General features: G+C 33.9%; 2 pseudogenes; both read right to left on the reverse strand.

The window, feature by feature from the left end:
- Window positions 1–4,059: 4,059 nt before the first annotated feature.
- On the reverse strand, window positions 4,060–130,351 carry LOC149577156 (alpha pinene synthase, chloroplastic-like; annotated as a pseudogene).
- Window positions 130,352–132,098: 1,747 nt separating this feature from the next.
- On the reverse strand, window positions 132,099–143,051 carry LOC149577157 (alpha pinene synthase, chloroplastic-like; annotated as a pseudogene).
- Between the last annotated feature and the right edge of the window lie 145,307 nt (window positions 143,052–288,358).

A 288,358-nucleotide genomic window follows, 5' to 3' on the forward strand; every position in this document is an offset into this window, starting at 1 on the left:
CTTCAATCCTCTTTGAATTCACTTCAAAAGGGTTCATCTTGAATCTTGTGTCACTAAATCATCAAGCTTATCTTCTACATGGTTCACACATTCCAAGAAATCAAACTTGTTAGCTTAGATTCATCAAGTTCATGATCTTTCTCATAATGCTAACACTCTACATTAACTTGCTTTTGATGCTCGACACATACTACATTTTTCAACATCCACTATCAATTCACTTGACATGAACTAAAGTTTACTAGTACTCAACATCAACTAACTTTACTTGGCTAACACTGTATCACTCAACATACACTAAAATTTGACTTTTCTCAGTGCTAACTAATTTTTTCTCAGCTTACACTAACTTTTCTCAGCACCTGCTCTGTAGATTGTTAATCTTTGCAGACGTAATTCATTTTACTTATTCTTCTAAACTTAATTAGTGTATCAATCTTTTCTAACCCTAAGTAGATAATCAATGCACTATAATTTCACTATATTAATTGACCTTTGAACTCAACCTTTCCTCTAGGTGCTATTGTTACCTCACTATCCTCTACATCAATCAAACAAATGATAGTACTCAAATCATCTAAGAAATTGTCTTACCAGCAAGTAGTAGGTTTGACATCAGTGACAAAAAAATGATTGGAACACATTCTGATACTTGTATCAATCTATTTTCAATAGATAGATCATGGTGTATGATGGAAAACATTCGTGATAAGAAGTTTCATGAAATCAAATTTATGATAGAATTTTTTTCATGAATAAATAATAACTCAAACCAATGTAGTTTGATTTACAATAGTGCATGATAATGAAAATTTAAAACTTGTTGAATAAAATTAGAAATAAATATCATGTAAGATGACAAACCTTGAATGATGAGGTGCCATGGTGCTAAAAAATACCATTCATTTCTTGAAATATACTTGTGAAATTGACCTAGTATTTAGGGCTTTTCTATAAGAAACCATTTGGTCTATACTTTTGTATGTTGTACTGCCTTCCATGGTTATGTCCCATCTATTTATAGACAATTAAACCATGTATCATATCTTTATTTTTCATGAAACATTCATTCAAACTTTTACATATAGCTTCAAACTATTTCAGTTAGATTAATCATTTTCTTCTCTCTTTTGTTCATTTTGATGGTGGATTGTAGAATGTGAATATGAAAATATTAATAGAAAGATTAATATAATCTAATCAAGAAATATTCAACCTAATATTATGCTGATATTCAAAGAAATATTCAAATATCTAAAAGGTCAAAAGAAAATTCAATATATTCTTTTGAGCTTCTATCATCCTAGCCTTAAAACCTTCTTGTGTCTCTTTCTTAATGAGGCATAAAGCATGTTCTTCCAAATATTCCTTGTTGTTCATCTTTGTCAATCAGCTAAAAGAAAAATATAACTTAATAACTAACTAGAACCTTAATAATAAATCCCTTGGTCATTGTTCTTTGGCAACTTCTACTTGTCTTAGATTTTTCATTAAGAATCATAGCAAGTGTAACTATGAGCCACATACATCTTTTCCTATGAAAAAATTACTTGAATGTAATTAATTCACAAATAGAAAATAGTATAATGACCCTATAAGATAAGAATTTGAATTGAAATTATTTCCTTTAAACCAGAAAAGATAGGAAACATGTCTTGAAGAAACTAGCCATTTGATAAAATATCCATTTGTTACAAATTAGTCTAGTGATCAAGTAACTAGATGCGATAGAAAAAATTTATTATAATTGTGGAGAAAAATATACATCACAATATAAAGAGGCACAATATAGAAATTCTAGTGTATTAGTATGGCAAAAATTTAGCATTGAATGGTTATAGTCATCAACTGAATCATCAGATAAATCTAAGTGAAAATGAATCATAAAACAAGGTTTGTTCCAACTAGTAAGATTATGAGCCTCACTTATATCAAATGAGAAACTCAATGTCTCTCTTAAAAGTAACCTAAAATCAAAGTATCTTTCTAAGTTGATGTGTAAATATGAGTAATAAAAACTTACATAGAGGCCTCATATTTTAATTCATAAGGATGAATCAGTATTGACCTTACTAGAAACAATTTTGTGAGACTAGAGATTACTAGAGCCAACTATGATCAGACATATCGAATTTGGGTGAAGTTAGGAAAGAGTAAAAATTTGTTAAAATTTTAACTTCATAGATGAAATTTGGTGTATTTTGTAACAACATTCAAAGATAAAAGAGAGAGAAAATACATCAACTAATGTGATGAATCAATAAGTTTCTACCATGTTATGTGCCCCAAATGTAGGTACACATTCAAGTGAAAGAGTATGGAAGTGCTCTGTATATATCTATCCTTAGCATAAATGGGATAAAATTGACAAATAAAAGAGTGCAAACATGAAAATAAATATAGATAGTAATCTGGTCAAGTATTAAATGGATGCATTGAGGACCCAATCAACTACCACTATAACCAAACAATCTTCAAAATCAAAATCCAACTCAAGAATATGACCTTACAATATTAAATTGACATAAAACTTAAAAGGAAGCCAAACAGATCTATGCACTCTACCTTTTGTCATATTGGTTTACTATGATGAAGGTTTTCCTTATTGTCTTGATAATATAGGTTCACTTTGTCCTTGAACCTTCTTAGCTAGGGTTTAGGAATCTTATACTCCTACCCATTAGCCAAAACTGACACCTTTAAAATTACTTGTGACTTTTGTGACCTTATATGCCCATAAATTGGCATTTGGTGATGATGATGATAAAACATAGATAAAAACATGGCATCCCAAGTATAAACTTGTAATAGTGTGGGGAGAGAAATAAAGTATTGACTAGAGCAAGTTCTCAATCATGTGAAACACTTGAAAAACAACTAAATCCATGTAATGGGATTTCTAATGTTATAGAAAGAAGAAGAATAAAACTCTACCTACATGAATAGACAAGAATAATGAAGAAATGTGCAACAAATGTGTAAAGGACAATGTCTTCAAACTCATGTCACTCGTAGACCTAGCTACAAAGGACACATTCATGTCTTCTCCACTTGGATTAACATAGTTGAACCTCACACTCATAGACCATCAAAGTGCTCATTCACATCTTCTCTACCAAGGTCAATTAACATAGTTGAATCTCACACTCTTTGATATATGAAGAATAATCTAGATCTTGTGGAATATTTTGGCATCGACATGATTATGGGCAAAACATTAGAAATTCACCTCAATGATGCTGAAATGACCCATGGCCTATCAAATTCTTTAGCCTTCCCCCCTCTACAAGCACTAGAAACCCCCCTAGAATCAAAAGCCCTCCCCTATCTCTAAGTTTAGTTCCCTAAAATGCAGACCTCCAAAGCACATAAACCTCCAAATTAGCTCCTGCCCAAAAAGCCCAAATTGTGAAACAAATCTTGTGTTTACCTTTTTATTTTATTTTTTGTTTATGAGTAAGATTTGGTCAAAACATTGACCAAATTAGGCTCATAAAAAAAAGAAGAAGAAGATTTGAACAAGCCAAAAAAAGGCCTTGGTAAAAATTAAAGGTCAAAAATTGACCTCAAATGTACTAGTGTGTGAGTGACGACACACCTTTTAACCTAACATGTTGATTAGTAAAATTAATGAAAAATTATTAGGTTGTATTTTTCCAATCAACATGGATGTTATATCCTTAGCTCCCATCCATTGATTTAGAAACTAGGTTGTCTATTTTAGATAAGTGAATGCCTTCTGTGTATTAACAATATCTGATGTCACACATGTGGTTTGAAAATATGGGTAAAAGGCATGTTCATAAGCTAAAAATAAATCTATTGAGGAGGTACATATTATTTTTCATCCACTAAGGAGTGAGTAAATTCTTAAATAATAAAATTTGTACAATTTACCTTTTGAAAAATTACAATCTTATGAAATATCTAAGCTAAAAAAATTATTTTATAACAATATAGATAACTAAATATAATTTAAGAAAAATATTGAGAAACTTATTATATAAAGTCATAAATTATTTAAAATAGGATGAGAAGTTATGTATTCAATATTAGATACTATATTAGAATAGGCTTGAATAGGATTTCAATGACTAGATCTTTTATTTCTTTATTAGAATTGGTAAAGTCATCTCTCTCCTTATAAACAAGTAGGTAACTTCTTTCAATATTATAAGCATGGTCCTTTCTTATAGTTGGAACATTTTTGGGTTTCAAATACTCCCAATCTAATTCTTTGAGTCTTTTTTCAAGGAGATCTTTAAGGTAATCCAATGGTTCTTCTTCATTAGATCTCGAATGGTCTTTCATGTAACATGTTATGCCTAAAACTAATTCTCCATGATTTTCCTTAGCCTTCAAAACCAATCAATTGAGTTAGAATTAAATTCATTTGGACATATAATTAATTTTATTTATTTTACATGTACACTTTTTATCATACATACGCATTTAATATTTTGAATATAATAACATTCCATACCTTAAAGGTTCAAGTGTCTCCTTTTAGTCTAAGGGGTAAACATAAGAGTTCATTAAACCTTGAAAGGTAGTCCATTTCTAGAAGGATGTCATCTGAAAGAAGGGCATCTAATGTTAATGTAGGTTACAACATGGTTACACGATACCCTAAACTTGGTGCACCATTTTCTAAATATTCTTCTAAACTTAGAATGTACCCATTATCAAGCCACTCTACTTCCATTGCAAGGCTTGTCAAATAATGTCAAATAATGTTCCCACTACACACAAAAACAACACATTCACTTGAATTTGTGTGATCTTCTCTATGTAAAAATTATACGTATGAGTTTAATTATAAAAATAAATATCGTTAAAGAAATTAAATTAAAATACAAAATTAATTGTAAAATTTAACTTTTTGACTATCTATCTCTCTCTCTATCTATATGTATATTATATACTTTTTTGAATGTATTGCATGTGTGTTTAATTGTAAAAAAATGAATTAAATAAATCCAATTAAAATACAAAATTAATTACATAAATTTTTTTTTTGACTCTCTCTCTGTATATATATACACACACTCTTTTGAATGTATCATAAAATACTCTCTCTCTCTCTCTCTCTCTCTCTCTCTCTCCATTCAAAAATGTAGATTTGACATCCATTTGATATACCTTGAATCCTTTATAAGTAGACTATGCAACCAAAGTTCTTACTCCTATTCTGACTAGAGGGGAAATGTTGATCTATAAGCCTATCTTGTCTATTAGTGTCCAAACACTTAGTCATTTACTAGGTAAGGATGAATGATCATCATTATGACTGAGTCATCTAGTAAAGGCCAAGCATAATGAAGGACTTGTTTATTTTTCATAACATGTCAAGAAAGTCAGTGATTGCCAAGCACCACAATTGAGATGAAGCACATACATGAGCTAAGTTTTATTAATAGAGACCAAGTAAACCATGAAGACAATATTTTCAAAGAAAATAGAGAAGCATATGCATATAGAAGCTAAGTGCTAGTATAAATGTGAACAATGACCGAGTGTCAACGCATTCAAATGGTGAGTAGTTCAGTTTTGTCATAGAAGTTTGTAATTGCACGAACAAATATTTAAACTATTTTGGCCAACTTACTTATGATATTTAATATTTATAGAGATAGTTAAGACCGAGATTACACATCATCATAGAAGGTAATGACCCTAGGGAATTCAATTTAACCAATTAGAAAATCAGATAGAAACAAAAAAAGATGATGAATTGTAAATCATTGATTAAGATCTAGAACTTTCATAGAACATATATTTAAGGAGGGTTTTAACCCTATAATCAATGTATGGGTATGAAAGTAAGTAAGTGTGTGTGTGATGAGAATAAGTGAACAAAGGATAGAATAGACTAAGGAAGGCTAATTCTAGAATTAGTTTAGACAAGAGAAATTGAATCAATGAATGATTGAAAGGGGATATCAGATTGAGAGATCACATTAGAGATTTTATAGATGAGATCCAAAATCATCTTGCAGAAAAAACTAAGTGTTAGATACTAAATAAATTTTGAATCAAGGAAAATCTCTTAACAATGTGATCCTAATGGTTCTATGTAAACCTCCTAACCAAGTCATTAGTTAGTTATAAGTGTGAAATCTTTTAACATGGTAGGACGTAATAGCCTTGAAGTTTTTAATAGGGAAGACCCCTCATAGGGTAGTTCATAGATTATGATAACATATTGTAACCTTGACATGTTAACTTTATTGTTGCAACAATGAATATGTGTGGGATTCATCCTCACCCTAGTTTTACCTTCACATTGAAGTGTTTATGGTTTACCAAATCATTTGTGTTATGTATTACATCTTTCATGGATGTGATATATTTCATTTATATTTCAACATTATAGTTTCATTGTTAGATCTAAGTTGTGAGATGGTGAATTCAGTAATTTGGTTTTGAAGTATAAGTTTAAGATCTTGAATCACACCCCCTCCCCCCCTCCACTCCTCTTAGTATCTTGTTTACTAATAATCCTTCCAATATGGAAAATGTTTCCTCGTAGTCAAAACCTTCCTCTTGTGCATACCAATCTAGCTTTATTTCTTGTAACTTCACCTTTCTCATTCATCTTGTTTCTAAATACCCATTTCCAATAAAAAAAAATCTTTAGGTTTGGGTACTAGAGACCATGTTTTGTTATTTTCAATCGATTCAATTTCTTCATTCATAGCTTTTACCCAATCTTCATTCTCTAAAGAATTTTTAATAGATTTAGGCTCAAACTCACAAAGTAAGCATGTATCACTTCCAAGTCTCTTTCTTGTCATAACACTACATTTTTAATCTCCAATAATTTGTTCTAGTTTATGATATCTTTTTACATATTTTCTAGATCAATGGGTTCATCTTAAAAAATAATTTCAAGCTCATCATATTTTATTTGTTAAGGTTTTAGTTCAAGTTTTGCATTCTTGGCATATCTTCCTATTATTCGGCTTCCTTTGTCTGTGACTCGACATCATATATCTATTGCTTGACACCCACAATCCATTGCTTGGCAACTAACTATTTCAACTTGATATTCCTAGTCTGCTAAGGATCCATAGCTTTGATCTCTTGTTTAGGTAGAGTGCTTGGATAACTTTCATTTATATATATGAATGAACTGTAATCTTTAGGGGCTATCTTATATTAAACTTCATCTTTCTCTACAAATTCATGACCTTTCATATTTGCACATTCCACAACCTTTTTACTGTTAGAATTCAAAAGCTTTATTCTTGGTGGAATATCCTAGGAATATGCCTTCATCACTTTTAGCATTGAGTTTTCCATTCCTATTATCTTTAAGTATGTAAAATTTTCTTCTAAAGACTTTGAAATATTTCACATTAGGTGTATAACCATACAATAATTCAAAAGGTGTAGCATTTGTAACATTCTTGACATACGACTTGTTTAGAGTATAAATAATTGTGCTTACATGTTCTCTCCAATATTTATGTGACACATTTTTCTCCATCATCAATGTTATAGAAAAATCAATGATTGATCCATTCCTTCTTTTAGTTATTCTATTCTAAGGAGGGGTCCTAGGTGCAAACATATGCCTTTTGATTCCTCTATCATTGTAGAATATTTTGAACTCATTGGAAATGAATTCACAACATCTATCAAATTGTAGACACTTTAGACTCTTCCATGTCTCTTTTTCAACTCTAGTCAAATACCACTTAAACAACTAAAAAACATGAGTTTTTTCTTTAAGAAACACCATAGTCATCATCATAGAGTAGTCAACAACAAATAAAATGAAATATTTGTCTCCATAGTAGCTTTAAACTCCAATAGTTCCACATAAGTTAGTATGAAATAGTTCCAAAATGTCATCATATGAATACATTTTTCTCTTAAAACTAGGCTTTGTCATTTTTTCCAAGTGGCATTATTTACACATACCATTGTCGAGTTTCTTGATTTTAGGAAATCCTCTTACTCTTTTTACTTTACTAATGCTAACCAAATTATCAAAATTTACATGACATAACTTTTTGTGTCATAACCAAATATCTTCATATTGTGCAAAAAAGCATGTCTCATCAGATAAATCTAGGTATAATAAGTTACCTCTGGTTTGGTGACCACTTCCAATCAGTTTACCATGAACATCAAATATTTTGGCCTTTCTATGATGGAATTCAACTCTATAACTTGATTTGTTTAACCATAAAACACTCAAAAATTTATAGTTAGTCCTTCAACCTAGTAAGTATTGTCACACTTAATTTTATTAGTTAGTTTAATTGTCCCTTTACCTTTTGCAAGATATGGAACATCATTATCAAATTTTACACAACCACCTTTGTATCGTCCAATGTCCTCAAATTTACCTCTATCATGAGTCATGTGATTAGAACAACTACTTTCAATTATCCATCTATCACTTATGTTCACATAAGAAATTAAAGTAGTTTTCTCATCTTCATCAAAATCTTCTTTCATAGAAACCTAGACTACTCCATCATTACATTCAAGCTCGTTATCAGTTTCTTGTTTAGCAATATAATAGGATTTCTTACCTTTGCCCTTGTAGTCCTTGTTCTTCTTGAAAACTCGATAATCCCTTCTTCATTTCTACCTGATCTCATCCTTGTCTTCTCTTTCAAAACACCTTGCAACAATATGAAAAACCTTTTTGCATGAATTTTTTTTTTTAATATGAAATTTACATTTATATTTTCCTTTGCCTCTTCCAAATCCCCTAGCTATCATTTCCTCAAGTTCATCAATTTCATCATCAAAAGTTTCATGGTCATTTTTCACATTTTTCTTTTCCTTTCTTGCTAAGAGTGAATAGTGATTTAAAAGGAGATTCAATAGTGGCAATATAGTAATTATGAAAATTTGACATCTCAAAAGAAGTGAACCTACCAATTACACCTTCAAGAGTTAGGTTATTACCTGGTGTACATCTTAGTTCTTGTATTGCAGAGACCCTAATAGCATAAATAAGAAGTAGAGTTCTCAATATCTTGTTTATTATTGTTTAATCTTCTATATTTCCATTAGCTCCTTGAATACAATTGAAAACTTCTTTGATTCTTGTACACTATTGTACTATGTTCTCACCTTAATTCATTTTCATCTCATCAAATTTACCTCTCAAGCTTTCTGATTTGGCTCTCAAGACATTATCATCTCTTCTGTAAATGGGCTTCAGTTTATGCCACATTTCCTTTGAATTCTTTAATTCCTTTAGGTCATCAAACTCAACATAGCTTAGGGCTGAAATAATCTCCAAAATTGACTAATTATGTTTTTCTTTTAGTTGTTGGGCATTCAAAGGGACTATTTTTATGTCCACATATGCATTGTTATGATAATCTTTATCTTTGAGTACCTTAAAACTCTTCTTTATAAGCACCAATTATCTAATACCAATTGTTAGAATATTTAGAATAACTAGCAGGGGGGGTGAATCAATTATCCAACGTCCAAATTTTCCAATCGAACAAACACTTAAACAATTTTAGATCTTATTATTCCATTCCTTGGCCTCTATAGTAAACTATTTTCAATATTAATTGGTTGTCTTGTGTCCTTTAAAATAATATACTTGCATAATGTAAAATTAATACAATAAAGCATCACAATAGCCCAAATTGGGAAACCCAACAATAACATGTCACCGATTTTCACTCTTCTAAAGTGAGCCCTTTTAGGAGCCAACCCTATTAAAGCTTATGATACAACTATTAAATGTGGCCTTCTTAAAGGATTTAATCACTCTATTAGGAGTGGCCTTGTTAGAGGACTTTAAAATTTTTTATTAGAATGTGAACCAATTAAAGGATTTACATAGACTTTTAGGTCCTTATGACTATTAGATCAACCTTGATTAAAGGATTTAAAATACTCTTTACAATGGTTAGAAATTATCAACATAATTATTCTATTTAGTAATACTCATTTTGCATGCTGAGATCTCTATTTAGCTCCTCATAATAATTCACTGTATGGCCTCCATTGTCATTTCAATTTGAGATTCTCTTGGAAAATCTTCAAGATATCACCTTTCACTTCTTCTCAACTCAATAAAATCTCTTACTTAGATTTGCAAGTCAATAACATTAGTAATAGCTCCAAATCTTAGGAACTCTTTTAAATGTACACAAATTCTTTGCTCTCTTCTCTTCTATGCACACATATTGAAAGTTCACCTCTGTACCTACTTAAATAGATATTTTTGATCTTTTTCTAATTAATGAGCACCATAGATCTTAGGGTTCATGATTTGATCCATTAGATAAAATGTATATACTTGTAATTTTTTATCCCTTCTTTTTAACAAAATTCTCCTTAAATTTATCTCTGAGATCATTTACCTTATCCTCTCCTGGAATTAAATGATCCAACTCATCAATCCTTATCTTCAACATGTTTTCCATATCCCAAGAAATCAAATTAGTTGGCTATGTTGAAAAAATTTGATTAATTGTGCATTGTCTTTAATGTTACACAAAATTTCATATCATTAATAGTCAGTGTATGTCAAGCATGGATAACTTTAAGGAACCCCCCCATCCCAAAATTTATAAAATTGTGGCAAATCACATGTCATTTGGGTGAAAACAATTAATAGTGTTGGCGAATTATGCATCAATTGATGGATATTTGGTGGCAAATTTTTTAATAGTTTAGACAATTTTTATAAAATAATGGCGATTATAATTTTTGTTTTTAATAAAATTATTAATATTGATGGCGAATTATGTTTTCAAATGTAATTATGTTACATGTATTATTTGAGAGGTAAGACTATTTGATGATCCAAGATCAATGGCTGAGGTTTAATTTCGGCCAAAATTCTTGAAGGAAGAAGAATTGTTGAGGTAGTCATCAGAATGTTGACACATATCAAGGTAAGTTGTCTGTGGAGTACGGTGTCACTCATAGAAAAAAATTCACATAGGAAAATGGGAATTTGGCAAATGATGATCATCGAAAGAGACACTCAATTAATTTCGTGGCAAATAAGAGTAAACATTAAAGAGAAATATGGGTGAAGAACCCGACTACCAAATTGTAATTATGTAATAATAGTTGCAAACATTCTGACCACTATATGATTATTGTATAAAATCTAGGAAAACCGATCAACTAGTATACGATGTTTTTTTTAGCCAATTTCTATAGCCCAATCGGGACATATTAGCCAATTGGTGAATAATAGCCACTAAAAAAATCTCTAATGTCAAGTCACTTAGGTGATTAAGATAGTTTGTTGTGTCTGCTAAGCATTCTCGAGTTTTTCAAGTTTAAAATACAATGTCTACCTAGTTCATTCAGTTGTCAAAGAAAATTTTATAGAAGTTGAGTGTTAATCGAGTTCACTCGATTAATGAAGAAAATGTTGGATGGAACCAATGTTAATTGAGTTCACTTAGTTACTAAAGAAACTTTGTGAATATGCAGTGTTAGTTGAGTTCACTAGGTTAATACAAGAAAATTATTTCTAGGTTAGTGGCTACCAAGTAGGGTTGACTAACGAAGAGTTCAATTGATTTAATTGTTGGTTCGAGCCAACTAAGGAGATGAATATTAAGTATTCTAAGTTTTATTCAAGCCAACTTTAACCTAATACATTTCAAAATCTATGTAGACATTAGAAGGCCTCAGCTCTTAACTCCCCAAAATCTCCAAAAGCTACTGAGTTGCAACCAGTGCAACCTGAGTCACAATTAGAAGCTACCAAGCTAGTTCTAGAGAAAACTGAGTCAGACAGACCTAAATCACTAACAATGGAGATGAGTTTGACATAGAAGATCATGAAAAGGTGAGTGTAATATGTTCTAAATCTAAAGTACCTATATTAGCAAGATATGTCAGAAGGCACCATGCACTTGATCAGATCACTGGAGACAAGTCAAATGGAACAATGACAAGAAAATTTTTTTAAGGTACATATTTGCTTGGTAAATTTGAACCTAGAAATGTTAAAGATGCTTTAGACAATGAAATTTGGATTGAGGCTATGAATGAAGAAATAGAATAGATAGAGAGGAATAGGACTTGGACTCTTGTTGCTAGACCCAAGGATAAAAAGGTAATTAGCACAAAGTGGGTTTTATAAATAAGCTAAATAAAGATGGAAAATATTCAAGAAACAAAGCTATGTTAGTTTGTAAAGGTTATTCTCAAGAAGAAGGTATTGATTATGGTAACACTTTTTCTCCTGTTGCAAGATTAGAAGATGTTTTAACTTTACTAGCATATGCAACACACAAAGGATTTAAATTTTATAAAATGGATGTAAAATCTACATTCTTGATGAGAAAGTCTACATAGAATAACTTGAAGGTTTTGTAGATCCTAGCAAAAGAGATATGGTCTAAAAATTATAAAAGCATTGTATGGTCTCAAGCAAGGTCCCATAGCTTGGTATGAAAGACTTCATAACTACTTGATAAATTTTGGTTTTAAAAGAACAAATGATACCAACAACCTATATATCAAAGAAGGACCAGACAAGAAGATTGTGTTGGCAAATTTTTTTGTGGATGACACTTTATTTATAGGAAATGATGACTTATGCAAGGCATTTTTAGAAGAGATGAGTAAAAAAATTGAGATTTCCATGTTTCAATAGATTAAATTCTTTGTTAGATTGTAGATCCAATAGAAGAAAGGTGGCATCTATATTACTCAATCCAAATATATCGAGGAGATACTAAAGAATTTTAGAATGGATGATTCAAGACTAATTGGAACACCTATGTCTACTAGACATAAGCTTTCCAAAAATGATGATTCCAAAGTGGTAGATCAAACCCCATATAGATCAATGATTGGAAAATTGTAGTATGTAGTACACACAATGCTTGATATTGCATTAGTAGTTGGTATGGTAGGAAGATTTTCAGAAAATCCCAAAGAAAATCACATCATGGAAATCAAGAGAATAATGAGTTATTTGAAAGGTACTAAGGACTATGGATTATGGTACAAAAATGAAGGCAATTTGGATTTGAAAGCATTCATAGATGCTAATTAAACAAGAAGTATTGATGATAGAAAGAGCACTAGTGGTGGAGCATTCTTTCTTGGTAAAAGACTAGTGTCTTGGACAAGAAAGAAATAGAAATGTATTTCTTAGTCCATAGTAGAACATAATATGTGGCAATAGTAGTTAATTGTTCCAATGTTGTTTGGTTCAAGCAAATATTGGAAGGTATGAAGGTAGAGATCAAGGATCTAGTGGTTATCTTCTATGATAACATTAGTGCAATTAATATATCAAAAAATCCTATGGTGCATACCAAAACAAAACACATTGCTATAAAATATCATTTTTTGAGAGATTTGGTACAAGATAAAGAGGTAAGATTGGAATATGTGAATACTAAAGAAAAAATTGCAAACATATTCACTAAGCCATTACCTAAGGATGCATTTTTGTATCTAAGAGGTAAGTTAGAGATCATTCCCCTATCTAAATCTCACTAAATTTATTTTAGTGATGCATCAACTAGAGCATGTTGAAGATCATATAGTTGATATAGTATTGACAAGACATACTGCAAATGAATCAATATGTAGGGTACATTGATATTCATAGAATATTGTCTTTGGCATGAGATGTCAAAGAGGGAGAAGTTTGTTATCATATCTCACAAAAAATTTATAAAGAGGGAGAGTATATATTTCACAATAATTTTATTACTTCTAGAGATATCAAAAAGGGAGAACTTGATCTAATATCAAAAAAGGAAAGGTTGCTATCAGAAGATGTTGAAGGAAAAGTTTTGCTAATAGAGGGAGAAACTGAAGGTAGAGGGAGTTCACACTAATAGAGGGATTTCTTATGGATGAGAATTAGAATGAAACTAAGGATATGTTCCTTACTTTAATCTTTGTCCAAAAATTGCATTGTGTATTACATGTTGTGTTTCCATCAATGCCAAAGAGGGAGATTGTTGAAAACAATTGATTAATTTTGTATTGTCTTTGATGTTACACAAAATTTCATATCATTACTAGTCAGTGTATGTTGAGGTCACAAGAAATGAAGATAGTTTCTTTAGTCTTCCAAGCATTCCAAAGTTTTCCAAGTTTAGAAGACAGTGTCTACCAAGTTCACTCGGTTGTCAAAGGAAAGTTTACAGAAGTTGAGTGTTAACCAAGATCACTCAATTAATGAAGAAAATGATGGATGGAACAAGTGTTAACTAAGTTCACTCAGTCACCAAAGGAAATTTTTGAATATGTTGTGTTAATCAAGTTCACTTGGTTAACAAAAGAAAATCATTTCTCAATTAGTGTCTACTAAGCAGGGTCGACTAATGAAGGATTTTTTTTTTTGGCATATTGAGTTCAATTGATTTAGTTGTTGGTTCTAGCTGATTGAGGAGATGAATATTAAGTATTCTAAGTTTTATTCAAGCTGACTTAACAATCTGTAAGATATAAATATAAGGTCAAGTTGAGAATTGAATTTTTGAAATGTAAAAAATAAAATTTGAAGACATTCTTAGAGGAAGCGAATTAGAAGGATAAGAAGAATATCCTTGTTGAGTTGCAAAGACACGTTCGATCAGGAAGGATCAAGTATATAAGAAAAAATTGAGATCTATAATAAACAATTTAGTTGCATAAAAAATTAGGTCATTTCATTGTTACTCTCTAACCATTATAATAGTGATCTAAATCTCTTAACAAAGTTTGCTTAACAACTATTTGTAAATCCTCTAACAAGGTGGCATTTCTATTTGAAGTGTCTTAAAGACCTCTAACAAGGGCACTCCTAATAGGGTGATCATATCTTTTAATAGGGTCACACTTAATATTGTGTTTGGTAACCTTTAACAAGGTTGGCTCCTAATAGGGCTCACTTCAGAAGAGTGAAAATTAGTAATTAGTTGCAATTGGTGGTTTTTTCCAAATTAGGATTCCATGTTAAATCTTAGTGTCACTTTTGTTTATGCTATTACTTTTATGTGTATGCAACTAAGTTAAACTTAAGGTTAATCACATTATTTAGTTATTTCCAAGTTAAAGTTAATTCTTAGTATTTGTTGAGTTATAACATTTACTAGTGTAAACCAAGAGCATGTGTGTTTGCTAAGTTACAATTGAATATAGTTTAATCAGAGTCTTGATTTGTATTGATATTAAAGGGATCTAGGATTCATTTTTGTAGTAACTGATTCATTACTCCCCTCTTAGTTACTTCTCTTATATTTTTAGTAGGCTAGAAATTATGTTTTCTCACAAAGAATTTAAATGTCATTCCTTGTCCAATACTAAGTTTTGACATTCAGTCATCACTGAATTGCTCCATCACTATAGAACTTCTTTCTTTGAGAAAACATTGTCACTCAGTTGATACTAATTCTCATTCAACACTAAATTTCTCAGCACCTAGTGTGGATCAATTAACACTAGCATCACTAGGCATGTACATCAAAATTCCTTGGCCTTTTACTCTATTGCTTGGTTAAGCCTACATAAGTGATCTATATGTTGGAAATAATAAAGACTAACAAGGTTACTGAGAGGGGAGGGGTGAATTAGTAACTCTAAAACTTTAATTCAATTTCTACATAATAATATTTTACTATTCATCCATCTAATCTACTGTATGCATGAAAAGATAAATATCTCTAACACATGAACACACAGATTTGGTGACCCAGAAACCTTGAAATTAGAAAGTAAAACTGGGGTGGGGATGATATCCACAAAACTTCAATACTGCAGTATAAAGTTAGCTGGTTAAGACTTACAATGATCACTTCTAATGATCTGCCCTGTTAGGAGCAAGTAGGATTGCTAGATCCACCTTGTTAAAGGATTTACAAACATACAATGAAGTATGCACTCTATTAGGAGATTTACAAAATATTGTTAAGTCTACCTTGTTTAAGGATTTAGCAAACTAATTCACCTGTTAGGATGAAGTAGTGAATCTGGTTACAACTATTTGCAGATAAGATTCTTTGTGCTCTGATCACCTGATGTGATGGATATAGCTTTTCTATACCAATTTTGACCTTGTTGTATTCCTCTGTTCTGCTGGTAATTCGCTTTCCTTCTTCTCAAAATTTTGCAACACACCACAACCAATGATGATTCTTTTTAGCATCTCATTGTTTCAAATGATATATACCATTCCAATATTTACACTGGCAAGGTTGGCCAAAATACAAGTGAACAAACATTATTGAGTCGGCCAGGTGGTAGAAAACTTGGGTTCCACAAACTGACTCGGTGACCTTCTGATACTCAGCATCAACTTCAATACTCTGCATCATCATGCACTCGATAATAGTAGAGGCATGGTCCATACTAATCATTCCAAGTAGCTCAGAACTCGGTAACCATTGGTGACTCGATGAATGTTGTGTCACTTAGTAGAAACTGAATCCATTGATAACCTTCTTTACTTGGTAAATACTGATTCCCTTGTTTACTTGGTAAACACTGATTCCTTCATTTACCTTGTTTACTCGGTAAACACTGACTCCTTCATTTACCTTGTTTTACTCAGTAAACACTGATTCCTTCATTTACCTTGTTTACTCAATAAACACTAATTCCTTCATTTACCTTGTTTACTTGGTAAAAACTAGGATTTTTGATGACTCGATGAGCACTATTTTCTTGGTAAACACTACAAAGCTCGGTAATCACTAACTGCTTGGAGAACATTGTTTTTCTTGGTAACTAATGTGAACTCGGTAAATACTGTTGAACTTCCCATATGCTCAGTTTCCAAAGGAATGCTTGGTATCAACTTTAGATTAGGTGAGTAGCTCAGTAAACATTCACAATCGAATAAGTGTTGTGACTGATGACAAATATATCATAATTCCAACAATCTCCCCCTTTGGCATTAGTGACAAAAACACTTATGAGCCAACACTTATATACAATATCTGACATATTGACAACTAATTTTGCTGAATATTCATGGCTTCCTTACATATGACTCCCCCATACAATATACACAAGCTATTTACTTGAGTTATATGACTTTTATTTACAATATCTCTTTGTCCCTTTTTTTACATTTATCTCACCAATAACTCTATCTGAGTATCTCTTTCTCCCCCTTTTTGACAATAATGCCAAAAAAAATAAAATAAAAGAATGTATTTACATAGAAAAACCAAAATGTGAGATAAACTCTGAACGTACCTGAAGAATGAGTTCTAGAGTCTTATCCCAATTCTCTTGCAAGATTCTGCATGTAGATAGAGCAATTTGAACTTCTGCAGAGAGTTCAATCACATGGTCTGCAATGGAGAAATTATTGTCATGGATCAATGTTTTTTAGTGAAATGTGCTTTTCCATTGTGTCCATGATGGGAAGGATCATATTTTGAATATCTATCAATGTAGATCTGATCCTTAACTCTTCTCTCAGCAATTTTGCTTGTTTTTCTGACAAAAATTTTATCCTGAGGTGATGAGATGAGGTTGAACTGGGGTCAAGCTTTAGATTTTGTGTTCTTGCCTTCAAATCCTCATCTATCTTATTTAATTGCTCTTTTATCTCCTTATTATACTCAGCAACATCACAAAGCTCAAAAAGAGATGTTACATTATTAAAAGAATTTTCAATATTAGCCAAAACTGAGGTTAATTCAACCTATTTCATTGCTATATGTTGAGAAATGTGCTCAAGCACCTTATTATCAAATTTATTTTCTGCTTTCTCCATCAAATTTTCTTGACCAGAGGTATCCTCATTGAATTTATTGATTGCCTCTTCTAACTGGATCAAAATGTGTTGAGTAGAATCTACATCAACACCTATAGCCTCTGTAATTATATTCTGAGCATTCTCAATTATTTTATGTTCCTTATCCCTTTCAGACCTTAGCTACCTCTACATAGCCTTCATCTCAATTAGTTGACTAGCATACCTCATTTCTTCAATGGTAGCATTTTCATAGTCAATCTTTAGAATTACTATCTCAGCATCTAGGTCAATATTTTCAAGAATTTCCTTTCCAATGATCATAAGTCTTAATGGTTTCTTTTGTTTGACTTCTGTGATGATTTGTTTGACCTTGGGAATAAACACAATGGTAGAGATGGAAGGACTAGCAGCAAAAACTAGGATACTTGAGGGTGGAGTGCCAATAGGAGTATATGCCAAGTCAAAAACTGAAGTGCTTGCCGCAAATGGTGATACACTCGCTGATGTAGTATCTAAACTAACTAGGTTTGAAGTAGATACAGATATTGCTGACAAAATTGTAGAACAAATTGGAATTGAAAAAATTGTAGAACTTACTATTATTTTGGTTGGTGATGATGGAGTAGAGAAGGCTTGTTTGGTAACTGAAGAAAAGGAATGCAGCTTGGTAGATGAAGTGGTAGACACTTCCATTGATGATACCTAGAGCTGAGATGTGGTAGGTACTGATGATATATCTGATGTAGATCTGACCAAACCTGCTAAAGCTGACTCCAACCTTGATGATGCTACAGTTTTAGGTGGAGAGTGAGGAAGTGATGCAATAACTGCTGCTGCAATTTTCACTGAATTTCCTTCCTCCTTATCTACCTCTTTAGCTTCTTCTTCCTTGTCTTCTTCCTCTTTATCTTCCATCAGTGCATGCAGCTCTCCTAGTGAGACTGTGACAAATGGAGTGTTATCAAGCTCATCATCATTGCTGCTATCATCATCTTTGATTTCTATTGGATCTTCATTGGGCTTATGTAGATGATAGATATTTTTCCACATGTTTGTAGCATCATTTACAACATGTTCAATGTCTTTGATCAAAATCAAACAAGTGTGGAATCCGATCATCTTTTACCTTCATGGTTTTTCATTTCAGCTTTTACTTCTACTCCAGTGAGACTTGATTGGAGATTCCTTAGAGATTGCTCATAAATATCTTTTACCATTTGGATGGCTAACTCCCATCTTAGTTGCAATCTCTCTAGTATTTCTTTTGAGATTTGAGGGGCAATCTAGTCTGGGGAGTATTTCCATTTACCCATCTTGCTGAGTACTAGTTCCTCAATCTGCATTTTCTCCACATCAATTCTAGCTTCAAATTTTAATGCTTTGAAATTTGTGATGCCAACTCCTTCCTCCAATTGTTTGAGCCTTTGCTCGAATGTGGGTGCAAGCCTAACTAGTATAGGTTCCTGCTTACCTTTCATGGTTCTTTTGGTGAATACTGCAGTAGGCTTCTTTTTGGGTTTGGTAATGACTACCTTACCTCTCTTCTTTGGCTATTCCTCTATAGATTCTTCTTCTTCACCTTCTTCTTCTTCTCCTCCTCCTCCTCCTTCACCTTCTTCATCTTCACCTTTTCCCTTAGTGAGCATAAGAGAATCGATAGAAGTTTTCAATTTTGCTATTTTCCTCTTGCCCTTGCTTATGGCCTGTGGTAGCTTGATTTTAAGCTCAATTTTGGCCTTAGCTTCTTCATAGGTTCTAAAAATTGGTTTCCTTGGGTCTACTAGCTCATTTACCAATGCCTCTATTATGTCTTTGGCTTCATCAATATTTACCTCATAAGGAAGAGGTTTTACCCATGCAACTCGAGGTTTGACTGCCTAGATGTATACCATGTCATAGTCCACCATGAAACATACATCATCTCTGTAATCCTCGAAAAGCTTAGGAGGAATCCTAAACCTATTATTCATCCTCTCCTTGAAGTCTTCAAAACAATTGTCCATAATACTATCAAAATCTTTGCCCATTTCTGCTACAAATTCGTTTATTTGATATAAAACTGGAATGTCTTTCCTCCATACTACTATACCTTTTGAAGGGAAAAACTTTTGTACAAAGAAAAATAAACAAATTAACAAAGAATCAAATTTATAGGAGTTGGTTTTAGAGGTTCTTATACTGTCCATGTTTTTATTAAGTTGTTTGAGCAGCACATCTGCTAGGTCAAACTCTATGTTTTCCTTGACAACCTTATAAGCTAAATCTATAGCCTCACAGGGCATGCTATTCAATTTGCTGGAACTATACATCTTATATGAAATCAAATAGATTATGAACCTTAACTTTGCATCAGATACATTGTTAGGTTTCAATCCTCTGCCATCCCATTCGGCTAGGGTTAACCTCTGAAGTTCATCCTGACTTAGGGTTTTAGTTGTTTTTTATTTGCTTAACATTGGCAAACCTATGATCTTATGAATCATCTTCTTTGTTATCAAGAAGGGTTGCTCTAACCACAACTATCCATTATGCACATAGCTTAAAATGTATCTTATCCATTTCATTTGAAATTTCCTTGGCATATGTGGGATATGGGTCAAACCTTTGGTTTCCAAATGTTTGTGCTTGAGTTTTAGGGTTTCGTTCACACACAACTCGACTAGGGCATTATCCATGTCTAGTGTCACTATTTCTTGAATAGTTCATTTGAAATGAGTACGAATGTCATTTATAAGTAGTACCTTTGGTGGAATCTTCGATTGGGCTCCATGTGGGTTGAGTGATTCAGCTATGGCAGGAACGAGTTTGAAGCTGGGTGCTTTTCATTTTGCTACCTTCACAAGCATTTCAGAACCTCTTTTTGCCTTGCTACTATTGGTGCTAACAGATGCCATTGCTGCTTGGTGAGTGAATGATTTCATTAAAAAAATTATTCACTAGAAAATCTTCAAATCACTTGAAATCTCTTTCACACTCCTAGAAATTTCTTTGCTCTGTATATTCTAAATTCACGGTGAAAAATGAGATCAAATTCTGCCTTTTTGATGAAAAAAAAAATTTGCCATTAATGCTCAAGTGTGAAGGTAGCTGAGATGACCTAGGGTTTGTTAGATAGTCACTAACTCACTCAGTAAACCTTGCAACTCGGTAAACAAACAAAAACCTTTCACATTACTGACCTAGCTCGATTAAGTCTAAACTCAACCTTGCTTGGTAGATGCATCATAGTGAAATATGTCTAATATCTGAAATACTAATTTTTCTTTTGCACTTCTATATTCTGGAACTACTTAGGATATTGCTTGAAGATGCAGTCCTTGATTTTTTGATAAGTCTAATTAGAAATGGTGGAGTCACCCACTTCTTGAGTGACATAGCCATTATTTGAATTTTTTGGCTCGATAGATTTTGGAATCCACTGTTGTCTCATCTTCTTTTGAATGTTGTCAGCTCTAGCTTTCTTTTCATCTTCAATTATTCTTGTATTCATGAAATTCTTGGATATATGACCAAGTTCAGTACATGTATAACATCTTATAGTAGTATCTTTCTTCCTTAGGTGATGCCTTGCACAATTTATTCCAATGTGTCCATATTCTCCACAATAGTGACATCTACACCAAGTATTGTAGTCCCAACCAAATAATGCTTTGATAACTTGTTCTACTAGATTGAATGATTTTGATCTACATTCAGATGCCTTGTGACCTTGTTTCTTGCATTTGTGACATTTGCCCTCAAACTTTGGTTTTTCCTTGCATTCATTTGCTTTGTGACCATGTTGATTACAATTGTAGCATTTACCATTGAATTTTATTTTACCATTGCTCTAACATTTGTTGGATGTATGACCTAACTTTCCACAGTGATTGCAAGTAGGTCTTTAATTCTTTTGGGTATCCTGTTTGGAAGATTCACCTTCTTCATTGTATCCAAGGCCTGCTTTGCCTTTTTCTCTATGAATATTCTACTCATTTTGCAAATTAAATTGATCCATATTTACTTGAGCTTTTATCATCCTTTCATTAACTTGTTTTTCAATATTTAAGTCATTTTTCAAACTTTCATTGATTTCTCCTTCAGATCTCAGATCACTTTGCAAACTTGCATTGATTTGTCTTTTAGTGATTAAATCATTTCTCAAACTTTCATTCTCAGGTCTTAGATTCATAATTTCTTCATTTGCATTAGATAGTTGTCCTATAAGATCTTCATTCTAAAGGGATATATTATCTCTTACCTCTAAGTCTTCATTTTCTTTGTTTCTCTATTCCAAAACTTCACATAGCCTGATGGATTGGATTTCTTGTTCTCTTCTGAGTTTTCTTACCTCTTCCTGCAGAGAACCATTCTTTGCTAGGATTTTCTTGATTGCTTCATTATCTTCATTTGAACTGCATGATGGTAAAAGATCTTCAATCCTTTCTTCAATATACTAATAACCATTCATTTGTCTTGCAAGTTCCTTCCTTCTTTTCAAGGATTGAGAAAGATGTTCTTTTGCTTCTTTGAGTTGAGTCATGGCCATTTCCAGATCTAGCTTTTCATTCTCAATAGATTTGTCAAATCTGAATATCTCCATTGTCCTTGATCTTTTCCTAAGCTATCAAACTTTTATCCTGAGAGCCACAATGCTCTAATACCAATTGTTGGAAATAATCAAGACTAACAAGGTTACTGAGAGGGGAGGGGTGAATCAGTAACTCTAAAACTTTAATTCAATTTCTGCATAATAATATTTTACTATTCATCCATCTAATCTACTGTATGTATGAAAAGATAAATATCTCTAACACATGAACACACAGATTTGGTGACCCAAAAACCTTCCAATTAGAAAGTAAAACTGGGGTGGGGATGATACCCAAAAAACTTCAATACTATAGTATAAAGTTAGTTGGTTAAGACTTACAATGATCACTTTTGATGATCTTCCCTGTTAGGAGAAAGTAGGATTGCTAGATCCACCTTGTTAAAGGATTTACAAACATACAACGAAGTATGCACTCTGTTAGGAGATTTAAAAAAGATTGTTAAGTCTACCTTGTTAAAGGATTTAGCAAACTGATTCACCTATTAGGATGAAGTAGTGAATCCGGTTACAACTATTTGTGAATAAGATTATTTGTGCTTTGATCACCTGATGTGATGGATATAGCTTTTCTGTACGAATGTTGACCTTGCTATATTCCTCTGTTTTGTTGGTAATTCACTTTCCTTCTTCTCAAGATATTGCAACACACCACAACCAACGATGATTCTTTTTAGCATCTCATTGTTTCAAATGATATATACCATTCCAATATTTACACTAGCAAGGTCAGCCAAAACACAAGTGAACAAACATTACTGAGTCGACTAGGTGGTAGAAAACTTGGGTTCCACAAACTGGCTCGGTAACCTTCTAATACTCGGCATCCACTTCAATACTCTGCATCATCATGCACTCGATAAGAGTAGAGGTACAGTCCATACTAATCATTCTAAGTAGCTCAAAACTTGGTAACCATTGGTGACTCGGTGAATGTTGTGTTACTTGGTAGAAACTAAATCCATTGATAACCTTCTTTACTTGGTAAATACCGATTCCCTTGTTTACTTGGTAAACATTGATTCCTTAATTTACCTTGTTTACTCGGTAAACACTGACTCCATATACCTTGTTTTACTCGATAAACACTAATTCCTTCATTTACCTTGTTTACTCAATAAACACTGAGATTTTTTATGACTCGATGAGCATTGTCTGCTTGGTAAACACTGCGAAGCTCGATAATCACTAACTGCTTGGAGAATACTATTCTTCTTGGTAACTAATGTGAACTCGGTAAATACTGCTGAACTTCCCATATGGTCAGTTTCCAAAGGAATGCTCGATATCAACTGTAGATTAGGTGAGTAGCTCAGTAAACATTCACAATCAAATAAGTGTTGTGACTGATGAAAAATATATCATAATTCCAACACCATATTCGCTGGCACTAACAAAATTTGAACATCACTATCTTCTCCTCTATCAATATGATTTTAACAATCACTTTTTCTTGTCAAAGTATAACTAATCAAATGTCCATTTGTAACTTCCTATTCATAACTCAACCTTTACTCTAGATTTTTTTTTATAAAAAATATCTCAAATCCTATTCATCAATCAAATAGATATGACATTTAGATCAGATAGCAAGCTATCTTGTTAATATATTTTGTTAATCTTAGATTGGTTTTGACATATGAGTGACAATACACTTAAGTTATTTACTTAGTTCATGTCGAACAAGTAATTTATACCAAGTATAAGTTGTTAGATAGTGTATGTCAAATGAAGAGTTATATAGTATGTGCCAAGTAACTAGTAAGTGTCGAGTCACTAAAGTTTTAAGAAGATATTAGATGCTAATTCATTTAAGTGTCAACTGATAGTGGATGCTAATTCATTCAAAGGCTAAGGTACAATACTGGGTACACTATGGATGCCAAGCACCAAACACTTCAAATGTCAAGTAGACAATTTTGGACATAGTTATTTGCTATGGCACAAACTTCTATCTAAACTATCTTTGAGTTGACTTAAGGATTATTTTGCAAATCTAGATGATAAGGAAAAATCTATATTGAGAATCCCTATGTAGGTACATCCAACCAATCAGTTGAAGGGATTTCTTAAGTAGAAAAATGGGTGATTTACTATCATTGATTCATACCTAACCCTAAGTCACCTAGGTCTTCTTAAGGATGAGAAACGTTAAACATTGTATGTGTGGAAGGAGCAAAGAGAGAATTTTTCATGTTAAAATAGAGTATTCATAGTGGATAAGGAGTTTTGAATTGAGATACATTATAGAATTAGTTAGAGGAGAACATAGGAAAGGAGTTAGAGGATAGAAGTGATACACTTGATTAGTGAGAATCAAGTACACATCAAGAAAGAGGTGATATGTTATATAGTAGTAGAGTGTTAATCATAGGATATTTGTTGATACATTCTAGTAGGTGACTCAGTTAAATCTCTTAACAAGTCAGTTCTAACATGTTGTAAATCCTTTAACAATGTTCTTACTTCATTATGAGTTTTAAGTCCTTTAATCAAGAACACTTCTAATAGGGTGTCAAAATCCTTTAATATGGTAAGATTTAACAATATTTTAAACCTTTAATAGGGTAGACCTTTCATAGGGTAGATCATAGTTTATGATCAAACATTTTACCCTTCATTGGATACAATTTATTACTGTAGTAGTGGAGATTTGTGAGTGTCATCCCCACCCCATTTTTACCTTCTCATTAGAGGGTTTCTACGTAACCAAATATCTTGTCACGCATATGTGTTGAATATTATTTGCTTTAATGCTATGGATGAATATGTTAAGCTAGATATTTTAGTTTACATGTAGATTATGAGATGGATGTGTGGTGAATGATTTTATGGTTAAAATTTTTAAGGATTGATTCAGCCCCTGCCTGCTACTCCCCCACCCACCCCACCCCACCCCTCCCCCCCCCACCTTAAAATTTTACTTTCCCTATTGTATTTCTAACAATTGGTATTAGAGCATTGGTTTTGTAGAAAGAAAAGATTTTTAGCTTTGAGGAAAGATCTTGAAAATGGACATCTATAAGTTGGGAAATGTTACTGAGAATTAGAAGATTGAAATCTAGCTTGCCCTACATCAGTTGAATGAAGTAAGATGATTTGAAGTGCTCATTGAAGAGAAGGCTATTGACGAGAATGACACACAATACCAAGAGATTGACATTATTGAATTGTTTGCAAATGGCAAAACAAGTGAATTTGATATAGCAATTGCAGATTTGAAGGAAAAGAATGGAGCCCTAATTGAAGAGGTCAGAAATCTTAAGATAGAACAAGAAGTCCAATTAGTATTTCTATGTGAGGTGACCAAGTAGAAAAATAAAATTGAAGAAGAAAAATTCATGATTGAAGATGACAAAAGGATACCAACCAACATACTAGAAGAGAAGACATTAGAGGTGAATATAATTTCTCACATGCAACTAGAAATATTGAATCAAATGATGATTGCCAATCATGAATTGAATGGAAAAAATATTGAGATCACAACACTAAAGTTGTAGAATGAACAAATGATAAATAATCTGAAAAGAGAAAAATAATTTTCTAAAAGTTTCAATAGACTTAGTAAATCCATTAAGTACTTTGAACAATTGATGAGATCTCCTAGATCTAACAATGATACTACTAGATTGGGTTACACTAGTACTGAAGAATGAGAATCATCCAAAATAGGTGAACAAAGGGAAAACAATGGTAAGAACTACAAACCTACTTGTCATAATTGTGGTATGATAGGTCATACAACACATGCTTTCAAGAGAAACACTACAAATTAGAACCCTATGAAGAAATTCATGGGTAACTATCACAAGTGAAACAAGCAAGGGCATCAGGCACATGAATGTAAGACCAAGACATCAAGCACACAAATATTTGAAGGTTATTGCTACAACTATAAGAAGTATGGACATAGAGCATATGATTGTAGATCAAAGCCTAACTAGTCATCAAACAAGCAAGCCAAGGTAAACCATACTAGTAGATCCTAGAATTGAGATTACAATACAAGGTATATTTGTCATTATTATCAAGAGTATGGACATGTCACTAAAAACTACATTAGAAAAAATTTTGAAAGTGACTACAAAAAATGGTTGAGTCAAACTACATGTTTTATTTGTTTGAAGACTGGTCACATAAGTAGAAATTGTCCAACAAGGTCAAAAGGACCTAACCATGAATTCAATCAAGGAAAAGGAAAGGTTGATGCTAAAGAAGTCAAAGTGTAAATGAACAAGACATGGAATAAAAATTAAGATTATAGTACATCAAGTTCATATGGGATCACTTCATTCAATGGATTAGGTGATCACACAATCCCTAACAAGGTAGTCAAGAGGTTAGTGTGGAACTAATATTGCAAAGTTCAATTGTATATCAGTTCCAAGGAGTAAATTATAAAGAGATCATATATGCATAAAGTAAGATGAAAATTATTGGTTAGGACTTACAAGAAATCTATGAGTTTTCATGTTACTGTCAAGCATGAAAATTTTCTATATGGTTGCTGAGTGAAAGTTTAGATTTTGCCAAGCTTATGAAGGTATAGTTTTGGTTGATCTTTCTATGGTTGCTAAGCATGGAAGGAATTACATGGAAGCCAAGTGAGTTAGAATTGCTATTGTAGCTGAACTTACAACTATGTAAGAATTTAGTAGTTATTGCAAAGTTTTAAGGGCCATATGGTTAATTTTTGACTCATTTGCAATTATTCAAAATTAAAGAGGGCACGAAGAGCTTAAAGAGAATTGGAGAAATTGATTCAAGAATTTGCAAATTGAATTCAACTACTACTTGACACCAGACATCATATTTTTTTAAGGTATTTATTGTGTGTTGAGTTACACTTCTTGAGTTTATGTAAACCCTAGTTCGTTGTTATGGCATCTAGCTCTTTTGCTGGTATGGTTAAGGAAGGAAAGGAAGTTTTAAATGTTTAATTGATAAGTAATAAGATTAAAAAAACCACATTTTTGGGTAATTTCTAACATTTGATACAAAGGAGACCCATCTAGTGTGTTACCTATGATACTACCACAAGTTTTAATGATACAAGATGTAAGGTGTTGCTACACTTGTGAGGTTGGAAGCATTGGAGACATGGAGATAAGAGATTTATATGGAAAATTGTGTGAGAATGGAGTATTGAAAGAGGAATACAAGGTTGTACAGATAAAATGGTTAACCCATGCCCTATATTTTTCAAACATGTTCAAGATAGAGTGGATTAAGATTGTGCTTAATAGAATTCATGAAAAATTTGTATGGTTGGAGGATTACCCTATCAAAATAAAAAAGAGGATTATTCATAGAGAGATAGGGTATCCAACCCTATAAATACCTAAGAAAATGAGGAGTAATGCAAAAGAAGTAATTAAGAAGAATACATGAGGAATATGGAAGAAGAGAGGGATGACCATAGACACAATTACTGATCCCCCAATTACATTTATAGTGAGAATTATTGAACATAAGATCTTTCAATCCAGTAGGTTGAATAGTGTACCATGTATGCTTGTGGATTTGGGTTACAAGATAGTAAAGAAAGAAAATTCTTATGACCTTTCCGAGTTACAACTACAATAGTTATCAGAAAACTTGGGATCCATAAGAAAGACTAAAAGTGCAAAATGTGAATTTGGTTCAATACTTATTTGTATATTTTTCTATGTGTAAAACACTTTTCCCTCATTTGAAAAAGTATCTTGGAAGACTAATAGGTCAATTGCAGTCCAAATTAGTGAATTTATAGAGCAACTTGGAGATAATTTTGAGACTGTAATGACTAGTTATTTTGAAGACTTTAAGACGTCAATGAAACAAAGACTAAGGATTCCAATGTCACTAGTTGAGAAGCATTTCAATTATGTTTTTTTCTACTTGAGATTATTTTACTTATGTCCAAGCTATTGTTCCAAGGGTGAGATGGCTTAGGCCATTACCTTATGAGATTAATATTTACAAGGCATCTGCATCCATCACTACTTTACTAGTAGAAGAAGTAGATAAGAATGTTACTAGTTTTGAAAATTATGATCTAGCAAAGTCAAAGATCACAATGGAATTGAAGAAAACTTCTATGATGAGGAAGAAGAATAAGCTTGTGAAGAAACGCAAAGAATAATTTTGTGAAGGGTTAGAAGGAGATGAAGAAGAAGAATATGATGTAGATGATGAAGATGCACTCACCCAAGAACCACTTGCTCTTGCATAGGGTCAAGGTGAGGACCAAGGAGAAGAAGCCAATGAACCACCTATTTCCATATAAGAAAACAAAAGAAGCTAGTTACCAGAAAACCTAAAAAGGTTGTGAAACAAAATCCTATAGTTCCTATTACTAGGGCTAGCACAAGAGCTATTTCCAAGAAGAACCAAGAGGTTCAAAAACCTAAAAGCAAGAGAACTAGTACAACTACACAAGAAAATGAACTTGAGTAGAAACAAAGAAGGAAGTATATTGTCCCAATTGATTTAGATAAGGAGAGGAACAAATTGGATGACAAAAATGAATTCAAAATGGTAAGCCATAGGCCCTCTTCTGATTTGGACAACTTGTGTGAAAATATCAAGAATAATGTTGATTTAAGTGGATTTACACATGTTGAGTTTGATCAACTTAGGAAGATAGATATGAGAAAATTAGAAGAATATATATATTCCATGATGGAAACTTTTAAGAAGACTCCAACTAAGATTTCCAACTCTTTACCTGAGAGCCTACAAGATAGAGTTGAGAAAAGATGGAAATATAGTCTCACACCTAAAAGAAATATTTGAGAGACTACACTTGCAAGACTGATGCTAGAGTTGGAAAAATCTAAAATGACAAATTCTATTAAAAAGTATAAGGGAATGTTTTCTCCAAAATATTGAGCCTTTGATATTCTACAAAACAAAATTGAAGAGGTTGTTTAGCAGAGCATAGATGTATGGAAGGTGATCTATGGGCTAACAACTCAAAAGGCTATTGAGAAAGAACCTAAGGAAGTAGGTGAAGAAAAGGAAGAGAAAGAGGTAGTTGAAGTAAAAAATGATGAATATATGGTGGAAGTACATTGGGAAGGCACTACAAAGGCAATAGCTAAGGAAGAGGAACAACAGGACCAGAATGTACTAGAAGTATAGATGTCGAGTGCCAATCCACAAGAGGATATTATAAAGGTTAAGAATGTGTCTCAAAATTTCCATTTAGAAAATCAAGCCCCTAATAGAGGAGGATATGTAGAATTTATTGACTGATTCCACAATCAAAGCACAACTATACAACCATCCTATTTTGATGAGTGTGGATGAGATTGAGAAGGTGGAATTGGCATCTAAAGGGGAGAAAACACAATCATTATCCATTGCCCCCTCTCAATCTATAGAAGTGAAACCTACAATGTCTATTGTAGTATACCAAAGGAAGGACACTGTGCCTTTACATATTAGCACTAACATAAAAAAAAATTCAGTACCAACAATTACCATAATGGAGAAAAAAGGGACACTAGTCCAAATAGGTTTGGAAGTTAGTTTTGCACCTACACTAGAAGCAAAAGGTGGAGAAAAAATTAAAGAAAAGGAGAAGGATAAGACTAAAGATTCAATATTTACTATGAAATAAGAGGAAGTGATAGCAATGCATAGATTGGTTACTTTACTAGACACTGCTACTCCTACTCCTAGTCAAGTAGTTTACATGCCAAGTATAGAACCTACACCATTGCAAGCATCAAGGCTAAGTCCTAGCACATCTAAGGTTGATGAGGTGACATCCTATGGTGACATAAACTTAGATGAGGTGATTGAATTACCAAAGTATGATCTTACATCAATCACAATAGATAAAATGAGCCTATTCTTGGATGCTCTAGCAAGGAAGAAACACCAAGAACTACTCAGAAGGGAGCATAGGCAAAAATAAGCACTTCGTGACATCAAGGACATATTTCTTGATGCATTTAGCCTCCCTACACCTGATGAAGCCAAGATAATAATTGAATAGTTGGAAAATATTTTGGAGAAGATCAATAATGAAGACCAAGATTCTAATGTCAAATTAATGGAATGGTCTAAGAAGAAATTTCAAGCAAAGTTGGATGAACATATATCTAGTGTCATTGCAGTACAATAGGTTGAGTTTGTAACCAAAGTTGAGGGTGTGAATAAGATGTTGGAAGACATTTTTTCTCTTTACACCAAGTTTTTTGATGTTTCCCTATTCACACAAGAAGTGCAAATACACATTGACCATCTGGAGGGAGATATAAAGAAAATAGGAAACATTCTACAACAATTTCCTAGTCTAGGTGAGTTTCATTTTAGGAATTAACTATTAGCACAGGGTAAATTAGTAGCTTTACATGATCAACATGCAAATATTTAGGCTACATTGATCAACATCCAATCTATGTTAACCCCTCACATGGAGGTGTTACACAAGGAACTAGCCTATGCAAAGACATTTCTAAAAGAAAGATCCTCATCTTTCTACACATGAAGGCTTAGTTACCCATGCTATCGAGTTAGACATATAGATAAAATCTCTAGAGGTAGCATGTGACAATTGGGATTTAGCACTAAATATTATGATGGAGGTCCATAAGTCTTTCTTGGAAAAAAAAAAAAAATTGTGTACCACTCCTGACATAAGTGTCAAAAGGGGGAGAGAATGCTTGAAAGGAGAGAATAATTTTTTGGGGAGACTAGACAAAGGGGACACCAAAGCAAATCAACACAATAGATCTACTTAGTGGGAGTATTTAGAATAGATTCAGAATGGAACAATCAACTCAAGGGGAGTTATAGAATTTTTGAGGTATGATTGATGAGTCATAATTTTTGCAAAATTTTGAAGTTTTGAAATTTTATATGTAAGCCAAGTACTAAATGGATATTATCTAAATTATGCTCAAGTGTTAAGGTTATTCATGGATAACCAAGTATTGTTTCCACTCATGTCAATGGGGGAAGATTTTTAATCTTAGATTGGCTTTGACATATGACTAAAAATACACTTAAGTCATTTTCTTAGTTCATGCTGAACAAGTAATGTATGCTGAGCACAAGCTGTGAGATAGTGTATGTTGACTGAAGAGTTATATAGTATGTTCCAAGTAACTAGTAAGTTTCGAATAACACAATTGTTGAGAAGATAGTAGATTCCAAGTCATTAAAGTGTACAGTGATAGTGAATGTTGAGTCATTTAAAGGCCAAGTTACAACATTGAGAAGATAGTGAATGCTGACCTTTTGACACTTCAAGTGCCAAGTAAACAATTTTGGACATAGTTGTTTGTTATGGAACAAACTTCTATGTAAACCATTTTTGAGCTGATTTAAGGATTTTTTTGTGATTATAGAGTATAAGGATGAATCTATATTGAGGATACATATGCCATACATGAAACCAATAAGTTGAAGGGATCATTTAAGTGGAAAAATGGGTAAATCACAATTTTTGAATCATATCTGACCCTAAGTCGCATAGGTCTTCTTAAGGAGTAAAAACTCTAAACATTGTATATGTGTGGAAGGAGTGAAGAGAGAATTTTGCATGCACAAAAAAAGTATTCATGGTAGCTAACAAGTTATGAATTGAGATAAATTGTAGAATTAATTAGAGGAGGATAGAGGAAAGGAGTTAGATGATAGAAGTGATAAATCTGATTAGTGAAGATAAAGTACACATCAAGAAAGAGGTGATATGTTATCTAGTAGCAGAGTGTTAAACATAAGATCATTACTAATACATTCTAGTAGGTGAATTAGTTAAACCTCTTAATAGAGTAGTCCTAATGTGTTGTTGTAAATTCTTTAACAAGGTCCTTACTTCATTGTGAGTTTTATGTCCTTTAATCAGGAACACTTCTAACAAGGTGTTGAAACCCTTTAATAGGGTAAGATCTAACAAACTTGTAAGCCTTTAATAGGGAAAACCTTTCATAAGGTAGATCATAATTTATGATAAAAAATTGTAGCCTTCATTGGATACACTTTATTATTCTATTAGTGAGGATTTGTGGGTATCATCCCCACCATAATTTTACCTTCTCATTGGATGGTTTCTACATAACCATATATCTTGTGTCATACATGTGTTGAATGTTATTTAGTTTCATGCTATGAATAAATATGTTTAGATAGCTATTTTAGTTTACATGCAAATTGTGACATGGATGTGTGATTAATGATTTTATGATTAATGTTTTGAAGGACTGATTCACCCTCTAGCCTTTCTCAGAATTTACTTTCCCTATTGTATTTCCAATAGATTTGACATCAATGAAAACACAAAATTTTTCCAATTGTAGTTTCCAATATATATATATATATATATATATATATATATATGGAAAAAATACAATCATGAATTCTTAAGAAGCCCCAAAATAAGAGATATGGAGTTTCATCAAACCCTTAAATTTTGATTATGAGAAAAAGATGAGTTCTTTAAGAATACATAGATATAGGAAAAATATGAGTAACAAGGTAATCATTTCTATTGCCAAGATCATGCATAAAAGGTGTTGAATGGATCTTTCTATAAGTGTCAAAGCCATTCATTCCAAAATGTTGGTCATGTGACCACTTTTTAATAACTCAATGTTGCTCTAGTTTTTTTGTTTTCTTTATGGTTAAGTATAGGAAATTTTATGTAAGGTTTAGTTTTAGATTTCTTTCTAAGAATTGCTCAATTTTTTTTATAAATATTGAAGATGATGTGATCATTGTATTTAAAATCTTAAACATCCTCCAATATCATAATTTCCTCTTTATTTCATATCTAATTTGATTGTGACAAGAGGGTGGTCTTATAATGAGAAGATAGTAGGATTATATGATGAGGATATTATTGAGTGACGACACACATTTTGTCATGCCCAAAAATTTACAAGGAAAAAATACAACTACAAAATTTTTTCTTTAAATGATGACTAGGGAAGAACATAAAAGGAACTACACAAATTAAATTAAGGTGACAATACTTTGGAATAATAGTGAGATACTTCAGTTAAAGATTCAATTCAACATTAAATTTTTTTTTATCAACCCTAACTTATACTTCTTACTCAACTCAAGTTATAATTTCCCTTCACTCTTCTTTGCACTCGATCTACCTCTTGGGACTCCCTATATCTCGCATTTTTATGGTATTTCTTCATGCATGTATTATGTAAGTATCTCTTAAACATATTTAATTATATACTTTAGATTTATATGTCTACTTATATATCACACTATCTAGGGTCAATAACCACCCATAGGATGTCTTATGATATAATTTGTTTATGTATTGTCAAATGTATGATATGTGTGTGTGTGTGTGTGTGTGTATCATACTTGATCTATGAGCACCTAAAAATTACTTTAAAGATTGAAACAATACTAAATCAACTCACCCTTTTAAATTTATTAACTAATCATCTCGAACAATCATTGACTATCCACTAACAATTACTTACTAATACTTCTAACTAATTCAATATATTTATAAATCATTCAATCATAACTTACTATCTGCCCCTTTTGGTGATTAATCAACATAAGAACATGATTATAGCCCACTTATTATCTATCTTATAGGCTTATAATCTTAGTAATTAAATGACACTATACCACTAACCAACTAGCTATGACCAACTATTGACTACTTGTATAATCTTACAATATTCTAATCCCTTAATTGATCATGTATTTACATCTTATCCTCTTCTTTATTTCTAATTTTCTAATAGATTTAATATCATTAATTACTAAAGAATTTATTAAAAATGTTTACCACTAAATTCCTAATCTACTCTCTCTCTCTCTCTCTCTCTCTCTCTCTCTCTCTCTCTCTCTCTCTCTTTACATATACTATTTAATTTACTAATTACCATAACTAATATAAAATTTAATCCTAACTATAATACTAACCAACCCTCCCCTAATCCCATGCATTTTCCAACTACCAACCCCATACCTTAATTGCATTTTAATTTAACCACCACCCCCCCTACTCCTAGCACCCACATCTCCCTTCCCAAGGCTAGGTTATGTTGCACATGTTGTATGGTCCTTGGGATAGGTGCATAAGAATCACTTGTTGGAGGAAGTAGTTTGGGGCAAAAAATTTTACACAATGGGTGTCACTTCCCATGTTTCTGTCATGTCCCCTTTTCAAATAATTAAAAATAATAATATTTTCTAAGGCAGGCAGGCCCAAAAAGGTAAAGTTTCGGAAAAAGGGGATAATCTTTGGAAGCTAATGGACTAATAAATAAAAATTATTATCAAAATATGTTTTTTTAACCCCTCTTGGACGTGAGTTATGGTTATGCCCTCTTTTAAGGAGTTTGGAGGCATTTTGGGCTCATTCCAGAACTTGATTTTTGCTCATTTCTTTGTTATTCTTCAGAGGCTGCCAAACCTGTGGAGAAGGAGACCCAATAATGGGAGTTTGCAAGTTTTAAGGAAGGCTAAGGATGGGAATTTGAAGCCATTCCATGTGCATGCTCATGCAGAGTTTGCCTTTGTGCTGAATAGTGTAGATTTATGGTTTTTCGGGTGTGTTTTTTGTAAGAGTTTGGTGTTTCCGGTTGAGTATTTCATATCAGTTTAGGTTGCTGATGTATTTCAGATTTTTACATGTTAAAATAGAGATGAATATATTTATTTGGTAATGATTATACTTCTATGATAGATTATTAGTGTTTTTGTGCTATTTTCGGGCTATTCTATGTTGTTTTCGGGAGCCCGATGAGCATTGTTATTATCCTCTGTTTGGGAGCTGTTGTGTAAATGTTATACAGATCTGAAAATTTCATATTCTAGGCTATTATGCTGCTGAAATTTCTATAAAAATTTCCACTTTCAGATTTACTAATAATATGTGAAGCTGTGAAGTTTTTGGCACTATTTTCGGCATACCCGATTTGGGGTTTATTGAGAAATTGGTGGATCTTTGAAAGATTGGTTGTTTGATCTTAAAGATATAATTAGAAGCTTGAAATATCATATAAAATTAGAAAAAGGGACATTTCAGTGGTATCAGAGCTATGATCTTGCCAGCTTGAGGGTTTGTAGAAGTTTGCATGTCAGTTTTGACAACTACCCAAATCTTGCATGTCATAATTTATGGTTGCATGCTGCTTCTAATCAACTGCATGTCAAAATTTATGGCTGCATGCTACTTTTAATCATTTTCATGTTAGTTCTTGGTGAATTTGGTGGTTGCATGTTGCTTCTAATCAGCTGCATGTCAAAATCTATGGTTGCATGCTACTTCTAATCATTTGCATGTTAGTTCTTGGTGTTTGAAGAAGTTATAACTTATTGGGGTTACACTCTACTTTATCTAGAATGGACAGGTATAGTATAGAGTCTTAGAGGACATGATCTTGGACAATTGATATCTAGAGTTAGAATAGTAGAAAGGATGGTTATTTAGACATTCAAGATAAATTTAGGAAAATAAGCCATGACATGTCTGAACAGTTGGTTGAGCACTACCGTATGATGAATGACATGTTGTCTGACATAGCTAAGGTGGATAAGTTGACTAGATTTCTATTTGGAAAATTTTCTCATAGGGTAGGTGACACAATTACCAAGAACTTGCATGAGGAGTTTGAGAAACTAGCTTATAGCTAGGCAGAGGTCTCAGATTCTACTCTGCCACAGGAGGTAGTGAGAAAGGATATTATGTATATTGATAGTAATGGTCAACTTGATACTCAAATTGAGACAATTGTATATAGGTCATTAAAGGTTGATATCATAGGTATTCAAGATGGTATAGTTACAACAGGTAGTGACTACAACATAGTGGGTTCAGATGATGATTATGAGGATGTTGTTGTGCATGATGGTGAGATACCTAGTAGAGATGAGTAGACATTGAGCATTCATGACTTTGCTAAGAAAGAGTACCAGGCATAGTTAGATGCTTTGTCACATGAGATTGAGGCTAGTAGTACTTCACATGATTTGTCTAGCCAGTTGAAAGTGAACAAAGATAGTATTGTGACTTCATTATCTCATCATGACAGGTATGTGGAGTTAGTTGGTATTGGTCATATTACTCAAGTGAGGATTTTGCTTGAGTTACCAGCTGATTCTAGTTTACAGATATGGACTCAAGATTTTTATATTGACATTTGGGATTTAGTTTACTGGAGATCTTTAACACTTTTTGGTAGTAGTATTTGTTTGGGTGCTATCATGGATTTGATTAGCAGATTGCATGGTGTTGTCTTTTCTTGTGCTAGTAGCTTATCCAATGTTGGTATTAGTTTTTATACACTGATGTTGGGCTTTGTTCATATATCTAGTCAACTATACTTGTTGGAATGTGTTGATGATCTTTCATATTTGGCAGTGTGTACAGATGAGTCCCAGGATCATATTGGCATTGATGACATCTAGGAGGATGCAGTGGGAAATTTTGAAGACTTAGTTTCCTTGGGTACAAAGGATTTGGACAGCAGTGCTATAGTTTTTGATACTCTGTATGTTGATATGAGCTTTAGAGTTGATTCATAGAATATGGATGGTAATACTCTAGAGACTAGTAACTTTGAGGATACTCCTTTAGATAGTGCATTAGAGGAGGTTTGTAGGAGATAGTCAAGCAAGTGCCATCATTTGTCTAATCAATTGAGAGTTAGTGAGTGAGACATTGCTATCGCTTGCCAACATTTTGATGTTGCTCGTCAATTGTTAGCAATTTTTGGATGGGGTTCTCCTACTAGTGATGAGCAGGGAGGCAATTATCTTTCCTTGATAGAGTTCCACTCTTTATGGGAGGCTATCTAGATTTTGAGACAAGATTATATGCAATTGGTAGCTGATAGAGATATCTTATGGAGTGGGGCAGTACAACATATGATGCATTGTTGGCCAAGGAAGATGAGGTGAGTGAGCTTACTAAGTAGCTTGAGGTGACTTCTGAGATTCTTGAGAGTACATAGTTGACTTTCAAGGATTCATAGTTTCATTTGGCTAAGGTGACCATGGAGTTAGTGAAACTACAGTCTTTACTAGATTCTGTATAGTTACAAGTTATGGTGTCTGATGATTCGAGTATGTCCATGGTTGAGATTGTTAAAGATAGTGGAGATGGGGATGCATCCATCCTTGATACTAACATTGGCATATCAGGTTCATCCCCACTAGAGTAAGGTTTAGTTGAGTTGGGTGCTATAGCAGATTGTTGTGCTATGCCTAACATGATGGTGACCTCTAGCACTAATGGCACGAAGACTAGAGATGATGTATCGAAGACCATGTGTAATGTTGGTGAGCCAATAGTTGGCATGGTTCTTGCTAGTAATACTACTCCCTTGGTGATGTCTTTAGAGGTAGTAGTCAGTTCCAACTTGGTTAGTGATCGATTGCAGTTAGTTACATCTGGATTGTAGTTTGAACCACTAACTAAGATTGGCACATTCTATCAGCATTACATTGTGAGGTATGCTCATCAATTTACCTTTGGTGACCATGTTGATGAGATGATGATACAGAGATGTACTTTGATTCCTAGTGCTTATCATCAATTATGGGATAGTTTGATGCCTCGAGATGAGAGTTGTGATGGGCACAACATGGCAATAGGTTTTGTAGTTGACAGCTTGATACTACGTAACTTAGAGCAGGAGTTTCAGAGTGATGCTTCAGCGGGTGTTGTTATTGATTCTAATCCTTTTGCTATGACATCTCCTGACTTAGTTGGTGATCAGTCATAGTGGGTTGTATCACTTGTTCATGGTGAACTGTTGACTAAGGTTGGTTTTTTTTATCAACATTATATTGCAAGGTATGTACATCAGTTAGCATGTGATCCTTGTGTTGAGGAGTTGGTGGCAGGCAAATTTGGTTTGGGTTCCAATTCTTGCTATTTATCTTGTGATGGCTTTTCACCATCAGGGGTGCATGGGAGTTATGGTTATGAGACAATGGTAAGTGATCTATAGAGTTGTGTTGACTACAGGAGTCGTACAGTCTGTGGTTTCTCCATACTTTGTACAATTTCATTCGGGAGCATTTACCATTGTTGCAAAGTTGGATTGTACATTCCATATAGGCCAGTGGAATGCGTTCATGGTATTTACTATGTTGGTAGTTTGATTTGTCCACTTTAATTGGGTTTTGATGTTCCAAGAGTTTGTGTCTTGTGGGTTTTTTACTTTGGAAGTTGTGACTTTGGAGTTTGGTTGAGCAGTAATTGTCAGTTTGATTATGGATTCCTCTTGGTTATATTGTACAGGATATTGTAGGAGCCTATGTTAATTGACAATAGTATAGTTCATGACTACATTTGGGATCTAGGTGGATTGATTGGTTTATTGTTCAGCCATTTCTTGAGGAAAAACAATATTTGGAAGGGGAGGACTTGTCATGTCCCCTTTTCAAATAATTAAAAATAATAATATTTTCTAAGGCAGGCAGACCCAAAAAGGTGAAGTTTCAAAAAAAAGGGATAATATTTGGAAGCTAATAGACTAATAAATGAAAATTATTATTAAAATATTTTTTATTAACCCCTCTTGGATGTGAGTTAGGTTTATGCCCTCTTTTAAGGAGTTTGGAGGCATTTTGTGCTCATTCTAAAACTTGATTTTTGCTCATTTCTTTGTTATTCTTCAGAGGCTACAAAACTTGTGGAGAAGGAGACCCAAGAATGGGAGTTTGTAAGTTTATAGGAAGGCTAAGGATGGGATTTTTAAGCCATTCCATGTGCATGCTCATGCAAAGTTTTCTTTTGTGTTGAACAGTGCAGATTTGTGGTTTTTCAAGTGTGTTTTTTGTAAGAGTTTGGTGTTTCCGGTTGAGTATTTCATATCAGTTTGGGTTGCTGCTGTATTTTAGACTTTTAGATGTTAAAATAGAGCTGAATATATTTATTTTTTCATGATTATACTTATATGATAGATTATTAGTGTTTTTGTGGTGTTTTCGGGCTATTCTATGTTGTTTTTGGGAGCTCGATGAGCATTGTTTTTATCCTATGTTTGGGAGCTGTTGTGTAAATGTTATACAGATCTAAAAATGTCATATTTTAGGCTGTTATGCTGCTGAAATTTCTATAAAAATTTCCACTTTCAGATTTACTAATAATATGTGAAGCTGTGAAGTTTTGGGCACTATTTTCGGCATACCTGATTTGGGGTTTATTGAGAAATTGGTGGATCTTTGAAAGATTGGTTATTTGATCTTAAAGATCTAATTAGAGGCTTGAAATATAATATAAAATTAAAAATGGGAAATTTTAGTTTCCCCATGCAATACCACTAATGCCTTGGTTGTACGGAAATCACATAATCCCAAGTGTATAGTGTACCATCAAATGGGAAAGGTATTGGCTTAGATGAAAATACAATGGAGTCTTAGGGATATATTTATGTTATATTTATTTTATTTTATTATTTTTATTTACAATATGACCACTTTCTATGATTGATGGCATTGGGTCATCCAACTTATTTCTTTCTTTCATGTGTTCAAAAAATTGATTAGGGATAAAGTGAGGATAGCTCTACATGAGTGGACAATGTCACATTTTTTTAAATATCTATTCTTTTAATCTTTTCTCGATGTGACTTGTCCCCACTAGTCTTAGTCAGGTTAGTTATGAGATTGCCTCACATGCTTGGAAAGGGAAATGTCATTGTTTATTTTTTAGTTTTATTGTTCACTAATTTGAAGATACTAAGAATATTATTTGGATTATAATATTTCTCTATAATTGGGAGGGGAAATATTTCCCTCTCCATTACAAATTCCAAAGAGTTTATTATACCTGTATATACTTGTTCCTCTCATGAATATTTTATACCGAGTTATCTATTGATTCCTATTTCTCTTCTACTAAACTATGGTTTGTTGAATTTTCTTAATTTGATGTTACTCCAACTTACTAATGTATATATCTATATTGATAAATCTATCAACTTCACTTGAACAATAAGTTCCATTCATGTAGTGTAGATGAGAACATCATCAAGTATAAACTATTATATTGTTTCTTCCTACCAATGATGGTGCTTGAAATGAAGTTTCTTATTGACCTCATACACAATGAAATATCTTAAATATTGATAACTTTGAATGCATTTCCTTATCATAAATCCAAATGAATAAAATTCTATATTTACTTGTTCATTTCTTGAACTTTCAAACACAATGACTATCCTTTGAAAGAATCTCTTATACAAGCTAATTTATGAAAACATATCTATTGTTTTGATTCATAAATAAACATGGCGATGAATTCTTCCTTTACATAATCACTACTTAGGTATCATAAAAATGACTATTCCTTTACATGAAAATTATTTCTTTCTCTCATTTACTACCATGATAGTGAAACAATAGTTCTATTCCATTGCCAACTATATGCCTAACATCGAATCTTACAATGTATCTACCTATGTCCATATTCTAACTTCTTCATTTCCTTCATGGATCAATCCTTCACAAAACTATGCATAAAATGAAAATCTAACTTTTGCAATTTAGTATTCAATGACAAGATAGTAGGTTCCCACTCTTACAATACAATATACACTAACATGGAGAAGCATTTCATCCTTTCAAATAAATTTCACAATTACATATCCCTTCCTTTTCCTCCAATACATGGATGATACCAAGCTTCTTACTAGGATCCAATGAGCACAACACCTGAAAAAACATTTACACAAGAATCATGGAGGCTCACCTCCCATCCTAGACTTCTAAGAAGCCACCCACTAAGTTGGGGAAATGAGGCTCAAATAGGTTACACTCAAGAATAAAAAATGCATACAACTTATCATTACAACACATATAAACTCCCTCCCAAGGCTTAACACATTGATTCACCATTACAACAATGAAACATTGGGTGAAGGTGGGTTCTCCAAAGAGGAGAATGGCATATCCATATACAAATATACATTTGCAATTGCATAATGCCTCTTCAAGGCTATCAAAATACATCCTCCTCATCACATCAACACACTTATACCTCCCATAATAAAAAACAAGGCATATGGCTTCAATGGAGCCCATACTCCATTAACAAAAAAACCCTCTCCAACAAGAAAATCTCTAAACTTCAATCTTGAGTCAAACTAACCCCTTCACCCAAGGCATCTCTTCGCTCCCAAGGGTGAGGGAAGCCTTCACTCCCATTAACATTCACACACAGAAAAGCCAAGAAAAACATGCAAGAGAAATCCATCACAACAATGGAACATACCCACAATCTCACACAACCACATTACATGAACTTTAACACAAAATTAACAAGAACAACATCATTGAGAAAGTCTATTGAGAGTTAGGGCATGGGTACCAACCTTGGTCCAAGATAAAGGAAAAATGAAAGTTGTTGCAGAGATCCCTTCTCCTTAGTCCTTCCTCCTTCCAAACCCTAATTTTATCTAAACTTAGAGAGTGGGTGAACACCCCACTAGTTTTTAAAATCCCAAGAGAAAGACTCTCTCACTATCTCTTTTTGGCAAAAGAATCAAGCCACTATCTCCTACGACTTTGTCCCTACCAAATTTTTTACTTTTGACTAAGTGGAAAGATGGGAATGAACTCATGGGACAACTCAATTTTATAATTGGTGGAAATATGCATTGGTTAAGGGCCCCACTAGGCTAGCTAAGCACTAAAATGGTCAAATTTAGGCCCCTATCATGTTATGCTAACATAAGTGTAGCTTGTTTTCACAAAAATGGCAATTTGGGACCACCTATTGACCCTCTAAAATCCTTTTCAAGTTTGAATTCGAAATGTACCTTGATGGTAACCCATCCCATCCTTTCTCCAAGTGGATTTTCTTAAATATTTTGAAAGACAATTAGTTTAAGGTTAAGTGCTGCCATGACCAAAACCCTACGCGACATGTCATTAACACACAATCAACTACAAGTGTCAAGTGACACATTTAAAATACATTACACATTAGCATGACATGTCCCTAATGTATTTATGAGATTAAATTTACCACACATATGAAAACTTATATTGGCAAAATAACCACATCACAATGAGGCTTTTGAATCTTCCAAAGATTCTCCTTGGCTAAACTATCTCCACATAAGTTTGAATCATGTTTCCCTAATTAAACTCCATAGTTCAATTGCCTACACACTAAAATCAAACATTAGTAGCCCAATGAAAAATCATATAAAATGGATGTATATAGGTGCATGACAATTTCATATTAAATAATTCACTTTAACATCATAATCAATTTTTATTTTCTGACCATTTTCATATAAAGCATTTAAAACATTAAAATATTAGAATCTACATATCAAAATTAATATCTAATAAAACAATCCAACTAACTTTTTGAACCACAACATAATCCATTTCCTATAATAATGATGAAATGTTGAATCTATATTATTAAATCAGCCAACATGAAATTTAGTTTCAAATAAATATCTTAGGTCAAAATCACCAAAATGTAAACATCACAACTAATGTCCTTTGATTCAATTAAATATAGTTTGATTACTAATAGTATCTCATTATCATTATGAGATAATACATTGTAAGGCATTTAAATTATGTTAGGAAATAAGGATTTTTGCATAGTCACATAGTTTGAAAATCAATCATAGAATAAATCCATTAAACTTTATTGGGCCATAAAATCCATCCCCATCAATATCAACATGTCTACCTAATAATATTTTCACAATAATTAACTCATTACATTACATCATACCGAGTTCTACTGTGTGGACCCTTATCTAATTTTGATAACAATCTTCATCTATGACTATTACTAATATTCATAAGCGTGGGTGTTGATTCATCTTTCCATAATAACCATCTAATTCAATTATCATAATAGGCCATAAAATATCATGAACCCATCAACATAGTTTCTAAGTTATGAAGCCTCAAGCATTTATTCCATACTATTTTAGCTTGTTAACTGAATGTAATTTTGAATATGATACTTAGCACAATGATGAGTAAAATGTATATCAATCTTAGTAAGATCTTTGGTTCATTTTTTATAAGGAAAATGTCAATCATGGCATACTTAGATCCCAAAACCTTGTTACCATCATTCTATTATAAGGTGTAGGGTAATAATATATAATTCACACTCTATACACAAGAGACAAAAAAATGTGATGTCTCATCTCCTTACTCTTCCTAGATCTACTCATATTTGTCTTAGTAATATTTATAATAAGGTAATAGGGAAGGGGCCTTAAATCTCCCCTACCCTCCCCTCGGGCCTTGATTTTAACTTCCTCCTAGAAGTCATTTGAAATTAGGGTATAGCCTTCAAATATAGGATTGACCTAATCTTAGTGTAATTGTTCCAATTTTAGAGTTTTTAGAAAAAATTCTTAACAATTTTATGCATATACATGATTTAATTTAAGTGACATTAAACTTAGGACAAAAGCTCATAGTATGGATATTTTTTTCTAATATTGATTAGTTAACAACTATGATGATTAAGTGTCATCTAGCCATTGGTGTACTTATCACAATCATCAACTACCTAACTTAAGTACCCTTTACATAATTTGTTACTTTTGACAATAATTTCTTAAAGTTTTAATACTTGTTGATGTCTACTTGATCTCTTGGGATTCAGGGGGATAACAATGCTAACAATGTATTTGAAGGTCAAATTAACATAATGCACTCCCATATTGCCAGGTCAGGTCATTCATGTTTGTGAACTCTTACTACCTTCCCCATTCTTCTTTAATTTATTTCATTTATATTTACCAACTAGTAGTACTTCTAGCCTACTTATTTTGCATATGGTGCCATTTACTCAAAATTCTTCCTCTTTCCTTGTTATTATTCTATTTGAAGTTCATTTTTCTTGGTAACTTTGTTTCTTATATACACTATCCATTCACTTACCAAAGTTATCATATTGTTTATTTAGTTCTTACTTGCTAACTTTATTCTTTACTAGCCTAAGTTATTCATGTCCCTTGTACTGACTAAATTTTACGATTGTAGTCCTACAATTAACTTAACAATGAGGGATGTCCTTCCTTGTTGGGTTTGTTTATATTCCATTAGAAGTACAAGAATTCAATTGTTTTTAGCTTAATATCAAGATTTACTTACCATTTACCAAATGTAGACACTTGGTTGTCATTTATTTATTTTTTTATTATTTTTTGGTTGATTCATAGTTGGACAACTTGGTCACCATGTATTATTTTGTTTGACATACTTATTAGATATTTGGTTAGTATTGGTGTTGCATAACTTCTACTCTAAGTTCTTTATTCTTATTATTATTTTTTCTACTAGTTTGCATTATAACTATCTCATTTATTATTATAGTGAGTACATAGCTTTTCCTAGGTCTAATTGTTCAAGTTCTCATTAAATAATTTTATGACTTTTAGGACCCTTACGTAAGGCCATTATCATGGTGTCTATTCACACTATAACATGTCAAAAAACAATCTATATCTATGTTATTTATGATTTTAAAGAGTTGATATTTATGATATAAAGAGGGGTAGTGTTCCAAGGACCCTATCTAATAGATTCATATCTTATAACAAGAGGATCTTATGGTGCCCCAATTTTCTGCATGGATTATCAGGAATACCTCTTGGTATGGCTGTATCATAAATCATAGTATAACACACTTATCAACACTATTCACAAGAAAATGTCTCATAAATAACTTAAATCCAAGATAAAAATAAGCAATGTAAGGAAAAACAAACACAAGTGTGGCCATAATGGTAAATCTTCAATTTAAGTATTATTATTACTAAGTAATATTTCCCATATAAGGTCTACAACTTACTTCTACTTTCAACAAGACATTGCTATTTATGGCTCTATTATCTTAAGAAATCAAAATCTCTTTTGCAATAAGATATAATTTTACTTTACTACATTATTATATTCTTGTGTTGTTATTACAAAGTCATTTTTCATCATTAATCATTTAAGATCACTTGGCCTTGGGTTTGTTAGGTTTTCACTCAACTCCTTCATAGAGGTCACTAGCCTAAAAGATAGCTTCACTAAAGTTCAACTTTTCTTAACAAAATTCAAATTGTACATTCATTCATGGACACATTATCACCCAATGTTTGTGAAACTAGGATTTGATACCAAAATGTCATGCCCAAACATTTACAAGGCAAAAATACAACTACAAATTTTATTTTTTTAAAACAATGACTAGGGAAGAACGTAAAAGGAACTACACAAAGTAAATTAAGGTGATAATACTTGGGAATAACGTTGATATACCCCAATTAAAGATTCAACTTAACATTAAAAAAAAATCTAAACCCTAACTTATACTTCTTTCTCGACTTGAATTATAATTTCCCTTGACTCTTCTTCACACTCAATCTACCTCTTAGGACTCCCTATATCTCATACTTTTATGGTATTGATTCATACATGTATTATGTAAGTATCTCTTAAACATATGTACCTATATACTTTAGATTTATATGTCTACTTATATATCACACTATGTAGGGTCAACAACCACCCATAGGATGTCTTATGATCTAATTTGTTTCTGTATTTTCAAATGTATGATATGTCTGTATATATAGGGTCAAAAACCACCCATTGGATGTCTTATGATATAATTTATTTATGTATTTTCAAATGTATGATATATATATACATATATATATATATATATATATATATATATGTATATATATGTATATATGTATATGTATATATATACATATATGTATATATATATGTATATATATGTACTTATATGTATATGTATATATATGTATATATATACATATACATATATGTATATGTATATGTATATGTATATGTATATATATATGTATACATATACATATACATATACATATACATATACATATACATATACATATACATATACATATACATATACATATACATATATATATACATATATATATATATATATATATATATATATATATATATATATATATATATATATATATATATATATCTTGATGTGTGAACACCTAACAATTACTAGGAAGATTGTATCAATACTAAATTAACTCACTCTTTTACATTTATTAACTAATCATCTTGAAAAATCACTGACTATCCACTAACAAATACTTCTAGGTAATTCATTATATTTATACATCATTCAATCATAACCTTCTCTTTTCCCCTTCTAGTGATTAAACAACATAAGAACATTATGATAGCTCACTTATTATTTATCACATAGGCACACCATCTTAGTAATTAAATGGCACTATACCACTAACCAACTAGCTATGACCAACTATTAACCACTTGTATAATATTACAATATTCAAATCACTTAATTGATCATGTATTTACATCTTATCCTCTTCTTTATTTCTAATTTTCTAATTGAATTAATATCCTTAATTACTAAAGAAGTTATTGAAAATGTTTACCACTAAATTCCTAATCTACTCTCGCTCTCTCTCTCTCTCTCTCTCTCTCTCTCTCTCTCTCTCTCTCTCTCTCTCTCTCACACACACACACACACACACACACACACACACACACACATACATACTATTTAATTTAATAATTACCATAAGTAATATAAAATTTAAACCTAACTATAATACCAACTAACCCTCCCCTAAGACCATGCATTTCTCAAATCCCAACCTCATACCTTAATTGCATTTTACTTTAACCACCCCCCTACTCCTAGTGCTGACATCTCCCTTCCCAAGGCTAGGTGGTGGTACACATGTTGTACAATCTTTGGAACAAGCACGTGAGAAGTGATTTTTGGAGGAATTAGTTGGGGGAAAAACACTTTACACCATGGGTACCTCTTCCCATGTTTCCCCACATGATACCACTAATGCCTTGGTTGTATGGAAATCAAGTGATCCCAAGTGCATAGTGTATTACCAAATGGGAAGGGTATTGGCTTACATGAAAATAAGATGGGGTCTTGGGAATATATTTATGTTATATTTATTATATTTATTTAGAAAATACCACTTTCTATGACTAATGGCATTGGGTCATCCAACTTATTTCTTTCTTTCATGTGTTCAGAAAGTCGATTAGGGATAAAATGAGGATAGGTATACATGAGTGGACTATGTCACATTTTTTTTAAATATAGGACCCTTCCAACATTTTTTTATTTTTATATATATTTTTTTAATCTATTCTCGATGGGATTTGTCCTTGTTGGGACTCAAAATTGAAGCCCTCATTTTGAGTACCATTCAAAAAAATCAAGCCCTATATTTGCTTGTTGATGCATGTGTACCAACTATCCATTTGAGGCCTGAGAGGTGTTCAATGTTTCTAACACCTTTCATTCCATATATCCACTCATCCCATGATGATAAATTTCCATTCTGAGTCATTCTGCAAAATTCCATTTTGAGCAATAACCAAATCTGCATTTTTGCCTAATTATTAAACAACAATAGGAGGTCATGTTTGCAATTGAATATCCTATACCCAATAATGTTTCATGAATTTACACTTTGGGAATTTTTAGTATCCATATCAAAGAACCTATGTTTTAGATTTCAATTTTATTTTTTATATGTTTTGAATAGGTTTTGAATCCCTCAAAGTTGGTCATTTATTATTGTCATGTTGATGCAAATTGTTCAAAATTCTAGGAGGCCCTATTTGACTTGTTATAACTTTAACCTAGTTGACCAAAATGAGTAAATTCCTTTTGTATGGAATTTTAGAGGTTAGAGACTTGCTATGTTTCAATTTTGAGTTTATGAAAAATCCATTTGATTAGTTTTTGAACGTGATTCAAAATTTGTAAAGTTTTACTAGTGTTAGTAAGTGCAAATTGCTTGGTATCCCTGTTCATGGTGTCATAAATCAAAATCTATGATAGGTGAGATCAAATGGATTGTAGCATTGTGTTCTACTCTAAAAATACTTTAAGTGTTTCAATTTTCAAAACTTGACAAATCTGTTTGCACACTTTCCAAAGTCTAGTCCCTTTGCAAAAAACTATTTTTCTGCTAGTGTTTCTAGTTTGCAAATTTATTCAAAGTGCACCTAGTTATTTTTCATGAGCCCAAATCCCAAATTTATCTTTTCCTCATGATAATGAACCAATGCCCTAATTTTCATGCCCCCAAGAATCTATTTACTAGATTTTAGAGCCAAATCTGAGCACAATTTATGGCTTTCTAACATGTTTTCTTGTAGGTAGTTCTGAGAGGGCAACTTTGACAATCAATATATTTTGACTGAGATGTCTTCATGAGATGATATTTGAAAAGATAAAAGAATTTGAAACAAAGAATTAGTATGCCAAATATTTGGGCTCAATTACTTATTTCAATCAATTTTTAAAGCCAGCTAGAGGACCCTTTGACACAAAGTTGAAAGTTTGCAAAAAGGAGTTAAAATGATTTTTTAATGGATGGTTTAGTGGTCGAATTGTTTACAATTAGTATCAGACAATCAATGGATGAGTTTGAAGGATCAAATGTTTGGAAATGAAAAAAATTTAGTTGGACCCACTTTGGGGCCTGACTAATGTTATTAGATCGATAAGGTATTGTGAGAAGTAAAGATGTTAAAAGGAGGGTATAAGGGCTTTTGTAATAATATAATTATATGAATGCATATAATTATCACACACTCTCTTTCATGAGACCATTTCCAAGCCCGAGGACTTTTATGGATCCTTTTCCTATTTTTTATCATAGATGTTAGATTTAGATCCATAAAATAAATCTATTAAAGACAAAATCTTTCATGGGTTGGGCTATCTGATGGTAGAAGTTGATAGGAAGAGGAGGGAGCAGTGATGGATATATGGCATGGAAAGTGAAGAAGAAATTACTATGAAGGAACCTCTTGATCTCATTCACCTCAGTCTTGATGAATGTATTTACATCAAGCTCTATTCTAATAGAGAGCTCAGGGGTAAATTACACACTTATGATCAACACCTAGACATTATCCTTGGAGATGTTGAAGAAGTCATTACTACTATGGGGATTGATGATGAAACATATGAGGAGATTATTAGATTTTAGTGAGATCCTTTCTAGCTCACAAACACTTGCTATTAGGTGAGTTACTCAAAGTTTGATGGTATGGCTTTACCCTCTTGGCAAGTAGGTTGTTAGGTTAGCCCATATAATGAAAATGGCTATGGAAAAATGTTTCTATACATTGCTTTATTATGATTAAACTACTAGGTATTTCTACCAAATAGTAGAGTGCCAAATGTAAAATATACTTCAAGGAATTCATGTCAAGGTGATCTCTAGCATCAAGTGTGCCCTATGTTGATGGAAATCACACCAAGACATCTATGATCAACTACACTCCCTCCCTACAACAAGCATACATGAATAGTTGTGAAACTCAAGCATAAAAAGGGATGCAATAATGCATCTTCATTGAGATGAAATATCCCACATTGGGCAGTAGGTAGGAGTTTTAAAATTTTAAATACATTTCTAGTCGCTTAGCTTAGTGTCTAACAAGACATGGGCCTTTTGAAAGGCCATAGGTTCACATGAGGACCCCACTCATTGTGGATGATAGCTGGCACGAAGACCAAAGAAATTTTCAACAAGGATGTAAATCAAGAAAATGACGTGGAATCCATGGTGACAGGTGGATGATTAGGCAATGGTCACTATGTCGCCAAAAAAAGATGCTTGATCGATAAGCATAGTGACATGGTGACTGATTGAGGTGGTAATGATAGGATGATGATGTGGTGAAAGACTTGGCACTAATGTGGTGGCATGGGTAAATTGAGTGACGACAAATGGCGATGAGGTGTCAAGGTCAAACCAGTGGTATGGTCCCACGTGACACATATCTGGCACTTGGGTGGACTTCTAGGTTAAGAAAATATTAATTATTTTAATATTTTATTCAAAAAAGGAAATGGGTGTTCATATTTAAAATCAAGGTTATAATTGTAAAACCTATAGTTTATACAATAGTGGCTTTCAAAAATTTCAAATATTTTGCATTTTTATGCACAAAACTAAAGTTGGAGCCTAAAACATTGAACAACTACCAAGGGGGAATTTTTTTCCTGAAATATGGCCTCCAATATATTGTTGGAATTGATAGAAGATGAACTTTTTGATTATGGAGTTTTTCTTGTTTGCATATATGGTCACTAGCGCATGCTACAGGGGGATTTGTAATTCTTATGAATCCATGGTTTTTGATAGGTGTTTCTATTGCAAATATTAGTTGTGGTGACACTAGGCATGTTTGATTTCTCTAGTATGTGATATTTTGATCCTAGTTGAAGTATTTGTCTTCTAATTAGTAATTTGATGTATATTTGGTAGAAAATTTGGTAATTGTTGTTTCCTGCCAAATCAGTTATATTTTCCATCAAGTCTTGAAGATATTTTCAACTTTGGAGGAAAAACAAGTGAGTATTTGATTTTCTTGTTGTTGGGAGAGATAAAAGAGATGTTTTTAACTTCTTGGGGAAGTTTTCCAAGTGGACACATGGTGGTTGTAGAGCAGATCCGAGAATTTATTCCTTGTCTATATCTTTCTTTTTCTCATCCATTATAAGGGTTCCAATTTTTACTGTGAGATGAGGTAGTTAGTTGGTTTTGCTTGCTGTCTATTGAGCAAAGCTCTAGCTATGAAAGCCACAAATCCATTCTTTTGCATGTTTTAGAGTTCATTTCATGTCTATTTTTCTCTAAGATAATGAAAATTAATGATAGATCATGTGATATATCTTGAGTTTCATTTAGTGTTACTAGTTAATGTATTTGGTCTTTCTAAGGATAAATATAAAAGGGGATTTACAATGAATTATCTATGTTCTCTTATTTTGTCTCCTAATTCTTCATATTCTATTAACTTTGTGATTGAATGAATAAGGTTCATTTAATTTAGGGCAACTTGGATGAGTTTTTTGTAAGATCTTTTGTTGCTTTTAATTCAAGGAGTTAAGTAAATGTTTCAATGATTTGATAGGGTTTATGGTTGTATGGAGAAGATGCTAGTAAGAATGGAGTTTAGGGATTTCAGTTGATAAACTTTATTGTAAGACAATCAAGTTAGGTCATCCTATTGGTAGTGACTCTATGTTGCAATGGATAAGGCATTGATCACTAAATCAGATGCAAGTTAAGATGAAGGTCATTTGCACAAATAATTTTAATAAAATCAATTCAATTTTCAATGTTTTGTAGTGGGTTGAAAGGAATTGACCCTCACTTAGCTCATGGGTTCATAGGTTATGATTTGTAGCTATTTCATTCCTATTTTATTGCATAAGTATCAGAAGATATAAGGGTTTCATTTGTTGTTAATAGGTTCAAATTTTATGTTTATTTGCACTAGTACCATATATTAGAACATCAAGGTTAGCCCACCTAGGTGTTGTAGAGCTTGAAGTGAAGAAGGAGTTATGCATTTTAGTTGGCCCAAGAATTGTAGTCAAGTGCATCCATCATAAGAATTTTTTAGCCTTTGGTGTATTGGTTTGGTTTCTTGGTTATTTTTAAATCTATTAAATTAGGAGCCAATAGTCCCCACTTGTCTTAGTTAGGCCAGTTATGAGATTGACACACATGCTTGGAAAGGGCAATGTCATTGTTCACTAATTTGAAGATACTAGGAATATTCTTTGGATTATAATATTTCTCTGTAATTGGGAGGGGATATATTTCCCTCTCCCATACAAATTTTAGAGATTTTATTATGCATGTATAGACTTGTTCCTCTTCTCAATATTTTATATCAAGTTATCTACTGATTCATTTTTCTCTTCTACTCAACTATGGTATGGTGAATTTTCTTAATTTGATGTTACTCCAACATAATAATGTATATATCTATATTGATAAATCTATCAACTTCACTTGATCAATAAATTCCATTCATGTAGTGCACATGAGAACATCGTCAAGTATGAACTATTAGATCATTTCTTCCTACCAATGATGGTGCTTGAAATGAAGTTTTTTATTGACCCCATACACAATGGAATACCTTAAATATGGATAAATTTGAATGCATTTCCTTATCATAAATCCAAATGAATATAATTCTATATTTACTTGTTCATTTCTTGAACTTTCAAACACAATGACTATCCTTTGAAAATAATATCTTATACAAGGCAATCTATGACAACATATATATTGTTTTGATTCATAAATCAATGTGGGGATGAATTCTTTCTTTACATAATCACTACTTAGGCATTGTAGAAATGACTATTTTTTAACATGAAAATTCTTTATTTCTCTCATTTACAACTATGATAGTGAAACATTAATTATATTTCATTGCCAACTATATGCCTAACATTGAATCTTACAATGCAACTACCTATGTCCATATTCTAACTTCTTCATTCCATTCATTTATAAATCCTTCACAAAAATGTGCATAAAATGAAACTCTTACTTTTATAGTTCAACACTCAATGACAAGATAGTAGGGTCCCACTCTTACAATACGATATACACTAACATGGAGAAGGATTTCATCCTTTCAAATACATTTCACAATTACATATCCCTTCCTTGATCTTCCAATACATGGGTGATACAAAGCCTACAAAAAGATTTGGACAAGAACCATGGAGGCTCATCTCTGATCCTAGACTTCTAATAAGCCACCCATTGAGTTGGGGAAACAAGGCTCAATTAGGTTACACTCAAGCATCAAGAATCCATATAACTTATCATTAAAACTCAAATAAACTCCCTTCTAAGGCTTAACACATTGATTCACCATTGGAATCATGAAACATTTGGTGAAGGTGGGCTCTCCAAAGAGGAGAATGCCATATCCATATACACATATACATTTACAATTGCATAATTCCTATTCAAGGCTATCACAATACATCCTTCTCATCACATCAATACACTTATACCTTCCATAACAAAAAAACAAGGCATATGGTTGTTAGAAATGCTTTAGAATAACTAAGAGAGGATGGGTGAATCAATTATTCAAGGTCTAAATGTCCAATTCAAACTTTCTAGCAAGTAAAGTGTGCCCATCAAACTATTTATTCATCTAGGCTTAGACATCCCTAATCAACAAGTTATTGTAAATTAACATGCAAGAATAACATATGAAAATATCAACACATAACACAGTGATTTACATGGAAACCCAATTTGGGAAAAACCACCAATAACATGCTACTCAATTTTCATTCTTTTGAAGTGATGCCCTATGAAAGGCTTGCCCTGTTAAAGGCTAAAACACAATATTAAATATGACCTGGTTAAAGGATTTAGCCACCCTATTAGAAGTGGGCCTAGTTGGAGGACTTTAGAACATTCACTTGGAATGCCACCCTATTAAAGGATTTATAAATGGTTGTTAGACCAACCTAAGTCTATAGGATTTTCCTTTACCATAACTAATACAATTCCTAGAGAGTAACAATAAGGGGTTTTGACCTGATTACAAAATACAACTCAACTTGCAGATCTCAGATCACTTCTCAGCTCATAACATTACCTAGCTTTTAGTCTCTACAATTTTGATAGCTTACCCTACTTTCAAGCTTGATCTTCTTGAGTCTACATGCTCAATGTACCAACAAAATCATCTTTTCTCTGACCACTTATCAAAGAAAAGTCTTTATGCTCTATTCTTCCTTCTCCTAGATGTCTTCTCCTTGACACCCTTTCAACCACTTCGCAATTTGGTACACCAATAGCTCCTACTTCTTGGTCTATTACTTCTTAAATAGAAGTCTAGAGTTACCTTTCCTACTCAATTCTTCCCTTCTTTAATTTCAATTCATATGGATTAGGTAGGATTCATTAAATCTGGCCCATATTTTTTTCTTTTAGAAATATCATAAAGAATCCTCTTGAATTCATGCAAAAATGGTTTAAATAGAATTATGTGCCACCATATCATCATCCTTATCCTCCAACTGGCTCACAAAATTCAAGTAACAACTTTGTTAGCTCAGATTCAGCGAATCTTTGAGATTTCCACTAATGCAGCAGCTTGACACTATTGAAATTCTAGTGCTTGGACATACTATGTTACTCGGCATCAATTACATTTTTACTAATTCTCTAAAGTTTACTCAACACCCACTAGATTTTCCATTTACTTAGCTCCAACTTAAATTTTTCTCAGCTTAAACTAGCTTTCTTAGTACCCATTGATAAACTTAGTTTAAGCTTTGTAGTCAACCTTGTTCTAACTTATACTTCTAATGTTTCTAAGTGTGACCAACCTCTTTATCTTTGATTATGTTACCAATACATCATTTAACCATTGTCTTAGCTGATCCTTGCACTTCATTACAAAACCATAACTCAACCTTTCCCTTAGATACTCTTGTTATATCCTGTTGACCAAATCCTCTTCATCAATCAACTAAGTGATAGTACTTGGATCTTATAAGAAATTGTCATTCCTACAAATAGTAGGTTTGACATTAATGAAAAAATAATAATTGAAAACATTATTTTAACAATAATCTCCCTCTTTGAATCAATCTTCTTCATCAATGATCATTTCAATCAAATTTCTAACAATCTCCCTCTTTGGCATTAATGGAAAACCAAACTAATCAACCATCAAACCAAACTATTCAACCACATTATCAAAGTTCTAACTAGGTTAGAATAGTAAGTCAAATTCCAAAAAGAAATGTTGTCACATCAGTTCTCACATCTCAATAATCTCTCCCTCTTAGCTATTGTATTCTTTTTGTTACATTCTCTCCCTCTGTATGCATTGCTCATCTTCTACTATTTCTTTCTCTATCCATTTTTTTTTATCAACTTCTCCTGTAGCTATTGATCATTTTTGCTATTTCTCCCTGATACTATTGATCAAATACTATTGATCAGTTTCTTAGTATTTCTCCCTCTTTGACAACAATGCCAAAGACAAATTATTTCAGCATCTTCTCATGCAAGTATAGTATTTGTAGGTTCTTTCAATTTCTACATTTGTTACCTTGCTTGCGACTAAATTGAAACTTCATCACTTCAATTACTTTAGGCATGAATCCTAAAGTAAATAACTTTGGCATCAATGTGTAATATTCCAACAATCAATTCTTCTAATGTAGGGCAGCCTTTGTTGTTACTTAGATAGCCTTGGCTATGGGTATCACCCCTAACTTACTTCTAAGATACTCAAAAGCATCTTTAGGTATTGCTTTTGTGAAGATGTCAGCAATCTATTCCTTTAAGCTAACATACTCCATCTTCACTTGTTTATCTTCCACCAATTCTTTAACATAGTGATACTTGATTGCAATGTTCTTGGTTTTGGCATGCATTAAAGTGTTCTGTGATATTTTTATAGCACTTGTATTATCACAATAAAGTATCATAGGATCATTTACTTCTTCCATCATACCTTGTAGTAAATGTTTGATCCATACAATATTAGTGCAATTGATAGCAACTACAACATATTCAACTTCTATTATGGATTGTGATGTACAACTTTTCTTTTTGTTGGTCCATGTAATAAATCTTCTTTCCAATAAAAGTGCTCCTCCACTAGTGTTTTTTCTATCATCAATATTACCTCTCCAATCTGCATCATTGTAGACTCTTAGCTCAAACTTTTCACTCCTCTTGTAGTACAAACCATAGTCACTAGCTCCTTTTAGATACCTCATTATTCTCTTTACTTCTATCACATGATTTTCTCTTGGATTTGTAGAAAATCTTTCCACTATTCCAACAACTAATGTAATGTTTGGTCTACTATGTATAACATACTCCAACTTTCCAATCATTGATCTATACATTGTCTAATTCACTTTAGCTCACTCATCACTATTGGATAACTTATGCCCTCTTACCATTAGTGTGATGACTAGTTTTGAGTCTTCTAATCCAAATATCTTGAGTATCTCCTTGATGTATTTTGATTAGGTCACAAATATTCTATGCTTCAATGATGTACTTGCAATCCAACAAAGAATTTTATTTCTCCAAGCATTGACATTTCAAACTCATGTTTCATTTGATCAGAAAAATCTTTGCATAGAACATTTTTTCTTCCAAATAATATATCATTAAGAAAGATTTTAGATATCAAAATATCTTTATGTTTTTTTCCCTTGATTTACAAGTTTCTATTGTCATCTATTCTCTCAAATCTAATCTTTACAAGATACTTGTGCAGTCTCTCATACCATGCTCTAGGTGCTTGCTTCAAACCATAAAGTGCCTTATGTAGTTTGTAAACCATATCCTTGTTGTTATCATCAACAAATCAAAAAATTGCTTTGATTTTCCAATATAGACTTCCTCTTCTAGTATACCATTTAGAAAAGAAGACTTTACATCCATTTGGTAGACTTTGGAACCTTTGTAGGCAGCATATGGAAGCAATGTTCTTACTTCTTCCATTCTTGCAATAGGGGCAAATGTTTCTCCATAATCTAGTCTTTATTCTTGTGCATAGCCTTTGCAAACTAATCTAGTTTTGTTTCTATTATCTCACTTTTCTCATCAAGTTTGTTTTTGAACACCCATTTGGTACCAATTACACTCTTATCAGCTAGTCTAGGAACTAGGGTCTAGGTTTTGTTCTTCTCAATTTGATCTATCTCTTCTTCCCTAGCTTTATACCATTCATCATATTTTAGTGCATCTTTTACTATTTTTGGCCCAACCTTGCTCAGTAGGCATGATTTATTTCTTAGTCTATTCTTTCTCATTGGTCTTGCATCATTCTCACCAATGATTTGATCTTTAGGGTGATGTCTTCACACATACTTGGCTAACCTTGGTTCTATCCTTCTTTCTATGTTTGATTCTTTAGCTTCAAAATCATTATGTTCATCTCCATCTAGTATTTCATCATTTATTTCATGTATACTATTTTTAGAATCAAAATATGCATTATTTTCATTCTACAACTTGGCTTTTGAATGCAGCTCGACATTCACTAGTTGTGACTTGGCTAATATTGATATTTGTTGTTGATTTCCAACTTGATTGGTAGCGTTATCTTCAATAGTCATTCCTTCATATAAGTATACAATAGATCTATAATATTTTGATTGCTTGGACTCATCAACTTGGACTTCTACATGTTCATCAAAATTTACATTTGCACTCTCCACAATCTTGTTAGTGTTAGTATTCAAACACTTATATTATTTACTTCTAGTGGAGTATCCAAGTAATATGCCTTCATCACTTTTTGCATCAAACTTTCCATTTCTAGTATCTTTAAGAATATAGCATTTACAACCAAAGACTTTGAAATGTTTTACATTAGGTGAGTGACCATACCACAATTCAAAAAGTGTTGTATTTGTACCTTTCTTGACTTGAACTCTATTTAGGGTGTAAATAGCAGTACTTATAGTTTCTCTCTAGTAATTTAGAGCGACATTTTCCTGCATCATCAATGTTCTTACATAGTCTATTATTGATCTATTCCTTCTTTCAACAATACCATTCTGAGGTGGAGTTCTTGGTGTTGATGTTTACCTTTTGATACCTTTATCATTGCAGAATATCTCAAATTCTTTTGATGTAAATTCTCCTCCTTTGTCTGATCTTAGGCATTTCAAACTCTTACCTATTTCCTTCTCAACTCTAGCCAAATACCACATGAACATTTGAAATGCATCAATTTTTTTCTTTAAGAACATAATAGTCATCATTTTGGAATAGTCATATACAAATAGCATTATTTATTTGTCTCCTAGGTAGCATTTCACTTCTGTTGGTCCACATCAGTCTATATGGACTAGCTCTAGTACTTCTTTGAAATTGTATATTTTTCTTTTGAAACTAGACTTAGTCATCTTCCCTAGTTGACATTGTTTGCACATTGTATTTTTAGGCTTCTTTAGTTTAGGAAAACCTTTCACTTTCTTCTTTTTGCTGATGCTAATCAAATTGTCAAAGTTAACATGACACAACCTTTTATGCCATAACCACACATCATCAAATCTAACAAGACAAGTTGGATCTTCCATATCTAGGTAAAATAGATTACTTTTGGTTTGTTCACCTTTTCCTATCAGATTTCCATTAGTGTAATAGATCTTGGTAGTTTTGTCTCCAAACTCTACTTTGCAACCTACATTGCCTAACTATGATACACTCAACAAAGTCTAGTTCAATCCTTCAACATAGTATGCATTATCACATGAGATTTTTCCTATGAGTTTAATTGAGCCTTTTCTTTTGATTTGATATGGAGCATCATTAACAAATCTAACAATATTTCCATCATATCGATTAAAGTTAATAAACTTACTTTTGTCTCCTATCATGTGATGTGAACATCGACTCTCTATGGTCCACTTGTATTTTTTGTTCACACAGGTTACCAATGTTGTTGCTTCATCTTTATTTGATTCATCCTTCATAGCTACATAGACTACTTCATCATCATTCTCATCAAAATCTTCTTCAACAATGTAGCATCTTTTTCCTTTTTCCTTGTAATCTCTGCTATCATCTTCTCTATTGTTCTTGTACTTGTTTCCTTCTTTGTAGTTCTTCTTTTGTGTACACCTTGCAAAAATATGACCTATAAATGATAGAAAGTTTACCTTTGAATTTACCTTTGCCTCTATGAAATCTTCTACCTAGTAGTGCTTCTAACTATTCCACATCTTCCTCATCTATGATGCTATCATTGGATGCATGTTTCACTTTTCTATTCTTCTTCCTTGATGTCACCTCTTCAGTGTGTTTAAATGTTAGCTTGGCCTTGAAAGAAAATTCATGGTTCTTAGGTTTGTAGTTGCCAAAGTTGGAAATTCCAAATGCAGTAAGTCTCCTACAAATCCTTCAAAGGTTAGTGTGTTTCCTTGTACACACCTTAGCTCTTAGATGGCTAAAAATCTAATAGCATAGATAGGGAGCAAGGTTCCCAAGTATTTTCTATTGAAAATCTCTTCTTCCAATTGACCACCTAGAATTCTTATTGCACTTACTACTTCTTTCATTCTAGCAGCATATTGAGCAACATTTTCACCTTCCTCCATTTTCATGTCATCAAACTTTCCTCTGAGGCTTTCTCTCTTTTCTCTTTGAAATTCTGATCTCCTTTATAGATATTTGATAGGACTTTCCACATTTTTAATGCAATATCACATCCTTTGATGTCATCAAATTTATCATAACTGTGTGTAGAGGTAATCTCCAACATTGCCTAATTGTGCTCCTTCCTTTTGCTCAAATCATCTATAGTAAGGGGTCTAGTTGGGTCTAAATGTTTTGTTCCAATTGAGGTTTTTGCATAATCACCTATTGATCCAAGGTGCAATTTCATCAAACTCTTAAATGCAATGAAGTTGTCTTTGTTGAGCTAGGAAACTTCTCTCTTAGATATCTTGATCTTCCTACTTCTAGTACCTTGAAACTAAATCAGTAGATGGCTCTAATACCAATTGTTAGAAATGCTTTAGAATAACTATGGGAGCGGGGGGGCGGGGTGAATCTGTTGTTTAAGGTCTAAATGTCCAATTCAAACTTTTTAGCAAGTAAAGTTTTCCCATCAAACTATTTATTCATCCAAGCTTAGACATCCCTAATCAACAAGTTACTATAAATAAACATGCAAGCATACCACATGAAAAGATCAACACATAACATAGTGATTTACATGGAAATCCAATTTGGGAAAAACCACTAGTAACATGCTACTCAATTTTCACTCTTCTGAAGTGATGCCCTGTGAAAGGCCTACCTTGTTAAAGGCTATAACACACTGTTAAATGTGACCTAGTTAAAGGATTTAGCCACCCTGTTAGAAGTTGGCCCATTTAGAGGACTTTATAATATTCACTTGGAATGCCACCTTGTTAAAGGATTTACAAATGGCTATTAGACCAACCTAATTCCATAGGATTTTCCTTTACCCTAACTAATACAAATGCTAGAGAGTAATAATAAGGAGTTTTGACTTGATTATAGAATACAACTCAACTTGCAGATCTTAGATCACTTCTCAACTCATAATATTGCATGGCTTTCAGTCTCTACAATTATGATAGCTTTCCCTCCTTTCAAGCTTGATCTCCTTGAGTCTTTTTGTTCAATGTACCAATGCAATCATCTTTTCTTTGACCACTTATTGAAGTAGATTCTTTGTGCTCTATTCTTCCTTCTCCTAGATGTCTACTCATTGACACCCTTTCAACCACTTTGTAATTTGGCACACCAGTAGCTCCTACTTCTTGGTCTATGACTTCTTAAATAGAAGTTTGAAATTTTCCTTTCTCACTTGATTCTTACCTTCTTTAATTTCAATTCATTTTTAGGTAGGATTCATTGAATCTAACCCATATTTTGTTTCTTCTAGAAACATCATGAAAAATCCTCTTGAATTCACTCAAAAATGGTTTACATAGAATTTTGTGCCACCATCTCATCATCCTTATCCTCCAACTAGTTCACAAAATTCAAGGTAAAATTTTTTTTAGCTTAGATTTGATGAATCTTTGACATGTCCAATAATGCAGTAGCTCGACACAATTGAAATTTTGCTGCTTGACACATACTATGTTACTAGGCATCAACAATATTTTTATTGATGCTTGGCACCAAAAGTTTACTTGGCACCCACTAGATTTTCCATTTACTCAGCTCCAACTAAAAATTTTCTCAGCACCGACTGATGAACTTAGTTTAAGCTTTGCAGTCAACCTTGTTCTAACTTATACTTCTAATGTTTCTAAGTATGACTAACCTCTTTATCTTTGAGTATGTTACCAATACATCATTTAACCATTGTCTTAGTTGATCCTTGCACTTCATTACAAAACCATAACTTGACCTTTCCCATAGGTACTCTTGTTACATCTTGCTAATCAAATCCTCTTCATCAATCAACTAAGTGATAGTACTTGCATCTTATAATAAATTGTCATTCCTACAAACAGCAAGTTTGGCATCAATGACAAAACAATCATTGAAAACATTCTTTTAACAATAATCTCCTTGTTTAAATCAATCTTCTTCATCAATGATCTTTTCAATCAGATTTCTAACAATGGCTTCAATAGAACCCATACTCCATGAGCAACAAAACCCTCTCCAAGAGGAAAATCTCTCAACTTCAATGTTGAACCCAACTATCCACTTTACCCAAGGAATCTCCCCCCCCCCCCCAAGGGTTAGTCAAGCCTTCACTCCCATTAACATTCACACACACAAATAATAAGGAAAAATATGTGAGAGGAATCTACCACAACAATGGTACATACACACAATCTCACAAAACCACATTACATGAACTTTAACACACAATAAACAAGAACAACATGATTAAGCAAGTGCATTGAGAGTTAGGGCATGAGCACCAACCTTGGTCTAAGATAAATGCAAAATGAAAGTTGTTGCAGAGATCCCTTCTCCTTAGTCCTTCCTCCTTCAAAACCTTAATTGTCTCTAAACTTAGATAGTGGGTGATCACCCTACTAGTTTGTCCAAGCCCACTAAAAAGACTCTCTAACTATCTCTTTTTGGAAAAAACATCAAGCCACTATCTCTTACAACTTTCTCCCTACAAAATTTGCAACTTTTGAGTAAGTGGAAAGATGGGGATGAACTCATGGGACAACTCAGTTTTTGAATTGGTAGAAGAATGCATTGGCTAAGGCCCTCCCAAGCTAGTTGAGCACTAAAATGGTCAAATTTATGGACTTATCATGTAATGCTAACATAGGGTAGCTCATTTTCACAAAATTGGCACTTTGGGACCACCTATTGATCCTTTAAAATCCTTGTCAAGTTTGAATTTGAAATTTCCCTTTATGTTGACCCATCCATCCTTTCTCCAAGTGGATTTTCTTAGATCTTTTGAAAGTCAATTAGTTTAAGGTTAAGTGTTGCCATGATCAAAACCCTACGTGACATGTCATTAACACATAATCAACTACAGGTGTTAAGTGACACATTTAAAACACATTACATGTCAGCATGACATGTCCCTAATGTATTTATGTGATTAAATTTATCATACACATGCAAACTTACATTGGCAAAATAAACATATCACAATGAAGCTTCTGAATCTTCCAAAGATTCACCTTGGATAAACTATGTCCACATAATTTTGGACCTTGTTTCCCTGATTAAATTCCATGGTTCAATTGCCTTCACACTAAAATCTAGCATTAGTAGCCCAATGAAAATTCATATAAAATGCATGTTTATAGGTGCATGACAATTTCTTATTATATAATTCACCTTAACATCATAATCAATTTTTATTTTCTAATCATTTTCATACAAAGCATTTAAAATATTAAATATTAGAATCTACATATCAACATTAATATCTAATAAAATGATCCAACTAACATTCTGAACCAAAACATAATCCATTTCCTATCATAATGATTTAAAATGTTGAATCTATATTGTTGAATCAGCAAACATGAAATTTAGTTTCAAATACATATCTTAGGTAAAAATCACCAAGATGTAAATATCAAAACTAATATCCTTTGATTCAATTAAACATTGATAGTATCTCGTCATCATTGTGAGATAATACATTGTAAGGCCTATAAATTATGTCAGGAAATCAGTATGTTTGCATAGTCACATAGTTTCAAAATCAATAATAGAATAAATACATTACATTTTATTGGGCCATAAAATCCATCCCTGTGAATATCAACATGTCCACCTAATACTATTTGCACAATAATTAACTCATCACATTACATCATATCAAGTTCTATCATGTGGACCCTTATCTAATTTTATTAATAGTCTTCATCTATGACTATTAACAAAATTCATAAGGGTGGGTGTTGATTCATCTTTCCATAATAACTATCTAATTCAATTATCCTAATAGGTCATAAAATATCATGAAACCATCAACATGGTTTCTAAGTTAGAACACCTTGATCATTTATTCCATACATTCTTAGCTTATCAACTTAATATAACTCTAAATATGATATTGAGCACAATAATTACTAAAATTTATATTAATCTCAATAAGATCCTTGGTTCACTTTTTGATAAGGAAAATCCCAATAATCGCATATTTATATCCCAAAACCTTGTTACCATCATTCTATCATAAGGTGTATGGTAATAATATATAATTCACACTCTATAAACAAGAGACAAAAACATGACATCTCATCTCCTTACTCTTCCTAGATCTAGTCATATTCATGTTCTTAAGATTTATAATAAGGTAATAGGGAAGGGGCCTTACACATTTTAACCTAAAATGTTGACCAATAAAATTAATGGAAAATTAGTAGGTTGTATTTTTTCAATCAACATGGATTTTATATCCTTAGCTCCCAACCATTGATTTAGAAAATAGGTTTTGTATTTTAAATAAGCGAATGCCTTCCATGGAATACCAATATGTGATGTCACACAAGTGGTTTCAAAAATATGGATGCAAGTCATGCTCATAAGCTAAAAGTGAACATATTGAGGAGATACATATTAATTTTCACCCACTAAGGGATGAGTAAAATTTTTAATAATAAAAAATTTACAATTTATCTTTTGAAAAATTACAATCTTATGAAATATCTAAGCTAAAACTTTTTTTTTATAACAATATAGATAACTAAATATAATTTAAGAAAATATCGAGAAATTTATTATATAAAGTCTTAAATTATTTAAAGTAGGATGATAAGTTATGTATTCAATATTAGATATTACATTGGAATAGGTTAGAATAGGATTTGAGTGACTTGATCTTTTATATCTATATTAGAAATGGTGAAGCCATCCCTCTTCTTATAAACAAGTTGGTAATTCCTTTGAATATTATAAGCATGGTAATTTCTTATAATTGGAACATTTTTTGGGTTTCAAATACTCTCAAATATTGTGAATAACATTACATACCTTAAAGGTTCTAGTGTCTCCCTTTATTCTAAGGGATAAACATAAAAGTTTATTAAGCCTTGATGAGTAGTCCATTTTTGGAAGGATATCATCTAAAAGAAGTTCATCTAATGTTAATGTAGGTTGCAACATGGTTACATGATACCTTGAACTTGTTTCACCATTTTCTAAATATTCTTCTAAACATGAAATGTACCCATTAAAAAGCCACTCTACTTCCATTATAAGGCTTGTCAAATAATGTTCCCACTGCACACAAAAACAACACGTTCACATGAATTTGTTTGATCTTATTTGTGTAAAAATTATACATATGATTTTAATTGTAAAAATAAATGTCATTAAAGAAATCAAATTAAAATGCAAAATTAATTACAGAATTTAACTTTTTGACTCTCTCTCTCTCTCTCTCTCTCTCTCTCTCTCTCTCTCTCTCTCTCTCTCTCTCTCTATGTTGTATTTTCAAATAAATGTAGAACAACTTAATAATAAAATAAAATAAAATTAGAAGCTTCTTTCCAAGTTGTGCTACCACTATAATGTGAGTTCTAATTATGCTAAAATTAAATTGAGAAAAGTCTAGAATTTGTTCAAACAACCAAATAAATCAACATTTATATTTGTGCTACTAACTATAAGAATCTTAGTTGACATATTATTTTATTTTGGGGATTAACCTTATAAACAAATATTAAAACTACTTTCTAAGTTAAGCTATCACAATAATGTGAGTTCAATTTAAAATAAATTAAAAGGGGGGTTGTGTTGGAGTTCATTCGAGTCGGGAACATGTCAAGTAGATTTAAAACCTAATACCAAGAAACAAAGATAGGGACAAGCCTAAGGATGAGCTAAATCCTATATTTAGCAAGGCTAAATCTTAGTTCTAGGCCAAAATTAAGAAAGTCATCAGGACTCACTTCACTTTAGGCTATACAAGGCCAAGGCAAGAAAACCTAAGAGATTAATCTTATTAACTTGATACTTCTTCTTTCAAATATTATTCCCTAAAATAGAAATGGTCAATATTCTTCTGTAATTTTCTGATAAACTTTCTAAGCATAGTAGCTAACTACAACCAAAAAGTAGATACAAATAAGTGATGACCAACACTTGGGTTCTTGAAACATTAAATGGTACATTGATTTGTTGTCGTGAATGTTCTGCAATTAAGTGAATCATTGCTATATTCTTGAACTTTTAAATGGACCAATGTCTTATCCAATGGGATATATAGAGTCAAAGATTACTAGGTTTGGACCTTTTTAATCAACTTGTGATTAAAATTGTCAACATCAACTCTAAGATTCATTCTAATTCTCATCCTTTTTCACAAACCCTAAACCTTATCCATTACAAAAAGAAATTACCTAATTCTTTAAATTAGCATCAATCAATAAGAGATATGTAACTCTATAAATTGCATTAAACTAAATGAAACTTGTTCATTTAGTCCCAAGATTATGGATATATGAGAAAGGAGAAAAAACTCAAAGATAATGATAATGAAGGGAAAATCCTTCTTATTCAGATCTTTATACTACTAATAGAAAATCATGATATAACATAGAGACAAACCATAGGTACCAAATGTTCACCTTTTTTGTATTCAAGTATGCAATATTGAACTCATTCATACAACTATAGAACAAATGTATGAATTACATGTAGTGCCTCTCTCATTTGACTTCTCTAAGTCATTTTGATGGATGCAACCTTATTGATATTTTGTTGTGATGGATCATGATTGTGACCATGAGTGGTCTACACTATTGAGGTGATTGGATTTATGTTTCTATATCAGTTGCTTTGATTATTCTTATGGCTGATTATGAGATTATGATGTGATTTATTGTTCACTAAGGTTTGTGCTAGTGTTTACTAGGATCAATTTGTTATCATGATTTTGTTCCATGATAACCTTGAGATGTGTGCAAAGATTGCACTATGTACTATTTCCATACTATAGTGGACTAGGATCCTATAGTAGTGGTTAGTCATGTTTATGACTATATTTTCTTTTGTGCTTTAAGTACCTTTTTATGTTGTTTAAACAACCATTATTAAATTCTTAAATAACTAGAAATGGATTGTCCTTGTTGGGTTCATTGGTTATGTGCTACAAATATCTACTTATGTTATGTTTTATATTCAAGATGACCTAAGGGTTAGGTGTTATACTTTGATTTTAGTATCATAGATGTTAGACTACTATGTTGTTCAGTTGATCATATTACATGATGATGTCATTTTGAGATAACAGTGTGTTTTATGATGATATCTGGTTATCCAGTATTTAGAAATACCTTTGATTATATTATGTGATGGATTTAATGCTATGGTTATTTACTTCATTTCTACGTTGTTATGCTTTATGTGAATGCAAATGATGTAAATAGATTATTTTGATATAATTGAATAAATAGTTAAATTAGGTAGTTTAATGCATTTATTTCTTAGTTATGTTATTATATGCAATTGTTGATCGTGTTGTTTACTGTGTAGGATTTATATCCCTAGTAGTGACACATGGAGTTAATTATTCAACAATTCATATTTTACCAGTGTTGTCCCTATATGGTCGACATGTCCTTACCTTTTGATGATTATTAAATTTGAACTCATCAACATTATGTGATTAGACTAGTAAGTGTGTTTGTGCATTTAGAGGTTCAATTTGTCAAAAAAGTTGTTAAGGGAATTTAGTGGTTTTTGGATTTCTGAGCTTTTTAATTGATTGATTTTAATTTTTGGTAGCTTTTCCATAGATGAATTCCTAAATCTAAAAATAACCTATTTTTGTTTGGGTCGATTTAGGGTTTAACTAGGTTGGTTGGTTATTTTCCCTAATCGATTATTCACTCAAAAAGTGAATAAGTATCCAAAAAGGAATTTAATTCCTCACTTCTCACTTTTGAATTAGAATGTTAGAGAGTAAAACCCAAAATCCTCTTCATGAAGATTTACTATTTTATTTGTTGTGGGAGCTACGGGCATGGGATCATCATGAGGTTGAACTCATTGGAGCCACCTCGGGGAGACTTTAGATTATTGTGATTTTTGGCCACTTCTATAGGCTTTTTATTTTTTGGTTTAGATTTTTTTTTTTTCCTTTTGGCTTTGAGGTAGGGTTCTCCCATTTTATTATTTTTGCTTCATTTTTGCTTCTATTTTGGTAGCCATTTGGCTGGAGGTTGAGAACTAGTGTTCCCCTCCATTTCTATTTATTGGTTCTACTCAGTTGGTTGGGTATGAGCACTTCCCTATTTTTTGGGATGAGGGTTTGGGGTTTTGCACCGTTATGCTAGCCATTTTTGCATACGGTGTTCGAACTTAATTATTTTTAGATTTTTAGGATTTTTGTACCTAAAGGCTAAATGGGTTTTAATTATGGAAAATTTCCAAAATTTGAAGTTTTTACCTCAATTTGCGTGTCACCCTATTTTCTCAAGTTTTCTTGGCATGAGTTAGATTGTGGACCTGGATTATCCATTTGGATATCAATCAAACCTTTTTTACACTTTTATGTTTGCATTGGGATGCATGTCGCATCCATACTCCCAACATTTGTTTGGTTGAGTAATTTTCTACCTAGTGTTATGGATTCTCTTGGACCTTTGTTATTATTTTGTAGACACTAGGATTAGTTTAGAATCCATACTCCTAGATTGAGGCTGGTTGAGTGAGTTCATGATGTTTGATCTTGTTACATCATTGGGATTCATGTAGAATCCATACTCTCAGATTTAGGCCAGTTGAGTGATTTTATGATGTATGGTTTTATTGGTTCTTGGGATTCATGTAGTATCCATCCTCCTGAGTTATTTTTAGTTGAGTATTGTTTTTCATTGCGTTCTCATCTAATCCTTGTGTTATGATCTTCATGATGGTGGTACACCACACATGAGTACATACATGTACATTTGTTGGGTGACTTTTGTAGCCTGATCTTCTGTGGTACCTCTAGAAGTTATGCTCATTAGGGTTGGGATGGGAGTATGCATGCCCACAAGCACTTGTTGTAGGATGAGAATGAGTAGGGTAGGGTAGAATATGGAGGGTGATTCTTTCTAGAAACTAGATTCCTATTTCCTAAGGGTTGGCATGCAGAAGTTTAAAGTAAGTGATAACTAAATAAAACGTATGAATGGTAATAAAATTTTTGATAGCAAAAATGATTCACGATGTGCTCCTTCTATTGGGAAGTTCAGAGCTACTAGTATTAGCTTGAGCTTTTCAATGCCAAGAAACTCTCCATAATGTTATCCCCTACTTAGTATCCTTTGAGTGTTTGACCAGGACCTGTACTACTTGCATTATCCTAGGTTCTTGGTTACAACCATCATACAATCTGGCATGAGTGTTAGCCTTGGATGTTTTCTTTGAGTTTTAATGGTTGGATCATTATCTCCATTAGCATGGTGGGTGTGGACCTATGGATTCCATGTGGCTAGGAGGCATAGCTACCTTCACCATTACTATGGATAGGTGTATAGAGACGGTCTTTTATCCTAGTATGACTATTGTTGGATGTTTTCACTTGATGCTTTGGGTTCTAGAGCATGCTTTCTTATGATTTATGCTTTCATTGGAATTCTTGGATACCATGTTTAGATGATGTTAGTTTCTTTGATGCATTCCCTATTGGAAATATAGATGGAGTAACTGAGAGGGGGGTTGAATTAGTTACCACAAAAACAAATTCATAGATCCCTTAGATGTGTTATAAAACTAATTACTGCTATCACTAGGTAGCTATATAGAAAAATGTTGTAAACTCAGTAAATGCAATGTATGTTATCTTTAATAGATCTTAAACATTTACAATGATTAACATGCATGCATAAAAGAAATAACATGAACAAATGAGACACTAAACTTAATGTGGAAACCCAATATGGGAAAAACCACCAAATAACTAGCTACCAATTTTCACTCTTCTAAAGTGATCCCTATTAGGAGCCAACCCTATTAAAGGTTAGAAAACACATTTTTAGGTGTGACCTTGTTAAAGGATTTAATCACCCTACTAGGAGTGGCCTTGCTAGAGGACTTTAGAACAATTGAATAGAACCATCACCTTATTAGAAGATTTACAAAATGGCTGTGAAACTAACTCTATTAAGAGATTTAGAAATCACTACTATAATGGTCAGAAAGTAACAACGAATTGACCTCAATGAGATGCAACTAAATTTGTTGATGCAGATCTTTGTTCTACTTTATTAGATCCTCTTCTAATTGAATACAACTTTGCTACTCCTCAAGGATATTTGATCCTTCTTCAAAATTCGTTCACACTTTCCTCTTCACACTTGCATGCTCGCTCATTACACTCATCCATGCTTTAGAATTCACAACTTGACCTCTTATTTATACCTTACAAATTATCAAATCAGCTCATTTACAAGTTACAATTACCAATAATCATTACATCAGTCAGCCACAATCATTACATGAAACAATTAAACTTTATTTTTCAAAACACTAAAATCCTTCATTGACTAACCATGCTTAATAAACGCTACTCCAGAAATGATTTCTAGTGTTAACCAACACTGAAAACTCTAGAAAATCCTTTGGAGATTGAGTGAACTTAGAATAAACTAGATTTCCTTCATTAACCTTGTGAGCTTGGTTAGCATTGACTTCTGCCACAAAATCCTTTGATGCTTGAGTGAGCTCAGTAGACACTGCTCTCATAGAGTAACTTTCAAGAATGCTTGGTAGACTCTAGAATATGCTTTGCTAACCAACTAAGCTTGGTAGACTCTATAATTTTCTTTGTTGATCAACTGAGCTTGGTAGACTTTGTAATTTTCTTTGCTAACCAACTAAGCTCGGTAGACTTTGCAATTTTCTTTGCTGACCAACTAAGCTCAATAGACTCTATCTGATAACCGATATGACATTTGTGTAACATCAAAGGCAACATAAAATTGAGCAATTGTATCTAAAAAAATTCCTCTTTGGCATTAATGGCAACATAACATGTCATAGCAGAAGAAATTTGAAAACTAGTCTCTCTTTGATAGAACATTTCTCCCTCTTAGATTTTATGCCACAAACTTCTCTAATACAATAATCTCCCTCTGTGAAGGAATTACATAGCTTCTTTTCCAAACAAAAAACTCTCCACAAAAAAATTTGAATTTTAGAAAGATATGACAGTATACTCTTCCTCTTTGACAACACATGCCAAAGACAACACATACCAAATGAGTAACAATGTACCTTGAGTACTAATTCATATGTAATGTTTCAATGACTGTGCTACATCAACTGATAGATCTTCAACTTGGTTCCTATTGATGCATGACTAAAACTTTATTTTAGTGAGCTTCAGATGGAAAAATGACCCCTAGCTTACCTCTTAGATACAAGAATGCATACTTAGGTAATGGCTTAGTGAATATGTTAGTAATCTACTTCTTTATATGGACATATTCCAATTTGATCTCCATATCTTGCACCAATTCTCTATCAAAGTGATACATTATTGCAATGTAATTGGCTTTGGTATGCATCACTAGGTTCTTGGATATATTGATTGCAATTGTATTATCACAAAACATAACAACTGGTTCTTTGATCTCAACCTTCATGCCTTCCAATAACTATTTAAACCAAACAATATTAGAATAATTTATTGCTACTATAACATACTCTACTTTTTTTGTAGATTGGGATGTACAATTTTTATTTTTACTTTTCCAAGAAACCAACCTCTTTCTAAGAAAGAATGCTCCACCACTTGTACTCTTTCTTTCATCAATGTTTCCTATCCAATAAGCATTAGTAAATACTTTCAAATCCAAATTTCCTCCAAATTTGTACCATAATCCATAATCTTCAGTTCCTTTCAAGTATCTCAAGATCCTTTTGATTGCCATGTTATTTTCTTTGGGCTTTGCTAAAAATATTGCTACTATACCAACTATAAGAGCAATATCAAGCCTTGTATGAACTACATGTTGCAACTTTCCAATCATTGATCTATATAAGATCTAGTCTACCTTTTTTGAGTCATCATCCTTGGTAAGCTTTAATCTAGTACACATGGGAGTCCAAACTTGTTTACAATCTTCCATACCAAACTTCTTGATTATCTCCTTGATGTATTTAGATTGAGTATTGTTAACATAGGCAAAAGATGAATAACCAAGGCCAAAGGCTCACCCAACTATCCAAACCACCCTGCAAGAGTAAACACAACAAAAGAAAACACAAGTGGACAACAACCAAAGGAGGAGAAGAGGGAAATACTTCTATTGATTCATCAAAATATCTTCATACGTGCCTAGCTGTGAGGCCTTCTTGGTTATGGCCAAATTACCATACATTCACATTCGAAGATCCAACAACAAATTTGCATTTTCAGTTCTACTCCCTCCAAAACTTTTCTTCTTCTAAAACTTTTCTCTTCTAAGCTTAGTTAGCTCTAAGCCTAAACTCTCTATTTATACTTGCCAAAATGACTTATAGATCATTCTAGAATCATTACATAAGAGGAAGGCCAAAACAATATCTTATCATTTAATTCATGATCGAACTTAATATGTAGGTTGGCTCCTACTAAGAACCAAAAACAAACAACTCGACACCCACTGGATAACTCAGCACCCACTAGGAAACTAACACTCGACATCACTCGCCATCCACTAGAAACTGGCAGTTGGCATCACTTGACATCCACTAGAAACTGGAAACTTGGTACATGAAGGATGCTCGGCACATGAAGAATCACTCAGCACATGAAGAAATTAAGTCAACACCAACTAAGTAACTCAGCACCAACTGTAGGATGTATAAAATGAGCAGGATAATATGGCAACTCAGGATGCTCCTACATTAGACAACTAGGGTTGAAAGAAATGATTCTCCTAATTTATTGAGATGTTCCAACATGAGTTGAATCCAACTTAAACTAAGAGATCCATGGAGCATCTTCAATAGATCTATTCTTCCATTTCACCAAATATTCATAGTAATCTTTTCCTCTTGTACTCTTGCCAATTCTCTGATCCAATATCTGTTCAACTTTCTAAATCTATTTCTTAGGATAATCATCTAGTATAACAACTTCATCCTCTAACTCATGATACTTATACAAATCATCAATGTTAAATATAGGAGATATATCCATGTCATCAGGTAACTCAACTTCATAACTATTACCACTATCAAACTTCTTCACAATCTTACAAGGTCCAAATTTTTTCATCTTCAGCTTGCTATAAGTTCCAACTAGGAATCTTCCTTTCTTTAGATGAACCATCACCTCATCACCAACCTGGAAATCATGGTGTCTTCTAGACTGATCAGCATTCTCCTTATACTTCTAATTACTTTGTTCCAACCTTAACTTCACTTCTTTATGCAAGGACTCCATAAAATCAGCAAATTCTTCTCCTGCAGTGCTTTTCTTTTCTTCACCAACAACATATCTCAAATCTAATATACCTCCAGGATGCATTCTAATAACAATCTCAAAAGGTGTCTTCCCTGTACTCCTATTCAAAGAATTATTAAATGCAAATTCAGCTTGTGGAAATACCATCTCCCAATTGCTTTTTTTATTCCCAACTAAATATCCTTACACATTTGTCACCAATAATATTTCTCTTTCAGCAAACTCAATGTCTTATCAATTCCAAAATGTCTAGCTAATCCACCACTATGTTTTTCCTTAATCAAATTAAACCTCATAGGACTTCTAGGAATACACAACTGAATACCTTTGAACAACATACCTTCTTGAATGAAATACTCATCATACTTACTTATGTGATCTATCAAATTTTGTGCTCTGCACTCTCTCCATGCCTCAAAAAAATTAGGATCAACATCATATAACTCTTTCATCTCATCAAAACCAAGAACTTCAACCTTCATTTTAGTCAACAAAGAATGTCTTCTACTCAATGCATCAACAACTTTGTTAGTAGCTCCACTCTTATGCTTGATCACAAATGTAAAACTTTGTAAATACTCAACCCACTTCATATCTCTTTGATTCAATTTATGTTGACTTCCTAAGTATTGTAAAGCTTTATGATTAGTGTACAACACAAACTCCTTAGGCATCAAATAATGTCTCCATTTCATCAATGCTTGAACAATGGCATAGAATTCTTGATCATACACAGAATATTTCCTTTTAGCATCATTCAACTTTTCACTAAAGAAAGCAATAGGCTTACCTTCTTGACTTAATACAGCTACTATTGCATTACCACTTGCATCACATTCAACTTGAAATACTTTGTTGAAATTAGGTAAAGCTAATACAGGTAATTCAGCAACCTTTTGTTTCAAAGTCTCAAAACTCTTATTAGCTTTGTGCATCCACTTGAATTCCCTTTTATCTCCCCTCATTGTTTCAGTCATAGCATTACAAACAACACTAAAATTCTTTATAAACTTTCTATAAAAACTAGCCAAACCATGAAATGATCTTACCTCACTCACATTCTCAGGTGTAGGCCATTCCAAAATTGCTTTAACCTTTTTAGGATCCATCTTCAAACCATCAGCTGAAATCACAAATCCCAAATACATAATCTCCTCTTGCATAAAAGAACACTTTTCAGATTGATCAAAAAAATTTCCTCTTTCAACCTCTGCAATACTTGCCTAATATGCTCAAGATGTTCTTCCTTAGACTTGCTGAATATTAGAATATCATCCAAATAAACAATCACAAATTTACCCAAAAATCTTTTCAGAACTTCATTCATCAACCTCATAAAAGTACTAGGTGCATTAGTCAAATCAAAAGGCATATCCAACCATTCATACAAACCATCTTTTGTCTTGAAAGTAGTCTTCCATTCATCACCTTCTCTGATTTTGATCTGATGATAGCCACTCTTCAAATCAATCTTGGTAAAATACTTTGCTCCACTTAAACAATCCATTATGTCATCCATTCTTGGCATAGGAAACCTATATTTAACTGTTATCTTTTTAATGGCTTTGGAATTAGTACACATTCTCCATTCTCCATTATTTTTAGGTGTTAATATAGTAGGTATAGTACATGGACTCAAGCTTTCTCTGATCAAACCTTTCTACAATTGTTCATGTACTTGTCTATTAAGTTCTTCATTCTCTATAGGTGTCAATCTATATGGTGCTTTATTTGGAAAACTAGCTCCAGGGATCAGGTCCATACAATGACTTATACTTCTTACTGGAGGTAAACCATCAAGAATATCTTTAGTAATAATGCCTTTATACTCATTCAACAACTCTGCAATTTCTCCTGGAACTTGGTCAATACTACCATCTGTCACTCGGTCACCACTGACTGGCACTCGGTTAACATTGTTTTCTGGCACTCGGTCTCCATTGACAAAACTCGGTTTTCTTGGAATTATAGCAAAACACAATTGATTCTTTTTCACTTCTTTTTCAAATTGTTTCCCATTAACCATGCAATTTTTTATAGCAGTACAATTAACCTCATCTGGAACTTCAATCAAAGGAAAAAAATGTTTGTTTCTTCCCATTTACCCAAAGAGTATATTGATTCGATCTTCCATCATGTACATCATATCTATCATATTGCCAAGGTCTACCCAATAGAATATGACAACAATCCATGGGCATAATATCACACAAAACTTCATCAAAGTAATGTCCAAATTTTAACTTCACAAGGCATTGCTCACTTACCAATATCTTATGCTCATCTTTGATCCAAGAAACATGATAAGGTTTGGGATGTTTCAGCCTCTACAACTGCAACTTTGTAACTATCTCTTCTAATGCCAAATTTGTAGAACCTCCACTATCAATAATCACTTTACAACATTTCCCAACCATCTTACATCTTGTCTTGAAAAGACTTCTCCTTAAAATAGGTTCCTCATCACTTTCCTTATTACATAAGGTTCTTCTCACCATCAAATTTTCTCTAGCCCCAGGTCCACTTGGTGAACCCTCATTATCTTCTTGAATCACAGCATTTCTATTATTCTACCCACCTTTAGAAGATCTACATACAAAGGATCTATGCCCTTCTTTGCCACATCTAAAACAATTACCATGAAATCCACCTCTAGAATAAGAATTACCTCTTCCTCGGTAAGAATTAGTGCCTCCTTGGTAAGAATTACCACCTTTCCATTCAGTCTTGCCTTTGTCATCATTCTTCCATTTAGGTCTACCTTTATCTTGCACAGAACTATCAGATCTACCACTTTCTCCATAAGATCTACCTCTACCTCTCTGGAATCTACCACCTCTACCTCTCTATCTTTGTTCATGCTTCTTTGTCAAGATCTCCTCAGCTTTCAAGGCATATTGATATGCTTTTTCTACACTTTCTAGTTAAGAAAACCTATTTCATCTTGTATTCCAGATCTTAATCCATTAATGTACCTTGCAATTTTCTCAACATCATCATTCACATGTCCAAATTTGATGTCCAATCTATAGAATTCCTCAATATACTCTTTCACAGTCATGTCTTTTTGTTTCAAATTTTGCATCTTTCTCAACAAGCTAACTTGGTAATCAGCAAGAAGGAATTTGTTCTTTACCTTGTTCACCATCTTTGGCCAAGTTCTGATCTTCTCATTTCCTCTCCTTTGTCTATCAGTTTGCAAGTGTTCCTACCATAATGATGCATGACCTTTCAACCTAGTGACTACAATCTTCACCTTTCTATTATCAGGAGTGTTTTCATACTCAAAGAACTCCTCCATATCAGAGATCCAATCCAACACAGCATTGGTGTTCAATTTTCCATCATAAGGAACAACTTCTACACCAAGCTTTGAATTCGCTCTAGACAATACTCTCAACAATCTTGCTTCATCTTGATCTTCTTCAAGTTCTTGATTAGGGTTTGGTGCTGCTACTTCATCATCACTTACATCATCAAGATGTACTCCTCTCCTCTAGGCTGTCACCATAGCACCTAATTTGGCTGCAATTTGTCTCAACTAATCCAATATAGTATTATCAACATCATTTCCTCTACCATGAACCATCTTTACAAATTAGGTTCCTGCAAGATCGTAAGCCTTTCCAAGTTATAGGTCAAATCTGCAGATCTTTCACCTTACAACCAAATCCAAATCAGGGTTCTACATGATCCAATCTCCACAAGGATGAACCTCAAGCTTTGATACCAATTGGTGCAGGGAAAAGATGAATAACCATGGCCAAAGGCTCACCCAGCTATCCAAACCACCTTGCAAGAGTAAACACAACAGAAGCAAACACAAGTGGACATCAACCAAAGGAGGAGAAGAGGGAAATACTTCTATTGATTTATCAAAATATATTCATACATGCCCAGCTATGAGGCCTTTTGGGTTATGGCCAAATTACCATACATTCACATTTGAAGATCCAACAACAAATTCACACTTTCAGTTTTGCTCCCTCCAAAACTTTTCTTCTTCTAAAAATTTTCTCTTCTAAAATTAGTTAGCTCTAAGCCTAAACTCTCTATTTATACTTGCCAAAATAGCTTACAGATCATTCTAGAATCATTACATAACAGGAAGGCCAACACAAGATCTTATCCTTAAATTCATGATCAAACTTAATATTCAGGTCGGCTCCTACTAAGAACCAAAAAAAAACAACTCGACACCCACTGGATAACTCGACACTCACTAGGAAACTAACACTCGACATCACTCAACATCCACTAGAAACTAGCACTTGACATCACTCGACATCCACTAAAAACTAGAAACTCAGCACATGAAGGATGCTCAACACATGAAGAAATGCTTAGCACATGAAGGATGCTTGGCACATGAAGAATCACTTGACACATGAAGAAAGTAACTTGGCACCAACTAAGTAACTCGGCACCAACTGTAGGATGAATAAAATGAGCAAGATAATATGGAAACTCAGGATGCTCCTACATCAAGTGTAGATACCATTATTGCTCTATTGAATTTGGAGACCAACAAAGAATTTGATCTCACCAAACACAGATATCTCAAATTCCTTCTTCATTTGACCTACAAATTATTTCCATTGATCATCATTTCTTGTTAACAAAGTATCATCCACAAATATTTCTACCAAAATAATTTTGTTATCTGGTCATTCCTTTCCTTTTGATTGAGTTCCTGTATCTTCATTTTGAATTTCTAGCTCTCGTTGATCTGACTACTACTTCAATCCTTCAGACTCGGTAGGCATTGGCTTGGTAGCATCTGAATGTGACTCAGTTTCCTTCAACTTGGTTTGAACTTTTTGCAACTTGGTGACTGAAGACTCAAGAGTAGAAGTTTCTTGATTAACAGATGTATCTGGTACTATATCAGGTTCAATGAAAATAAATCTCATGTAATCTTCTGGTTCTTTTTTGGTTTCTTCTTTAGTCCTTTCTACAAACTCATCAATTTTCACATGTGCACTTTCTATTACTTTGTGAGTAGATAATTTAAACATCTATATGCCTTACTCTTGCAAGAATATCCCAAAAATATGCCTCCATCACCCTTCACATCAAATTTAAATTTTCAAGATTCTTTTAGAATATAACATTTACTTTCAAATACTTTTAGGTAACTTACATTGGGTCTATAGCCATACCATAACTCATAGGGAGTCTTGAATGAGTCCTTCTTCAACTGTACTTAGTTCGATGTATGAACTACAATGTTGATAGCTTCCTTTTGTAATACCCCAAAATTGGCTCATTGCCATGATACCAATTTTGGTCTATGCTAATAATTGCTAAAGTCCTATTTCATTAGGAAAATCCTTGTTCTGACATTCACTACTTGACTTAATTGTCAAATGCAAAAAATCCTAATCTGCATTACTCACACTTTTTATTTAATTCCTAAGTATTGACTCAAATTAGCTACATTAAACCTATTGATTAAATTATATTTAATTATAAGTGTTTATACTTTGATTAAATTAAATTACTTCTTTAGCTAATGTACAAAAGAATTAAATATATTTGATTTAATTAAATATTCTCATTCTAATTGTTGAATTTATTTATTCAATTTAGAATATTCAATTATGAGGTCATATTTAATTTCCTTAAATAAAATATCTTCTCCAATATTCTCTCTTCAGTTCAGAAATGGAAACTCTTAGTTGACTAAAATCATAAAAGGAATTAAATCAATTAACTCCATATTCCACTCAAAAGAAATCAGTTAACTTCCTTTTCATAAGGAAACTTTCCATTCTAACTGAATCTCATTTCTAATCTTGACCATCCATCCAAATTGATCTTGACCATTGACCAATTCTTGGATTCTATATAAGAAGCTCTCAATTCCTCATTTAGAAAAGAGGGGAGGTTGAATCTTATTGCTATCGAATCTTTGCTGAATTGTGCACTTGTTATTCTCATAAGCTTTCCATCATTTAGATTTAAAAATCATCTAGATTTAATATGCATACATCTAGATAATTTTACTTTATATTTTCTTAAATTAGTTTCATAATCATTCTAGCTTACTTCGCACACTCATATAGATTAGTTTTCTTTAAATCCTTCATTCTTAAAGGGTCTAGTTCCCTGCACCTCGATTCTAAGGATATTAACAGGAAAAATCGCTTTAGATAGAAGGCAATAGGTCAGCTTGTAGGGAAAATCTTGGGTGAACAATCTAATGTTCATTCCAGGATGAATCTGAAAATAATGACCGTGTTGTAGTGTGTGTGTTAACAAAGGTCACAATCCATGTATACATTTCTGGCACCCACCATGGGGCTGAGAAATCAATTTTTTGGCCTCATTCTTTTTTTTTTGCATTGTAGTTTTTTGTTTATATCTTGTTTCGCAGGTTTGACTTGTTGCAGATTTGAAGACACTTCAAGGAGGCATCCAACAATGATGAGAAAATGAGCATTTGAGAAACCTCGTCCTCTTCTCCTCTTAATCTTCTTCTATTTCTCTTCTTCTTCTTCTTTTTCTTCCTTCTCATGTTCTAAAGTTTTAAATAAAAAAATTGATCAAAATCCTTTTTTTAATCCTTTTTATGATTTTTCATAAAAATCATAAAAAGTAGACCAACTTGATGAATTTTGGTCTGAAAGTTTTACTAAAGGTTCTAGAAAATATGAAAAAACCACATGCAAAATTTCTTATTTTTTTAATTAAAGCTTTATTTTATATATTTTTTTAATGATTTTGTCATATGTGAATTATTTGAGCTAGTAAAATAACACTTTTTGATCTGATAATTTTTGGATCAAAATTGGATTTTTAGTAATTCGTTAATGGTTTTTTCATTGAAAAATTAATTTACACATGAAATCATCGAATTAAAATCTAAAATTTTTTCTGAAAGTTTAGGATGATGTCCAAATATCATAATAAAAAATTCAAAGTTTGCAGATTTAAAATATATTTTTATTAATTCTTTTATGGTTTTCCATAAAAAAATTAATTTATGAGATAAATCTCAACATTTTGATTTGAGATTTTTACTGCCAATTTGGGACACTTTCAAGAGCTCACAGTAAATTTTTTTAGATTTTTCAGATTATAAATTTGTTTTAAATCTTTTTTTTTAAACATTTTTTTCATAAAAACATTAATTCATGATAGAAATCCTTGAATTTTAATCAAACTTTTTTATTGCAGGTATGTGGAAAGCAACAATGAAGGACACTTGAGGATTTTAATTTAGAAAGGAATGAACTTGAATGACTAATCATTTTTCCTTGAATGAATGTTGCAACTAAAATTAAAATCCAAACACACTCTTGAATGCCTTCAAATTTAAAACAATCAAATTCAATCTTGAATGCCTTAATAAATTAACAAATCTTTCATTTGAATAAATGTGCTAAAAAAATCAATCTTGAATGTCATGGATTAAAATCTACATGTTTTTCATTGGAATGAATGTTATAATACAATCTTGAGTGCCTTAAAGAGAACACATTTTCATTGGAATGCATGTTAGTAACACACTCTTGAGTGCTTAAGGATCAAAGAACCATTGCAATGAAATATTTGGATTTTGGTGCTTAAAATGAATACATCCAATCTTGAATGAATAAAGGAATTGAATCTTTCCTCTATCGATTTCACACGTTGACGATGCTCGATTTACTTTTGTTGACGAACTCTCAATTTATTATGTTGACGATGCTATAAGTTGGAAAGAACCTTGCATACTAAACATGAGTGTCTTCAAGAGTAGAATAAAAAAATCTAAAGATTCATTGGGAAAGAACAAGTGTCTTTTAAACCCCAAGGCCACTTACATATTCACTCCTCTTGCACTTTTGAGTGATCTTGAGTGCACAAGAAATAAGTGGACTTGTTTTATTTTTTTAGGAGGCCTGCTTGGGGATTTCATCACCCCTTGGGATGACCTCAACTCTCATGTTTTGGCAGAGAATAAATATCGGGAGGTGAATCGACAGACACCTCTCTTGGAAGTATCATCTTGTCACTCTTGGCTAAGCCCCAAAGAATTTTATACCTTTGGAAAGTGAAGGTGGAGATTTGGGTAACCATCTCCTCCCAGTTGTGTGGCATTATTTTCTTTCATCTATAGATTTGGGCCTCATGTACCTTGTGTATATTGAGGATGCCTTATAGTTGATCTTTGTATATCCTAGTTGAAAGCCTTGATAAGATTATTGATGTGCTTGGCATGCTTGAGTATTCAAAGTCCAAAATCTACATAGAGATGACATTTTAAGTGTGGTCTTAGTATAAACCTATGAATAATTTTCTACCTATGATTATTGCAACTAAGGGTGGAAGAGAGTGTTTTTTTTCTTCACATAAACCAAGGAAATCACAATGGTGAACAACAAATGCTTTAAATCCAATATGCCTAGTGAGGAAGAAGAGACACTTATTGCAAACATGAAACAAAAAATCCAATCAATGAGCACTCAACTTCAAAAACCGAAGGAGGAAGATGACACATCATCGAAAAAATTCTCCTTGCAAGATTATTTACCTTCCTTTAATGTTGAGTCCAAGCCATCTCAAAAAAATCTGCAAATAACCAAGAAATCTAGAAATATTTTTGAAGAAAAACCTTGCGAACCTAAACCAAAGTGTGATTTCACCCCTTTGGGAAGATCTTATGAATCAACTTTAGAATAAATTATTCAAAAGAAACTCATTATGTTACCTAAGGTCACTTTGGCAGGAGTTTGCTTTATGAGTAACTATTGTGCCTATCATAGACATAATTTACATAAAACTTCACATTGTAAGGAGCTGAAAAACAAGATCCAATATCTCTTTGACAATGACATAATTCAAAAATCTAAGCTCTCATCTACTAGAGATTCTACTCTCAAGAAGGATCAACATCATGAAACCATGTCTAGAAATAGTTCAAATGCAACCTCTACTTTTGCCAACATACCATCACCTTCTAAAGTGTCTAAGCTTTCCAACATACCTCCACTAAACAAAGCACCTAATTATTTTTCTATTGACTATGTGTACCCTCAAAGGCTACCTCTAAGGGAAACTCAAGCTAATCTTGACTTAGCTACAAACCTCTCCCATACTACTTAAACCAAAGATCCAAAACCTCCATGTATTGCTCCTCCTATTATCCCCACTCCAACTATTCCTCCATTGTCCCTTCAAGAACCTATTATGGAGACTCTAGAAATATATTTGAATACACACTCAGATACTCCCTCATCCTTGAAATTGGTTTCATGTCAAGAGGATCACTTAAATTATGAAGAAACAAGTGTTGATCAAGACCAAGATTCCTTCATCCCCTTTCAAGTCTTCCAAGATCTCCTGCCTCCATCTCAAGAGCCACATAGTCATCCATCTCCCATGTCATGCACTTCTACTAAGCAAGAGCAAGATATTCCTTCCACCATCCTTAAGGAGACTATAAAAGACCAAGCGAAGGATACTTTTCCTATGTTACCTAAAATTCCTTTTGAAGAGAAAAGTGTTCCCTCACCCTCTTATTCTACCTTGCTACATTCACTTCCAAACTATGCTCAAGCTTTAAATACTCCTGTCAAAGGTATTGCTCCTATAACAGTTACTCATAAATCTATTGATGGCTTTGGTCATGTTGCTCACTGTAAAGATGTTGATATCCCTACTCATGGTCCATTCACATCTTCTAAATCTATCCTTTGTCCCTATCCATCTAAGCTAAAACCTTCAAGTCTTCCATCCATATTGGGATCTTATGTTCCTCTATCTCCTACTTCCACTCTCAGCTCATTAAACATTCCTCTTACCCTACCCCAAGATCAACAAAGATACACATACTTGAACTCTTCACATTCACCTTTCCATCTAAACTAGTCATATTGGCCTCATTCATCCACAAGTCCCAAGTCCTTTGGAAGCAATTTGAATGATCAACTCAAACACAAGTTCATGAACCCATCCTCAAAAGTTTACTATGTCTCCTCTAATCAACATGTGAATGTCAAGAAGGAAAAAAGAAAAAAAAAAAGACCGAAAAGGTCCACTATTCAAAGAGCTCAACCAAAGAAAGTATGGGTTCTTAAATCTATTATTGAAGAAATGTTTTCCAAAGCATCTAATGAAAAATCAAAACCTATATGGATTCCCAAGTCTCTTTTGAAGGACTTGAATATTGAAAACAAATCAAAGTTGACATTCAAGCTTCCAAAGGTTTCCACTCCATCTCCTTCCCAACATCTTTCTAAAAAGGTTTCAAAACCTTCTACTCCACCCCTCTCCAAAATGGCTTTGCTACCTCATATATCTAAGCCTCAATCTATTTCATCCATATTTCTTCCATCATTCCACTACCCTTCAAGGTGTGTGTCAATGTTGATCTTGCCTAATATCTCATCCACCCTCATAAGATCTTCTAAATCTCATGCCTACTTACCATCCTTGCTTGTTTCAATCTTCCAAAACCAACAACCTTATCCTCCATCTACCTCTCATTTTCCTATCATTTACTTTCCATTCCCTTGTTAGCATCTTTGAGTGTACCTTGCTATGGCTTTGGCTTATCATAACTTATCTTTCTTATAGGAATGTTATATAACTTGAGAAAGGATTGAATTATTTTCAAAAACTCTAAAAATTCAAAAAAAAAAACAAAACAAAAAAAAAATGTGCCTTGAGGAAAAATTGGAAATAGGCACCTTGGTAGAAAAAGTAAAGAAAAATAAAATTTTCCTATGGTGAAAACCACTTCTTGTGGCACCTTGGACAAGTACCATGATGAAAACCTGGCAAACAGGCATCATGCATAATTCTTCCATCCATGACATCCTATCATGATCTTTCTTATCCTTTAGATGTCCTCATTCCTAAAGTCATTCACTCATAACCTCCATAAAAAAAATTTCTATCCTATTCAGTTAACCCTTTGGTCTTGATCAATGAAACAAAGAAGAAAACTCAGTTCTTAGCAATCTCCTAAAATGGTCATTTTCATGGATTACTTACATGATACCATTCATTACACCATGACCTTATATTGTTATATCCTTTTCCCTAGCTTGGGTAATCTTGTGAAGGCTTTTCTTGAGGGTAACATTCACCACTTCATACTCCTTTCCTATCCATCTCCACTTATCCACTAGCTTGCTACTACATATTTTCCTGCACCTTGCTAGACACTAGAACAAAATCAAGGTAATCCTTCTTGAGAGCTAGTAAGCTCTAACAAAGTTCTAAAAACCTAGAAATAGGCATCATGGTAGAAAAAAATTAAAATCCTACCAAGAAGATAAAAACCTCATAAATAGGCACCTCTTGTTCCCACTGCCCCATTTGGCAACGCATCTTTTGGCTATTCTGTACAGTCACTTTCATACTTTCACTTTCCTACTCTTCCTACTTTCCACTCATGTATCCATGGATTGAGTCTTGTCATAGCTCGAGGGCATTCCCCTTAGTGTCACTCTTTTTGAGTTTTTTCTTGTAGGATCTCTTTTCCGACAATCACAAGTGGTCCTCATTGTGTCTGCCTACTATTGCTAGTGTCACTCTTTCTAAGATTCTCCTCATAGAATCTCCTTCGCAATAGTCACCAGTTGTCCTCACTACATCTACCTACTATTGCCACTATTTATCATTTTCAAGATTCTCCTCATAGAATCTCTTTCACAATAGTCACTAGTTGTTTTAGCTATGTCTACCTACTATTTCTCATGTCATGTCTTTAGATTCCTTTATGGAAGATCTCTCTTGCGTTAGTCACTAGTCATCATGGTTGTGTCTGTCTACTATTGCTCAGTCCTTCTTAGGGTCTTTATCATGAAGATTCCCCTTTGACCTTAGTCACCAGTCGTTCTAACTATGTCTGCCTACTGTCATCACCCTACTGAAGAGATTTCTTTCAAAACATGTTCTGGACACTGACACTTGACATCAATCCTATAACACAAAAATGAATGCAAAATGACATAGTTGTTTGGACATGCTGAGCATTTTTCTTTGTTTGCTTTTTTTTCTCTTTAACATGTCTCCTTAAGCAACTTGATGATGTTATCTTTGACTAGAGAAGTAATGATTGGGATCATTATCTTTTCTTTGCTTTCTATTTTTGGTTTAGTTCCAATAAGTTGATCTATTCCTATAAGAGAGGTGTCTACTATAAGAGCCTCCATCTCGCATTGGATGGCCAAGTGTACCTTGACTCCTTTTGTGTGAATACGTCAATAATGTTGGCTCTTCTCCTTGTTTTTTGGAGTGAACTTTTCATGCTATAGTAAATACTGATACTAGTCCTACTAAGTGAATGTATGGGTTACTGTGAGTAATTCCAGCACACTTCTATCTCAGGTTACAAACACAAGGGTCATTGCAGATAGAATAAATATTGAATACTTAACATAAGATGGATCTCCCATGTGTTTGGTGTGTCTGTCATGCAAGCAACATTTAGGTCATCCTAGCGTTTATGCTTTGATGCTTATGTTAACTTGCTATATTAAAAGGGATAAATGTTCTAGTCATTATGGCTTCTTATGCCTCGAATGCTTACATTTAATCCCAAAAAACCTATAATGTATGTTTTATTCATATTCCCATGATTGCAATGTCAGTGGGAATTGTATAACATATGAGCTTTGTTCTATGTCTAGTGATGATAAATTGTTGAGGCTTGGTAACCAGACCTAGGGTTGCATATAACATAGTCTTGTGTTGCATACTTCACTTGCATAAGCATGCGATTCAATTACAAATCTACTTTCACCTTCGCTAATGAGGGATTGCTGATCTCTTCAAATAATCCTATTATTTCATGATTGCACAAATGATCGATTAATCACCCTCTTAGCTACTTTGGTCATTCTTAATCCATTTCTAGGATCGAATTCAAAATCTAACAGACCTAAGTGGCTCAAAAATGCATTTTAAAATTTTGGGACTGGTGTGATTGAACGCTTGTGCAATCCAAATTTTTCTGATACTTTGTGATTCTTGGAATCTTTTCAACTCAAACTTGGTCTTTTGGACCTCAAAATCATTATGATCTCTTCATGTTTCTTTAGATCATTTTGATCTTTTTATATTTCTTCAAATTGTTTTGATCTCTTGATATTTCTTTAGATCATTCTGATCTCTTCCTTATTCTTCAAATCTTTTGATCTCTTCTACATTCTATTGAATCTAAGATTTCTTCTATATCTCATGATATACTGCTTCACATCATATTTCTGGTGTGTCATCATTCTATTTTACTCTCGAGGGGGCAAGATGATTACATCATTCAATACTTATTGCTTGAGGCATCTCATTCCCATCTTATGTCCTCATTATTTAGGGCATCTCACCACTTGGGACATCTTGTTCCCATCTTATGTCCTCATCATTTGGGGCATCTCACCACTAGGGGCATCTTATTTCCCTCTTTTTGACACCTTTTTCATCTTGTCATCATTTGACTATAGGTATCAGGACAATCTAAACCTTGACTCCTAAGGATGAAGCCTCATTCTAGGGATGATTCTATGTCACATAATTCAATCTTGCTATCTTTTATCAATTTTAGGTATCTAGGTGTTCCATCTAGATCCTAACGATTAACCTTTGTTCTAGAGATAATCTTTTAAATGCTTATTAATTTTATGTATCTAGGTGTCCTATCTAAATCCTTAAAGATTAAGCTCCATTCTGGAGACAATCTTTTAAATGCTATTACTCTCAAGTATCTAGACATTCTATTTGGATCCTTCAAGGTTAAGCTCCATTCTAGAGATAATCTTCTAAATTCTTTCAATCTCAAGTATCTTGGTGTTCTATCTAGATCCTTGAAGGTTAAGCTCCATTCTGGAGATAATCTTCTAAATGCTAACAATCTTAGATATCTAGGTGTTCTATCTGGATCCTTGAAGGTTAAGCTCCATTTTGGAGATAATCTTCTAAATGCTATCAATCTTAGGTATCTAGGTGTTCTATCTGGATCCTTGAAGGTTAAACTCCATTCTGGAGATAATCCTCTAAATGTTTATCAATCTTGGGTATCTAGGTGTTCTATCTAGATCCTTAAAGGTCAAACTTCATTCTGAAGAAACCTTTTAAATTCTTATCAATTTTAGGTATCTATATGTTCTATCTGGATCATTAAAGATTGCACTCTTTTGTAAAGATAGTCTTTTAAATGCTTATCAATTTTAGGCATCTAGGTATTCTACTTGGGTTCCTTGGGATTAAGCTCTGCTCTAGAGATAGTCCTTAAAAACTTATCAATTGGTCTTTGTATCATCAATTTTGGAACCAATCTCATTTCTTCATCCTCACATCATGCTTTCTAATTTTCTTTGAATTGAACATGTTTCTCACACATTCATTCAAAGAGGGGCAAAATGTAATACCCCAAAATTGGCTCATTGCCATGATACCAATTCTGGTCTATCCTAATAATTGCTAAAGTCCTATTTCATTAGGCAAATCTTTTTTCTCACATTCGCTACTTGATTTAATTGTCAAATGCAAAAAATCGTAATATGCATTACTCACACTCTTTATTTAATTCCTAAGTATTGAGTCAAATTAGCTACATTAAACCTATTGATTTAATTTAATTTAATTATAAGTGTTTATACTTTAATTAAAATAAATTACTTCTTTAGCTAATGTACAAAGGAATTAAATATATTTGATTTAATTAAATATTCTCATTCTAATTGTTGAATTTAATTATTCAATTTAGAATACTCAATTCTGAGGTCATATTTAATTTCCTTAAATCAAATATCTTTTCCAATATTCTCTCTTCAGTTCAGAAATGGAAACTCTCAATTGACTAAAATCATAAAAGGAATTAAATCAGTTAACTCCTTATTCCACTCAAAAGAAATTAGTTAACTTCCTTTTCATAAGGAAGTTTTCCATTCTAACTGAGTCTCATTTCTAATCTTGACCATCCATCCAAATTGATCTTGACCATTGATCAATTCTTAGATTCTATTTAAGAAGCTCTCAATTCCTCATTTAGAAAAGAGGGGAGGTTGAATCTTATTGCTATCAAACCTTTGCTGGATTCTGCACTCGTTATTCTCATAAGCTTTCCATCATTTAGATTTAAAAATCATCTAGATTTAATATGCATACATCTAGATAATTTTACTTTATATGTTCTTGAATTAGTTGCATAATCATTCTAGATTACTTTGCACACTCGTATAGATTAGTTTTCTTTAAATCCTTTGTTCTAAGAGGGTCTGGTTTCTTGCACCTCAATTCTTAGGATATTAACATGCAAAATCCCTTTAGATAAAAGGCAACAGGTTGGCTTGTAGTGGAAATCTTGGGTGAACAATCTCATGTTCATTCCAGGATAAATCCACAAATAATAACCATGCTGAAGTGTGTGTGTTAACAGAGGCCACAATTCATGCATACACCTTCCAATATTTGATAGGAATGTTCTTTTCAATTGTTAGAGTCCTTCCACAATCCATGATAGATCTTCTCCTCCTTTCAGCTATTACATTCTACTCGAGAGTTCCAAGAGCTGATACATGTCTTTTAATTCCTCTTTCAATGAAAAAGTTATTGAATTCATGGGAGATGAATTCACCACCTCTATTTGATCTCAAGCATTTTAGTCTTTTCTCTATTTCTTTTTCCACTCTAGCTAAATACCATTTGAATTTCTCAAATGCTTCTGATTTCTCTCTCAAATACATCACAGTCATCATTCTTGAGTAGTCATCCAACAAAAAGAATAAATAAATTTTCTCTAGTATAGCTCTCAATTCCAATAGGTCCACACAAATCAGTATGCACAATTTCAAAAACTTTTTAAGACTGATAATTTTTACTTTTAAAGCTAGTCTTTCCGATCTTACCAATTTGACAGTTCTTGCATAAACCAACATCAGGTTTCTTTATGCCAAGAATACCTCTTACTTTCCTGAATTTGCTTATTTTTACTAGGTTATCAAAATTCACATTACATAACCTTATGTGTCATAACTAACTTTCTTCAACTTGAGCAATAAAACATGAGCATTCACCAAGTTCAAGATAAAACAAGTTAACTTTTATCTGTATGCTTGATCCAATCAGTTTTCCTTTGTCATCTAGCAATCTTGATTTTCCATGCATGAATTCCACCTTGAATCCAATAATGATTAGCTATACCACACTCAACAAGTTGTGTTTCAGTCCTTCAACCCAATAGGCATTATCACATATAAGCTCTTTGGTTAGTGAGATTCTTCCTCTTCCTTTTATGCAACAAGGTTCATTATTACCAAACCTCACACTACCACCATCATAGTCTTCAAATTATTCAAACTTTGTTTTGCCACTAGTCATATGTGTAGAACAAGAATTTAGTATGCAAAGAACATTAACAAATAAAGTAAACATTCACAAACCAAAAACTAAATTCACATATATGCCTAGACAAAGAAAGCAAACAAGAAGTGCAAACCTCACAAGAGAAAACACTCCATGCTTTCTTGATTCTGTAGATGTGTCCTTTTGCTATGGATGTATGCTCAAGATGCTCAAAAGCTACTTCAATGGAGATGGGTAATGGCAAATTGGTAGCTTTGTGAGCTCTCAATTTGGCATTATAAGGATAAGATTGATGGCTTTGGTTCTCAAAATAGCATGGTAACTTTAGCTCAAAGATTGTTGATGAAATGGTTTGGGATGGGATTCAATTTATAGGCTAAGGGGTAGAGGGATGGAGGGCTTAGATGCAAGGATGGATGAAGGCTTAAGGAGGGCTAGGATGCACTCAAAGGAGAGCACATGGATTGTGCTTGTTTAGCACCAATGGGAAGGTGACACTTGTCACAAGGAGGATGAGTGTGAGAGGGTAGGGTAAAGGGTTGGTTAAAGGCATGATGAGTGGGGTTGAGTATGTAAGAGGGATGTAAGAGGAATGAGTGTGGAAGAGGGAAGAGTGTGGAAGATGGGTGTAAGAGTCATGAGTGGGCTTGTAAGAGTCTTTTATGTTTTGTAAGAGCACTCATGACTTAGTGGTTGGGTTTTTTGAGGGGAGACTTTGGTTTGGATTAGGAAAGTCTTAAACTTGTTTAAGGAATGTGACAACATTAGGGGGTGGATTAGGCTTGGGTTTAGGATTAGATTAGGGATGTTAGAGATGTGCAAGTGGATGGCATTAATGAGGGTGGGTGAGTTAGTGGCTAAGCTTGGTTAGTATGGGTGGATGGGGTGGATTAGGCTAAATGGAGGATTAGAGATAGGTTAGGGGTTTTTGAATTTGAGGATTTCATTCATCAAATAGATTTATTTAATAAATGAGGATTTTTGGAATTAGATAGAAGAATAGGATTTAATTGATAAATAATAAATTATTTGATTTATCAATTAGGACTATAGATGATTAATTAAATTAATCAACTAGGAGATGGCAAAGGATTAATTAAATAGAAATTTAATTAATCATGCCTTTTTAGATAACTAAATAGGATTACTAAAATAGTGTAATCAAATTTAGGTGTCTACAATATGATGTAAACAACCACTATTTATGATCCATGTATCATTTTTTCTTACATGAGAGATAAGTGCCATCTTATCTTCCTCATCATTATCAAATTCATCTTTCACAACAATGTAAACAATTTCATCTTCACTATTATCAGAATCCTTAGCCATGAAACATGTTTAATTACCTTTTTGCTTGAATGATTTGAAGTCTTTCTTACTATTGCACTTGTGAGCTTTCTTCTCATCCTTGTTTTGCTTGTTTGGGCACCTAGCAGCAATATGACCAATTTCTTCACATGAAAAATAGATAAGAGGAACCTTACCTTTGTATTTTCCTTTGCCTCTAGAATATTTTCTTGCTAGTAGAGCTTCAACCACCTCAAGATCATTGTCAGAACTCTATTCTGATTCTTCTTCAGTTTTTGACTGAGAATCCTTTATCATTTTTCCATTTCCTTTAAGTTAAAGCTTGGCTTCAAATGCTGACTCAATGTTCTTTGAAGCTAGAAGATAGTTTTCATAGTTATCTAGCTCAAATGTAGTCAATCTTCCTACTATGGCCTCTAAATTTATCTTAAGATTTACTTCACATCTTCTTTCTTGAATTGCAGAAACTCCAATTGCATAAATGTGAAGCAATGTTCTAAGAACTTTACTTACAACTATTTCCTCTTTGATATCTCTTCTAGAAGCTTTGATTGCACTACTACTTACTTTGACTTTTTCAGCATATTTACCAATGTTATCATCCTCTCTCATCCTCATCTGATCAAATTGTCCTCTTAGACTTTCTGCTTTGGCTCTACTCACATTGTCATCATGTCTGTAGATATCTGCTAGCTTGTTCCACATTTCAAAGGTAGTCTTGTAGTCCTTGATATCATCAAATTATTCATAGCTTAGGGCAGATGCAATGTCTATCATCATGGTGTTATGAGTCTTCTTATCAACAATGTCATTGATAGATAATGTAGCAGAAGGAGTTACGTATTCTTGATCAATGTATTTCATTCCTATATCTCCAATGGAAGCCAGATGGAGTTTCATGAGACCTTTGCATGTTGAAAAGTTATCCCTATTAAGCCTTAGAATTTCCCTCTCGTAAGACATACTGATCGTTAGCTTTGATCCTTGAAATCCTTCCTGCAAGCACCAAATGCTTTGATACCAATTGCTGAAAATATAGATGGAGTAAGTTGGGGGGGGGGAGTGAATTGGTTACCACAAAAAAAATCCACAGATCCCTTAGATGTCTTATAAAACTAGTTACTACTATCACTTGGTAGCTATACAAAAAAATGTTATAACTTAGTAAATGTAGTATATGTTATCTTTAATAGATCCTAGACATTAAAAGTGATTAACATGCATGCATAAAATAAATAACATGAACACATGAGGCACCAAATTTAATGTGCAAACCCAATATGGGAAAAACCACCAAGTAACTAGCTACCAATTTTCACTCTTCTAAAGTGAGCCTTGTTAGGAGCAAACCTTGTTAAAGGTTACAAAACACACTATTAGGTGTGACCTTGTTAAAGGATTTAATCACCCTACTAGGAGTGGCCTTGCTAGAGGATTTTGGAACAATTCAATAGAACTATCACGTTGCTAGAGGATTTACAAAATGGTTATAAGACCAACTATATTAAGAGATCTAGAAATCAATGCTGCAATGGTGAGATAATAACAATGAATTGACCTAAATAAGATGCAATTGAATTTGCTGATAGAGATCTTTGTTCTACTTTACTAGATCCTCTTTTGATCGAATACAACTTTGCTACTTCTGAAGGATATCTGATCCTTCTTCAAAATTTGCTCACATTATCCTCTTCACACTTGCATGCTCACTCATTACACTCATCCATGCTTTAGAATTCACAATTTAACCTCTTATTTATACCTTAAAAATTGTCAAGTTATCTTATTTACAAGTTATAATTACCAATAATCATTACATTGGTCAGCTACAATCATTACATGAAACAATTAAACTTTATTTCCCAAAATAATGAAATCCTTCATTGGCCGACCCTGCTCGATAAACACTGCTCTAGAAATGATTTCCAGTCTGAACTCTACAAAATCCTTTGGACATCAAGTGAACTCGATAAAAACTAAATTTTCTTCATTAACCTTGTGAGCTCGGTTAACACTAACTTTTGCCACAAAATCCTTCGATGCCTAAGTGAGCTCGATAGACACTACTTCCATAGAGTAACTTTTAGGAACACTTAGTAGACTCTGGAATTCACTTCACTAACCAACTGAGCTTTGTAGACTCTATAATTTTCTTTGCTGACCAATTGAGCTCGGTAGACTCAGAAATTTTCTTTGCTGACAAATTGAGCTTAGTAGACTCTATAATTTGATTTTCTAACCAACTGAGCTTGGTAGACTCTATTTGATAACTTATATGACATTTGTGTAATATGAAAGACAACATACAATTGAGCAATTATATCCAACATTCACATATTATGATGTTTAGTATAAGAATAGATGACGTGAATTGTTGTATTAGATTAGCTATTTCTTATTGGTTTAGCATGTTAGATTTTCTTATTATGATGATCAACATTTGATAGGTGATGTTATCTACTTGAAGGATTATCTTATGCTTTACTACTAGCATGTTATATTTCCTTATGCTTATATTGTAGCATGTTTTAGTAGTGATGTCCCTATTAAAATAGTACTCACAATCTGATCGGTGGCTTGGGATGTTATGCATGGAGGATGGCTAGGATCCATGATGGTCTTATGATGCTATTGATGGTTGGGAGGAACCACATACTTAGTTTGGCTATTCAATACATTGCAATGTTATTTCTGTACATTGTGATGTTGCTTTCAATCTGCTCTTTTACTACTATGGTTTAGATGGATAGATGTTCCTCTTCCTTGTTGTTTATGCACTTGAGTGTTTGTTCCTCTATTTATGTGGATCTAGTACTCCCCAATGTGGAGGTTTTCATTTTTTTATGCTTTTTATTTATGTTCTATTGTTGCACTGATATATTTTCTTATGTGGAAAGGTAGTTGCTCATGCAAGAATGTACTTCCTCATGCAAGAATTTACTTTCTCATGTGAGAATGTATTTCCTCACATAGGGATGTGAATCCTTGCATGGTGTGCTATGAATCCTCAGATAGAGCCATTAAAATCCTTGTGCAAAGAATTGCACTTTCTCATGTGTAGTGATGCAAAGTCTCACATGAATCTTGAGACTAGTGCACTTTCTCATGCAAGAAATAGGGAGTAGTTAGGTTTGGTCGAGGAAGCACTTTCTAACACAAGAAATAGGGAGTAGTTAGGCTTGGCCAAGGAATTTTTGAAAGTTGGTTTTGGAAACCTTATTGGATTTCACACATTTCCAATTCAAAAGAGTCTTTCCTTTCCAGTTCAAAACAATCTTATCTTTCTAAGGGGTTTAAAATATATCATTTAAGTATATACTCAAGATATATTTAAATATATGCGATGAGTCTTTTGAGATAAGTTTTGGACCTCTCCAAGATAAGATAAAGATTCTAGGAATTTTCAAGGCTTTAGGATTTAAAACTTACCCAAATTTCAAGATTTTGCATTTTACCTAGCTTGGAGTTTTTTTGATGAGTGGTCATTTCTTTGAGCCCTCATCACATGTATGGTAATTCTTGGCCTCTATTTGAGTGTGTCTATTTGGTAGTGGTGTTCAAAGATTTGTTGGTTGCCAAAATTGTAGTGAAGTCTTTTGTTGCAATCTTTGTGATCCCTACATGATGCTGTCATGTGCATTCATACTTGAAAAAAATATATCTTGGCTTGTATTGTATCCTTGTTCCAAGGATCTCTAGGCAGGGCATTACATCTAGTATTAGAGTCCATATTTAAACATCGGGATCTCTATATTTATGTTGCCCTTATGGTTGTTGTTGCATTTTTTTTAGTGCAAGCATCTTGGTGAGAGCTTGTGAGTCTTGTTGTTTTGGCATATACTTGGGATGGAGTTTCTTGTCAAGTAGATGCAACTAGATTAGTGTGAGGAGAAGGAAGTGAGTCTTCCCTTGTTTTGTAGGTGGAATCAATGTGCCTTTGTTGGTTGGTTGCTTGTGTGACCCTTTTTGGATGAAACCACTAATTGGTGTCCATGTGATGGCTTAGAGTTCCTCTTATGTTTCTCCTTGTGGAGTAAGGTGCATCATTTCCTTGTTTTCTCCTACTTGTAAGTAAATAAGTGAATCTTATTTGTGATTCTATTTTTTGTCATTATAGTAATGAAATGATTCCTTTCATTGAGAAATGAGTGTTATTGTGAATCATTGCAAACAATTAGGTTTGCATTATATCCTTGGGTTAATGATTTAAATCCCCAATATTATTGTATCATAAGCTTATGCAAAATTGTATTAGTTTGATGGATATCTAATTATTTCATTGCATGGAAAAATAATTAAGGAGATTATTGTTGTATGTATATGCATGAGGTTACTTATGGTATACTGCTTAATGTGTGTGAGTGTGTTCTCTAACGTTGCTAGGATGATGTATTCCTTAGCATTGTGTAGTGATTTATCCCTCTTGTGTGATTTTCCTTAGTCATGACATGTAATGTGATTTGATTGATGCCTTAGTTTATTTTGCTAGAGGTAATTTCCTCATGTTGTTGGGCTAGCATTGGTTTTAAATATTTTCCTCTCTTGGAATAGTCATCAATTTTTATCCATCATGCTCTTTCTAATAGTTGTCACATTTGATTTATTGTTGAAATGTGCACTTTTTGATACTTATTGTTGGAATTGACAATTCCCCATTTGGACTTTTTGGTTTTGTTTCATGATGACTATTCTAAATGTGTTTTAACTACTACCCAGTTGTGTGTTGTGATTCTACCATGTTCATCTTGAACCTCTGGTAGTTCATATAAGGGATAATATCATGGAGAACATGATAGTCTATCTTTGATAGATTTAAAGTTATTAATTTAATTGCATTTTTTAAATAAACCTAATGTTATTCTTGAAAGAAATTGAAAGATATGTACTTTTTTTATGGTGACTCTTCAACCCTTGCTTTGAAAACTATTTAGTTTCATTGTGCATTAGTGCTCATGTTATGTTTAATTAATGAAATTATGAAAGATAAGTAATGATGGTTTTTAGTGTTTTGACTACCTTTCATTCCATGTCTTATGTTATTTTGGTCATGTGTGTTCTTGAATGGTTTTGGACATTTTGTCCATTGCTTGTCATGGTAACTAAGACCATTATTTTTCCTATGTTGTTTTGTCTTGAGTGGTGACTCAAATTCTTAGATATTAGGACTCTCTAAGATCTATCATTTTGTATTCCTCATTGATATCTTTCTGACTCTTTTTGAACGGAGTCAATCTGAGTCCAGATGTGAAAGTTATGGCCTCTAGGGTAAAGACAATTGTGCTGATTTGAAATTTCGTGCAAGAAACTAGTGTTCATGCACTTTCTTGCCTAGTTTGTTGAGAAACTTTGTGTAGGACTATGGTAATGGAAAGAAAATTTTAGGGAACAAGAAGTTACTCTTTTGCACTTTTGGAGTTATTAATTGATGTTCTAAGTACCCTTTTATCAAGTAGAGGCCAATTCAATTATGACATATCACATCTATGGCCACTGGAGAAGTTTACCTCTTCATGTTATTCTTAATGGAAGAGTTATCTATTCTTCATAATATACTAGGTACTTTTTGGTGATCATGCTTGGGTTTCTATATTTCCTATTGCACTGATGCACCTTCATGGGGTGAAGTGTAGTTTGTAAGTGTACCTTTCTCAAGGTTGATGTTGCCATGTTGTTTGGGAGTGACTTAGTTCTTTGATGAGACTAGATTCTCCTTTTTGGATATTGACTTTGGTGCATATTTGTTTCCTTTTCTCTCTTGAGAGAGTAGGCTAGCATGGTTATGCCACTAGCTCAGTTAGTATTTTTTCAAATGATTATGTTGATGGTTGGTGGAATTGTGGGTTCCCTAACACATCTTGGGCTGATTTAGTGCCAAGATTGAGAGAGATTCCCTCTCAGTCCTAATGTAGTTTCTTTCTCCCTAAGCTCATTTCTTCAAGAGGATTGTCTCAATCAAGTTTTCTCATTGACCATTAACTTGAGGCTTGAAATTGAGATTAGTCATAGGTTGGGTGTAGTATTCCTAGCATGGTGCTAGAGGGACATGGTATTGTTGGGCACATGTTACCATCTTATGAGTTGGTATATAGATACTCCATGGTTGTTTCCACTATTGAATTATCTGCAACCTTGTGGAATGGTGATATCTTGTTTGGTTGGGTTGTAAAACTCTATTTCCCAATGGTATTTGACCTTTTGTACCTTGGAGAGGCATTATGCTCCTAGGCTTGGTGGTGAGTAGTCTTTTGGAGTGTGTAATTTTTTTGGTAAACTATCATCTGCTTTGTTCAAAGGGTGAGTTTATGTGGATTCAAGGATGCTCATGTGTGACATGATAATATTCTTGGGAATTTTGGGATGGTTATTCCCCATGATTCCAACTCTTGTTAGAAGGGCATCATGTTTTGACATTGTTTTCTGGTCACGTGGTAGGTGCATGTCTTAGTTCGACACCTGTTGATGAGGTAGAGTGGCTTTTTCCTTATGATGTATTGTTGACTCTATGGCTAGATGGGTTTTTCCTAGCACATATAAGGTTCCTTGTTGGAGGACCTTGTGTTAGTGTGATACCTTTTCTCTTGTTGTTCACCTTTTTGGGGTTGATGTAATGGCTTAAGAATGTTGGAGTGATTTGGGTTTGACTTGCGGAGAGTTTGTTGAGTCATTCCTATTGCTCAGATTTTCTTTCTAGTTATTGGTGTGTTTTGGCTTCTATTCTTGGATTACAAGCTTCTAGGAGTAAGCCTAGTCTTTGGGGGGGATGATGTAGTGCCTCTCCCATTTGACTTCTATAAGTCATCCTGATGGATGCAACCTTGTTGATCTTTTTTTGTGATGAATCATGATTGTGACCATGAGTGGTCTACACTATTGAGGTGATTGGATTTATGTTTCTATATTAGATGCTTTGATTATGCTTATGGCTGATTATGAGATTATGATGTGATTTATGGTTCACTGAGGTTTGTGCTAGTGGTTACTAGGATCAATGCAATATCATGATGTTATTCCATGATTATCCTAAGATGTGCACAAAGATTGCAATATGTACTATTACCATGCTACAATAGACTAGGTTCCTATAGTAGTGGTTAGTCATGTTTATGACTATATTCACTTTTTTTCTTTAAGTGCATTTTTATGTTGTTTAAACAACCATTATTAAATGCTTAAATAATTAGAAATGGATTGTCTTTGTTGGGTTCATTGGTTATACGCTACAAATATCTACTTATGTTATGTTTTATATTCGAGATGACTTGAGGGTTAGGTGTTATACTTTGATTTCAATATCATAGATGTTAGACTACTATGTTGTTGAGTTGATCATATTGCATGATGATGCCATTTTGAGATGACAGTGTGTTTTATGATGATATCTGGTTATCTAGTATTTGGACATATCTCTAATTATGTTATGTGATGGATTTAATGCTATGGTTATTTAATTCATTCTTGTGTTGTTATGCTTTATGTGAATGTGAGTGATGTAAATAGATTATTTTGATATAATTAAATAAATGGTTAAATTAGGTAATTTAATGCATTTATTGCTTCAGCTATGTTATTATATGCAATTACACTTGATCGTGTTGTTTAGTGTGCATGATTTATATCCCTAGTAGTGGCACATGGAGTTAATGATTTGATTATTCATATTTTACCAATGTCATCCCTATATGGTTGACATATCCTTATTTTAATTGTTTAATTAAAGCTTTTGGTGATTATTAAATCTGAACTCATCTACATTATGTGATTAGACCAGTGAGCATATCTATGAATTTAGAGGTTCTCTTTGTTGAAAAAGTTGTTAAGGGAATTTTTGAGTTTTTTGGGTTTTTGAGCATTTTAATTGATTTATTTCAATTTTTGGCAGCTTTTCCATAGATGAATTCCTATTTCTATGAATAGCCAATTTTTGTTTGGGTCAATTCAGTGTTTAACTAGGTTGGCTAGTTATTTTCCTTAATCGATTATTCACTCGATAAGTGAATAAGTATCCAAAAAGGAATTTAATTCCTCACTTCTCACTTTTGAATTAGAAAGTTAGAGAGGAAAATCCAAAATCTTCTTCATGAGGATTTAATATTTTGTTCATTGTGGGAGCTACGAACATGGGATCATTGTGAGGTTGGGCCTATTGGATCTAGCTTGGGGAGACCTTGGATTTCTATGATTTTCAGCCACTTTTGTGGGCTTTTTATTTTATGCATTAGATTTCTATTTTTTCCCTTTTGGCTACAAGGTAGGGCTCTCTCATTTTATTGTTTTTTCTCTATTTTTGCTTTGATTTTGGTAGTCATTTGGATGGAGGTTGAGAATTAGTGTTCCCCTCCATTTTTGTTTGTTGGTTCTACCTAGTTGGTTGGGTATGAGCATTTCCCTATTGTCTAGATGAGGGTTTTAGATTTTGCACTATTATGTTGGCTTTTTTTGCATATTGTGTTCGAGCTTAATTATTTTTGGATTTTTGGGTGTTTTGTACCTAAAGACCAAGTGGGTTTTAATTTTGAAAATTTTCCAAAATTTGGGGTTTTTACCTCATTTTGCATGCTTCACAATTTTCTCATGTTTTCTTGGCATTATTTGGGTCATGGACCTATATTATCCATTTGGATATTAGTCAAAAAAAATTTGCACTTTTGTGTTTGTATTGGGATGCATGTCACATCCATGCTCTTGACATTGTGTTCAGTTGAGTGATTTTATACTTAGTGTTATGGTTTCTCTTGGACCTTTGTTATTGTTTTGTGGACACTAGGATTCATGTAGAATCCATACTCCCTAATTGAGGCCAGTTGAGTGAGTTCATGATGTTTAGTCTTGTTCCATCATTGAGATTTGTGTAGAATCCATACTCTCTGATTGAGGTGGGTTGAGTGATCTTATGATGTATGGTTTTATTGGTTCTTGGGATTCATGTAGAATCCATCCTCGCAAGTTGTTTTTGGTTGAGTGTTGTTTTGCATTGTTTTCTAATTTAGTCCTTGTGTTATGATCATTGTGATGGTGGTGTGCCACACATGAGTACATATGCATACATTTTTTGAGTGACCTGAGAGGCCCAATCTTCCATAGTACTTTCAAAAGTTATGATCATTAGGGTTAGGATGGTAGTATGCATGTCCACGAGCACTTATCATAGGATGACCATGGGTAAGGTAGGGTAGCATATGGAGGGGGCTTCTTTCTCGTAACCTAGTGCCTATTTGCCAAGTGTTGGAGTTTAGAAGTTTTAAGTGATAACTAAATAAAATGTGTGAATGGGTAATAAAATTTAATATAATAAAAATGATTTAGGATGTGCTCCTTCCATCGGGAAGTGGGGAGATTCTAGTACCAACTTGATCTTATCGATGCCAAGCAACTCTTCATGATGTCAGCCCCTACTTAGTAGCTTTTGAGTGTTTCACCAGGACCTATACTACTTGCATTATCCTAGGTTCTTGGTTACAACCATCATACTATCTGGTGTGAGTGTTAGCCTTGGATGTTCTCTTTGAGTGTTTTTGGTTGGATCATTATCTCCATTGGCATGGTGGGTGTGGACCTATGGGTCCCATTTGGTTGGGAGGCATAGCTACCTTCACCACTGCTAGGGACCAATGTATAGAGATAGTCTTTTATCCTAGTGCGACCATTGTTGGATGTTTTCACTTGATGCTTTAGGTTTCAAAGTATGCCTTTTTATTATTTATGCTTTCATTATAATACTTAGCTTTCTTGTTTAGATTATGTTAAGTTATTTGATGCATTCACATATTATGATGTTTAGCATATGGCTAGATGATTTGAATTGATGTATTGGATTATCTATTGCTTATCGGGTTAGCATGTTACATTTTCTTATTATAATGATCAACATGTGATAGGTGTTGTTATCTACTTGAAGTATTATCTTATTCTTATATTGTAACATGTTTTAGTGGTGACATCCCTATTACAATAGCATCGATGATTAGATCAGTGGCTTGGGATGTTACGCATGGGGGATGGCTAGGATCCATGATGGTCTTATGATGCTATTGATAGTTGTAAGGAACCACATACTTAGTTTGGTTATTCAGTACATTATGATGTTATTTTTGTACACTGCAATGTTTCTTTTAGTATGTTCTTTTATTGTTATGGTTTAGATGGATAGATGTTCCTCTTCCTTGTTGTTTATGCACTCGAGTGTTCATTCCTAAATTTAAGTGGATCTAGTACTCTCTAGTGTGGAGATTTTCATGTTTTTATGCTTTTTATTTATGCTTTATTCTTGCACTAATGTGTTTTCTCATATGGAAAGGCAGTTTCTCATGCAAGAATGTACTTTTTCATGCGAGAAAGTATTTCCTCGTATAGGGCTATGAATCCTCACATGGAGCCATGTGAATCCTTGTATGAAGTGATACATATCCTTGCATGGAGAATTTCACTTTCTTAAGTATAAGTTGATGTATAATTAATTCCTCATGCTTAAGATATAGTTTAATATATACAATGAGTCTTTTGAGATAGGTTTCAGACCTCTTTGAGATAAGATAAAGATTCTAGGAATTTTTTGAGCTTCAAGATTTTAGACTTAGCCAAAGTTTAGGATTTTGCATTTTACCCCATCTTGGAGTTTTGTTGATGAGTGGTTGTTTCTTTGAGCCCTCATCATGTGCATAGTCATTGTTGGCCTCTATTTGCATATGTTTGTTTGGTAGTGGCATTCAAAGACTCATTGGTTTTTGAGATTGTGGTGAAGTCTTCCATTGCAATATTTGTGATCCATCTATGATGTTGTCATGTGCATTCATACTTGAAAAAAAATGTATATCTTGGCTTGTATTGAATCTTTGTTCCAAGGATCTCTAGGTGGGGCATTACACTACAAAATAATACTTAACACATGAGAAAATTCTACAGAAAACTAACCTCTACTCTTCATCTTGGAAATCCATATATATGATTGCAACAAGGTATAGATGAGAGGAGGACCCATGTCAAAATGTTAATGGATACAAAAACTTTAGAAGATGGGAACAAAACGGTATACAAAACATTCTTCCAAAAGATTGATCAGCAAAAGAAAAGTAGTTGAGATAGTAAAAGAACATTTATATTGGGCCTTTGATTTTTTTGGTTCTCTTTGTCCTTCATTGTCCTTCATGAATAATATCTCAACTACCTCTTTTTAGTAAAGCTTTGATCTCTCCTACCACTTTTCGAACATAAATTTCCCTTTTTGTGGGCCACTCTATAGTTTTTACCTCTTGCAAGTCCTGAGTGGCTTTAGTCCACTTGGCTTCCATGAGTGCTTTTGATTGAACAATAAATTTATTCAAATCTATTCCTGCCTTAAATAGGGAATCAATTAACTTATTATATGGAATATCATAACTGTCTTCAAAAATTAATACTATAGCCTCCTAATTTAAAATGTTATCAAAAGAATTAGACCACTCTTACTAGTCTATCACTATGCTAGAAGCATCCAAAATTGATGGTACGTAGGGTTGTATTCCCTGAGATAAAACTTTTAACTTCCCTTGTATAGTTTGTAATTTCCTAGTGAAGAAAATGATCAATTGTTTTACTATTTCTAGACATTCCTTCATTGTGATTATTATATCAAGAAAATGTAAATTTTTAGCCATGAGCACAATTAGCCTCTCCAAAAATTGAATATATGGCCCCTAAAGATTAAATGTGGGTGACAACCATGAAACTACCTCATTGCAAAATTGCTCAACACTTTGTAAAGCAATATAAAAATTGTGAGTCTATTGTGACATGTTTTTTCAACACTTCAATTCTATGGCTCATCATATTTCTAAGGACAATTTTCCTTATATAACATCCCTATTGAGTATATTGAGCATCAATGCTCATCCTTTTAGGTTCTAATGCCTCCTCTTCTCCCAAATCCTCTATTTGTGTTGGGGCTTCAATTGTATCCCTAGCTGGTTATTGTTGATCTTCATGCTCTTCCCTCTATTTTGTAGCAATTACCTGATCTACTTGTGTAAGTTTATCTTTGAGAGATGCAACTTCATTTTATAATGCTTGGACCTTGGCCTCAAGTTCTGCATTCTCTCCTTATACACATGACTACTCCTAAGCTCATTTTCATAGAGCTTCCTCACATCTATGTAATCAGGTATGGATTTAGAAAGTCTAGCTTCTATTTCCTCTACCTTGGCTTCATTAATAAATGAAAAGTGTTTGAATTCCTTAGAAATATTTGTACTAGAGGTTTCCTATAGAGTCCATACAATCATGTTACCTTTTTTAGTTCTTTGTACATCCATTAATTTTGGCTTATTGGAGGAAAGAGCCATACTCCAAATTGCTAGATATTTGGTATCAATGTTAAAACCAATTCCTCTCTACAATCCATCTACACCAAATGCCTTATATGAAATGGCATTTTCCTACCTCCTTATTTTATCAAGCATAAATTCTTGTTCCAAGTCCCACCTCGACACCAATACCATGGCACTCCTCTATACAAGATCCCTGGCCTCCTCTAGAGTCATTACTTCACTCTCAAGATCATAAGCCTATAGCTTCTCTACTAGTTCTAGCTTTTGCTCATCAGATTACCCTAGTTTCATCTTTAATACTAGCTCACTTGATTTTATTTTGTATAGAAAGCTCTTGAATTTAATGTACTTGATGAATTCATCATCTTCCAAGAACTATTGGGCTTGGATGATCCTATCATCTAGCCTTGTTACTGCTAATTCCAAGTCTATAAGTGTACTCTCAGCTACATTTATTCTATTTTGGAGGCAATTTTTTCTTAAGTAAGAAAAATACTGACTATTCCCATGTAAGATTTTTAGTGTCCTCTATTTCACCTCAATAGGGATGTGGACAACCTTTTGTCTCTTATTTCCTTCTCTCACTCATGATGATTTAGGGACACCATCTTCTTCCATTTCAAGGGTTACATCATGCTTAGGGCTATCAGGGCATACCTTATGTTCTTCTCCTATTGGCCCCTTAGGCATCTTAGCAATAATCTTAGCATTTCCAATGACCATCTTCCTAATCCTTTAAGGATAGGGAATATCCATGTACAATCTAAAAAATTAAGGATATATTCTTTTCAACTCTCTTTCTCTCTCTCTCTCTCCACCCTCAAAACATCATCTAGCTTTGCTAGCTTGTTAGCCATCTCACCCTCTACAACTATGTTTGAAATGACATTCTCATGGGGAAATTCCTTGGTGCTAGGCAATATATAATTTCTTATTTCTTTAAGGGTAACCATCATGCAAGTATTAGGGTCATACATTCTATAGGGACCAATAGACAAATTGTAATGATGGAGATAAGAATGGATCTAATCCAAGGCCTCTTTTCTAATTGTGAAATCCCCAATCCTAAAATATCTACATAACAAAGTTCCCCTATGTACTTTAGTTCCTAGGTATTCCCTATTGACCATAAATAATTGCCAAATAAATTCAATTATACTTAATCTAGGAGGGATAAACTTTGGTAGCATATGGGGTGGCTAAGGACAACCATAAACTCTCATCAAAGAAAATGTTCGGAATAAGAAAATGTCCCCCTAATTATGATCAAGTAGGGCTGGTCTCAAAAAGCCTTTTAAGAAATCAGATGCCCTAAAGTATCCTAGATCTAACATCTTCATAATTATAGCACTAAAATTATTGAAAAATGAGACAGAATCAGAAAAATTATAATTATTGTCCCATACCCATGTCTATAGCTAAACCGGTAGGTCTCCATTTGCATCAGAAGTGTGATCAATAAAGTTAGAGCTTATATATCCTACATTCTTATAGAGGATCAAGTTCATCAATAGTGAATAATGATGGAAGGTGAAATCTTTTAGCTCCCCACTCTAAGCCCTGGCAATATTTTCTTTCATCACCTCTATAATGTAATTAACATAATCATACTCCCCACCATGGTAGGATTCTTGTACATCTTTGGCAATTATGAATTTAGCTTCATAAACCATATCAGTCTCATCCTTGCCAACCACCTTATGGACACCATAAATTGTTTTCACAAAATAATTTTCAAACTAGTCCAATGGCATCATTTTTTCTACATTCTTAGGGTAATCAACCACTTCCTTCAAATCCATGGGAATATGTTGTAGCATAGATTTCCCAATGTAAGCCTTGGTATTTGCCTCAAATTTCTTCTACAAATCCTTTAAATCTACAAGTTGGCCCATAGCTCCATCTAGTCCAAAAGCCTCAATAAATGATTCTTAGTCAAGAGTGCAGAGGATGGTTCCATCTTTCCTATGAAAGGATTTAGTGGCTGGATTGTAACAATGAAACAAGGCCTTCATCAAGTGTACATCTACAAAGACTTCTAGAAATATCAACTTAGCTAAATTCTTCTTCTATGGGTTACACACAAGAATTTTCTTCTCCCTGTTATAATAGAAATACTTGAAAAGCTTAGAACTAGTAACACCAGAGCATACAACATCCATATAGAGAGCATATGGATTAGTGAAGGCTTGATCATCTACGGAATTGGCATTAGAAGAACTAGGGAATAGTTTCATCCATTCTTCAGCAAACCTATTTGGTTTCTTCTATCTTGTTTTCCTACCCTTAGAAGACTTCATGGTTCCCATGCTTGACACCTAAATTTCCTCCACCTCTTTTTCAAACATCTTGACACTATACTAGCAAACATAGGATATGGAAACTAGAAATCTATGCTTAAAGCTCTAAAAATAACAATCTATATTGCACTGAAAACTTTGCAACTACTCAAATTCTCTCTCTCTCTCTCTCTCTCTCTCTCTCTCTCTCTCTCTCTCTCTCTCTCTCTCTCTCTCTCCAAATGGTGAATTGTAACTGTAAAGTAGGAAAATCTTTACAACTTAATATACACAAATCAATGTTCACTTTGTATTGATTTTAACATGCTTTAAAAATAATATCAACTTATTCTATCAACTCAAGGGAGCATCCCCATTACTGTCCAGCCATGCACCTTTTGTACTCTGCTTAAATCTCATTGGTCAAGAAGTTCATTGTTTCTTTGAGCTCAAAAAAGTTACTTAACACTTTAATGTCAAAATATGATATATGATGCTAAGATCATGACTAATGAAAAGACCTCTTATATTATCTTATAGCTGAAGAAACAATCTTCTAATGTCACAAAAACCCTTGAAAAACCCTTTTTGGCAAGTCAAAAACCATGGCAAAACCCTTCTACAATCTCACAATTCCTTTGTTGTCATGGCATTAACACTGACCTTTCCTTTCTTTGCAATCTCATGACAAATAACTTCATAGAATCTTAGCTTGACCCTATTCATCATACAATCTTTTGATTATGGTCACCTTTATTATTTTGTAAAATCTCTGGTTGCCTTTGAAACCTTTGCAATACTCCGATAAACTATTAATTCTTTCTACCATAGCATCGCAGACTGTACCATTTTTATTTGTCATCTTACGGTCACAACTTAATCATAGAATTAGAAAACATCATTATCACCCTAAGATCTTATGATGAACCATTTGTTGTAAGGTTGTAAATACCACATTCCACATAAAAATAATATAAAACTCATTTTTTGGTCCCACTAATTGTGACTAAACATCTAGCCAAACTAATCTTTATGATTTGATCAATCAAAGATGGACACCTGTTGCTTGTCTAACAATGTACTTTCACATTAGCTTGTCTTTTACCACCTTATGATCTTGCAACCATAATTACCTACTATTTCCTTCACGATCCTATGATGTTTTCTTCTTCATAATATCGTAGCACCTTACTTTCATTATTTTGAATGCTATGATGACCTCCCTTGTCGTACTATTAGAGATAGCCAAAATGAAAACCATTTAAATTATGATACTACAGACACCTAAATTTGATTACATTGCTTTGGTAATCCTATTTAGCTATCTCTAAAGGCATCATTAATTAAATTCCTATTTATTTAATCCTTTGCCATCTCCTAGCTAATTAATTTAATTAATCATCTATAGTCCTAATTGATAAATCAAATAACCTATTATTTATCAATTAAATCTTATTCTTCTATCTAATTCCAAAATCCCTATTTATTAAATAAATCTATTTGATAAATAAAACCCTCAAATCTAATAACCCCTAACCTATTCCTAAACCCTTCATTTAGCCTAATCCACCCTATCCACCCATACTAACCAAGCTTAACCACTAACTCACCCACCCTCATGAATGCCATCCACCTGCATATCTCTAACAAGCCTAATCTGATCCTAAACCATCTCTAATCCCCTCTCTAACCTTGTCACATTCCCTATGTAAGCTTAAGACTTTCCTAAGACAAGCAAAGTCAACAATCTCAACTGCCTCCAAAATATCCCAACCACTAAGCCTTCAATGCTCTTACAAAGCCATAAAGACTCTTACAAACCCATTCATTTCTCTTACAAGCCATTCATGAAGGGTCTTTATGAAGATATTATCCCTTGAGCCTCCTTTTTTGACTCATCCTTGCCCTTTCCTCCATCCACTCACCCTATGACATGTGTCACTCCCTGGTTGGTGCTAAACAAGCACAATCCATGTGCTCCCCTTTGAGTGCATCCTAGCCCTCACTAAGCTTTCATCTCTTCTTGCATCTTAGCCCTCCATCCCTCAAGCCCTTAGCCTATAAATTGAAGCCCCTCCTGAGCCATTTCAACCACAATCCATCAAGTAAAGTTATAATGCCATTTTGAAAAACAAAGCCATCAATCATACTGATGGGGACATAACCCAAGCACAGAATGGACACAACGGGAAAGGGAAAATTCTATTAACTTTGTAAATAAGCTAATACATTTAGTACAGAGAAAATAGACTTCAAAACATTCCCTATGGGCTTCCAGTAGCATAAATTTGGAGATAATTTCTCCTTTAGTACCTCCTCTCAAACTCCACTCCGAACTGCCTTTTACAATGCTAGAAATGTCCTTAAATAGACCCTCAAGGGTTAAGGACTAGGAATACATTCTAGAAAGTGCTAGTAGGAATCCAATGACCAAGTAGAAGGCTCTAGAAGCTGCATTAGAAGTCGACACAAAATTAGAAGAATCTAGAAACAGTAACCGAACTTTCAAGAGGCATAACTTTTGAACCATAGCACTAATTGACGAACCATTTACATTTCTAGAAAGCTCTCAAAGCGCTCTATAGCCCTATGGACTAGCTTCAATTGTCTCCCATTTTTAGCCCCTTTTTTATGTCATTTAATGCCCCCAACCTAACTTTGAAGTATTCTTAGGAGGTCTCCAAAACTCAAAAAACTATGATAACTTTCAAACCGTGGGGCCTTTTGACCTGATTCTTTTTTTGGAATGCTCTAAATTACAATTAAATTTATTTGGCCAATTTACAACTCCTAGTTCACCAAAATGATGGCTCAATTACATACTCCTATTTTTTTGGCATTTACACATATTCCAAGGTGTTCAAATACTCTATCTTAGAAAATAGATAGTGGAACTGTGAGAGTTGGAACCTTTATTTGACCCAAATGGGTATCTAGAAATGAAAACACATGAAACATAAACTAAGTCTAAGTACATTTTTTTTTGGGTGACACAGGATTGCCCTTATACCTCTAGATGCTTCTGCATCACATACACTCATAATGCCAAATTGAGAGCTCACAAGGCTACCAATTTGCTATTAGCCATCTCCACCATTGAAGTAACTTTGAAGCTTGAGCATACATCCACATCAAAGGACACATCTACAAAATCAAGGAAGCATGGAGTGTTTCCTCCTTTTGGTTTGCATTCCTTAATTGTTTTCTTTGTCTTATAATAAGTGTAGCTTAATTTTATGTGTTTGAATACTTTCTTTCTAACATTGTGTTCCTTAAGCATATAAATTATAGCTCTACAGATATGACCATACGACACAAAGGTAATCATATGATTGGAAGGAAAAACTTTATCATTCATGATACTATGACAAAAAATTTATCTTAAGATCGGGACATTGAAAACTCTTCCTCCCAATACTCAGCTAACCCTGTTTATTGTAACATCATAGAAAATAATGTATAAGAAAAAATGCAAACCTACTTAGTTTTAAAACCTAGGGTTAGGGCTGAGACATGATTTTATGAAGATTTTTCACCATATAGGATAAAATTAAAACCATACGGCACCAAAACTCACACCTAGGACATCAATGAAAAATAATTGGATCAAGGAAAAACATGCTAGGATTTCCTCTGTAAATGCAAAAATAATATACAACCCTAGCAATTACAACAATTTCTTTATTTTTTGATGCAGGAGCATCTAGAGGTATAAGGGCAATCCTGTGTGTCACCCAAAAAAATGTACTTAGACTTAGTTTTTGTTTCATGTGTTTTCATTTCTGGATACCTATTTGGGTCAAATAAAGGTTCCAACTCTCACAGTTCCACTATCAGTGTTCTAGGATAGAGTATTTGAACACCTTGGGATACGTGTAAATGTCAAAAAAATAGGAGTGTGTAATTGAGCCATCATTTTGGTGAACTAGGAGGTGTAAATTGGCCAGATGAATGTAATTGTAATTTAGAGGATTCCAGAAAAAGAATCAAGTCGAAAGGTCCCACAATTTGAAAGTTATCATAGTTTTTCGAGTTTTGGAGACCTCCTAAGAATGCTTCAAAGTTACGTTAGGGGTATTAAATGACCTCAAAAAGGGCTGAAAAATGGGGGACAAGCAAAGCTGGTCCATAGGGCTATAGAGCGCTTTGAGAGCTTTTCAAAAATATAAATGACTCGTCAATCGGAGCTACAGTTCAAAAGTTATGCCTCCTAGAAGTTCGGTTACCATTTTTGGATTCTTCTAGATTTGCGTCGACTTCTAAAATAGCTTCTGGAGCCTTCTATTTGGTCGATGGATGCCAACTAGCACTTTCTAGAATGTATTCCTAGTCCTTACCCGTTGGGGTCTATTTAAGGACATTTCTGGCAATGTAAAAGGCAGTTCCGAGTGGAGTTTGAGAGGAGGTACTAAAGGAGAAATTATCTCTAGATTTATGCTATTATAAGCCCATAGGGCATGTTTTGAAGTCTGTTTTCTCTGTACTAGATGTATTAGCTTATTTAAAAAGTTAATAAATTTTCCCTTTCCTGTTGTGTCCATTTTGTGCTTGGGTTGCGTCCCCATCAAGTGGTATCAGAGTAGGTTTTCTTGAGTGTGTAGACAGAGCGTCGACTGTGAGGCAGTTTGCACTAGGACTGTGTGGTTGTGGGTTTGAGTTAAGAAGATGCCTCCACAAAGAGAGCATGGTAGAAGGGTTGGAGCTGTTCATCTTGAGGAGGTTAGAGCCCTCCAAAGGCAAGTACAAGCATTGTAGGAGGAGCTCCATAGAGGAACAAATGTTACCGCACGTGATGATAGTGAGGATGACAATGAAGAAGAAGTTGGACCAGAAGGGGAATTTGATGGGGAAGTTTTGAATTAGGTAGAGGAAAGGATTTTTAGGGCCATTACTAAGTTTGGAAAAAGATCTACAATTGATGTGGGTATATTTTTAGGAAATCTGAAACCAGATGAGTTGATTGATTGGATCAATGAATTGGAAGAATACTTTGAGTATGAGGATATCAGGGACCCAGATAGGGTTAAGTTTGTAAAGGCTAAACTAAAAGGCCATGCCAAAATCTGGTGGCAAGAGGTCCAATTGGAAAGAAATAGAAGAGGAAAGGAAAAGATCACAAGTTGGGATTGCATGGTGGAAAAATTGAAGAAGCAGTTCATTCCTATGGACTACGAGCTTGATTTGTTTAAGAAGATGCATGGGCTAAAGCAAGTAGGAAGATCAGTCCAAGAATATATAGACGAGTTTTATCGATTCTTGATTAGAGCAGGGCATGCATAAGAAAATAAGGAGATAGTTACTCGTTATATCAATGGGTTACGACCTAGCATTCAGGAGGAATTAAGTCTGGTAAGAATGACCAGCATTGAAGAGGCATACCAGTTTTCCCTACGAGTTGAAGAGAAGCTAAATAAAAGGTTTGAAGGAAGAAAAAGAGGGCATGGTCAAGGAGGAAGGGGTAGTGTTAGGTCATTTGGAGGCCACAATGAAACCCAAAAGAAGAATGAAGATGTGGGTACTAGCAGGAACCAGAGGAACGAGGGTTTCAACCGCTCCCATGACCAAGACTTTGGAAATCAGAGAGGAAGAGCTAGAGGACATGGACAAGGAATAGGAGGATTTTGTGGTACTTTTTTCCATTGCAATGAAGAAGGTCATCGTGCCTTTCAATGCCCTCAATGACAAGGAAGGGCAGATAGGAGGGTTGAGGGTCAAGCTAGGGTTGCTCATGTGGATGAGGATGCACAATCATCACATTCAGAAGATGCAAAAAGAGGAGAGACTTTAGTAAATGAAAGGGTCTTACTAAGCGACGAGATTGAACTAGGACAAAAGAGGAGTTTATTCTGTACTAGGTGCAAATGTGAGGAAAAATATTATGATGTGATCATTGATGGCGGTAGCACTGATAACTTGGTATCAGAGGAGATGGTATCTAAGTTGAAGGTCAAGAGGGAGAGACATCCCCAGCCCTATCAGATTGCTTGGGTAAAAGATGATCATAAGGTCCTGGTAAGTGAACAATGTTTAGTGAAATTCAAAATTGGGAGTTACCATGATGAAGTTCTCTATGATGTTATTCCAATAGATGTTTTCCATCTATTGTTGGGTAGACCATGGTAGTTTGATAGACATGCAGTACATGATGGACATGCAAACACATACTCTCTAACAAAGGATGGAGTTCACCACAAACTGAAGCCCATGAAAAAGGAAGGCGAAAAGGTATTTAGCAGTGCTAGGATTTGTCTTGTTGATGGAAGGAATTTTTTAGATGGCATGAAATATCAGTGTATGTGCTATGCTTTGATTCCTAGGAAAGATAAAGAAGGTAGTAGTGAAATACCACTTGAAGTTTTAGATTTACTAGGGGAGTTTGGAGATATTATCTCTAATAATGTTCCAAAAGGATTGCCACCAGTAAGGCAAATCAGTCATCAGATAGATTTAATCCCAGGAGCTAGTTTTCCTAACAAGGCTACTCATAGGATGACTCCTACTAAAACTGAGGAGCTAAACAGATAGTTTTAGGAACTATTAAGGAAGGGCTTGATTAGGGAGAGCCTGAGTCCATGTGTAGTACCTATAGTACTAGCACTAAAGAAGGATGGCAAGTGGAGGATGTGTACAGACTCTCAAGCTATAAATAGGATAACCATCACGTATCGGTTTCCTTTGCCAAGAATGGATGATCTTATGGACTGCTTGAGTAGAGCTCAGTACTTCACAAAGATAGATCTCAAGAGTGGTTATCACCAAATATGGATTCAAGAAGGAGATGAGTGGAAAAGAGCCTTCAAGACCAAGGAGGGTCTTTATGAGTGGTTAGCCATGCCCTTTGGATTGACGAATGCCCCAAGCACCTTCATGCAGCTTATGAATGAGGCACTTAAGAAGTTCTTCGAAAAATTTGTTATTGTCTATTTGGATGATATTTTAATTTTCAGTAAGACTTTGGAAGAACATTTATTGCATATCCATAGTGTCCTTGAAAGGTTAAGGGAAGAGAAACTGTTAATTAATCTAAAGAAGTGTATCTTTGCAAAAAGGGAATTAGTCTACTTTGGGTTTGTTATATCACCTGAAGGTCTCAAAATGGATCCAAAGAAGGTAAAAGCCATCTTGGAATGGCCTACACCAAGGTCTGCTACTAAGGTAAGATCATTTCATGGTCTGGTTAGTTTTTATAGGAAGTTCATAAATAATTTCAATGGCATATGTGCACCCCTGACTGACACAATAAGAGGGGATAGAAAAGAGTTCAAATGGACTACAGTAGCTGTGAGAAGTTTTGAATTACTGAAGAAGAAGGTGACAGAACAACCTATGTTGGAACTTTCAGATTTTAGAAAGGTGTTCTAGGTGGATTGTGATGCTAGTGGTAGCGCTATTGGGGCTGTATTAAGCCAAGAAGGTAAGCCTATTGCATATTTTAGTGAAAAATTGAATGATGCAAAAAAGAAGTATTCTGTTTATAATCAAGAGTTCTATGCAATAGTTCAGGCCTTAAAGAAATGGAGGCATTATTTATTGCGAAAGGAATTTTTTTTGTATACTGATCACCAGGCATTACAATACCTAAATAGGCAAGGTAAATTGAATCAAAGGCATATGAAGTGGGTAGAGTTCTTGCAGAGCTATACATTTGTGTTGAAGCATAGAAGTGGAAAATCTAACAAGGTTGTAGATGCACTGAGTAGGAGACAGTTGTTTCTTACAGTAATGCAAGTTGAAGTAGTTGCATTTGATGAACTCAAGAATTTTTACCCTAAGGATCCTAATTTTGCTGAAGGGTGGAAAGCTTGTAAAGAGCCTATTGATGTAGATAGAACTAAGTGGTTAGAATATCTGATTTAGGATGGTATGTTATTCAAGGGTAGCCAATTGTGCATTCCAAGGAGTTCCATGAGGGAAAATCTGATTAAGGAGAAACAGAGTGGAGGGATGGTAGGACATTTTTGTTGAGATAAGACCATTGCCATTCTTAAAGAACATTATTTTTGGCCTCAGATTTCACAGGATGTGAAAGAGTTTGTACAAAATTACTAGGTTTGTCAAGTTGCCAAGGGATTTAGCCACAATACTGGACTATATCAGCCATTGCCTATTCCATCAAAGCCATGGGAGGACATAAGTATGGATTTTGTTATTTGATTGCCAAGGACACAAAGGGGTAATGACTCAGTGTTTGTGGTGGTTGATTGGTTCTCCAAAATGGCACATTTCAATCCATGCCACAAAACTCATGATGTTGTCCATATTGCAGACTTTTTTTTCAGAGAGGTGGTAAGACTACATGGTCTTCCAAGGAGTATAGTTTCTAACAGAGATACTAAATTTATGGGGTATTTCTGGAGAACATTGTGGAAGAATTTGAGAATAGACTTTAAATTTAGTTCCATGAATCACCCATAAACTGACGGCCAAACAGAAGTGGTAAATAGAAGTCTGAGCAATTTATTGAGATGTTTAGTTGGGGATAAGCCCAAGGGGTGGGATTTGATTCTACCACAAGCAGAATTTTCTTACAATAACTTTGTAAATAGGAGTACAAGTAAATCACCATTCAAAATTGTATATGGAAGTAGCCCAAGGACTGCACCAAAATTGAGGAAGATAGAGCAAGGGGAGAGGACAAGTGCTGAAGCTAAACATATTAAGCGTCTACATGAGGAGGTTCAGGCACACATTACCAAGATGAATCAAGAGTATAAAGCTAGGGTTGATCAAAGGAGAAGGCATAAGGAATTCCAAGTAGGGGATGTAGTCATGGTGCACTTACGAAAAGAAAGATTTCTAGCTAGTACTTACAACAAGCTAAAAATGAAGAAATTTGGTCCCTGTAAAATTCTAAAGAAACATGCCTTAGGAAATGCATATGAGGTGGAGCTGGCAAATGGTATTCACATTTCTCCTATTTTCAACATTACAGACTTAACAGAGTATCATGATGATGGTGCAGATGAGGAGTTGATGTTAGAGCCATGTCCAATTCCTACTTCTAACAAGGAGGAGATAGAAGACATTCTAGATCATCGTGTGGGTAGGAGTACTAGAAATAGATAGTATGAAGAGTATTTGGTCAAGTGGAAAGGATAGCCGATAGAGGACTCAACTTGGATTTCAGTAGCTAAGGTTTCCCATTTGGGATTTCCTCTATCATTCATAAAGTGACAAGGTCACTTTTCAATCTACCCTGGGTGTCTGATGCAGGAGCATCCAGAGGTATAAGGGCAATCCTGTGTCACCCAAAAAAATGTACTTAGACTTAGTTTTTGTTTCATGTGTTTTCATTTTTGGATACCCATTTGGGTCAAATAAAGGTTCCAACTCTCACAGTTACACTATCAGTGTTCTAGGATAGAGTATTTGAACACCTTGGGATACATGTAAATGTCAAAAAAATAGGAGTATGTAATTGAGCCATCATTTCAATGAACTAGGAGGTGTAAATTGGCTAGATGAATGTAATTGTAATTTAGAGCATTCTAGAAAAAGAATCAGGTCTAAAGGTCCCACGGTTTGAAAGTTATCACAATTTTTTGGGTTTTGGAGACCTCCTAAGAATGCTTCAAAGTTAGGTTAGGGCATTAAATGACCTCAAAAATGGCCAAAAAATGGGGGATGAGGGAAGCTAGTCCATAGGGCTATAGAGCACTTCGAGAGCTTTTCAAAAATGTAAATGGTTCGTCAATCGGAGCTACGATTCAAAAGTTATGCTTCTTGAAAATTTGATTACCATTTCTGGATTCTTCTAGATTTGCATCGACTTCTAACGCAGCTTTTGGAGCCTTCTATTTGGTCGGTGGATGCCAACCAGCACTTTCTAGAATGTATTCCTAGTCCTTACCCTCTAGGGTCTATTTAAGGACATTTTTGGCATTGTAAAAGGCAGTTCGGAGTGGAGTTCAAGAGGAGGTACTAAAAGGAGAAATTATCTCTAGATTTATGCTATTGTAAGCCCATAGGGCATGTTTTGAAGTCTATTTTCTCTGTACTGGATGTATTAGCTTATTTACAAAGTTAATAAAATTTCCCTTTCCTGTTGTGTCCATTATGTGCTTGGGTTGCATCCCCATCATTTTGACAATGAAATTTTTGGAAATTAAGCTTAGTGAAAATAGGAGCTATCACGTAGAAAAACTAATATTTATTTAAATAATCAAATAAAGAAACATATATGTTTTTTCTAAATTAACTATAGCTTGCAAATCAATACTGAGATACTATTTGATTGTAGGGACTACAGTAAGACAAAAATCTTATAAGTACCTAGTAAGGGGGAAGAAAACTAAGTTATATAGATTATAGATGGTATAGGAACAAAGTTAGAGATAGAAATCTTGAAATAACTAGAATTAAATTCATACAACTCTTCTTGCATAAGGGAACATGTCTCGTCCTTGAGTCTTCTTTGCTTCTTATGCACTTTCATTTACTACCAAGTGAAATGTCTTATATGCTATTTTAATAATATTTTCATGAAGACTATTTGGAAGTGAAGAATCCCACCTTAGAGATAATATGCAAATACTATAAATTAGTGCTTATAGTGGCATGCACCTATTACACATATATATTATATACAAAATAAGAACTTTAATAGGGAAAATTAATTTAATATTTATCAATTACATGAAAAACCATAATTATATCAAATATTTAATAATATAAATTTAATTAATTAATAATTTTATTATTCGAAATAATAATAAAATGTATAATCAATAAACCTCTCCTATGTAATACTTACTTCTTAATAGTTTCGTTAAAGACTATTATCTCCTCAATAGTTCCATAAGTGTCATAGATATCATCCACAATGGTTGCAAGAGCATAAAGTTTTGCAAAATCATGTCTATAAGCATAATACTTAGCATCTATACAATACGCACATGCTAAAGAAAATTATTCTACATGGGGATGATGAGCAAAGTCCACTTTATCCAAATCCAAATCCTTCTACCATCTAAACACAATATAAACATATATTTTTAGTTTCTTATAAAAATAACTCATATTTTTATTTTTAAAAATAAAAATAATATTTATAAACATTTGAATTCTTTACCAACAGTTTGTATGAAGAGACTTGGAAGAAAAGAGACAACAAAAATAAAATTTACTTTGAACACACAATAAAATAGTAAACAAGAGATGCAATGCATCAAATTTCCTGCCTAAAGCTTATATTGTTTGAAGAGGTGAAAAATTATAAGTTTGAAAAGAAAATGAAACAATATACAAGTAAAGTGTATACAATTTCTGTACATACCACAAGAGAAAAGGGGGAATACATTTGATCACTCTAAGGTGGATATGTGTTAAGGAAATTCTAGATCATTTCATCCCCAACTCAGTACGAAACATATGCTTGGGGTAAAAGCATAGATCTGTGTCACCATTTGTGATACCAAAACCTATTTTGGTCAAATCTCATTTCTCTATCAAAACTCAATTTTTTTCAAAAACTAAAAATACCCTTTTATAGATCTCAGATTCAATATCATCATTATATAAATTTTTGAGTGTTTTGATTAGTTATAATATGTTATAATCTCAAAGTATTATAAGTCAATATTTCAACATTTCAAAAGATGCTCCCTCAAAAAAGGGAAAAGAATAGTAAATCATATCAAAAAAAATTAAAAATTATATTTATCTCTAGAGGAGAGAATCCTCTTCACGAATATGTAATTATTTTTCAAGAAGGTATAGATTTGATAGGAAAGTTTTGACGGGAGGAAAAATTGTTGGATTTTGATAAGGTTGAACTTGAGAACTTATAACAAAGAAAATATACATCAAAAATAATTATTTCTTTTTTTGTGCACTAGCTATACATGTCATCTATAAGATATTTTCAAATCAAAACAAAAAAAGATGATTTGCATATACTTGTTTGACGGGAACTACAACCTATACTTTTTATAGTTAAAAAAGGGACTTCAAAATAAAATAAAATGAATAAATTCTTACTCAAAAAAATTATAAAAATTATAGGCATAAAGTTCATCCAATTCTACACATTTCATCAATTTACATTATCTTCATATTTTAAACACAAATGCCATTTTTTTTGTCACTAATGTTGAACTGTCACATTCTGATATCACGTTTCTTTATAAAAGGTGACATAGGTTTGTGCTTTTACCCCTTGCTCGTTAAGGAGAGTGGTGAAAAAAAGAAAAAGAAAAAGTAACCAACCACTTGAATTTGGTAGAGTTAGCCTTACACGAATAAATAAAATAATTTTTAAAATACTTATATATTGTTTGGTATAAATAAATATACAAATATTAAAAGTTAAATTTTGTTTAAAGTAAAAATAATTAATAATTGAAATAAATTTTAAAAAGATAAAAAATACAAGATATTTCTTTTTAAATTTATGACTACACCACTAAACATTTATTTCATTAAAATTCTAATATGAATTTTCTTTTATAGGTAATGAGTCAAAGCCTAGATTAATTATCTAAGAGGCTCACAAATTACCATTATGTTATGGACTCTTGCTCAAAATTCTAATATTAATATTGATAATAATATAAAATATAATATAATTATCAAGTCATAAATTTTATAAAATAAAATCTAATATAATACTATTATCTATTTTTATTTTGGACATGTGACAATTGAAAAGACTTTTATATTCAAATAAAATAAAATAAGGACAGAGAACATTGTGATTAATGCACAAATGATTACAATAGTACCTGCCTTAGACATAGAACTAATAATTCCTCTTTCACCTCATTATCTCCTCATTATCTGATATCCACTCTTAACTTTAATTAGCCTTACTTTAAGATTGACTCAATCTCTCACCAATGGAATAATTGCATGATATTGAAATCTAATTTAGCTAGATTTAGAATTTCCTTATTACCAGTCATCCTGTAAATCTAAATTAGGTGGTCATGGTCAAAATTTCTATAAAAAACTAAGCCTTAGATAATCGTAAGAGGTAAAACAATAAATGAGAAATGCATTTAATCAGTCTGAGATATATTATCACCATATATGTTCATGTAGTTTGTAGTGTCTACCCCTAATTTACATTTTTGTTATTATTGCCAAACTCTTTTAGGTGATTTTTATGTTTATGATTACTAGCATTGTTTTGAGATTATCAGATATTGTTTCAAATTCAGTTGATTTATGATGAGATTACGTGGTACTCTATACTTCATGTATGCATGATGATTATTATAGTGTTTTCAGTTATTGATGATGATTAGTTAGATGGATTATCATATGTGTTTTCTTATGGATACTTACTCCATACTACATGTGTATGGTGTGTGTGTGTGTATTTTTTCTCTATGTATAGTGTTTCTAATGTGGTTAAGGGAGTCGTAGTCACCTGTTAATCGAGATCTACACAATGCACCACTTTTGCCCATTGTTTGTTTAGCTTAGTATATATTTGTTTGTACATGCATGGATTTTATGTAGATTGCAAGTATAGGATATTGACTTCTCTAAATTACCAAGATGAGTGTACCCTATCACATTATCTCAATGGTAAGAGAGGGGAGATAAATTATAAAGTCTAAATCTTAAACCTTTAAGCCATTTGTCCTATAAAATTAGGACAAGTATTTGAGTTGATTACCTTTCGAATGTGTCGTATGACGTCAATTCATGATTATAACTATTTAGTTTGATCTTGTATGTATTTTTCTAAGATGGGTTTTCATATTTTGTTTTATAAGTCTTTGGTGGCTTTTCTATTAATTAAGCCAAATTAAATGATTAAATTAATAATTTAATTTAATGGAAAATTGTTATGATACTTTTAATATTTAATTATATTTAATTAATTTGGAGAATTAATTAAATAAAAAGAAATAAATTTAAAGATAAAAGTTAAAAGTTTAATTTTAGAATGTGATAATATTTATTTAATTTAATAATAATATATTTAGAGTTTATTTTTAAGTAAATGCTAAATACTATTATTATTTAAGTTAATAAATATTTTATCAATTAACATTTCAGAAATAATTAAAAAGTGAAAAGATATTAATTCATTAAAAGTTTTAAGATTGCATGAAGTGTGCATGAGATTAAAATTTAATAAATTAATTAAAAAAAGAAGTCAAGTGAATTTAAATAAAGTTATTTTATAATTCATTAAACATGCATGAAAATGATAAAGTAAAGATAATAAAGAGTTAAAGTTTGGTGAGCAAAGAGTTCTCTCAAGTGATCACATAATTAGTGCCCCGATTTCAGGAGAGAATTCCATATCACAATTTAAGGGTTCATTTTTGAGGAACCGTGAATTTTGGAAGGAGAATTTTGGGGGGGAGAGAAAAGGTTTTGAGAGGATAAATTTCTCTCACAAATCTTTTTGGGTGTAGTGATTTAGCATTAGACTCCATGTAGATTCTTGTGATATAATCACACAGTTAATTATGCAATTTGTTTTCCTGTCTTCTTCGTGACTATGAATTGTTTGTCTAAGTTTTACTGTGATGAATCTTTCAATCTTGTAATTTGGAGCTTTTTGGTATGCATGTTATTTTTGTCTATATATGGGAAGATTAAAACATCAATACAATCCTCCTTCCATGGAATTAAAATTTTGGAAATCATATTGGAAGGGGTTTTGAAAGAAAAAAATAAAATTAGTTGGAAATTCAAATGGTTGATCATATTTTTCCTATCAGATTGTATTTGCAATGTTTATAAAAATATATATTAAAAATTAATAATACTAACTCTATGATGTTCTTCATGCAACAGTTGTATAAAATACTTGACATTTTGAAGTTTACATAAATATCTCCTTAAAAAGATTCTTTCTTTTAATTGGGTGATTCATAGACACCTTTTATCATTAGTAGAACCATTTCTAAATGATCTTTGAAATAAAATTCTACGATGATATCTCCAAGAATATCATTGCTATATACTCCATTCATTTTTGTTTGTCATTGCATTCCTCAAGATGTATATCATACCATACAACATGTTGCAGTCTTATAAATAATCTACTCATATTATGAGGCAAACAAGGGTTAGCCAATAATTTCCTCCACTTTCTGATGCTCACCTCCATACATCTCATAACCTTTTCTTTTAATTTTATGAAATCATAATTTATACATTGCCAAAATTTGCTAGCCATTTTTGCCAATATCTGGACATTTTTTAGCCTGTCAACTTCACAAAAATGCATAAGAATGCCATAAACTTCTTGGTCTATTGTGAGAAATGGTTTGGAGGCCATCTTAGATGTAGAAAACATTAATTATTGCTAAAAAATGGCTCTAAATGTTTTAACAAAGCTTTAAAAAAAAATCTTATTCTCATTCCAATGTTTGGTATTGCTGTGATTGCCCTAAAGTTTTATGACTTGTTTCATTATACTTTTGATTGGAATGATTCTCCATCATCAAATTAGAAATCCAATATTGTACGGAAATTATCATCTCCCTACATGGTATCAGTTTGACATTATAGATTGAGTTTATTTCAAATGCATATTGTTATTATGTATTGAGTTTATTTTAAAAAAATAAAATAAAATAAAACTTGTTTGTTATTAAATTTTCTTTTTATAATAATTTTTAGATAAACATACAATTTAATATGCATTTAAAATTATTAAATTCTAATTGATTTAATAATGATTTCGTTATTTTCAAAGTTAACTTATTTAATTAATTAATATAATTAATATAATTAAATTGTTATTAATGTTTTTTTATAAAATTATTAATAAAATAATGGTTATTCTATTAATAATTTAAAAATAAGTTATTAAAGAAGTTAATGATAATTAATTAAAAGTTTTAATTATTTTTTGTTAAAATACTTTTGAGGAACCAAATTGATTATTGAAATTTAATAATATTTAATTAGAGTACTTGATTAAACTATTATTAAAATAAATTGAAATTGTAAGTCATGAATGATTAATAGGTGAAGTTGAGATTTTATTTCCTAGATGGATTTATTCAAAAATGTAAACTTGAAATTTATAGTGAAATTATACCTTTGTTTCTTCAAAATGTAATGTATTGAGAAAGCTACATTACATGTTCTATATGCAAGGTATACCTTATGATTTGGGGTTCTAAGGTTTGACCTACCTTTGACCAATCTTAAGATGTTACCAGGGGCTTAGGAGTTTTGTGTTTGTAATGTTATGATGATTTGATTTCGATCTTTTATACTCAACCATGGTAATGTGTCTGGTACGCTCTATGATGTGTGTTGATCTATTGATTGTTATAATTTTCTAGTGTTCTCTTGTGAAACTGAGGTGAAAGATGTGACCTATCTAATATAACCATTTTGAATCTTTGATTAGTTGTATTTGGATTGCTTTCCAGTTGCTTTTATAGGACTAAGGTGTTTGGTATGATTTGTTCTTGGTGATGTCATGTTATGACATATTTGACTTAACCATTTTGAGTCTTCAATCAGTATTTTTGGGATGCTTTCTAGTTGCTCGTAGAGAACTAATGTGTTATTGTGAATTATCTTTTGATGATTTGTAGTCACTTGTATAGGGCTGAGGTGATTTTATATGATTATTTAATTTATACTTTTATGAGCCTAGGGTAGGTTATCTATATGTAATATTGGGAAGTGGCTTGCAATGGAGGTTGGGGCCCTAAGTGGTTGCCAGGGAAACCTATTGTAACTTGTTTAATAAGTGAAAACACTACACTAAATGGGAATAAAATGAACCTAATAAGAGTCCTTTTTTGTTCTTGCCCATGCCTTGAGTGCTAGTATAGACTAGGATGGGAGTAGAGAGAACGCTTGGTTGCACCCATGCATCATTAGTATGTCTTGTTAGTATGAGAGGATACTAGTGCCACATAGGGATCACTAGGGGGTCAGGGTCCTAAGAGACTACTAGGTCAGGTCTAGTGTTGATTCATGTGATGACACTTGCCCACTTACATAGTAGGTTTCCTACATGTTTTTGTGTGCCTCTAGGTCTAGATGTCGATTTTATTTGTAACCTTTGAGTTAGATTACTTTTGATATTTGCATTGTTATCTTGTTTGGGACTTGAGACTATCTCGTCAGTGTAGTGGGAGTGGACCATTTAGGTTCTATGTGGATAGGTGGTAGTGCTTTTTACTCTTACCATTGAGATCTGTTTGTTGATGCCATGGCTAGAGTTTCCTTGTCTGCATGTCCTTCCATTCTTTTCTTGCGTATTATGATGGATGGTTGTATCTTTTATGATGGATTGTTTCATTCATTGTATTATACTTTGCATCATGGATCTGCAAGGGATGATGTAATCTATTTTGATAAATGTATATTCTTTTAGACCTTCATACCTTTAACATGTATAGTGGATGATTGTGCATTCTAAATTTTATTGCCAAGTGGCATTCAAAATATATGTATATTATTTAAATTGGACTTTGGACTTTTGATTATTCTTTCATATGGATGTGGTAATTGTTAGACTTAGTAATAATTAAAATTTAAATGCGATTCAACATCTTGGGATCCTTAAGGAATGTAATCTGCTTTGTTTGCTTATGTGTGATTGTATGTTTTTCTTTCAGTATTTTATGTTGGATGTGTATGTTATTCTTTCTTTACAAAAAATAATATTTAGCAAACTTAGTTAAACTTTAGGTTAATTCTTTTGGATTCCTTGGTGGGTCATTACATAGTTCATTCCTTTGACTTTGGGTAGATTTGTGTGCCAACCATACTCAAGGTTAAAATATGAGGAGTGTTAAAACCAGAGTTTTTGAACAACATTAACTCTCACAAAAGATGTGAACTGATATTAGCCTTCTATAAAGCTTTACTCAAATATGTTGTCACAAATGATTTAGCCTCATCCATAATATTCTCCTTTAGGAAAGCAATTAAGGAAGCTCTGTAAAGATTCATAATACTTCCTATCTTCTCTTCCTCTAATTGAGTTGACAGACATAAGAACTAGCCTATTAATCTCAAATTGGTTTTGACAAGTGAGTGTCTATAAACTTAAGTCATTTACTTAGTTCATGCTAAACAAGTAACATATGTCAAGCACAACATGTAAGTTAGAGCATGTCAAGTAAATAGTGAGTGTTAAGTCATTCATGTGTTGGGTCACTCAAGTTTTGAGCAGACGGTATGTGGCAAGTGATTCAAGAGCTAAGTAGGCAATGCATGCTAAGTCATTTAGTTTCCAAGTGACAACATTGAAGTCATAGTTAGTGTCGAGCAATGGGGACTTTAGATTTTGAGTAACATAGGTTTGACATAGTTGTTTGTATTGTCACAAACTTCTATGTAAATCATTTCTGCGACAACTTAAGGATTGATTTATGTTCTTTTATTGATAAGGATGAGTCTTAAGTGGCAATCCCTATGTATTACATGCATCCAATTAGGTAAAGGGAAGGTTTAAGCATTAATATGGATGAATCACAGTCATTGACTCATAACTAACCCGAAGTCACCTAGGTCTTCTTAAGCACAACAAATCCTAAACTTTTTATGAAAGATCAGAGAGAGAAGGAGATTTTATGTGCACAAAATGGACATTCATGGTGACCAATGTATTATGATCTGAATTACATTATAGAATTAGTCAAAGGAGAATATAAGAAGGAAATAATGAACATCAGAGAGACAACTAATCAAGAAGGATCAAGTACACAATAGGACAGAGGTGATTTGACATCAAGAAATAGAGTGTTAATCCAAAGATCATTGCTGAGACATTCTAATGGGTGAGTTAGTTAAATCTCTTAATAGAGTATTCCTAACATGCTATGTTGAAATCCTCTAACAAGGTGCTTATTTAATTGTGAGTTGAAATCCTTTAACTAGGAACACTTATAACAAGGTGTTGAAATCCTTTGATAGGGTAAGACCTAATAGTCTTTGTAACCTTTTAATAGGGCAGACCTTTCACAAGGTAGATAATGTTTCATGATCAAATATTGTAACCTTCATTGGATACACCTTTTTACTATAGTACTAAATATTTGTGGGTGTCCTCCCTAACTCAGTTTTACCTTCTCATTGGAGGGTTTCTAGGTGATCATATCTTGTGTCATATATGTGTGAATCCTTACTTGTTTACATAGTTTAGATGTATATGGTATTTTAGTTTACTTATTGAATATGTGAGATGGATGTATGGTGAATTTTTTTATGGGTTAAAGTTTAAAGCACTAATTTAAATCCCCCCACCCCCCAAGAGTCTACCTTTCCTATTGTAATTCCAACAATTGGTATCAGAGCACAGGTCTCTGAAAGTAAAGCTTAATAGCTTTGAGAAAAGTTCTTGGGAATGGAAGTCTACAAGTTGGAAAAAATTATTGAGAACCAAGAGATTGAAATACAACTCATTCTACATCAATTAAATGAAGTAGGAGATATAAAGAAATCATTGAGAAGAAGGAAAGAAATTTCTAATGAGGAGAATGACACACAATACCAAGAGATGGACACCACTAGGCTATTTGCAAATGGAAACTCCAATGAATTTGATGTAGCAGTTGCAGATCTAATGGAAAAGAATAAAACCCTAGTTGAAGAGATCAAAAATCTTAAGAGAGAGAAAGAATCACAAGCCATATTACTATGTGAATTGACTAAATAAAAAAAGAAAGCTACAGAAGATAAAGTCATTATTGAAGATGACAAAAGACTTTTAACCAGTAAATAGGAAGAGAGATCATTAGAGGTAATTGGAATTGCTAACATGAAATTAGAAATTTTAGGTCAATTGATGATTGCAAATCATGAACTGAATGCCAAGGACATTGAGATCACAACACTAAAGTTTCCAAATGAATAGTTGAGCAATGATCTAAAAAGGGAAATAGAGTTTAGCGAAAGCTTCAATAAACCCAATGAAGCCATGAAGTACTTTGAACAATTAATGAGATCCCCTAGATCTAACAATGATATATATGGGATGAGATACACTAGTGCTAAAGAAGGAGAATCATCCAAATGTGTTGAAGAAAGAAGTAAAAAAGTTAAGAACTCCAAGCCTACTTTTCATAATTGTGGTAAGCTATTGTGCACAGGATCAAGACTATAAGTAAAAATGTTAAGCAAAAGAAAAAGGATCACTACCACAAGTGAAACAAACAAGGTCATCAAGTACATGAATGTAGAACCAAGACCATACACACTCAAAGATTTGAAAGATAATGTTATAACTATAAATAGTATGGACATAGAGCTTTTGAATGTAGATCTAAACCCAAGTGGTCATCAAACAAGAAAACACAGGTAAAGAACAATGGAAACTCTAATAATTTGGATTATAATACAAGGTATAGCTATCACTACTATCAAGAGCATGGGCATGGTCTTGAAAACTATATTAGGACACATTTTCAAAGTGATTACAAACAGTGATTAAGTCAAACCACATGTTTTAGTTGTTTGAAGACTAGTCGCATAAGTAGATATTGTCCAACAAGGTTAGAGGCACCAAGTTGTCAGTTCAACAAAGGAAAAGGAAAGGCAGATATTGAAAATGTTAGAGATGAGATGAACAAGACATGGAAGAGAAAGGAAGATTGCAACACATCAAGTGTAGATGAGATCCCTTCACCCAATGGGTGAGGTGATCACACCTCATCGAATTGAGCAATCAAGTGTATGTGGGACTGATATTTAAAAGATATAACATACATTAGTTCCAAGGATTTAGTTTTGAAAAGATTACATATGAACAAACAAATATAAAAAATGTTGTTAGAAATCAAGGGTAAATCTTTAAGTTTTGTTAGTTTTCATGTTACTGTAGAGCATAAAAAGTTTCTTATGGTTGTTGAGTGAAATGTTAGTTGATGTTGAGCTAATAAAACATGTTATTTGAGTCCAAGCTCATAGTGGTTGTCGAGCATATAAAAATATATGTGGACACCAAGTGAGCTAGAAATTCAATTTTTGTAGAGCTTATAGTTGTGTAAGAACTTAGCATTAAATGCAGTGTTTTAAGGGATATTTGATCAATTTCTTCTCATTTAACATCATTCAAATTTGAAGAAGATTATGAAGAGCTAAAGGTGATCTAGAGAATTTGATCTAAGTATTTATAGGAGATTTAAATGGTTGTTTGACACCATTCTAGTAGGATTTATAAGGTATTTACCATGTGTCGAGCTAGGTAATTTAAAATTTTACAAAACCTAGATATATGTAATGGCATCTAGTTGTTCTAAAGAAAAAAGTGTATAGAGAAAAGAGGTTTTAAATGTTCAATTGATTAGTAATGAAATAAAACAACCTATTTTCAAGGCTATCCCAGATATAGCTTATAAGAAGGATCCCTCAGGTATGTTGTCTATCATACCATCGCAAGTCTTGATGGTTCAAGATGTTAAGAATTGTTACAAATGCAATATTGGAAGCATAGAAGACATGGAAATCAGAGAAACATATGGGAAATTGTGTGAAAATGGAGCCTTAAAGGAAGAATTCAGGATTGTCAAGAAGAAAGGGTTGACTCATGCCCTAGATTTCCTTTATGTCTTCAAAATAAACTAGATTAAGATTTTTTTTAAGCATAATCCATGATAGCTCTATATGGTTAGAAAATGGGCCAGTAAAAATCTCAAAGAAGACTATTCACAGAGTAACAGTATATCCAACCCTAGATCAGTCAAAGACCATGACAAGTGAATCAAAGGAAATTATTGAAAAGAACAAAGGGGTTATATGGAATAAAAGAGGAATGACAATTGATACTATCATAGATCACCTGATAGATTTTGCAATAAGGGTAATAACACACAAGTTTTATCAATCCTACAGATTAAATAGTGTACCTTGCATTGCAGTGGATATGGGCTACAAAATTTTGAAGGAAGATCACACCTATGATCTTTCTGATTTTTAGTTACAACAATTGATTGAGAATTTGGGAGCTATAAGAAGAATCGAGATTTCTCACTACAAATTTGGATCAATTTTGGTATGTATTTTCTTCTATGTGCATAATACATTTCCAAAATTTGGTAAGGTTGCATGGAAGGTAAGTAGATCAATTGTAGTTCAAATAGGAGAATTTATTGAGCAATTAGGTGATAACTTTGTGTCAGTGATGACTAGTTATTTTGAAGATTTCAAGAAATCAATGAAGAAAAGACTAAGGATACTAGTCTCACTAGTGGATAAACATTTTAATGATGTTTTCTTCCTAGTTGATACTGATTTCACTTATGTACGAACAATGATTTCCAAGGTGAGATGGCTAAGGCCATTAGGTTATGAAATAAATATTGATGAGGCCTCTACAAAAATGACAACATTACTTGCAGAAGAAGTGGATAAGGAAGCCAAAGCATTTGGTAATTATGACTTGGCCAAATCAAAAATCATAATGGAATTGAAGAATACTTTATCAATGAGAAAGAAGAAAAAATTGGTGAAGAAATTGAAAGAAAAATTTGGTGAAGGAGCCAAGGAAGAAGAAGAGGAAGATGATGATGAAGAAGAGAAGAAAGGGAATGCAAGCTCAAGCACCACTAGCACTAACACAAGGTTGAGGAGAAGATCAGCAAGAGGAGGAAGTAGAAACTATAGAAGGTGTCAAGGAAAAAGAAGTTGGTAAAGCACCTATAACTACTGATAAGAAGAAAAGAAAGGAAAATACTAAAGTAGTGAGCAAAATAAAGAAGGTAGCAAAACCTAATCATCCCAAACCTACACTACCTACCACAAGGGCTAGTACAAGAGTCATTGCATAGAAGGTTAAAGAGGTAGGTAAGCCTAAAGAGGAGAAAGCTAGAGAATAGAAGAGACTGAGAAGGAAGTATGTTCCCCAAGCTAAATCTGATGAGGAGAAGATTGAATCAGGTGACAAAAACCAATTCCAAGTGGTGAGTCACAATCCCTCCTCATATCTAGACAAATTGTGTGAGAATGGTTGAAAAAAATGTTGATTTGTCAGGTTTCTCTCACATTGAGTTTGATAATATTGGAAAGATTGAGAAGAATCAAGTAGAAGAGGTAGTATATTCCATGATGGCTACATTTAAAAAGACTCCTCTAGAACTTGCCAACTCCATACCTAAAAGTTTATATGATAGAGTTGAGAAAAAATGGCATTATTGTTTAAACATTGAAAGACAAATTAGGCAAACATCCCTTGCTCAAGTTACGCTAGAACTTAGTAAGGCTGAAATGTCTAAAGCCATAAAGAAATATGTTGCAAGGTTTGTACCTAAGTATAGGGCATTTAGCATATTTCAAAACAATTGAGAGGATATTGTAAAAAAGTCCAAACATATGTGGAAGTTAACATATAGATTGACAACATCAAAAGAAGATGATTGGACACCTATTGAGGTAGGAGAAGATGATAATGAACAAGGCATAGTTGATGAAGGCACTAATATGCATATTGACAATCAGGAACCAACTGAGGAAGAGTAGAAAATAGAATAGAGTGTACAAGATACACAAATGTTGAGTGCTAGCCCTCCACAGGTGACAAGTGTAAACACTAAAACTATCAAAGTAAAGGATATTTCTGATACTACTGATTAGAACATCAATCCCCTTACAAGGGATGATTTGAAAAAGATACTTGTCTAGTCCAATCTCTAGGCCAAATTATGTGACAACCCCATACTAGTGAGTGTAGATAAAATCCATAAGATAGAGACTATAACTGCAGGGGAGGAAGTGAAAATACAAGAAACACCTATAATCAATCCTCAAGTCATAAGTGTACAACCTTTATAACCCATATTTTTATATCAAAGGAAGGAGATAGTAGGTTGCACTATCAATACACTCATGGAAGACACTTTGGTCTAAAGAAATGAACAAGAAAAATGATAAAGGTAAGGTTGAGATAGTTGGAGAAGACAAGGTGGAAACACTAGAAAATGTTGGGACTCAAGCCAAACAAGTTAGGTAGATACACCTACACCTCTAGTACAAGATCAAGGTGCAACTAAAACCATAGAGGCAAAAAAGGACAAATCTAAAGAGACAAGTTTGACACCGAAGTCAAAGGAGCTAGAAGCAGTCCAAGCACTGGTGACATTACTAGAATATAGTACTCCTTCTAGTCAAGCTCTTCAGAGACTGAGCACAGAGGCAACTCCATTACAATTTTTAGTACCAAGTCTTGGTTCATCTAAGGCAGAAGAGGTGATTACTTATGGAGATGTTAGCCTAGATGAAGAGATTGTACTACCTAAATTTGATTATGGAGCATTTGCAATTGAGCACATGGGTATACTACAAGAGGCCTTAGCAAAGAAGAAACATCAAGAACTTCTTAAAAGGGAGCATAGGTAGAAGCAAGCTTTGATTGATATCAAAGAAATTTTCTTAGATGCATTCAATATGCCGTAATCCAAATGAAACCAAGACAATCATTAAAGAATTGACCAATATAGTGGAAATTTTTAGTGACACAAACCTGGATACTAATGTCAAACTATTAGAATGGTTTGAAAAGAAGTTTCAAAACAAGGTAAATGAGAATATATCCAATGATATTGCAAGGACACAGGTTGCACTAGAAACTAAGGTAGATAGTGTGAAGAAGGTACTAGAGAACATTTTCTCTCTGTACACCAAATTGTGTAATCTTAAACTCTTCACAAAGATAAGGAATCACATCCTGAGTTTGGAGAGCCAAATGTAGTCATCTAGTGTAACATTTCCTAAGTCTCCAACTCAAAGTGAGAAACAATATAGGACCTTATTGCAATCCAAGAGTCAACTAGAACCATTACAAGTAGATGAAGCCAATATAAGGGCTAAACTAATTAGCAACTAGGTGACATTGACTCCTCATATGGAGATTTTACACAAGGAACTACGCTATGTAGAAACAATTATGAAGAAAGACCCCAATCTTTCTAAATTAGATGGCTTAGTCCACCTTGCTGCTAAGTTGGCCATCCAAATTAAGTCTTTGAAGGACAAACCCTAAACTTTTTATGAATGATCAAAGAGAGAGAAGGAGAGTTTGTATGCAAAAATAGGACATTCATGGTGACCAAGGTATTATGTTATGAATTACATTGTAGAATCAGTTAAAGGAGAACAAAGGAAGGAAAAAGTCAACAATAGAGAGACATCTGATCAAGAAGGATCAACAACACAATAGGATAGAGGTGATTTGACATCACACAATAGAGTGATAATTTTAGGATCATTGTTGAGACATTCTAACATTTGAATTAGTTAAATCTCTTAACAAAGTAGTCCTAATAGGTTGTATTGAAATCCTCTAACATGGTGCTTATTTAATTGTGAGTTGAAGTCCTTTAACTAGGTACACCTCTAACATGTTATTGAAATCCTTTAATAGTGTAAGACCTAACAGTCTTTGTAAGCTTTTTAATAGGGTAGACCTTTCACAGGGAATATCATGTTTCATGATCAAACATTGTAACCTTCATTGGATACACTTTATTACTACAACAGTAAAGATTTGTGGGTGTCATCCCCACCCTAGTTTTACCTTCTCATTGGAGGGTTTTTGGGTAATCATATATTGTGTCATATATGTGTGAATACTAACTTTTTTACATACTTTAGATGTATATGCTTTACATGGTATTTCAGTTTACTTATTGAATATGTGAGATGGATGTATGGTGAATTTTTTTATGGGTTAAAGTTTAAAGCACCGATTCTCCCCACACCCCCATCCCCCCTAACCAGAGTTTACCTTTTGTATTGTAATTCCAACACTGGCCATCATTTATTTTGAAGTTTTTTAACATGTGTGTCATTAGATCAAATAAGTTAGAGGGATATTTTATTAAAATCAAACATCTTTGTAATCAAAGTTTATTAGTAGACAAGGAGGTTTTTTCCTTTCTATGATTATATTAGTATGAACTAGGAGTATGAGATTTCTGTAATAAGGTTGAAGATAAATCCTTTAAATATTGCATACAAAATTTTGATTTTTAAAACTAAAATGTTAAGTAATAAAAATTGACTTAATTTTCTTACCTTGATTTTTTCCCTTAGTGTGTGATATTTAATGGTGATTGAAAGAAGAAGTTAGATAATAGTGACACTCATGTTAGATATAGTTGATATAGTCTAGATGCTTTTGTTGTGAACAACTTCTCAAATCCTCTTCATCAATCAAATAGATATGACATTTAGATCAAATAGAAAACTTTCTGATCAATAGATTTGACATCTATATATATATATATATATATATATAGATACTTGACATATATATATATATATATATATATATATATATATATATATATATATATATATATATATATATATATATATATATATATACATACATATGTATATATATATATACGTATATACATACATATGTATATATATATATACGTATATACATACATATGTATATATATATATACGTATATACATACATATGTATATATATATATACGTATATACATATATATGTATATAGAGATATATACATATATATGTATATATATATATACATATACATATATACATATACATATATATGTATATGTATATATATACATATATATATACATACATATATGTATATATGTATATGTATATATATATATGGAAGTGAATGGAAAAATAAAACATTGATGAATCAAATCTTTAAGAGTACACATATATAGGAAAAATATGAGTAGAGACATAATCATTTCTATTGCCAAGATCATGGATAAAAGGTGTTGAATGGATTCTTCTAAAGTGTAGAAGCCATTCATTCCAAAATGTTGGACATGTCACCATTTTTAAATAACTCCATGTTGCTCTATTTTTGTTGTGTTTTTTATGATTGAGTATGGAAGTTTTATGTAAGGTTTATTTTTAGATTGCTTTCTAAGAATTTCTCAATTTATTTATAAAAATAGAACATGATGTGATCATTGTATTTTAAAGCTTAAACATTCTCCAATATTATTATTCCCTCTTTATTTCCTATGTAATTTGATTGTGACAAGAGGGTGGGGGTATAATGAGAAGATAGTAGGAGTATATGATGATGACACGTGTTTTAACCTAAAATGTTGACCATTAAAATTAATAGAAAATTTGTAGGTTGTATTTTTCCAATCAACATGGATGTTATATCCTTAACCCCCAACATTGAATTAGAAAATAGATTGTCTCTTTTAGATAAGTGAATGTCTTCTGTGTAACAATAATATGTGATGTCACACTAGTGGTTTCAAAATATGGATAAAAGGCATGCCCATAAGCTAAAAGTGAACATATTGAGGAGCTACATATTAGTTTTCACCCAGTAAGGAACAAGTAAATTTTTAAATAATAAATTTTTATACTTTATATTTTGAAAAATTACAATCTTATGAAATATCTAAGCTAAAACTTTTTGTTTTATAACAATATAGATAACTAAATATAATTTAAGAAGAATATCGAGAAAATTATTATATAAAGTCTTAAATTATTTAAAATATGATGATAAGTTATGTATTCAATATTAGATATTACATTTGAATAGGTTCGAATAGCATTTGAGTGACTAGATTTTTTATATCTTTATTAGAAACGGTGAAGCCATATCTCTCCTTATAAATGAGCAGGTAACTTCTTTCAATATTATAAGCATGGTCCTTGCTTATAGTTGGAACATTGTCGGGTTTCAAATACTCCCAATCTAATTCTTTGAGTCTTTTTTTCAAGGAGATCTTTAATGTAATCCAATGCTTCTTCTTTGCTAGATCCAAGATGATCTTTCATGTAATATGTTATGATTGAAACTAATTCTCCATGATTTGATTCAGCCTTCAAAACCAATCAATAGAGTTAGACTTAAATTGATTTGGACATATAATTAATTTAATTTATTTTACATGTGCACTTTCTACTATACACACACATTTAATATTGTTAATATAATAACATTACATACCTTAAAGGTTCTAGTGTCTCCTTTTAATCTAAGGGATCAACTTAAAAGTTCATTAAACCTTGATGGGTAGTCCATTTCTTGAAGGATGTCATCTAAAAGTAGGGCATCTAATGTTAATGTAGCCTGCAACATGGTTACATGGTACCCTAAACTTGGTGCACTATTTTCTAAATATTCTTCTAAACTTGGTATGTATCCATTAGCAAGCCACTCTGCTTCCATTGTAATGCTTGTCAATAATGTTCTCACCGCACACAAAAATGATGCATTCACTGTTGCTTTCCTAACAAGTGGTATCAAAACCTAGCTAGTTGTGTTATCCTTCTAGGGTAGGGTTTGGTTTTTTGTGCCAATTTGTTTTAAGTGGAATTTGAAAATTTTTGTCTATGAATTGAGATGGCAAGTACATCATGATGAGTGGACATTCAAAAGCTCAATGGCACCAACTTTGAGATGTCAAAACTTAAAGTAGAAGATTTGCTAGTTGATCAAGATTTTTGGACTGTTGTGTCTAGCATGAAGCCTTTAGGCATGAAAAAGGAAGATTGGGAACTAACAAATCAAAAGGTAAAAGGATTAATAAGATTGAGTTTTGCAGATTTCATCTTATTGAATGTCCATGAAGAGAAAACCATGCATTCCTTGTGGAAAAATTAGGAGACATTTATTAGGGAAAATCCTTGGTAAACAAGATTTTCTTAAAGAAGAAATTTTACTCCTTGAAGATGGATGAAAGAATGGTTGTGGTAGATCACTTAAACTCATTTAATATGGTGATTGGATAGTTAACATCTACAGGTGTGTTTGTTGATGAGCAAGATTGGTGCATGCTACTATTATGGTCATTGCCTAATTCATGGGATCATTTGGTAATGACCATCAGAAGTACAACTACCAAGTTGAAAATGGACAAATTAGTTGTTGGACTTCTATAAGAGGAAATGTGAAAGAAGTCATCTAAGGTGGCCAAAGAAGCTCTAAGTGTACAAGGTAGATCTGAGGAAAAAAGTAAGAAGAAGGACACAAAGTCAAAGTGCCTGTGTTTGACAATGAATGGTTGGTTGATTTAGGAGCATCCTTCCACATGACTTCTCATAAAGAATGGTTCTTGAAGTATGAACCATATAATGTTGGAATGGTGTTCTTAGAAAGAAATTCCACACTGGAAATTGTTGGTATAGGAAGAGTCAAAATTCAATTTCCTGATGGTAGAATAAAGGGAATTTATAGAGTAATTCACATACCTAGTTTGGCTCGAAACTTACTTTTTGTCAGCAAGTTAAATGATGTCAAATTTTAGGTAAGATTTTTCCATGGTGGTTTTAAGATGACTACAGGTTTTATTGTTTTAGCTAAGGGTGAATGCATTGGAACACTGTATAAGTTAGATGCAAAACCTATATGTTGTAATAGCAACTCTGTCAAGTCTGATAAAATCAATATAGCAACACATGGTGTAAATGTGCTACAAGTTAAAATTCCTTTAGAGAAAATAATGCTCTGGCATTATAGGCTTGGCCATATTGTTGAGAAAGGTATAAAAACCTTGAAGAATAAAAGCTTTTTTGAGGGGTTGGTTGATTGTAATCTTAAATTTGATTTATGCAAACATTGCATCTATGGAAAGCAAAACCATGTTCAGTTTTATTCTAGTTCTCAAAAATCTTCTAGTTTGTTGGATTATATTCACTTTGATGTATTTGGTCCTATGGATGTTCCTTCTTTGTCTAAGTCAAGATATTAAGTATCATTTATTGTTGATTATTCAAGAAGAAAATTCATTTATTTTTCAAAGAAAAAATTAGAAGTGTTCAATCATTTTAAGGAATTTAAAAACCTTGTTGAAAATCAAACTGGGAGAAAGATTAAAATTTTAAGGATGGATAATGGTGGTGTGTTTTCCAATGCATATTTTGACAAATTTTGTGTAGATCATGGCATCAAGAGGCATAAGATGACACCTTATACTCCATAGAAGAATTGAATAGCAAAAAGATGAATTGATCATTGATGGAGAGAGCAAGAAGCATGTTGGCAAGTGTTGGCCTCTTGAACAAAATTTTTGGGCCAAATTGGTGGCAACAATGTGTTACTTGTTGAATCATTCTCCTACGATAGTGCTAGTTGACAAGACACTTATAGAAGCATGGTCTGGTAAGAAGCCCTCTTCAAGATATTTGTGTGTCTTTGGTTGTGAGGTGTATGCGCATGCACTTGAAGTGATCAGGTTGAAGTTGGATAACAAAGTAGTGAAGTGTATCTTCATTGGGTATGGTATTGGTGTGAAGGGATACACATTGTGGAACCCTCCTCACTAAAAATGTCCTATACAATAGGAGTTTTATCTATCATGAAATGAAACCTAACTCACTAGAGCAGCTGGAGAAAACTGAGGAGAGAAAGAAAGCAGTTTAAATCCCTTTAGCTTCTAGACATAAGGTATTTCAAACTCCAAATGAAGCTGAGAATGAGAATCTAGAAATAACTAAGAATGAGAATGAGGAGAGCTCGATAAATCATACAAGTGAAGAACGTGATCTTGAACCTAACTCGAGAAGTTTTACCATAAGAAGTGAGGAGATCTACTCAAGAGAGGCAAAAAATTGATAGGTATTGGTTATTCACCAAAGAGATTTAATTATTCCATGTTGAATATTAATTTTGCCTATTCTTTTGTTATAGATATTGATGAGCCTAGGACTTTCAAAGAAGCAATTAATATGCCAAATTTAGATTCCTAGTTGTCAGCCATGAAGGATAAAATGAAAGCTTTGGAAAAGAACGAAACTTGGATCTAGCACCTTTTCCTAATGGGAAGAAACCTATAGGATGTAAATGGGTCTTTAAGAAGAAGTACAACCTAGACAAAAGGATTGAAAAATACAAGGCAAGATTTGTTGTGAAGGGGTATTCTCAAAAATAAGGGATTGATTATGGATAAATATTTTTTCTTGTAGCTAAGCTAACATCTATCAAATTTATATTGCCACTTGTAGTGACACATGACTTTGAAATTGAGTAGATGGATATGACGATGGAATTTCTTCATGGTGATCTTGAAGAAGAGATATACATGTCCCAACCAAAGTACTTTGCAGAAAAAGGTAAAGAGCATTTGGTATGTAAACTAAAAAAATCTCTGTGTGGTTTGAAATAGTCACCCAGAATGTGGTACCAAATATATGATACATATGTTTTGTCTTTGGGTGTTATGAGATCTAAATTGGATCACTGTGTGTATTATAAAGTTGAAGGTGATCAGGTACTTATTATTTCTCTATATATAGATGATATGTTGTTTATAGGCAATAGTAAGGAAATGATTTTAGAAATAAAATCTCAATTGTCCCTAAAGTTTGAAATGAAAGATTTAGGGTTGGTAAAATTTATTTTGTGAATGGAAATCAAAAGGGACTGAGTTGGTAGAAAAATTTGGCTCAGCCAAAGAAAATATATTACTGATGTCTTGGAGTAGTTTAATATGACTGGCTGCAAGTAATAGGTTGTTCTAGTGTTACATGGAATGAAGTTGTCAATCAATGATAGTTCAAAATCTCCTGATGAGATTGGAGACATCAACCAAGTACCATATACAAGTGTTGTTGGAAGCCTCATGTATGCAATGGTCAATACAATACCATATATTGTGCAAGCATTGGGAGTATTGAGTCAGTTTATGATGAATCTAGGCAAGTCACATTAGGATGCTATGAAAAGAGTTCTACAATATTTGAAGGGTACATCATAGTACACATTATGTTATCAAGGTAATTTAGTGGGATCTAATAGGTTGGTTAGCATTCAAGGTTACGTTGACATGGATTGGGCTAGGGACATTGACAAGAGAAGATCCACCAGTGGATATGTATTCATGGAAAATGGTGCTACTATCAATTGGATGAGAAGATGACAAAGCATAACTACATTATCAACAACTAAGGTAGAGTACATGGCATCTACTCATGCATGTTAAGAAGGAGTTTGGCTTAAGCATTTATGTTCAGATGTTGCCTATGATGTAGGAAGAATTGCAATTCTCTGTGATAGTCAAAGTGCAATATGTTTGATGAAGAATCCTACTTTCCATGCTAGAACAAAGCATATTGACGTAAAATACCATTTTCTATGTGACATGGTTGAAGATGGAAAGGTAAATCTTGAAAAGACTAATACTCAAGAGGATGTTGAAGATGCATTAACAAAGTTGGTGAACATAGCTAAATTCAAATGATGCATGAACTCCATGGGGTTTAATACCCTTGACTCTTGTTAGCCATGTTGAGTGAGTGACTCATCACTTCATCAAGTGGGAGATTGTTATGAATGTTAAAGTCATGAAGGAGTCCACTATACAAACCGTACTATGGAGGAGTGCACCATACAATACAGGAGTGAATCATATGGTGGAGCGCACCATACAGACTATGGCCTAGTATGATGAATGAGGAATTCGGTACGGTGAGTGAGTCCACCATACTTGTTTCTATGTACATCTCTCTGAGTGATACGGTCATGCTAAGTTTGTTAACGCTCTCAGTCATGACTTTGGTTGAATTGGAAAACCATTTTGTCTATAACCATTTCTCTACTAAATTTTGTAATGAATTTGTAGGATGTATTAATGGCTACAAGATTCCTAAAGGTGTGAGATGTTGAAAATTAGGTTGATTGAAAGGGCAATTTGAGCCTATGAAAATTTGAAGGATTTTATGTAACTTGTTACTGTAATACAAAGTTGCTCGGGTTTTTGTGGTGGTGGGTTTTTTCCCAAAATGGTTTCCCAGATTAAATTTGGTGTTTCCTTTCTGTCTTGTGTTTGATATTTTATTTACTTGCATATCTCTGCAATTTTGTTGTTGCTTATTTCTCTTTAATTTGGCATTTAGAAACAGTTTCCACACCATTGCTTTCCTAACAAATAGTTTCATAAGTTTCATAGATATCATCTACAATCATTGCAAGAGCACAAAGGTTTGCAAACTCATGTCTAAAAGCATAATATTTAGCATCTATACAATATGCACAATGTAAAGGAAAATATTCTACATGACAATGACAAGAAAAGTCCACTTTATCCAAATCCAAATCCTTCCACCATCTAAACACAATATAAACATATATTGTTTAGTTTCTTATAAAAATAATCCATAATTTTATTTTTTTAAATCAAAATAATATTTATAAATATTTAAATTTCTTACCAACAATTTGTATGAAGAGACTTGGAAGAAAAGAGTGAACAAAAGGAAAAGTTGCTTTGAACACAAAGACCAATAGTAAACAATAGATGCAATGCATTAAAGTTTTTGCCTAAAGGTTATATTGTTTGAAGAGGTGTAAAATTATAAAAGTTTGAAAAGAAAATGAAACAATATAAAAGTAAAGTGTATACAATTTTCTAACATAGCACAAGAGAAAGACGACACACATTTGATCACTTGAAGGGGGAGACAAGTTATGGAAATTTAATCATTTCATCCCCAACTGAGCACTTCAGGAGAGCAATGAAAGAAAGAAAAAAGAAATAAAAAAAGTAACCAACTACTTGAATTTGGTAGAGTTAGCCATACACAAATAAATAAAATAATTGTTAAAATACTTATATATTGTATGGTATAAATAAATATACAAATATTAAAAGTTAAATTGTGTTTAAAGTAAAAAAATATATAATAATTGAAATAAATTAAAAATAGATTTAAAAAATGCAAGAAACTTTTTTTGAAACTTATGATAACAACACTAAACATTTATCTCATTAAAATTCAAATATATATTTTTTTAATAGGTAATGGGCCAAAGCCTACACAAATTACCTGTGTTATGGATCCTTGTTCAAAATTCTAATATTAATAATAATATAAAATATAATTTTTTTTAAAAATTAAATAATCGGTAGATCAAAAAGAAATGTACAATATCAAAAGAGGGGAGGTGAACCTCAACCTCCTAGTTTAATTGGTAATCCATGATCAGTCAACTAGCATAATATGTAATAGTTTCAATGAGATTACAAAAAGAGAAATTAGATAAGCTAATCTAGAATATCATCACGATCATCAATCCACGTAGTCCATCCCAGCTTTCCTTCCATCCAAACAACTTTCTTCCGCTCAAGAATATGAGCAAAGAACTCAAGTCTATTAGAAAAAGGGCCTCTAGTATCTTGCATCTCCTTAATCAGTCACTTAAGGGCTTCTTCAAAAGTAGCCCGGTCATCAATAATGCTAGCTCATTCTAGCCCATGTTTCATTTTGTAGATGAACATAGTAGCGTGCCCATCATGGAGAAATATTTTTAGCTTGTCCTTCTCAAGTTTCATAATGCAACACACCTGCGAGATAATCTTAAAGTGTATGAGTTTCAATTGAAACAAAGTAAGGGATCTACCAACATCTTGGAATTTGTCCTCATTTCTATTTTTCCAAATAAACCAAAGAATATAAGAAGAGAGAATATTCTAAAAAAAGTTAGCATCCTTCTTGAGACCAGATATGTTTCCAAGAATAGTATCTAGCATAGAGACATTATCAGTTATAGATATTCCAAAGAAATTCCATATAATCCTAGCAAAATGAAAAGTAAAGAAGATATGTCTTAAATTTTCAGGAACCCTACAAATAGAGCAAGATTCAGTATCACTACCCTAATTTTTAATGGGAAGTCTATCAAGAAGAAGATGTCATTTAAAATGTAAGATTTTGGGAGGAATATGAGACATCCAAAATTTGTCAAGGATTTTGTATCATTCAAGAGAGTCCAAATTCATATACCAAGTGGTATTCAGGTGTGATAAGATAGAGTGATCTTTATTAAGCACCTTATATATATCTTTGGCTTTGATTTTATGTAAGAGGGATCCATCATCCCAGTGAAAATATAAGAATCTATGGAAATCCACATCACATCTATGAGGAAGACTGAGGGGGTGACAGGCATTAACTATCATATTATAGGTATGTTTATGAGAGTCAGGAAGGTTAAAATTAAGCCTAATATCCTACCAACTTGCAAGGTTGTCCTTCTCCAAAATATCAATAAAGCTCTTGATACCAAGGTTGTTCCAATGTTTTGCAGAACACCCTTGAGTCAAGGCAAGAGGCTTGCCATTATGTTATAGATTCCACCAGATAGAGCATTCACCATGGATAGAATTATTGCTATCGAAGTTAGAATTATAAATAAAGCCCCTCACCAACTCCCAAGCCTTCCAAATAGACTTAAAAACTATGGAGCCTTGAACAGAAATAGGAAATGTCCCAGCAACAAGGTTAGCAAAGGGAAGGTTCTTCCAATATTTGGCTTGCGTAGGAAATCCAGATTGAATATTGTTTCTAAGAAAATTTTTCCAAGGCTCATGACCATCAAGAGCCTGAAAAGTCCACTTAGCAGCAAGAGAAACCCCTTGAATCCTAAGGTCTTTAAGGCCTAAACCACCTAACTTCTTATCAATGTGACACCAGCTCCATCTAACATCATGTTTCTTCCTATTACCTTTACCATCAGACCATAGGAATCTCCTAATAGCTTTCTGAATTTCAAACAGTTGGTAATTACTAAACATCCAAACAGAAAAATAGTATATACTATAGGAAGACAAGATTTTTTGGCACACCTGCACTCTACCAGCAAGTGAAAGCACCCTATTATCCCACTTGTAGAGTTTCTTAATAATTTTATCCTTAACCCAAATCCACATGTCTTTGAGTGATGGGGAGATGGAAAAAGGAACCCCCAAATATCTAACAATCTTATGAGGTCTGCCCCATGAGTAACCAAGTTGGAGAAGCCAATCTGGAGGTTCCTCTTTCCAGCCAAGCATGATAGATTTGGACTTAGATATACAAGCACCAGAGATGGTTTCAAACAGCTCGAGTTTTAGATTAAGATGCTGCATATTAAGACAAGATAGTTCAAGGAAGAGAGAGGTATCATCAGCAAATTGGATATTAAGAAGCTCAGAATTGTCAGGCAAGGAAATCCCATTAACTTTGGGAGAGATAGTATCATCTCTGAGGATATAGTACAAGGCATCAGAAGCAATAACAAAAAGATCAGGAGCAAGAGGACATCTTTGTTGAATGGATCGGGACAAGGGTATAGGATTAGATAAAAATCCATTGATTTCAATTCTAGCAGAGGAATCCTTAAGCAACACTTGAATATATCTAACAAATTCATCAGGGAATCGAAAGGCCTGAAGGATAGAAAGGATGAAATCCCATTCCATTCGGTCATAAGCTTTCTCAAAATCTAAAAGAAACATAGCAGAATTCTGATTTGAGGACTTGGCCCACTCCATTGACTCCTAATTGGTGACAAGGTTTTCTAAAATATATCGTCCCTTGATGAAACCAGTTTGGGTGGAACAAATGAAGTTGAGTAGAATATTAACAAGCCGAGAGGCCAAGGCTTTGGCCAAAATTTTGTATGAAATGTTGAGCAAGGTAATCTAATATAATACTATTATCTACTTTTATACATGAGACAATTGAAAAGACAATTATATTTAAAAATAAAATAAAATAAGCACAAAGAACATTGTCATTAATGTAGAAATGATTACAATAGTACCTGCCTATGAAAAAGCACTAATAATTCCTTTTTCACCTCATTATCTCCTCTCCTCACTATCTGATATCCACTCTTAATTATAATTAGCCTTACTTTAAGATTGATTCAAGCTCTCACCGATGGACTGACTGCATGATATTGAAATACAATTTAGCCAGATTTAGAATTTGTTTATTACCAGCCATCCTATAAATCCGAATTAGGTAGTCATGGTTAAACCCTAGATAATCATAAGAGGTAAAACAATAAATAAGCAATGCATTTACTCTATCCAGGATCTATTATCGCCATATATGTCCATGTACTTCACTGCTTCGACTCTGGGTAGGTTTGTGTGCCAACCGTACTCAGAAGTTAAATGTAAAAGATGTACTTTAAAATATAAGGAGAGTTAAAACCAGAGCGTATGGACAACATTATCTCTCGTGAAAGATGTGAACTAATATTAGCCTTCTGTAAAGCTTCATTCAAATATGTTGTTGCAAAGGATTTAGCCTCATCCATAATATTCTCCTCTGGGAAAGCAATTAAGGAAGCTCTGTAAAGATTTATAATACTTCCTATCTTTTCTTCCTCTGATTGAGTTGACGGACATAAGAACATCCCATCATTTCTTTGGAAGTGTTTTTAACACGTGTGTCATTAGATCAAATAAGTTAGTGCGGAAAATTTATTAAAATCAAACATCTTTGTAATCAAAGTTTATTAGAAGACAAGGAGGTTTTTTGTCTGAATTAGGAGTATGAGATTTATGTAATAAGGTTGAAGATGGATCATTTATATATTGTATAAATTTTGATTTCTAAAATAAAAGTGTTAAATAATCAAAATTGACTTTATTTTTTAATCTTAATTTTTTTCCCTTAGTGTGTGATATTTAATGTTGACTGAAAGAAGTTAGATAATAGTGATACTCATGTTAGCTATAGTTGATAATATTGCAGTATTATTTTAGATTAATTTTATTTATTGATGGTTTTGATGGCTTCCCCCTGTAATGGCCTAAACTTTGGTCTTTTTCTTGAGCTGTAATATGACTACTGTATCTTGTTCAGGCCCTCTCCTTGCCATTTCAATCCAAAAAAAATTCTAAAATGTCGTAACATTCACAAATGAAAACATATAGAGCAGAAGAATATAAAGGCTGCCCTTACACATCACACTCTAAAAGAAAAAGAAAGCTTACAAAAAGCAAGTCAATTTTAACTATTTAATACTTTTAGATACAAATTTTGATCACCTAAAGATGCAGGATATCTGTTCAAGGGAAGGACTTGAAGTCCCAAGCTGTGGTATTCAGATTTCTAGAACAACCATTCCAATATCTGCTAACAAATAATATAAGATAAATTTTAACTATTGAAAAGCATGATAAACAAATGTACCATCCAACTACTATTTTGAATGATAATTATGAGCACAATATAACATCTTTTTTTATTGTAACCTATAAACATAATCAAGTGCTTGTTTTATTTCATTTTGGAAACGTCTATCTATTGCAACACGTTGAACTTTATCAAACAGTCACAAAGCACTCGAAAGCATTCTCTTCACAAGATTTACCACTTTTTTCTGTGGGCATTTGATGGAACATGTCCTTGATCTCTCCAATAAGCCTCTCATAGTGTTCCATGTAATGAGAAGTCTGTAAGATTTTTATACATGATCATCTTGAGAAATACAAAAAGGAATAAAAGAATATAAAAAATATGACTTAAAATGAAAGAAGTTTACATACATCTTCATCGTCCCACAAATTCGGATGATGGTTGCCTGTGCGCCTGATTGGAGTTCCAACAGTGGTGGTGGAAGCCTTAGTAATGAAGGGATTAATTAGCCTACTCCTTATTAAGCTTTGGCTGTTTATATTGAAAATCTTACTATTATATTGTTTGGGTGGATATTTAAAGCATGAGATCAAAACAGAAGGTGAAACAGAGGAAAGAGCCATTGCAAGAGCTTTGTGCCACTAGAGACTTTTGATGGCCTTTTATAACAAGAGCTGTGAATTCTGTGACAAACTTTTAACACTTCGAGTACATTTAGTTCAATCTATCATTTGGTTTTGATTACGTGGAACAATTTATTTTTTAAAATTCTTATACGTTATCTATTGTAGGTATCAACCCAAACATATGCGTCACTATTTCTCTATCCATTTGTGTGATCTGAGAAACAATACATTCAGTTATCATAAATAGCTCAATTTTTTTCCTTTAGTAAATATAGGATTACCTACGCCAACTAAAGTTAGATCACCTAACTCCCCTATTTGTCCTTGGCTTCCATTATTATTATTATGAAATATGGAGATGAAGTCTACCTTCACCCACCATTGACAAGACCCATATAAATACAATTTTATAGTATCAATCAAAACAAATGTTTTCCTTAATAAACTAAAAATTTAAAGAATTGGATTTAGAAATTATTAATTCAGTATCCAAAGATAAATTAGGGCTATTTTGTTTCCTCATCTTATGTTTCTCTTAATTTTGATGTAACAAGAACTCCAAATTTTGCCTATCCATTCTACACTATATTTAGGATATGACTAACACCCCTCTAAGAAGAAATGGCCAATGCAAAATGAGAAAATTTGTTGTGCTATTTGGCCAACTTAATATTTACATTTATCATGGAGGAAAGAGGAAATTCAAGGTACATAACATGTAGAGAGCATCCATGAGCACTTTAACGATGAGAATATTCACTCCTATCATATTAACACCCTATAAGAAGCTATTTTTCATATTGACAAAAAAATGTCAGAAAATCAATGATTTACTATACATAAATAATATAAATTGATGATAATATTAATATTCATATTTGTAGTTGCCTTCAGACATGCACTAAAAACCAGAAGAAAAAAAATAAAAAATTACAAATGTGCAATATGATTTACAAGGAAACTCCTAGAATATTAGAAGCCGATACTTCTTAAGACTAATCATGAATCTTAGAGACGGAGAGAGATTCTAATAATTAATGGCATAATGGCCTTTGATGGCATTTTGTAACATGAGGTGATGAAATCTGTGACACATTTTCAACTCTTCCAGTGCATTCAATTTAATCAAATTATTAAACGTGAACTTATCTCTCTGTAGAATCAATCAAATATTATATTGTGATTATTTCGTAAAAATAATGTAGATGAAATGCATTTATGATTAGCTACTAAATTTGGTTCTAAAATCATTATAATATCTTATTTATGATTAGCCACTCTTATTGTGTTTTGTGTGGTAATGGGGAGGAGTCTGTCTCCCATCTGTTCTTCCATTGCTCCTATTCTATTCAACTATGGTAGCTTTGGTGGAGTGCTTGGGGTTGCTCTTGTAGGCATGCTTCCTCTTTGCCTGAGTTGTGGGCGCACTTAGGCAATGCTCCCTCCAAGTCTTCTCCTCTACATGCTGCTTGGATTGTTGGCCAATTGTTCATGCTTTGGCATATCTAGCTGGAGAGGAATCATTGAATATTCCAAGATGTTTGGCTTGGTGTATTGCATCTTTGGTGGAAGATCTCACATTCTCTTCAAGAAACTATTCAAGTGAAGTGTGAGCTTGATGGGGGTATGGATCTAATTGATCTTGCTATATGCAATTGCCTCAATTTTCATCTTCAGGATGGGGCTGCACCTGAAAGGTTTCCTTTTGTGCCCAGACAACTTCAACATCAGAGGAAAGGTCGAGTGAATCGAGATGGGCATTGGACTCCTCCTCCCTATGGAGTTCTAAAAATTAACACTGATGGTTCTTCTCGAGGGAATCCAGGCCCTACTAGTATTGGGGGAGTGGCTCGTTGCAGTTCTAGTGATGTTAAATTATTTTCCTCAGTTCATAAGGGTGATTACACTAAGAATCTCCTAGAAGCTCAGGCTATTTTATATGTTGTGGAACAGTGTTGCTTGTGGGGATGGAGGGGGATGGATTAAGATTATCTATGAATTTGATTCCCAAGTGGTGGTGAACTTGCTTTCCTCACAAGAGCTTGAGGTTGTTAGTTGGCAGCTGGCCACTGTTGTTAATCAGATTATTCTCTTCTCTACCTCTTTTTAGTTCATTAGGTTCACTTATATTCCTCTTGAATGGAATAGAGCTACTGATTGTTTATCCAAATGGGCTTCTAGTCATGATTTGGGTTGAAATATTATGGATAGGGGGCAACTTTCCTTTGAGATGGTGCAAGAATTTGATGATCATGTTGCTCAAAATCAAGCTCCTTGTTGTATTTCTTTCTGTCTTAATAAATTTTTATCCCTCTTTTTCAAAAAAAAAATTCTAAAACATATTAAAATACTAAATTAATTTTTGGTGCATTTGTTGAAACTAATATTAAACTGGCCTCAAAATTTAAGACAAGGTGTGGCTTCCTAAAAAGGAAGCAGATGATTCCACTTATGTCTTTATCACTTTTGATGCATTAGACTTTTGTGAAGACGTGCATGATAAACAAAAACAATATGCTAAACAAGAAGGACAATGGCAATATCCTAAAGCTAGACACAAAGCATCTGAAATATGTTATGCAATTGATATTAAAACATAGTAATGTGTAGAATGTAATACTGTTATTGATTATAAAATACAATATCTATAAAAACAATAATAAATTATATGAAATATGGTGATCAGACATCGAAAAGCCAAAAATGTGAAATCTAGCAGATATACAACTAAGGATTTACCCTATTCCAAGAATGATTCTGAGCCTCATCATCATGGCGGATCGCAGACATCCAAAGCAATGAACCAGGGATGGTGAATCAATTAATCTCAGAATAGGAAGCAGGGTTCAGGCTCATACGACAGCGAAGAGGTTTCCACTTCAAATCGCTTCAAGCCACTAGGTATTTTGCAGATGAAGGAAATAGGGACCTCAAAGCTTATCAAAAACTGAGAGTGACATGTTTCATATAGGTCTAGATCCCTTACCAAAATTCATTTGGTCGCAAGTTTGGATAAGCAATTATTTATTTTTAAGTCCACCAAGTATGCAAAATTTTGCCTGGATTCTCCCTTCCTACGGTAGGATAGTTTTGCCAACCCACTGAGTTCAGATTCCAAACCGCAGCTCCCGCTTTATTCAGCCTATCTTTCCCACTCCACTTACATTCCACCCCACCACAGAGCTAGTGACCCTAATTATTCTTTTTCTTTGCTTCTACATTCACTTAATCCTACTGAAGAAGGAGAGGATGACGTGATACTTATAATCAGTAACCACAATAGTGAGGAGCGATGGAAAGAATGCCAGGAAGTGGGACTTTTTGCCTATTGAAATGGCCCCATTGCTGACTTATACAAACTGGTTGATTGATTTGAGAAGTTCTGTGGCTCCTAGGTTTAGCACTCTGATAGAATTATGTATTTCAATTGCTATGATAAAATGATGAAAAAGGAGTTTCTTAGGTTTTTAGACTGTAGATTTAAAGGGCATGTTGTTCATTTTTTTGATTGGGTTCTTATTGTGAGGAAGGTAATTTACATTTCAATATTTTGACATGTTTTGTTGTTAATTCTCTGCCCTCAGAGCTAAATCGCATAGGCATTTTAAAAAGAATTGGTAGGAAATTAGGAAACCTTATTGGGTTGGATGTAGCGTTCGATATTAGCAATGATATTAGATTTCTTATTAGCTGCCAAATGAATAGTAGCCATACCAAAACTATTAAACTCATTACAAATAGATCTATATATGATTTGAAATTCCTTAAGTATGAGGGCAGAATAACAGATATTATCAAAATGGATGATGAGAAAAGGCATTCATTCAACATGGATGTAAAGAGCTCTGATCTAAGCAGCTCGCTACCTCTTATCAAAAGTAGGAAGTCAAGAAGGAATCATGATTGGCATAAGAGTGAAGAACGTAGTAAGGATCAGAATATGATTATGGCAGAAGAAAAAATGGAAAAGGTGATTTACTTGTAGCAGCACGGGAAGGAGAATCCTCAAAAAAGCCCAAATTCCCATGCAATTGGAGACTCACAGTCAAATTTAATTAAGCAATCATCCAGTGGAAAAGGTGTTGCTCATCAAGGAGAAATTATCAGATTAGAGAATACTAACGGGGAAGAAAAAGTTCCTATCCCAAATAGTAGACCTCGACTATAGAGTATTATTGTAGACAACAAGAAACAACAAAAAAAAGACAAAAAACACATGAGAAAGAAGAAAAGGGTCAGAGAAGGTCAATCATCAAAGGAGTAAATGGTTACTTTGGAAAAGGAAGAGGAAATTCCATCTGTCATATCAGCAGTTCAAAAGACTTCTAATGATAATCCCTCTGATAAAGAATTAAAGGACACAGACATGTATAAAGAGGATAATCTAGATAAGATTTTAGCAAAGGAGCAAGTAGAGAAACCCAAAGACTATTTAGATGGTAATCTCGAAGAAGAGGAGAACTTCATGTTGTTTAATTCCTCAACAGAAAGGGTGGAGGAATTCAATATGGAAAAACATGCAGAATTACAGGTATTTCAGTCAATCTATGGCAACAAAATGCTTTATGGGTCCCCTAGTAATAAAGAGCAAGTTATGGCAGACTCCTTTTGCAACAATTAATTCTCCATTCACTCCTAACAATAATACACAGCACAAGGAAAGGATCAGTACACTCGAAGACAGGTTACCAGTCAGAGAATTGCATGAATTCTTAAACAAGGAAGACAATTTGGATCAAGAAATGGCCATTGGGAGCATACCAGATTTTGTAAAAACAAGTCTTGAACAACTATCTGAGGAATTGATCCAAGTCTTCTATTATGAAAATATAGATAAAAGCATGGAAATCCAAAAAGAAGAGATAATCAGGAAATCCTAAAGCTAATAGGGAAAAACTACACATGTGAAGATCTCAGGATTGAATTATTAAGGATTGAATAGGAAGATAATTCAAGAAGGTTGTTTCTAATGATGGAATCAAACTCAGACAAGAAGCTAAAATTCTTTAATAAAAAGAAATATGGAGTAGAGCTAGATCAACAAGATCCCAATAATCTTTCAAGAAATGGTGAGGATGAAACTGACAAGGATTTGGTAGAGAAGATGGTCTTGGTACAGATTGAGGAAGCTAGTCCTATACAACTTGGATTGCGTATGAATCAAGAAGGCCTGGAATCTCCTATTTGCAGTAGAATCTAGGGAAAGTGGGGAAGAAGATCTCTCAAAGAACTTAGAGAAGCTAATGGGCAAAGAAAAGAGTAGCAAAAGATTGACCAATTGTTCAACATTGGGAAGGGGAAGTGCCTTCCCATGCAAGTATGAAGATCACAACCTGGAATGCTAGGGGACTTAATGCCCCTTGCAAAAAGAGGTTATTAAAACATAACCTCAAAGCCTTTGATTCTGATATTGTATTAATACAAGAAACTAAATTAGATAATGTAAAAATGGTTTAAATGAGTAAATAATTAGGAATTTGGTTTTCAATTTTTCAAGAATCGGTGGGGGCTTCAGGGGGCCTTGGCCAACTATGGGATCCTAGAAAAGTTAGTATCAACATCTTAAATAGTAATAGTAATTGGATTAGTGCTAATGTACAAAGTTTAAAATTTGATCTTAATTTCATTATTATTAATGTATATGGACTAGTTAGCAATGGTGGGAAAAATTTAGTATGGGAAGAAATAGGATCCTTTATGAATAATTTTAAGTACCATTTGATTGTATTAGGAGGTGACTTTAATACAATTCTAAATTCTGATGAGAAAGTAAGAGGTAAACAAGTACTATCCCAAGCCTCCAAAGACTTTAAGAAATGGTGCAAGTTGCATAATCTTCTTGAAACTCTTGTTAATAATGGGATAGATACCTAGAATAATAGGAGAAAAGACTTTTCTTTTATTGAAAAAAGGTTAGATAGATTCTTGATAAAGGGAGATCTAGATAATGGGAATCAGAATTTTATGTCTTCCATCTTGTCAATTGCTGGGTTAGATCACTTCTCGGTTAGATTCGAATTCAGTGAGCCTCATAAGCCTACTAGGAGCCCTTTCAAATGTGAGAAAATGTGGTTCTTAGATCCAAATTTTCTCAATAATATCAAAGAGTGGTGGGTCCTAGATACTTGTGAGGGATCAAAGATGTTTGTTTTTTCCACTAAACTTAAAATGCTTAAAGATCATATATTACGATGGAACAAGGAGCATTTCAAAAATATCTTTAATGAAAAATTTGATATCGAAAAAAAATTAAAAGACTTGAATGTTGTAGTAATCAGTACTGGAATGAATAATGAAAGTTATACACTCAAAAAGGAGTTTCTAGCTAGACAAGAAGACATCCTCTCAAAAGAGGAGATATTTTGGAAAAAAAAATCTTGGGAATGATGGCTAGTTGAAGGGGATAGGAACATTAAATACTTTCATAATTATACATTATATAATAGATCAAAGAATAGAATCACAAGTGTTAAGAATCAATAGGGAATCTTGATGAATAAACCTAGCGAAATAGTAGACACTTTTGTCAATCATTTTCAAAATATCTTAAACAATCACCAAGGATCAAATAAATTAGCACAAGACAATCTATTGAAAGTTATTCCTAAGATTATATCAAATTAAGATAATAAAAATTTAAACAAACTTATTACTCTGGAGGAAGTTAAAAAGGTCGTATTTGAAATGAACCTAGATAAGTCCTCAGGGCCTAATAGTTTTCAAGCATTTTTCTTCCAAAAATGTTGGGATATTATAGGAACTGATTTATGGAAATCCATTGAAGCTTCTAGGAATGGGGGCTCCCTTCTAGCTGAAATAAATCATTCCTTTATCACTCTTATCCCTAAAAATTTGGACCCTGAAACATTGAGAGGTTATAGACCAATCACATTATGCAATACTGTTTATAACATCTTCTCTAAGGTTTTAGCAAATAGACTCAAAGATGTTCTTCCAAAAATTATCTCTAAGGAACATACTAGTTTTATGCTAGGTAGGTCTATCCTAAATGGCATTATCACTATCCAAGAGACCATTCATTCTACTTCGTTCACCAAAGAAGTGTGCATGTTCCTGAAATTAGACTTACAAAAAGCATATGACATGGTCGATTGGAGATTTTTGTGTAAGACTTTGGAAGCCTTCAGGTTTTCCAACGAATGGATTAATCTTATCTTCAAATTTATCTCTACACCTAAGATATCCATTCTTATTAATGGATTTCCTAAAGGATTTTTTGAAGTTTCTAGGGTTATCCACCAAGGAGAACCCTTATCTCCTTCACTTTATGTTATCATGGCAGAAGCTTTAGGGAGAGTAGTGTCTGAAACATACTACAAGAGAAGGATCTTGGGTATCACAGTTACTAATAATGTTCCTAACATCACTCATCAAGAATTTTCTGATGACACTATACTACCTAGAAAAAGTTCTATCTAGGAGGCTCATAGTATCAAAAATATTATAAAACTATATTTTGAAGCATCTAGTCAGAAAGTTAAAGAATCCAAATCTGAAATCCTTTTTATCAACACAGATCCAGATATGGAACAACAAATATGCAAGTTGATGGGTTATAAGAAAGGTGCTTTCCCTTGTAAATACCTTGGGATTACCTTCGAAAAAGGTTCTAGATCAAGTAAAATTTGGTATAATAAAATGGAGAAACTGAATAAAAAACTTAGCTATTGGAAGGACAAATGGCTCACAAAAGCCAATAAATGCACTAAGATTCATTCAGTTCTTTTTGCCATTCTGACCTTCCCTCTTTCTTGTCTACTACTCTCCAATCAATTTCTCCATAAGCTTGAAAAAAAAATAAGGAACTTTTTATGGAGGGACAATGAAGAGGATAAAAAGCTCTTGCAAATTAAATGGAAGAGCATCTATAAACCAAAGGAATAGGTTGGCTTAGGGATAAAAAATCTTCAGTGGTAGAATTCTACTCTTGGAGCTAAACTTATTTTGTCTCTTTATCAAGATAGAGATCATAAATGGGCCAAGATTATCTATAAAAAATACCTTAAAGGGGATGACCTCTTGTCTATATTTGGAGTTATTAATCCCCCTAAGGGGTTTGAGACTTGGAACTTCATGATTAATTTTTGTGAGCTAATTAATAAGCATCTAACTTGGGATATTGGCAGGGGTGAGGAAGCCCTTTTCTGGGAGGACTCTTAGGATGGAAAACCCCCTTTAATACAGAGCAATATCTTAGCAGACCTCATTGAAAAACTTATCAATCTTTGGGGAAACAAAGTTCAGGATTATAAAATGCAGGTTCTTGTAGATGGACCTCCCAAATGGGTACGGAAACCTTTGGATGGACTAGGACTAGATGCTAAATCTATTCAAGATCTTGAAAATCTTCTAAAAGATAGGAAACCTAAACATTCAGATAGGAATGATGCCGTAATTTGGACAACATCAAAAAATGGCATCTACAATGTGAAAGATGGCTATAGGGTTATTCTGGATTCGCAAGATCTAGAGAGAGTTGATATTCCTTTAAAGCTTTGTTGGGATTCGGCTTGCCTCCCTAAAGCTAGTTTCTTTCTATGGTTAGCCATCCAGAATAAGATTTTGACCATGGATAGGCTTTCCATTCTAGGCATTCAAGGTCTTTCTAGATGTGTACTTTGTAAACAACACTTTGAGGATGTGGATCACATCCTTTATAATTGTTCATATTCACAAACCTATTGGGAATGGCTTAGGCACATGTTGGGCTGGTCTACCCCGCTCCCTAAGTCTTTGCTGGACCTTCTCAAAAGTTGGCCCATAGCTTTAGTCAAGGGTGTGTACAACAAGCTCTAGAATATCTCTGCTTCTATTGTTATGTGGGAACTCTATAAGGAAAGAATCCATCATATTTTCCAAAATTTGGAATTCAAATCAATAGAATTAATTTCCAAAATAGAAGCTAGTATTGTAGAGACCACTAATGCTTATCTTAAGAACATTCAGCTAGAGGAAGGCTCCTTCATGAATTGGGATGGGTTAAAGAAGAATCATTGGTCTAAGTTGTTGACTCCTCCTCTACTTTACAAGAAAAAGAGTAAAGAGGCCAGGATGAATTGCAAATGGGAACCCCCACCTTATGGTTGGGTCAAACTTAATTTTGATGGAGCAGCTCGAGGAAATCCTAGTATAGCTAGTATTAGATGCATCATTAACAATGTAGCTAGTTGTTGGTTAGAAAAAAAATTCAATGTCCATCAAACCTACTTATAATAACTTAGGGGAATTAGAAGCTCTCCTCCATGGTCTACAATTATGTCTCAAGTTAAATCTTCCCAACGTTATCATTGAAGGAGACTCTCAAATTGTGCTTAACACCATTAGGAAATGCACTACCCCAAATTGGGTTCTCAATTCACAATTGGAAGAAGTGTTAGACCTTTTGGATCAGCTCAAGGATTATAGAATTTTTCATATATATAGGGAAGGTAACCAAATCATAGATAATCTAGCAAATTCAAGGGCAGATGGAGCAAACTTACTATTATTTAATGAAGGATATATTTAAGTACCTAATTTGAGGTTGTCTTTAATTCTTTTTCTAATATTTTTCCTTTTGAGTTGTATGTCACTTTTAATATTTATATATTATCTTTAGTTTAATCCTCTTTCAGGTTTTCTATGTTAGTATATATAAAGGTCAGTTGTGGCACTTGATATTCATACGATTTTATTGTATTATGGGCTTTTATCTACTATTTCAAACTATGGATACTCTAAAACTTAATAATTAGTAAATATTTTATATAGTAATTTCTATGTTCATGGTTTAAAGATGCTCTATTAGGGGTTCCTTTTTTTTTATTAGGTTGTTTTTATCTCTATGGACTAATTATTGGTACCATAAACTAGGATAGTTGATTAAAAAAAAAAAAAATCCTCATGAAGGACTATGACAGAATTCAGTCATCGGGAGTTCCTATGACCTTTGTATAATCTCTCTATTTACTATCCTCCTTTTTGGTAAATATCTTTGATATGGATGATTCTAGTTTATTATGATGGGGAATGTTTAATTCATCTAGCTATTTATGTTTAGTCAGATTGTAGTGAATATGAGATCTTTAATTTTGAGCTCTAGGGCTGAGCACAACTTCGTTGACATTTAAATGCCTCTGGGCTGATTCAAATTTTAGTTCTTAGACTCAATTATCTTTTCTTTTTTCATGAATCTCTTCAGGGCTTCATTATATTCCTTATGAAAGATGTTGGGTTTCTCAAGTAAGTTAATATAATTTAGTTATGTGTCAGTTTGTATTCTGTAATGGTTAGGTTTCATTGTTGTTTGTACTTGTTCTATGTTGATCTTTTAGATGTTTTTCCATTCTTTGATTAATATTGAGTGGGCACGGTTCTATTTTATGGCTCTAAGATTTCAGGATCTCTATAGATTATATCTATCAGTTATTTTAATAGTTATAGGATTTACATGCATTATCTTTACCCTCATTTTGGCCTTCATTGATTTTGTTCTCTTGGTTTATTCTATTTTATTAGGGTTAATCATGTTTTTGTTTAATTTTATTATAATTATTTCTCTATATTATGGTTTGTAATGGTTTTATATTAGCATCATTAATTCATTTTGATATGTAGTTACCTCCAACTGTCATAAGTTCACACTATTTTTAATTTTAATTCTTGTAGTTGTTAATTTTAATTGTTAAAAATATTGAGAATGGAAGAAAATTAGTTCAAACTAATTGGATATATGGCATATGATCCTTTTGCATACTAACAGATTTGAGCATATAGCTTTTTGTTGGTTCTCTTCAACTTAGGAATTTGATAGTCAATTGATGGTTATTTATTTGTGCCCTAGCTCCATATGGAAAAAACTTTGAAGCTTTGTATTAATCAGGGGTATGCCCCTTTTATATCTATAACATAATCCTTGAAATGAGTTCACTGGAGTATGCCCGTTAAAAAAATTAAATAATATAGAACATTTGTCATGGGCAAGACTAGAGGTTTTCTTCTCCATTCTTTCCTACCAGCACCTGTTTGAATGGAGAAAAGCTTTTGTAACTTTCTTTTATTTAATAAAATTCATTCAAGGCCTTGGCCATTTATCGATCAAAAAAACAAGAGAGGCATTTATGATTATATTATACTATAGATGTTGATTTTCTTACCTATGGTTGTATACACTAAAAAGAAAATATGTTGCTATTTGGAGAATCTTGTCTTGACTTATCAAAATTATAGTCATGGACACGTCATTATATTGTGATTATTTCATAGAAAAAATGCACATGAAAGGCATCTATCATTATATTAAATACTATAGCAGTTGATTTTCTTACCTATATACATATATAAAAAACTATAGTGAGAAATGAAGCAAAATAGATAGGGCTTTCCTCAAAAAAATTCTTATTTCATGTTTACTTCAATTTTTTTTGAATCATTATATTTCTCCAAACCTATTTGAAAAACATAGATATAGGATGTTGTGAGTAACACTAACAGTAACTACTAATGACTATCAACTTATCAATCATTCTTATCATTCATATCCTTCATTATTTATAACTCCGGTCTTTTTCTATATCTTTTTATAAAAAATAATATTAATTAGAATAATTACTTTGTATTAGTAGTCTACTATAGTCAAAGCTTCACTTCATTTCCATTTCACTCACTTTGGAAAAGATTTTAGAAAATCTAGTTTATTTATAATAAAAAATAAATAAACTAGATTATGGTGGAATATCACATCATAGTCATATCGGTCATTTTGGGAAAGAATAATAATTTTGATAAATATATTTTATATGTTTTGAAATAATATGTTTTCCATGTTATCTTTATATTTAGGGTTAGGGTTTTTCTTAGGGTTAAAAGTAAGGTTATACTTAAGACTTAGCATTAGAAATATGGTTAGGGTTAGGGATGGGTTTATAGTAGGGATCAATGTTAGGCTTATAATTAGGGTTAAATGGATATGGTTAGGGTTAGAGATGGGATTATAATAAGGATCAATGTTAGGCTTACAATTAGGGTTAAATGGATATGGTTATAGTCAATGTTAGGATTTGGATCAGAATTATGCTTAGATAAATGCTTTTGTTTAAGGTATCAACAAATAGAGTTATGATTAGAATTATGACCAGATTAGAATTCCCTTTCCTCATACTTATCCCTTCTTGATCTCTCTAAATATTCTCCCTAACCATTCTCTCTCTCACTCTCTCTTCTCTCTCATCTCACCATTCTCTCTCTCTAGATATGGTTGTGAATTAACCTCTCTCGCACTCTTTTCCCTCTCTCACATATCACCACAATATCCCTCTCTGTCTCTCTCTACCCCAACCTATAACATGTCTCTCTTGCTTGAAAAAAATCTTTTTTTGGTTAATAATAGGGCACGTGGAGAAAGTTAAGGTTATAGGGACAATTAGGATAACGTTTACATTTAGAGTTTAAGGTTGAGATTAAGGTTAGGGATAGTGTTAAGAATTAGGTTATAGCTTAATATTATGGCTAGAATTATGGTTAATTTTAGAAATATTTTTATTTCTAGATATGCTCCCCAATCTCCCCCTTCCTCCCTCCCTCCCTCCCTCCCTCTCCCTCTTCCTCTCCCTCTCCCTCTCTCAATACAACCCTCTCTCTCTCACTCTCTCTCCTCTCCTTCTCTCACCACCATATCCTTCTTTCTCTGTACACTCTCCTTTGTCCCCTCTCTATTGAAAACATATCTCTATTAAAAATATAGTATAAGTCCTTGCATGTCTCTTTCTCATGCTCCTTCTTGTTAGAGTCTCTAAATACATGCCCTCATTACTCTCTCTATGTTCATATTAGGGTAAATGGATAAAGTTGAGGTTATAGGGAAGGTTAGGATGAAGTTTAGAATTAGAGTTAAAGTTTGTGGATAGGGTTACTTGGATAAGATTAAGATTTAGGTTATAGTTTAAAGTTATAGCTAAAATTATGGTTACTTTTAGAAATCTATCACTTTCTAGATATGCCCCCTAATCTCTCTCTCTCTCTCTCTCTCTCTCTCTCTCTCTCTCTCTCTCTCTCTCTCTCTCTCTCTCTCAATACAACCCTCTCTCACACTCCATTAGTACATTCACTCCCTTATTTCACCACCATATCTTTCTCTCTTCATTACTCCCCCCCCCCCCCGGCTCCCTCCTCTCTCTATTGAAAACATACCTCTATTAAAAACATAGTATAAGCCCCCACCTATCATTTTCTCACCCTCCTTCTTCCCACTATCTCAAGAAATGCCCCCTAATTGTACCCTCTCTCCCCTAATTATTCCCCCCCCCCTCTCTCTATCTATCTATTAGATAGAGAGAAATACAAAGATTATGAGGTATATCTAGAAAGATATAGATTTCTAAAAGTAACCATAATTTTAGCTATAGCTTTAAACTATAGCCTAACTCTTAATGTTACCCAAGTAACCATAACCTCAACCTTTAACTCTAATTGTAAACTTTATCCTAACCCTTCATATAACCTCAACTTTATCCATGTACCCTAATATGAACACACACACACACACACACACACACACACACACACACACACACACACACACACACACACACACACAGAGAGAGAGAGAGAGAGAGAGAGAGAGAGAGAGAGAGAGAGTCTCACCCACAACTCATTAATAGTTCTATTTATTAATAATCAAACTAACACATCATTAGTAAACATAATTAAACCATGAATTTATCTCAACAATCTTCCACTCAACTTGTGGTTATTTTTCAATTGATTTAATTGGGATGACCAAAACCAAATCTAGTAGAGCTGATCATAAGTATAAACTCAAGGTTAGTCCTAGTTTGGGCCTTATAGTCTTTTATATATCAAATAATAATATTAATTATGATGATGATAATAATAATAATTATTATAACAATATTATAATTTAATGCTATAACAATAAAACCTTTTATTAAAAATAGAACATATACTAAAACTATATCTAAATACTATTAAAAAGTTAAATTTAAGTAATCATTAACTAAAAAATGAATTTAAATAATTAAAGTCAATTTGTACTACAAACTAAATTTAATTTAAAACCAAATAAACTAATTAAATTTATGCATTATTAAATACTAATTAAATTTTAAATTAAATTATAACAAACATCATTTTTATATTTTTAAATTTAAAATATATTAAAATTTTAATAAATTTTAAAAAGAAAACTATTAAAAAAAGCTATATTAAAAACCCCTTATTAAGGGGAGGCCATTGCATGCATCCTTTAAAATCATCACAATAGCCAAGTTGCCTTAGTAACCTCTCCTGTCCATGGTAGCTTTGACTCCTTGGAAGCCATTGGTATTACACGTGAACGAAAGAGGAGATGGGGTAACAAATACACTAATTTAGAAACAGAAGTTACCACACTAATTTTTATTGATGTGGTAACAAATACACACACACACACACACACACACACACACACACACACACACACACACACACACACACACACACACACATTTTTATTTATAGATAATAATTTTCAATATAGATCTGGATCTCTTAGATAATTAAAAGTTAACCAAATGATAATTTTAGGAGGCATGTGGATTCACAATTTTGTGTGCATGAAACATCTAAGTGCCAGTTGTCATGTGCTTATTTCCTATTCCTCATCCATGAATTTTGATTTAGCTAGATCTAAGTCATCAATGAGAAATGTACACGCTCGATCCTTGGTCCATTCTATGACATTGAAGGCTAGGCAAAGAGTTGCTAATATGTTTGGTTCAATGAGGAAGATGTTCTTATGCTTGCCTACCAATCATCTAGGTGCTTTCCATTGCAGCTTCCATAGCTTATCTTTAATAAAGGCTTTCAGTCACCTTAATGAAAAATTAGGGAACAAGGCACCTTCATTCATTTCATGAACACATTAGGCATAGGAAAATTACAATCAAATTAGACCATTTCTTGCATTAGATATCAAGTTTTGAAAAATTGCATTAGGAAATTAGGTTAGATCAAGGAAAGTTATTCTCAAAAATTCAAATTTGTGATTTACATAATATTTTAAATATCTGGACCTGTGACCTTCAGCAAAACTAAATCTACAACTTTGTAAACATTTACTAAGGTCTATAATTTGATTATTGAAAGAAAAACATGGCACGTAGTGGGAAAAGGACCATAAAGGTCAAGTGGTTTGATTCATAGAAGGGTTATGGATTTGTTACCCCTGATGATAGCAAAATAGATTTTGTTTTTTCACAAGACAACAATTTTCTATAATGGATTTAGATCTTTGGCAGAAGGGGAATCAATGGAGGGGTATGTGTAGGATCACGATCAACCAAACTATGCCCTTAAGTGGCAATGAAAAATCAACAAATTAGTGTTATGTCAACTTAACATACAATTTTCAACTTGTTATGAAATTTCTATCAAAAGGTTGAGAGAAAAGAATTTCTAGGAAATTTAATTTAGTTTCTAAACTACTAGCTGAATAAAAAAATTGATTGGAAAAAATAAGAAGTAGATTTATATCTGACCACCTTAATCAAAATCAATAGATAATAACTTTAAATAAGATTCTAGATATAAGAATTAGACTCATTCATAGATGTGACAAATTTTTGGGTATTTTTATTTGAAATAAAAAATTAATTGTTAATTTTCTACTATAGTATTTTAGAATAAAAATCTCCTATGTCTGACCACCTTAACTAATTCAAAACTCTAAAAAAATTTAATTTTCTTTTTTTCCCTTATAGTAGAAGAAGCATAGAATGTGATGCATCTTTTGGATTTTAAAAATGTTGTACCATTTACAAGTTATAGTTGTTTTTAAATCAGTGTGTCAATCAAAACTATATAGGTAAGTCCATTAGAAAATAAGCAATAGTTACCTACCTGAACTTGTAACTTGACAAACTTTACATTTATGGAAAGCTAAGAATATTCTTAAGAAACCCTTTTCACTTCATCAAATTTGGGTGAAAAAAGGTTTTCAACTACAATGTTGAAATTCTTTAGAATAATTAAGAGAGGACAAGGGTGAATCAGTTATCCAAGGTCCAAATGTATAAATAAAAAATGTCATAGCTTATTGAACCCATAAAATATTTATCATCATGCATGCCTCCATAAGATTATGCATTCAAATAAAAAATTGTAGGTTACTGTCAAATAAAATTTGCAGAATTATAAACATGAAAAATAACAGATTCAACAACATATTTGACACAATAATTTATGTGAAAACCTAATTCGGGAAAAACCACTAGTAACATGCTACTCTTTTTCACTCTTCTAAAGTGATGCCCTCTAAAAGGCCAACCTTGTTAAAGGTTACAATACACACTATTAAATGCAATGCTATTAAAGGATTTACAAATGACAATTAGGTCAACCTTAATCCAAAGGATTTACCCTAGACTGATATAATTATTAGAGAGTAGTAGTAAGGATTTGATCTAATAACAAATTATAACTCCATTTGTAGACTACAAATATCTATTTTAGTCTAAGCATTCATACCCTTAAGTCTTCTTGCTTAATATACCAATGAAAACTCTTTAATTAGGTCACTTGATGAAGCAATACCCTTCACTCCTTGTCTTCCTTAGGTTCTCGCACATGAAAACCCTTGCTTCTAACCAGCCATCCCTATAAATAAAGACTTAAGATCTTTTTTCATTCATTATCCATCACCCAATTTAGGGTTAGGAAAGAGTAGGTAGGATTCAATGAATCTATCCCTCATTCCATATCACTTCTAGAAACTTCTCCTTTAATCCTCTTTGAATCTACCTCTAAATGGTTTATGATGAATTCTATGCCACTAGCTCATCAATCTTATCTTCTACCTAGTTCACATAATCAAAGAAAATAAACTTGTCAGCTCAGATTCATCAAATTCACACTCTTTCTAATAATTTTGGCACTCAACATTAATGTGTTTCTAATGCTCAACACATACTACGTTGCTCGATATCCTCTAAAAATCACTCGGCATGAGCTAAAGTTTACTAGTGCTCAACATCAACTAAATTTCACTTGGCATCCACTATTTGGCTTGACATACACTAAAATGAACTTTTACTCAACTCCAACTAATTTTCTACTTGGCTTGTACTAACTTTTCTTGGCACCTACTATCCATTCAATCAGGCTTAGTAGACAAACTTTGTTTAACTTGTTCTTCTAAACTTACTTAGTGTAACTAGCCTTTGTGGCCTTAAGTAGATCATCAATACACTATGATATCATTGTCTTATAAAATTCTTGTAATCCTTTGTATATCATAACTCAACCTTTCTCATAGGTGCTTTTGTTATATCTTTTTGATCAATTCTCTTCATCAATCAAACAAGTGATGGTACTTAAAACATGTAAGTAGTTGTCTTACCAAAAAAAAGTAAGTTTGACATTACTAATAAAAAATGATTAAAATACATTTATCATATTTGTATCAATCTATTTTCAACAATCTCCCTCTTTGGCATTGATGGAAAATCAAATTGATCAACCAAATTGACTTGGTTAAAATAGTAAGACCAACAAAATACCACAAAGCAAATAATTCTTTGTATTGAAATCTCTCCCTCTACTAGCAACTATCATCTTTGGAATATGTTACAATTTTTTTTGTGTCATCCTTATAACCCCCCCTAAATTACTTCTTATATCTTCCTTTTATAGTCTCTCTCATATCTCGCTCTTTAGATGATCTTAGCATATACACTATCTTTCTCAACAATCAACATTTTTTCCCTCATACTTTGTGTTTGGATTTCTCCCTTTGCATTCAATCTCTTGTAATTCTCATCAGGATTAATTTAACTCTTGTATTTTTCCCTCTTTAACAACAATGCCAAAGACTTGTCATCTTAGTATGCAGATATGAACTTCTTCAATTTCTTTTGTGTCACCTTGCTTGTGACTGATTTGAAGTTTTAGGTCTCTGCTTACTTTAGGCAACTCCTAAAGTAAGATCCACTATATTAATTTGTAAGATATAGCAATCAATTTTTTTGATGTAGAGTACTCCTTTTGTTAATTATACAGCCTTTGGTAAGGGTATCATCCCCAGTTTACCTCTTAGATACCCATGAGCATCCTCAGGTAATGCTTTTGTGAAGATATCACAAATTTTCTCTTTTGTGTTAACATATTCCATCTTCACCTCTTTATCTTGAACTAATTCTCTTAAGTGATGATACCTAATTGCAATGTGCTTAGACCTTGTGTGCATCACAAGATTCTTTGATATATTTATAGCACTTATATTATCACAATAAAGTGTCATTTTTTTAGTGATCTCTCCCTTCATACCTTTGAGTAGCTATTTGATCCATATAATGTTTGTACAATTTACAATAGCATCAACACTTCAGCAGTAGATTGTGAAGTATAGTTTTATTTCTTGCTAGTCTATGTAACTAGCCTCTTGCCAAAGAAAAATGCTCCTCCACTAGTGCTCTTTATATCATCAATGTTTCTAGCCCAATCAACATTTATATAGGCTCTTAATTCAAATTTCTCATTTTTCTTATAGGATAGACCATATTCCTTTGTTCCTCTTAGATATCTCATTATTCTCTTTACACCCATCAAATGATTCTCCTAGGATTAGTAGAGAATATTGCAACTATCTCTATAGATAATGCAATATCAGGTTTGCTATGTACTACATATTGTAATTTTTCAATCATAGACCTATATAATGTTTGATTCACCTTGACTAAATCATCATTCTTTGACAATTTATGTCCTACCACCATAGGTGTACTTACTAGTTTAGAATCCTCTAGTCCCAAAGTTTCCAGTATCTCCTTAAAATACTTTGACTGAGTGATGTATACACTATATTTCATCTGATGTACATGTAAATCCACAAAGAACTTGATCTTCCAAACATAGACATTTCAAATTCTTGCTTCATTTCATTTGCAAAAGCCTTACATAAAGCATCTTGACCTCCAAATATGATATTATCAACATAAATTTTAGATAACAAAATACCTTTTCCTTTCTCTGTCTTCATGTACAGATTGTTCTTATCATCAATCCTTTCAAATCCAATCCTCACAAGATAATTATGAAGTCTCTCATGCCATGCTCTTGGTGCTTGTTTCAAACCATATCTTACATACCATGTGTTCTTATTGTTAACATCAAAAAATTCTTTTGACTATTCATTGTAGACTTCTTCCTCTAATATACATTTAGAAATGTAAATTTAACATCCATTTGATAAACTTTGAAATATTTGTATGTAGAATAATCAAGCAGATTCCTCACTCCTTCCAATCTAGCAATAGGAACAAATGTTTCTCCATAGTCAATTCTTTCTTCTTGTGCATATCCTTTGCAAATTAATCTTTCCTTCTTCCTTGTGACTTCACCATTTTCATCTAGCTTATTTTTGAATACCCACTTGGTGCCAATCACATTTATGTCTTCTGGTCTAGTAACTAGAGTCCATGTCTTATTTTTCTCTATTTGTTCAATCTTTTCTTCCATGGCTTTACTCCAGTCCACATCTTCTAAGGAATATTTCATTGGTTTAGGCTCTTATATGCCCAACAAGCATGTATCATTTTACAACTTTTTTTTTGTCATTGGTCTAGCATCTTTATCTCCAATGATTTGTGAAGTAGGATGATGTCTCTTGACATATTTCGAAAATCTTGATTCAACTCTAGTTTCTTCATTTGGTCTATCTATTTCAGAGTCACTGTGTACATCTTTGTTAGGTATTCAACATCTCTCTCATATACACTAACTTCTAAATTATAATGTGCCTCAACTTCATTTTGTAACTCAACATCTGAATGTGGCTTGGTTGCTAAATGTAACTTGACATTCATATTATGTAACTTAGCAGTCACTGAAACTTGTTGTTTCTTTGTAGATTGATTTGCAACATCTTCTTTAGTAGGCATACCTTCATAATAGTATAAAAATGATTTTTATTCTTCTAGTTCTTTCATAGGTTCTGTCTCATGTACATCTGTATATTCATCAAATTTCACATTTTCACTTTCCAAAATTTTGTTAGTGTTAGTATTTAAACACTTATAAGATTTACTTCTTATAGAATAACCTAGGAATATACCTCCATTTTTTGTATCTAGTTTACCATTCTTGCAATCTTTGAGAATAAAATATTTGCTTCCAAATACCTTAAAATATTTTACATTAGGTGAGTATCCATACCATAGTTTAAAAGGTGTTGAATGAGTACCTTTCTTGACTTGTACATGGTTCAAGGTATAGACAACTATACTTACAACTTCTCTCCAATATTTCAAAGCAACATTTATCTCTTTCATGAGTGTCCTAGCACAGTCCATTATAGACTTGTTCCTCCTTTCAGCAATTCCATTTTGTGGAGGGTTTTAGGAGCAGATGTCTATCTTTTAATTCTTTTGTCATTATAGAACATGTCAAACTCATTTGATGTAAATTCTCCTCCTCTATCAGATCTCAAACGTTTTAGACTTTTACCTATTTCCTTCTCAATTCTTGCTAAGTACCACTTAAACACTTAGAAAGCATCAAATTTCTATTTCAGAAACATAACTATCATCATTCTAGAATAATCATCAGCAAGTAGCATAATATACTTATCTACTATGTAGCTTTGCACTTCACTTGGTCCACACACATCAGTATGAATAATCTGTAGTATCCCTTTAGAAGTATGAGTTCTACTCTTAGAACTTGACTTTTTCATTTTGCCTAACTAACATTATTTGCACATTATATTATCAATCTTCTTCAACTTAGGCAAACCTCTAACTTTTCTCATGTTATTGATACTGACCAAGTTATCAAAATTAACATGACATAACCTTTTGTGCCATAGCCACACATCATCAAATTTTACAATTGGACAAGTAGCATCCTCTATATATCAAGATATAATATATTACTCCTAGTTTGATCACCCTTTCCAATTAGCTTTCCATCAATATCATATATCTTAGCAATCTTTTTTTCAAACCCAACCTTACATCCCGAATTATTTAATTGTGACACACTCAACAAGTTATAGTTAAGTCCTTCAACATAGTAAGCATTGTCATATAGAATCTTTTCTTTGAGTTTGATAGAACCTTTTCCTTTTATCAAACATGGTACATCATTAACAAATCTTACACTATTTCCATCATAACAATTCAAGGTAATTGATGTAGGAGCATCCAATGGTGTAAGAGTGATCTTGTATCACCCAAAAATATGCTTAGCATTAGTTTCTATTTAAGCTATTTTTATTTCTAGATACCCATTTGGATCAAATAAAGATTCCAACTCTCATAGTTCCACTATTGGTTTTATGGATTAGAGCTTTTGAGCACCTTGAGATATGTGCCAATGTAGAAAATAGATTATTTTATAATTTTTCTATAATTATAATGAGTTAGAGGGTGTAAGTTGGAGGGATGATTATGCTTGTAATTTAAAGAACTCTAGAAAAAGAATTAGGTCAAAAGGATTTAGGATTTAAAAGTTATTGCAGTTTTAAGTTGCTTGGAGACCTCTTAAGAGCACTTCAAAGTTAGATTTGAGGCACTAAGGTTAAAAGCATAAACCTATGTCACCCTTTTACAAAGGAAAAGGCTAACCAAAGTATAATTGTTCACATCCAATGACATAAGAATGGTATTATTATTTAGAATTTGAAAATGAAGTAAACTAATGAAATGTGTAGAACTAGATAAATTTTACGATTATAATATTTAATAATTATTTGGAATAATAAACGATATATTTTTCTATTTTTTAAAGATAACTTTTTAATTGCTAAAAAATGTTAGAAATTAGGGGTCTAGTTCCCACCACAAAACTACATGAAAATAAACTTATTTCCCTTTGATCTCATATTGTTTTATAGATAACATATGTAGCTAGAGAAATTTTTAAAAAATCATTGGCTTTAGACCTCTATTTTATCTTTTATAATGATTCAAATTTCAAATTATTGAAATCAATAGTTTTCATATCCCACCACATTTTTCAAAATAAATCTATTCCAACCAAAAGAAAGCTTATGGATTCTAAAAGAGGACTCTCTCCTCTAGAATGTCATGTAATTTTTTAATTTTTTTGTTTTGGTTTTATATTTCTTTCTTTCTCAAACTTGTCACCTTCTTGAGTGTTAAAATATGTACTTCTAGAATTTTATGATTACAATATACTATATCTAATAAAAATACTATAAAATCTAGATGTCAATATTCTTAACTTTGAGATCCATAAAATGGTGTTTATATGTTATTAAAAAAATAATAATAAATAGTAAGAGTTATTGAAACATCAGTTTTCTAAAATAATTTTATTTTTTTAATAATTGTATACTAACTAGTATAAAACATGCATTTACTAGACATTTTCTAATTAGAAAAGTGTGAGACCATATATAACTTAGCTGGAATAAATTTATCAAGATCATATATTTGAATAAAATTGAGTTTTAGATAGATAAAATCAAATTTAGTCATTTTAATAAGTTAGCCTAAAAGGTGACACAACTTTGTACTTTTACCCCTAAATGGCCTCATATAGGCCTAAAAAATGGGGGACAAGAAAAGATAGTCCATAGAGCTATAGAGCACTTAGAGAGCTTTTCAAAAATGTAAACAATTTGTTAATCAAAATCTTGGATCGAAAGTTATGCCTCCCAGAAGTTGGACTACCATTTTTGGATTCTTCTAATTTCACACTGACTTCTGACATGTTTTCTGGAACCTTCTATTTTGGTAGTGGATGCCAAATGGCATATTCTAAAATTTATTCCTAGCCCTAAACCTAATTTGGTTTACTTAAAGACATTTTTGACATTATATCGGCAGTTTTTTTGGTGGAGTTTGGGAGAAGGTACTGTGAGAAGGGTTTTTCTCTAGAATCTAATAACATTGTAAGCCCAAAGGGCATGTTGTGGAGTCTATTTTTGTTATACTAGATGTAATAGCATATTATTTATAATAATAATATTCCCCTTTTCCTATTGTGTTCATTTTGTCTTGGGTTTTGTCCACATCATTAATGAACTTACTTTTATCTCCATTCATATAATGTGAACATCCACTGTCAATGATCCATCTATCATTCTTGCTCACACAAGATACACGTGTAGTTTCCTCATCTTCATTAGATTTTTCCTTCATTGCAACATACACCACTTCAACATCATGTTCATTAGATTCATCTTTTGTTTCCTCTTCAGTAATGTAGCAAGACTTCTTGTCTTTGTCTCTGTAATCTTTGTTGTCTTCATCTCTTCTACTTTTGTACTTATCACCACCTTTGTAGTTCTTCTTCTCTAGAAATCTAGCAACAATATGACTAACCTCATTGTAATTGAAACAAATGATAGGTAATTTAACTTTAAACTTTCCTTTACCTCTATGAAATATCCTTGCCAATAGTTATTTAAGTTGTTCTACATCCTCCTCATCTGTGTCACTATCACTGGACACATACTTTGTCTTTTTCCTCTTCTTCTTCTTCTCATCAGGCTCCTTCAATGATAACTTAGCTTTGAAAGAAGATTTAATATTTTTAGGTTTGTAATTGTCAAAGTTTGATAGCTCAGAATTAATGAGTCTACCTACTAGACCTTCAAGAGATAGAGTATTCCCTAGTATATATCTTAGTTCTTGTATTGAAGAAACTCTAATAGCATATATAGCCAGTAGTGTTCTTAAAACTTTTCTTAGTACAGTTTCATCATCTATTGTACTAGTAGCTCCTTTTATTGTATTAACAACATCTTTTATCCTTGAGCAATATTTAGCAATATTTTCACTTTCTTGTATTCTCATATCATCAAACTTACCTCTGAGACTTTCATGTTTGGCTCTTAGAACATTCTTGTCTCCTCCATAGATGGTGGTTAAATCATCCCACATTTTCTTTTAACTATCAAAATATTTGATATCATCAAATTTCACATAGCTTGGGGAAAAAGTAATCTCCAACATTGCCTATTTGTGTTCTTTCATCTTTTACATATCCTTAGTAGTTAGGGCTCCACCAGGATCAACATGCTTAGTAGTAATGGTAGATTGTGCATGATCTCTAATTCCTCTAAGGTGTATCTTTGTCAAGCTTTTACATTTAGGAAAGGTATCTTTATTAAGATTGGTTTCATCTCTTTTTGACATATAATTGATCTTTGTGCTTCTCGTACCTTCAAACTAGTCTTCTTAAGTAGATGGTGTTGGCTCCTGATTTAATAGTTTTAAAAATGACCAAGAAATTAGACCAATGCATCTAAGGCTAGTAAATTCCTATGATGGATACACTTGACTATAGTCTTGGGCCAACTATAAGGCATAACTCCTTCTTCACTTCAAGCTCTGCAAGACCTAGGTGGGTCAACCTTGAGGTTCTAATGAATGGTACCAATGCATTTAAAACATAAATATGAACCTATTAATGCAGATGAAAACCCTTATATCTTCTAATAACTCATGAAATGACATAGATCTATAGTAGCTAAATACAAATCTATGAATCTCATAAATTGATTGAGGGTTAAACAATTATAGCTCTTCAACATGGTAGGGAAAAGGCTTTTCATTAATAATGTTGAATTCAACAAACCCTCAGATATATAGTAGTAAGACTTTAATGATCCTGTAGCTGACTACTGCCTAATCCATTGGGCAAATCCATGAACCAAATGCAAACATATAGATATCTAATACTTATGTATATATTCAGATATACAATCTATCTATTTACCTTGTAAATAAACATCTGTGCTCAATCCAAACCTCATTCTTACATGATATCCTTCTTAATAAACTCGCAACCCTTTTGATTCACTGAAGCATTTACATAACCCCTTGAATTACAAGCAACAATAAGACAACATACAACCTTAAGGGATTGCAACTACAATCTAGGCTTTTTGTTCAAAGATCATAAAACATTGAAGCTCACTGAGATAGGAGACAAGATTCAAGATGAAACTCAATGAAGTTCTCGCTCATTTGTATTCATTTCCTTGAAATAATAAAACCAAATGCATGAAATTAACTCATAAAGAACCTAATAGATCTGAACTATCTATATTTATCTTCCTATTGCTATTCATACAAGAAGAATTTTTTGGGTTTCTAGCTTTCACAGCCTAAGCAGAGCTCCTAGAACTGAAAATTGAAAACCAACCAACAACCTTTTTCAAAGGAAAAGAAAGAATATATATGAAGAGGGCAATTCCATGATTGAATTTGCAATTGACATCTGTCCACATGAAATTCTCTCTCTTTTCCATGAAAAGACTCTCTCTAATCTCTCTCCTCAATTGCCAAAATCAAATCCTCATCATTTGATTTCAAAAAGCAAGAAATATCTGAGACATTTGATTCAACATCATAACTGATTTTGATGCCAAATTTTAATCAAATTGAAGCCAAAACATCATAGAATTGAATCATACTACATATCGGACCTTTTGAGCATGTTTTAAAAGTTTTATCACTGAATTCTGCAACTGGATGATTAGAACACCCCTCAGAACACACAAATCAATCAGACAGACAAAACCTCCTATAGCAAGTACATGTTGCACTCTATGCAAAAAAAAAAACTTCATATTCGAATAGTTCATCTCTTCCTAGTTTTGGCGATATATAACATCGCTATGTTTGCCTTCTACAAACCCATTAAATCTTTGTTTGAAAAATACCCCTTTTCTAGAAGAATCAGGTCTATCTGGAATGTAAGATTTTAAATATTTCAAAAATTTAAAATATTCTAAAGTTAAAACTTTGGAAAAATCCCTTTCTGAATTTAAAATGTATCTGCATGTCCAGACTTTCGGAAAACATTTTTTTTAAATGACAATTTTAAAAAACATTTTATTTTCTCTCCCATGTCTCCATCTAGGTCAAACCTATTGACCAACCCCATGACACATGTCAAGATGTGATTAGCTCAGACCCATGTCAGCTGGCACAACATGTCACCACATTATCTTTCATGCTCATTTCCACATCAGCATGCCACCTCATACTCACTATGTCACTATACTAATGAGTGAGAAACTTGCCTATAGCAAGTTAATGACTGCTGCATAATATGCCATGTGTCATGATCTTAGCAGTCAGATTCCACATCAGCTCTCATCATCCTGTTAGCTGCCACTTGTCAATTTTTGGTTTGCTAATGCTGCCACATCACTATCACACAAGACCTATGACTATCTTGCCAGATATGGAGGTTTTCTGGTGATTCACTATGTCTCTAGCAAGAAAACCTAAGATTTTCATGCTAGAGAGGTAGCGACCAGTTGGATTCTTCAATTTTTAGGCGAGTTTGAGATAGATTGACATCATCCTATTGAATGTGCATGTTTGTTCAAAATTTTTCCTAGTGTCACACTAACATCACCTCTCCAGGTTGGCTACATTGGTCCCACGAGCACTCCATGGCTTCCAAAAGCCTCATGCTTTAAGGCATTAAACATTTGCAATGATTTGTATTTAAAGATTTAAAAGTTTCATTTCCTAGCCAGTGTGGCATAAATGAATATGAGATTTCTTTCTTTGCACAGAGATACCCTACTAGATGAAGTCATCCCCTCCTTTATTTTTATGTGTAAATGTAGCCTACCTTTGAGCTGTGATTGCTCCTTCATTTGGCATGAGTTCTCCTTGATGTGTGGGTACCTTTTATACTTGTGTGAACTTCTAAAATGGCTTTCCTTACTATGGTTTCCTACTATTATGGTGGCTTCTTTTTAATGTTTGCTACTTTAAAAGTGTGGGCTTATGTCTTTTAAAACTACTCACTTCTTAAATGGTATGGGTTCCTTATTGTTAATGTCGTGACTCTTGGCACTGGCATGAAATGCCTTTGGTTTGACTGTCACTAACTTTATGGCTGCTCCCCTTTTCCTTTAATCAACATGGAAGACTTCTACATGCATGAGTTGCTTGGAGGCTTCCTTGCCCGTCAATGCATGGAGTTTCTTTGCATTTTTTTGTGCTCCCTACTTTTCTCTTCTTGGATCCCTTTGCTAATGGTGTTGACTATTGGAGCTATGGATGTTTCCTTTTAACAAGCATGTTTCTTAGTCATATGACACCTTACCCTCTTTACATGGATTCAAATAAGACTATGCCCTATTCAATAAAAAACATGGGGCTTCTCTCTAAAAATGCATGGATGCTAGAGATTCTCTTTTTCATGTGGACTACCCTATGGAGAAATTGTGGGCATTAAAAGACAAGGGTTTCCTTTCCTCTAAACTAGCTTCCTTGCCTATTATGATTCCCCTCTATAAGTTCGATGATCAACGGTCCCAATATTTACTTCACATGACTTATTCAAATATTTATGATATGCATTCTTTTCCATGGAAATACCCTCTATGATAATCCTCATTTAAAACTTATCAATTTGGTACTATCAGTTGAGCCCCAAAGTGGGTCCAGCTTAAAACAAAAATCGTTTCCAAACAACTAATCCTTCAGATTAATCCATTTGGCATCTCGAATTGATTGAAAAAAAAAATCCATCATTGAAACAACATTTAAAACTCATTTTATCCTTTTTTTGCAACCTATCACTTTTGCACCAAGAGGTCCTTTGACTGCCTTAAAAGTTGACCCAAACCTCTGACCAGGCTCTGAAAATTGGCATGTTGATTCTCTATTCTGCACACTTATACCCTATTGAATCTTGTCTCATGAAAAATTTAGGGTCAAAATATATTGACCATCAAAGTTGGCCTCCCAGAATTAGCTGAAAAGTAAACATGTCAGAAAACCATAAATTGGGTTTGAAATCGGCTTCAAAAACTAGGTTAACTGACACTTTGGGAAACAAAAATTGGGGTGTTGGTTCTTTTTCATGAGGACATTATGGATTTTCAATTTAGGCTCATGAAAAATAACTAGGCACAAGTGGTGAATGGTCAAAGTAGGCTACTCAGATTTTACAAGCTAGAAACACTGGCAGAAAATGATTTTTGTAAAATTGAATTAACCTAGAAAAGTGTGCATACAAATTTCTTGTGACTTGCAAACTGACAAACTTGGAGTATTTTTAGAGGAAAACACAATGGTACAATCCATTCAATATCACCTATCATGGATTAGGATTTATAACGTCATGAACAAGGTTTTCGACAAATTTGCAAATGCTGACACCAGTGAAAAGTTAGAAATTGCATTTGTAATCGTGTTCAAAAACTAATCAAATGGATTCTTCATAAGCTAAAACTTGAAACATAAAAATTCTCTGATGTATAAAATGCAACACAAAAGGAATTTTAGCATTTTGTTCAATTGGTCAAAAGTTATTACAGGTCAAACAGGGCTTCCTAGAATTCTGAACATTTCATATCAGCATGATATTGATAACTAACTAATTTTGAGGGATTCAAAACCTAGGCAAACAGACTCAAAATGACTTGAAATCTGAAACATAGGCTCTCAAGTATGGACACTAAACACTTCCAAAGTGGAAAATCATGAAACATTTCTGGGTGCAAGATATTTAGATGCAAACAAGGCCTCCTGTCACTGTTTGACACTTAGGGTAAAATGTAGATTTGACAATTTCTCAAAACAAGACTTCATGAAATGGCTCAAAACGATAGTTTGACTTCATAAAAAACTTAGACACATTGAATGTAGGGTGTTAGAAACATTGAAAACCTCTTGGGGCTTAAAAGTACAGTGAGGTACATAGGCATCAAAAAGTATTTATAAGGCTCAAATTTCTCAATGGTACTCAAAATTGCCCATGTAATTTTTAGTCCCAACAAATTGCTCTGATACCAATTGTTGGAAATCTTTAGAATAACTGGGGGGGTGAATTAGTTATCCATGGTCTAGATGTATAAATAAAACTTTTCATAACTTAGTGAACCCATATAACATTTATCATCATGCATGCATCCATAAGATTATGCATTCAATTAAAGACTTGTTGGTTACTAACAAATCAATTTGTAAAAATGTAAACATGAAACATAATAGATTAAACAACACATTTGACACAATTATTTACATGGAAACCCAATTTGAAAAGGATCACTAGTAACATGCTACTCTTTTTCACTCTTCTAAAGTGATGTCCTGTGAAAGGCCAACCCTATTAAAGGTTACAATGCACACTATTAAACATGACCCTATTAAAGGATTTACAAATGACTATTAGGTCAACCTTAATCCAAAGGATTTAGCCTAGATTGATAAAGTTACTAGAGAGTAATAGTAAGGCTTTGATCTAATAATAACTTACAAATCCATTTGTAGATTACAAATCTCTATTTTAGTCCTCCATTCTACTTGGCTTTCATACATTTCAGCTCTGATAGGTTGTTCACCCTTCAAGCATTTAGACCATTAAGCCTTCTTTCTTATGCAGGCTCTTCCTTGACTCCTTGTGTTTCTTAGGTTCTCACACATGAAAATCCTTGTTTCTAACTAGCCATCTATATAAATAGAGAATTAAGATGCATTTTTCTTCATTCTACATTGTCCAATTTAGGGTTAGGATAGATTAGAGAGGATTGAATGAATCCATCCCTCATTCCATTCCACCTCTAGAAACATCTCCTTCAATCCTCTTTGAACTTTCCTCAAAATGATTTACCATGAATTCTATGCCACCAGCTCATCAATCTTATCTTTCACCTAGTTTACATAATCTAAGAAAGCAAACTTGTCAGCTTAGATTCATTGAATTCATGATCTTTCTAATAATGTTGGAACTTGGCATTAACTATTTTTTGATACTCGAAACATACTGAGTTGCTCAAAATCCTTTGAAAAATCACTCGACATGAACTAAAGTTTACTAGTACTCGACATCAACTAAACTTTACTCGATATCCACCATTTTCTCAACATACACTAAAATGAACTTTTACTCAACTCTAACTAATTTTCTGCTTGGCTTGCACTAGCTTTTCGTATCACCTACTATCCATTTGGTCAAGCTTGGTAGAAAAACTTTGTTTAACTTATTCTTTTGAACTTGCTTAGTGTAACCATCCTTTGTAGCCTTAAGTAGATTATCAATGCACTATGATATCACTATCTTAGTCAATTCTTATACTCCTTTTTATATGATAACTCAACCTTTTCTTTAGATGGTTTTGTTACATCTTTTTGATCAAATCCCCTTCATCAATAAAAAAAGTGATAGTACTTAAGTCATATAAGTAGTTGTCTTACTAGCAAAAAGCAGGTTTGACATCTGTGAAAAAAATGATTGAAACACATTTATCATACTTGTATCAATTTGTTTTCAACAATCTACTTCTTCAACAAAATACATGTTTTTGGGATTTTTTTTAAGTTGACCATGTAGGGTTGCTATCCAAAGATATAATAGGCCTTATAAAGGTATTAGTTTTTGGGTTTGGTATTAAGATAGGTGGAAAAAAGTTGGAATAGATTTTAAAATGCTTTGAGGCATTTCATAACTACATAATTTTTAGGTCACTACTTTTTGGCACAGCATGATCCTGCACATACTGAGATTTTTTTATTGAGCATGAGCAAGGTGGAAGGACTAAAGCTCTTGATGTACATTGTTCTAGTCATAGTAGATGTGTTGCAAAGAAGAAAAAACATGGTCTCAAGGCTTCCAAACCCTAGATCCATTATATTTTTGACATTTGTCATAGTCCACTCTAGTCCACACCCATTTTTTCTAAAATCTGTGAGGAGATCATGTATTTCAACTACCAATTGCCTTCCTATGTGTCATGGAAAAATACTGGCTCCATTATAAAAAAAATTGTCTTACCCCAATAATCTTTCACTTGGAGGTAAAAAATATTTGGAAAATTATCCTACCAAAGTTTGGAGGGAAAAATTGGTGTCTACAACTTTAATAATGGTTCCAATACTAATCTAGATATTTCAAATGCTACGCTCATAGATGGTGATGCCCTGCTTCTTGTGATTGAAGATGGACTTCTCAAACCTTAGATCTCTTACATGGTCAACTCAACAATCATCAGTAAGATTTGGTCCTTCCTCTTGGTTGTAGGTCTTCTTACTTGGGTGAAGCATTACTTGTATTGTGTTATTGATTTATTCTATATTGAACATGAATCTATATTTTTATTTATATATTTTATTCTAAGATTTCTAGAGATAATGCTCTTTGAATTAAGAGTTGGTTTTGTAAAGGATTGGGAATATATACCAGGGCTTGGTCTCCAAACTTTAAACCTAGTCACATAGCTTGTGATTTTGTACCATTTTTGATTGATCTTTGTGCTTTACCAATTGAATATAGAGATCTAAAAATTATTGAATTAATAGAAGATAAAATTGGGGTATTTATACAATGTGATTTAGTGCCTTCTAATGAACCATCTCTTTCAATTAGGTTTTTGTGCCTTGCTAAATCTGAATAAATCATTACCTTATTCCTTAATTATGTCATCTAAATATGGACACTAGAACCAAATAATCATTATTTGAGATGCACAGACTATGATTATGAATGAAGGTTAGTTGGGACATTTTACTAATCAATGTCAAGATCTTAGTTGCTCTAATCTGATAGTTTGTAGTAACCATAACTCTGACCCCCTAAAGTACACTTTTAGCACACAATCTATTCCTTCTACCTCTAACGATGCTTATGTATCTCAAGCTAAACTATCAAGTGATCAATATCATTTCTCATTTGTAAATCTAGTTATTTATCATTTACCATAGGGTCATCGTAATACACAAAAAGATCAATTCTATGGAGATTTTTCTAGTCTTATTAACTATGTGTCTAATTTGTATACTCCTTCCTTGTGTTCACTTTCAAGGAATGCTTATTCTCTTATGGATTTTCCCTATTTAGTGTTTTTTTCCTTTGGTTTTGTTTAAAAAATTAGGTTTTTTTGACCAATCTTCACTCTAAATGGAATACTCAGTGAGATAAGTATACAACTCTAGATCAATCTCTTTTTACATCATCAATATCTTCTAAAATTGTAATTAAATATTTGGATACCAATGAATGAGATGTTATTCATTCCTCTAAAATGGATGTTTTTGTTAATGAGATTATTTTTAATGATCAACCTGTTGGTGTTTGAAAACGTTACCCATTTCCAATTACCCTAATGAGAACAAGATGCATCTAGGGGCAGCTAACTCCCATTATCAACACATCCATTCAGACACCAGGCCAACTATAAGGCATGACCCTTCTTCTACTTCAGGCTCTGCAAAACCTAGGTGGGTAGACCTGTAGATTCTTTATATGGTACCAGTTGTCAAAGCATACAATGAATCTAATATGAAGTAGATAAAACCCTTATTTCTTCTATACTCAACCAGGAATCATAAGCATGAAATAGCTAAGAACATAACTCATGAAACTGGCAAGCTAAGTGTGGGTTAACATTGAGTAGCTTTCAACATAAAAGGGAAAATTGATTTAATATGTTGATAACAGCAAGACCCAAGTATGAATAACAGAACTTAATGATCCTATCTCTGACCAGTGCCTTATCTATTGGGCAATTAAATGAATCATAACCATACATCTCCTAGAAACCTTAGACGTATCTCTACATCAAGATCCTTGATCTATCTTTCACCTTGTGAATAAACCTCTGCTACAGAATGAATCTCATACTCAGAACATCCTATCATGAAATCTGCAAACCCTATAACAAATATCAGGCAATTACATGGTTCTTTGTTCCATAAGCAAGACATTTTAACCACATACATTTCAAAATGTAATGCAACCTAATTCATGCTCTTTGATCACAAATTAGAAGAAATAACAGAGCCATAATCAGGAGACAAGATTCAAACTGAACTTCAAACTTTTGCTGCACTTTATTTGTTTTCCTTGAAATCAAATACATGAAGTGTACAGAAAATAACTCATAGATCACCTAACAAAAAAAAGAACTATCTGCATAAAACTTAAAATGCTTGTTCAATACAAGAAGAAATGCTAAAGAATGGTTTCACAGTGCAAAAACTGGAACCATTACAAATGAAAAAAGAAAGAAAGATATAGCAAGAAATGAATTCCCAGATCTGATATGCAATTGCCAGGTGTCCACTTGAAATCCAATCCTCTGTAACTGAAAAACCTCCTTCTTCTTTCATCCCTTCTGATCTGATTTTGTTTCATCATTAATCTGTAACAAACTTGGAAAATATCCTTGCCTAATGATGAAAACACTTTACTTGCCAAAAAATTTGATTGCCCCATGAAAAAGCCAGTGAAAATGAGTTTTTACTGAGTAAATCAGAACAAATTCGACCCTAACTGCATTTCCATTGCCTTCTACTGATATCCATGTCATTATCTTGACAAAAAACAAATTTGAACTTCCTGGTATGAATATGGTTGCACTTTAGGTACCTGATAGAAAACCTCGTGTAGGTCAAACTAACTGATACCTGTGCAAAAACTGACTCCAGAATTGGAAAGTTCATCTTCTCCCAATTCCAACGGTATATTGGAGTGCCCAATTCGATTAAAATTTTCCCCAGATATGGCCGTTTGAAAATCAGGCTTCTACTCAGTGGTTTGAAACATATATTTTTGCAGAATTTAAAACTTTCATATAGTTTAAACTATATAAAGTTTCAAACTTTATTAAAATGAACCTGACGTGAGATTTGAGAAAAAACAATAATAAAATATTAAAATTTGAAAAGTCTAAAATTTCTCCTCATTTTCTCCCAGGTCAAACTTTTGTTGACCAAGTGCCACGTGTCACTCTATGATTGGCCTACATGGTCTGCATCATCTGCCACGTGTCATCTCCTCACTACTTCTCCATGCTTAACCAGTGAGCAACTTCGGTTAGCGAGGTAACGCGAACCGTCAGATCTGCCACATGGCGCAATCTGGTGCGCTCCTGACATTTGCTCGCAACATCACCTTCTGTTCTCTGCCATATGTCCGAATTTGATTGGCCGGCTTGTTGCTCCGTCATTGACTAGTCATCGCCTATCTAGCCATCACCATGGGACCCACTGCCACGTGTCGCAAGGTCACTATCTCGCTATGGTAACTAGCAAGCAACTCCGCATGGCGAGTTAGCGACCTATTGCAGGATCGTGCCAAATGTCGAAATCGTGTTGCCGGGTCACATTAGCGTGGAAAATATTTGTTTAAAATTTTGAGTTGGTCAACCCCAGCTGATGTCATCCACACTTAGGTCAAAATTGGAGGCCCACCACGCAACCGCGGCCTTTGGAAAAGGCATGTCTTTAAGACACAATCATATGTGAGTAGATTTGTATTTAAAGAGCTATAAAAACTTCACCCACCCAATGTGGGATAAAAAGCTTTACACATTTATAGACCTCCTCTTCCTTAATCTCTCTATAATGATGAAAACATCTTCAGTGAATTTGGATGCTCTTACAGACTATCAATGATGTTCCACCATTGCAAATCAGGTATAAGAGAAGGTCTGGTTTGATGTTGTTTATCATCTCTACTCTCATTCTTCTTTTGTGGCCGCACAGGTGGCAACATAGCGTGGTGAAAGATCAATACCTTTTATTGCGTAAACTATAGCCTCAAGCCGTTGCCTTCCAATCTCTTCATGGTGCTTGCAATCCTCCAGCCCATCGTGCCTTCTCTTTGAATAGGAATGCTCTAATCTATTTTAGAGTGCGGTTTTCTTTTCCTATTTTGCCGCTGAGGGTTCTTTTTTATAAATTGCATGGGTTTCTTTCATGCTTGAGGCATGGCTTAGACTGCTGAGAGTGTCTTTGCTTTGATGCGAGCTCCCTGGGCGTTATTTGTACTTTATATTTGCTTTGGCCGCATTTTTGTTGCACAGGCCACTTCATTATTTGTGCTAACTTCCACTGATGATGCTTCTCCTATTGAATATGCAGTGAGTGGCTCTTTTTAAAACTTTGATTGGCATGAGACCATTTCATAATGGCATAGACGGCTCCTTCTTTGCATAGGCAGAGCTCCTTGTCTTCTTCAGCTCCTCACTATGACAGCTATGTTTTGAAATGAGTAGCTTCTCTGTCTTTTTTGACTTGGACATTCAACTAATGTCCTCTCCTGCTATGGCGTGATCCTCCTCTACTGCGCATATTTTCAGCGATTTAAAAATGTCATTTGCCTAAATAGTGCACCAATATCTTTGCCAATGCTACAAAGCACTACCCAATTACCTGAATATGTAGACAGTTCCCTTTCCAATGTAACTATGTGGTTAAAATGAAGAGCCATTTATCCATGCAAGTCTTGAAAACTTAGAACAGTAGATCATATTATTTTCACTTACACATCATGACTTGTGCTTATTATTAGATTTGTCTTTTCTAAATAAGGATGGGAAAGAAATACTTTAGATGGTTATATATCTTTATCTTTTGTACACTACCCCATCTTCCAGCTTCTAAAACCTTTGGCACAGGATAAACATTGTAAGCTTTTCATCAAAATATGTGATCCCTCATTGAGCTACAAAACTTAAGCAAAACTCTTCCATCTCTGTAATCACAACTTCATTATGTGGTGCTTCATTCAAATTGTATATCCGAAAGCTCTTGTCAAAGACAACTAAGAAGAGTATTGTGGTGATACTTAGTAATCGATCACACTACGTGAAAGAGAGCTTTTAATGTCATCACCAAAATTGCCTCCTTTTGCAAACTATGAATTTGATGACAGAGGTCTTTTGACTACCTTTAAAAACTGACCCAAACACCTAATCAGGATCTGAAAACTACCATACTGAATCTTTTCTCCACACACTTTCAGCCTGTCAAATCCTATCTCATGAAGAATTTGGAGTCAAAAGATATTGACCCTCGAAGTCACCTTCTCAGATTTATCTGCAAACAAACATATTAGAAAACAACAAATTGGCTCTCGAATCGGCTTGGAAAACTAGGCAAATGAGCACATGAGGAAATGAAAATTGGGATACTCATTCTTTGTCATGAGGACATTATGGATATGCAATTTGGGGTCATGAAGAATCACAGGACACAAATGGCAGACACTCAAAGTGGGCTCCTCAGAATTTTGCAATTAGGAACAATGACTGAAAGCAATTTTTGCAAATGGAACTGACCCAAAAAAGTGTGTAAATGGATTCGGCATGGCTTGCAAACTGACACACTTGGAATATTTTCAGAGGACAACATAGGGGTATAATCCATTTGATCTCACCAATCATAGATCAGGAGTTATGACGTCTCAAACAGGGCTACCAATCAATCTGTAAATACTGACACCAGTGAAAAGTTAGAAATTCTATATGGAATCGCGTTTGAAAACTACTCAAATGGATTCGTCAAGAGTTGAAACTTGATACATAACAAGTCTCTGACATCAAAAATATAATGCAATAGGAATTTCAACACTTTGGTCAACTGGTCAAAATTTATTGCACATCAAACAAGCCTACCCAAAAATATGCGCAAAGTGCAAAATCATGAAAACAGGAACTAACCAACTTCGAGGGATTCAAAACCTAATCAAATGGATTTGAAATGATTCAAAATCTAGAATATAGGTTCTTAGGTATGGACACTAGACACTCTCAAAGTGGAAAGTCACAAAAACTTTTTTGGGTGTGAAATATTCAATGGCAAACACAGCCTCCTGTCGCTGTTTGACACTAGGGCAGAATTGCAAATTTGACAAATGCTTGAAGAAGGACTTCGCCAAATAGCTCAGAATGATGATTTATCTTCATGCAATAGGTAGACAGGCTGAATGGAGGGTGTTAGAAACATTGAACACCATGTATGCATTAACTCAATGGCGAGGTACATAGGCTTCACAAAGCATTTATAGGCCTGAAACTTTCAATGGTACTCAAAAATGTGAGCTACATTTTTGAGCGCCAATAGTGGCTCTATCTGGGGATGCATGCCCCTTGTGGGCATGGCAAGATTTTAGATCTCTGGAGGAAGCAAACCACTCCCGAAAACTTCAAAACTCTTCTTGAACAGCTTATTGAAAGCAAGGAAACAACTACAACTACCAAGACTATGTACACACGATGGCCCCGGGCCACCGAACTTCAGCATAATTGTTTACCTCTGTCATAAACATGATTCTCATCTGAACTTTCATGAGGTAAACTAAAACTCTCATCCTTATTTGTTTCACCCATCATATCAACAGTTTCAATTACTTCGTTAGGCAAAACAAAACTGCTAATACCATCTTCATACTGCATATAAAAATCAGACAAACTTTCTACACCTTGCTCACTGTGAAAATATGAATCAGTGTGATCATAATAACTGACATCAGACTGAAAGTGAAACTGATCACTACTAATGGAGTCATGGATTCCTTCAATCAGAAACACAAAAGCTTGATATTCTACTTCATTGAACGAGTTACATGAATCCGATGGTAACTCACCTTGTGCCTCTAGCTGTGAAGAGTATTTGGAATCCGATTGTTGCCTACTTGCAGTCTTATCATTTACCAAATCAGATTCATCTTTCACTGTAACCTCTTCACATTCTTCAAACAACTGATTAGCTACCAAAATTGAAAGATCATTCTGAAAGTGTTGATCTAAACTATGTTGATCACTATCATTTTCTTCATCTAACTGTAAATTAGAATACACCTTGAACTTATCTTCACAAGACTTATCAGTGCATGAAGAAAATCTATAATCGGATTGAGAACACTCACTGTTTTCCACTTCACCATATGAAACATCAAAACAATATTCAACAAGATCAACATAAAAAGAATCTGAAACAGCATTAAACTTCCCTTCATCAACATTCCCTACATCCAGCACATCGTCATGTGCAAAAACATTTGAGGTTCTGTTATATACACTTCCAAAGTCTAACAAAGATTGTTCAGATTCTACCTCTTTTTCCACGTCAAACTTTGGGGAATTGATTTGACTGAATGAGAAAGTATTATGAGAGAACATATGAAGATCCTTAGAAATACTTATGTGCATTTCAAACTCACAAGCCAACAAAGTAGAGATTTCATCAGAACTCAAGAAGATTGCCTCACAAATCTTCTCCTGGCTGTGATTGTCATCTGGATAACATGAAGAACTTACAACAGGCAGATGATTAGTGTAACAATCTAGAAAATCAGAATTATTACAACATTCTTTCTTATCATGGCAATCATTGGATCTACTGTTGTTACAACTTTCTTCAACTTCATATGTACTGTAACTTAATTTATCTTCTCTTTTATATCCATCCTCTTCATGCTGATCGTTATTACCCGATTCATTAACATTTGAATCCACCTCTTCACAATCGAAAGACAGATTATCTTGCTCTATGGACTCATTGTATTCATTACTACCTTATCTTTCAGCACACTCATTATCATCAAGAGACATAATATGAAATCTGTAATCATCATCTTCCATCTCCTGAATGAATCTTTCAATTTGTAAAAACTTTTGTAATCTTATAGGTGCTGGCCAATTGACTGAATCGGGTACAAGAACATCAAGGAAAATACTAGGCATTGAAGATTCCTCGAGTCTACAATGAAAAGGCATCTTACTAATTACTGACTTAAGCCTTAAATACCATTGTTCGACATTTAGACCTTGAGTACTACCTACTTCAGTTCTTATAATATTGATAATCCTTTTGTAAACCATTGTGTTCAACATAGCAATATTATCATTCACAGTTTCTAGACTCTCAGAATTTGGCAACCTAATCTCAGATCTGAGATTTGACTCCATTATAAAACAAAATTTCTACCTCTTCTTTCTAGTGCTGAAAATCACTGAATAGAGGAAACTTTTTTAAACACTTGACTTGCATGAAAAGAAGCATGAAAATCAAAATACCTCCAAGTGGTGATGCTGAACTTTGATCTGCTGATTTGGGACAGGTGCAAGACTGGAATTCCTTCACACAACTGATCAAACTTTGTAGAGTCGCTACCTCTTTGCAAGAGGAATAAAATAATCACTACTATGATCTACTTTTACATTTCAATTATTTATAATAGTAGATTGCAACCAGCACTTAAAAACTTATCAAGAATTTGAAACTCCTTTTCAATAAATTACCAAAATCTTCAGATCTACCCATACAACTGAAAGTCCTTCAAAATTTTGCAATGAAATCAAATAGGAACAAACTGGTACAGAGATTTGAGAGTCGCCACTCACAATTTGTGAGAAATAAAACATAATTTGTCACTTGACAAATCTGAACCAGACTTTCAATGTAGGAAAAACTTGCAGATCATTATTATCTTGAAAATAATTTACACTTTATAAACGAATTCTTGACTCTAAAACTTTCTCAACAGTATTTGCAAACTGGACTGATTGAAGATAGACCTATGACAGTCATAGAACACAATTTTCATCTAGTTTCAACATACTACTGATAATGAATAAAGCTTAACTTGGGGACATGAAACTTTAGCAAGGAAAAGGAACACATCTTGCTATTGATATGATATATCCAATCTGTTTCACATCAGAGGCTCATGTTCTTTCAACAAAATGGATTGCCATCTTATCTCCCCAGCAGAGTCGCCATTTTGTTGGTGTTTAAATATGTTACCCATTTCCAATTACCCTAATGAGAACAAGATGCATCTAGGGCCAGCTAACTCCCATTATCAACACATCCATTCAGACACCAGGCCAACTATAAGGCATGACCCTTCTTCTACTTCAGGCTCTGCAAAACCTAGGCGAGTAGACCTGTAGATTCTTTATATGGTACCAGTTGTCAAAGCATACACTGAATCTAATATGAAGTAGATAAAACCCTTATTTCTTCTATACTCAACCAGGAATCATAAGCATGAAATAGCTAAGAACATAACTCATGAAACTGGCAAGCTAAGTGTGGGTTAACATTGAGTAGCTTTCAACATAAAAGGGAAAATTGATTTAATATGTTGATAACAGCAAGACCCAAGTATGAATAACAGAACTTAATGATCCTATCTCTGACCAGTGCCTTATCTATTGGGCAATTAAATGAATCATAACCATACATCTCCTAGAAACCTCAGACATATCTCTACATCAAGATCCTTGATCTATCTTTCACCTTGTGAATAAACCTCTGCTACAGAATGAATCTCATACTCAGAACATCCTATCATGAAATCTGCAAACCCTATGACAAATATCAAGCAATTACATGGTTTTTTGTTGCATAAGCAAGACATTTTAACCACATACATTTCAAAATGTAATGCAACCTAATTCATGCTCTTTGATCACAAATTAGAAGAAATAGCAGAGCCATAATCAGGAGACAAGATTCAAACTGAACTTCAAACTTTTGCTGCACTTTATTTGTTTTCCTTGAAATCAAATACATGAAGTGTACAGAAAATAACTCATAGATCACCTAACAAAAAAAAGAACTATCTGCATAAAACTTAAAATGCTTGTTCAATACAAGAAGAAATGCTAAAGAATGGTTTCACAATGCAAAAACTGGAACCATTACAAATGAAAAAAGAAAGAAAGATATAGCAAGAAATGAATTCCCGGATCTGATATGCAATTTCCAGGTGTCCACTTGAAATCCAATCCTCTATAATTGAAAAACCTCTTTCTTCTTTCATCCCTTCTGATCTGATTTTGTTTCATCATTAATCTGTAATAAACTTGCAAAATATACTTGCCTAATGATGAAAACCCTTTACTTGCCAAAAAATCTGATTGCCCCATGAAAAAGCCAGTGAAAATGAGTTTTTACTGAGTAAATCAGAACAAATTTGACACTAACTGCATTTCCATTGCCTTCTACTGATATCCAGGTCATTATCTTGACAAAAAACAAATCTGAACTTCCTGGTATGAATATGTTTGCACTTTAGGTACCTGATAGAAAACCTTGTGTAGCTGAAACTGAGTAATACCTGAGCAAAAATTGACTCTAGAATTGGAAAGTTCATCTTCTCCCGATTCCAACGATATATTGGAGTGCCCAATTTGGTTAAAATTTGCCCCAGATATGGCCGTTTCAAAATTAGGCCTCTACTCAGTGGTTTGAAACATATATTTTTGCAGAATTTAAAACTTTCATATAGTTTAAACTATATAAAGTTTCAAACTTTATTAAAATGAACCTGACGTGAGATTTGAGAAAAAACAATAATAAAATATTAAAATTTGAAAAGTCTAAAATTTCTCCTCATTTTCTCCCATGTCAAACTTCTGTTGACCAAGTGCCACGTGTCACTCTGTGATTGGCCTACATGGTCTGTATCATCTGCCATGTGTCATCTCCTCACTACTTTTCCATGCTTAACTAGTGAGCAACTTCGGTTAGCGAGGTAACGCGAACCGTCAGATCTGCCACATGGCGCAATCTGGTGCGCTCCTGACATTTGCTCGCAACATCGCCTTTTGTTCTCTGCCATGTGTCTGAATTTGATTGGCCGGCTTGTTGCTACGTCATTGACTAGTCATCACCTATCTTACCATCACCATGGGACCCACTGCCACATGTCGCAAGGTCGCTATCTCGCTATGGTAACTAGCAAGCAAGTCTGCATGGCGAGTTAGCGACCTATTGCAGGATCGTGCCACATGTCGAAATCGTGTTGCCCGGGTCACATTAGCGTGGCAAATATTTGTTTAAAATTTTGAGTTGGTCAACCCCAGCTGATGTCATCCACACTTAGGTCGAAATTGGAGGCCCACCACGCGGTCGCGGCCTTTGGAAAAGGCATGTCTTTAAGACACAATCATATGTGAGTAGATTTGTATTTAAAGAGCTATAAAAACTTCACCCACCCAATGTGGGATAAAAAGTTTTACACATTTATAGACCTCCTCTTCCTTAATCTCTCTGTAATGATGAAAACATCTTCAGTGAATTTGGATGCTCTTACAGACTATCAATGATGTTCCACCATTGCAAATCAGGTATAAGAGAAGGTCTGGTTTGATGTTGTTTGTCATCTCTGCTCTCATTCTTCTTTTGTGCCTGCACAGGTGGCAACATAGTGTGGTGAAAGATCAATACCTTTTATTGCATAAACTATAGCCTCAAGATGCTGCCTTCCAATCTCTTCATGGTGCCTACAATCCTCCAGCCCATCATGCCTTCTCTTCGAACAGGAATGCTCTAATCTATTTTAGAGTGCGGTTTTCTTTTCCTATTTTTTCGCTGAGGGTTCTTTTTTATAAATTGCGTGGGTTTCTTTCATGCTTGAGGCATGGCTTAGACTGCTGAGAGTGTCTTTGCTTTGATGCGAGCTCCCTGGGCGTTATTTGTACTTTATATTTGCTTTGGCCGCATTTTTGTTGCACAGGCCACTTCATTATTTGTGCTAACTTCCACTGATGATGCTTCTCCTATTGAATATGCAATAAGTGGCTCTTTTTAAAACTTTGATTGGCATGAGACCATTTCATAATGGCACAGACGGCTCCTTGTTTGCATAGGCAGAGCTCCTTGTCTTCTTCAGCTCCTCACTATGACAGCTGTGTTTTGAAATGAGCAGCTCCTCTGTCTTTTTTGACGTGGACATTCAACTAATGTCCTCTCCTACTATGGCGTGATCCTCCTCTAGTGCGCATATTTTCAGCAATTTAAAAATGTCATTTGCCTAAATAGTGCACAAATATCTTTTCCCATGCTACAAAGCACTACCCAATTACCTGAATATGTAGACAGTTCCCTTTCCAATGTAACTATGTGGTGAAAATGAAGAGCCATTTATCCATGCAAGTCTTAAAAACTTAGAACAGTAGATCATATTATTTTCACTTACACATCATGACTTGTGCTTATTATTAGATTTATCTTTTCTAAATAAGGATGGGAAAGCAATACTTTAGATGGTTATATATCTTTATCTTTTGTACACTACCCCATCTTCCAGCTTCTAAAACCTTTGGCATAGGATAAACATTGTAAGCTTTTCATCAAAAGATGTGATCCCTCATTGAGCTACAAAACTTAAGCAAAACTCTTCCATCTCAGTAATCACAACTTCATTGTGTGGTGCTTCATTCAAATTGTATATCCAAATCCTCTTGTCAAAGACAACTAAGAAGAGTATTGTGGTGATACTCAGTAATCGATCACACTACGTGAAAGAGGGCTTTTAATGTCATCACCAAAATTGCCTCCTTTTGCAAACTATGAATTTGATGACAGAGGTCTTTTGACTACCTTTAAAAACTGATCCGAACACCTAATCAGGATCTGAAAACTACCATACTGAATCTTTTCTCCACACACTTTCAGCCTGTCAAATCCTATCTCATGACGAATTTGGAGTCAAAAGATATTGACCCTCAAAGTCGCCTTCTCAGATTTATCTACAAACAAACATATTAGAAAACAACAAATTGGCTCTCGAATCGGCTTGGAAAACTAGGCAAATGAGCACATGAGGAAATGAAAATTGGGATACTCATTCTTTGTCATGAGGACATTATTTATATGCAATTTGGGCTCATGACGAATCACAGGACACAAATGGCAGACACTCAAAGTGGGCTCCTCAGAATTTTGCAATTAGGAACACTGATTGAAAGCAATTTTTGCAAATGGAACTGACCCAAAAAAGTGTGTAAATGGATTCGGCATGGCTTGCAAACTGACACACTTGGAATATTTTCAAAGGACAAAATAGGGGTATAATCTATTCGCTCTCACCAATCATAGATCAGGAGTTATGACATCTCAAACAGGGCTACCAATCAATCTGTAAATACTGACACCAGTGAAAAGTTAGAAATTCTATATGGAATCGCATTTGAAAACTACTGAAACGGATTCGTCAAGAGTTGAAACTTGATACATAACAAGTCTTTGACGTCAAAAATATAATCCAATAGGAATTTCAACACTTCGGTCAACTGGTCAAAATTTATTGCACATCAAACAAGCCTACCCAGAAATATGCGCAAAGTGCAAAATCATGAAAACAGGAACTGACCAACTTCGAGGGATTCAAAACCTAATCAAATGGATTTGAAATGATTCAAAATCTAGAATATAGGTTCTTAGGTATGGAAACTAGACACTCTCAAAGTGGAAAGTCACAAAAGCTTTTTTGGGTGTGAAATATTCAATGGCAAACACAGCCTCCTGTCGCTGTTTGACACTAGGGCAGAATTGCAAATTTGACAAATGCTTGAAGAAGGACTTCGCCAAATAGCTCAGAATGATGATTTATCTTCATGGAATAGGTAGACAGGCTAAATGGAGGGTGTTAGAAACATTGAACACCATGTATGCATTAACTCAATGGCGAGGTACATAGGCTTCACAAAGCATTTATAGGCCTGAAACTTTCAATGGCGCTCAAAAATGTGGGCTACATTTTTTAGCGCCAACAGTGGCTCTATCTAGGGATGCATGCCCCTTGTGGGCATGGCAAGATTTTAGATCTCTGGAGGAAGCAGACCACTCCCGAAAACTTCAAAACTCTTCTTGAATAGCTTATTGAAAGCAAGGAAACAACTACAACTACCAAGACTATGTACACATGATGGCCCTGGGCCATGAACTTCAGCATAATTGTTTACCTCTGTTATAAACATGATTCTCATCTGAACTTTCATGAGGTAAACTAAAACTGTCATCCTTATTTGTTTCACCCATCATATCAACAATTTCAATTACTTCGTTAGGCAAAACAAAACTGCTAATACCATCTTCATAGTGCATATAAAAATCAGACAAACTTTCTACACCTTGCTCACTTTGAAAATATGAATCAGTGTGATCATAATAACTGACATCAGACTGAAAGTGAAACTGATCACTACTAATTGAGTCATGGATTCCTTCAATCAGAAACACAAAAGATTGATATTCTACTTCATTGAACGAGTTACATGAATCCAATGGTAACTCACCTTGTGCCTCTAGCTGTGAAGAGTATTTGGAATCCGATTGTTGCCTACTTACAGTCTTATCATTTACCAAATTAGATTCATCTTTCACTGTAACCTCTTCACATTCTTCAAACAACTGATTAGCTACCAAAATTGAAAGATCATTCTGAAAGTGTTGATCTAAACTATGTTGATCACTATCATTTTCTTCATCTAACTGTAAATCAGAATACACCTTGAACTTATCTTCACAAGACTTATCAGTGCATGAAGAAAATCTATAATTGGATTGAGAACACTCACTGTTTTCCACTTCACCATATGAAACATCAAAACAATATTCAACAAGATCAACATAAAAAGAATCTGAAACAGCATTAAACTTCCCTTCATCAACATTCCCTACATCCAGCACATCGTCATGTGCAAAAACATTTGAGGTTCTGTTATATACACTTCCAAAGTCTAACAAAGGTTGTTCGGACTCTACCTCTTTTTCCACGTCAAACTTTGGGGAATTGATTTGACTGAATGAGAAAGTATTATGAGAGAACATATGAAGATCCTTAGAAATACTTACGTGCATTTCAAACTCACGAGCCAACAAAGTAGAGATTTCATCAGAACTCAAGAAGATTGCCTCACAAATCTTCTCCTGGCTGTGATTGTCATCTGGTTAACATGAAGAACTTACAATAGGAAGATGATTAGTGTAACAATCTAGAAAATTAGAATTATTACAACATTCTTTCTTATCATGGCAATCATTGGATCTACTGTTGTTACAACTTTCTTCAACTTCATATGTACTGTAACTTAATTTATCTTCTCTTTTATATCCATCCTCTTCATGCTGATCGCTATTACCTGATTCATTAACATTTGAATCCACCTCTTCACAATCGAAAGACAGATTATCTTGCTTTATGGACTCATTGTATTCATTACTACCTTGGCTTTCAGCACACTCATTATCATCAAGAGACATAATATGAAATCTGTAATCATCATCTTCCATCTCCTGAATGAATCTTTCAATTTGTAAAAACTTTTGTAATGTTATAGGTGCTGGCCAATTGACTGAATCGGGTACAAGAACATCAAGGAAAACACTAGGCATTGAAGATTCCTTGGGTCTACAATGAAAAGGCATCTTACTAATTACTGACTTAAACCTTAAATAACATTGTTCGACACTTAGACCTTGAGTACTACCTACTTCAGTTCTTATAATATTGATAATCCTTTTGTAAACCATTGTGTTCAACATAGAAATATTACCATTCACAGTTTCTAGACTCTCAAAATTTGGCAACCTAATCTCAGATCTGAGATCTGACTCCATTATAAAACAAAATTTCTACCTCTTCTTTCTAGTGCTGAAAATCACTGAATAGAGGCAACTTTTTTAAACACTTGACTTCCATGAAAAGAAGCATGAAAATCAAAATACCTCCAAGTGCTAATGCTGAACTTCGATCTGCTGATTTGGGACAGGTGCAAGACTGGAATTCCTTCACACCACTGATCAAACTTTGTAGAGTCGCTACCTCTTTGCAAGAGGAATAAAATAATCACTACTGTGATCTACTTTTACATTTCAATTATTTATAACAGTAGATTGCAACCAGCACTTAAAAACTTATCAAGAATTTGAAACTCCTTTTCAATAAATTACCAAAAGCTTTAGATCTACCCATACAACTGAAAGTCCTTCAAAATTTTACAATGAAATCAAATAGGAACAAACTGGTATAGAGATTTGAGAGTCGCCACTCACACTTTGTGAGAAATAAAACATAATTTGTCACTTGACAAATCTGAACCAGACTTTCAATGTAGGAAAAACTTGCAGATCATTATTATCTTGAAAATAATTTACACTTTATAAACGAATTCTTGACTCTAAAACTTTCTCAACAGTATTTGCAAACTGGACTGATTGAAGATAGACCTATGACAGTCATAGAACACAATTTTCATCTAGTTTCAACATACTGCTGATAATGAATAAAGCTTAACTTGGGGACATGAAACTTCAGCAAGGAAAAGGAACACATCTTGCTATTGATATGATATATCCAATCTGTTTCACATCAGAGGCTCATGTTCTTTCAACAAAATGGATTGCCATCTTATCTTCCCAGAAGAGTCGCCATTTTGTTGGTGTTTGAAAATGTTACCCATTTCCAATTACCCTAATGAGAACAAGATGCATCTAGGAGCAACTAACTCCCATTAAAAACACATCCATTCAGACACCAAGCCAAATATAAGGCATGACCCTTCTTCTACTTTAGGCTCTGCAAAACCTAGGCGGGTAGACCTGTAGATTCTTTATATGGTACCAGTTGTCAAAGCATACAATGAATCTAATATGAAGCAGATAAAACCCTTATTTATTCTATACTCAACCAAGAATCATAAGCATGAAATAGCTAAGAACATAACTCATGAAACTGGCAAGCTAAGTGCGGGTTAACATTGAGTAGCTTTCAACATGAAAGGGAAAATTGATTTAATATGTTGATAACAGCAAGACCCAAGTATGAATAACAGAACTTAATGATCCTATCTCTGACCACTGCCTTATCTATTGGGCAATTAAATGAATCATAACCATACATCTCCTGGAAACCTCAGACGTATCTCTACATCAAGATCCTTGATCTATCTTTCACCTTGTGAATAAACATCTGCTATAGAATGAATCTCATACTCAGAACATCCTATCATGAAATCTGCAAACCCTGTGACAAATATCAAGCAATTACATGGTTCTTTGTTCCAGAAGCAAGACATTTTAACCACATACATTTCACAATGTAATGCAACCTAATTCATGCTCTTTGATCACAAATTAGAAGAAATAGCAGAGCCATAATCAGGAGACAAGATTCAAACTGAACTTCAAACTTTTGCTGCACTTTATTTGTTTTCCTTGAAATCAAATACATGAAGTGTACAGAAAATAACTCATAGATCACCTAACAAAAAAAAGAACTATCTGCATAAAACTTAAAATGCTTATTCAATACAAGAAGAAATGCTGAAGAATGATTTCACAGTGCAAAAACTGGAACCATTACAAATGAAAAAAGAAAGAAAGATATAGCAAGAAATGAATTCCCGGATCTGATATGCAATTGCCAGGTGTCCACTTGAAATCCAATCCTCTGTAACTAAAAAACCTCTTTCTTCTTTCATCCCTTATGATCTGATTTTGTTTCATCATTAATCTGTAACAAACTTGCAAAATATCCTTGCCTAATGATGAAAACCCTTTACTTGCCAAAAAATTTGATTGCCCCATGAAAAAGCCAGTGAAAATGAGTTTTTAATGAGTAAATCAGAACAAATTCGACCCTAACTGCATTTCCATTTCCTTCTACTGATATCCATGTCATTATCTTGACAAAAAACAAATTTGAACTTCCTGGTATGAATATGGTTGCACTTTAGGTACCTGATAGAAAACCTCGTGTAGGTCAAACTAACTGATACCTGTGCAAAAACTGACTCCAGAATTGGAAAGTTCATCTTCTCCCAATTCCAACGGTATATTGGAGTGCCCAATTCGGTTAAAATTTTCCCCAGATATGGCCGTTTGAAAATTAGGCTTCTACTCAGTGGTTTGAAACATATATTTTTGCAGAATTTAAAACTTTCATATAGTTTAAACTATATAAAGTTTCAAACTTTATTAAAATGAACCTGACGTTAGATTTGAAAAAGAACAATAATAAAATATTAAAATTTGAAAAGTCTAAAATTTCTCCTCATTTTCTCCCGAGTCAAACTTTTGTTGACCAAGTTCCACGTGTCACTCTATGATTGGCCTACATGGTCTACATCATATGCCACGTGTCATCTCCTCACTACTTCTCCATGCTTAACCAGTGAGCAACTTCGGTTAGCGAGGTAACGCGAACCGTCAGATCTGCCACATGGCACAATCTGGTGCGTTGCTGACATTTGCTCACCACATCACCTTCTGTTCTCTGCCACGTGTCCGAATTTGATTGGCCGACTTGTTGCTCCATCATTGACTAGTCATCGCCTATCTCGTCATCACCATGGGACCCACTGCCACGTGTCGCGAGGTTGCTATCTCGCTATGGTAACTAGCAAGCAACTCCGCATGGCGAGTTAGCGACCTATTGCAGGATTGTGCCACATGTCAAAATCGTGTTGCCTGGGTCACATTAGCGTGGCAAAAATTTGTTTAAAATTTTGAGTTGGTCGACCCCAGCTAATGTCATCCAAACTTAGGTCAAAATTGGAGGCCCACCACGCGGCCGCGGCCTTATGAAAAGGCATGTCTTTAAGACACAATCATATGTGAGTAGATTTGTATTTAAAGAGCTGTAAAAACTTCACCCACCCAATGTGGGATAAAAAGATTTACACATTTATAGACCTCCTCTTCCTTAATCTCTCTGTAATGATGAAAACATCTTCAGTGAATTTGGATGCTCTTACAGACTATCAATTTTGTTTGTTTGTCATCTCTGCTCTCATTCTTCTTTTGTGGCTGCACAGGTGGCAACATAGCGTGGCAAAAGATCAATACCTTTTATTGCGTAAACTATAGCCTCAAGCCGCTGCCTTCCAATCTCTTCATGGTGCCTGCAATCCTCCAGCCCATCGTGCCTTCTCTTTGAACAGGAATGCTCTAATCTATTTTAGAGTGTGGTTTTCTTTTCCTATTTTTCCGCTGAGGGTTCTTTTTTATAAATTGCGTGGGTTTCTTTCATGCTTGAGGCATGGCTTAGACTGCTGAGAGTGTCTTTTCTTTGATGCGAGCTCCCTGGGCGTTATTTGTACTTTGTATTTGCTTTGGCCGCATTTTTGTTGCACAGGCCACTTCATTATTTGTGCTAACTTCCACTGATGACGCTTCTCCTGTTGAATATGTGGTGAGTGGCTCTTTCTAAAACTTTGATTGGCATGAGACCATTTCATAATGGCATAGACGGCTCCTTCTTTGCATAGGCAGAGCTCCTTGTCTTCTTCAGCTCCTCACTATGATAGCTATGTTTTGAAATGAGCAGCTTCTCTGTCTTTTTTGACGTGGACATTCAACTAATGTCCTCTTCTTCTATGGCGTGATCCTCCTCTACTGCGCATATTTCTAGCGATTTAAAAATGTCATTTGGCTAAATAGTGCACCAATATCTTTGCCCATGCTACAAATCACTACCCAATTACCTGAATATGTAGACAGTTCCCTTTCCAATGTAACTACGTGGTGAAAATGAAGAGCCATTTATCCATGCAAGTCTTGAAAACTTAGAACAGTAGATCATATTATTTTCACTTACACATCATGACTTGTGCTTATTATTAGATTTGTCTTTTCTAAATAAGGATCGGAAAGCAATACTTTAGATGGTTATATATCTTTATCTTTTGTACACTACCCCATCATCTAGCTTCTAAAACCTTTGGCACAGGATAAACATTGTAAGCTTTTCATCAAAAGATGTGATCCCTCATTGAGCTACAAAACTTAAGCAAAACTCTTCCATCTCAGTAATCACAACTTCATTATGTGGTGCTTCATTCAAATTGTATATCCAAAAGCTCTTGTCAAAGACAACTAAGAAGAGTATTGTGGTGATACTCAGTAATCGATCACACTACGTGAAAGAGGGCTTTTAATGTCATCACCAAAATTGCCTCCTTTTGCAAACTATGAATTTGATGATAGAGGTCTTTTGACTACCTTTAAAAACTAACCCGAACACCTAATCAGGATCTGAAAACTAACACACTGAATCTTTTCTCCACACACTTTCAGCCTGTCAAATCCTATCTCATGACGAATTTGGAGTCAAAAGATATTGACCCTCAAAGTCGCCTTCTCAGATTTATCTGCAAACAAACATATTAGAAAACAACAAATTGGCTCTGGAATCGGCTTGGAAAACTAGGCAAATGAGCACATGAGGAAATGAAAACTGGGACACTCATTCTCTGTCATGAGGACATTATGGATATGCAATTTGGGCTCATGACAAATCACAGGACACAAATGGCGGACACTCAAAGTGGGCTACTCAGAATTTTGCAATAAGGAACACTGACTTAAAGCGATTTTTGCAAATGGAACTGACCCGAAAAAGGGTGTAAATGGATTCGGCATGGCTTGCAAATTGACACACTTGGAATATTTTCAGAGGACAACACAGGGGTATAATCCATTTGATCTCACCAATCACAGATCAGGAGTTATGACGTCTCAAACAGGGCTACCAATCAATCTGTAAATACTGACACCAGTGAAAAGTTAGAAATTCTATATGGAATCGCGTTTGAAAACTACTCAAACAGATTCGTCAAGAGTTGAAACTTGAAACATAACAAGTCTCTGACGTCAAAAATATAATGCAATAGGAATTTCAACACTTCAGTCAACTGGTCAAAATTTATTGCACATTAAACAGGCCTACCCAGAAATATGCGCAAAGTGCAAAATCATGAAAACAGGAACTGACCAACTTCGAGGGATTCAAAACCTAATCAAATGGATTTGAAATGATTCAAAATCTGGAATATAGGTTCTTAGGTATGGACACTAGACGCTCTCAAAGTGGAAAGTCACAAAAACCTTTTTGGGTGTGAAATATTCAATGGCAAACACAACCTCCTGTCACTGTTTGACACTAGGGCAGAATTGCAAATTTGACAAATGCTTGAAGGACTTCACCAAATAGCTCAGAATGATGATTTATCTTCATGAAATAGGTAGACAGGCTGAATGGAGGGTGTTAGAAACATTGAACACCATGTATGCATTAACTCAACGGCGAGGTACATAGGCTTCACAAAGCATTTATAGGCCTGAAACTTTCAATGGCGCTCAAAAATGTGGGCTACATTTTTGAGCGCCAACACAACCTATTTTTTTGTTGTCTATATTAGAAGCTATATATGTTGGAAATATTCAAGATATGACAGGTTACTGAGAGGGGAGGGGTGAATTAGTAACCTCAAAAATTTTAATTATTTTACCATACATCCAACTATGCTACTGCATGCATTAGTTCTAAAACATAAAACAATCATTGCACAAGAGAACACAATATTTTGGTGACCCAAAAACCTTCCAAATCAAAAGTAAAACTAGGGTGGAGATGATACCCACAAAACTTCAATGTTGTAGTATAAATTTGGCCTATTAAGGCTTACATTGACCACTTCTAATTATCTTCCTTTTTAGGAGCACAAAGGACTAGTAGGTCCACCTTGTTAGAGGATTCACAAAGATACAATGAAGTATGCACTCTATTAGGAGATTTGTACAAAGACTGTTAAGTCTACCTTGTTAAAGGATTTAGAAAATTGATTCACCTATTAGGATGAAGTAGTGGATCTACTTGCAACTGAATGCTAACAAGATCCCTTATGCACTAATCACCTCATGTGATGGATATAATTTTTTGGTCTCTGAATTGACCTTGCTTTTTTCCTTGAACTACTGTTGATAATCTTTCACATAGACTTTATATTACTTTGCTATATCCCTTCTCATCATTATGCACACATATTCAATATCTTAAAATACATCTTAGATATATACCTTTCAAACTTACAAAATTACAAGGTCGACGAAAATACAAGTACACAAATACATTATAGAGTCGGCCCAATAGTAAATAACTCGAGTTCACTGAATTAACTTAGTGACCTTCTGATACATGGTGTCCACTATATTACTCAACATCATCATGCACTCAGTAGAAGTGAAGGCTCAATCCATACTAATCACTTGATGAAGTTCTGAGCTTAGTAACCATTGGTGATTCGATAGATGTAGTGTCACTTGGTAGATACTGCACACTAAATTTACCTTGCTTCACTTGGTAAATATTGAATCTTTCAATGCTTGGTTTGCATTGAATCTTCATGACACAAAATTACTACTAGGTAGACACTGTGAAGCATGGTAGATACTGAGAAGCTCGGTAGACACTATTGGACTTCACATTGTGTATATTTGCTTGGTAGTCACTGTCTACTTGGTGTAAATTGTTGAACTGCTAAGTTTACAAGGTAACCACTTAATGCTCAGTATCATTCATAATTGAGTAAGTGTTTTCATTAATTTGACAAAAATAATCATAATGCAAACAATATAAGTTTCCCAAGGACATTCATTATCTACTAAATATGCCCAAATCTTACTAGAAGAGTGTAGTGTACCAATTCCTCCCCAATTATTTGATGAAGATAACATGCCCCATGACCTAATTGAGGATAATGTAAGCTTTAAATTGGATCCCCTTCACATAGGATGGAGGGCTTTATGAATTTTCTAGATCTTGGCTTGGCAATCAAAAAGTCTCTTGCTCAAAAAAATGATCTGGTCAAACTAGGTCCCACTTTTCTGATCCATTTCTTACTAATTTTAGTTTGCATTTATCCCATAATTTTTTTGTGCTACAAACCCCCCTCTCATCATCTCCCATGACTAATAATTCTTCAAAGCCTACGGATAGGCCATCAAAAACTTCAAAAGTTAAAGAAGTAGTTGATGCAAGGATTAAATCAACTTTAGATGGTAATTGTCCTACCTCTAAATGATTGAGGAGGAGTGCTAAGAGTGGTCCTTATTAGGTATGAAGATCCTCTCATGGAATTTTAGGGGAATTAATGCCCCTAACAAACATAATAGGATCAAGAAGTGTCTTTATTCTATCCAATGTGATTTGGTCTTGCTTCAAGAGACTAAGCTATCAACAAATAACTTTCATAAATCTATTGGATATTGGTCAACATGGAATTCCTCACATGTTCCTAGTGTAGGTGCTTTTGGGGGCCTTGTTATATTATGGAATCCTAAGACTATCAAGGCTCAACATCTTCATTAGGGAACTAGTTGAAAATTTTTATACATTCAACACTATGAACTTTCATTCCATTTGATTAATATTTATGGCCCTACCCCTATGTCAAATGAAAAAATTCTATTGCTTACTCTAACAAGTTTTATCTAGTAATAAGCTTTGGGTTTAACTATGGAGGAAACTCTGTAGTTAAGCGCGCTCAGGCTGGAGTAGTACTGGGATGGGTGACCTCCCGAGAAGTCCCGGTGCTTCACCCCTGTGAGCATCACCTAGATCCAATGAGTGTTAAGTGTTCCATTTATTCTCATGAGAGATGGATTCATATTGAATCACTACTCATGAAACATGGGTCATCGAGTTTGACTCAAAATCACACAGTTAAATCCTGATATTCATATCACAATTTGACTAGCTGTGGAAATTATCTCCTACTTATCAATTGATGAGCTTAAGGGGCTTTCTAATGAATGGTTCATAAGGCACAACACTTGGTGAAGGTTTTGCAAATGGGGTTGCAAGCTTTGGGTTTAACTATGGAGGAAACTCTGTAGTTAAGCGCGCTCAGGCTGGAGTAGTACTGGGATGGGTGACCTCCCGGGAAGTCCCGGTGCTTCACCCCTGTGAGCATCACCTAGATCCAATGAGTGTTAAGTGTTCCATTTATTCTCATGAGAGATGGATTCATATTGAATCACTACTCATGAAACATGGGTCATCGAGTTTGACTCAAAATCACACAGTTAAATCCTGATATTCATATCACAATAAGTAGGTGCTAAATTTATATAGGTGCCATGGATAAGTATGGAGATGTTATTCCCCCTACTAGAGCTACCTAGGACTTTAATGACTTTGTTGATAATAATGCTCTATTTGATGTTCCCCCACAAGTCGGATCTTTCACTTGACTAACAAAAAAGTTGGGTTACACCAGATTACAATTAGATTGAATAGATTTTTCTATTCAAAATTTTTGAAATTGGTGAATTATACTATCAAATCTATTATATTATCATATTCTAAATCTAACCATTTTCCTATTCAATTGTTCATTTTTCCATCAAATTCTTCTCTTACTATTCTTTCTAGGTCCTATTTTAAGTTTGAAAGTGTATTCTAATTGTCATCCCGACTTCGATGGCCTCTTAAAACAATGGTGGAAGGATGCTTCACTAGAGCTAGGAACCAAAATGTCTTAGTTTCAAAATAAAATATAGTAGTAAAAGGGCTTATCAAGATCTAGAATAAACATGGTTTTCAAAATATTTTTGAGGAGAAAAAGGTGGTTGAAGAAAAACTAGTTGAGATTAATCAACATATTTTACTCCATGGTTTAAATGTTCATCTAATTCTAGACAAAAGAATTTGCATGAGGACTAGTTTAAACTATGTAAGCAAGAAGAAGAGTGTTGGAGATAAAAGTCTAGACATTTTTGGCCCCAATAAGGGGATAAAAATACTAAGTTTTCTCATGCATCTACCAAACAAAAAAAGGCTAACAACACAATCTTTCCAATTCATGACCATCAAAGAAATTTGATTTCTAATGCAAAGGGTATTCAAAATAAGAGTGTAAGATCGACCTGGTGGCCCAGGGGTGGTACAGATGCCAGCCCTTCCCTTAGCCTTATAAATGTAGGGGTAGGGGGGCCTGAAGCAATTGAAATGTTGCAACTAAAACTATTGAGAATAATGATAGGAGGAAGAGAGGTAGCTGGAACTATTAGTATGAACCGACCCATCTGCTAATGATTATCTAATCTACTTTTCCCTCCACCATAGGCTCCCCCCTCTTCTCACCTTATGGTGATTCCATTCTCTTTTGATTACACAACAAGATAATTTGATTCTAATGGCCCCATTTACTCATTTTGAGATACGTGTTGTAGTTTTTCCTATGTCTCCTAATAAGGCACCAAACCCTAATGGTATGTCATTTTTTTTGAGTTGCTTGAGGTGCTTGATGAATCTAGGAAAGATGTTTCTATTTGGAAGAATTTTAATACCAAAAACATTGCTTTCATCCCAAAGCTTAATGATCCCCATTCTTTTTTTGATTTTCACCCTATTTATTTATGTAACACCATCTATATGATTATCACAAAGGCTATTTATTTGTGACTTAAGCCAATTATTCCAAAAATTATATCGACAGAAATGGGGGTTTTGTTCCTAGTCAAGAAATAACTAAGGGGGCCATAATAGCCAATAAGACCATTCATTCCATCAAAGAACATAATATTGTGGCCTTTGTTGCAAAATTAGATATGATGGACTACGATAAATTGAATTGGTATTTTCTTCTTCCAGTCCTTCATTAGTTTGTTTATCCTTCTAGGTGGTATAAAAGGATTAAATCTTGCATTTTAGGTGCACATTTTTCTATTTTCATTAATGATGTACCACTAGGTTTATTTTTATTAATTTCAAATTTTTTTTGATCAGTGAGTGTCAAAACATTTAAGTTATATACTTAGTTCATACCAAACTAGTAGTACATGTTGAGCACAACATGTATTTATTAGACCATGTCAAGTCATATTGAGTGTTGAGCCACTCATGTGTCAAGTCACTCAAGTGCCGAGCAAACAATATATGCAAAGTAGCATGAGAGCCAAGTAAATAGTGCATGTCGAGCAATATAGGTTTGAGTCACATCAAAAAGATTAGTACATGTCAAGCATTAGAGACTTCAAATGCCGAGTGATCAAGTTTTGACATATTTGTTTGTTATGTCACAAAAAACTATTTAAACCATTTTTGAGCTGACTTCATATTGAATTTTGATATTTTGGAGATAAGGGAAAATCTTTTTTTGGATTCCCTATCCAATTACATGTAGCCAATAAAAAAATAGGGAGGATTAAGTGGCAAAATGGATGAATCTCACCTCTAGATTCATACCTAACCCTAAGTCACTAAGTCTTCTTAAGGAGGAAAAAACCCTAAACTCTCTATGAGTGAGTGTGTAAGGAATTGAAGGAGTAGAGAGAAGTTCACACACACAAGTAGATCATTCATGGTGGCTTAGAAGTTATGAAGTGAGATTGCATTGAAAAATTAGTTAGAGAAAAATAGAGGATAGAGAAAAGGATACAAAAAAAAGACATTTTATCAATAAGGATCTAGAAGGCATTGTTTAGAGGTGATCTGTTATCAAAAAAAAAAGTGCTAATCATACGATCAAAGCTAAGACATGCTAACAAGTGATTTTAGTCAAAATATCTTAACAGATTAGTCTTAATATGCTGTATAAAATCCTTTAACAGGGTGCTTACTTAGTTGTAAGTTAAAGTCCTTTGGCAAGGCATGCTTCTAATAGGGTGTTAAAATCCTCTAATAAGGTGAGACCTAATAGTCTTTGTAAGCCTTTAATAGGGCATACCTTTCATAGGGTAGGTCATGACTCATGATCAAAACATTATAACCTTCATTGGATACACTTTATTACTACTATAGTGAAGATTTGTGGGTGTCATCCCCACCCCAACTTTACCTTCCTATTGGAGGGTTTCTAGGTAATCATATCTAGTGTTATATGTGTATGATTGCTTATTTGTTTACATGATTTAGATGTATATGCTTTACATGTTATTCTAGTTTACTCATTGAATGTATGAGATGGATGTGCGGTGAGAGTTTTATGGGTTCAAGTTTAAACTACTAATTCAACCCCCACACCCCCCCCCCCCCCCCCACAAAAGAAGTTTACCTTTACTATTTTAATTCCAACAATTGGTATCAAAGCTTTGTTCTCTAAAAGAGAAACTTTTTAGCTTTGAGGAAAGCTGTTGAAATGGAAGTCTACAAGTTGGGAAAGATTATTGAGAATTAGTGAATTGAAATACAACTCATTCTACATCAACTAAATGAAGCAAGTTAAGAACTAAATAAATCTTTAAGCAAGGAAATTTCTACTGTGGAGAATGACACACAATACAAAGAGGTAGATAATACTAAGCTATTTGAAAATGGACACTCCAATGAACTTGATGAAACAATTGTAAATCTAATAGAAAAGAATAGAGCCCAAGCTGAGCAAATCAAAAATCTCAAGTTAGAGCAAGAATTACAAGCTATACTACTATGTGAGGTGATTGAACAAAAGAAGAAAGCCATGGAAGACAAAGCTATGATTGAAGAAGACAAAAGAGAAAAATGTTAAGAAATAAAGAAATCTTTGAAGAGAAGGAAGGAAATTTCTACTATGGAGAATGACACACAATACAAAGAGATAGACACTACTAAGCTATTTGAAAATGGAGACTCTAATGAATTTGATGCAACAATTGTAGATCTAATAGAAAAGAATAGAGCCCAAGCTAAGGAAATAAGAAATCTCAAGTTAGAGCAAGAATCACAAGCTATACTACTATGTGAGGTGATTGAACAAAAGAAGAAAGCCATGGAAGACAAAGCTATTATGAATGCCAACTGTGAATTGAATGCCAAGGACATTGAGAAAGCTACATTGAAGTTGAAAAATGAATAATAGTAGAGTGACCTAAAGAGAATTTGCTAAGTATTTCAATAAACCAAATGAAGCCATCAAATACTTTGAAAAATTATTGATATCCCCTAAATCAAATAATGATACATCTAGACTAGGATACACATGTATTGAAAAAGAAGAGTCATTGAAAAGTGTAGAAGAAAGGAACAACAAAGGTAAGAATTTCAGACCTACTTGTCATAATTGTCATAAGAAAGGACATACTTCTAATGTGTGTAGGAGAAAGACTAAAAATTAGAATGTCAAGCCTAAGATCATGCTTCACTACCATAAGTGAAACAAACAAGGTCATTAGGGACATGAATGTATAACTTTGACCATGCATACACAAAGATTTGAAGGTTATTGCTACAAATGTTGGAAGTATAGGCATAGAGCTTTTGAATACAAATCCAAACCCATGTGATCATCAAATAGACAAACAAAGATGAGGAAAAATGGCAAATCTTATTACTAGGATTATAATACAAGATATAACTATCATTATTATCAAGAATATCGACATATTCCTAAGAATTGTATTAGGATACACTTTAGTGGTAAATACCAAAGGTGTTTAAGTCAAACCACATTTTTTTGTTGTTTGAAGATTGATCACATTAGTAGATATTATGCAACTAGGTCAAAAGCACCAAAATGTGAATTTTATAAAGAAAAAGGCAAGACAGATGTTGAACACATCAGAAATGAGATAAATAAGACATGGAAAAAGAAAGATGATTTCAACACATCAAATGGAGAAGGGATCACTTCACCCAATGGGTTAGGTGATCAAACCTCATCAAACTAGGAAATCAAAAGGTATGTGGGATTAATATTTAAAAGGTTATATCATGCATTAGTTCCAAAAGAATCTAGAAATGGAAAGACTACATTACCATGAATAAAGATACAAGATGTTATTAGGAGTTCAAGATAAATCTTTGAGATTTTCATGTTGTTTCTAAGCATAAAATATTTCCTATATGTGCCAAGTGGAATGCTAATAGATTTTAAGCTTACAAAATCGGTAGTTGATGCTAATCTCATCGTATTTTCTAAGTGGTTGAAATGTTGGTGGATGTTGAGTGTGCCTAAAATTGGTTGATATTAAGCTTATAGCTATGTAAGCACTCAACATTTATTGCAGAATTTTCAAAAGGTATTTGATCAATCTTAGCTCATTTCTCATCATTTGAAATATGATAAAGAGAGTAGAGTAGAAGGTGATCTATAAATCCATCCAAAGTAGTTGCAAAAGATTCTAGCTATGATTCTTCACTAGTTGGTTAGATTTTATAAGGTATTTATTAAGAGTCGAGCTATGTAGTTTAAATTTCATAAACCCTAGTTTCACTTTATGGCATGTAGTTCAAAGAATGCAAAGGGAAAGGAAGTTTTGAATGTTTTGTTAGTAAGTAATGAATTCAAGAAACCCATTTTCACTGCTATTCTTGATATTGCATACAAGCAAGACCATTCTAGTGGATTGCCGATGATTCCACTAAATGTGATAATTGTGCAAGATGTGAGAAAATTCTATAACTATAAAATTGGTAGAATTGGGGATATGGAGATTAGGGAGGCATATAAAAAAATTTGTGATAATGGTGTTTTGAAGGAATAATTCCAAATCATTGAGAGAGAGGGACTAACACGAGCCCTAGATTTTTTGAATGTATTCAAGATAGAGTGGATAAGGATAGTTCTTAGCTAAATCCATGATGGTTCATTATAGCTAGAAAATGGCCCTATCAAAATTACTAAGAGAATAATTCATAGGGTTACTAGTTACCTAACCCTAGATCAGCTTGAGACACTAAGAAATGCTTCAAAGGAGGTGATTAAGAACAATATTGGAGTTGTCTAGAACAAAAGAGACATGACAATATACACAATCACTGATCAATTGATTAATTTTGTTGTAAGGGTAATATCACACAATTTCTATCAATCTAGTAGATTAAATAGTGTTCCCTGTATAGTTATAGATGTGGGCTACAAAATTGTAAAGAAAGATCACACATATGATCTAACAAAGCTACAATTACAAAAACTGATGGAGAACCTTGGAGCAATCAGAAAGACTAAGAGTGTACAATGTAAATTTGGTTCAATATTAATTTTTATATTCTTTTATGTGAAAAACACATTCCCCTCATTTGGAACTTTAGAATTAAAAACCAATAGATTAGTAGAAGTAATGATTGTTAAGTATATTGAGAAGCTAGGAGAGAATTTGAAATCTTTGATGATAAGTTATTTTTAAGACTTCAAGAAGTCAATGAAAGAAACATTGAGAATACCAATATCCTTAGTTGAGAAACACTATGATGATGTATTTTTTCTTGTGGATTCTGATTATACATTTGTACAAGGTGCTACACCAATGGTGAGATGGTTGAGACCCTTAGGTTATGAAATCAATGTGGATGAAGCCTCTAAAACTATAATAGCTTTACTAGTAGAAGAGGTGGATAAAACTACAAAGGTATTTGGAAATTATGAGATGGTAAAGTCCAAAATTACCATGGAATTGAAGATTGCTTTAGCTTTGAAGAAAAAGGAGAAGATAGTGAAGAAGTTGAAAGCTAAGTTTGGAGAGGGTGATGAGGAGGAAGAAGAAGAAAAAGAGGATGAAGAGGAAGAAGAAACCAAAGCACAAGCACCTCTATCTTTGACACAAGGTATGGGAAAAGATCAAAAAGAGGAGGTGACTAAAGGTGCTGAGGGAGAAGAAGTCGAGGGAGCACCTACTCTTGCCAAGCCAAAGAAGAGGAAGGCTAAGGTCTAACATGTAACTAAAGCTGAAAAGGTAGCCAAGCCAAGTCATATTAAGCCCATTGCACCTACCACAAGAGCTAGCACACATGAAACTACACAAAAGGCCAAGGAAAAGACCAAAAGAAAAAGGAGGTCAAGAGAAAAAGAGACCAAGAAGAAATTATGTGGCACAAGCCAAGTTTGATGAACAGAAAATAGAATTAGATGATAATAGCCAATTAAAGGTGGTGAGTCATAATCCTCTTTTAGATCTTGACAATTTATGTGAAAATGTTAGAAATAGTGTAGACCTATCAAGACTTGATCATGTTGATTTTGATAATTTGGTTAAAGTAGAAAAAAATTAAGTGGGGGAGGCCATATATTCCATGATGGAAAAATTCAAGGCAACTCCACTAGAGATTGCTAACTCAATGACTAAGACTATATATGATAGAGTTGAGCAAAAATAACACTATTATTTGAACTTGGAGAGATAAATTAGAGAAAAATATTGAGCCCAAGTGATGCCTAAACTAATGAAGGCACAAATTTCTAAGGTTGTGAAGAAGTATGTAGTTAGGTTTGTACCTAAATATAGATCCTTCAATATTTTGTAAAACAACATAGATGATGTTGTCAAGAAGATCAATTAGATGTGAAAACTTACTTATGGGTTGATAACAATAAAGTAAGGAGAGGAAGAACCCATTGAAGTAAAGGATGATGAAGAAGATGATGAAAAAGGTGAGACTATTGGAGGAGGAACATAAATGCAAGTAGATGACAAGGCAATAGCTAAGCCAGAGCATCCAAAAGAACATAGTGTACAAGACACACAATTGCCAAGTTTTAGTCCTCTACATGTCACAAGTGAGACTATTGAGATAATAAATATCAAGGATGTTTCTAATCTATTAGCTTAGAACATCAATCCCATTATTGAAGATGATTTTAAGAACATCTTAGATCAGTCTACACTCTAGGCCAAACTTTGTGATAATATTGTTTTGGTCAGTGTGGATGAGCTACAGAAGTTAGTGACTAATTTTGAAAAGGAAAGGGTGAATCCAAAAGATCCATATTTTACAATCCCTTTAGTTAGTAATGTACAACCTACAATCAAAATTCCAAAATATGCATCTAACAAGGTTGATACAATTGCCAAGATTGATACAATATAGAAGAACACCATGGAAGCACAAGTTGCTATTGTAGAAATAGGTTAGATAGACTTATCTACACCTATAGCACAAGGAAAAGGTGCAAGTTAGGTCATTGTGGTATAATAGGGCAAGCCTAAAGAGAGTGAGATGACACCACAACTGAAGGAGAAAATTTCCATCCAATAAATTGTAACCTTATGAGTATCTAGCACTCCATCAAATCATACTCTTCAAAAGCCAGGCACAAAGCCAAGCACAAATGATACTCCATTGTAGATCTTAGTGTTGAGCTCAAGTTCATCAAAGGTTGGAGAAGTAATTCAATATGGAGATGTGAGACTTGATGAAGAGATAATTTTTCCCAAGTTTGAATATGATACCATGACTGTAGAACAAATGGGCATATTATAGTAGGCCCTAGCAAATAAAAAGCACCAAGAAATGCTTAGAAGGGATCACAAGAAGAAACATGAACTACAAAATATCAAAGAAATCTTTTTAGATGCATTTAGTCTACCAACTACAAATGAGACCAAGCAACTAATGGAATATTTGACAGACATAGTATAGAAGGTCAATAATGAAGACCTAGATACAAATGTCAAATTACTTGAATGGTCAGAAAAGAAGTTCCAAAACAAAGTGAATGAGAAAATATCATATGATATAGCATTAACACAATTTGCATTGGCAACTAAGGTTAAGGATGTGAAGAAGGTACTGGAGAACATTTTCTTGTTGTACACTAAATTATAAAATCCCTCACTCTTCATCTAAGAGAAAAAAAGTCACATTGTAAGTTTGCAGAGCCAAATTTCTACATCGGGTGCAAAACTACCAATGAATCTAGCTCATAGTAAGAAGCATTTCAAGACATTTCTTAATACACAGAGTCAGTTAGCTATCCTAATAGTAGATGAAGCCAACATAAGGGCCAAACTAACTAGCATCCAAGCAACCCTCACCCCCCCATATAGAAATTTTGCACAAGGAGCTAGGCTATGTTGAAACCTTAATGAAGAAAGACCCAAATATTTCTACCTTAGATGGTCTAGTCCACCTTTCCTCTGAGCTTGAAATCCAAATCAAGTCATTCAATGTAGCATGTGAGAACTAGGATGTAGCTCTTAAGATGATATTGGATGTCCATAAATCCTTTCTAGAAAAAAAAAACAAAAGTGTATAGCCCATTAACATAAGTGTCAAAAAGAGGGAGAATTAGATAAAAAGGGGTAGACATACTTTTGGGAGAAATAGAGAAAAGGGGGAGAATGAAATAAGAGAATGGGGGAGACATAAGCTAACTGATAATGTGGGAGAAAAAGTAAAGAGAGAGAATCATCAAAACATATAAGAAGTATCAGATGGAAGAGGATCAACAAAACAACATGAAGTCAAAGCGTATCAACAAAGAAACATTTACTCAATAGAAGTACCAAACTGTGGATACATAATAGACATATCAACTCAAGGGGTTTATCAAAATATAAGGTATCCAAGTGATTACAAAATTTTGAAATGTTAGAGTTTTGTATATAAGATGAGTTAAGATATGTTATGCTCATAAGATTAAGGATGATAATGCATACTCCAATGTTTTTGACACTCATGTCAAAGAGGGAGATGGTTGATCTTAGATTGGTTTTGACAAGTGAGTGCCAACACACTTAAGTTATTTACTTAGTTCATCCTAAAATAGTAGTATATGCCAAGCAAAACATGTATATAATAGACCATGACAAGTCATAGTGAGTGTTGAGGCACTCATGTTTCAAGTCACTCAAGTGATGAGGAGGTAGTATATGCCGAGTGACATAGGAGCTAAGTAAATAGTGGATACTGAGTAATATAGTTACTAAGTCATAGCATAAAGATTAGTGCATGCCAAGCATTAGAGACTTTATATTCTAAGTGACATAGTTTTGACATATTTGTTTGTAATGGCATAGATAACTATGTAAACCATTTTTGAGCTGACTTAAGAATGAATTTTGATATTTTGGAGATAAGGAAAAATCTCTAGTTGGATTCCTTATGAAACTGCATGTGGCCAATTAGAAATGGGAAGGATTAAGTGGAAAAATAGATGAACCTTGGTCATAGATTCATATCTAACCCTAAGTCACTAAGTCTTCTTAAGGAGGATGAAACTGTAAACTCTCTATGAGCAAGTGTGTAAGGAATTGAAGGAGCAAAGAGAGAAGTTTATATGTGAAAACAGAGAATTCATAGTGTCTTAGAAGTTATGAAGTGAGATTGCATTGAGAAATTAGCTAAAGTAGAATGAAGGATAGAGAAAAGGATACAAAAAAGAGACATCTAGTCAAGAAGAATCAAGAAGACATTATTTAGAGGTGATCTATTATCAAGAAAGCAAGTGCTAATTGTAGGATCAAAGCTGAGACATTCTAACAGGTGATTTCAGTCAAAATCTCTTAATAGAGTAGTCCTAATAGGTTGTATGAAATCCTTTAATAGATTCTTACTCAGTTGTAACTTAAATTCATTTAGCAAGGCACACTTCTAACAGGGTGTTGAAATCCTCTAATAAGGTGAGATCTAATCATCTTTGTAAGCCTTTAATAGGGTAGACCTTTCACAAGGTAGATTATGACTCATGATCAAAACATTGTAACATTCATTGGATACACTTTACTATTGTAGTAATGAAGATTTCTAGGTGTCATCTCACCCTAGTTTTATCTTCTCATTGGTGGTTTTCTGGGTAATCATATTTGATGTTATATGTGTATGATTCCTTATGTGTTTGCATGATTTAGATGTATATTCTTTGCATGTTATTTCAATTTACTCATTGAATGTATGAGATGGAAGTGTGGTGAAATTTTTATGGGTCCAAGTTTGAACTACTAAATAGTTTGCCTCTTCCCAAGGAGTTCATCAAGGTGACCCTCTTTCTCCATTCTTATTTATCATTATGAAGGAGGCCTTTAGCAAAGTTATTTACACTTTTAATAAAAATGGGTTGAGGAAAGGTATCCATATTGTATGTACATCTTTGTCCATAACCCATTCTCTTTTCACTAATTATACTTTACTCTTTGGATCATCTACATATCAAGAGTACAAAGTATGTAGAAATCCACTAATCTATATAGAGAAGCTTTGGGACAATGAATCAATGCAACTAAATCTAAAATTTATGTTTTTAATACATCCCAATTGGTTACTCAAAGAATTATCCATCTTCTTGGTTTTCCCCTTGATCGTTTGCCTTGTACTTATCTTGGTGTTCCTTTTTTATGGGAATAAACAAACTGTCTTATTGAAAATCTGTGATTAATCATATCAAAAGTAGAACTAGTGCTTGGAAGGCTCATTAGTTATCCCTCTTAGGTAGAATATTTCTTATCAAAATTATTATGTCTACCATTCCTAACTAGTACTTCTCCATTCTAAAAGCCCCCAAAGGTATCATCTCTCAAATTGAAAATTTTATCTACACCTTTCTTTGGTCAAACAACATGAGTGGATAAAATAAAATACCTCTAATTTCTATTCAGGCCATGTCAACCTCTTTTAGAACATGAGGTGTCAGAGTTCCTAACGTTACTAATAAGATTATGGTTTTTGGTGCTAAACTTGTTTGGAAAATGTATGACAAATCCTTTGCCAAATGGTCTTTCCTTTTACAAGAGAAATATTTAGATAACTTGGTACCTTTTAGAGTTCTTACTATCCTAGACCTTCCAAAGGGCTCTATCATTTGGGATTTCATGATGGCTTCTCAATTATTTATTACTTCATTCATATGATGACAAGTGAACAATGGGGATAGTGTCAATTTTTGGTTTGATTCATGAAATGGGTCCCCTCCCACCCCTCCCCCTTGTCACAATTTATTCTTTAAAGGATTTCTCAAATATAGTGATACAAGCTTGAGGTGACATATTTTTTCTAATTATGTCTCAGCTATACATAGATTCAGAGGGCTAGACATTTTGGAAGACCCCTCAATTATTCCTATATCCCACAATCAGGATGCTTCTTTCAAATAAGTATTAGTTTAAAGGAATTCTTTTATGTCTAATCGACCAAATTGTCCATTTTGGGTTCTAGCTAAAGATGGTAAATACTCTATTAAACTAGGATACATAGCTCTCCAACATAACTAGTTTAATCAAACCACATATCATGCTTTTAAATTTTGCTAGAATAACTTAGTTCAAACCAAAAAGTAGGATGCTTTGCATGGCTTGCATTAAAGAACCAAATTCTAACTTGTGATTGGCTTCATAGATTGAACATTTATGATCCATTTAACTATGTGCTCTATCTACAAGTTCTAGAAATAACAAATCACCTCCTCTTAAGCTTCCCTTTTGACCAAGATTGTTGGCATTTTATTCTTATTAAGCTTAATTTTCATATGTCACTATCTAACTCTCTATGGAATTTATTCCAGGCATGGCCAATGTTATATTCTGAATCAATGTTTTCATGTCTTTGGAAGTGCATCACTGCATCTATAGTATGGGAAATTTGGTGGGAAAGAAACAAGATAATTTTTAGATAGACATCATCTCCAATCCCTTAATTTTTGGAAGGATTAGAGATATCAATTATTGAGTTTTTTAATTCTTCAGCAAGTAAATAAAAGGGGAAATATGTCTTTTCTCTTTATAAGGACTATGGTATTCATTAGTGGAAGGGTTTACTTTTTCCTTATCATCCTGCTCCATTCCGTCCATCCAAGATTCCTCTTATTTGAGCACAAACCAAGTAGATTCCTCCAAATGAGGGTTATTTCAAACTTAATTTTGATGGGGCCTCTAGAGGAAATCAAGACAACTCTGGATATGGTATAGTCATTGGAGATTTTAAAGGTCATGTAATTGCAAAAAAATCATCTACTCACCCTCCATATACTAATAACAAAGCTAACAAACATATCAGGTGGGTTTAAACCTTATACCTTGAAGTATAAGATAGGGACAAGCCTAAGGATTAACTAAATCCTATATTCAATAGGGCTAAATCTTAGCTCTAGACCAATTTCAATAGAATCACTATGACTCCCTTCACTTTAGGCTCTATAAGGTCAAAGGTAGGAAAATATCAAGGATTGACATGACTAATTCTATGATATTGTTCCTTTCAAGACAATCCCTTTTATCAAACAATGGTGAATGTTCTTCTTTAATTCAACAATAACTTCCCTATCATAGTAGATAACTATAACTAAGAAGATGTTGTAAATAAGGAAAAACCAACGAATTTAATTCTTCATTACATAAAATGAAAATTTTATTGTTTTTAATTTTTTTATTAATCAATTATACAATTCATCAATTTGCAACTTAAAAATTAATGACTAGTGTCTTATCCATTTTTATACAAAGTCAAAATTAGTAGCTCAAACCTTTTTAATCAACTTGTAATTAAATTTGTCAATAGTGAGTTTTGAGTTTCATTCTTATCATTTCCTTCTCATAAAACCTAATATCACTTACATAAATAAATTACTTAATTCTTTGAATTAACAATAATTAGTGAGAGATATAAAATTCTTTCAAATTGAATTAAACTGAAAGAAAATTGTTCATTTTAGGCTCAAGATCACAGATGTATAGAGATGGAGATAAAACTCAAATACACACACACACACACACACACATATATATATATATATATATATATATATATATATATATATATATAAGTTTTCCTTTCCTCTTGTATTGATTTCCCTTTTGAAAATGCTTACAATATTGATAGAGACTCAAAAATAACTTGGAACTTAAAAACTAATACTCAATATTCATTATATTTTGGAGTATACAAAATTGATTACATCCATTTAATTACAAAAATTGGGAAAAATGCAAAAAAGGCATCAAACATGAAAATTTTACAGATTACTTACCATCACTCCACATCTTGGGAATTCTTGTATAAAGGATTGCAACAATCTTTACGGAAGGGAAAGTGTCAAAATCTATCCGATAAAAAGATAGAGGAAAAAATCCTTTAAAGGTTACATTAATTCAGTCTTTATAGTTGGAGAATAGACAAGAAAGTGGGTGTAAAAGAAGATGTTATTTATATCAATAGCCTTTTCTTTAACTAATTTATCCTATCCCATCTCTATTTTTCTTCTCCCAATAGGCTCATAGTTGTCTCTATCTAATCATACTCCTGGGATGGTAGAGCCTTGATGTTTTATATTAGTTCCCATATGGTGATGCGTGTTTCAATATCGGGCCAGGTGGCACTTCTAATTTTTTCCAAATCTTCTAAGTAGTTGGTCCACTTGGCATTAGTTATGGCTTTTACTTCAACAACCACCTTGGACATCTCTACCTCTATCTTATAAAGCATATTGACCATATCATAGATAGTGGTAATAGATGCTTAATTGTTACAAAAGGAAAACAATTTGGAATGGTCAATAATACTATGAAAAGATGATGACCATTCTACCCAATCCTTTATTTTACCTTCATCCAAAATTATAGGTATAGAATTTGGTACCCTTGTAACAATTGTTTTCAATTTGTTCTAGACCAAATGCATCTTACCTCCAAAGAAACCATTTAAATCCCTTACCTTATGAATTATATTTATGGTGCTTTCAATAGTTATCTTTAGTAGGTCTTTCTTCTATGGAAGCATAGTAATTAGATTATAAAAGAATTGCATACATGTCCCCCATGTGATAAATAGTGGAGATACTAGGGAAATTGCCTCTGGATATTTGTATTGTACTCCTTCCAATGCAAGGCAGCTACCATGCACATGTTGAGAAAATTCATTTAGTGCATTGATCATATGAATCAACAAATTTTTCATAATTTTGATCTCCGCATCCTTTCTAGCTTTTAGCTTTTCTTTATCAATCTCCATAGCAGGGCCTAATGTTTCTCATGTATCATGTGTCTAGCCTTTTATTTGCACATCATTTTCATGGATCTTTGCATCATTTTTGACATTCTTTTTCAAATAAGCTATTTCCATTTCAAGTGTGATGATCCTTTGTTCTAAAACATATGTTTTCTTCATCTGCTCTTCATGGCTCCATTTTTTTCTTAGATGTCTCTCATATGTTTGTTCTAATTGAGCTTTAAGGGTATCCATCTTATTTTTTCTCGTTAGTCAAACTAAATTATGTAATCCAAATATTTGATCATTAGACATAGACTGAACATGCTAGAAGACAACATTTCCCCTAAGGGATTCCTCAATTTCCATCAAGGTAGGTTTATCATGCTCAGGAGCTAAATTCCAAATTGGCATTATTTGAGCATCTATATTGTATCCATATCCTCTTAGTTTTCCATATTGATTATCATCTTTAAATGAGAATGTTTTTTCATGTCTCCTCATCTTATCTAGCAAAACAGATGAACTAAGATCCCATCTTGGGGAGACAATCATGCCACTCCTCATTACTAGTTCCCTTACCTCCTCCACAATGAGGCTCTCATTTGTAGGGTCATATTCTTGTAGCTTTCTTACTAGTGTAGTAGCTACCTCATTAGAATCTCTTGGCTTCATTTGTAAGGAAAGTTCATTTTGTTTTACCTTAAATAGAAAACTCTTGAATTCGTCAATTTTTTATAAAATTGTCATCTTTCATGAATTCTCAAGACTCTATTATTATATCATCTATCATTTGAGCTTCCAGCTACAACTTCTTTTCTCTTTTCGTGGCCTTGGAAGCTTGAGATATTAAATATATCCTCTTTATATCATCAAAATACATATTTCCTCTTGGCAAGATCTGAAGGGCCTTTTATTGGGATTTTCCAGGTAATTTAATCACTTTTTTCTTCTTGTCCATCTATTCTACCCACTTAGAACTCTCAAGAATATCTTCCTCAACTTCATCTTCATTAGCTTGGTCTTTGTCATTAGAGCCTTCAACAAAAATCTCACCATCTGAGTACTTAGGTCACCCTTTTCTCTAATTACCTCTAGCACTTGGACTACTAATTCATAAAAAAAAATTAGACATTTATCCAATTTTGACCAATAATCCTCATCTAGATAAAAAACTTTGAAATTTGTATCTCCCTTTTTCATCTCGTATTCAAAACTGAAAATATACCTATATTTAATCATTCTTTCTCTACATTCACACTCATTTATCTTTTCAGCAATGACATCCTCTTCCCACATGGGTTTTGTAGGAGGTAGGTTATATCCTCTCATATTTTTCAAAGCATGTCTAACTACATTGTAAGCATCATAAGTCCTAGCTGGCCTAGTTGGCAATTTGTATTTCCTTAAAATTTCATTTGTTCCCTCAATGGCATTCATGCCAATTTCAAAGTCTCCTATTTTCGTAAATCTATAAAGGAAGGTTCCTTTATTAAGACCTTTGCCTAAGTACTCTCTATTTAAAGAAATTAATTGCCAAAAAAATTCCACAAACCCTAACCTCTCAAGTACATATTTAGGTAGAATATGGGGTGGTTGAAGGAATCCAAAAACCCTAATAATAATATACTCTTCAAAAAAAGACACTACTTCAATCATGAGTTAACTACTTCCCAACATCAAAACATAGCTTAGGTTTAACAACCTTTCTTACATTCCTAGGGATTCTCTTAATTATTAACCCTATCATCTTTAATATAGGATGAACAAAATTATTATAAAAAGTAATCACATTGGAATAAGGATAGAACATTTTCCATACCTATTGTGGTTTCACAATGCACACCTCATTTCTCCTAGAAATGGGGACCCCCTAGTATATAATTTTAGCTTTCCAAATCTCTAGTGTAGGGTCTGAGTCTTTCTAGGTCTCTACTTGGTGTTTATACCTAGTCTGAGTCTCTACCTCAAAATCATTTTTTCTAGGAATTGGAGATTTTGAGAAGGAAAAATCATTTTTTTATGGAAGGGCACACTAATGCACTTAGCACACCTCGCACACCCTTTGACGTGTACTAGTGCGCTAAATCTAGTAGTGGGGAACACTTTCCTTTGAAAGTGTACACCTGCACACATGCCCATGTACGCACCTTCAAAGGTGCACTCCATCGTAGGCCTATAAAGCCTAAGACCCTGCCCCCTTTCCTCACTTCATTTCCTTCCTCCATCTTTTGGAGAGTGAACCTCCACACTTTGTGAGGTGTGCTACATCTTCATTTCCTACAACCAACACATAGAAAAAAAATTTAAAATAACCAAGGAAAAGGTGTGCACCTTTTCTTGGACAAACATAGCAAACAAAAAAAATTAATAATAAACTACAAAAAACCTAAGCTAAAATTCACCAAATATAAAGGTGCACATGTGCACACCTATCTAAGGTGCACACATGGACACCTTTATAAAGGCAAAACATTCCCTAAAGTATTTTCATGGTGTGCACGTAGCACACCCCACAAAGTGTGCTATGTGCACACCCTTTTTTCAATAGTTTGCACATATCAAGGGTGTGCACCTAGTGTGCCTCTCAAGGTGCACACAGTGTACTAAAATTTGTGCATTAGGAGATACAAAAGGTTCTTTAGGTGTTTTATTCCAATTTTTAGATGTTGAGTTTTATGTGTCATGTTTTTGGTTTATTTAAATTGATTTTTGTCACCTTCTAGACTAATGAATGTTTGTTTTGGATAGATAAAATGGCTTCATCCTCATCCTCCCTCACTATAAATATGGCTCTGAAACTAGTGGTCTTCAAATTTTAAGGTGTTCTAGAAAATTCATGCTTCTGAGATGCATATTCAAAGATCCAAGACATTGAACTAGGTCATACAAAATGGAACACATTCATGGTCATATGCAACAAGCCACATGAAAGTTCCCCCATGGTGTCTGCACTTATGAAATTGGGACTAGTAAATGCAACATTTCACCTAGTTTTAGTACAGTCTTTAGAGTTGATTATGACATTAGTAGAGCACTATATTTTATATGAAAGGGTTGTAAAAATCATAAATAGAGATATCATCATAGATCTAAGGTCTAAGAACATCGAGAAATTATTTCATTTCCCAAGGGCAGATTAGTATATAGGATTAACATATCATCAATTAGAAAGGTGGTATAGAGAGCATGGAGAGGAAGCATAAAAAATTATCCAATCTTTTTATCTCATTGGTACGACTCTTCTTGGGAAAAAGGAAGGAAGAGTAGATATGACAAGGGGCTATATGAAAGATGATATCAAACATTCTATAGTGCTCTTGGGTAGAGTCATGGGATTACTAGCACCAAGACACTTGAATATATGGATGGTACACTTTATTGAGACCATCAAAATAGCAAAGATGCCAATTTATTGGGTGTTAATTCTCAATGATAATTTAGATGAACAACTAGTGGTGGTCAAGAGCAACTAAAGGTTTTATATGAAGTCCTATTTGGTGTACCTGTTAGCTGCAAGAGAAAAAATTATCCATGATTGTTCAAAAAGGGAAACTTGTAAGATGAAAATGCATGGCCTTATGTTGCATACCAATAGTTGGTAAGGAAAAATCTTTTAGAGCATAGTAAGGAATATAGAATAGTGAATGATGCCTTAATTTTTTCAATCATCTAGTTCATTGAAGAAGATTATGTGAAAAGGTTGTTAGAAAAGGTAGCGGAAAAGATTATAGAAATTGGTGCCTATTACATCCAATTTTAAATATTCACCTATTTAAGGGTAGTGGGTACAATTTTTAATCTAAAGAAGCTCTCTAGGTATTCATGTGGTAGACACATATTGCTAAAGATTGCATGACAACCCTCGTTTGCATATGAGAGAGTAAGGAAACAGCATAAGAAGACCTAGGTATGGCCCATCACTATAGGTCTATTCAGTGATAAATATAAGAATAATATTGTGACTTTTGAGTCTAACTAGGATCAATATCCTTTTAAGGATTATAACTCTCCTCATCCCTATTTTGATAATATTGGTAGAGTTCAATACTTGGTGGGGAAACAATTCCAACATGAAGATGACATAGAGAATTATATGATGAATGCAATGGATGACTATGAAATCCAAATAAGGGATTTTTGAAGGATGACTCTCTATTTGGTAGATAGTGCTTTGAAAATGAAGGTCCTATTAAAAATCATGCAACATGACACTAAAGAGGTATTAGATCCCTTGTATAATAGAGATAAGATATCTAATTGGCCTATCATGAATGTAGAGATTGATAGTAAAGAAACCAAAAATATCAATCATAGAGAAAGGTATATCAACCAATTAACAAAGGATTGGATCAAGAGACCATTCAAGCTAGATTCTATTTCCACAAACCATAGTTTTCCAAGCTAAATATCATCTAGTGAAAGGTAGAGGAGCAAAGGAAGTAGTGCCAACATTCATAGCTCAGTCTCTAGTAAGGCCAAAAATAGTGCATCAACTTGATAGAGAAGTTGGATACTTCAGGGCACAAAAGACTAAAAATAAAAGGAAAATAAATTCCCCTCAATAAGCTAATCTTGAAGAAGAGCCAACTCAAGCACCAAAGAACTAAGGGGTAGAAAATGTAGAAGTCATCTAGACTCAGGATAATATATGAGTACCACAATTAGAAGAAGGGAAAGGAGTTGAAGTAGAAGCATAATAAGTGCCTCTCCCTACACAAGAGGAAGAAGGCTCCCCAGTGGCTTCCAAGAAAAGAAAAATAAAAACTCTAATTAAAAGGAAAAGGAGAAAAAAGGTGATAAGAAAGGTTACTCCTTTTCCATCAATCCTAGAAGTTATTCCAAAAGAGGAAGAAGAGGATGATGAAGATGAAGAAGATAACCTTTGCTTGAGTCAAAGGACTCATCTTACTAAGGCAACAAAGGTAGAGTGGAGAAGAAGCTCCACTACAACACCACCATCTATTTCTATACAACCTATTCAGGCTACAACTTTGGAGGATGAATTATAGAAATGGATTGATAAGAAAGGGGATCAAGGGGCTAATGTCTTTAAGATGTTGAAGATTTTAATTTCACGTCAGTAGGCACTGATTTGGTAGGAAAAAAATAAGGGATAACTTGAAAAATCAACCTCCACAAGAGGATTGGAGTCAATTGTCACCTTAATCACTAGGACCTTTAATTGCTCCACCATCATAAAGTCAAGATTTATCTTGCTTGGATAAAGGTTCAATTACTTCTCTCCTTCTAGCTAATGAAGAATAGATGTTAGATGAACAAGAAGAAGAGAAAGGACAAATATATGAACAACCTCAATACACTTCCCAAGATACATAGGTGAGGACTATGAACTCAATAGACACATAAATTCCTTATGTCTATGTCTCACAAAAGGAGAAGACTCTAGAGAGGAGTGATAAGGGAAAAGGTGTAATGCTACAAGCCCCTTCTTCATCTAAGTATAAATCTTTGATGGAAGATACTCCAAGATAGTTAAGAAAAGTGGTGATGGTTAGACATAAAAGGCAGCTATATATTACTGAGGAAGAGGGAATGGGAGAATCAATTGAAGCTCTCAAGATACCTGAGCCACCCATAGGTGATGCATGAACATTGCCCTTTGTTATGAGTGATGAAAATTAGGACTTGTTTGACCATGTTACTATCCCTCCTCTACATGTAGATATTGATGATTTTACTTTAAAAGATTATCAAATCAAGGAGTTGTTTCTTGCAAAACCCACTAAGAATACTACCAAATTGATGGTTACTACAGGAATCAAAGAAGTGCTTAGGCACTTCAAAAAGGACAAGTCTGAATTGTTAAACCTCTATAAGTAGAATGAAATCATAAGAGTTATTTGAATGAATTAGTTGGTCTATTGGATAATGAAAATCTTGAGGAGACTCTAAATGTGGCACTTGATAAGAGGGATAGGCTAACTACACAATTAGATCCATTTTTTAAGGCTTTTTAGCAATGACAGGAAAGTCTTCAAGAGAAAGGTGTGTAGATCATACAAGGAAATCTTAACTTGCTACATAACATGTAGAATAGTGTAGATAAGTTGGTTTCTATATTGAACTAGGATTTTGGGTTAATGGGAAAAGTACATACTTGGGGTAAAGACTTGCAAGCATTACAATCAATAAAGGATCAAAGGTATTGGATATTGATGGATGTATATACTATAGATGAGTTAGATAAGATATATGATTGGACAGAGAAGATTTTGGATGGTATTAAACTAATTGATGGTAACACAATAATGGAAGCATTACAGACAAATATTTATAAGTTCCAAGATCAAACCCAAGAGAAGATTTTGGAAGTAGAGAGACATTTTAGGGATGTGTGCCTATACATTTTTAAAAATGATTCAAGGGATAAATTTATGACTATACAAGTAGTTGTTGAAAATTTTTGGAAGAATTTTGAAGAATCTTCCACTAATGAGGATATCAAATAGGCATTTAAGACCAAAGAAGCACTGCTAGAATTGGATGTGAAATTGGGAGATTTTGTAGAGACTCACGTAGAGCTGGTAACTATAGGAAAAAAGTAAAGAAAAAAATATGATGCTTTAGATTTTCCATATGCAACCCAAGTGATGGAGATTATAGAGAAATTCAAGAGAAAATATCAAGACATAGCTCTGGTATGAAGGGGAACAAAACCCAGAAGCAAAAATTTTAGTTTTGACACTTGGTAAAATTTTTCATTTTATGGACCTATCTTCCAAGGTGCACTTCTCCAAAGGTGCACAACATGCACCATAAGTTTTTGAAGGAATCATAGGTGTGCTAACAGTTAACTTCTAGTTCTAATTTTAGATCTTTCCATGCATTAGAAATGCATTCTAATAATAATTTAACTCCTACAAACATTTAGAGAAGGTTTAGCTTCTATTTTTGGTATCTCCAAAGACTCCTACATCATCTAGTGCCTTTCTTCTTCTTATTTTCTTATGATTTATTTTTTCTAAGATAGGTAATGGATCATGCACCTGTTAAATGATATAAGTAAGGGTGGAGTCCTACTTAGCACCAGTTAGAGAGTTAGTTTGTACTTAAATAGATTTGTTTTATTAGTTTAGAAGCATATGTTTTCATAAAGAGATCTCTCACTCTCAACACAAATTGTGGAGATGATTTCTTATAAATTTAGGAATGTAATAGGTATTCTAGGCCATTATTTTGATGCAATAATATATGCTATTAGTTATCTCATTCAGAGTGTAGTTATTCTTTCCTGAGTGTGTTATATTTTGTGAATGCATGTTCATGGAGTGTAGTGGAGCCAATAGTTTTACAATGTTATTTTAATTGAGTGATCTTTTAATTCTAGTGTTTGACACATGTTTAGAAATTCTACTGCCATACTTAGTTGGAGAAGAGATCACCCTATTGTTCATGCATAGTATTTTGTCTTGCATGAGGGCACTTTTTGTGGCCTTGTGATCTGATGAAAAGTGAAACATTTTATGGTTGTTGAATTCCCATCGATGATTGTATCAGTGGAATTAAGGAAGTTTTTATTCTATTTCATTGGTTACCTATCAATATTTTCAAAGGCTTAACTCATAGACATATTTTTTTTTGGCTTATGTCCATTAAGGATTTACTTTTCAAGTCATTCTTTAAAACTTCTTGTTACCCTATCTTCATTATTTTCTTTTACAAACACTTAGTTAATTTAGGAATTCATATAGTTGCATAGTTAAAACTACATTTGTTATTAAAAAAAAATACAAAAATATATTTCTTTTGTGTGGTTATTCTTTTGAGGTAGAAAATAGATTCAATACCTTATTTGAAATTGGTTAGAACCAAAAAATGCCTACTTGTGAACAATCAAATTTATCTTCTACTGAGTAGATTCCAATAGGTCACAAGATCACTTGAAACCTTGGAGTTGGTCCTTGATCATCTTTTTAAGAGAGGAGATTGAAAGGATTCCTACAATTAAGCATCATGAAAAATGGAAACTAAATATAAGTGGGACTAGAAGGAGGGCCTTGACCATTTAGAATAGAAGAAAACAACTTGCAATTTCAAAATTTTGCATTTTTTACAAGTTCAATTTTTTTTTTGAACTATTGAAGTTTTGAGGTGTGAAAGCTTCCAAGGTACACAAGGTGCACAAGGTTCCAAGGTGTTCCATATTTTTGAGAGAGTATGCTTTTCTAGAGGTACACTTTTTCTAGAATTGATGCAAACTAGAAGATCCTAATCTGTTATATCCATTTTACTGAGCATTAAGATCTTCACATGGTACACATGAGCTCCTCAAACTTACCCACTTTCACAAGCCTCATAGAAACAAATGATTGCCTCAAATTCTACCACTTCCATTCAAAATTTCATCATCTTCCTCATTTTTTCCTCCACAACAACTACCTGTTATTCCACCAAACCCTCTAGTGGCCTTTTTTGCAAATGTTCTAGACTCACCAATCAACTTGATAGGTGTACTCAATGACGTTCCTAAGAATCCTGAGAGGTTTTTCTCAAGGTTCATCTATGGAGAGATGAGAATTTTTTAAGATCACATCAAGGTATTCAAGGAAATTTGCAACCAAAAGTAGATTACTGATGAGAATTTGGTTCTTCAATGATTCCCTCACTCTTTGGGAGAAGTTTCCTATAATTAGTATGTTAATTTTCCACCTAGATGTATAGAAGACTAGGATACTTTCAAAAAAATTGTTCTTGTAACAATTCAAAACTTTCATTAACCTAGCTGTGATACATCAAAAATTCATATCAATCAAAAGGGACCCAGTCGAGATGGTTTCATGATTCAACCATCACTTTCATATGGCATACCACAAGCTAGAAATGTCACAAACTATACTAGTTGAAGGTGCAATTTAGATTTATCTGAATTCTATGGACCATATTACTATTGTTTCCTAAATAAGACTTCCTACAACAAATATTGACACATTATACAAAGTCTTCTTGGAAGCAATTACCTTTACTAAGTAGGCCAATCCTAATGGAGGAGGATTGATGCTTCTAGCTCAATCTATTACAACAATGCCAATATATCTTGTTGGAGCACCTGTGATGCCTATCCAATTCATACCAATCAATCTAGTACCATTATCCACTCCACAAACCTTAGCTATAATATATCTAGGATATGAACCTCCAAAAGTTTCTTTCTTTGAGAAAAAAGCAACAACTTCCACTGAAATAGATATTAGTTTTGCCTCTGTGTTTGGTTAGATAAAGAAGACAATGTCTCAAATGAATAATGACCTCACTTTCTTGAGGTTGTCATAAGGATAGAATAACAACTTTCAAAGAAATAATGCCAGTCCTTGTAACAACTACAATTATGGCTAGAACTACAATAGGAATTATAATGGGAACAACAATGCTAAGAATAACAATGTAGGAAACAATAATGGAGGAATTAATTTCAATCTTCCTGATTGCAATAATAGTTTCCATATATAGAATCAAAAATAGAACACTTTTTTGAAAGATGGAAGCATTCTTGCATATAATAATAACAATAATGATTAGCATGTGGACATCAACCAATTTGATGATGGTCAAAATGCACCTAACAATGATGGTTTATATTAAAATGGAAATCAAGAAATGAATTAGAATTCCCAAGAAAATGGTAATGTGCCTCCCATGAAATTTAATGCTATGCTACTATAATCTTATGATTCTAAATAGAACACACAAGTGGAACAACCTATGAATGAAGAATTCTCTTTTCCATTTAGTCAGGAGCTAGATATGCAACCAGAAGAGATGCTTTCTCTTCCAAATGACAATCAAAATACTTATAATCTGTGAAGTTGAAAAGAACCTATGATAGATGGGATTCCTCTATCATTATAACCCACTTCTTCTGATCCAAGAGCAACAATTTGGTACTAATAAAACATGTGTATGGAGGACAAAACAAATAGAATCATGGAAATGTGCCTACAATCTTGAAAAATCCCACCTAGTCTACTAAAAAGTATAGTGTGATGGAAGATTTGAAATGAAAAAAGGCCAAAATGTCTATGTTTGACATGCTACAAATTTTCCTCATCTACCGAAAGCCCTGGTGAAAACTTGATCATTCAAAAGCACCCAATAATATGAATATTGTTCCTCAAAAGGCAATATCTCAACAAGTCAATGCTTTGAAGGAAATTCCAACTATGTTTAAAGACAAGGTTGAGGTGACCTCATTTTTGTTTAGCATCAAAGTATATGGGAAGAATCTTCATAATAGCCTAATTTATTTGGGATCTTCTTGTAATGTTAGGTCACTATCAATAGCACAAATGTTGGGAGTCACTCGTTAGCCTTCTAATCAAATAGTGATAGAATTGGATAAAATGGAAGTAAAAATTGTTGGTGCATTAAAAGATGTTCGTATACAATTGAAAGTTGATCACCAAATTAAAGACATCATTCACATACATTTGGTTGAGATTCCTAAGATGTACAAATTGCTACTAAGAAAAGAATGGACAAAATGCCTAATAGGATGGTTTTCTATGGATTTTTCCTAATTGTGGGTACCATGTAAAGGGTTGAATAATTAGATCAAGATAGATGCAGAACCAAAGTTAAAAATAATGATTATAGAATACAATGCACCAAATGAGGTTTTATTCTTACAATTAGATCTGGGATTTACAAAGTGATGGCTTTATATACAACTTAAACTAAAATATCAAATGATCAAGATGGGAGATCCATGATTCCAATCCCAAGGTAAGAGATCATAATATAGTTCATAGACAATATGGTGGCTAACTTACAATGTTTAGGAGAAGAAGCTAGCCCTAGTATTTTTCTTCTCCCAAGACTTTGTAGATTGCATAAAGGTAGTCAATCAGAGTCTGAATGTCCACATTTCCAAGAATAAGTTACTAAAGTATTAACACAAATAATGGAAATAAAGAGAGGTAACATTACAAACAATGAATCCATAGAAAGTCAAAGCTCTACAAACATATTTGAATCTATGGAAAAGGTTGAAGAGGAAATTGAAGATTTAAATGCATAATATAGTGATACCTCTTTAGATGGTGGGGGTTTGTCTTCTCCTCCACTAGGAATAACTAAAGTGCAAAGAAGGTAATTTTACATAAAAGGTCAAGGATGGACTTTAGTAGTCATTCATCCTAAACCCAAAATGGATGAAATTATATAACTAATTGGGGAAATTCATGAAAATAAAGGAAAACATGTTCTTCCTATATCAAGGATTAATAATGGAAAATCATCAAGTCCACCCCATGAAAGACTACAATGGATCCCCAAGAAATAATCCGTTTAGACCCAAGTAAAAGAAAAGCTAAGAAAAAATAAACATAAATCTAGAAAGCCCAAAGAAGATCTAATCTAGACACTCCACTTCCATGGTTCCAAGTGCAAATTAGGATTTGGCACAGGAATTGAGTTGATCAACCCAAAAGGTAAGTCTTTCTATGCAACATATTGATTATATTTTAGATGTACTAATAATGTTGTAGAGTATGAAGCATTAATCCAAGGACTTATTTTGACACTAGAGAAAGGAATCACATCTCTCATAATTGGGGGAGATTCTTAGTTGGTTATAAGACAAGTGAAATCAATATACTCTTACAATGATAGGAGGTTGCTTTCTTATAGGAAAAGAGTATGGGATCTAATAAATGATTTTGAAGATTTGAACATAATGTCCACTCCAAGAAGGAAACACATGGTAGAAGATACCCTCACCATTTCGACTAGCACATTATAGCCAGTCAAGAGAACAAAATTGAAAATATTTTCAATAAAATTGGATGTTGCCCATCTATGCTAGATAACATTACAAAATTCCAAGTCTTTCAGGATGATAAAAATATACTCAAATTTATCATGTGCAATGACCACTTTCAATGGCAAGAGATTGATCACAATCTAGATGACAAACCTAAAGATGATGAACTTGAAGATGAAGATGGGATTCTCAATTTGAAAACCAACACTATTACTAAGGGGATGATTAAGTTAGAGTACTTTTTTTATCATGATGAATCAACATTTAACAAAAGAATGGTCAAAGAATAAGGGATCAATAAATACAATTCACATAATTTGGGTATTGATGAAGATCCTAAAATGGGTAAGGGTCAAAAAGGCGTGTAATACTCAAGAAAGGGTGGAAATTCTCAAATTCCATATAAAATAAAATGATGTCATGGATTGGAGCTATGAAGAGGTTAAAATATATGTTTTGGATACAAATTTTCAATTGTGTGTTGTCTTTGATGTTACACAAATGTCATATCATTTATCAGTTAGAGTCTACCAAACTCAATTGGTCAGCAAGGCAAAAGAAAAAGTCTACTAAGCTTAGAAGGTTAGCAAAGAAGATTTACAATGTCTACTGACATTCTTAGACTTTATCTTGTGTAGATAGTTGTTACCAAGATTTCAAGGTTAACAAAGGAAATTTAGCATCTACTGACCTTACTTGGTCATCAAAGGAAAATGTGGTAGAAAATAGTTCTTACCGATCTCTCATGGTCAGAAAAGGAAATTTAATTCTTACCGAGTTCACTTGGTAGATAAAGGATTTCAAAAAATTTGCAGTGTTAACCAAGTTGAGATGGTTAACTCAGGAAATTGTTTCTAGAGTAGTGTTTACTGAGAAGGGTCAACCAATGAAGGATTACAATGTTTTGGGAAATAAAGTTTATTTGTTTAATGTAATATTTTTAGCTGACTGATGTATGGTTTATTGGTAAATGTAACTTGTAATTGAGCTGACTTGACAATTTGTAAAGTATAAATAAAAGGCTTGTGAATTCTAATTGTAAGTATTGAGTATGCAATGAGCTAATTGTGTCAAGATGCAGTGCAAGAAAATTTTGAAGAAGGATCAAATATGCTTGAGGAGAAGTAGAGTTTTATTTGATCAAAAAGGATATATTGAAGTAAAGAAAAGATCTATATCAACAATGTTTAGTTACATCTCATTCAGGTTACTTATTGTTACTTTCTCACCATTGTAACAATATTTCCTAAATCTCTTAATAGAGTTGGTTTAACATCCATCTTGTAAATTCTCTAATAAGGTGGAAAGTTTAGTTGAATTCTTTTAAAGACCTCTAGCAAGACCACTCCTAGCAGGGTGATTAAATTCTCTAACAGGGTCACACATGACAGTGTGTTTTGTAACCTTTAACAAGGTTGGCTCCTAACAAGGCTCACTTTAGAAGAGTGAAAATTGGTAGCTAGTTACTTGGTGGTTTTTCCCATATTAGGTTTCCACATTAAATCTAGTGTCTCTTTTTTTCATTTTATTTAATTTTGCATGCACATTAATAATTGTGAATTCTTAAAGATCAGTAACAAATTAATCTACCAAGTTATAGCATTTTTGTGAATGTTTACTGAGTGACAGTAGTAAGTAACTTGTTTGACATCTAAGGGATTTTTGGACTTGATTTTGTGGTAACTGATATTCACCCCTGCTCTCAATTACTCCATCTATAATTCCACCAATATGATCCACAAATTATTACACATGACATCCTGGTAAAACTAGATGTCAAACCCTTTCATCAAAGGAAAACACCTATTAATCCTATTATTGAACTATTGATAATGAACTTAAGAAACTACTTGATGCTAAGATCATCTTTTTGATTCACTATTTTATGTGGGTGGCTAACTTGGTTCTTGTGTGGAAAATGATTGGAGAGATTCATCTTTGTGTGGATTTTCATAACTTGAACCTTGCATCTGAAAAGGACAACTACCCTTTCCCTCACTAGATGAAGTTCTAAAACTTGTTAATGGTTCTAAGATGATGTCTTTCTTGGATGAATATTCAAGATATAACTAGGTAATGGTTGATGAAGAGGATAGTCTAATGATGACCTTCACAACTAAATGGGGGACTTTTTCTTACAAAAGAATGCCTTTTGGGTTGATTAATGTAGGGGCTACATTTCAACGAGCCATGGATTAAGCTTTTAAGGGGTTCATAAAAAAGTGTATAGTCATCTACATGGATGACTTAACTATCTTTCCAAAAGATCAAAGAACTCAAATTGCTGATTTAAGATAGGTATTCAATAGATGTCATAAATATGACATATCACTCAAGAAGTGTTCATTTGGGGTTACTAAAGGAAAGCTCCTTGGCCACATCATCTCTAAAGCCAAAATCTCCATTGATCCTAATAGAATTGAATCCATTTTGGAGTTGTCACCTCCTCGCAATTGAAAAGAACTTAAGTCTTTCTTTGGAAAGTTAAATTTTGTGCAAAAGTTTATAAGTAGATTTGTAGAGATAGTTCATCCCCTTAATGATTTACTCAAAAAGGGAGCAAAAATAGAATGGGTTCTAGAGATTAAGAAATCATTTGAGGATATCAAAGTGGCCATTTCCATAGTCATAGTAGTAGTGAGTCTAGATTATGGAGTACCTTTGAAAATATAGTCTCTTGCTTCAGAACATTCATGTGCTAGGATTCTTATGAAAACGAAGGATAAAGAAGATGAAAGGCCCATTTCTTTTATGAGTTTCCCTGTAAAAAGAGTGAGTTAATTTATTTTGACCTTGATAAGAAATTATTGATGCACAATGAACTAGGTGAAAGGTAGGGAAAATGGATGACACTTCTTTAAGAATTTGATTTAGAGAGTAAACACATGAAGTTGGTAAGAGGCCAAGGATTATCAAAAATGATAGCTGATAGCTAGATTGAGGATGAGAAGAAATTTTGGTTTGATGGTAAAACAGAGATGAAAGATCAAAAGAACATCATAGTATCTCAAGTTGATATTGACCAATGTATAATGATGGATGTTTGGTATTAGGATATTATTTACTATGTTTGGTATTCCAATCAGATGAATAGTTCACAATGTAGGGGACTCAAAATGAAGTGTGAATCCTACATGCTATATGATAGAAAATTACAAAAAATGAACTATGAAGGGATTTATCTAAAGTGTTTGGGGTGTGTAGAAGTAAAAGAATTTTCGGAAGAATTTCATGATAGGTATGGTATATGACATGGTTCACTAGAGGCTACAACCCATATTATTTTAAGATCAGGTTATTTCTAGCCTACAATCTTCAAAAATACTTTTGAAAATGTGCATACTTGCCACATTCATCAAACTAGTGCTAATAGAGAAAGGCATCATGCAATGCTCTTACAACCAGTGTTTAAGGTACACCCCTTTGCAAAGTGGGGGTTGGATTTAATTGGTCTAGTGAACCAAACATCATCAACTAGACATATTTTTTTTCTCACAGCTACTAATTATTGTACACATTGGACTAAAGTGAAAACTTTTAGAAATTGCATAAAAAAAGTGGTTACAAACTTCTTGGAAGATCACATTGTTACTAGATTTGGGATGTCATTCTTTCTAGTGTGTGATAATTGATCAACTTTTGCATCGGTATTCCTTACTCAATGAGCACTAGAGAATTAGGTTATCATTAAGCTCTCTACAAATTATAATCCATAAGTAAATGGTGTGGTTGAATCTACAAATAAGGACTTGATCACCGTAATAAGACATTTGTTGAAGGAAAATCCTAAAGATTGGCATACTCAACTCAAATATGCACTATGGATAGATTGGGTTAGGTTCCATGATTCTTTGGGGACATCTCCATATCTAATCATCTATGGATAAGAGTTAGTATTCATAATTAACCTCAACATTCCTATTTTGATATTCATGAGTGGGTATGCTAAAGATGTTGATAGGGTACATAAAAGACTAAAGAATCTTTTGGAGATAGATGAGAAATGGAAAAATGCTTTAAAGCATATGGTGAAACATCAGGTTGTCATTAAGAGTGGTTCAAAAAGAGGGCCACAATAAAATCTTTTAGAATATCTGACCTATTTCTACTTTGGGATAAGGAAAAATAAAAGCTAACCAATCAAACTAAGTTTCAATGCTTTTGGATTGGTCCTTGTCAGATTGCAGAAATTTTGGGAGAAAATAATTTTTTGTTGAGTTGATTACAAGGGGAATTGGTTTTGTTTCTAGTCAATCAAAAATTCTTGAAACATTACTTTGAGACCTCAAAGCACCCAAAAATATAAATAAATTTGCAAGTGTATTTATTTCTGCAAGTGAGTTTTCTTTCAATAATGTGTTTGCTTTGAGTCATGTGTTTTATTTCTATTGTTTTCTTTCTTTCATAGTTACTTTAGTGAGAGGGTTAGGTGCACTCAACGTTTTATATTGATGTATCTCTTTTAGACCATTTTGGTTTTGGATTTTGGGAAGAGGTATTTCTTTGTTGAAGCATGTAAATGATTTTGTTTCTTATACCAACTAAGGAACACATGTTACTTAATAGAGTACTTCCAGTCTTGAAATCAGAATTATAGATCAACAAGTTTTCAACACTTTGCAAATTTAAAGATCAATTATCTTAGGTGTTTTCAAACCAAGGTTGATGAAAAGAAGGGATAGTTGAAACCCTACTAGTTCAAAAAAAAGTGTCTTCTTGAAGAAATTTTTAAGATCATTGTTTGGTGTGAGAGTTTCCAAATGTTCTTAAAAGAGGAACACAAGGGATGTTTGTTGGAAATCATCAAGACTAGCAAGGTTATTGAGAGGGGAGGGGTAAATTAATAACCCCAAAAACTTTAAATCAATTCAATACTTCATCCATACATCATTCATTCATCTAATCTACTGTATGCATGAGAAAGATAAACATTTACAACACATGAACATAGAATTTTGGTGACCCAGAAACCTTCCAAATAGAAAGTAAAATTGGGGTGGGGATGATACCCACAAAACATCATTACTGTAGTATGAAGTTAGCCTGTTAGGGCTTACATTGATCACTTTTGATGATCTATCCTATTAAGAGAAATTTGGACTACTAGATCCACCTTGTTAGAGGATTTACAAACATACAATGAAGTATGCATTTTGTTAGGAGATTTATACAAAGACTATTAAGTCTACCTTGTTAAAGGATTTACAAAACTGATTCACCTATTAGGATGAAATAGTGGATCTACTTACAACTTGATTGCTGATTATATCCTTGAAGTACAAATCACCTCTTGTGACTGATGAATCTTTACTGCTCCTCGTAGATCTTGCTGAATACTCTGCTCTGCTACTAATTCGCTTTTATTCTTCTTAAAACATTACATGTCCATTCCTTAACATACTCATTTATTAAAAATGATATAATACATTACATATATACCATTCCAATAATTACAATTGCAAAGTTGGCCAAAAAACAAGTAAACAAAATATTATTGAGTCGGCCAAACAGTAGAAAACTCAAGTTCTTCAAGCTGACTTGGTAACCTTTTGATACTCAGCATCCACTGTATTACTCAACATCATCATGCACTTGGTTGAAGTAGAATCTTAGTCCATACTAATCACACAATGTAGCTTGGAACTTGGTAACCATTGGAGACTCAGTAGTTATAGTATCACTCAGCAAAAACTAAATCCTCTGTTTACCTTGTTCTCACTCGATAAACACTATACTTCCATCACTTGGTAAACACTAGCTTCCATCACACAAACTAATGACTCGGTAGACACTGTGAAGCTCAGTGAACATTGTATGCTTGGTAGATACTGTTGGACTACACACTCACTTCGCAGCTTCAAGAATGCTTGGTATGAACTACTTAAGTGATGAACCTACAAGGTAACCACTAAATGCTCGGTATACACTATAGACTGAGTGATGAACTCGGTAATCATTCATAAGTGTTGTCACTAATGAAAAATACAATATAATTCCAACAATCTCCCCCTTTTGCATTAGTGACAAAAAATTTATGAGCCAAACATTGTGTACACTAACATACTAGATTTGATTTTTCAAAATTGATCTTTGTAAATCTATTGTATATACATTTCTTACATATCTTTACATATCTTCCCCATACATATGGCATGGTATATACATAGCTTATCATTGTACATATATCAATATATTCTCTCTTATTTTCTCCATTGTCTCTTACTCCCTCTTTGACTCTTACTATCTCTTACTCACAATAATCTCCCCCTTTTTGAAAATAATGCCAAAGCTAATCATACTTATATATAAACACCAAAATGTGAGAAAAAATTAGAACGTCCCTTAAGAATAAGAGCCAATGTCTTATCCTAGCTCTCTTGCAAAATTTTACAGCTGGAGAGCCACTTGAACTTTTGCAGAAAGTTCAATCATATGATCTACTATAGAAAAATTGTTATCATGGATCAATGTAAGCAATGTGCTCCTACATTATGTCCATGATAGGAAGGATCATGTTCTAGATGTCTAATAGTGTAGATCAGATCCTTGCTTCCTCTCTCAATAGTTCTACTTGCATATCTAACAAGAATCGGATCTTTATGTGATGTGCAGAGCTTGAACTGGGATCAAGCTACAACTTTTGATTACTAACCTTCAGATCTTCATCAATTTTATTCAATTTTACCTTTATTTATTTTGTGTACTCAGTAACATCACATAGCTTGGCAAAAAAGGATGTTACATTTGTAAAAGAATTTTCAAGATTGCTCAAAATTAAAGACAGTTCAACCTACTTTATTGCAATGTGCTAAGCAATTAGCTCAAGCACTTTATTATCAAATTTCTTCTCTGCCTTTTCTATAAGCTTCTCTTGACCAAAAGTGTCCTCATTGAACTTTTTTATGACCTCTTCTAATTGTAAAAAAATGTGTTGAGATGAATCCACATCAACATTTATTACCTCAGTAATTATATTTTTAGCACTTACAATTATAGTGAATTCTTTATCTCTCTCATCTCTAAGTTATTTTTGCCTTGCTCTTTGCTCTAAATGCTGATTGACCAGTCTCATTTCATCAACTGTGGCAGTATCCAAATCTATCTTAGGCATAATAATTTCCTTGTCCAAGTCTATATCCTCATTAATTGCCTTGCCTATAAGAAAAAGTTTTAGTGGAGTCTTTGGTTTTACTTCAGTGCTTATAATAGTTGATGAAGTTGGACTAGTAGAAAAAACTTGAATTGAGCTAACTAGAGGAAAATTGAGAGAGGTGCTAACTATATCCAAAATTGATGTACTTCTCAAAAATGAAGTATCAATAGGTAATGTACCAACTAGAATATTTACAACTGAAGTACTAACTGGAACAAAAATTGATGTAGTTGAAGCTATGGATGACAAAACTATAGAAAAAATTGGAAAACTTATTGTACAAGCTGCAACAGATGACTCAGGAGCTATTACAGAGGGTTGTAGCTCAATAGATGAAGTGCTTGATACTTTCATTGAAGATACTTGCAACTGGGAGATGATAGGTGATGATTGAGTTATTGATGTGGCAATTGTGCTCATAGTCTCACTTACAGAAGCTATCTCCATTGTAGATGTAACAGTCTTTGGTGGAGAGTGAGGAAGGGATGCAATAACTTCTACTACAATTTTTACTGGATCTTCTTCATCCTTTCCTTCCTCTTCAGCTTCATCATCATCCTTTAGTGCTTGATAGTCCTCAACACCAAAAGTGGCACATGGAGCATTATCTCCTTCATCATTGTCACTATCATCATTATCATCTTTCATTTCTATAGGATCATTACTGGCCTTTTGCATATGATAAATGTTCTTCCACATGTTTGTTGCATCTCTTACAACATTCTCAATGTCCTTAATTAAAATCAAACATGTGTGAAATCTAATCATCATTTTACCTTCGTTGTTCTTTATTGTTGCCTTTATTTCTACTTTAGTAAGACTCAGTAGAAGATCCTTCAAGGATTTCTCATATATGTCCTTGGCCATTTGGGTGGCTGACTTGCACCTTGGTTTCCATCTTACCAACAACTCTTTAGAGATTTTAGGGGCAAGCTGGTTTCAGGAATATTTCCATTTTCCCATCTTATTAAGTACCAGTTCCTCAATCTACATTTTCTCTGCATCAGTCCTTGTTTCAAATTTCAATGCCTTGAAATTTGTGATGCTAGCTCCCTCTTCCAATTGTTTCAATCTTTCTTGGAAGGTAATTTGGGGCTTGTTGAATACTACTTCACATTTGTTCTTACCTTTTTCTTGCCTTGTGAAAATAGCTGTGGAGGCTTTAGGTGGCTTGGTAATGATTACCTTGCCCTTCTTTTCGACTGGCTCCATGTCCTTCTCTAATTCTTCCTCTATATCTTCTAGTTCCTACACCTCTTCTTCATTCTCACCTTTTCCTTCAGTAATCATTAGGGGCTCGATAGTAGTTTTTAACTTGGCAACCTTTCTCTTGCCTTTATTAATTGCTTGAGGAAGTTTGATTTCAAGCTCAATTTTGGCCTTTTCCTTATCATATGTTCCAAAAATTGGTTGCTTTGGATCTACTGGCTCATTCACCAGTGCTTCAATAATATCCCTAGTTTCATCAATATTCACCTCATAAGGAAGAGGTTTCACCCATGCAACACAGGGCCTGACTACCTAAATGTATACTTTATCACAATCAACCATAAAGCATACATCATATTTGTAGTCTTCAACCAATTTTGGTGGAATTCAAAACCTATTATTCATCCTTTCCTTGAAATCTTCAAAATAATTATCCATGATGCTATCAAAGTTTACACCCATTTCTACTACAAACTCACTTATCTGATATAGAATAGGAATATCTTTTCTCCACACAATAGTTCCTTTGGATGGAAAGAATTTTTGTACATAGAAGAAAAGACATGTCAAAAAAGAACCAAATTTGCAAGGGTTGTTATTTGAAGTCCTAATGCTGTCCATATTCTTGTTCAATTGTATTAACAATAATTTTGACAGATCAAATTCTAGATTTTTCTTCACAACCTTGAATGCCAAATCCACAGCCTCACAGGGCACACTATTCAAATGACTCGATCTATAAATCTTGTGAGCAATGAAATGAATGCAAAACCTTAGTTCAACATTAGAAATAGTGCTAAACTTCAAACCTCTACTGTCCCATTCAACTAGGGTTTTCTTCTGAAGTTTGTCCCAACCTAGGGTTTTGGTAGTTTTTCCTTTACTTACCATGAGGTCCTATGAATAATCTTCTTGGTGATTAATACTAGCTTCTCTAACCATAGTTGATCATTGTGCACATGACTAAGGATGTACCTAATCCACTTAATCTAGAAATTTCTTGGCATATGCAAGATGTGGGTTAATCCTTTGGTCTCTAGATGCTTATGTTGAAGTTTCAAAGAGCCATAAACACTCATTTCTTCTAGGCCATTATCAATTTTTATGTTTTAAATATCTTGAATAGAACATCTGAAATGAGTATGAATATCATTGATAAGAAGTACCTTTGGTGGAGTTTGTGATTGAGCTCCATTGGGGTCAAGTGATTTTTGCAATTGCTAGAACTAGCTTGAAATTTGGTGCCTTCTGTAGAACAAGATTTAGTATGCAAAGAACATTAACAAATAAAGTAAACATTCACAAACCAAAAACTAAATTCACATATATGCTTAGACAAAGAAAGCAAACAAGAAGTGCAAACTTCACAAGAGAAAACACTCCATGCTTTCTTGATTCTGTAGATGTGTCCTTTTGCTGTGGATGTATGCTTAAGATGCTCAAAAGCTGCTTCAATGGAGATGGGTAATGGAAAATTGGTAGCTTTGTGAGCTCTCAATTTGGCATTATAAGGGGATGGGTATGGCTTTTGGCTCTCAAAAGGGCATGGTAACTTTAGCTCAAAGATTTTTGATGAAATGGCTTGGGATGGGATTCAATTTATAGGCTAAGGGGTAGAGGGATGGAGGGCTTAGATGCAAGGATGGATGAAGGCTTAAGGAGGGCTAGGATGCACTCAAAGGAGAGCACATGGATTGTGCTTGTTTAGCAGCAATGGGAAGGTGACACTTGTCACAAGGAGGATGAGTGTGAGAGGGTAGGGTAAAGGGTTGGTTAAAGGCATGATGAGTGGGGTTGAGTATGTAAGAGGGATGTAAGAGGAATGAGTGTGGAAGATGGGTGTAAGAGTCATGAGTGGGCTTGTAAGAGTCTTTTATGTTTTGTAAGAGCACTCATGACTTAGTGGTTGGGTTTTTTGAGGGGAGACTTTGGTTTGGATTAGGAAAGTCTTAAACTTGTTTAAGGAATGTGACAACATTAGGGGGTGGATTAGGCTTGGGTTTAGGATTAGATTAGGGATGTTAGAGATGTGCAAGTGGATGGCATTAATGAGGGTGGGTGAGTTAGTGGCTAAGCATGGTTAGTATGGGTGGATGGGGTGGATTAGGCTAAATGGAGGATTAGAGATAGGTTAGGAGTTTTTGAATTTGAGGATTTCATTTATCAAATAGATTTATTTAATAAATGGGGATTTTTGGAATTAGATAGGAGAAAAGGATTTAATTGATAAATAATAGATTATTTGATTTATCAATTAGGACTATAGATGATTAGTTAAATTAATCAACTAGGGATGACAAAGGATTAATTAAATAAGAAGTTAATTAATGATGCCTTTAGAGATGGCTAAATTAGATTACCAAAGCAGTGTAATCAAATTTAGGTGTCTACATTTTGCCCCTCTTTGACATAGTGTTGAGACAACACTATTTCAAAGAAGTTTGAATGAAGACAACACGAGGAAGATGTTTTAGCAACAAGGTTGCCCCAGTATCGGATAAGAAGAGGAGAGACTAGACTTAGATGATTCCCCCTCAAGAAGGCAATGGGGAGAGAAATGAGGCTCGACGACTTCTTGAAAAGTACAAGAAATTGAGATGAGCTGAGACACAGGTTGGCGAAGAGAAGGGGCTGAATTAGCTCAAACTCTCACTACGGGAGAATGATAAAGGGAAATCAGAGGCACAATAGTAAAGCAAGCTTAAGACTTTCCAGGATTGGGGGGGGGAGATGGAGGAGCGGAGTGCTATAAAAGGAAATCCATGGTAGGGAGATGGATGATAGAATGATAAAGCTGATGCAATAGGATTTCAAAGAGTCAGACTGGTGGAAGATGGGTTTCAGAGATCCCTAGGACTAAGATTGTGGATCTCGAAAGATGAGGCTTGGTGGATTGATTTGATTGGTGGATCCCTAAGACTAGGATTGTGGATACCTAAAGCTAAGCGTGAGGAGTGATTCAAAGAGATACTGATGCATAAGCTGGGGTAAGAGCGACAGATGTAGGATATGGATGGGGGATAATGGAGATGAAGGGAATCCATTGAAGCTTTTTGAGCGGGGGGATACTTCAAAGAGAAGTACCACCATGTAGTTGAGCACTAGATTTGCTATAGGACTGTTGGTTAATTGCCAGGGTTACCAAGAACATCAAGGCCTTCTTACCAACCATCCAGAGGACTGACGAACTGAACAAAACAAACACACAAGGATTGCCCTAGTATCACACATGAATCCCAGAGGAAGCAGCGTGGAAATGACACTAAGTAACCCACAAGCAGAAAAAGAAAAGAAGCAACAGACCTGATCAAGACCTAACGCTCTAATTGCCCCATTCGCAGCATACCATGATATGGAAGATCGCGAAAACCTTGAGGAGGGAACAAGGAGATTGCTTGGAAAAGATATTTCAAGATCCAAAAGGGAAGATCCCAAATCAAAAGAAAGCGAAAATCCAAAAGAGAACTGTTTGCCAATGAGATGGGTAGGATGAGGTACTAACAGACCAAGATCAGACATGAGGAAAGCTATATCCTACAAGGATCTATCAGAGATCACCTAAGCTGATGGATCTGGATGAGTGATGCGTCTAGAAAGCTCAACTAAGAAGGATAACACTTTGGTGACAGGATATCTAGCTAAAGGATGCCTTGGAATATCTAACCAAAGTGTGCGATGTGTGCAAGATGTTGACCAAGGATGAACTAACATGAAAGCTGGATAGATACAATGATACTAAGCTAAAGAGGACGTACAAGTTGACAAACCAAGATATGTTACAAATGTACAAGTTTGTTCATGTTTTGGTTTTTTGTGAGATGGAAATGTTTGTGAAGGATGGGATGTCTATAATAGTTGATAGGTGGATAGGTAGATGGTTTTTGAAAAGCTTAAGGAAAATGGGATTCTATGTGTGCATGTGATAGGATATTGATAAGATTTACAAGGTATAATACAAGCTTTGGTACAAGATTTACAAGCTGTACAGGAGGTATTGACAAGCTCCATCAGATTTTGGATATTTGATTGGAACACCAAGGGAACAAGCAGGTGTTTTATGGGATGGTGGGTGGATGGATGAGGGATAGGATAGTGATAGATAATGGATTAGTCTTTAGCACACAAGGCACCTGAATTACTAGGTTTTCACCAAGGTACCTATCCAATGCGCTTGAATTGCCAAGTTTTCACCATTGGATGCTTATTTCTCTTTACTATTTTTTTTTGTATTTTTTAAAAGCTGGGTATACCAAGGATCTTCAAGCATAGAACTTCTTGAGATGAATGATGTTAGTGGGATCATTCAAGAGTTCTCCTTCTAGTGTAGATAATTGATAGGCTCCGGAGCCAAAGGAGGCAGTAACCACATAGGGACCAAGCCATGTAGGTTCAAACTTGCCTTTCTTTTCTCGATTTGCTTGGACTTTCATATTTTCTTTGAGGACCATGTAACCTGGCTGAAAGTGTCGTGGGAGCACCTTCTTGTTGAAATTCCTTTTGAGATGAGTTTGATAGACTGTGAGATGGTATTAGGCTTGTTGTCTCTTCTCATCTAAGAGATCTAGCTGGGTGAGTCGAGCTACTCTGTATTCTTCATCTGAGATTTGCCCTTGCAAAGATATGCGTAGTGAGGGAAGTTCAACTTCTATAGGTAATACCGCTTCGGCACCATAGACTAGGGAGTATGGAGTTGTGCCTATGGATGTACAAAAGGAAGTTCGATAGGCCCATAGAGTCAGATTTATTTGAAGGTGCCAATCACGGCCGAAATCATCGACAAATTTCTTTAGGATTTTCAGGAGGGTTTTATTAGTCGCCTCTACCTGGCTGTTACCTTGTGGGAAATATGGGCTAGAAAAGTGGTGATGGATGCAGAGGGAAGTGCATAATTCTTCCATGTTGAGATTTTCAAAGTTACCTCTGTGGTCAATGAAGATGGTGGATGGGATGCCGAAGCGGCAAACAATGTGGTACAAGATGAACTTGGAGACTTGAACTCCTGTAGCTGAGACTAGGGAGACTGCTTCCACCCGCTTAGTGAAATAGTCTGTAGCTATTATTATCCATTTATATCCATCAGATGAGAGAGGTGTGATAGTTCCAACTAGATTAAAGCCCCAACAAGCAAAAGGCCAAGGTGGTGCAATAGGTTGTAGATCCTGTGCTGGAGCGTGCACAAGATTTGCATGCTGCTGACATGGGAGACACTTTCTGACAAAGTCACAAGAGTCTTCTTCAATGGTAGGCCAATAGTAGCCTTCTCTAAGAATTTTCCATGCTAGGACAATACCACTCATGTGGGCACTACAAAGTCCGAAATGTACTTCTTTTAATGCCATCTCGACCTCATTTTCATCTAAACATCGATAGAGAGTATCGTGATAACCCAGACGATATAGGGTATTGGCTATGATAACATAGCGAGATGATTTTCAAATAAGGTTCTGGTGTTGGGTGCATGTGAGGTGAGGGGATATGATACCATCGTTAAGGTAAGCGTGAATTTCATGGTACCAAGGGGATTGGGGACCAACCAAGATACAAACACAGTTTGAATCCTCATTCGCATAAGTGGGTGTGAGGAGCTGCTCAACTAAAAATTCATACTACGTAGCATCTTGGGGAATTTCCAAGAGTGAGCCGATAGTGGCCATGGTGTTTGCTGCTTTATTTTGCATTCGTGGCACTTGTGTAAACTGAAGCTTTGTAAAATGCTGGGTCATCTGATCAATTAGCTCTTTGTAGGGTAATAGCTTTTCATCTTTGGTTTGATATTCATTTAAGACTTGTTTGATGATAAGTTGGGAATCACCAAAGACTTGTAACTCAGTGATATTCCATTCTGCAGCTATCTTTAATCCTGCTACAAGAGCTTCATATTCTGCTATATTGTTGGTGCTAGGGAATTGTAGCTTGAAGGCTTTTGGAATGTAATCTCCTTGAGGTGTAACTAATAATATTCCTGCCCCTGATCCATGAGAGGTGTATGAGCCATCAAAATAAAGCTTCCATGGGGGCTATTCTTCAATTAGGCAGATATGCTCATCTAGAAATTCTGTGAGCAAAGGATATGCATCTACTAGAGGTGCATCAGCTAGGTGATCTGCTATAGCTTGCCCTTTGATTGCCTTTCTGTCCACATACTGGATGTCAAACTCACTTAGTAGCATAACCCATTTGGCCAAATGGCCTGTAATTGCTATTTTGGAGAGCATATACTTGAGAGGGTCAATCTTGGAGACTAGTTGGATGGTATGACTTAGCATGTAGTGGTGAAGCTTTTGAGTTGAGAAAACAACTGCCAAACAAGCTTTTTCCATAAGAGTGTAATTGAGTTCATAACCAACTAGGGTTCTACTGATATAGTAGATGGCTCTCTCTCTGCTATAATCATCATGTTGTGCTAGAAGTGCCCATAGAGCAGTAGGTGTTGTTGATATATACAAGATCAAGGGACGACCAGGAACTGGTGGAACCAAGATAGGGGGATTGGTGAGATACTACTTGAGCTAATCGAAGTTGCGCTGACATAAAAGATCCCACTTGAAGTTCTCATTCTTCTTTAGCAAGTGTGAAAATGGTGTACACTTATCTGCAAGTTGGGAGATGAAGCACCAGACAGATTGAAGTTTTCCCTTAAGAGAGTGAAGCTTTTATAGTGTCTAGGGAGGAGGCATGTTTAAGATAGCCTTGACCTTTTTGGGGTCAATCTTTATACCTCATTTAGAAACTATGAAGCCTAGAAGCTTGCCAGATGTGACCCCAAAGACACACTTCTTGGGATTTAGCATGAGATGATATTGGGCCAACCTATCAAAGACTTTCTCTAGGTCAGCAAGATGATCCATGAAGGTGTGAGATTTGACTAGGATATCGTCCACATAATCCTCCAAAATGCTATGGATAAGATCATGGAAAATGGCTATCATAGCTCTTTGATAGGTAGCCCCAGCATTCTTTAGGCCAAAAGGCATCATGGTGTAGCAAAAGGTTCCCCAAGGGGTAGTGAATGCTATCTTATGCTGGTCCTCTTCTACAATCTTGATCTGATTATACCCAGAAAATCCATCCATAAGGGACAAAATTTCATGTCCAGCTGTAAGATCTACAATCATATCTATGTTGGGCAAGGGAAAATCATCCTTTGGACAAGCTTTGTTAAGATCTCTAAAATCAGTGCAGATTCTGATGTCACCAGAAGGCTTAGTGATAGGGACCATGTTGGAGATCCATTCTAAGTAGTCGATAGGTTGGATAACCTTAGCAACTAACATTCTTTTTAGTTCAGCTTTGACTAGTAAGGCCACCTTGGGGTGCATTTTTCTAAGCTTTTGTCTTACGGGCTTGATCTTTGGATCAACTGCAAGATGATGAACTACAAGCTTTGGATCAAGTCTTGGCATGTCCTGATATGACCATGCAAATCTGCCAATGTTCTCTCGTAAGACCTCAAAGAGGAGGTAAGCTTGGTCTTGTGATAGGGATGCAGCAATGTGAACAATTCTAGGGATCTCTGAAGAACCAATGTTGACTTCTCTAGTATCCTCTATTAGAATAGAAGATAACTTTGGTCGATTATCTTGAGGAGGCAATACTAAATCCTCATGTTCTACTTGTGGCTCTAGATTTTCTTGCTGAGGGGTTCTCTTCGCTGCCTTAGCTAGTCCCAAATTTACCTTAGTTCCAGTTTTGGGTGTATCGAAACTAGGTTGGGGATTTTCTCCGAAATACCCCTTGGGATCTAGCTTGTAGATGTAGGCAGAATCTGGCTTTGTCTTCTTATGAGGAGTTTCAGCTCCCATGAATCTTAGAAGTGCTTCCTCTGATGCAAACTCATCAATATGTATGACACTTGGTTGGTCCCAATCTATGAGTTGTGGATGAGCAAGTGGTAGCTCAATGAGATGGATGGATAGTTCTCAGAGAACAGAGTCTCCTAGGAAGATTTAGTCTGGGATATCGTCGTAGGCTCTCTTTTCAACTTCCTGAGGAATGTCTTCAATTTTGACAAGGTCACACTGGATGTTCGAAAAAGCATGACCATTCTCGTTGGTGCCCCCAGTTGTGGGTATGCCAAAGCCAAGACCTAACTTTATTTCCCAATTATGTGCTTCGATGGGACATTGCATGCCCCTTTCTTCTGGTCCTACTCCACCTCCTTGATATTTCCATTTTTCAGTGATGAGCTTATGGTTTTGGGGATAATTCTGGCTGAAGTGATCAAGGCGTGCTTGATTTCTTGGAGGTGCATCCTTATGTAACCATTTGTTGATATCTAGAGTGAGCTCCTCATGAAGAGGGGTTTTTGAGGACACAAAGGTGGTTGGGCCAAACTATTTGTATCAAGGAGGTGGAATCTCCTTAGCTTTGTGATATGTTGGTCATCCATGGGTATGTGGATCAAGTGGTATTGCTCCGACAGAAAATGCATCTAATAGACTATATTCTCCACAACCTTTTTTGTTGATCTTTACAGTAGATAGGGTGGAGGCAAAGATGGTTTCTACGTCATTAAAAGTGTGGGATGAGTTGGTGATGGCTGTGCTGATGTCTATTCCAGGGAAATAGTTTGTATATGAAGCTTCAACTGCATTGCAATAAGCAAAGGGTTCTAGATCGGCATGGATGGTTACCTCAGTACCCTGATACAGAAATTTGATGCACTGATGGTAGGTGGATGGAACGAACTTCATAGCATGAATCCATGGGCAACCGAGGAGGATGTTAAATGGTAGGTTTAGATCGACAACATGGCAAACTGTCTCTTGAATGACTGGCCCAACCTTGATTGGTAGAAAAATAGTCCCTTCTGTGGTCCTTTCAAAGTTGTCATAAGCTTTGATGGTGATAACCTCACTGATCATATCTACCTCAGTATACCCAGCTTGTTTTATGAATTTTAGAGTGCAAATGTTCAAGGCTGATCCATTATCTATCATTACTCTTTTCACAGAAAAATTGGATACCATGATGGCTATCCAAAGCGGAAGGGTGTGATCTAGCTCAACCGCAGGTATGTTAGTGGGTTTGAAAGATAGGGCACATGAGGATGAAAGGTGTCCAACAAGATTATGAAAATCAGTAGCATTGATATCAGAAGGGACATAGGATTCTATGAGAGCATTGTCAAGGATGTCTTTGTACACAAGACTAGTGTGAAGAAGGTCTAAAATGGATATTTGGGCTGGCATGTTCCGAAGGTGTTCCAAGATATTGTATCGGCTTTTTGATGGAGCTGATGGTGTTGATGAAATTGGTGGGCCTACGATGTTAAATTGCGCTCTTCCAGTGGTGACCGCACACTCATTGTCTGGTCCTCGAAAATTGATAACATTGACAGAAGGATCTTTCTCAGATATACAACCTATAAGGCTACCATAGTCTATATATGATGAAGTGTGGTCATTGTTCTTCCCATGTTGTTGGTTTGGCTGGCAGTTGTTGGTGTTGTTTTGGATAGGTGCTTTTCCAAGATTTTGGTTGTTGTGTGGAGGAAAAGCATTTTGATAAATCTCTAAGCCTGTATTGGGAGAGTTTTGGGTACCAACAGTGATTTCCTTCCGATCAATGAGGTCTTGCACATAGTCTTTCAGTTTCATGCATCTGAGGGTGGTGTGACCATTTACCCTATGGAACTTGCAATACTCATTGTCCTTGTACCATGCAGCTTTGGATTGGCTTGGATCAATTTGTTGGGTAGGAGGAAATTTGATGAGGTTTTCCTTAGCCAATTTCTCAAAAATAACATCCAATAGCTCACCAAGGGGTGTATAGTTTCTAGGTGCAGGTTGGAATCTGGGCTTTTGCCCTGCAGCTACATTGATGGCATTAGCTTGATTGTTAGACCCTTGAAAGTTGGGTCTTGTATTGTGGTTTTGATAGGTTTGGTTATTTTGTTGTTGGTAATTGATAGCTTGTTGGTTTTTTGTTTGATATGGTGGGTTAGACTGGTTTTGAGAAGGACCAACAATATTCACATGTCTGGTGTCAGTAACCCCATCTGTTGCAACATGCTTGTTTTTGTTCTAATACCTAGACTTGTCATTGGAATGTGATTGATTTTGGTTGGCCTCTTCGTAAATCTTTACCACACCATCTTTTATGAGTCCTTTCTCAAGAATCATTCCTTTCTCTTTGATATCCTTATAGGTCTGCAAATAGTTCATGGTCATGTAGTGAGCCAAGTTGGGATGTGCATTATCAATAAACATTTTCACCACATGGTGTTCTGGCAAGGTGCAGGATATGCGGGTGGTAAGAGTTTGCCATCTTTGCAAGTATTCGGCAAGGCTTTCTCCACCTTTTTGGTTGGTGTGGACAAGATCAACTATTGATAGCTCTGTTTCAACAAGATGGGCATATTGGGCTACAAATGCCTCAGATAATTCAGCAAAGTTTTTAATTGTGCCATAGGGGATTCTATAAAACCATTCAAGAGCTGGTCTAGCCAAGCTTTCGAGAAAAAGGCGCAAGAGGAAGACATCATTGTATGCCACATCCTAGCAATGCATGTAAAATTCTTTGATATGTGTGACAGGGTCTCCTTTTCCTCTAAATTTGTCAAATTTAGGTACCTCAAAGTGTTCGGGAAATGGTGTCATGGTAATGGCTCTGTCAAATGGGTAAGGACACACATTCTCAAACTTGAATGTCTTTGGATCATTCCCTTCTTGGATGGCTTTCAGAGCTATCTTGATTTGCTCCCACTCTGAATTGATAGGTGATGGTTGGGGTGCCCCCAATGTAGGAGTTCCTTGAGGTAGGTATGTGCTGGATGGGGCCACTGAATATGGATGGCTGTGAGGGATTTGCTTATAGGGATTGTACATTGTTTGGACAACTGCATGGTGGATGACAGGTTGTTGAGGGGGAGGTGGCACATATTTCTGCATGTGCTGTGAGGCTTGCTGTTGATATGGGATTTGAGGTTGGGATTGAGGCACATAAGCTGGCTGTGGGATAAATGGATTGCTTTGTGGAGGTAAGGTATAAGATGGTTGTGAGGCTTGGGGAAAGGATCAGAGGGCTTGTGGGGTTTGACCAATATATGTGGGTTGTGCCCCCATTTGGGATGGTATCTGCAAATAATTGGTGGTTGGCTGGGGTGGTGGATTACCTCCTAGAAGTGGCATTGAAAAGTAGTTGGTAATTGGAGGTAATGGATTGGTTGGTGGTGGAGGTGGTGGGAATTGAAAGCTTGGGAATGGAACTCATGGAGTTTGATAGCTTTGTGGCTAGATTTGGAAGCTTGGTAGAGTGGTGGTGGGAGCTGAGGTCACTTGGGAGCTTGGTAGAAGATTGGCAGTAGCTTGTTGGTTTTGATAGCTTTGTGGAGTGAAGGTAGTAGCTTGTGGATTTGTGGCTGGGGGTATTGAGCTCCCAAGACTTAATGGAAATGATGGGATTGTACTTGAGGTTGTGGTGAACAAGCTGGGGGCGATGAAAGGTTGATTACTTGGCCCCATGGGTGGCATCCTTGTTGTATATTGCTGAGGTTGGCCAAAGATGCTAGCACTGATTTGGGAGATGGGTGAATTTGGAAGGGTGGGTTGGGGAGCAGCAGCAATAGTGAAGGGGGTGAATGGTGAGGTGTTTTGAGTAAAGGGGGTTTGGAGTGGAGAGGTATGAACCAAGGATGGAGTGGTGGTGGCTAGGTTGGCTTGCGGCATGGAGAAATCAAACTTGGGTGGATGATCGTATGTTTGGGTCTATTGGGTCATATGGATTGGCTGGAGGCTCTTCTTTTGGAATATATTGAGGATAATTTGGATCATAAGAGCCTTTGGGTGGTGGAATTTGCCCAAACAATGGGTGAGATGGATCTAATAATGGAGGGGGTCTTCCAAAGTCAAAGGTTCCTACATTGTCCCTTCGAAAATTAGCCATGATTGTCTCTTTGTGTTTGTCTATAATGGCGTTTACCAATACTGCATTTCCTGGTTGGTTCATGAAAGGTTCAATGTCAGTAGGTGATGGCATAGCTTGCTCTGGGCTGAAGGATGGATGAGTGCTCAAGGGGGGTGAGGCTATTTGATCCGAATGATAGGGCTCCATTGTTTCTTTCTTCTTGGCTAAGCGAGTGACGGGTGGCATGAAAAATGCTCCTAGGGATGAGATGCAATAATGCTGATGGATGCAAAAGGGGGAAGGCTTTTCTATACAAATGATTTCCTAGGTTGAGGCAAAGCTATATGAAAAAACCTAAGGAGGATTGGGTTGGGGATTCTAACTTCAAAGATATGTTGTCAAACTACAAAAAGGTCTGCTTTCCTATGTGCAAGCTTGGTGGTGATTGTGTCAACTTAAGGATAGACTGATGATCCCTTAGGAAGAACACGAGATTGACCACTTGTGGATCCCAACCTTTAGCTCAAGGTGATGAGGGATAACAAATGACAAAGCTAGATTATCCTAAACAAAGCTCTGTCAAAGGGATAACCTTGGTGAGATTGGTGGATTTGGAAGATTTTAGGAATGGCAAACTTTTAGCAAGGTCACAACAATTTTGAAAGTTTAGATGTGCAAATTTTTGATTACTGGCTAGATGGTATGATTCTAAATGAGATGGATGATCTAATAATGCTTAAGGGGATAACCTAAGATGGCTGGCTTTTCTACAAAGATGACTCTAAAGTGAAGCTTATCGAAGAAGATGTGGAGAAACAAGGGTGTCTAATCATAGAAATCATGCCTAGTTGGTAAGGCATAAGCAGGATTAACTCCTGGATGTTGGCTAAATTTGATGGTACGCTCTAACCAGGCATCTTGAAGTGCTTCGTCGGTAGCTTTGTCCTCTGCTTTGTGGAGTTTGGAAATTCATGGGCTTGGTGTTATTTCTTTTCTCTTGGCTGAAAGTTCTTGGTATGCTAGAGATGGCTTGAGTTTGACCTTGTGAAACTTCTATTTGGGTTTGGGTTGTTCCGACATAAATTCCTGAATTTTCTTGGCTTTGGAAAAAATCTCAGTTGTTTTGCTTCAACTTGTTCAACTTCCAAAATAGGCAGTGACTATGCTAAGTGTGCCCTAAGCTAGGATTGACCAAGTTTGGCAAACATTCATTCAACAAGTAAAATAAAAACAAGCAATAGATAGGAACACCCAGATAGAAGTTTGTGGTTCTCAAAATGTGATACTTGCGCCAAGGAGTGTGTATGTTCTACAAATGTTTCGATCAGTCACTCCAAACACATTAACATCCTAGATGCTTTTTTGCAAGGCTAACAATTGGTTTATCTAGGGAGTCCTTGATATACACAAGGTACGTGAGGCCCAAATCCGTAGATGAGACCAAAACGATGTCACACAGCCGAGAGGAGTGGTAACCCACTTCTCCTCTTTCACTTCTCAAGGGTATAAAGTTCCTTGAGGCTTAGCCCGAATGACAAAATCTTGATCCCAAGAGAGGTGTCTTTCGATTCAACTCCCGATTCTTATACTCCGCCGGAACGCTAGAGTTGAGGTCGTCCAAGGGGTGATGAAATCCCCAAGCAAGCCTCCTAAAAAGAAACAAGGTTTTGGATACTAATCTTATGCACCCAAGATGGCCTCGAAAGATGACAAGGGGAGAGAAGACTTGGATGACCTTGGGCTAAAAAATACGCTTGTTCTTTTACCAACTGACTCTTATGTGTGCTAATCTAGACTTTGCAAGCACTCATGTTTAAGAGACAATGTTCAATTCCAACTTGAAGCGCCAACAAAAGTAAATTGATCAAAGAATGCAAACAATAAGAAGAGTTAGGGTCAACAAAAGAAAACTTGCACGCCCGGAGGCCCTCCACGTCAAGTATCAATTAATTTTCTTTAAGGCATTCAAGATTGAGTGTGAGTTTATTTTAAGCCCAAAACAAAAGTGTGTGAGATTCGATTTCAAGCGCACGCCCGGAGGCTCTCCACATCAGTTGTTGTTCAATTTTATTGCCCAAACTTGAAGTGTGATCGATTTAATCTAGATTTTTGGCCATTTAAGAATTTTGATAAAGTTAAAGCAAACGTTCAAAGACCAAGTGAGTGAGTTAGATTGTGGAACATTTAACACCTTTTTCAAGTAGACCCATCCCCATAAATGGCGCTGAGATTACAACCAATGGTTAATATTTGATGGGTGATTAGAAAAGAGGTGAGTCCAAGGAACTACTCAAATTGATTTTTTTAAATTTGTATTTTAACTTAACAAAGTTTCTTAAATGTCCAAAAATCAAACTTTACCTAGATTGCATGTGGAAAAGAGATTTGTTTTGTTCAATTTTAGAAGCTCCAAATGAAGTGTTTGATATTGCAATGGTTAATTGATCCTTGGCATTCAAGATTGGATTTGTTGTTTTAAGCATGCATTCCAAGGAAAGTTGATTTTAATCCATGACATTCAAGAGTGTGTTTTGAGCAACATTCATTCAATGGAAAATGTGTTTAGCCATTCAAGTTCATTTTTTTAGCAACATGCATTCAAAGACAAATGGTTAAACATTCAAGTTCATTTTTTAGCAACATGAAAACTTGCAAGAAACATGGTTAGTGGTTCCATATGTGCTCCAACTTGCAATGAGACAAAAAAAAGCAATTTAGTTAGTTAGCCAAAATCTTCAAAAATGAGAGCTTAACTATGGGAAATTTTTTTTAAACTTTTTTTGCTATTTTTTCTACGCGTAAAAATGCTTAAAATGGTCTAAATCCTACGGAACCACTAAAAGTCAAATTTTGATTTATACTATATTTTTTTATTTTTATTTTTATTTTTTATTTTTAGCTACAAAGTGCAGAAATAAAGATTTTAAAATAGAAATGCAACATAAGCAGGCAGAGACAACAATCTATCAAGCAGAGATGCCAAAATACGAAGACGCGAAAATACAGAGATGCTAGTATTCAAAGATGACAGAACAGATTTGCGACACAGAAAATAGGTGGCACAGATGCAGATTTTTGCAGATGATGATTTGGATTGGTGGTGGCAGAGACGTCGATTTGCGCAAACGCAAATTTTTGCAGACGTCGATTTGTGCAGACGCGAATTTTTGCAGACGTCGATTTGCGCAGACACGGATTTTTGCAGACGTCGATTTGCGCAGACGCGGATTTTCGTAGACAGAACAAGTTGTAGATGCCAAAACTGCACGAAAAAAGTTGAAAAACGTGATTTTTTTTTAGATGGTATTTCTTCTTGCTAAGTGCGTTCTTTACCCTGCAAAAATAAGCAAAACACCCTCACAACACACTCAAACAACAACAAACATTAGATGGTTAGAAAAAATGACATATAGATGAAAATAAAAGATTAAATGACCCATAGTGGGGTCCCACCAGGCGTGCCAAAATGTGGAACAAGATTTAGTATGCAAAGAACATTAACAAATAAAGTAAACATTCACAAACCAAAAACTAAATTCACATATATGCTTAGACAAAGAAAGCAAACAAAAAGTGCAAACTTCACAAGAGAAAACACTCCATGCTTTCTTGATTCTGTAGATGTGTCCTTTTGCTATGGATGTATGCTCAAGATGCTCAAAAGCTACTTCAATGGAGATGGGTAATGGAAAATTGGTAGCTTTGTGAGCTCTCAATTTGGCATTATAAGGGGATGGGTATGGCTTTTGGCTCTCAAAAGGGCATGGTAACTTTAGCTCAAAGATTGTTGATGAAATGGCTTGGGATGGGATTCAATTTATAGGCTAAGGGGTAGAGGAATGGAGGGCTTAGATGCAAGGATGGATGAAGGCTTAAGGAGGGCTAGGATGCACTCAAAGGAGAGCACATGGATTGTGCTTGTTTAGCACCAATGGGAAGGTGACACTTGTCATAAGGAGGATGAGTGTGAGAGGGTAGGGTAAAGGGTTGGTTAAAGGCATGATGAGTGGGGTTGAGTATGTAAGAGGGATGTAAGAGGAATGAGTGTGGAAGATGGGTGTAAGAGTCATGAGTGGGCTTGTAAGAGTCTTTTATGCTTTGTAAGAGCACTCATGACTTAGTGGTTGGGTTTTTTGAGGGGAGACTTTGGTTTGGATTAGGAAAGTCTTAAACTTGTTTAAGCAATGTGACAATATTAGGGGGTGGATTAGGCTTGGGTTTAGGATTAGATTAGGGATGTTAGAGATGTGCAAGTGGATGGCATTAATGAGGGTGGGTGAGTTAGTGGCTAAGCGTGGTTAATATGGGTGGATGGGGTGGATTAGGCTAAATGGAGGATTAGAGATAGGTTAGGAGTTTTTGAATTTGAGGATTTCATTTATCAAATAGATTTATTTAATAAATGGGGATTTTTGGAATTAGATAGGAGAAAAGGATTTAATTGATAAATAATAGTTTATTTGATTTATCAATTAGGACTATAGATGATTAATTTAATTAATCAACTAGGGATGGCAAAGGATTAATTAAATAAGAATTTAATTAATGATGCCTTTAGAGATGGCTAAATTAGATTACCAAAGTAGTGTAATCAAATTTAGGTGTCTACACCTTCCACTCCACACCTTTAACTAGTATATCTGAACCTCTTTTTGCGTTGGTGCTGCTGCTACTCTTAGATGCCATTGATGCTCGATAAAAGATAGAAAAAATTTTTTGAACAAATTTGTTACTAGAAAATTGGCTTGAGTGCACCTGAAAATCTCTTAGCTTTAAAATCGTGGTGAAGAATGAAATAAAATTCTACCTTTTTGATGAAAATTTTGTCATTAATGCTCAATACAAAAGTAGCTAAGATGAAATAGTGCTTGATAGGTTATCATTCATTCGCTTGCTTAGTAGAAGCTTGCAACTCAATGATCAAACAAAACTTTTGTTACTCCCGACCTAGCTCGGTTGAGTATATGACTGACCTTGCTTGGTATGACCTAATTTCTTGTTGTATGAACCCAAAAATGGTCGCCTAGACTATGGGCCCCCATTATTCAATTTATCAATTTATCAAATTTTCTAAATCAATGGTTTGTAATATATTCAAATCAATTTCCTTGATCAAATTTGATTTATTTCATTTCTAAGATTGATCATTTTATTCCAAATCTTATTTAATTAAAAGAAAATCTTCTCTTTTAATTAAATAAAATAAAATCCCCATTTAATTAAAAGAAAACCTCTCTTTTAATTAAACAGTTCATCCACATTTAATTAATTAAGAGAAAAACCTCTCTTTTAATTTAATTAAATATCTTCTATTTAATTAAAAAGAACTTGCTCCCTTTTAATTAAATAAAAATCCCACTCAAATATCTTTTCTGATGAAAAAAAGAAATAAAATAAATTCTTTTTATTTAATTTCTCTACACTTAAAAATGTGATCTAAGTGGGATTTATCTTTCCACTTTCTCCTCAGCCACTCCTCTTTTCTAATTGGTGGAATCTTGTCTCACATGGATCGAGCTCTATTATCCCATATTGGTTGTGAGAAGCCTCTCACCTCCATAATTTCCTTTATAAGGGAGATCCCTCTCCTCATGTTAGACACCCATGATTATGCTATCGTTATGCTGCAGGTTTGAAGACCAATTTTTTGAAGGAGTTTGAATACAAAATCTTTTTGTGGAGAACTTCTATTTTCTTGTCTTTTTCTCTCTTGCACCCATCATGGGCTTTTAGCTTAGATCTTGCATTTATAGATTATATTTTTCTTTCATAGATTAGATCTTATTTTCATGCATATTTGAATATCATGGAGACTAGCATTCTTACTTTTCCTCTTTGAATCTCTCATCTCATGGTGTACTTGCATGGGCACAAAAATAGGTCAAACTAAGGGCCTTCATTGTAAACCCTTGCACTCTATGAGTAGAGAGCTATGGATTGATTTGTGAGGGCTCATTCTTGAGTTTTCTTACATGTAATGATTCATAGAAGTGTGACAATATTTTAGCACACATTTTTTTGTTCAGTTTAAATATCCAACTAGATGTATCAATAGATTCTTTATCATAAACCAAGCACGCAAGATAGAAAACAGGAATTTCATGCAAACAGTCTTCAAACAATGAACAAGGGGCAAATCAACCTTGCACATGAGCAATCAAGTGACTTAGTTTATGCTAATCCCTAGGAGACCTAATTGTGTATGTTCTAAAAAAAAAAAAAACATGGGCTTTTAGCTTAGATCTTGCATTTATAGATTATATTTTTCTTTCATAGATTAGATCTTATTTTCATGCATATTTGAAGATCATGGAGACTAGCATTCTTGCTTTTCCTCTTTGAATCTCTCATCTCATGGTGTACTTGCATGGGCACAAAAATAGGTCAAACTGAGGGCCTCCATTGCAAACCCTTGCACTCTATGAGTAGAGAGCTATGGATCGATTTGTGAGGGCTCATTCTTGAGTTTTCTTACATGTAATGATTCATAGAAGTGTGACAACATTTTAGCGCCACATTTTTGGTGCCCATCGTGGGGCTTGAATCAAGTTTCTAGCTCCATTTTCTTTTATTTTTCATCTTTGATTTTTTACAGCAGCATATTGGATCTAATCAAGTGCTTTTGTAAATTTTTCACTTTGGTTTTAAGGCCAACCCATATATAGATTGGTTTGCAGACAAAAAATCTAGTTGGTTTAAAGATTCAATCATATCTTTTAAACCACTTAGATTTTGGTTCTAAAAAATTGTTTTGTGGGTTGGGTATGTGCGCAAAATGTCTCAGTTTGATTTTCAGAGCATTTTGAAATGATTTGATCGAGTTATGAATTTCTCTTTATTTTTCATAAAAAATCGTTTCTGATCGCAAATTAGCATATTTTTCAGAAAAATTTACATTTTCAAAAATTTTTTTGAATTCTAATGGGGGTTATTTCTTTGTGTTTTTAATTTTGAGGCCGTATTAAGGATCAAAAATTCGATTTGATAAATCTGACCTATTTTGAAAAATTGGATCCCTAGGGCACAAATGAAGAGATTTTTTTGAATTTCTTACATTTTTGGAAAGCCCTTTAGTTTTTAGAAGGGGTATCTTCTTTTCATTTTTATTTTTGGGTTTGAAATCATAGCAAAAAAAAGGTCTAATCATGTTGACTAGGTTATTCATATTTTTTTTGCAGGGATTTTCGTGTTTTTCTGGTTTTTTTTGCTAACTGCTCACTGTTTTGGGTTTTTCTGTGTTTTTTGATTTTTTTGGAACATCATAGCAGCAAGTTGTGATTTCATTGGAAAAACGTGCTAAATTTGTTAAAAGTAGGTAAGATCTACTAAGCGCGTTGCAAGGACTTCAGGTATTCTTCTTTGGTTGATAACACTTTGATTTGGAACCTTAAAATGAACCTCTCATGTGTCTAGCTTGTGTGTTTTGCTTATGCTTTTATTTTTCGAACACATGCATAATTGATACTAGGTTGTAATCTCCATTTATTTTTATTTTGCAAGCTTGATTATTAGTGATAGATTTAGATAGCTATATTGGGTTATTGGACTCATTGAATCTGCTGGCCCCTCATTCCACCCCGTGGTTGCAAGATCAGTGCCACATTAAAGGGGAGGGGTCTATAGGATAGAAGCGTTAAGTGCTCCACTTGGAAACCCTCTTATGCTTTCTACAACTCACTAATCTTTGAGTTGTGGACTCATTTTGGCTTGTGTGAGGGGTTAAGTGTTCCACATCTTTGGACTCACCTTGCATTAGTTAAAGTGTTAAGTGTACCACCTTGTGCTTTTTGATTATTCTTGGATAGATTTGCTTTTGAGGAATTAACATCTATACACACATAGTAATTAGGCCCCATGAATACTATTCGTGGATCTTGAGGGAGTGAGTTCCTAGTGAAACTCCTCTCAAAGATGGATTCCTTGTAGGTGGGGAGGATACTTTGAGAATATCTTAGATAGATGGATCTTCAACTTGTTGATTGAGGCACCCTTTCTTCGGAGAGGATGATAGATCACTAGGGGTTGATATCATAGATCTTGAGATAATCTTAGTTAGTGTATCGGATTAATCTGTTTGCTTTGATTGGGCTAAAAGTGAAAAGGTGTCAAAACTTTGGATCTAAAAGTTAAGTCCCCTTGTGGTCCACTATTGTTAGTTGGTCACCTTTAGAGAGGGTTAACCATAGAAGAAAATCCCTATACAGAGAAAACTGCAGACGAAACCTCAAGCGATAATAGTCACTTCTGCCGTGGTTGCAACAATCGCTATATAAATGTCCTCGTGGAAGAAATCTCCATGGGGTATGGTTCATTGTGGGTTGTCAAATCTCCCTAGCAGCTCTTGAAGATTAAGTTCTCAGACTGTGTCAAAACCTTGGTGCGCCGGGATTGGAGGTCACCCCTGTGAATCATAAAAGTTGCAGAGTCAAACCATTACTAAAAACCTTAGAGAGGCCAACTTTTATTTTCTAGGGATGTATGAAATGATTGTGAAACTCTTTGAGAACATACATAATTAGCTCTCCTAGGGATTAGCATAAACTAAGTCACTTGATTGCTCATGCGCAAGGTTGGTTTGCCCCTTGTTCATTGTTTGAAGACTGCTTGCTTGAACTCTTTGATTGCTGTCTTATGTGCCTATTCAATGATGAAAACCTATTGATGTGCTTACTTGATATTTTAAAACAAATATGGGTTCCTGAGTTGAGACTTCATGATCAAATAACTTTGTTGTCCCATTATTTTGAGTCTCCCTAGGTTGATCCTATTTGGATTAGGCTACTTAACCCATTGTTAGAAGCTTTTTTTTTCACCTTAGGTTATTGTGCTTTGACCTCTTGAATTAGTAGTCATTGATTTCACAAGAGACCTTGTTTGGAGTTGGTAAGATAGAAATTGTCCTTATTGAGAAAGATATACAATTGGATCCTTTGATATTACACTTGGAGAGTCTTAGTAATCTCTTGTCCATTCACTTTCATCAAAAAATCAATTTTAATTATTTATAATTTGGGTCAATCATCCTCTTGGTCCATATGTGCTAGGGTATTCACCCAAAGTTGTGGGCACCTCTGTGGCAGTGTTGGTTTACACCTATTGCAAAATTCTATCTTATCACATCTTTTTTGGACAAGTGAGAGCTTTTACTATCCTAGTTTGGTACCAATGTTTCTTAGGGTTATCCTATCAACTAGTGCCTTTTCTTTCATGTTGATTACAAGTGCTATTACATGTTGCTCAACATTCAAATGATCTCAAATGGTATCAAATTTTCCAAAATGACTCTTGGTCTTCTTTCTTCTTTATCTTCCATGTCTTTCTAGTCTCTCATTTCCATTATTCCTCTTCTTCATGTCTTCTTGATTTTTTTCCTCCTATTATCATATAGTCTACCTTCTTCTATTCATTCTTTCTCTTCTTCCATACTTGATTCTTCTTCTTCTAGAACCATGGATCTTGGATATCTTTTTAGGGATCCTCATTTGAGCTCAGATGAAATCCATCTCCTTCTTGAATTTGAAAAGTGTTATCACTCCAATAGATGCATGGATGCTAACGTTGCAACAAGAATGATTAAAAAAATAGATAAATCAGACACCTTTGTGAGGATCATGTGCAAGATCAAATCACAATATCCTTCTTCCAAATATTTTCCATCTTCCAAGTCTTATCATGATTCTTCTAAATATCCTTCACATTCTTCATCTTCTAAGTCTTATCATGCTTCTTCTAAATATCATTCACATTCTTCATCTTCTAAATCTTACCATGATTCTTCTAAATATCATCCATCTAGGTCTTCACCTACTTCTTCTTCACAATATCATTCTTCTTCTACTTCTACCAAGAGTCTTATTCCTCTTATTAAGACATATGATAATGAACAACATGAAAAGTCTTGTGATATGCCTATCTATAATTCTTCTAGTGACAATGATTATGATGGGGATATTTATTACATTCCAATAGTTCCTAAAAGTCCTCCTAGTCCTATGCTTGTGCTTAAAGGGGACAAGTCACAAAAAGATATTGATGGTAATTCACATGAATCAAATCTTGAAAATAATATTGATAAATTTTGTGAACAATACCTAAATGATAAATCTGCATTTTTTGATGAAGAGAAAGCATTTTTTTTGTGCTGAAATACAACATCAATGGGATAAGAGTTCCTCTTCTAAGAACCCTCATGCTGAAAATAAAGATTACACTCTTGAGCAAGATCATGTTAATGTTGAACCTTTGTTTTCTGATGCTCCCCTTCCATCTTCTACTTCCTCCACTATCCATACATTCCCTAAAGATTACGAGTCTTTCAAATCTCCTACCAATCCTTCATCCAACAAAGATCCTCATGCTTTTCATGCAGTTCCCTATAGTTATCCTCAAGGGCTACCTCTTAAAGAAACTCAAGCTAACCTTCACCTGGCTGCAAATACTTTTGATAATGCTAAATCTAAAGATCCTAAGCCTTCATGTGCTATAATGCCTACTTCAGCTAGTATTTCATCATCTATTCCAAAGTCTTCCATACAATTCCAACATGCTTCCTTCTCCTTAGGAGTGGTTTCATGTCAAGAGGACTCTAAAAATGATAAAGAAAAAAATATAAAGAAAGATCAAGATCAAGAACCCTCCTTGTCATCCAATTATTTTCACAATGTCTCTTATACATTTCATGGTTCTTTTGATCCCTTACGCCCTTTCTCATTTAGTCCACCATGTCTTAAGTCTTCTCCTAAGCAAGATCAAGATACTGCTTGCAACACTAAGCTTATTGATAATAAAAATGGCTTTAGTACACTTTCTCCTTCCAAAGATGATACATCCATTAAGGTTATTAAAAATGATGCTATTACTTCCAATTTTGAGCCTATTGAAAATCAAGAGAACAATTCTATGCTTATGCTATCCAAAGATCCTTGTCAAGATCAAAGTATTCCATCTTCTTGTTCTACCACTCCATGTTCCCTTCCACTTTCTACTCTTCCTAAGTCTTCTCAAGCTTTAAGTTCTCTTATCAAAGAAGTTTCTCCTATTAAAGATGTTTATGTTCCTATTGAAAATTCTGATGCTCACTCTAAAGATGCTGATGTTCTTGATTGTGATATAGATGTTGATGAACTCATTGATTACCCTTTTGCATCTTCTACATCCATCCTTGGACCTCCCCCACCAATACTAAATCCTTCACATTTTCCTTCCATCTTGGGTCCTTATGTCCCTTCACTTTCCCCTCCCAATTCTCCTAGTTCTTCATCCATTTTGGGTCCTTATGTCCCTCCTTCTCCTATCTTTCCTCAAGATCAACATAGATGCATATCCTTGAATCATTTTCATCCACCCACTCACCTAAACCAGTCATATCATCCTTCTTCTTCCACAAGTTCCAAGTCTTTTGGAAGTAACTTGAATGTTCAATACAAGAAAAAGAAGCAATTCAAGAATCCATATAAAAAAGAAGACCACCATGCCTCTTCTAATCGACATGGGGGCATTAAGTCAAAAGAGATATCTAAGAAAAAAATTACAAGACAAGTATGGGTTCCAAAATCCATCATTGAAGATGTTATCTCTAAATCATCAAAAAGAAATGGTAAGAGGCCTAAGGCTATATGGATTCCAAAATCTCTCTTGAGAGAGTCTAATGTTGAACAACAATTAAATTTGACATTCAAGCTTCCAAAGAATTCCACTTCATCTTCTTCCAAAAGCATTCTTCCATTCCATGTGCCTAAACTGCAACCTTTTCTATCCACTCACCATATTCCTTCACATATTCCTTCATTCACATTTTCTCCATCCTTTCGCCACCATTCAAGGTGTGTGTTGACGTTGATCTTGCCTTCATTTCCATTTTTCAATCTCACTCACTTTGCATAAAGCCATATCCTCCATTTTTGTCTTCCATCTTCCTTTCCCTATTAGCATCTTTGAGCATATCATTTGAATTCCTTTGTATATCATGGTTTAAACATTCAAAGAGCATTATCTAAAAAGCTTGACTTCTTCTAAAAAAAATTGAAAAAGATTGAAAAAAAAATTGAAAAAAAAAATGAAAATTTTGAAAATGTGCCTTGGTGAAAACCTGGTAATCAGGCACCTTGGTAGTAAAAGTAAAGAGAAATAAATTCATCCTATGGTGAAAACCACTCCCTTGTGGTGCCTTGGATAAGTACCATGACGAAAACCTAACAAATAGGCATCATGCGTAGTTTTTCTACATCTTTCATTCATTTCGTCTTCTCTCTTTGATCTTGACAATGTTGACCTATAGACAAACATTTGGCTATCTTGTGAGATATCTTATGATGATCTTTTTTTCATTCCTTTCATGTTTAGCCTTCATATCTATTTTCCTCCATTCATTCTAGTCTTTTGCTACCCTTTTCCCATTTACCCCTTTGGTCTTGATCTAATCAAATAGAGTAAAATATGATGCTATAAAGTCTCTTGACATGTCTACTCCTTTGGATTGCATCTTTCTCAGCTTTACATTATGCTTTCATGAATTATCATATGCTAGCCTTTCATTTCTTGTTCAAATGTGCTTTGCATGACAGCTTGGGTACTGTTGAGGATTCGGTCCTTGAAGATCACTTTCACTTGCTTCATACACTCCTTACTTATCCATCATATCCACTAGCTTGTTGTTCCATCATGTCCTTTACCTTGCTAAACATTGGGATTGCATGATGTGATCTTGTTTGAGAGTTTGATGCTCATTCTATCTAGGGGTATCTTTGTACATATTTATTGATCCTGAAAAAAAATCCAAAAAAATTGATATATTTTAAAAAATCCAAAAAAATGATATATTGTAAAAATTCTAAAAATTGAAAAATGTCCTGAAAAAATGATCATCTCAGTGACAACCTAGCAAAAGTCACTTTGATGTATCTTCAAAAAAATTATATATTCCAAAAATACAAAAAAAAAAAAATTCAAAAATTCAAAAAAATAGAAAAAGTGCCTTGGTGAAAACCTGGGAACAGGCGCCTTGGTAGCAAAAATACAAAAAAAAAAAAATTTATAAAAAGTCTTGAAAAAAATTTAAAAATAAAAAAAAATAAAAAAAAATCCAACTGGTGAAAACCTAGAAACTGGCGCTACTTGAGGCCTTTGCACCCCTGTTTCTTAGCACATGTCCTCGACACTTAGCCTTTTTCCACCATGCCTTGTCCTTGTTACCTTGGTTTGGAATTGGTCTTTGTCTAGGGGGCATAACTATGTTAGCTTTGGTTTCTTAGATGTGTGAGTCTTTAGGACACCTCGCAAATGGTGTTTTTCAACACCCATTGACATCGAGTGTTTTTCAACACTTATTGGTTTGGTCTTACCCAGTATCATCATGTGATCTTACCTTCCTACAAGCATTTGATCCTTGTCCTCAAAACTTAGTATCAGTTAACACACTTAAATTTTTAAACGCAACACTTAATGCTTGACTTATGTCATGATTTTTTTTTTGTGTACTAACTATTATTGATTTTTGTTGAGTGTCTTTGTCTGATAAGTCTCTCCATGATGCATCACTAGAAGACTTGGGGCATGAGACATGTTTTTATTTTTATTTTTTTTCTTGTGGGTGTGGTCTTGAACTCTAGAGTGTCTTTTTTTGTCCCCTTGAAACACTTAGGATATTTGAGACATCATCCTTGATTGTTTTTGCACAACCATTCTTATAGTCATCTTGGCATCTATGCCTTGATGCGAGCATAGTTTTTCTATATTAAATTGGGTAAGCTAACATCGAAGTCATCTTGACCTTTATGTCTTTGATGCTTATGTTAGAATCTTTCTACATTTCAATCCAATATAAATCGCATTCATATCTTCATAGTTGCATTTGTAACTAGTGATGATTGTGTGATTTTTTGATGTCCGTTAATAATGTCCCAATGATGAAAATAAGTTCTTTTACATTCTCTAATGAATGATGAACACAACATCCTATGTTACAGTTGCTCTTTTGCAAGTACACCATTGCATTTCATGTAGCTTGCATTATTAGACTTCATATTAGTTTGCATTTTTAGGATGCATTATGAGTTTGAGAGGGTTCTCATTTCATCTTTATTGTGGACATTTAATCAATTGTGGTCACATTTTGATCTTCATTTCCTTATTTTCTTTCATGATCTCAATTGAAATTTCTATCTGAAACAGTTGATTGATTTTTGGAGAATTTTCTTTTCTTATTTCTATTTCTTTCCATATCTTTCAAACTTCTATCTTCCATTTTCTTTTTACCCACTTCTTTTCTTCTAAATCACCTTTAGGGCATAATATTTCATGCTTGATGATCTACCTTGGTTCTATGATTCTTATATCTTTCATCTTACATCAAGAACCTTATCTTTTGTTCGATTTGATCAAATTTATCAATTTGTTGTTTCTCCTCTATCTCATTTCGATTTTGATCATGAGGGGGTAGTAATTATTAATTTCAATCCTTGATTCAGTTTTATCAATTTTATCCTTGACTTTTTCAAGTTAAAATTTATTTGTATTCTTTGTCCTGATGTGTTCCCGAGTCGACCACACATCTGGGTTGTTTTGTGATCCCAAATTGACCTCACACGTCAATTTCTTTCTTTGACTACATGTGTTCCCAAATCGATCACACATTAGTGAAAGAGGGGCAAATGTATGCACCCAAAAATGGTCGCCTAGACTATGGGCCCCCATTATTCAATTTATCAATTTATTAAATTTTCTAAATCAATGGTTTGAATTATATTCAAATCAATTTCCTTGATCAAATTCGATTTATTTCATTTCTAAGATTGATCATTTTATTCCAAGTCTTATCTAATTAAAATAAAATCTTCTCTTTTAATTAAATAAAATAAAATCCCCATTTAATTAAAAGAAAACCTCTCTTTTAATTAAACAGTTCATCCACATTTAATTAATTAAGAGAAAAACCTCTCTTTTAATTTAATTAAATATCTTCTATTTAATTAAAAAGAACTTGCTCCCTTTTAATTAAATAAAAATCCCACTTAAATATCTCTTTTGATGAAAAAAGGAAATAAAATAAATTCTTTTTATTTAATTTCTCTACACTTAAAAATGTGATCTAAGTGGGATTTATCTTTCCACTTTCTCCTCAACCACTCCTCTTTTCTAATTGGTGGAATCTTGTCTCACATGGATCACAACTTTCTTCTCAACCACTCCTCTTTTCTCATTGGTGGAATTTTGTCTCACATGGATCAAGCTCTATTATCCCATATTGGTTGTGAGAAGCCTCTCACCTCCATAATTTCCTTTATAAGGGAGAGCCCTCTCCTCATGTTAGACATCCATGATTATGCTATCGTTATGCTGCAGGTTTGAAGACCAATTTTTGAAGGAGTTTGAATACAAAAGCTTTTTGTGGAGAACTTCTATTTTCTTGTCTTTTTCTCTCTTGCACCCATCATGGGCTTTTATCTTCGATCTTTCATTTATAGATTATATTTTTCTTTCATAGATTAGATCTTATTTTCATGCATATTTGAAGATCATGGAGACTAGCATTCTTGCTTTTCCTTTTTGAATCTCTCATCTCATGGTGTACTTGCATGGGCACAAAAATAGGTCAAACTGAGGGCCTCCATTGCAAACCCTTGCACTCTCTGAGTAGAGAGCTATGGATCAATTTGTGAGGGCTCATTCTTGAGTTTTCTTACATGCAATGATTCATAGAAGTGTGACAACATTTTAGCACACACTTGTGACCCTTTGTATTTGAAATACTAATTGGATCTTTTGCTTTCTTTCATTTGGAACTACTCCAAATATAGCTTGATGATATAGTTGTAGATCCTCTTTTATCAATCTAATTGGAAATGGTGGAAAAACCCATTTCTTGAGTGACATGGCCATCATTTGAACTATTCTGCTCAGTAGATTTAGGAATCCACTATTATATCTATTTTCGAATGTTATCATCTTTAGCTTTCTTTTCATCTTTAATTCTTCCTATATTCATGCAATTCTTGGCTATATGACCAAGTTTAGTGCATGTATAACATCTTACTATTGTATCTCTTTTTCTCAAGTGATGCCTTGAGTAGTCTTTGCCAATGTGTCCATATTCTCCACAACAATGGCATCTGCACCAGGTATTGTAATCCCATCCAAAGATTGCCTTAACAAGTTGTTCAGTTGGATTGAATGATTTTGATTTGCATTGGAATGCCTTGTGACCATGCTTCTTGCATTTGTGACATTTGCCTTCAAAGTTTGGTTTTTCCTTGCATTCATTAGCTTTGTGACCATGTTGAATGCAGTCGTATTATTTTCCATTGAATTTTTCTTTTCCATTACTCCAACATTTGTTTGATGTATGACCTAACTTACCATAGTGAGTACAAGTAGGTTTTTGATTCCGTTGAGCACTTGGTTTGGAAGATTCACCTTCTTCATTATATCGAAGTCCTACTTTACCCTTTTGTCTATGAAGATTCTGCTCATTTTGTTGGTTTAATTGATTCATATCTTCTTGAGACTTCATCATTCTTTCCATGATTTTCTTTGTAGCATTTAGGTCATTTTCCAATCTTTCACCAATTTTTCTTTCAATGATTAAATCAATCCTTAGGCTTTCATTTTCAGATCTTAGATTCATGATTTCTTCATTTGCATTGGATAGTTGATTGATAAGACTTTAATTTGCATTGATCCTTTCATTTTTCTCATTTTTAGATTTGTTTCTTTGTTCCAAGACTTCACAGAGCCTAATTGATTGGATTTCTTGTTCTCTTTTAAGTTTTCTTACTTCTTCCTATAGAGAGCCATTATTTGTTAGGAGTTCCTTGATTGCCTCATTTGTTTCATTTGAGTTGCTTGATGGTAAAAGTTCTTCAATCTTTTCTTCAACATATTGATGGTCATTCATTTGTCTTGCAAGTTCCTTCCTTCTCTTCAAGGATTGAGAAAGATGCTCCTTTGCTTCTTTGGGTTGAGCCATGGCCATTTCTGGATCTAGCTTTTCATTTTCAATTTCTTTGTCAAGTCTGAATATCACCATTTGTCCTTTAGATCTTTGCTCAAGCTGTCAAACATTGTCTTGAGCACCACAATGCTCTGATACCAATTGTTGGAAATAATCAAGACTAGATAGGTTACTGAGAGGGAAGGTGTGAATCAGTAACCTCAAAAATTTTAAATCAATTCAATACTTCATCCATGCATCATTCATTCATCTAATCTACTATATGCATGAGAAAGATAAACATTTACAACACATGAACATAGAATTTTGGTGACCCAGAAACCTTCCAAATAGAAAGTAAAAATGGGGTGGGGATGATACCCACAAAAATTTGTTATTGTAGTATGAAGTTAGCCTGTTAGGGCTTACATTGATCACTTCTAATGATCTTCCCTATTAAGAGAAATTTGGATAGCTAGATCCACCTTGTTAGAGGATTTACAAACATACAGTGAAGTATGCACTCTGCTAGGAGATTTATACAAAGATTGTGAAGTCTACCTTGTTAAAGGATTTACAAAACTAATTCACCTATTAGGATGAAATAGTTGATCTACTTACAACTTGATTTCTGACTAGATGCTTAAAGTACATATCACCTTTTGTGATTGATGAATCTTTACTGCTCCTTGTAGACCTTGCTGAATACTTTGCTCTACTACTGATTCACTTTTATTTATTTTTAAACATTACATGTCCATTCCTTAACATACTCATTTATTGCAAATGATATAATACATTACATATATACCATTCCAATAATTACAATTGAAGGGTCAGCCTAAACACAAGTGAAAAAAATATTACTAAGTTGGCCAAATAGTAGAAAACTCAGGTCCTTCAAGCTAACTTGGTAACCTTCTAATACTCAACATCCACTACATTACTCAGCATCATCATGCACTTGGTAGAAGTAGAAGCTCGGTGAACACTGTATGCTCGGTAGATACTGCTAGACTACACACTCACTTGGAAACTTCAGGAATGCTTGGTATGAACTACTTAAGTGATGAACCTACAAGGTAACCACTAAATGCTTGGTATAAACTATAGACTAAGTGATGAACATGATAATCATTTAGAATCAAATAAGTGTTGTCACTAATGACAAATACAATATAATGCCAGCAATGTTCACTAAAAATTGAATCTGAGAAACAACATCAATGTCTTGGCCACACAGTCTAAGTATGGTCAGGGTACAAAATAAAAATAAAAAAGGAAAATGGTGTTAAGAATAAAATATTCTACAAAGTCTAAGAAAGGTAATCTTATAAGCACTACAAATAAGCTTATCCAATAACAACACAATTTCTTCATTGAAGAATCAAATGGTGACATATTAGCTACATGAAGAAAATATGCATAATATTACCTAAGATTTCAAATGAAAAGTGATAACCCATTAAGAACCCTCAGGACTGATTTTCTTATTTGGTCAAATAAGAGATTGATAAAAAACTTTTGTGAGGATTCTCCATGAATGGACCAAAAGGGTGAAAGATTTTTTCCAAGTTTTTAGAAGCTTTTTATAGATTGCATTATGAGATGTCAAAGAAAATGGATACGTTGAAAACACACTAAACTTGGAGATTCAATATTTTGAGTTTTTTTAACTACAAAGTGACTAAAAATACATTTGGAGTATTAGGGATTAAGTTTGTGTTTGACACATCTTAGAAGAATGTTTTTCAATGAAGAAATGCCTTTATCATTTATACCCTTTTGTTAGGGCTATTTGTTGTCATTTCACAATGCACACCTCATTTCTCCTAGAAATGGGGACCTCTTAGTATATTTTTTTAGCTTTCTAGATCCCTATTCTAGGGTTTGAGTATTTTTAAGGTTCTTCTTGGTGTTTATACCATGTCTAGGTCTCTACCTAAAAATTCATTTTGCCAGGAACTAGAGATTATAAGGAGGAAAAATAAAAATTTTATGGATGGGTAAACTAGCACACTTAGCACACCTAGTGCACCCTTCAAGGTGTGCTAGTGCACTAAATCCACTAGTGGGGAATACTTTCCTTTGAAAGTGCACACCTGTGCACATGTGCATGTGTGCACCTTGAAAGGTCCACTCCATCCTAGGCCTATAAAGCCTAGGACCCTACCCTCTTTCCTCATTTCATTTCCTTCCTCCATCTTTATGCGAGCACACCAATATACTTTGTAAGGTTTGCTAGATCTTCAGTTCCTACAATTGATTCACACAAAAACATTTTAAAAAAAACAAGGCAGAGGTGTGTACCTTGTGCACCTTCCAAGGTGTGCAATGTGTACACCTTTTTTGGGCGAACTCAACAAACAAAAAACTTTAATAAAAAAATAGAAAAAACCTTAGCTGAACTTCATGCAAGATAAAGGTGCACATTTGTGCACCTATCTAAGTTGTACACATGTACACCTTTATAAAGGAAAAGTATTCATTGAAGTATTTTAAGGGTGCATACTTAGGGCACCCCACAAGGTGCGCTATGTGCACACCCTTTTTTCAATAGTTTGCACATATCAAGGGTGCACACCTAGAGCACCCCTCAAGGTGAGCTAGATTCATACCTTTAGTGTTTGAGGTGTGCTATAAGAGAAAGATAAACCTAGTGCACCTTCAAGGTGCACAAGTGCACCAAAATTTGTCCAATAGGAGATAGAAAAGGGTTTTTAGGTGTTTTATTCTAGTTTTTAGGTTTTAAGGTTTATGGGTTATGTTTTTGGTTTATTTAATTTGTTTTTTATTTCCTTATAGACTAATGAATTTTTTTATTAGATAGATAAAGTGACTTCATACTCATCATCCCTTGCTTCAAAGATGGCTCTAAAACTAGTGGTCTTCAAATTATAAGGTGTTTCATCAAAGTCACACTTCCAGGATGCATATTTAGAGGTCAGGGACATTGAGATAGGTCATATTGATTAGAATGCTTCCATGGTCCTATGAAACAAGCCAAATGAAAGGCCCCTTATGGTATCTACACTTATCATATCAGGACTAGTAAATGTAGCATTACACCTAGTTTTAGTATAGTCTTTGGAGTCGATTATGGCATTAGCAAAGAACTATGTTTTAGAGGAAAGGGTTGTAAAAGGAATAATTAGAGAGATTGTCCTAAGAACATTGAGAAAGTATTTCATCTTCCAAGGGAAGATCAGTATATAAGATTGACATATCATCAAACAGAAAGGTGGTATTGAGAGCATAGAGAGGAAGCATAAAAAATTATCCAATCTTTGTATATCATTGATAAGACCCCTCTTGGAAATAAAGAAGGAAAAGTAGATCTGATAAGGGGCTATATGAAAAATGATAGTGGACATTCTATAGTGCCCCTAAGTAAAGTCATGGGATTACTAGCACCAAGACACTTGAATAAATAGATGATACACTTTATTGAGACCATCAAAACAACAAAGATGCCAATTAATTGGGCTTCTAGTGAGAACTTAGATGAAAAACTGGTGGTGGTCAAGAACAACCAAAGATTCTATATGACATCCTATTTTGTGTACCTATTAGCTACAAGTGAAATAGATTATCTAGGAGTGTTCAAAAAGAGAAACTTGCAAGATTCAAATGCATGGCCTTATGTGGTATACCCCTAGTTGGTAAGGAATAAAAAATACTAAATGGTGCTTTCATTTTTGCAATTAGCTAGTTCATTGAAGGAGATTATGTGAAAATGATGTCAAAAGAGGTAATGACAATTATTACAAAAATTGACACCTATTACATCCAATTAAAAAAATCACCTATTTAAGGGTAGTGGGTATGACTGTTAATCCAAAGAATCTCTCTAGGTAAATGTGTGATAGATGCATATTGCTAAAGATCACATGACAAATCTTGTTTGAATATGAGAGAGTGAGGAAGCAACATAAGAAGACCTGGGTATGGCCCATCTATATAGTATCATTCAGTGTTAAATAGAACTAGGATATTGCAACTTTTGAGTTTGAGTAAGTTTAGTATCCTTTGGAGGATTATAATTCTCCTTGTCCCAATTTTTATACTATTGGCAAAGTTTAGTACATGGGAAGGAAACAATTCCAACATGAAGATTCCATAGAGGAACATTAGATGAATGCAATGAATGACTATGAAATTTGAATAAAGGATTATTGTAGGATGAATCTCTATTTGGTAGGAAATGCTTAAAAAATGAAGGTCCCATTGTAGATCATGTAGGAGGAAATTGAAGAGGTCTTATATACCTTGTATAACACAAATAAGATATTTGATTGTCCTATAATGAATGCAAAGATTAAAAGAGAAGAGAATACAGATATCAATCATAGGGTAAGGCATATCATCTAATTAACCAAGGATTAGATCTTGAGAGAATATTCAACCTAGAATTGATTCCACAAACCATAGTTTTCCAAGCTACACCCCACATAGTGAAAGGTAGAGGAGTGAAGGTGATAGTGCCAATATTCATAGCTCAATCTCCAGTAAGGCTAAACATAGTGCACAAACTTGATAAAGAATTTGGATACTTCATGGCATTGAAGGGTAAAAATAAAAGGAAAATAACTTCCCCTCAACAAGATGAGATTGAAGAAGAGCTAACTCAAGCAACAGAGCACCAACAAGTAGATAATGTACAAGGGGCAAAAAATGTAGAACTCATCTAGACTCATCATAATCCACTAGTGCGACCATTAGAACAAGGACAAGGAGCTAAAGTAGAAGCACATGAAGTGTCTCTCCCAAAACAAGAGGAAGAAGCCTCCCTATTGATTCCCAAGATAAGAAAGATGAAAACTCCAATTAAAAGGACAAGGAGACAAAAAGTGATAAGTAAGGTTGTTCTATTTCCATCAATCCCAAAAGTTATTCTAGAAGAAGAAGAAGAGGATCCTGGAGTTGAAGAAGACAACCTTCACTTGAGTCAAAGGACTCATATTGCTAGGGCTATAGATGTAGAGTAGAGAAGAATCTCCACTATAACACCACCATCTATTCCTACATAACCTATTTAGGCTACAACTTTGGAGGATGAATTAAAAAAATGAATTGATGAGCAAGAGGATCAAACAGTGATGTCTTTAAGATGTTAGATTTTGATTTTATTCTAGTAGGCACTAAGTTGTATTTGACAAGATAAGGGATACCCCAAGAAATCAACCTCCGTAAGAGGATTGGATTCAATTGTCACCTCAGTCACCAAGACCTTTAATTTCTCAACCATCATCAAGTCATGATTTATCTTGCTTGGATAAAGGTTTAGTTACTCCTCTCCCTCCAAGTAATGAAGAATAGGTGCAAGCTAAACAAGAAGAAGAGCCACAACAAATACCCACAAATGAAATATTAGAGGAGGGAAAAAAATATAAAGAACCTCAATAGACTTCCCAAGATACAAAGGTGAGGACTATGGACTCAACATACATAGAAATGCTTGATGTGAGTCTATCACAAAATGATAAGACTCTGGAGAAGAGTGATAAGGGAAAAGACCTAGTGGTACAAGCTCCTTCTTCATCTAAGGATAGATCTTTGGTGGAAGATACTCCAAGATGGTTGAGAAAAGAGGTGCTGGTTAGAGACAAAAGGTAGTTGTATTGTGTTGAGGAAGAAGGAATAGGAGAATTATTTGAAGTTTTCAAGAAACTTGAGCCACCTATAGGTGATGCACAAACATTGGCCTTTGTTACAAGTGATCAAAATTAGGAAATGTTTGCTTGTATTGCTATCCCTCCTTTGTTGAGATTATGGGTGTTGCACACATTACCTAATAATGTTATACTATACTATTTTATTTTATTATGTAATTTTACACCTAGATGGATGTGAAACATGTAAAAATTCCCATGGTATATACTTTATGAGTTGTATTGTAACATTGTGATAATATTTGATGCAATTATTTAATATTGGAGAAAAGAAGTAAATTCCAATATTAAATGTGGGATCAAGGGGTTAGGTAGCACATGGTTTATGTAATATCACATGGTGTTTTGTGAGACTTGTTACTATATAAGAAACCACAAGGGTAGTTGTTGGTGTTAGAAAAGAGAGATGAAAGGGGGGCAAAAGGGAAAGAGTCAAGTAGGACAAGGCTTGACAAGTTAGCCAAGGGAGAATTTGTGAAGGTTGGAAGCATGGCACGGGATGTGTGGATTCATGCTTGTTCACATAGATTGCTTGGTGATGGCTATGGCTTTGAAGGCTTCCATGGTTGTATTGCAATGGTGTTTTTGCTTAATAGTACATGGTGATGGATGCTTTTGGAGGCTGGTCTTTTCCCTTAATGAGGGTTTCCTAGGGTATATCTTGTGTCACATTTTTGTGGGTATGTTGTCTACTATCTTGCATGTGGATTTTAGTTGAATATTTATTCTAAACCTATTATGGGTTATGTGGAAATGGTTATATTATTTGTTACAAGTTTCTTTACAAGTAGTATCAAAGCTATGGTTTTATTATTGTAACCCTAGATTGAATCCATGGGAATGCATGAGAGAGTAAAAGAAAGGACAAGATATATGAGTTGTTTATTATAGATTGGAGGGTTTTGAGTTTACTATTATGATGGGATATTGGTAGATTTTAAGCATGTCAAATTGTTGGATAGAAGGATATTTTAGATGTTTTATTTAGATGAGGGTTTTAAGGGGAGCTTGCAAAAATGACCTCTTGGGTAAAAACTAACCTTACCATTGGATCTAGGTTGACGTTTCCATAAATTTGGATATATAATATATCCTAGTTTGGCCATGTTTAGAAAAATGAAAGACTTTTTTAGTTTCACCCTGTGATGGTTGGTTGTCAAATTTAATCACATCAAAATTTTCATCACATAAAAAATTTCATAGTGAAAAAGGTAAAAAGAGTGTCTTAGTAAAATGGCCATAAATTTCTCTTAGAATATCATATTTTTGACTTATTATAGGTGTTGGGAAGATAATTTAGAGCACTAAAACTTGGTGTAGGTTTGATTCTATGATTTGGATATTTTGTCAAATTTTAAGAGCCTAAAAGTTAGATGTTTATTTTGAGCATAAATTAGAGCCTTACATGGCTATATAGAGTCATATTTTGGATGTGGAGTAGTCAATAGAAATCTCTTGGAGTGATCTACACATTATGCTAGATTTGGTGTAGGTTTGGCATGGTTTTTTAGTGACATATTCATCTGAATAGTTTATGATATATATTGAATATAATAACATTGTGATTTTATGAAATTGTATATTTTTGAGATTTAGATTTGATGTCATTGTATACTCAATTCATATTTTAGATTGGTCTCATGATGATATGGTTATTATTATTTGGTCTAAAAATGTATGATGACTTGTTCGGTGTACAAGCTGTGTAGTGTTGTAGGTGGTCTATACTTACAACTTATATTTATAGCTTGGATATGGATTGTGTTTGACCATTAATCTTTTATTATTGATGCATATTTAGATTTGTGGCTTGTATTTGGGATGTTTATGCTCTAAGTCACATGATTTTCTAATTTTCCTTCATGTAGAAGGGATGAGATGTTGTTATGAGGTATAGTCATGGTGGAGGATTATGGTTGACTATTTTATGCTGACAGGTTAGACACATTGAGAGTTAAAGGCTCTAGTTATGGATGAGATCATGGTTTCATAGATTTTGGCATGACATGACTGGATATGTAGGTACATCCTTTATGTTCATTAGTTTCAATTTCTAATTTGGTTATGGTGGTATATCTTCTTGGTTGAGGATCATGGTTATTTTATTTCTTTTGAGGAGCACATAATGTGCACATTGAATTTCTTAATGGTTTGACACCTTGGTTGATTCTCATGGTTGGAGGATGGTTTTTCATTATGATATCATGGATAGCTTAGATACATGGTTTAGTGGGAGCTTGTGATAGTGATGAGGTGACAGTGTAGGATTAGTTCTTTGTTTGGTTTGTATCTTCTTGGTTTGGCTTGGTACTAAAACTTTGGTTATGTGAGTGTAGTCCTAGAGGATCTTCATGTAGGAGATGGATTTTATGATGCTATAGGTGACTCAATATCATGGTTGAGTGGGATTTGTTGGCATTGATATATTTATTGAGTGTTTGTAGATGATGGAGGTTTGTCTTAGATCTTATTGTTGTAGAAACATCTTTGACATTTGCATGGTACACTTGTTATCTTCATGGTGTGTGAAGATGGTTATCTTCATGATGTGTGAAGATGGTTCTTCATGGTATATGGAGATGGTTTTTTCTTCTTCATGGTATGTGGAGATGGTTGCATCTTGAGGACTTACACGGTTCTTGGTAAAGGTGTGGTTTATTCTTTCATTTGACATGTTATCCTTGGTGTGAGAATGGTTTCATTTTATTTCATGGTATACTCTTCATATAGGTTTAGACTATTGACATGTTATAGTATTTCCATATGGAGCATGTTATTTCTTTGGTTGAGATGCTTAGCTCATGTTGTCATGTTTATGCTCCTTGGAACTTTGACATTGTTCTTGGTTTAGTTTCTTGGTATTGAGTACATTGATCACAAGCTAGATATCTCATGATATTGTTATATTTCATTTAGAGTTGGCATGGATTGATTGGTTATAGATGCTCATGGATACATAGAGATGGTGGTGATGTTGATTTCTCTTGGATTAGAGAAGTATTTATTGGGACAATTTTTTAGTTTTAGCTAGAATTTCAAGGGGAATTCACCTAATATAGACTTGAGAGGAGATTTTTCTTAGTTGAGTCTTGCTTGGAGACTTAGATATCTTGATGAGCATTCTCATTCCCTACTCTTGGTATACTCAATAGTTTTTTATTTGAGAGGTATAGCCCATTGTTTCTCTTAGGTACATTATGTTTATGCTTATCTTTCATGGATATGGATCTTGAACTATGGTACATGAGTTAGTTCTTGAGGGTTCATTTTAGAGATGGTTTAGCATTGGTTATATCCATTTGCATATGTTTTTATGTTGGTTTTGGGAATGGTTTTATAATAGGCATATTCCTTGGATTATAAATGGTTTATGAGTTTGATCTTCTTATGAGAGACTTACATCCATGATTAGTTATATGCTATGGTTTGAGTGTTTTTGAGGCTTCCTAGTTGGGGTTTTATGGACAACATCATACTTGCATAGTTTAAATCTAGAGCTGTGTGTATAAGGACATGATATAGGTTATGATTTACATGGTTTCTCTTAGGTCTTGATTATCTTCCTGAATGCATAATATTTTCTTACATTGGATTTGAGACTAGTTAGAGATCATGATCACTAGTTTGTGCTCATTCATGTCCTATGAGGGATGATATGGTTATTCCTTTATCTCTTTCCTCTATTGGTTCTGGAGATCTTGGAAGATTATTGGAGTTTTTTATGAGAGTTGTTCTTGCAGGGTATTGGTTTATGTGTTGTAGATGTCCTTGAGACTACATGGATTCACTTCTTTGAGATATTGTGAGCAGAATGGTTATAGAAGTGACATTATCTTTTGAAATGGGATCTTCTTGGTATATATGTGGCAAGTATTACTCTTGAGGCTTATGATTACAAGTTATAGATTGGATATGTTGATGATGTGAGATTCACTTGGTATATCTTTTAGACGTATGGATAGTTGGATGGGTTTGACAACTATGGATACATGTGATTACCTTTGGATCAATTTTTTTTGTGCTTGGCATTTTTAGTTGGTACATGATTTTTGTATCTTCTAATGCAACAGGTTGAGTGGCTTTCTCTTTGGATGGCTTCTATGTATGTTCGGTGGTAGTGGCATAATAGGTGAGATCATTCATGTTTGAGATGCTAGATACTTTGATTTTTTTGTGGGTACCAGGATGGAGTCCATGGTGCACTTTAATCCATGATTGTGGATGTGCTGGGAGGGATTGTCCTTTATTCATTTATGTGGCTATAGATTCACCCTATGCAATTTATACAATAACAAGGAAATTGTTGAGATTATGGGTGTTGCACACATTGCATAATATTGTTATATTGTATTATTTTATTTTAATATGTAATTTTACACCTAGATGGACATGCAACTTGTAAAGATTACCATGGGATATACTTGATGAGTTGTATTGTAAAATTATGATGATATTTGATGTAATTATTTAATATTGAGGAAAATAATTAATCTCCAATATTAAATTTGGGGTCAAGGGGTTTGGTAGCACATGGTTTATGTAATACCACTTGGTCATTTTGTGGGACTTGCTACTATATAAGTATCCATAAGGGTAGTTGTTGGTGTGAAAAGAGTCAAGTGGGATAAGGCTTTTAGCCAAGGGAGCATTTGTGAAGGTGGGAAGCATGACATGGGATGTGTGGATTCATGCTTGTTCACAAAGATTTCTTGGTGGTGGTGATGGATTTGAAGGCTTCCATAGTTGTATTGCAATGATATTTTTGTTAAATAGTACATGGTGATGGAAGGTTTTGGAAGCTAGATTTTTCCCTCAATAAGGATTTCCTAGGGTATATCTTGTATGACATTTTTGTAGGTATGTTTTATATACTCTTGCATGTGGATTTTAGTTGGATATTCATTTCAGATCTATTATGGGTTATGTGGAAATGGTTATATTATTTTTTCCAATTTTTGTTACATCCTCTACATGTAGATATTGAGGATTTGACTCCAAAATATTATCAAATCAAGGAGGTATTGCATGAAAAATCCATTATGGATACTGCCAAATTGATGGTTACTATGGGAATCAAAGAAGTATTTAAGCACTTGGAACAACATGAGTTTGAATTGTTAAACCTTTGGAAGTAGAATGAAATCCTAAGAGGTTATTTAAACAAAGTAGTTGATCCATTGGATCTAGAAAATCCTAAAGAGACTCTAAATGCAACACTTGATAAGAGGGATAGGGAAAATACACAAATAGATTTATTTTTTGAAGGTTTGTTAGCAATAGTAGGAATGTTATGAAGAGAAAGGTGTGTAGATCATACAAGGAAGTCTTAAATTGCTACAATACAATACATGTGGAATAGTGTAGATAAGTTGGTTTCTTAACTGAATTAGGATTTTGGGTTAATGGATGAAGTACATACTCAGGGTAAATATCTAAAAGAGTTACAACCAATAAAGAGTTAGAGGTATTGGATGTTGATGGATGTATATATTGTAGATGAGTTAAATAAGATAATTGATTGGATAGAGAAGATTGTGGATGATAATAAAGTAATGAAAACATTATACAAAGATATTCATTGTAGAGTTGTAAAACTAGTTCTTAAAAGAATATGTAGACACTGAAAAATGGTTTGCATCTATGAATTCATCACTTCTTCATGCTAATTTGTCCCATTTTCTCATTCTACTAACTTTGATATTTTGGCCAGATTGACCATATTTTGTCATTTGTATCCCCTTTCATATCAATTTCATAGCAACTCGAAATCATATCAAATCAGCTCGGAATCATATCAAATCAACTCGAAATCATATCAAATCAACTTGGGATCATATCAAATCAACTCAGAATCACTCCAAATCAACTCCAAATCACTCAAAATTAGTCCTAATCAACCCAGAACATATCAAACATCTCAAATAAATCATCATTTATCTGCTCCTAGGCATTGTTGTGGCTTTTAGTGTCTTGGAAACCTATCAACTTATCAATCTTATCAATCTGACCTTAGTACTATCATGGCTCTTAGTGCTAGGTCAAAATATCATTCATGTCATTCAATATTTGACATTGTTGAGGCTTTCAATGTCAGATCATGGCATCATCAAAAATTTTAATAATAGTGACAATGTTCGTCAGTGTTATTATGATCGAACTTTATCAATCAATTTCAATCCTGTAGCATTTACAATGTCGGTTAAATGTTACATATCAATTTATTCATGTCATGTGTCGTTGGCATGTTATCAATTTCAATATATCAATTAATTTGACCATGGTTTTGGTCTACCTTTTCATCATCTTATTCGATATCCATCATCATCACATTTTCATCAAAGGATACGGTTGCATTCATTTAATCAATTTGGCCAATCATCTGCTAATTTTATCTATAGGATTAAATAACCCATAATTTAATCCTATTCCTTCAAATTATTCTTCCTAATTATTATCCTCAATTAATTAATTGATTCATTATCTTCAAACCATGGAAATTCTCAATTTCCTAAGTTCCATTTTCCATCATTAAATCCATTTTCTACTAATTCTTATTTTGTGGAATAAGAGGATTTTTAATTTAAATGTTCCATAAAATATTGCATCATCATGACACTTGGATGTGACGCCTCGTGGATCCTACTTTGACACTTGGCTGAGATTTGTCATAATCAAATATTATTACCTCTTACGCATGTCCCTATTTGGCTTATTCATCATAGATTCTTGGCTTTAAGTGGGTTGAGGAATCTTATGACGCATCATAGATTCTCTTCCAAATTTGACTTGCATGTGTCATAAAATCTCACTTTTGGCATATTCTATCATATGCATCATAGGAATCTCTTGCCACATCACATGTCTATGGGTGACAAATCCAATTCTCTCACCTTGCATGAAAATTATAAAATGGACACCCTTCCTCTCATTTCGGATCTAGAATGCTTAAGTCTTGAGTCCTTGAATCTTTGAGTTTTTGAGTCTCTACTAATTTGCATTTTGCATTCTCACTCCCACAATAAAATCACACTTCAAGTATTCTCATGGCTTTACCCCTATCATAGGCTTTTGCTTCAATCTTGTGTGCACTATAGTCAAATTGGAGCTACAATCATTTGGAGAAGAAAGAAGGACATGGGAGCTACAAACAGAAAAGGGAGTTGTTGGTTATGTTTGCTTTCTTTTGATTAGTTTGGCTTTCATGGTAGACTAGTGGGTGCTAATACATGTTGATTGAGTTTGTGATTTTCTCATAGTGTGTTATGCTTCTAACCCATTTTCTGGTCCTACAGAATATAATGAAGAATAAAAACATTCAAAACAATAGATTTAACTCATATATATGATTATATGAAAGAGAATTAAATTACCAAAGTAGCCTAAGAATGTGAAAACCTCTTAAATCAAGCAATCTTCCCTTTGATGCATAGATGTGTTCATAAGATGGGATGTGTGCTTAATGACGTTGCTTAATCTTCAATGGAGGATATGATTCAAAAATGGATTTGTGGATGGATTTTTCCATTATGATGGTATTTTGATAGTCCTTAGTCTCTCAAAATAGTATTATAACATTAGCATAGAAGTGGATGATATTTGTGAGGGGAGAGGGTTTCATTTATAGGCCAAGAGGTAGTGAGATGGAGGGTTAAGATGTAAGGAAGGGGAATTGGTTAAGGAGGGTTAGGATGTAAGGAGAAGAGAGCACAAGGATTGTGCTTCTTCAAAGCTCTAGCCTTGTGACAAGTGTCACAAAGGGATTGGATAGGGAAGATGATCAAGGTAGTTGGTTAGAGGAAGTTATGAGGGAAGAAAAAGGGGGGATGAGTGTGGAAAATAGGTGTAAAAAGTCTTTAAAGAGCTTTTAAGGCTCTTGAATAGGAATGCAAGACTTTAAGGGTGGAACTTTGACTTTAGTATGGTTTAAGAATTTCTTAACCCTTGGTTAAATTTGTGCACATGCTCAAGGAAGGGACTAGGCTTAGCTTAGGATGAGATTAAGAGGCAAGTGGTTTGGGTAGGTCAAGTCTTTATTTGAATATATTAAAAGAGGATGTTAAGTCTTTGTTTGAATATTAAAATGGTTGGTGGGTGGAAGTTTTGACTTTAAAATAGAGGATGAAGTCTTTGTTTGTATATTAAAATGGGAGGTGGGTGGAAGTCTTGACTTTAAAATGGAGGATGAAGTCTTTGTTTTTATATTAAAATTGGAGGTGGGTGGAAGTCTTGACTTTGGCTTGGGTTAGGAATTCTTAACCTAGGATTAAGGTTGTGTACATGGTTAGAGTGAGGATTAGGCTTGGATTAGAGGGGGATTAGGGGTCAAGTGGCTTAGATTTGATGCGATGGGTTAGTTAGGTGGCTTAAGGTTTAAGGAAGCTTTTAGGATTTTAGATATTTTATTAAATGACTTATTTAATAAAATGGGGATATAAAATTAAATTGAATAGATTTGAGGATTTATTCAATTTAATAGAGGAATAGGGATTTAATTGATAAATTGATTTTGGGTGATCTTTTAATTTTATGAATTGGACTATAGTTAATTAAATTAACTAATTAACTAGGGGATGAAAATAGATTAATTAAATATTAAATACTTAAATAATGATGCCTTAGGAGATGGCTAAATATGATTACTTAAGTGATGTAATCAGATTTAGGTGTCTACATTCATAAGCTAAAGGATCAAGCCCAAGAGCAAATTTTGGAAGCAAAGAGACATTGCATTGATTCTTGCTTGGACATTTGTAAAGATGATTCAAGGGATAAACATATGAATGTACAAGCAATTTTTGAACAATTTTAGAAGACTTTTGAAAAATCTTCCATTGATGAGGATATTAAATAGGCATTTAAGACTGAAGAGGCATTGCTAGAATTGGATGTGAAATTGGGAGATTTTATAGAGACTTACTTAGAGGTGGGAAAATATAGGAAAAAAGTAAAGGATAAATATGATGATTTAGATTTTTTAGATGCAACCCAAATGATAGAGATTATAGAGAAATTAAAGAGAAAATACCCAAACATAGCTCTGGTATGAAGGGGAACAAAACCTAGAAGCTAGAATTTTAGCTTTGACACTTGGTAAAGTTTTGCATTTTTTGGACCTCTCTTCCAAGGTGTGCTTCTCCCAAGGTGTACAAGGTGTTCAAGGTGTGCAAGGTATACTTCTCCCAAGTTACACTTCTTTAAAGGTACACTAGAAGTTTTTGAAGAAGACATAGGGGAGTTGACAATTAACTGCCAGTTCCAAATTTAGAGTTTTCCATGTGTTGGCTCCTAATTTAATAGTTTTGAGAACAACCAAGAAACCAAAAAATGCATCTAAGGCTAGAAAATTCCTATGAAGGATACACCTTCCTGTAGTCTTGGGCCAACTATAAGGCATAACTCCTTCTTCACTTCAGGCTTTGCCAGACCTAGGCAGGTTAACCTTGAGGTTCTGAGATATGGTACCAGTGCAATTAAACATAAATCTGAACCTAATAATAGTAGGTGAAACCCCTTTTATCTTCTAATACTTATGCAATGAAATAGGAATGAAATAGCTATAGATCATAACCTATGAAACCATAAGCTAAGGGAGGGTTAATTACTTTTAGCCCACTACAAAACATGAGATACTGAATTGATTTTGATTAATAATGTTGAATTCAATAAAACCCCTAATATGCAGCAGCATGAACAATTGATCCTAGAAACAATCAGTGCCTTATCTATTGGGAAATTCTATGAATTAATCACATACATATAGATACCTGATACTTATTCATATATTCAGATATATGATCTATCCATTCACCTTGTAAATAAACATCCATGTTCAATCTCAATCTCATTCTTACATGCTATCCCCCTTAATAAACATGCAACCCTACTGATTTCTTTGAAGCATTTACATAACCCCTTGAGTTATAGGAAACAATGAAACAACATACAGCCTTAAGGGACTACAACTATGACTCAGGCTCTTTGTTCAAAGATCATAAAACATTGAAAATTCACTGAGATGGGAGATGAGAATCAGAATGAAACTAATTAAATTTTTGCTCATTTGTAATCATTTTCTTGAAACAATAAAATCAAATGCATGAAATCAAAACATTAAAATACCTAACATATCAGAACTAGTTGTATTTATCTTCCTATTGTTGTTCATACAAGAGAAATTTTCTAGAAGAAATGTGGTATCATAGTATGGGAACACCTCAAAACTAGATCCAAAACATGGTATCATAGCAATGACTAGTTTTTTCCCAAAGACTAGAACCAACCTAACAATGAGGAAAAGAAAAGAAGATATAGGAGAAGAGTGAATTCTCAAATCTGATTTACATCTGACATCTGTCCACTTGGAAAACCTTCTTACAAGGTTAAAAAAATCTCTGTAATCTCTCCACTCAAATGGTGAATCAAATCCTCATCATTTGGCCTCCCAAATGCAAAATATCTCAGATATTTTAGTTGAAAAGATAACTAAATTTGATGCTTGATCTTGAACTAAAAATCACAGCAAAAATTAGTTAAATGACTTCAAAAATGAATATAATCTTTTCAAACTTTTTTTTTCCACACTCAGGCTTCAATAAGCCTTTATATCTACCTCTAAATTGAATTTGACATCCCATGATGAATTTTGCCCCTTTTATTGAGAATGCCCTAAAAATTACAAATCTACTTATAACTCGTACCGATGAATTGTTGTGCAAAATCTGACCTCATATTCAAAAAATTCATCTTCTCCTAGTTTTGACAATATATTATAGTGCCTATTTTGGACAAAAAATGCCCCCTATTAGTAGTTTGAAAAATAGGCTCCTGGACTATGAACAGGGATTAAAAAATGAATTTTTTATAAAAATTATATAGTTAAAACTATATAAAAACTTTTAACTATTCAAATCTTTTATTTGAAATTATCAGGAATTGAAATCTTTGAATTTCATTTTATTTTCAATTCTCCTTATCCCTCCATTCCTATGATGCCACATATCAATACTATTTGTTGTGTAAAACTTGAAATACTTTTAATTAATTAATACATTAATATTAATTAATTTTTTGATTCCTCTTTCACGTAGCACTAGGGAAGCAATCAATCTTCTTTACATTCTTATGCTTAGGCCCACATAAATATTTTATTAATATTTCATTGCACTCCACAGCATCGGGGGCCCTTTCAAATTTCCATTTATGACCATATGCCTATGTGCCTTTATGTCCTCATGCCTCACGGTGAACATAAGCCTAAGACTCTTGAAAATTGTTTTACGCTCTTATGAGCAGCTTAATTTTTTAATATTTCCTTTTACACCCATACAAACACCAATGTAACACTAGAAGCTTTTATTTTCAAACATACACTCTTATGTTGAATCCTTCTCTCCCGCATAAGAACATAACAATCAGAATTTAAGACTCTGATCCTATGGTGAGAAAAGCATTCTCTATTCATCATGTGGGTAAAAATGATTTTAGTTTGGACCTGTGGGCTCCTCCACTTGACTGTGGCTTCTAAAAGAAGCCCATGTCCTTAAACACAATCCACTCTAAGTGAGAGTGTATTTAAACACTAAAAGTTTACCCACCTGCTACATGTGGGATATATCATTCTACATTGTTCTCTGTGGCTATCTTTCATTTTGTTACTTCCCTTTGTCATTGTGTCTCTTTTGTCATGCTACATTTGCCTTTTTATGTGTGGATTTCATTGTGTAAATGTCCATACAAAAGACACCTCTGATACTACTAGTTCCTTAACTCCAAATGGCATGCAAAAAGCTTGATGATGCTTCCCTTACATAGACCAATCAGATTATCTCTAGTCTACAGCTAAATCTAACTTTCCTTGGCATGTTCCTCTTTGTGTTCTCTGCTTGAAAACATTTGTGCTTCCCAATGCTCCCCTATAGCTTACTTCATACCCTACCACTTCTTCCTTCTTATAATTCATGGGTAGGCTGCTACCAAAATGTGAACTTCTCTCTATGTGGATCTTCTATTCCAAATTTTGATTGTGGAGCCACCTATCTCTTTGTTTGTTGTGCTACCTCTACTTTTGCTGCTTTGGCTATAGTTTTCCCTCACTGTTACCTTGGTTCTACATCCTCAAATGAAAACATTGACTTCTCTCCATCTTTGTAGTCACCTCCCAATATGCAGTGGAACTCCTTCATATTTTTTGATGTGTTCTACCCTTTCAATGCATGTGTGGGCTGCTACCATGCCCCTGTTGCTTGAGAGCACAGTAATGACAACATGATAAAAAAAAACTTATGGGGCTTTCTTTTCAAATCATGCAGAATAGAAGTAGATAAATCTTTTCCCTTCATCAATGTGCATTGTATTTAGTGACCCTTGATGCAGCCCACTACACTCCGACTCCTCCATGCCTACCTTTCACATTTGACATATCCTCTTGACTTACTTGAACTACTTTAGTTTCTTGAGAGTTGTCATTTGATTTCACAAACTCAGAGATATTAGTAGCATCATTAGTTTCCTCATATGAAAAATCTTTACCATCTCCATTTCTCTCATCTTCATGGCCAAAGAAGTTCTGTTACACTGGAACTCTTTTAAGTTGTTGGTTAGCAACAATGGTTGCAATAGCCTTAATAGTACCATCTTGATCTACCTCTTTAAACATAGGTATTTTTTTAGTGATACCACTGACAGGAGTAATTACACCCAAAAGCTCACTAGGTTGATGATCTTTATTTTCTAAAGGAGGAACAAAGAAAGGAATCTTGCCACTCTACCAATCATGAAGAACCATCATTGCAGTAGTCACCAAATCTAGTTCTCCACCCTTCAAAAGCTTGCCAAATACTTTGCACAACTGACTGAGGAAATTGTCTTCATCAATCCAATCCTTTAATTTATATGCTCTTTTGAGGTAATCCTTCTTCAATCAATGAAGAACCTTGCCAAATGAGTTTGTGATGCTTGCACAATGCTGGAGCCCATTTTTGGACATGAAGCTAAAAGGGAGTGTAGCCCCTACCTTCTTTTGTAGTTATATTTTACAGATCTCTTCTCTTTTATTATCATGATACTCCCCTATAGTGAGACATTGTTATCTTCTGACTTCTTGAGATGTGGAAGCTCATCAATGCATGATCAATGCTTTTATTTTAATCCTCTTTAGTGTGACCAACTACCTTTAAAACTAGATAGTTGAAGATTGTTTCAATCACTTATTCAAAACTGATCCATTGATCACCTCAAACTGACCAGAATCCACCTTAAGCACTAAATCATTATTTAAAACTCATTTTATCACTGCTCTTTTAAAATGTGATTTGCTGACAGGAAGGCCTGATAACTGGCTTTAAAAATTTACATAAACACCTAACCAGGCTATGAAAATTGGTACACTGATTCTTTGTTCTGCATACTCTTACCCTATTGAATTTTGTCTCATGAAACATTCTCAATCAAAAGATATTTTCTGTCAAAGTTTCCCACTTAGAATTACTTGCAAATAAACATGTCAGAAAACATTAAATTGTGTTCGGATTTGGCTTTAAAATGGGTGTACAAAAACTAGGACATTGGTTCACTGTCACAAGGAGAGCATGAATCTATAATTTGGGCTCATGATGAATAACTGGGCGAAAATGGAAAGCAGTCAAAGTGGGTCACTCAAATTTGTTGACTAGAAACAATGGCAGGAAAACATTTTTTGCCAATAGAATGGACTTAGAAAATTGTGGAGATAGATTTGTCAAGATTTGACAATTGGCACACTTGGAGTATTTTAAGAGTAAAAAATAGTAGTACAATCCATTCGATCTCACCTATCATGGATTAGGAGTTATAACGTCATAAACAGGGGTACTGACACATTTGCATGTGTTGACACCAGTAAAAAGTTAGAAATTGCATTTGGAATCATGTTTGAAAACTGATCAAGTAGATTTTTCATAAGCTCAAACTTGAAACATAACATGTCTCTGACCTCTAAAATGCAATACAAAAGGAATTTCATCGTTTGGGTCAACTAGTCAAAAGTTATAACTCATCAAATAGGGCCTCCCAGAATTTATAACTTTTCATATAAATATGATATCAATAAATGACCAACTTTGAGGAATTTAAAACCTATCCAAATAGACTTGAAGTGACTCAAAATCTGAAACATAGGCTCTTAGATATGGATACTAGACACTCCCAAAGTAGTGAGTCATGAAACATTTCTAGCTATGAGATATTCACATGCAAACATGCCCTCCTATCACTGTTTTTCACTTAGGTGAAAATGCAAATTTGACAATTACTCAAAATGGGACTTCACGGAATAGCTCAGAATGACAATTTAACTCCATGAAAAATATAGATATGCTGAATGTAAGGTGTTAGAAACATTAAACACTTCATAAAATTCTCAAGTTCAACCAGGTACATAGGCATCCAAAAGCATTTAAAGGGCTTAAAGTGATTCAAAATTTGAAAAAGATGCTCCGAATGGCAACACAATTTTGAGTACCAACACCATGCACCAAAAATACATTTTGACAATAGTTTAACTCCTAAAAACATCTATAGAAGGTTGAACTTCTATTTTTTGCATCTCCAGAGACTCCTACATCATCTAATGGCTTTCTTCTTCTTATTTTCTCATGCTTTCTTTGTTTTAAAACATGTAAATGCTCATGCACCTATTAAATGATATAAATAAGGGTGAAGTCCTGCTTAGCACCAGTTAGAGAGTCATTTTTTAAATAAATAGATTTTTTTATTAGTTTAGAAGCATATGCTTGCATAAAGAGATATATCACTCTCAACACAAATTGAGGAGATGATTTCTTGTAAACTTAGGACTATAATATGTATTCTAGGTTGTTATCTTGATGTAATAATATATGCTATTGGTGATTTCATTTGGAGTGTAGTTATTCTTGATAAGTGTGTTATATTTTGTGAATGTATGTTCATGGAGTTTAATAGATCCAATAGTTTTATTGTGTTATTTTGATTCGGTGATCTTTTAATTTTGGTGTTTTCCACATGTTTACAAATTCTACTAATGTACTTAGTTGGAGAAGAGATCACTCTATTTTTCTTGCATAGCTTTCTTGTCTCACATGAGCACACTTTTTGTGGCCTTGTGATCTGATGAAAAGTGAGACTTCTTATGGTTAATAAATTCTCATTGATAAATGCATCATTGGAACTAAGGAAACACTAATCCTATCTTCATTGGTTACCTATTGATCATTTAAAAGGCTTAATTCACAAAGATGTTGTTTGCATAGTCTATGTCCATTAGGGATTTACTTTTGAATTCATTTTATTAAACTTCTTGTTACCCTATCTTTGTTATTTTATTTTTAAAATAATTTTGTTAATTTAGGAATTCATAAACTTGCATAGTTAAAATTGCATTCATTATAAACAACAAAATACAAAAATATATTTCTTTTGTGTGATTATTCTTTTGAGATAGCAAGAAGATTCAATATCTTTTTTGAAATTGGGGAGAACCAATAAAGGCTTCCTCACGAACATTCACATTTATCTTCTACTAAGCAGATTCTAGTAGGTTTAAATATTTCCTGGAACCTTGGAGTTGGTCTTAGGTTAGCTTTTTAAGAGAGTTTGAAAGGATTCCTAGTGTTACGCATCTTGCAAAATGACAACTCAACAATACCCTTTTCCATATTTTAACTAGTAATATCTCTCCCCATTCTTGAGTAGAAACAAAGAAACTTTGGTCAAATATGTCTAAATTCTTGAACAGGATCAGGTGCATGAGTAAAGAGTAATGGTGGAATTTGAAATTTTCCAAGTCTTCTTGCTGAGAAGTATTGATCTCCTTATGGATACTCTCACTTATGTAGTCCAAAAAATCATAACCTATAATATGACTTGGGTCTTGAATATTAAAGGCTATAATATAGTGTCCTTCTAGTTCTTCCATAGCTCCATCCAAACCTAGGACCATGTTGATTCCAAACACAATATTTTGAAAATATCTTTGGGAGAATTCAAAAGGCATACAATTATCCAAATCCTTCCTCTTTGGAATGTTTGCTACATTATTCTTCGTAGATGGAATATGCCTAGTCATATTCCAACTGATATAGAAATTCTTGTGGTTATTGAATTTCTCCACATCTATGGGCATTGACATAGGCCCCCTAACTCAAAAGCCTCTATAAATGTCTCCTTTTCTAGGGATAGGAAAATGCTTCTATCATTTTTATGAAATGTCTTCTTTACAAGATTATAGCATTTGATCAAGGCTTTTGCTAGGTCAACATCTATAAATATTTCAAGCATAATTAGTTTGCCTAAGTTTCTCACCCATAGGTTAAAAACTAGAACACCTGATGCCCTATTTTTGTATAAAAACCAAAAAAAACCATATCCATTTATATTAGGGACTTTTGCATATCTACATAATGCATATGGGCCTTTGAATACCAAATCATCTACTTTTTGTGCATTAGTTGAACTAGGAAAAATGTGAATCTATTCCTCTATAAAAGTGGTTGGAACTTTAGGTGGTGCATCTAGTTGCTCAATTACTACTTGTGAAATTATCTCTCCATCCCTCTAAGCCATTTCTACAAGAAAACAGGTTAATTTTGTATGCTGAGAGTTGAAAATTTTCCTTGGATATCACTCTGCACTTGAAAATTTCTTAGAAAAAGTAGACAACTTTAGAAAATTGTAATTAGGATCTCCCACTCTTTGGAATATATTAGTTTGTGAAATGAGGCCTTGACTTCCAATTTGCAATTAAGAGTGGCACACTTGGAAAGTTGTCAATCTTTGAAGAACTGGCCAAGTCTAGACTTTTTTTAGATTTTTGTACATCTAGCTCATTAGATTCTAATCCAGCTCAAATTTTTTCATTAAAAAGCCATTTTATGCTTTATAGAAGTAAGAAACGTGATCATGTGATTAGGGCTTCTTCTCTTTGTACTTTGCAACTTCACAATAGTTTAGTAAGAAACTTACATTAACCATGTGATGTCGCACTCACTATTTAATCTAGTTATTAATCCTTGATCACAACATCATGACCAAAATCTTATCTTCTACATACATCATTAGTTACCTACCGATATTTTTAAAGTCTTAAATCACATTTTCAAAGGCTTAACTCATAGACATGTTGTTTCCATGTCTTATGTCCATTAGCGATTTACTTTTCAAGTCATTTTCTTAAACTTCTTGTTACCTTATCTTGATTATTTTCTTTTTTAACGAATTTGTTAATTTAGGAATTCGTATAGTTGCATATTTAAAATTGCATTCATTATAAACAACAAAATACACAAATATATTTCTTCTTGTGGTTGTTCCTTTGACATAGCAAGTAGATTCAATATCTTATTTGAAATTGAGCAGAACTAGTAAAGGCCTCCTCACAAAAATTCACAATTATCTTCTACTAAGTAGATTGTAGTAGGCTTTAAGATTTCCCAAAACCTTGGAGTTGGTCCTAAGTCAACTTTTTAAGAGAGTTCAAAAGGATTCCTATTGTTAAGAACCATGCAAAATGACAACTCAAAAATACCCTTGTCCATATTTCAATTGGTAATCTCTCTCCCCATTCTTGAATAGAAACAAAGAAGCTCTAGTCAAATATGTCTGAATTCTTGAATAGGATTAGGTGCATGAGTAAAGGATAATGGTGGAATTTGAAATTCACCAAGTCTCCTTGTTGAGCAATATTGATCTCCTTATGGATACTCTCAATGATGTAGTCCAAAAATCATAACCTATATTGTGATTTGTGTCTTGAATATTAAAGGCTATAATATAATGTCTTCCTAGCGCTTCCATAGCTCCATCTAAGCCTAGGATTCCAAACACAATATTTTGAAAATATATTTGGAGGAACTCCAAAGGCATACAGTTATACAAATCCTTCCTCTTTGGAATGTCTCCTACATTATTCTTCATAGATGGAATACATCTGGTCATATTCCAACCGATATAGAAATTCTTGTGGCTGCTAAAATTCTTAGTTAATTTCTCCACATATATAGGCATTGACATAAGCCCCCTATGTCAAAAGCCTCTATAAATGTCTCCTTTTCTAGGGATAGGAAAAAACTTTTATCATTTTTATGAAATCTCTCATTGACAAGATTATAACATTTGATTAAGGATTTCACTAGGTCAACATCTATAAATATTTCAAGCATAATTAATTTACCTAAGTTTCTCACCCATGGGTTACAAAATAGAACATCTGATGGCCTATTTTTGTATAAAAACCAAAACAATACATACCCATTTATATTAGGGACTTCTACATATCTACATAATGCATATGGGTCTTTGAATACCAAATCATTTGCTTTCTGTGTATTAGTTAAATTAGAAAAAATGTGAATCCATTTCTCTACAAATGTGGTTGGAACTTTAGGTGGTGCATCTATTTGCTCAATTATTACTTGTGAAATTATCTCTCCCTCCCTCTAAGCCATTTCTACAAGAAAACTAGTTAATTTTGTATGTTAAGAGTTGAAAATTTTCCTTCATTATCACTCTGCACTTGAAAATTTCTCAGGAAAAATAGAGAACTTAAGAAACTCGTAATTGTTACCCATTTTTCCCTCCCCACCAAATTTTGAACTTTGAATGCTAAACCCCACCCAATGGCTACTTACATGTTTAATATTATTTAATTGCTTAGGAAATACAAAATAAACCCATAAAACCTATGGTATTTCCTAAATTTATTTCGACTTGCTCACAACTTTCAGCACCATTAGATCTTGCCCAGATCTACGATGGGCACTTTCTCGCATTATCAAGACAAGAACTCTTTAAATATTGTAGGGAAGCACCTTTGTGACACGTGGATCGGTGGGTCCATGTTCTCTTGTGGGCCGCAGGGTGGACAAGGTGGCTGGTGAGCTAACGATTCTAATGGTGCTTGCCTTCCTGCATCCTGAGCTTCTTCAAACCTTCTAATAGTGCGGGGAAGTTCTTTGGTGATGCGTGTCGAAATGACACCATGGTGGGTATTCATGAAGGTTCATGGTACATGTGTTACGAGCACTATTAGATCTCCTGAGATCAACAGCTTGCGTATGCCCACAAGATGAAATTGCAAGAAGATTAAGTAATGTAGGCATGCCCCCTAGTAAAACCTATCCCACAACCTCTCATGTCCCTAGTTCCACCTTCCACCATCTGATGCAATCAGATCAATGATTGGCACATGCCCACAAGATAAAGATGTAGGGTAGTTAAGTAATGTGGGTATGCACCCTTGCGACACATGGTTGGTGTGACATCATGGACCCACTTTTCTCAAAGCTAATGATGGCCCATCTTCCATAGCATCTATCAAGTGAGTTAGAGTACAATGGGGGCATTTCATTGGCCCATCTAGCTGACTAGGTATGCAATCCTATAGAATTATGATCACCATAGATTTAAAGAGGATCGACAATCGACGCTTCCCCACAATATAAAGATGCGAGGACTTTAAGTAATATGGGAAAGTGCCTAAAGGAAAAATGTCCTTGTGGGCCTGACCAAGGTATTAACAATGAATACATCACAATTAGGGTTGAAGGTTAGCAGTTACATCGCAGTCAGGGTTTAAGGAGGTGGCACAGTCAGTTGAAAGGATATGGTCAATCGCATGGAGACTCTGTGGGGTGGCAAAATGAAATGAAGTGATTGGTCCATGTGGCTCATTCTAGTGATAGTGTTGGGTTGACCTACTATTTTTGTTGACTAATGAGCTAGAAATTGAATAAATAAAGTTTTCTCGTGTGATCTGATGCCTGTGATGAATTCCAACCACCCTTGAATGAATGCTAATCTTAGGAGAACACTCCACCATCTCTGATATGATCCATCTACCTAATCAAAACTATTTAATGGTGCCATTTCTATCTTCTTAGTGTCCTATTCCAAAAAAGATCAGATATCATTACATCTGGATCTGTGTTCAGATCAAATTTTCTTTAGATCTCCATGATTATTCACTGTTAGACTTAATCGCAATGGTTGTAGAGTAATTTCAGTTGAGAAATATCTCAGTTATGCCTGAGTTATAAAGAAAAATTTTGTAGATTTTCTTTAGGTTGACCTTTTTTGACTTCTCTAATATTGCTCTGCAATTTCATGTGTAAATTCCCTTTGCCTCTGAACTGTATGACATTCTACCTTATCTCCTTCAGCCATTGATGTAAAGTGAAAGAACTATTTTCCTCTCATTGGCGTTTTGTAGAGATGTAAAATATACATGATTATATCTCTTCTGGCCTGTGAATGATATATAAGTGAATCTTCTCTTTCTTTATGTCATTCATTTGTGTTTTTTGATTTGAATGTGGTTGTTAGATTAAAGCAAGTCTGAATGTGTATATCTTCTGGTGTCATGATGGTTCAATAGTGCATGTATGGGTAGAGATTGGTTTGAACACTCTATTTTGGTGCATCACCCCCTTAGATTAGAATAGATAGATTTTATTTGCATGCATTCTTTCTCCCTTTTCCTCTTCAAGAGTAGTTAGGTGCACCTTGATAGTAAAGGAAGCCAGCCTTCTCCGAAGACTCAACCTCATAGTTTAAGTCCCACAGTTTGGAGGTTGTTTCCATATTTCACAAGGTTTTCCTTAGGTAAAAACTTTGGACAAGGGTGCAAACCTTTGTGACAATAGTTTTTGTCATGCCCAGTGGGACAATATTTTGAAAATTTCAAGTCTACTAGTACTGGAAAATTTCAAGATTAATGTCGAGGATATAGTACTGGCTTTAGTGTTCAAGCCTTCAAGAGGTTCATTCTTCAATTACTTGGTGACTCTAAGCTTCAAAGACATCTAGTTCCAGACCAAAGTTGTAGTAATTCATGCCCAAAGCTGACACAAGGGCATCTTCTAGAGGTAAATTTTAGTACCAAAAGCTTTCATTTTCAAATCCTAGATGAAGGAAGACTAGGGTATCTTTATCACCAGTTAGGATTGCAATAGTAACTAATACACCTGGAAGATCTATCTCAACTCCTCCTACTATTAGATCTTAACCTAGATTGCCATCAACACATATCAATAGAGCAGTTGTCTATATGGCATTTCCTAGAGCCCATACTTTTGCCACCTTTAATGGTGGAAGTCCTCTTTTGTTGGCCCAAAGACATGACATACCAATAGCTGCACTCAAAAGTATACCAGATTTTACTAGTGAAACTTCTATCTCTCCCTTCGAACACATTCAAGATGTTACAAATGTGTGCAAAATCCATGGTATTACAGAGGATGATGTTGTAGTTAGGCTTCTAGCCTCATCTTTTAAAGGAAAAGCACTACAGTGGTATAGAGATTTGGCTCATGGTTCTATAATATATTGGGATAGATTAAGAGCGGGATTATGCAAACACTTTGAGGACAAAAGTGACCATTTGTCACTTTTAGAATAGTTGACTACTATAAAAGAGCCCCCCATGAATGTATGACTTATTTCAATTATAGATTTCAAGAAACCTGGGACAGAATACCTACTTTAGTAAAACCTACCCCTAGTAATGCCTTCTTGTGTTACCTTAGAGCTTTTAATAGTGATATTGGCACTAAAATCCAAACTATGGGAGGAGATACCTTACCTAATACCTATGACATAGCGAGAAAGTCAAAAAATATCCTAATACAAGAGGTAAGCTAGCTTCAAGGCCTCCCAAGCCTTTCTTCCCTGATGTTCCAAATCACCAACCATAAATGGCTCATCTTCTCATAGCTTCCACATCACAACCCCTTGCTCTAGTCCCTCAAGCTTCTACATCTTCAAATGGAATAGATGAAATCAAGGAGATGATGC

The sequence above is a fragment of the Cupressus sempervirens genome, chromosome 1 (genome assembly GCF_028749045.1).
Source record: "Cupressus sempervirens isolate cs-2001-9-10 chromosome 1, ASM2874904v1, whole genome shotgun sequence".
In the NCBI taxonomy this organism is placed as follows: domain Eukaryota; kingdom Viridiplantae; phylum Streptophyta; class Pinopsida; order Cupressales; family Cupressaceae; genus Cupressus; species Cupressus sempervirens.